General features: G+C 26.4%; 4 protein-coding genes across 4 annotated transcripts; 2 read left to right on the top strand and 2 right to left on the bottom strand.

Annotated features, from left to right (window-relative positions):
- Positions 1 to 34703: 34703 nt before the first annotated feature.
- On the bottom strand, positions 34704 to 37127 carry LOC112595227 (piggyBac transposable element-derived protein 3-like). Its single transcript, XM_025340363.1, has 3 exons — positions 36557 to 37127; positions 34952 to 36454; positions 34704 to 34878 (listed from the first exon to the last, which is right to left on the bottom strand). The coding sequence occupies exons 1-3, from the start codon at positions 36559 to 36561 to the stop codon at positions 34704 to 34706; spliced, it is 1683 nt and encodes a 560-aa protein (XP_025196148.1). The 5' UTR covers positions 36562 to 37127.
- Positions 37128 to 44292: 7165 nt separating this feature from the next.
- Positions 44293 to 247872, top strand: LOC112595203 (potassium voltage-gated channel protein eag). The gene is given in 18 exon segments (XM_025340329.1): positions 44293 to 44829; positions 59098 to 59143; positions 99718 to 99773; positions 137481 to 137593; positions 169333 to 170507; positions 198561 to 198661; positions 198837 to 198969; positions 211881 to 212012; positions 221058 to 221197; positions 228567 to 228962; positions 241691 to 241859; positions 242202 to 242456; positions 243288 to 243487; positions 245614 to 245866; positions 246289 to 246485; positions 246574 to 247512; positions 247514 to 247553; positions 247556 to 247872. Coding segments are annotated over 14 exon segments (3243 nt in total). The 5' UTR covers positions 44293 to 44829; positions 59098 to 59143; positions 99718 to 99773; positions 137481 to 137593; positions 169333 to 170428; the 3' UTR covers positions 247765 to 247872.
- Positions 133985 to 137783, bottom strand: LOC112595204 (vegetative cell wall protein gp1-like). The gene is made up of 2 exons (XM_025340330.1): positions 137656 to 137783; positions 133985 to 136103 (listed from the first exon to the last, which is right to left on the bottom strand). The coding sequence occupies exons 1-2, from the start codon at positions 137671 to 137673 to the stop codon at positions 134067 to 134069; spliced, it is 2055 nt and encodes a 684-aa protein (XP_025196115.1). The 5' UTR covers positions 137674 to 137783; the 3' UTR covers positions 133985 to 134066.
- Positions 247873 to 255426: 7554 nt separating the features above from the next.
- Positions 255427 to 256458, top strand: LOC112595249. Its single transcript, XM_025340385.1, has one exon. It carries the CDS (start codon positions 255561 to 255563, stop codon positions 256440 to 256442), a length of 882 nt encoding a protein of 293 aa, XP_025196170.1. The 5' UTR covers positions 255427 to 255560; the 3' UTR covers positions 256443 to 256458.
- The last annotated feature ends 1444 nt before the right edge of the window (positions 256459 to 257902 follow it).

The following is a 257902-nucleotide window of genomic DNA, read 5'->3' as shown; positions in this document are numbered from 1 at the left end:
AAAACAATATTTGTAAATCATTTTAATTACTAAAAATATTATTTATGATGTCTATCGATGTATTAATATTAACATTGACTATATCTGAATGTTAGTTTTGTTTTTATTCCAATTTCCTATTTATATGATGTTATACTATTACCTAGGATTTAAAATTATTACCTATAAACAATTTATTAATCTATTTTATTTTGTAATATCATTAGTGTCATGTAATAAAGACTTATTGGGTGGCCGAATATATAATTGGTCAAAGACGACTATTTCGAGAAAAAAAAAACAGGAAATATACTTTGGGACATATAAAATTATGTTGATAATAAAATTACACCTGTTAGGTTCCTGGAGACTGCAAATTCAATAGTCAGGCATTAAGAAGCAATTTCAAGTTTTTTGATGTGTAAAAATGATGTATATATAGTTGTTTTTTTTTCCAATAAATGGTAGTGCATATGAGTTAGTCTTGCAAAAATATTGCAACCTAATGTGGTGGATACGCAGTGATAAATTGGAAAAACGATATATTTCACCATATACTATTATAATAGTATATATTATTGTTTCATGTTTGTTATCTATATCTCACATTTGAACAATTTTTAAAAATATCAAAGAAATATTGTTTTCAAAATGTTTATCCGTTACTTATCTACACATTACGAATCTGAAAAACTTAAAACATATAAAATGTTTTGTTACACAGTGCAACAATAAGTATATGTATATGTATTATTTATATCTAATAACATTATTTGAATCTTATGGAATAATTATTGAAATAAACTTTATAATTAATTACCTATATTATGTGATATAATGGCCTTAAATTTGCATGTTAGTGGACAACTTAACTAAAATATGAAAAGAATATAAATAAAATGTATTTTTATTGCCTAATAAATTTCTAATCATATAATTTAATTTATGATAAGAACAATAATAATAAATAAATATATTTCTGAAAAACTGAGTAAATCATAGAACATGATAAAAAAATATAAATGTTATTCTATTATTTTCAGACAATAATTGCAACAAACATACATTTTTAAATAATTTATTTAATAGTTTTGTGCGTTAAACTTACAATACAATACGAAAATATTTGTTTCTAATTTTATTGTTTTTAAACACAAACTATGTTGATAACTATGCTATCAGCTAATTAATTAATTTATTTTTACTAGTTCTATTGAAGAAGATTCTTCAGTTAGTTGTTTTCATATCAAAAATACATACATATTTAAAAGTTAAAATATTTATTTAAATTAATTTCAAATTATTTAAATAGATAGATATTTAAACGTAAAATAATAATTTTTTATCAAGAGATTTAATTTACCTTGTTGCATATTGTTATAATTTAAAAAAGTCAGGCAAGTAGATACCGCTCTATATCTACTTGCTGTATACGTAGGTACATTAAATGTCGAGCCATTATTATGAGTGTGTAAATTTGAATTTAATGAAATATCGTTGTATACAAAAAACGATTCTGAGCGAAAACGGTCTATCAGAGTGTCAATCTATACTTATAAAATATATACCTACTTATATATATTTCATGATAAATTTTTGATATGGTTAACATTTATTTTATTTTTAGTATTACAGTTAATTAATATAATGATTTTTGAAAATATTATATAAAATGTATTATTTGTATTTAATTATTACACGTATTTATACCATATTATATTAATGTATTTAACTCTTATATAACTTTAATATCACTATTTTATAAGTACCTACCATAAAACAAAAAAAATAGATAATATCTTAAAAAAATCAATAATGTTATTGCTTATAGTAAAAATATTTTTTTTTATTATTATAAAGTTGACATGGTTATTTATAGCTTTAAGAAATAATTTCATATAATTTATAATTAAAATATCTTAAATATCTATTAAAAATAAATTTTTTCATATTTTATTTAAATTTTATGGTTTTAGATGAACTATTTCTGATACATTTTGTATACAATTTTCATGATTTAGGTGTAGTATGAAAAGTTATTACAAATTTCTAATTATAAATTAATTTTTTGTCAATGAATTTCGTCGAAATTCTAACTTCAAATACATATATATATATATATATATATATATATACATAAAAAAAAAATACTTCTATTATGTTTTAATCTTTTTATACAGTTATAAGTACAACTCATATTAGATATTGCATTATATTTTCAAGAATTTTGACCCAGTGAATAATTTTATATCAACAATTATAGAAAAAAATTATCATATCTATAAATAGCTCAAAAAGAGTTAAAATATTTTAAAATTTGTTTTATATAAATAAAATAATAATATAAATATTAGGTAATATTGCCAGTATCTACAGTTATTCATTCTAAAGCTACACAAAAAAAAAAAAAATTCGTTGTTGTCAAAAATTGGATTTGTTTAAAAATTTCTTTTTTTTCTTATATGAAAAAAGTAGTAAGAATTCATAGTTTTAGCCTCTCTAAGATTCAAAATGTTATCCAAAACCATATTCAAAGTTAAAAATTGAAGCATTATTTCGACTATTTATTGTTTACACACACAAAAAAATAAAAATAAACACATATTATTGTAAAATTAATACATACACAGTTCCTCTCAAATTTAAAAATATTGACCATAGAAAATCAATTGATTTTAATATTTCTATTAGTTTGAAAATATTAAAATTAGTTTTAATAACTACTAAGTATTTATGACACAAACATAATATTCAGGTCATTCTACAGCATCACATTAACATTAATAAATTATAAGTAAATAATAATACGATTCATAATATAATAACATAAATAGGTATATTATCCTAAACCATTCACTTAAATTTTTCGAATTTCGATTACAGTAACACTTTTTTTACCTATATAATGAAAATTATTATTTGATTCGAATTTCAAATATCTTTTGTGGTATATTCAAAATCTCATTTACAGCAAAACAATTTCTTTGTTTTTTTCTTTAATAAAATACAAGTGTTATGTTTTTTTATCTAATACGATTATTCATAATCATAATTATTATTCAACAAATAAATTTATATTAGATGGTTCTTATTACCACGTGTCCCAGTATAAGCCTTAATTTTAATCTACCTTTTTCCATTAAAAAAGGCTTTGAATTTATTGGGTATAAATTAACTGATTACAGAGATTTTAGAGAATTTAAATAATCAGTGACGTCAATAAACATATTATGTTTAAATACTGCGGATGCAACACCTAATAATTTATAGATGGTTGTTGCTTTGGCGGATAATGGTAGTCCGCATAATATAGCAGATATTGAAACACAAGTTGTACCTACATATTTGGATATAAGTATATGCAATTTTTACCATATTCACTATTTACTGGTACTTCCTATTTCAGATTATATTTCTATGGATTATCATATTTAAAACTAATATCGGCGCCATTATAAATCCACGGTTGTATATTATAACACTTTCTAACTGCCCGCCACTGCGATGACAGATATATCTGATGTACATCGTCATCCGCTAGCTACCGATGTATTCGACCTATAACGCATTGTACACATACATGATTATGATTTTTATAAAGAGTATTTAAATCTAATGACGTATTTATCGTGGATTGTAATAATAAATGCCTTAAATAGGATAGGTAGTACGATCCAGAATAGGCAGACAATCAGTTTTTTGATGCAAAATGGTACTTAAAACGTTTTAAATTATGTTACACTTTGTATCATATGTATGTATATTTTATGATTAATCTTTAAGTAATAAAATAATTATTAATTAAAATCAAAATATCATAACATGGTGAATCAAATATGGAAACTGCATACATGATTTAGGTAAACAATTAATTACGTATATTTTTATTTATTTATTAAACATCATTATTATGGATGGCTAGGTGTGTATTCTCAGAAATATTTTACCGAATTAAACAGACACTAAGTGAAGACTTAATATAATTAATAATATATATTAAATATAAAGATTGTTTAAAAATATATTTTTACTTATTAAAGGCATATTTTTCGTTCCAGATAGGTACAACTATTGTCTATTTGTCAGGATATGGCTGTCGTTTAAACTTATTTTAATGGTAGCTGATCTAGAAACTGTAGTGGAAATGTACTTTATTAATTTAATATGAGTATTTTTACCAAAACCATTTTTAATATTTTAAATATTAAAACATATAAAAACATAATAGCAAATTTATAAATTAATTAAAATTCTTTTAACTCATATCCCACAATTTTGTCAGCTGATATACGTTTGTGCTGTTATAAGTGGCTTGAAAAAAGTGATGATACATACTTTGATGTCAAGTACAGAAAAGCTATCAAAATACCATCATATCAATTTGCCTTTATTTTTCATGGCTTACTATTGCATTAAAATACGCTGTGGAAATTCAAGCCGAACGATGACAGCACATCGAATAACCTGACGTCATACCATGTAATATGACGAACCGGTTAATTTAACATTATAGTTAACTAAGTTAACTGTTCTTGAATAATTCATATCGGATTACGACGGATTTTGTTATTTTGGGTTTTATAATTAAATTTAGAGACTGCTAGAACGTACTATTATTATTTATAGCAGAAAGGAACATCAATTCGTTTTTAAAATGTTCACGGGTTTAGTTTTTTTTTTTTTAAAAAAATGTTATGTGACATTTTTATTCTTATTTTAAATGCATATATTATTCTTAGAACAGTACGTATTTTTTACAGATTTTTCAGAATTTTTTTTTTTTTACGACAAAAATGATTTACCTAGTTTTTCGTGTAAACACATATTTTCAATAAAATTATTATTTAAACACAACGCGTGTGTAAGAAGTAAGAACAAATTGCCTCATAAAAACATTCTCTTTAAGAATATCGTACTAATTTTTTATACATTTGAAAAATGTAATATATTAATTAAATCACAGAACGTTTTATATGTTCCAATGTATTCTATAATAAATTATTTTAAAATTAATAACGAACCACTTAATAATTAATAATAAATAATAATAATTATTAAAAATTTATGTTCCGTAAATCGACGTATATATTTGTTAGCTTCGATGTATTATTTGAACAACAGACATTATTTTTTAAAGAGGTTGATATAGTGCGTAATCTTAACATAAAATTATTTTATTGTTATTATTGTTAAATTATCGTATGATAATCTTAGATGAAATCACTATTGAATTTTTGATCTTTGAACAGAAAACTATATATTATATTTTCAAATTTATGATTAATAAGATTTTTTTCAGAAAAGATTGAATACCTTAGCTAGCCCATATCTATTCTCTTCACTTAAAAAATTGTACTTTGTAACTAAAAATATTTATATTAATTTATTTTTATTTAACCAGCATTTTTATAAGTAATTAAATAATAAATAATAAAGTTATATTATTTATATAATATGTGTTATTATAACATCAACATTAAAACGTCTTTATTGGATCCTTCTTCTTTTAAAAATATATCTAGTCAATATTTTATCCCACAAAAAAAAAAAAAAAAAAAAAATGCTGAATATTACACTGACTACCGCTTTTTATTATTATAAATAAATATTATATATACGTTTTAAACTTTTTCTGTTTTATTCGTTTTGCAATATACACCGTGTCATCGTATAATATTCTTGTAAAGTGTTCATTGCTTGCTATCAACTCAATGAAGACAACTCCCCCTCGAGTCTCTTTTTCGGCATCGTTTAAACCCGTAAAACTGTCAACGTTTTCGAGTTGTATGCAAAACTGCAAACTCCTCTTGCACACAAACGATTCAATTATTGTTTCCGCCTAAAGGAAGTGAATATTTGTGTATATACTTCCGGATACTATTTTAGGAACGAAAACTATCTACGCCGTTAATTTTAAAAGATACATCACCGTTACAATAATATAATACAAATCTGCTGAAAATAAATCAATGCTTTTTTTTTACTCAAATATGTTTTAATTTATTTAATGAAATGCGAAATAAGAAACGATTTTAATTTGCGTCAAGTTAATCAAGAAAATTGATTTGTTCACCTTCTGTTGCAGCTTTGCTCTAAAAATAAACGTAATGTATTTATATACAATGCACAGTTTACACATATACAATAGTGTATATTTTATTAAGACACATATTATTAATACACTCTGTTTTTGAGTAAAATTATTTAAAGCAATATTTTTAATATTTTGTATTAAAATTAATAATATCTATCAAATTAATCCGTCCTTATTAGCCATTACTATAACACTAATTTGTATGCACTAAAAGTAAAAAGTATCACTATATCTATGTCATAAAATATGTGACAAAAATCACTGAAATATGTACCACAAATTAAAAAAAAATAACTAATAAGTAATAGTAAAATTAGTAAAATGAAATAACACAGTTATATTGTTTATTTAATAATTATTAATTTATATCGGAAAAAAAAGTAATTTAAAATAAATTTAATGACATATTAGATACTTATAGTATTAGGTTACTTAACAAGGTTTTTAAGAATAAAGTTTACTTTTTAATAAATATAATAAAATTTACAAATACGAGTAATATTATGTTTGTAGTATAAACTCATAAACGACAAAATGTATTAATAGAAAATCTTCTACTTGATGAAATATTATTTAATACCTGTTTAAGTTTTTTTAAACAATTTATAATTAAAAATATTTTTAATTTTACTTTTCAATGCAACAAAATATTTTAACATGCAAATATGCAATAATTCTTAAATAAAAAATATGCACACAAAGTTATTAACAATTAGCTTTAAGCCATTACAATTCATAAAATATATTATTAATAAAAATTTAAAAATCTAAATAGAATAAAAATATACAATTTCATAAAAATGTTTGCATTTTATTCATGAAAAATGTTTAGCAGCTCTTTTGTTTGTCGTATATATATATATGCACTATTCATATTACAATAATATAACTATTGCTTACTATATTATTAGTATTAGTACATTGTTATTTTGAAGTACAAAACTGATGATTCGTTTAAGTAGTTGACCATAATTACACACACACACACAATGTAGATTTATTATCCATAAAAATTTAAACTGTGATTTTTTTTTTGGTTAATCGGTTAGTATAATTGTATTAATACAATCGGCAGTTATACATATCCAAAGCCGGATTAAGACCATTTGAAGCCCATAGAGTCAGTACCAAATTTAAAATAGGAGCCGTCCTAGGCCCTTTTAAATATGCCACCCCTACCTTAAGAAAAATAATGTATTATTTATTTCTCAAATTCATGGATTTACTTCTATGTTTTTTAAATATACATATTAAATATTATATAATATTAATTTACACAGTTACATAAACGCATAAAATATTTATATAATTTTTTTTCCATTTCTTACAAAATGTTCTGCCCTAGGTCCGGGCCTCACGAGCCAAGGCGTAAATTCGGCCTTATATAGAGTATATACTTTCTCTGTCTAATCTGTAATATTATGATAAATGTATGTTTATATTGTATATATATCAATACTTATCTTAAACGTAATTAATTTCAAATTTAATATTGTATTAGATATATAATGTATAGACACGTCATATATTCTGCGTGCAATGTAATTAAAACGTATAGTAACTCTGTCAAAATGCGTGTACAGTATTATGGTATATGGGTAGTATAATAAATTTAGTAACAGTTTTACAATAATTAATTAAAATCATATAAACTTGAACTTCTGAGTTTCCTAATATGCTTGCGGTAGACACCATTGCATATAATACTATACGGGCTTAAATATATGCAGCGTGTTTAAAATGATGTCATGCTACCACGTAACAAACTAAATTATTAGGTATTTAATGTGTCAAGACACAATAACAATATTGTAACAGCTATGCCATGTATTTTAATATAGTGTAAATCTAAAAAATAAATTATACATATGTAGTTTTAATTGACTAATGACTTGTCTACATAATTATAAATTATTTGCATAGTAATTTAAAACATCGTGAAATTGGTTTGATTTTGAATTATAAAACTGTGAATGAATCAGTATAATAGAAATATACCCGTTTTTGAATTATGTCAAAAAACGTAACACAACTTTCACATAAAAATATAATATTTTTTTTATGTACAATAAAAAAAAATAGATCTCCAAATAATTGGCTTTTACATAAAACTTAATGAAATAAAATTATTTTAGGCCGTTCATTTTATTGTGGCTTGGACAGATTTATTGTCAATTATTATTACAGCCAAGGAAGCGGGTATGGACTAATCCAATCGTTCTCCTTGTCCAATGTGGTTTCGCGACCAGAGACGTCTGGAATAGATTACTTCCATGAAATGTGGATAGGGGATCGCCCTATATGCAAGGTAGTCAAAAATAATGAATAAGCAATTTCAGATAGTCACGTAAAATTGACCTGCATCTAGTGATCGGAGGTCTTTTGTCCTGGAACGGTTGGCGCTAGTACCACCAATGCGGGTTTTGGAGGTATTGAGGTCAATATATTACGTATTTTCTCAGCGCCTAATATACTTACTTGCGGACACCTTCAAAAGTGCTTGACAATCTCAGAACCGTGTGCGATGCATTCAGCGTTCCAGCATCAGCTGTGTTCACGCACCTCTCGGAGACCTAACCATGAGTACGAGGGTAGTGCTTCTTTGTGACTAACGGGTCATTAATTTGGCAGCTAGAGAATGGCTGGTGAGTTATGTTGATCAATAACACTAGCATAATTGGTAGCTTGAATCGAGACCTAGGTACGCTGATCCCTCAATCATACAGCTCGAGGTACTACGCACTAACACAACCAACATATCTCGAGAATCAGGGCACTATGGTATTGGGGTCAAGATTTGATGCGTGGATGATATCTCTAGAATTTTTCCTTCTCAATGTAGGTATAATACAAACAAACTAACACAATTTAATATTTCTAATTATATAGTATTGCAATACCCAAAATGAAGTACTTTTAAATGACTCGAGATTTTATTGAACATTTTTAAATATCACTATACATTACGTCATATAAGCAAAAATTCAATAACAAAAAAAAATATATTTTTTTTTGTATTAAAATATAATATATAGTAATCCAATTATATCATTATACGTGTTCACTATTCATGATTGACTGTACCATTTGTACCCAGCTATAAAATATAACGATAAATTATATTTCTATGTTAATGTTGGTTTAAAATTTTGATTAAAAATCAATTATTGTAGTCCTATAAAATTAGTGTTTAATAAATAAATATCTATCTATTAAATATAAATGTGTGTACTGTAGTGAAATCATGTTGTAATGTGTGAAACAATATGTTTGAAATATACAAAAAGTTAAATAAAATTGTAAAATATATAATGGTATATTAAGATTCTGTTTTCCGCAAAAACGCGCAATTACTATAACAAAATAATTTTTTTTTAGCTTAAACTTCATTTTAATATTTTTTTTTTACTTTTATACATAATACATAGATGTTAATGTACCAAAAACATGCTGTTTAAACAAAATTTAAACGATACAAAATAAATAATTAAAAAATAATAATCCTTTCAATTAATAAAAACTCAGATAATTATTTTCTGTTTACTTGGTAAATATAATCAATATTACGAGTATAACTCTCAAATTAAAAGTTAAGTATATATTGTTTTTTTCAATAAAATTACTAATTAATTAGCTACATATAATACTATTGATTTTATTTTTATCCCATCAGAGTGCCTGTACATTTTTTTCTACCAGTAGTTCAATAAAACAAAAGGAGAAGGGTTTTGTGAATTTCAAAAAATTATTTCGAAGTATATTTACCAGTGTATTTATAAAATTTAAGTATATACCTGATTACTACAAACTCCACCTTACAATGTTTAGTTTCTGAAATTCAAATACAAATTGTGTAATGATTCATATTACATGTAATTCGTAAATAAACTGACATTTGGGAAGAAGCCTCTATAACTCAATACAAGTTACCACTTATACCACTGTATAAGTAAATAACATACATACATTATACAAATCTCATTATCTCATCAACGCCAGTTCAGCATGGGGCTCAAATTTATCATAATGCGACTAGAGCCGAAAAGAGACGGTCCAGAACGTGTCCTTATGGATAATTAATAAATGTAGTGATGGACAACGATATCAATAATTCGATACGATACCTATATCGATATTCATTAATAATTTACCGATATTTCATGATATCAAAAACATGTTATTATAATATTATTTTTCAAGAGTCACGTTTTGATTGCAAGTTCTAAGGCATCTAATATATAATAAATTAAATTGTAATACAAATATGTACGATATGATGGTGTACCAATAATATTTAGGCATTGGAATATGGTATTAATAAATTAAATGAGTTAAATTCTTCATTTCCTCAGTATAAGAAAATTTGATTAAATGAAAACGAAAAAGGGATTTTAATATCGTGATACAATATTGGTAAATTTTAAACAATATCAATATTTGAAATTATATTGTTGCCCATCATTAACAATTATAGTATGCTGTAGTTAAATTCATCAGTTTATCAGGTCACTGTGGAATGGAGAAGAAAAAACCAAGTAATTTAAAATCCATCTAATAATAATTCCATAAAAATATCTAGTAATAGTTCCAACTCCAAGGAATTAGCCACACTTGAAACTTAAAGAAATGGAAATCTCTCTCGCCATCAGGGCTAGCTCAAGGTATAGGCAAGCTAGGCCAAATAGAGCGATACATCAGCATCGGTATTATATGAGAAAAATATTTAAAAAAATTCATCCATAGGTAAACAAGCTTACCTATATAATAAAATAATTTTGTCTAACCAGGGACGAAGCCAGGATTTTGTTTCGGAGGGGGTAAAGTAAAAAAAATAATGAGTAGGTAGTTTTAAAAATTCTTATTATTGTAACATCAAAATTCAAAAGTAGTAATTATTGTTAGTAAATAATAATTAATAATAAATAAAAAATAAATAAATAAATGTAGGTACAAATTATTAAATTAATAATAATTTTATTTTGGTTTTGTCATTATATCTATAACACGTCTTTTGGTGAAACTTATATTTCCCAGTGAACGGATAAAAGAGTCAGCATGGTAATTTCCAATTTCATTTCGAAGTAGTGTTTTTACTCTTTTTAAAGTAAAAAAAAAAAGATAAAATTTAAATAAAAAAAAAAAAAATATATATATATATATGTATATATTTATGTATTTAATTTATATTTAATTTTTTTTTTTTTTTTACCAGTGTATCAATAAAAGATAAAATTTAGTATCTAGTTATTTGATAAAGGACAATCATGATTATTATATTTACAAATTCATCTTATATTAGGTATAGGTAGATATTAATATTGTGTAAATTCTTATCTACGCAGACAAGCTGTTATTATGTGGTTTGGTTTGTATGAGAGTATTTTTTTTTATATACCTATATAAAAGTATACAAGAAAATATTATCGATGATATTTCAGGGGGTGTTTGGACCCCATGGATCCCACCCCTGGCTACGCCCCCGTGTTTAAAGTTATTACCTTACGCTGTGTCCAATGTAAATCCGAATTGCAACAATTAATGTGAATGATTTCATAACGCGTTTATCGCATCGTATCACGTAAATCGAGTGTATGACATATGTCTAATGCGTACAACGCGTACGACAAATTATAGATATATGACAAATATTTTTAGTGCTCAATAAATGAAAAAAAATGAATTTACTTATTAATTATTACCCAATTTTGTTTTTTTAGCTACTGAATTTCATTCTTTATCATTATTAATCCTATCCCTATATTTAAAGTGCCATTTATTCCATTAAACGCTTCGTTTTTTGATCTTTTACATCAACAAATCCATAATGATATAGGTGATATAATAAAATATAATACTCAAAAAATTGTTACACAATAGTTATAAAATAAATATATAATGTATTTATATTGTCGTATTAATGTTTGTATGGCCAATGCAATGAAAAACAAAATTATTTGTTTTTAAATTTGTTCAACGAGCACGACTAATGCGATATCGGACACATTTAAGAGATTTAGATTTTTCTTTCGGGATAAACTTAACATTGGGATGTATTTAAAAAATATGTTAGTGGTCTTACCCTGAAAACATTAAGTGCAACTCGGCGGTAAAGCAGAGTTGATTCTGTTGAAGCCATTCGATTTCAAATAGATAAAGTATAATATGATTCATCAATAGATATTTTATAAAACTTATAATACTTATGAATGCAACTGGAGTAAATCATCGGGCAGAAGTATTACTGAAAAATTAGTTGATTTTAAATTTTTATCTTCTCTTATTATTTAGTATGATATATTGTTCGAAATAAACCATACAAGTAAATTGCTTCAATCAATGTCATTGCATATTTCAGAAATTATTACACAATTAAATAATACAATAATATTTGAATTAATTTTGAAAAAGCACCGTACAGATGAAGGATTTTAAAAGTCGTTAGAACAAGCTAAGATACTAGCAAATGAACTTTAAATTGAGAATAACTTTCCTGTTTCTACTCGAATTCGTCGTTGAACTACTTTGCATATGAATCACGAGACGAACCTATTCATGACCCAAAACAAAGTTTTAAAATTAACTTTTTTGACCAGATTTTAGACAATGTTATCCAATCAATCAATAACAGATTTTCACAACTTACAAATCACAGTGATTTATTTTTCATTCCTCTATAATATAACTGAGATTTCTTATTTTGACGAACTTATGAACAATTTTAAAGATTTACAAATAACACTAACTTCAAGTGATTGATTAAGTTTGGATATAATTTCCGTTTAAATATATGGAGAAATAATATATTTACAAAAACGTTTTACTTTCGAAACGTGTGATCCAAAATCAGTTCTTAAGCACATATTATATAGAAACGAATTTATAGAACTATACCCTAATATTTATGTGATACTATAAGAGTTCTATTGACTTTACCTGTAACTGATACAACAGTTGTGAAATTTTTCTCAAAACTTAAAATATTAAAAAAATATTTGCGATCAAATATATTTCAAAACCGATTAGTAGGATTAGCCATTTTTTCTAATAAAAGCGAAATTTCTGAAGAATTAGACATGGATGAATTTATACAGAGCTTTGTTTCACTAAAATTAAGAAAAATCAATTTAAATAATATTAAGTTTGTTTTATTTTATTTGATCAATATTATTATTATAATAATTTGTTTAATTTTTTTTAAGATTATAACAAATGTTTAATGATTTGTTAGGTTAAAAGTGAAAAATATTTTAAAAAGCAAGAAATATTTAATTATATTATGAATTCCTAAAATCTGAAAATGTGTATCTATTTAATAAATATTTATAATCAATTATATAATTATAGAAATATGACATTAAAATAAAAAATAAACACATACAAATATCCCGATAGTCTCAATATTACTTGTTATTTCTTTAAAATAAAAATATTTAAATATGTTTCATGTATATATGTCATATAAAAATAGGGGAATAATATAAGTTAAAATGAAATTTCAATTTTTTTTTTTTTTAAAGGCGTTAAAATTTAATTTTATCTAGTGTACTATTTTAACTTGAGGTGGCCCTGCGGCACGTTATACCAACCAATATTCAAAAAAACTACAGAAGTACATAACACCTAGTCAGAATTTAGTCTAAAAATGTGTTTTTGAAAAAATCACTGTTGTGTTTATTTAAGAATATTAAGAGTTTTCAGAAAAACATCATTATAATTTTTTCAGGGTTTATTTATTTTTTTACATTATTTCACATTTTTTAAAAAAGTTTGATATTTGTACCTGAAATAATATATAATTTAAGTTATTTATTGTCTTTTAAGTGTATTAAGATACATTTGAATACCCACATATTTGATATTCTGCCTTAAACACAATGTAAAACTTAAATTTAATTTAGTAACAAAATAGTAATTACATTTTTTATATTTTACGAGGTAAAAGAAGAACTTTGTAAATTATACATTGCTTTAACTGATATAGTATTTTTCGAAATGTAGTTATTTTTCATAAATAAATATAAAATACATTAATATATTCTAAGGCAGACGAAATGATAGCTTCTTTTTTTTTTCGTTCATTTTTTAAGCTTGTATTGTAATTTAATTTCACAATATATTCTATAAATACAGTTACTTTAAGTAAGCATTTTTATAGTATTATGATTTATGCTCTATGCACTAAAATATGTAGATACGTGTAGTACGTATTTTCCATAGGTTTTATGACGACAATTTATTATTCGTAGTCAAAATGATTCAACTATTATATTATTATGAGCTTTGAATTATATTTCTATATAATAACTTTTAAAAATTGTTTTTTTTTTTTTTTAGTTTCCATTAATAAACGTTTGATCTTAATCCTAGGAATTTTCTCATGTTTACAGTTTTTACTTGAACAACTTATATAAATTTATTTAAAGTAAGTTGATTTTCTAATTTTTATGTAAACAAAATATTCATATAAATTGTTCCATATGACGCATTTGTAATTCTTTTATTTAAGAATCCGTATATATTAAATAACGTTATCATAAATTTAACACAAAAGAAGTATTCATATTTTTTCACGTCATGATAAAACATCGAAACATGCAATGCTGCAATCGAAGAAAGTTATACTTCATTTTTTAAATTAAATTGAAAAATAAAAACAAATTTAAAAAAAAAAAGTTTTTATTCTTTTTTAAAGGTGAAACAAAAAAATAATTTTAATATTATCATTAAAAACGATGATTTGCATTTTAAAACAATGGACTAATAATTTATTCATTAATATTGTAACTATATTTTAAGTATGTAGGTTGTAGAAATAGAGCAAGATATAATCTAAAAATAAAAATGAAATTTAGACCTCTTACGCTCGTTAGGATTAACAAAATTTTAATTGTTATAGGTATAATAATTATTGCACAAGGTACATCAACAAACCAGCAATGCTATTTTAAGTATACCTAATTATAAGCATCATAATAATTCTTAGAAAAATTATATTTATAAATAATCATTATAGAAAACACATTACATTATAATATAATAAATAGATTGCTCGGTACGATTATTATTTTATATAATTCTTTTTTTAGAGATATTTGTTGGTGAATTATACATTTTTCTATTTCAAATATGTATCACAAATATCTTACTAGATACTTAGACAGCTAAAATTCATCTATTTCAAGTCATGAAAGCAAAGGTTTTTTGTTATTTTTGGTGATTGGTAGTGGTACAAAAACGTGGGAATCTTTCATCGTACAGAAAAATACGTAAAGATATAAAAACGACGCCATATAATATCAATACGCAAATATACGTACCTATTCAGCTATACTCTCTTTTATATTATTATTCCTTACGTCTCTTTGCGTTCGACGAAAAGATTTTCTATAGCACCTATTTTAACGAAATTTATTGTTATTCAGAAAAAGTTTCTTTTATGCTTATCTTAAAATTCGGATTTGAGTAAAGAATTTTTTAACGGTTTGATAAAATAACGATTACAATATTTAAGTATTCCCATTTACTATTGTACTCTTTTGTTAGCTTCTTATAATATTTCGTTGGTTGAATGTTAATATAATTCTTTGATAATATAATTGAAATAAAAAAAAATAAATACTATTAGGTATTAAAAAAAAAAAAAAAATGATATTTTAGATTATGAACAATAACATAATACAAAAATCTAACCCATAAATACATAAAGTTAGTCATATGTTTCAATTTTATAAAAATCAAATTGAGCTGAAAAAAATATTTAAAATATTAATCTTTGATTTCTGTTTTAGTTTTTAAAAAATATTTAGTAAATAGATTTCAGCGATTGGCTTGTCATGTCATTTTCAAGACCATTCCAGATAATATTTATTTGGTTTCAGTCCATACTCTGAGCTCAGTCTAAAGTAATTCAATAGAATTATGTATCATTCTTCATAATTATTCAAAACAATATTTATATTATTACTTTTCTTTTGAATAACTAGAAAAAAAAAAAAAGGTAGTCATAATTGGTGTCGTTATTGATGCGATACTATTAGATTGTCAAGTGGGTCATTATTATAGGTGTTTTAAATTTAAAGGAAATTACTTATAAATATGATTATGTACAAAAATGATTTTGAACGAAAATATTCTGTAGCAAGCATTATCACATTATCATTTTATACAGATATTAATATGAGTTATTTTACGTTTAGTATTACAGTAGGTTGATAAAATTGTTTCTCCTAAATTGTTATATTTATTATATTATTGTTGTCGTTAATTATTATAATAATATATGTTTATACCAAATAATATAAATTTATTTAACTCACGCTAAAATAACATATTTCCTAAGACAGTAAAAATCAAAGTAGGATCATAAATTGATAATAATATGTTAAAAGAAGTTAAAAATATCATTGTATATAAAAAATTCATAATAATATGATGTATTTAAAGGTTTTAAGTTCTCTCCAGTAATTTTTTTTAATTATTATTAAATAATGGATATCTTTATTCATAAGTAATTTCGTACAAATTTGAAAACATCTCTAATAAATAGTTATTTTAATTTATTTTTAGCTTTTATAGTATCAGTTTATTCTACTTATGATTATGGAGATTCTTACGAGAATACTCATGTGACAAAACACACGTATTTTTAATGACAAAACAAAAGCTTCACTGTTTAACGTAGGTAACTATAATATGTCATATTGTTGACGATACTGCACCGGCTGAGTTATGCACAGCAGTGGACCATAATTTTCCACACGTGTGATTATAATACAATATCATATACCGTTTATATATATGCATATAATAATATGTGATGTTATCATGTAGACAAACATGTATTAAATATAACGCGATTAATTAGCTATAGATATTTGAAGAATTGAAGCTCGCAATAAACCATTATTACAAAGGAATAACGCATCATTCATGTAATATGCATCATTATATTATTATAAATATTAATCTACGAATATTTGTCCAAGTAATTTTACATCGCACGTGCGCGCTAACATACATCCACAAAGACACATTTGCATAATATTTATTATATTGCTATAGTGAAAAAAAATAATTGTCTATCAAAGATAAAATATGGCAATATATTAAATATTCTTATAGTATAAATAGTATAATACAAAGAATTTGAACATCGTATTTTTGCTCTCTCTAATCTTTGAAAAATACAATTTTAATTTTAGAGTAATAACGTATAAATAAGTTCTAAATATTAGTTAATAATAAATAGGTTATAAGTACATCGATTTATAAGACAAAGTACTATGAAACATGAGAAAAATATTGGTTATAAAAATGTATATACACATCAATTTTCACCGTAGAAAACATTTTAAAATATATGTAATAGGCAACGCCATTACTTATAAGGTTAAACATTTTTTACAATCTTAGTTTATTATCTTGTATTATATATATACAAGGCGTATTTACAGTTTTTTTTCTGATAACAATAATACAATGAAATTGAATTTCATACTATTACTTAGTTAGTTGCAAGTATTATAAATATGGATAAGTGGAATAAGTGGCACAGTGATGCCTCTAAAAATGATGGTTCATTGTTTCACTCACTATTACTTATGACTAATTAACTACATATTTGAAGTTTGATTTTTATAATGTATTTTAATTCTCTGAAAAACATTCTCTTTAGAAATATGTATCCTATCATTTAAAAAAATAAAACTTAAAAATGTATAATGATTAAACATATTATCATATAACGTTATTTTATGATTTCCATTCTTTTGTACATATTTTTAATAATTTACACATTATATATATATATATATATATATATATATATATATATATATATATGTGTATTTATTGCCACTTATCATGAAACCGTGGATATAATTATATAAATTATATTTACACATTATGAAATTTGTAATGTCCATTTCCTTTATTTTGAGTGTATGAATACATGCTTACTTCATGTTTTTTATAATGTTTATTGAATTTCATAGTATCATGATTATAGTGTTTATACATATAATATATTATATTATATAATATTATTGTGCTTTGTGAACAAATGGTTAACCGCGGAAACTTCGAGTTATTCCTTCGAGTAAATAAGTTAAATGCTAGTTATTTAAACGAATCACTCTGTTTATATATAATAAGTATAAATATTTTATATATTATAGTACGATAAATATTTTTTTCATATACTTACTTGTATACGGTACCTATATACATTTACTTTATTAATTTAATAATATTATTATAATATGTAGAGCACAAACGTTTACGCGTGATTTACGATTATGGAGAGCACTTTTGTTGCCAAAAACTTGTTGGGGGTTTCGCTGATATTTCGACTTTGTACAAAAAATAAAATCTCTACCTAAATGAGTAGGTAGATATGTGTATATTCGCTGTAAGTAAAAAAAATCATCTCGAGACAGTACTTTTATGGAACGCCACCGAAGACGAATGCCGACGGTTGTGCTACACTATACCTACCACTATTTTTATTTATTATTATTGACGTCATTATCATTGTCATCATTATCATCGTAGTCGTCACCATCATCATCGTCGTTATTCTCGTGTCGCTCCGTTTGGCACTTTTCTTCTCGTTGCCTCACCTATAATACGGGGTAGCTACCCTATATACATATTATTATAACCATCTAATGGTCCAGATTGTTCTCTTATTGTTCTAGTCTACGCGTTAACACTATAATAGGCGTACGATACGTTGTATAGATATATAAACATATATTGTATCACATTGTTATATTCTCTACACATTCAAATTAAGCTTGTAACCATCAAGCCAATGTTCCGCCTCTATTCTACCATCCAGACGACTTGATAGTTAGTCCAGTCGCGTTTTTGCATACGTCGATGTACGCCGCCAACCTATTCGTCCGAAACGTTACGTATCACACATACCGGCTATACTAGGTCATTGGGAATCCAACATTTAAGTTTCCTTTCATCCATCTCTATTCTTTTTTTTTTCACCCCCACAACAACGACGTTTGTACCAAAACATTTTTTTTTTACCAAATCAGTAGGTGGACAACTTAACAATTTTCTAGTTCATTTCAACAAACCAGATCAGAAATATAATGAAGGGGATAATGTTTGTCCACGCAAGTTTAAAAATGGTTTAGTTTTGTTTAAATTTCTTACGTAATCGCGAAAGACATATCGTAGATATGATCTAAATAAACTTCTGTATTCCTTATTGTAAAACCATGTACCCATAAAGTTGGTAATTTTTTTTTGTTTGTGTACAATTAATAACCTAAAGACTTAAGCTTTTAAAGTTTTCGAAATATCAATACTTAAGAAACGTTATGATATTTAGTATTGATAAGTTCATCGTAGTAATATTATTATAAAACGATTTATTAAATCATTATCCTAACACCAAATTACAGTCAAAACCAGCCTTTATACATATTTATTATATGTTTAAAAATGCATACTATACAATTTGTTTTATACATTGAGTCTCAAAAGTTATAAGGTTTGAAATTTATTGATCAAAGAAATGCTTTTATGCCCTTAAAATTTAAAATAATGCACATATTATTATTTATTTTTAACAAGTTTTTAACTAAAAAATATTTTTTGTGAAATAAGATTAGTAATTACACAATTTTGAGTTATTTAGGTGGAATCTGAAAAAAAATATCCATCTTGATTTTTACGTCATGCCAATCCGTTTGAAAATTTTCATTTAAGTAAAAACTTTGTTAGCAGTTTTAAAGCTACTTTTTATTTAATCAAAAATCCTGAAATAAGATATAAAATTATATTTTAGCGTTAAATTTCCTTATAAACTCTAAAATAAAATAAAAAATAATTCAAATTGAAAATTGTTAAAAAATGCAAATAAAAACTTCTTATATGTCTACAAAAATACACACAATTTATATATTTTTATTTATTAAACAAACATCATATGATATACTAGTCTTGGAAAATAATGCAAAATACATAGAAATCTCAGCTCTAATTATAATTAAAAGTGTATTGATTATAAAATATTATTGTCTATTTTTTTTTTCTTAAGTACCTATTTAGGTAGTATTGTACCCAGAAACATATTTTCCATTAACGCAACAACTAAGAAAATTAATACTGCAGAGACATATTCCTAATCATTTCACAGTTGAAAGTGTCACTAATGATTAATAAGTGATTTATATTTTAATAATAGACAAAAAACATGTTCTTTAAATAACGAAGAATGTACAAAAAAAAAAAATAAATAAAACAGCGTATATTTAAGCATTAAAATAGAAAATAAAATATAATAAATCAAGTTACCTCCATCATTTTCTTTGTAGTTGGTGAACCAATTGTTTGTTGTTTTTGTTTTTAATGTTTTTATTTAACTCATAACTACTATAAAAATCTAATCGGTTGATTCAGTGTATTTGTTGGTTTTTATCAGTTATTTCTCATCGATATTTAAAAAAAATTATTAATATAATACTGATATACTGCTATAGTTAATAGTCATAACATTAAGTACTCATAGCGTTCTATAAATAAATCTAAAGAACGTCTTATAATATGGAAGTATTTTGGTGTTTATATTAATTATTAATAGCAAATAAATGATTATATTGTGAAATGCTAAAACCAAATACAATAGATATTTGCTTCTTTAGATAACTGTCTCTAATATGCAGTAGATACGTAATAATTTTTCTATCCCGTTGGGTAACATTTAAGAAAAGTATCCAATTATGTGGCTAGAAAGGGCGAGAATTAAAAAACCTTTTTGGAAAATTTAAACGTATTGTTTAATGGTTACAACATTTTAAAATGTGTTCTGCTCACATAGAAGTTCTGTTGTAATTTCAAATAGGTACTTGATTAAGAGTAAGTATCTATATAGCCGTTGAACGATTATGTGGAGGTAGTTAATTAGTTTTTTTTTGTCTTAAAACAAAATATGATAAATACAACTATTGATTTAAATCAAAATAAATAAATACAATAATTAAATACGTTCAGATGAATAATAGTAATTATTCAACCAATACAGTACATAAAAATAAAACTAAGTTTATATCTCTGCCTATATTATAACAGGCGTAGCTTAATCGAATGGCAACATGAATGAATTCAATGATATCTACAAAAGCGTAAATGTTGATACATAGATACATTTTATGTAATTTGATATTTTTTTTTTATAAATATAAACCAAAAAAATTTAAATTCATAATAATAATAGTGAATAAATTTTGATTTTATATAATAAGACATGAGCTCAATTTGATAATGATGAAAGTCATTTGTGGCTCGCGAGCTGCAAGTTGGCCACCACAGCTATATCGAAATAGGTAACAGAATAAACGCATAAAAAATTATTCGTAATATTTAATTTTAAATAATATTTTAAAATATTATGTACTGCGAAATAGTAAAATATATTATATTTTATTTAATGCCAATAAAATATTACCATTATTAAACATTTAGCAATATTAATTAACACACCTCTAGTCTAATAATATTATTAATATACTTTAGTGCAAGATTTCTAATGATATATCAAGGATATATAGATCTACTGATATTATAGTAATATTATTTAATCGGTTATCGACATATGAATATTAAAACACTTTTATTTACATTTTCACTCTCTAATACAAACTAACTCTTTCATTCTCGTTGCATATCGCTCGTTCTTTTCAAATTGATTTCATAATATTTCACAAGGTGATCTGGTGAAAAACTTATACGGACCATAACCTGTGTGTATTTTATCCTTTGAAGCGTAAACAATGGGCGTTTTCCATATAATATATAGTTTCACGATTAATGGCCACCATGATTCAACGAACTTTGTCCAAACTTGTCTGCTAATGCGCTCTTATAATAATAATAATAATCAATGGGCAACAACAACCACGTATGAAACCAGACGATGAGAAACCGTTTTTTTTAACGTTCCTTGTGCAATCACCAGGATAAAGGTTTGAATTTATGACAACCACTACACTATTGCAATTTATGGTTTAGGTATACTGAGTAAAGATAACTGCAAGATGTTACAGATTATATCACACGATGTATAAACACTATAAACATCATATTTATCATAAAAAGAAAAAAATATAGCACCTCTATTATATAATGATTTAATGATATAATAGTTATATGATCTGATTTCGTCCAGAAAATAATAAAATACCTACACAAAACACGATGCTAAGATGTGACTTTGCTTTAGTGTACCTATTTCAGTTCACAGGTAAATCGGTATCAATATACTTCGTTTTATATAAATCAAGTCTATAATACATACATACATATATATATATATATATAGATAGTTATAAAATTATGATAAAAGAAACGTATATATTGTAATAATATTATTCTAACGTAGCTCACTTGAGTTATCTAAAAAATAACTCTTGCTATGTTAATTAGTATATTGCCAAATCGAATTTATTACGGTTAAGACAAAAATATAATACTATAAACTTATTTTTGAGCTTATAAAACTGTGCAATGAATGAAAAAATGTTTATTATATTACATAGAAAATAAAAACTGTACTTTAAATATAGAATTTGTGAGTATTGTATAAAATATTATATATTATAAACTGTATTAATTACTAAGTAATCCAAATCAAACACACTTTTAACGTAACATCTTAATGCCAGTTATAATTCTTAACTATGGTATTTGATTGTTGGGCGATTCTTTAACGTAAAGCCTTATTAATAAACGAGTTCATTGTTTTATTAACTATGTATAAATTAATATAATTTTTTTTAAAGCATACTTTTGGTAAGACAATTAGATTAATGGTTAGCTTATAAAAATCATGAAGTTTTTTAATTATTTACATTATCTAAAGTTCAGAGGCGATTATTATAATACAAACATATATTTACCTACACAGACACGATACATATTTTATTTTTTGTTGATAAGTATGTGAGAAGTAATTTTATTGTATATGCAATACATTTCATACCTATAACTTAATATGAAATATTTTTTATTAAAAATAAATTATTTATTTTTTGATAACCACAATGACCATTAAAGTAATTATGCATTTAGATTTAGATGCATATTTATAAAAGCTAAGGTGAGAGGTATTACCGGATACTGCTCATCCCTTGCTTACCGCTCGTATTACTCTACTACGCTTATATACATTTTAACTAATAAAATTTGTTTAGAATTTAATTTTTGTATATTAGAATTTACCAAAAACAAATTCTATTTAGAATATTAAATAAAAATGTAATATACTATTATTATGAAAAAATAAAAAAATAAATTTAAATAGTAAAAATAATGTATTTATTTTATTTTTTTGAAGTAAATTAATTACTCAGATAAAAATATATAAGCTTAATATAATATTCAAAAACTCGTATCATGCAATATAATGTCATATTACTTATTTATAATAATATTACCTTTGTACTTAGCCGTTCATTAATTATTTCTGATCTTATATTTTGGCACTTAACCGTTATTTACATCGACCTTTCATTTAATTATATACAGCTGAGCTTAGTTTCTCGTTTGGTTTTAGTGAATAAACATATTAAGTCGAAGGGACTTAGCAAATCCCGTAGACTCGAGTGTGTACTGCGATATTCTCCACTGGAATGTCGCTACCTTGTAATAAACACATTCAATCGATGACCAACCCTATTTTCTAAACAATATAACAACGGTATATTGTGAAATAAGCTAACCTGTTAAATTGTAAATAAACCTTTCTGGGAGAAAATCTAACGTTTATCAGGCCTTATAGAAACTATAATATTTTAAATGCTATTAGACTCCCATATTCTACTATTCTACTTTAAATTTTATTATTGTTAAACTTCCAATCAGTACAAAATATATAATTTATAAAGATTAACACATCTTTACATTGATTTTATTTTATGATTAAAAGTGTTATAAATTATATAGAACCATGTTACTTTTTAACTTTGAGAGTTCTTCAGAAGTTAACATTTTTAAAAGTGTATTTTTATAATAATGTTTACGTAATAATTAATATGAAAAGTTCATAATATTATATTATTTAATATTTTTATAGTATTATATTTTTATATTTTTATAGTCATGGCATATAGATACTTCATGTTTATATTTATTATATTATAATATACCGATGAAAATTATAATAATATATAACATTTAAATTGAAAGTTTGCCCTTTTAACCTTATTTTAATTTAAGTATAATGCTTTTTTTGCACAACACCATGTACAGTGTTTTACAGGACTATTAAAAAAAAAAAAAAAAACCATAAGAAATATAGGTAGGTACGTAATTTTAAATTACTGTTTTTCTTAGCCATAATTTATGCGCAAACATGCAAGCATGCCACTAAGTAATTTATCAAATATGTATTAAAAAGCTAAGAAAAATAACTTCACGATTTTATGGTCAAAAATAATATAAAATATTGTAAATTCTCAATTCTAATTCCTTTGAATTTAAATAAATATTAATATATATATATAGGTAAATGAAAATAATTTTATTAATAATGATACGTACCTACTAAAACTATACATGGATTATGTTACACGTATTACAAGTATCTATGTATTATTAAACAAATAGATTCAATATACTTGTTATGTATATACATATAATTTAGTTTTTGAACAATAATAGATAATATAAAAGAAACCTACCAAGTAAAAATATGTTGCCAAATAAAATTTCAAAATATGTAAATCGATTTACATAAAATGTATGTATACGCATACAGGTATACTATATTACGACCGAGGTGACTGAAAAGTGGCTTATATTATATTTTGTTTTCATAATATAGCTGAAAGTATAAAGATGAATATACTTACGTTATTTATAAAAAATTCACCCTTCACCAATTATAGCCTAAGTAAGTAGGTACAAGGTGCAGTTTACGTAAGTTGTTTTCATTTCGATGAACATATACAATATAATATATGTAAATGTAATAAAAAAACAACATATATACATCAATAAACCTCGTATTCCAGAAGATTATTATAAACTTCATATCTGCTAAGCTAATGCAATTTTTGAAAGACTGAAAGAAAGCATTTACAATTTTTAAAACTGATTTGAAAATTAAATTATTTTGGTTTATTGGCGAAACATAATTATATTATATTAAAGCCGGTGTCGCTAAAAAAAAAAAATTCTTTCTATGAGTGTTAAGTTGGAGCATGCAAATGCAATTTATTAGTATGGAAAAATAATTTTTGTTCAAATAATATTTATACTGTTTGTATAATTAATCAGCATACAATAATTATATGAAATTCGCGCATAGACTGCCATTATGTCAAGAACACTAAATTCACATAGGTACATTCATTAAGCATATTAAGTTATAAAGTTACTCAATTTATATTTTCTGTTGGGCAAGTAAATTTGATATAAGAAGAAAAACACAAATATAATATACAAATTTAAAAATAAACTTATTGAAATTCATTTTCATTTTTTTTTTTTTTTTGTGAATTAATACCAAGTGAAAAATAAAACTATTTGGGAAAAATAAAGTAATGTTTCGTCATTTGTATATGTACAATATAATAATAATATTTTCAGCAGATGTATCCTATGACTTTTACGAAGTCAACGGTCGTCTTATTGTATACTACAACAACGGTACAACAAAAAATATGTATAAGTACTGTATATATACATATTATATATTTTGGAATTGGCCCTTAATAGAAATATTTTAAATTCAGTGTGTTTTTTTTTTTTGAATTTAAAATATGTAATACCCATATTAGATATTTAGGAATAAATTTATAAACAACAATTTCAAAAATATTAATAATTTGTATCTATGATATTATGTTTTTATTGAAATTCGACTGCATAAATATAATATTTTGTTTGGAAAAATCTTGGTTTTGATTGTTTTGATTTTTTTTTTTTAATATAAAAACTGCAATCAAATGATATTTTCTACAATGACGTAATTGAAAAAGAAAATCTGGAAAGAGAGAAATAAATATTTATACTTCACATGTTCATTAATCATTAACTCATTATTCCTCCCAAAAACAATTTATTTTAAAAAATAAATTAACATATTATAATACAAAATATATGAATAAAAATAAAACTATACTGGTAAATTTTAAGCATAATAAAATGTATAAAAATAAATTATTTGTATTGTTGACAATCTATTGTTAGAGTATCACAGAGAGTACATCACATCTGTCTATAAAATATTATATTCTAACTACAAAGTATTTACTGGTAAAATGATATTTAGTCAAATAAAAATATTTTTTATTATATTATTTTTTTTTAACTACTTAAAAACTTCTGTGAGACAAGTCGATAAATTGTCTACCCCGTTTATAATGTTAAATTTTTTTCTTTGCCAAACATCCATCTTTTTTTTCCATAATTTAATCATAACGCTACTGATTTTTTCACATTCATATTTTGTAACAGTTGTATTATTAAATTATTAATTTGACGTACAACATAATATCATATTAACACCATGTTATAACTGTTTAAAATATAGTAAAATATTTCAGTGTGCTTGACATATTGTATGATATTTACATAAAGTCAAACTGTTTATGGACTGTTTTTGACCTTTCAAGCCTATCCGATGTTAATTATTCCATGGACATTTGAAAACTATAAAATTGACACAATGTTCGTGGCAAAGTACGATTCGAATTTCATAAAGTATACACGAGAATATGACTTATAGTATATTATTACATATTCAATATGGAAATGTGTATAGGTACCTCCAGAGTTTGCTGATAGTTTTTTTTTAATTTTATTTTTCAGCCAATTTTGTTTTATCCTTTAATAGTTTCAAAACTCGTCTCACTTTGCCATTTTACAGGTAAATTCTTTATACGCAATAGTGTACATAATAATATGCTCTAGACAATGTTATTGTGAAGCCTAATTTATATTTATCTTAAAATAATAATTGTAGTTTATGTTTACAGTTTTTTATATATTTTCACTGATATATACACTTTAAAAACTGAAAACGATGATTTACTATACTATATTTGTTATGATACACTCATGTAATTAATATAATTTTATGCTCAATACTTAGAAAAATTATCTATTGAACTCTGAAATGATCAAAAAGTTATAATTTGCTAGTGAATCAAGGTTTACGTTTGATCGAGTTAAACCAAATTTGATCTAAGTCAGCTTGATGGTGATCTAAGTTTTTATTATTGTGACGAATTAAAACCTATTATTTAATCGATATCTGTTAAAAATGTCTTAGACTATTGTTAAGTACAATTTTTATTTTTTTAGGTCATATTTTAATTCAAATTTTTCTCCCAAGAATATACAGAAACATTTTTAAATTATAATTTAGTCATTCAAATTTTTGATCTAAAAATATAAATACATCTTTTGTATATTAAGTTTATTATGACATATATAGCACGATGTGTATAAGTAGAATACCTATATTTTCAAATTGCATTAGGTATAGGTATAAAATTTTAACCTATGTCCTATTTCATTATATACAAAATAAATGCTATTCAAAATGTATATATTTTTTTTTGCTTTCTATGTTCTGGCCCGCTATATTTTAAATTTCTAAAAATTGGCCCTATAGTAACTTTGAATTGCCCATCCCTGGTCTATAGCATTCCTGTCAAATATTCGAAAACATTTTTTGATCAATCATTCGTTGACTATTTAGGGCCTACGTATTTTAATTCTATGCAATATTAAGTTTAAAAAAATATTCATCTTCATCAAAGTAATGTTAAAAAATTTGTGTATAATTAGTTATTCTTAAAATTACATTAAGTCTTTTGATTATTAATATATTTTTATATACATAGATACTTTTAAATACTTAATAATGTGAGAATAATAAATTGTTTTTGTTTCATTTTCTTTTTTCTTTTATTAAAATTCTTGTTTTTAAATTGTTAAATATTGTTAAATGTTTAATGTAAAAATTATAATTTGTTATTTGTCTTGCAGTTCTAATTTTCCTTTTATTTATATTTATATAATTTTAACTAATAATATATTTTTAATATAATTCTAAACATTATGAATTATTATTATTATTATTATTATTATTATTTATTAAATAAATGTTAATTTTTCTATCTTTAAAACTTTTAGTATTAATATGTTATACTGTCTGTCTTTAACACAAGCTACGATTTAAAGAGATTGAAAATCATTCAATATTATAATTATCAAATTGTATATTATAATATATGTTGATTTATTAAATAAAAAAGCATATATTTATTTTTTTTCATTATTAAATTAATTATCTAACGAAAACATTTCGTTATATTATATAAATATGTAAGTAAATCATATTTAATAGGTTCATGATTTTTCCAAAACTAAAATTAAATGGTATAAATAATTTTATTTATAAAATATTTTATAACACGCGATATTTTTATTACGTTTTTCTTGTAAACTCAAATAAAGTTTAAAGTTTAAATTATATATGCTATAAAAAACTTCTTAAAATAGTTATGAAAATAAAAATGTGTTTAGTATCAAATGTCAATATTCATAAGCGATTTAGGCTTAATTCAATCATCGAAATCCAATAATTAGTGATAGATTCCGGAATAGGTTGGTCTATGGGTTAGTTTTAGGGAAGCCATAAACGTGTTACACAATAAATTAATAGTTGTAAACGTATGTTTAGTTACTTTTTAGTTTCTATTATGATATAATGTTACACATTTCAAACATGCAATTTTCAATGAACCCTAGTTGTACGTATAGGTAACTGAGATATAGGTACAATACATTATGTTTTAAATAATGTATTTAATGTCTGTTTTGTTTTAATTTTAATTTCAGATTTTAGCGAAACAAAAAGTGTATTTATTATAAAATCAATATATAAATTATCTATTTATCATTTATATACAATTTTCAATTTTTATAACTTAGGTTTAAAAATTAATTACAATATTCCTCATAGCTAGAACTAAAAAATTCTAAAAAATATACAAATACTACTGTTTTAGTATATATTTCTAGTTAAAATTTGTATGAAGTTACATATTTTAACGGTATCATTTATTTTGTTTTAATTTAAAAAAATATTCCCGTAAGTTGTAGGCATTTAAATCTGCTCTAAACACCCATGCCCGTGCGAACTCATTGTAGTGTTTTTTCAGTGTTTAAATATTATACTATTTTCTTCTTACCGAGTTTTGTCATTTAATTTTAAAATGTTTAATTGCGAGTATTTTTATCAACATTTACACGTCAAGATAATTTAGTCTTCCACCAGAAGTAAAATGCGGGTATGTCTTTTACGTATTCTTAAGTATCAAGACATTTAATAACAAGTCAAATCTTAATAGGCATGAGAAAAATGTTCGTGGTATGTATACGTTTTTTAATTATTTTTCTTCAATATTAATTTATATCTTACCTTTAATTAATTTTCCTAAGGTGTCGTTAACTTTCAGGCTCATCGTCAGCGTACTCAGCCTTTTGCATCAGTTAAACCCATTCGAGAGAGCATTCGAGAGAGTGTCATAAAGTTTGCCCCTCGTATTATCCGTCCTTTAAACCAAAGTGATATCGAAATTGCACCTCAAATTTTTGTTTCTGATATACCAGCCGTTGCTTCAAATACATCAGTCAATGATTCTCTATCGGATGATATTTGTATGTTAGCTATAGACGAAATCGAAAAAGTTTAAGACGCTATTTCAGGTTAGTTTACTTTTAATATTAAAGATGGAATATAATTTTCAATTTTATTTTAAGTACAATAGTTGGTGTATTCCAACATTGCACCTGTTGTTAACCCGTTTGGTAGATTTAATTTTAAAGATTTTATATGATAATTATTGTATTTTAAACGATACGTAATATTTTTATATTATCATTGGTATAATAAAATAGAAAATTAGTTTTTCTTTAGATTTATTTCTTGAGGGTTTTTTATTTTTTATATTATTTTAAAAAATTACACTACGACCGATAAGGGGAAGAGTGTCTTCATCGCGAACACCGCATCAGCAGTTAGGGTCAAAAAGTCACGTATGGCTTTAGTGCAGTCTCCAGGGTTTGTGGAAATCTCATTGTTCGTGGCTCAAAAAGTCACCTGGTATTTTACAAAAAATTTTGACTATGTTTAAAATTACATCAACTTTCTCCATTCATTCAAACCAGTTCTGTCAGCCATAATGAAAACTCGCGATCAGGAACATCCAATAAAATTTAGCTTGAAGCTCGAGGCACGTATAACTGACCTAACGTCGCAAACTCGTCCGTAAATAGAGCGTTTAGAATATCAGCGGTTAACATTTTTTCTGAAAGCAACATTGATGAAATTATTGAAAGGGATTATATTAAGTTGCTGACCGAGGAAGAAACTTATACTGGCAGAGGAAACGGGTTTATCCTAGAGCCAATATACGGGTTTTTACTAGGTATATATATATATATATATATATATATATACACACCGATAGCTGCCTCATCATATATAAAATTACTGGCATATATAGATAGGAAACGAGCTACAATAAACCCGAAAAACATAGAACGGAAGCGCTTCAAGTGGACTATATTAGCGAGATATGTATCAGTACAAAATAAATTCCACGTCGGTGAAAATAATAAACAGCACGAAGGAAAATTTAATTTCGAAGGTATATCGTTATCGATCCCGATTTCAGATATTGTGAAATTTGAAAAAAATAACATTAACGTATCCGTTAATATTTACGGGCTGGATAAAAAATTTCAATCACCTCAGAAATACCCGACGTATGAAGTGTACCCGCTACGTGTCGTTGATAACAAGAAGCTGACTACTTTGTCTTGTTGTTGGTAACGGATGGAAACAACACGCACTATATATATATTTCTGATTTTTCTAGACTTATAAGAAAAAAAAAACAGCTCACAATGGCTGTGTTATATTTTATAAGAGGTGCTTTACGTCGTTTGATGATAGGCGACATAAATATAAATTGAATGAACTTGAGGCATTAAATCAAAATAGTCTAATATGTGGTGTATATAAGCCTATGTTACAGGTGATGCTGAAAGAGAGCGAGTATCTACAATTTCAAGTGTGGAGAAACACACCGAGACACCCCCTAGTAATTTATGCAGATTTCGAGACGATACTGATGAAGGCGGATGAGAAGAAGGGGGAAAATACAAATATAATATATAGGCATAGAGCAATGAGCTATGGATTCATTGTGAAGACGAGCAATGACGTACCGACATAGCTATTAGCGAGACACGAGATACCAACAAAACCAGTATTATACCAAGGAAGCAAGAATCGAGAAGATGTGGTGAGGTATTTTTTAGAAATCGTATCTAAAATAGCAATAAAGATAGAGAAATTATTGAAGACGAATATTCCGATAAATATGACTGTAGACGACATGCATATTCATGAAGTAGCGATGCACTGCAATCTATGCAAAATCAAATTTACCTCACCCTCGTACGCAACCTTTGTATAAGGAGCGGGTGACCAAAATGATTATATAAAATTATTAACAGGTTTTGTTTTTAATGCACCGTCGTGCTACAAATATATATTAATAAAAAACAAACCTTTGTATACAATTCATTATATATAATAAATATGATAATATAGAAAAAGAAAAACGGGCGCTCAAATACAAATTATATATATATAACAATTATAAAATAAAGAAGATGCGAAATGCATATATATATATATAGAAAATACAATAGTACCCTATAATTTTGTTGTAACGGTTATCACCGATAAGAAGTATAATAAAATTAATAGCAACGATACCGTCCGGTCGTCCGCGTCACCAACGCCTGGATCTTCAACAACATGAATACTGGGCCGATTATAAAAATAATACTATATAATATATATCGCGGTCAGGTACTTGACCTTCGAGTCGCACGTTATAAATAATATGATCAAAAACAATAATAATGTTTGTAACGACCGGATTAAGTGAGCGATGTCGCGTAAATTTAAAATAATGATATTGTTCGCACTTTTAACGAATATGAAAAAATATAAGTATGAATATAATGTAATTAACTACCCACGCGATATAGGGCAACACAAAATATATATGGCTAAAAAACACCACACAAAATAGCCAATAACGACGGCACTAAATGTCGCAACGTGACGAAAGGCGGCAATAGCCAAAACACCGTACAAAAGGAAAGAACCTACACAGAAATTGCAAGGACAAAGTCTCGTCCGACCGTCGTGCGGAGAGAAAAAGGACTGGTTCAAAAGATACATCCACCGCTGGACAAAAAACGCCGATTGCACACCAACAAGTGGAGAGGAGGGTGACGATAAAGTTCGACGAGCTTTTACGTACAAAGGTCATTGGATCTCGACATCGAAATATCGCCGAGCAACGCGATAAGCTAAATATACCTTAAACATGAGGTGTTATATAGTGGGAGTAAGCGATTCATATAATAAGTATGCTTAGGACCATTAGTTAATTTAATGACATTTCGAAAAATTTGAACTATATTATTCCATTGGTAATACAGACCTTAATGATATTTCCAAGTTATTACAAATGTGTATCAATACATTTAATATTGTAAAACACTTTTGATAAAATTACATTTTATCGATTAGAACGATATTAAGGCATTTGGGTTTTCTATACATTTTGCAATAATAAAGATTCGATTATCATTAGTTAATTTAAACATTCCAAAAAATATTAACGACGACTTATATTTTAGAATAATATGAGAAATATACTTGAGTATATCAGTTTTGATTATAAAGTTTAATGGGTTAGAGTAATGTGCGCTAAAAAATATATGTCAGTTACGTAGTAGAACGGGCGGGGTTAGGTGTGGTAATAGAGGATACAGGGTGCGGCAGGATGTGGAATTTGATATCAGAATCGGCTATTACAGAGTGAATATAATAAAAATATTTGATAACATAGTGATAATAACAAAGTAATAAAAATATTTGTGATAAAAATCGTGTATGATAAGTATTTTTGTCATAATGCGAAAAAAAATTGATAACTGATAACAACATTTTTGATAACTGATAATGTTGCTCACGTATGTGTGGTGGGTGTGTTGTGGTGGAGTCTGGTGGTGGTGTGGGGATGGGGTGATATGTCACACACGTAGCGGATCGGGCGGCGGACTAGGGACTAGGAACTAGGTGACAGAATTCTCCTTTTCATACTACTATAAACATATAAAACCTGTTGATAATCTAAAAAAAAGCGTGGCATTCTAAGTAGAACTGAAACAACAACAGCTAGAAATGTATATATTAATATATAAGAGCGCATATTCACGCAGTGATGTACGTGGTAATACAAGCGAAGAATAGACACGGATATCGCAGGCAAATAACATGTGGAGTAGATGTGTATAACATATTCGAATAGGTAGTAACAAAAAGTTGATTTCTACGTCATCATAAAATAAAAAGCTATGCAGCTCGTAAATAAAATCAACGGCTGGCGACAGACTTGTCTTAAACTAGAAGTTAGACGCAGTGCTTTTACTCGTCTCACACGTGCTTGCTAAACCGTGATTGAGCGATGCTCGTTCGGTATGATGCACTCGACTGAAACGGGCTCGAACAATCATATTATGATAATTTATTAAATACTAATAATAGTATAATACAATAGTTGCCATGTTTTCTCAGAAAATTAAATCCACCTACCATAATACTAAAATTTAAATAGATTGCCTTAACTTACCTTAACTAATTTATTAATATTGTCAATATTTACTAATAAATCGTCTCCACTCAGAATCGTCTTTCGCGTACAAAGTTAGTTTATCATTGAATTTAAATTTAACACATCCATCACAGTAATCTACTCGTCAACTAATATACAGTAAAGCATTTTCAACTTGTCTACCTTTTTTTAAGATCTTATTGACTCATAAGATAGGTATATTACCTTATATATTTAGTATGTACCTAATTAACAATATACACGATTCAAATGATTATTTATTCAACTACTTATATCAAAGTTAATGAACTGTAAATTCAATATTTATGTATCATATGATATTTTAATATTTATGTTTATAATTGATGAAAACAAAGTATGCTGCAAGGACTTCTTTTGAATAATTATAAAATAAATTATAATATAATTAATACTGATTTATTTAACGTAAGTATTAATTTTACCATGAAATTGAATTACTTGTAATTTAACAGTTGAAAACCCATAAAGTATTAGAACATCAAATGTATACTTCTGAGTCAAGGGCTTATAGAAAAAGTTTTATACTATCCCTTTGAGTCCGGCTATGGGAAAAAATGAAAAAAGTAAAAATTTTTTTTGACAGAATTTTTTATTCTGGTCCAATTAAGGTATCCAATTTTTTTCAAAAATTTTTTTTTGACCCTCCTCCTCTATTTTGACCGGGACTCATATGTCCCGCTAGCGCTCTGTGCATACCGATTTTGAATTCATATTTATAATTGTAAAATATGAAAAACATTTTAATTTTAATATTATAAAATAAAAATGAAGCATCAATAAATAAACCAATAGTTTAGAAAGTGATATTTTATTAAAATAATGTGTACTATGTACTTCAAATATAATTATTTTTTACTTATATCTATTTGGTGGTAATCAACAAAACAATTTTTTTTTTCATTGCAACATAAAAACACACGACAATGACTACAAGTTGAAGTTGGTCTAGACTCCACTCCTCTTATACTACACAGTTCACACCTTCCCCTTTTTGATCCGAAAGCTGGCCAATGAATACCTCTGAAAAATATATAAATCAAAAAATGTATACTATATAATACATAGTATAATATATTATGTTGTAATGTCATACCTATTACCCAATCTCACGTCTTTAACAATGGACATGGCTTTTTTCCTTCGGTTGCTAGGAGTATTCGGGGGAGTTCTTTTTAAGCATATTGACCTTTTGGAAGTTGGGTCACACTCAGACATAAGTCCGAGGGCGATTGAACGTCGAACTTCTAATACATCCATTTGTCCAAAAATTTGACAATACACAACGTATGCATTTACAAAAACTATGTCCAGAAGGCCCCAGAAAATTCGTAACCACCACTTCTTTGATTTTCGATCAACGCAATATAAAGCTCGCAGTCGGTCCGCGTGGTCTACTCCTCCCATGAACGCATTGTAGTCTTTTACCAATGTCGGACACGTAACATTTGATTTTGAGCCATCTTTTGAAGTTCGTTGCACAGTCGTAGTTTCATTACCATGATAGTTTGATGCCAAGTACACAACTTTATTATCTTTCCATTTAAATATGACGATTCCAGAAGTAGAAAATCTATGGTCGAAATCTCCACGCTTAATATCCGAATCTTTTTTTAGATTTTGTGGCATTCCTTTACGATTATTTCGTATAGTACCACAAGCCAATGTTTGTTCATTTTTTAATCTTTCCAAAAGTGTAATTGATGTAAAATAATTATCAAATATTATGATTCTTTGTTGTTTCCAAAAAGGTTTAGTCAACATAAGTACTACTCTTTCACCCAAATTATACTTATCGAACTCTTGTTCCAAAGTTTCATTTTTGCCTTGGTATACTGAATATTTCAAAATGTAACCGTTTTGGTCAGCAATGCACCATAATTTATAACCGCGTTTAATGGGCTTCATGGGATTATATTGTTTAATCGTGCTTCGACCCTTAAATTTTATCATTGATTCGTCAACGCTTAATTCACGAGTTCCATAATATGCTTCGGGAAAAATTGTATTTAGAGTATCAATCATAGGACGTAATTTATATAATTTATCTTTATTATTATTTGGTAAATTCGCATTGTCATTAACGTGAATATTTGACAATATTTCTCGAAATCGATCCCTAGACATGGCTTTGGAAATCGAACGTACATGTAAATCTTCACTAGTATTCCAATATAACTTATATGATGGTAATTTATTGTACCCCATGCAAAAATTTATTCCCAAAAAAGCATACAATTCTTTTTCAGTTAGCTTCAAATTTTTATCATTTTGTGTTGCATAAAGATTACTTTGGAAAATTATATTGTCGACAATAGGGTGAATAAATTTTAGAAAAATATCAGTAGCAGTTTTGCAACCAGCAAACATATTTTCATTATATAATAATTGTTGTACGTCATATTGGGGCAGTTCAGCAGTAATTACATCTTTTTTTTTCCACTGTCGATTTATTTCGATATTAGGTTCTATAATTTCAGGAATAACATCTCTTTCAACCGGTACATTTACAACAATAGGCATTTGAGAAGTTTGGGACCTCAAAGTTCTAGTATCTACTATAGACGAACCTGATGAAGCACTTTGATTTTGATTATTGCTTTCAGGAAAATCAAAAATAATAAAGTCGTCATTGTTAACTATTTCAGTTACTTCAGAAAGCTGTTCATTACGCAAAAAATGTTTATCAAGTTTTTTTTACCTCATTTTGAGCTTCTTCGTTAGTCAAGATGTCATCCAAATCATATTCATCTTCAGAATCTTCACCGTCGGGTATATCCATTGCTAGCCATTCCTCAAGATCCGATACTTTTTTAGCACTCATTTTGATTAAAAAAAATTTAATTTACACACAAATTAATAAGACATAATAACATAAACTTGCGAAATAAAAAAAGAACACCGAACACGAGACGATTACACAACTTTGATAACATGAACTGCGACAACGAGAACGAGCGACAGCAAGAGCGCACGACACACGTACGGACTGACGGCACATTTGAGTCCCGGTTCATAAATCTTAATTATTTTCGTAAATACTGATAATATGACGATCAAACACATTTTATTTCGTTTCTAAGAAGTATTGAAAAATAAACCCACGATTAGCATCGTCCGTAAACAGATTGTATGCGTGAAATATATATACAAAAATACCATTACTAGCAGATAAGAGTACGGTTTGGTTTTCCCAGCTATAATGTAAAATAACAATTCTAAGAATAAGTATATTTCACTTTTTTTTTTTTCAACGTGTATTAGACGGGACTCTGATGTCCCGCCAGGCCAGAATATATCAATAAATAAAGGTATTTATTTTATATTACCGATTAAAGTGCCCGGGACTCAAACGTCCCGATAGTACCGAAAGGGCTATACTATACTTCACGTATATTATGTAATATTTATGCGGAAACAAAGTCACACAATAACATTATAGGGATATTCTACATTATTAGTTATACTTGCAAGGATTAGTCACTCATGATCAAGAAACAACGCAGTCTTTTCTAAATTAATAATTTACCACTCGCAAACCATTAAATATATATTATTAATTTTATACCATTAAAAACGTAATAGACATTTAAACCAATAATTAAAATTCATGACATATGTGAAGTTAGCCTCCCTTTATCAACAAAATCTAACAGAACAGATTGTAAGTTAAAGATCTTCATTTTTGAGTATTTTTAGTATTTTTAGTTGGTTTTCAGAATTTATAAGTTGGTCCTAACTGAGATATGTGCAGCTCTAGTCTCTAGATATTAATCATCAGTCTCTCTCTCATTATATCATCTGAATCAAAACGGACCGATTGTAAAATAAAGATCTTTAACTTACAATCGGTCTGGTTCGATTCGGACGATTTAAGGAGAGGGGAGGCTAATTTCACAAAATTTAATCAATGGATTTTAATTTTTTTTTGTATTTTAAACAGTTGTAAATAATATTGTACATTTTTATTTACTTGTAGTATGAATGACGTTTTGAGTGCATAGTTCACTTTTCCAGGATTTTAATTTACAGCTCAAGTCAATCGGTCTTATAAATAAGTACAAAAAGTTTTATGTTTATTTTGATCACATAATTGAAAACATGAGAAAAGTGTCATATTTTATGTCAAAGTTTGTTTAAAATAAAAATAAAATTCAAAATCAAAGTATGTCTTTTCATGATACGTATTATTTTTTTTTATTTTTTTATAATAATTTTACTATTTTTTTAATTTTTATTATTTTTATAATGATAGCAATAATTTAAAATTTCATATTCTGAAACAAAATATTTTTCTGAGAATTATGACATTTAAAAAATTGAATTTTGAACGACTATTTAATTGAATATAACTTACTTGGCAGAGATTTAAGTATTTATATAGTTAAAATGAATTACTTAAGTAAATCTACTCATCAAAACTTTAATTACTTTTAAGATATAACTAATTAATTTCTATTTTAAAATTTGTACGTATTGAAGTTCTTAATATTTTTCTTTAGAAGTTTAAATTATTCAAAAAAGTAAAAACTTAAAATATAACAATGATAAATTAATGCCAAAAATATAATTTAAAAAAATATAAGGTTGTGTAATGAGTAATGACTTAACATTAAGTAGGCAAAAATATTTTCATAAATGTTAGTTTTTATTGAGATTATAAATTATAAATGTGATTTGTAAAATTAATTTGATACCAGTATAATTATAAATAAAGTATTTATAATACAGTGGTATTATAAATTACAGTTATAAAAATATTAATAAATTGAATGATATATGGAAATATTTATAAATGATTGATGGATTACTATATGTCTATATGAAAAAAAAATTTAATATATTATTTATTATATTATATTGTTATCAAGAACATCAAAAATATAAATATCAACTTTTATTTTTATTTTTCAAATAAGATGCACTAATAATATTTTGTTTGAGAATATTACACGAAATTCATTAAACATTTTGAAAACGAATTACTCAAAATAACTTAATTTTGTTTATCTAGATAGGATAAGGATGCAGGTGTCTAGATACTAATCGTATTATATTGTATGTAGTTCATCAATTTCAGGAAAAAAAATAATAAATAGTTATATCACGTAATAAGTGTTCACAGATAAAGATAGAAAAATAAAAATATATTGAAAAAGAGACAATTGTTTTTAAGTTATGCAATACTAATAAAAATGATAAAGTAAATAAAAAAACATCCTCTTTATATCTGACACAGAGGACGTGTTTAATGATAAAAACGTACCTACACGCTTAATAACATAATATTTAACGTATCATACACTTATAAAATGTGTATAGGATTAAATTATAATGGACTAGAGAAGATTCGGTTTTCTTCTGCATTTCCATAGTCAGCATCACACGACAAGCTCTTCAGAGAATTCAGTAGCGTAAAAACGCACACAAACACTCCACTTGAAAAATCCTTTCACGTCACCGTCGTACTTGTTGTATATACAATACATTTTATTATAATATGATATAAAATACCATGTCTTCCAAAAACTGTAACGAAGATGACAATAATAATAATAATAACACTACTTACATTCTAAGGCAATATTATGGGTATAATATGATATTTTCTATAGATAAGAAAAATATATTTTTGTATGCACAATTTTTTAGTTGAAATAGCATTGCAATATAAACACTTTATTTTAGATGAATCAAACTTAATGATGAAGGAGCTTAGCAAATTGTAAGATGTAATGAACATTTACTGCTTTAAATAAAATGTTCATTTGTATTTTGTTTAGATTTTTTCCATGGTAATTTAACTGGTAAAAACGCAAAAATAAAAGAAAAATGATTTGTTGCGCCTCACACAGTCATATGACTTATAATTCACACATAAAGAAAAAAGAAAAATGTTTTTCTAAAACCACTGAACTTCCATAACAGACAAAACCAAATTATTAGTTTGAAGTTAAAATTGACACAAAAAATAGCACATGAAAAACGAACACTAGCTGGTATATCTTATTCGGTTTTAATGTGATACCGGTGCTACTGTTATCAAAATATAGTATTGGATCAACGGGTTCTACCCAAGGGACATATACACATATACATGTACATAATACAAAACTTTCATGGAGCGAACAGCACGTCACCATACCTAATACCTATATATATATAATATTATAGTGATTTTAACGAAGATGTGTAATATTATATTGTCGGTGTTTTAAAACGGCTTATACAGTAAACAGTTATACTCTATTTATAATAATATATAAATATAATATAATTTAACATAATTTTGAAAATAAAATATTTATAACTGCTAAAATCGTGTTTGAATGAAAATGATCGAACAATCATACACTTAGAAAATTCAGAATATAAGATAAAGTCAAACACGCTATACTGCGATACTATTTGCATAGTCTAATATAGAATCTGTTGTATTATTGTAGTATTTGTAGTTGTTACGGTGAGAATTTTCGTGCACTGATACAATATTTGCACATAGTTTATTTTAGCAGAAAGTAAAATAAGTAATATGAAGTCTCAAGTTTTGTTGTATTATAATATGAAGAAATAATAATTATAAAAATGTAAATAAATAAAACTATAGTTGTGCTGAAATAAATGAATGATTAACAATATTTAATTGAAGTCTGTTATCTCCAAGTATATTTTTATAAATTTTGATATCAGTATATTATATATATAATTGATATGATATCAATATATTTTGTAAAAATTATTGAATTAAACTCAGTGAAATACAAAGTGGGGGTACTTACAATTATTACAAACACGATTATCAAGTAAAAATTAAAGTGCACTTATCTATACAATTTAATGAATGATTATTTTTTAAACTTTTTTAAACTTTAGAATCTTTAGGCTTAAACAAAAAAATAACTATTGAATGGTTTACAATAACTATTTTTCATTTATATGTATAAGAAGGACTTCATGATACGACGTGTCTTAATTTATATTGAATTTAATGAATAATATTTTTTATTGTATAATAAAAAATGTAGAATCTTATCTATTATTTCGTTTATTTACGCCTACGTATAGTTAATAAGCTATTGTCTATGTTAAATTTATTTTGCTCACATTTGAATGTTATCAAATTTATTTTATTTGTTTAAAATGCTGCTATATACTAATATTCTATACCTAGAATATGATCAGAGATAACCAACAAATATTATTTTTTATTTATTGTAAAATTAAAATTGATTTTTTTGCGTGGATTGTAAATTTTAACATTTAAACCCTAAACTTTAAAAGCTTTAAAAATTTGACTTTTAATATAGACTTTTGGTTAAGGAAATGACTACCAACGTGGTGGGTCTGTAACCTTATTGTACCTGCATTTTACAGTACAATAGTGAATAATTTATTATTAAATTGGTATTAAGAACTACATTTTTGTAATATTATTGTCATATCTAAATGCATGTATATAAAATAACAAACAAGATAAAATACATGTATATAATTTTTAATAGTAGTAAATAATTTATAAATCTAAGAAAAAAGAAGTATATTTCAAAAAGATTTAAAATCTAAAATATACTTTAGAAATTACCAAAGTAAAATAAATCAATATTTTTAATTCAAGCAATATATGGGATATCAATTTAATAATTAAGTATAATAAATTAATAAATATTGAAAACCAAAATAAATATGATTAGTAGATGCTAGATATACAATTATATAAAACATAAATTGTTTTTATTCTATATAGGTAATATTAAAAAAAATATATTGTCCATTTTGAGATTACCAAATATTAATTTTTTTACTGTAAATTTACAGCAAAAAATGTACTCTTTTTTGATATTATTATAATATATATTATATTTAGAGGTCAAAAAAAAAAGCGTGTAACGAAAAAAGCAACGTTTTTTGGTTTCCCTAGCAATATATTATTTTATGAGGTGAAATATAATAGACTGACATGTTTCCAAATACACATTGACATTCGAACACTTCTATGTTGAACATTTATAATCACAAAAATACAAAATTATATTTCGTTCTTTTCCTATCAGGACATAAAATCAGTAATATATCTTATGGCAGACTATAAAACATTACATTCTTATGTTTTTCTTTAAATGGAGAAACTAAACATTTTTTGTTATGTTTTGGTTATTTTTAGGCGGAAATGAATAACCAATGCTATGAATAAATATTGGATTCTGGAGATTCAATTGTTAACAATATTTTAACCAATGTCCGATGATTAAAAAAAAAAAAAAATGTTTATCAGAATAATTTTATATATTATTACTTACTTTAAAATTAATTAATCAACTAAACAATTCCGAAATTACAAACTTTAAAAATTGTACATTTATTCTTTGATATTTGATTAACTTATACGTGCATAATATATTTTTTATAAGGGTGTATATTCTATTATTTGTATTATAAAGGTAGATTTACTGATAAAATTAGTATATGTGATAGTTAAATATTGTTATTAAATAGACAAATAGTATATTACAATATTTAGGATAATATAAGCTTAAAAATGAGAATTTTATCTGTATTTGTACGTTGATATTGCACATGATACTTTATTTTTTAAGGATATTTTAAATAATCAAAAATCACAAAAAAAAAAAAAAAAAATGAAAAATGAAACATTTTTAAAAATAAAAGTACTTACACGTGAAGATTATTCTCTTACCTTTAGGCTAATACTTATTACTCCAATACTAAATACTAGTTTGTTGTTATAATATTACAAAAACTATTTCCGATAGACGAAAATTAGTTATGTTGAACTTTATTAAATAGATACAATAATACAATAAATATGGACAAGGCGTCTTTTTTATTACAAAAAACTAGTAGAAATAATCATGAAATATTCACATTTTAACTTTTATGATTTTCATAAATAGATTATAACATATTGTATTACAGTAGTGGTTCCCAACCTCTCCTATTATACGCCTCCTTTGTAGATTTTCGAAAGTATCGCGCCCCCCTATAATAAATTATAAAAATTGATATTTTTTTCTCTAAGTTTTAAAATAAAAATAATTTAATTAATAAAAATTGTACTTCGTAATAACTGTTTGCGCCTCTCTATCAATGTGTACACGCCCCTCAGTTTGGGAACCAATGTATTACAGTATTGAACTAAGCTAAAGAGTTCTAGAGACGTTGAAATTTAGTGTGTACCTAGTAAATCCAATAATTTTTTAATTAATTTCAACTGGAATTTTTATTGAATAGTGTATTTGAATGATTTTTAAGCTATTTTTACGTTGTAATATTTTTCAGAAATCAAAGTTCTGATTAATTTTATTTTTAAATATGTGGACTCAATTTGGGTTGTGCACCACTTTGTTCAAATTAAACAGCCATCACAGGCATCGTTTATTTTGATATTCATATATCGCATAATACAATAGTCGTAGCATAGCTTATTTGTCAATAGATTAGGGATGATTAAGCTATTTTATTGATTATCTATGTACAATTAATTTATACTTTTATTGCGTTCTATAATTTATATTTATAAAATAATAATAATTATAATACATAAGGATAAGTAGGTACCTACTTATATTATATATATTTAAAAATTTGTATAATAATATTATATTATACAAATTATCACCTAATTAATATATATATATATAAAATACGATTAGTAATAAAATAAATCCTGAATGTAAGTTAAAGCAATATCCCCGAACACTATAGCTGACCTCTGGTTCCTCTTATACGGGGGATGAATTTCATCTCGTCAAACCCTCCCCACCAATTACACACACACACATATACACACATACACAACAGGCAATTATATCACTGGAAAAATTACCATATATTGTACTTTAAAAGGTCAAAAAAACAGAGCGGATTCGTCGAGGTTTGTTTTGCGGTATGCACGTGCACGTATATACCAAAAATCATAGAACACGAAGGACTCCGATGTCGGCGGTGATATCGGTCGCAGCAAGTGGAAAAAAATAGGAGCGAGTGGAGGAGGAGGAGGAGGAGAAGGAGGTGTTTTACGTTATTTTTCTTTTGGTTTTTGAATATGATTTTTCGCGTGAGTCTGTTGCGCTCACGCTCCTCCACCGCCGACCCTCTCACCAACCGCTCTGACCACGGAACACCGCAGACGTCGTCGACCCGTCGTGGAGTCAGTGGTGGTGAGAGGTTGATGTTCGGGTGGGCAGGAGAAATTGCCGTCGTTGCAGGCACTGGCCGCGAAGAATTGGTGGGTGGCCATAGGTGGTGCAGGGATCTCATACCGCGAGGTTACGCAGTACGTGGAGAGCGGTGAGGGACGGGTGATCAGGAGGCCCAGCGACGGTAGTGCGCACGCGCCCGAACCGCTCGCGCATGTCGCCGCCACTGTCGCCGTCAACACAACGCAAGGGCCCAGCGCCGCAGCGCACACACGACCGGCGTCCGTGCGCACACACGTACATCGCGGTGTTGTCGTTCTCCGCCGGTTTAGGAGGTACCAGAATCGTACTTACATAGGTTACCGCAGTCGCGTAGTTGCGCACCATTGTGGTCGTCGTTGTTGTCGTACCGCTCATACCGCGGTCGCAGTCTTAGTCGTCGCAATCGCCGTCGCGGTCGTTCGGAAGTTCACGCGATATCGTTAGTGACCGTGCTAAGTTTTTTCTTTTCTCACACATGCCGCGAAAATAATATTGTTATTATGTATAAATAAATAACGCGGCCAGTGACATATTATAATATCGTTAAAATAATAATTGAATTATCCTCGAGTGTTTCGTGGTTTGCCCAGATTTTTGTGTTATTTCCACGATTTTGTTAACGAAACGATCTATATTATATTACAGCAAAGAGAACTGATCAAAATCACACCTATAACGCATAAAAATACAATTGCATTAAAGTCGATTTTCTTCTGGTCTGTTTCGGTGGATAGCGGAAAAACCCGTAGACCCATAATAGAGTTACGCTAAACTGGTAAGTGCCAACTATAACTATACCTATCTATATCTGGTTAAGAAAATAATAAAATTACGTTTTCAGATAGTATTATTTAACTACTATCGTGTGTCATAAGTCGTATAATTTGTGTAAATGATTTTATTTTAATTCACCAAATTAAATTAAATTGATTCAATAAAATCTATTTTTCTAGGCCTCGATAACCACATTTATTAACCAATTAAGTGTTGACATTTTAAAGTTGGTTTCTACTGTAAATTCACGTGTTCGTACATAACATCCCTTTACTGTGATTGGTTGATATCAATCATAAGCTTTTGATATAATAGTGTATTTATACATTCTTACTAAAGTTAAACCATTTTACCCTGTTATTGGATGCAGTTCAAAAATTTCAAAAATACGAACGTATATATTTTGTAACAAAATATAAGGAATGAAATCGATTAACATAATATACTTTATAACTATTTGATCTCAAATCCGTATTACCAATGTTAACCAAAATAAAATACGAGTTTAAGATGAACGTACAAATTTATCACGCACGCAAATGCAAATTAGTAGTGAATAAACTGATAACTCATCTTAATATTTATAATTGCTTAGTATATTTGATTAACTGATTAATTACTGATCAGTAATTATTTCATGATTTAATTAAAACAGTTAAATAGTGGAACTCTGCCTTATAACTAAAATAATTAAATATTTCATAAGTTTAAATCCATGGACAACAAAATATTGATAAGACATTACCTACAAGTTAAATTTATTTAACTATGACTTAGTGATACGAAAATAATATTATTGTAGTAGTAACTGGGAACCTGGCTCTACAAATCGTCACATATTTTATAACAATAGTCGTTATTAACCTATCGTGAATATCGTGATTATTATAATTAGGTACTTCAATGTTTCTTTCGACGTTATAAATGAAAAATAATATTAGTGTTTTTCTTGTAGCATGTCAGTTAAGTATCTATCCTACAAAAAATAACAAAACAATTCAATTTTTGGTTGCGGAGAATATTAGCGTATGCTACTATTATAGCGATTATTTTAAAATAATTAACAATTAAAATTGTTTCGTGAGAATTTTAGTGGGTAGACCAAGTTAGGTAGACTAGTTTCCAATATATTATTGGTTGCATACGAATTGAGTCTCAATAAAATCTTTTAGAACGGATTGAGTCCCGTTAAATTTTAAAGGTAATATTAATTGATTTCATGTCTTAGTATTACTAAATATCACAAAATGTTGAACAAAAAGTTTTTTTAAATGATTATTTAAAATCATTTAATAAATTTTAAATGTATAAATACGGCACAATTATTAATTAATTTAAAATAATACATTTATAAATTTAATGCCCTTTTACTAATCAGTTATGAATAAAAACTTAGCGATTTGGGGTTTTTTTTAAGATACATATTTTATTCTTTAATTTCTTTTTTTTTAGTTATAATACAATATCTTTTGGTTAGGCACAAGCAATGTACTAATTCAGTGTTTAATATATTGGTATTCCTATTTCAATCAAAACTGTAGAAATACACAACATATCATATAATACAAAATATATAATCTTCGGAGTCAATTGATTTATTTTTATTTTTCCACAAGTAGACTCAATTACTATGTTTTTTGTTTTTTTTAATATTGGGACTCAATTGGTATATTTTTCATTTATACTGGGACTCAATTACTATATTTTTTTTCTCATTCAGGTACGGGTCTCAATTAGTATGCAATATTGCATACACGTTACATATTGCATACATTGATTATTTTAAGCAATTTCTTGGGAAATGTAACGTAATTGACCTGGGTTTGATAAAATAAATTAATAATGATAGAATAGTATGATTTGAAACGTATGAACTTAAACGTAGTAAAAAGTATATGTATTTAAAAATGACGAGTTTCCTATTTTTAAATATTTATTTATCAATTTATCTTTTATTGATTGGTTTATGGTAAAAGAATCACTCTGTATATATAACATTTAGTATTTGTTTCTTTGTATGTGTGTTTAATATATATAGGCGTGATCGACCGATGGTGAAAACTTTTCCCTCCGCTTCGCGAGAAGCCCTATGTGGTCCTTAGGGGGCGACACTCAACGTGAAAGTACATATATTATTATAATGTACGCTTCGAAGAAGACCCGTCGAAACGCCGCCACCGACTTTTTCATAATATTTTGTCTATGTCGACTTCAAGTCAGTCTGTTATTGCTATTGTTGTTGCGTTTGTATAAAATGTGATTAGGTCGTAATTTAGTATCGTTTAGGGAGACATTTTTTTATTTTTAACTGATTCATTTGAATCATACGATCACATTTAAATTATCACGAGCTACCTCAAACGATCTAATAATTTTTTCATACATATATGTACTATAGTACGTAATACCGTTGATATAAATACTAGTATTTATAATCAATGGTAATACATGCAATACCATATTGTAGAGGTACCTTTAACAATGTAATGGTTTTTTATATTATTCTTCAAACAGTGTCCCACATATATTTAATTTAAGTACACTAAAATATATTTATTCGAAATGTTTTTATAATGGTTTAAATATACCATAATAAATTATGTATGATAATATATTATACACGGATACGTATTTAATATATTTATAAGTTTTAGAATATTATATATAAAAATGTAATTGAGAAGAGATATATTTTTATAATAAAATTTATTCGTGTACTAGAAAACTTTCATAAAAACCATTTTTATCAAAAGCGTTGTGGAATAATTTGTTTAATTTTTAATTTTGATGTATCTAAGTACACAGTAAATGAAAGTCAAGGAATTCGGGTTACATTCAACACAATAGTAAAGTCAATAATTTACTATAGTTACACGTCTGTCAGGTTTAAAAAAAAAAATAAAATAAAATAAAAATAAAATAAACACTTTTCGGACCCGCAATACTTAGAAGTTTTTTGATTTAGAAAAAACTCGTACATTCATATAAATTAACACATGCGTGTCAAACTTATAATATTAATAATACTCAGTAAATCCATTCTGTTGATGAAAAAAAGTACTTTTATCATAATAAATGTTGGTACATATGTTTTGTTTTACTAGATACCCTTTTTTTATTTTATTTTTTTTTTCAGTAATTTAGTATTTTTTATGGTAACAACTGAAAACGAATACAATCAGAATTTGGTGCTCGGCTTTAGTTTAAGAATTATAATAAATTTAAATTTATCCTGTACTTCATAATACAGCTAGGTGCGCTAAATTATACTATAACACTACTTTTTATTCATGAATTTTCCAATAATGTATAATATATATGTATTAACAGTATTAGATATTTTGAATTTTATATATTATTACATATTCTTACGTAAATAATTCAAAAGAAGTGAATAATTAAAAAAATATTATCTTATTTAAACGTATAAAAGATATGTTGATATAAAATCCTTACAGAAATTTATTCTAAAAAAATGTTGATATAATATCGACAAGCTGAAAATGTATACTACATTCGTTACTGTTATTACGTATATTTTTATTAGTGATTAAAATAGTCATAGTTTTCAAACCTGTGATTGCATCTGCTACTCATAAATTTATTATTTTTGAGTTTTTAATTTTTTTTTTTTTTTGTAATGGTTTTTATAAAATTAATTTTAGTTTATATAGTAATTATTGCTTAATAATTTTTTTACGTGTCCTATCGTAAAAATTGTCTTTATTACCTTATTCAAAATTGGCCCAAATCAAACGTTCTGTATTTTTTCAAAACATTTGTTAATAAAAAGCAAATATAAATTTCTATTTTTTAACTTTACAAATTCTATTTTTACGTGTTTGAAAAGATATAGGTACATTAACTTCTTAAAATTATCTAAAATTAATTTGGTTGATGGTTTTATAAAATTTTAAAAGTATATTCTATCATACAATACTGTTAAATTTTTAAACTTGCTCTGTAGTTTACTGAATTGATATGCAGTTTTGATCGATTAATTTAGATACTCTCAACGAATGAGTAATGTATGTATTAACAATCATAATACTTCGGGTCAACAACGTCAACATTTTTTCTTTCACTTACTGATACATCGCAGAAGTAGTTTTGAATATAAATTTGGATTAAAAAAATATTAGTTTCATACAATTTGAACCAACATTGTTTTTCTCGTTTTATTTGAGTAGGCTAACGACTCTCTTTGGTTTAATTAAAAATGCTGCTCCTTATTTTTATTAAATTATATTTTTTCATAATAATTTTGTTAAATTATACTTGGTCTTAAAGATAAAAATATTAAAAAATATTTAGTTACAATTAATTTTTTAAATTATTAAATACTTAAATATGAGTATATAGATATACATGAGCAATATTTAACCATATTAAATTATAAATATAGTTTATAGATAAAAATATTAAAAAAAGAAGGTCAATATTTTAGTTTGTTAAATTATTATTTGAATGCGAACTACTTGAAACATTTATTTAATTATCTTCAAATATGTCAATAAATTGAGATATTTTACCAATTTCATATTGTATATTGTATTGTATGTGTATAGCATGTCGTAATTTTGAAAAATCTCATTTCTTTGTACATCAAATGTATTATATTTTAAGCATAGTTTGAAATCTTTATAACGTCAATTATTTAGATATATATATATAAAATTATATTGTATAAAAAATATATACAATATACATATCATGTAGCAACTAGTAAATATCGATCATTCGAATTATTTTTTTTTTCATTCGTTTCTCGTTATGCAACAATTTGAATTCATTAATCAATGTACCATGTACATGGCTTACCTGTAGATTACACCAATTGTATTTGACAACGATGAATAGAACGCATTTTGAAAGTCGATTGAACGTCAAGCCTCACGCGTTAACTGTTGTAGATATACGTATGACTTATTTGCCTAATAAAACGTTAAAACGTAGAATAACAATATTTGTAATAAAATAAATCACATGTATATTATGTATATTTAATAAAAAGTTATGTTAGTTGTTCACTTGGTCCACAAAACGTTTCTGAGTTTTGTTTGAATTTTGGAGAAGTGATGAATATATTGTGTATATTGCGACAAATTCCAACACACGAAAGTAACATTATTACCGTGACTATTCTTAAGTGAGTTTAACTAAAAGTCATAACAATTATAACTATTAAATTTGTTTTGATTTTCATATGATTTATTTTCTATGTACCTACTCATTGTACTCTTTTTTCTGCATTCAACGTTTCGTTAATATTTCTATCCTGTGTGATTACATGATTTGCGTGTCCTTCATAGGACGTTTAACGGCCGGCAAAGATTTACTAGTTTCTCTTATGTTTATTTTCGTTTCACTTACTATAGTTACCATACTCACTCGTATATTTTAGAACGTCATTATAATAAAAATCCGACAGTTTTCCAGTAATTAATATCCTTGTATAAGTCAATTAGAAAAGGTGTTGTTTAGATTGTGTATAGATACTTATGAACGTATTAAAATGCAACGAATATTCCATTTATTTTGTTGATTTCTATAACCCTGCTAGACTCGAAGACTATTGAATATATAAAATGTAATATTATTATAATTTTATAATTTCTTCATTTTTCAATGAAAAGTTTCATGCACTTTATATTCAATATTATTTTTATGTTTACTATTATTTATTATTGAAAAATTTTCACAATTTTCTACGTGAACCTCTAAGACTTAACACCTGCCGTAAACAACTCTATAAAGTGATAAGGGTTACGCGGGGAGCAGTCTGACATATTGGATATTGATGGATTCAAATGAAACTGTTCTGGTTCAATGGATATAATATTATGTCCTTGAAATGAGAGGATAAAAATATTTGACCTCCCTCACTAAAAAAAAAAAATAATAAATTATATACATTTTATAATCCATGTTTAAAATGCAAGTTTATTACTTTATAATTAAAAAAAAAAAACAATCCGGTATTTTTGTACATCTAAAGATGAATAACAATAAATAACAGATACGCTTTTCTATAAATAAATCACTTTTTCCAGATGATATACGTACACATACATTTTCCACCCTATTTCTTATATCTAACAATTTATATACGATCTCTGAAATATAAAAGATCGATGCAGTCACACGTTCCATAAAAGTATATAAATTAATCATACTACAGTAAACCATGCCTATAAGGGAATTCATGGGACCTTAAAAAAGTTTGTTATAGAAAGATTTCTGGAATGAAGTGTTTGTACAATGAAACAAATAACATATTTTACATTAATTATTATTATAATCTATTATAACTCGGCAAGTTTGCGAATTGACTAGCCACTAGAATCTTTACGTCGAATAACTTCCACTCTTTCTTTTAAGCTAATGATTTACGCAGTACGGGAGGTAGCACTGCAAAGAAAAAAAAAATTATTAAAAATTAAAACGAACCGAGAAATAATATTATACAACACACAATACCGAAGATATACTAAATAAGTATTGAATAGTGAATACGTTTTACGCGTGTTTCTGGTTATTTCGTCCACGCAATTAACTTTATCTTTATGATCGGCTATAGGCGATCATAATCGGTATTCAAAATAGACTAGCGATATGCTATTGCGTGGATGTTTGTATAAGTTAGCAATATGTGTATATTGTATAATATACTATATATTATTTTAATAAGTATGGTTAGGTAAAACGTACAATATATTATTATTCATGGACTATTTGATTTTGAACCTAAGTAGTTGTCCGTTATCAAAAATATAATTGTCCGTACCCGTAATAGAAAGAATCCGTTATATACAGCTATAGATGTCGAGATACATTCGTATGCCTATCTTTTTGCTGTAACTTAATTATGACAGATTTCACTGAACTTATACAAGAATGTTTTAATTATTTTTCTCATTCAATACCATGTTTGTATTTTTACTGATATAATGTGCATAGGCATGCGCACGGGAAGGAGGGCGTGTAAACCGCGCCCTCCTCCTCTGTGGTCTCTGACTTTTCTTTAGTAAATGCATAGATATCTATACTATACTAGACATCGAATATTTTACACGAAACAGTGAAGCAAGTTTTAATTTCATAGAATAGATATCTGTGAATAAAATATGTAATAACGTTATTAGTTAATCAGTTATCATCGACCAAATGATTTATTATCACAGAATACTTTACTAATAACTCTGATATCAGCTAGCGGTTTATTATTTTTTTATTTTTTATCACTATGTAGCTATCAACTAAATTTTAAAAAAATTACAATTTCTGTTTTATTTTTACATTGTTTAGTTTATTTTTGTACAACATACCAATTATAGTTGATTTTATTGCTATTAGACAATAAATATTCAAAAAGGGCATGTATGTATGGCAGGGAATATAACATTTCAACAAATTCCATAATAATAACACATAGATACTTTATATAGTATATATAAAAGTAATAAAACGAATGTGTGTGTGTAAGAAATGTGTGATTATTTACAATTGAAAGTCTTCCTAATATTGTTCAGGTTTACATGCAACTATATCATTCAGTGATTGATCTGTATATTTATTAAATTACTTTTAGTAATATATTTTTTTTTATTTTACTATTTTATGTATTCTACTGTCATAAGGTATGTAAGTTTATGGTTGTTGAATAATTTAATAGAAATCCTTGTTTATTTAAATTTGTATATATTATTATAAATAACAGATGTAGCTGGTGTGTTAATATAAAGTGTTTCCAAGTTCAGACGATTTGTTTATGTTTTTTATTAGTTTATTCACAAATACATTTAAAAAAATTAGTCTTAATGTTTTGTATTTTTTCTAATTTCTAATATCATATTTAACCCTTTGTTTAAACATTTTTTTTTATGTTGAAATGTTATGATATTTCTGGTAATATATCATACACACAGTCATATTTAAAGTTTATTCTTTCTCATTACTTGCAAATACTTGTTTTATATTTTTGTGTTTCGGTACCTCCACCCCTCCCACAAGAATTTATCAATGGTAGTATTGTTTTTGATTTGGTATTGGATAATTATTGAGTTATTTGAAACTTGGATAGTACTTCCAGTTTTTTAGTACCAATTTTTTGGCTTGAATTTTGAATATTGACTAGGTATCAGATAGTGCGAGTATTTGCTATTTTATCACAATGTATAAGTATTTTATTTTACTGAAATCATCCTCGCCGGGTTTTTCATATTGGAAAATACAATAAAATATATTTGAATATTTGTTTAAATTAATTTAACTAATTCGTTGATAAACTGAATTGATCTATTTATTCATAATAATATATATTATAAATAATATTATATTATTTTATATCGCAAGTAATGTTATTATTTTTTTCTCACAAATAGTCCATATTGGGTTACAGACTTATACGTATTTAATACTAATTTATTTAATATTAAAATATATTTATAAAATATAGTAAATTTGCTTCTACGACATTTAATTAAAATAATATTAATGGTTATAATAAACTTAATAAGATAAAATAATTTTTGTGATATATAAAGAAAATTATTTTCTAATATTATATATTTGATAGTAAATGTGTAGAATGTAAATGATAAAAATTCTCACGTTCATTGTTAAAATAATTTTTTTTTCTTTATTTTAAATAATATATAAATTAATTGTTGAACATATTATTTTATTCAAATCATACCTTATGGCTATTTTAATCTAAAATTTCTGAGCTCAGTAGATTGTTTTCGTTAGATAGATTACAAATCCTAAAGCTAAAAACGAATATTTTTAAAAATAAATATAATCTAAGGCCAGAATAACAAATGATTTTATATGTTGTTATTAGTGTATTTGTTATATTAAACAAGTTCATATACTCAAAATGCAAGAATTTTCGTTATTATTTTGAAGAACTATGTTTATCTTCGAACTAAATTAGTTGTATTTTATTAATTCATACTTCTTCTTTCATTTAAAATAGTTTTTATGAACTTATTTTACCACTATAATAACCAATAATAAAACGAACCAAATTAAATAATATGGCGTATTCTAAATTTATTTTTTAATTCGTGTTTCATACTTATGGTTTTAAATTATTTTAATTTATACATCTTTAATTAATAATAAAATAACTTATCAGTTTTTTTCAAAATTTATTTTTTTTATCCAATTAATCAAATAAAAAAAAAGAGCGAGAAATTGTGAAATGAAAATTTGCCATCATAATATTATGGATTAAGTAATCTTATGTAATAATGTATTTATATCCTTAATGATTATTGATTAATATATAATTAGTCATATTAAATTTAATTCAGATGTGATATAAAATATTTTACGGTATAATATGAAATGAATTAAATTATTGTTATATATTATGTATCATGTTTATTTTAATAAATACTGTAGTATACAACTAAGCACTGCAAGTAAATTAATTGTACAGTTTAAATTGTACATACAATGTCATAAAACTTTTTGATAGCTTTCTATAACTCTCATGATCCAGTAATGATAATATTTAAGACATCGAACATCTTAGTGTTCAATACTCTAATACTTAGTTGATTTAATTTTTAAATAATTAGCTAATCAAGGTAATATAAATTTATAAATATAAAAATATATAATATGAGTACTTATAAAAAAAAAAAAATAACAATTTAAATTTACTGTTAACATGTGTCTTTTCACTATTCTGGTTTATTGTATTAACGTATCAAGTATATCATTATAAATTATATTTTATACTAGAAACATTTGAGGAAAGGTTAGTTATTTTTAACATTAAAGTTCTTGTCGGTATCTATTTTAAAATCGACATGTTAAAAATTACTAATATTACTTATATAGTCAATAGTAAACAATATATGTAGGGTAGCCACGTCTATATATTTTATGTGCAGTAGATAAATTTAGTCGTTTGAACATTAATCGTAGGTATATAATATATATATATATATATATGTATTATTAATATCTATCACACTACATTTTAAAATAAAAGAATATATCGTTGAAATCATTAACTATCAATGTGATTTGTGGTTAACTTCTGATTATACAAAAATATGTTGACTTTTTTTGAGTTATTTATAGACATGATAATTTTTTTTTAGTTTTTTTTTCTAGCAATGCCGATTAAAAATCATTTGCAAGGTAAAAATGCTTAAAAATTTAATATAAAGCTCACCATAAGTTAATTATTTCTTTACAAATTTCAATATTCATAGGCGTTTAAATTAAAATTATGACAAAATTAAAAAAATATCGCAAAAATTAGTAATTTATTTTGTAGGTAGAAAATCATATATTTTTCGTATACTTAGTATGATTTTAAAATTTAATACAAGGTTCTTATAATTTTTTCAACATTATATATATTTAAAAAAAAAATCTATGGAAACTCAAATTAATTTTTTTGAGTATTTCAAGTTTGAATTTTTACGTTAAAATTCATCTAAATTAATTGTCTCTTCTTAAGCAATTTTAATTATTTTGTTGTATTTAAAAAACAAATGACCGTACATACTTGAATGTTACATACCAAATGTTTATATTATCATTTTCATTTTATGATATAATTTTTAAAATATTTAAACTGTTTTTGAGCTATTTATAAAAATGATACATTTTCAGTTTTTAAATTTTTTTTTTTATAACTGTTGATATATAATTATTATTCACTGGGTCATAATTTTTGAAAACACAACACAATATCTAACGTTAGTTGTTCTCATATCTATTTAAAAATATTAAAAACTCATAGGTATATTTTTATTTTTTAAGTCATTTGAAGTTAAAATTTTAACGAAATTTGTTATAAATCAGTAAAAAATGTTTATTTTATATCTAAGTCATAAATATTTAATACAAAGTTTATCAAAAATAATTCGTCTAAAATTTATCTGAAACTATAAAATCTAAAAAAAATATAAAAATAATTATTTGTAATAGACATCTTAAATTTAAATTTAGACGAAATTACTTTTTTTAACAATACATAATATTCTTAATTATTTTGTAATAATTTAAAAACATTATTTGTGAAAACTTATAACTCTTAAGTATATTACATTAAAATGAATTCTGCTATACTTACATAATTACATTTTTGATTTGTTTTTATATATTAATACTTATTATCTATTTTTATTTTTTACTGTTTTACGGTAATAAATTAAAGATGTTATTAAAGTGTAGAGTTATATAAGTTGATATTAAATGGTATAAATATTATATATTATTTCAATAATTAAAGATTCATTACATAACAAATGCAATATTTTTCGGTAACAATTATATAAACTTACTGTAATACTAAAAGTAAAAAAAAAATAACTATTAGACAATAGCTATATTAAAAAGATCATAACAATATACTTGGTTTTTGCTCAGTATTATTTGTCGTGTATAATGAATAATGATATATCATTGAATCATTTATAACATCCATAATATTAATTCATTCGACACCTAATTTATACAAGTGTGGTAACCATTTACTCTCATTTTAAAAGATGAATAATAAATTAATAACTATTTAAATATAGAAATATTATATTTATAAATTTATCTGTTATTAACGCACCAACAGTATTATTACTTACAAAACTTAAATTGTTTTACCTAAATTTTATGGTGTTATCACAATAGTTAATTATAATGTATTTCATTATGATTAAAAATATTAATACAATATGGCTCAGTTTAAATTTTTTTTGGTACAATAAATTAATTTACTTATATTTTAATTGTCATAATTATGTACTAGTTCCGTTTAAACAGAATGTTTAAGAATTAAAAATATTTTTCATCTAAGTCTTTTGAATATATTTTGTACCTAATAAATGAAATAACTTTTAATAGAATATTATAGGTTACGTTAGGTTAATTTAAAATTTTTAAAATTAAACTCAATCACGAAAAACACCTATTTTGTATAGATAATAATTCAAATAAATATCAGAACTCAATAAAATGAACATATAATCACGCATTATCAGCGTTAGCATTTTATTTATATAAAATTTAAACGTTTTTTAAAATTAAAAAAAATTATCAAGGAAAATTGCAATGTATATTATTTTCAAATTCTAATATTTAATAACATAAATATATTAATACATACATTTAATGGCCTCAGTTACATTTTTTTTTTAAATAGGTATTATTTTTATTGCTGAAAAGTATAATTAACATTATTTTTGAATGATATATTTATATTTATATATATTATGGTTTAAGTTAAATTCAATTTTTGACTTTAGATTATATTCTGACTTGTGACCGATAAAACTATTATTATATTATATCGTTTACTCGTGCGATGTACCGATATATTTGTTCGATTTAAATTAAATTTTTCTCATGTTAGTGTTAATCAATTTTACTTGATTTCATTGTTTTTAAAGCCTTTTTATAAATAAAATACATGTATGTATCAGAAAACACCTTTCTCACGACAGTACTTAGCAAAAATTACTTACCAGCTACAGACGGTAAAGGCAGTGATGGAACTGTCTTGTCAAAACGTTCACCGTTGGCGGTAATTCAACGGGATGAAATGAGGTTCATCATACATTTTTTATAAAACTATTGTATGGAATCACATAATACTTTTACTATGCATCTATATAAACATAATGCATGTTCTACGTATAGTCTTTTATACTAGCTTGTGGGGCACTGTCTACAGGACTCAGCTGGAAAATATAAAATAATTATAGTGATAATAATACAAATAATAATAAATAGTGATTGTAGTAAAGTAAAACAAATAAGCATAGAACAAAAAAATACATTTTTAAAAATAAACCACCAGTGGTGGTGTACAGTGGGGAAAACATGTCAATTATAAAAAAAAAATTAAAATTAAAAAATAGAGGTTATGGATGGTTTTTGGTGAAAATTAATATTAACTAAATTGTTGTTAGTTAATACTTTGTGCTTCGGAGAGAGACAGTGTGAGAGGGGAAACAAAACGCGATTGTGTTTATTTTTAGTTGATTTCGGAGACAATGCAGCACCCGCACTTAATCCCTAAAAACTTACACGAAATACTTCAGGTTTAATAGTTATATATATATATGTATGTTGTTGTTTAATACTGCTTAAATACTGTAGTTATAATCCACCAAGAATGCATAATCCATAATCACATTTATTATAATTTGTAATTTCGGAATTTTAAATTATACTTAAAGACCATATTTTAAATGCTCTGATTTTATAGTATTTAAAAAGATGATTCTTTAAAAAAATAATTATGTATCTAAATTGGAGTTTAAATTTTGAAGCTTAAATTTGTGGGGTTTCTATGTTATTAAAGATAATAGTTTATGAAAATAATATACGTTTAGAAGATAATATAGGCTAAGTTAAAATCATTGTATTTTTATCCACTGTTATTAATAGTAGTTATTATTGGAATATTATGATAATAGGCTTTAATAAAAACATTATATCTATTTTATATTTTTTATGTTACCATAGGCTTCGTGTTTAGGGATGAGCATCTGCTCTATGAATCACCAAGTTTCACAAATTTATTGCCGAATACATGCATACTATAAGTATATTATACTGACGGAAACCGAGATTTATTACGCGTCGTTGTGTCGCGTACGTAAAACGGTTAAGCGGACGCAATTTACTTATTGCCATATTGTGAATTCCCTCTCATTATTGGAACGAAGCCAATATTCATACTATAATTTTACTCAAGTTAATTATTTACACTATATTCTAAATTTTATTGTGGATGGGACGTTATTTTATTAAAGCGAATGCAATCACAATATCGTTTGTATTGATATGTGTATGAATAATAGCTTGTTCGCAACAGTGATTGATTGAATATGACTTGCTAAGAATCATGACGTCTGGATGTTGGCAGCTGCTACATTTGTTATTATATTTACTTAACTCTTTAAAACTAAGAATTTGACAATACAGTTAAAAAGGATTAAAATGGAGGTTAAAATTATTGTTACGTATTTGGCATCGCACCTTAAAAGTCACGACATCTTTTAAGGGATATTTACAATTTTCGGGACGTAACCAAAACGTTTTAATATGTTTACATTACAAATATGTCTATTGCTAGTTATTAATATTAAGTTAAAAATCCTAGATCTAGATATAAACCTATGAACCTAGATATAACCTATAGTTAGATTAATCGTGAAATAAAAAAATATTTTGATGTAATTAATTATTTTAATAATTCAAAAATATTCTAATAAATATTGTAATTTCATTTTAGATTGCATTAAGAACAACAGAATAAATCAAAAAATAAGTGAACCTTGGTAAGTTTGAAGTATAAAAATTAAAATAATACTTAAGTTATTTTTGTTTAGATAAAATATAATTTAACGTTAATCTCAATGATAGCTATTGATTTTAATAGATAAAAAATGTTTATTAATTATTAATTAATTAAAATGTTTTAAATTAATTCAATTTGTTAAATCACAAAAATTCAAAGGTAATAATAATAACGGCGAAAAAATGTTTATTTTTAAATACTCCGTATAAGTAATACGAACAAATAATTTAGACATTATATATTATTAAAAAAAAGAATAGTAACTATATAAAAATTAAATAGTTTTAGACTATATTATGAATCTTGTAAAATATTTAAAACTTATGACTTTTGTCGTGTATGTTTTATAAATAACATGAAAAAAATGTAGTTAAATTAAGCAATTCAAAAATATAATTTTATTAGTACCTTCTTTTAAATTGTGTTGATAAAAATATGAATAATTGTCATAGTTTTTATTATGGTTGAGGTATATTATTATAAACTTTTTGTGTCATTATGAGTATAAATACTTTTAGAATAGTTTCTAATACTAGTCACTTACATTTTTAGTAGTTTTACATGCATGTATTTTTTTTTAAATTTTAAGTAGTTAACTATTATTATAGGAGTATATTAAATCTTATAATTTTAGTATAATGGTTAAGCTCAAAAACAGTTTTATTACACTCCGTTGTAAACTAAAATCATGAAAATCGCTCTAATGTCTTAGGGCTTAACGTATTTTGTATAGATGGTTAAATGATTTTTTGTTATTTATTTTTAGAACTTTAAACAAAGCTTTCTACTTAAATGAACGTCTTAACAATGTACACTATTGTTGTTCGTAGTAACCTCTGGACGTCAGGCGTGTTTCTTTAATTATTATAAAAATAATTTAAGCTCCAAATTAGGAATTGCAGACAGCTGTCTTTTAGACGTATCATGTTGCGGTTTCATGGAAGAATACTGTTGTAAAGTGTAAACTTAAAGTTTTGAGGACAGCGTATTAATTGGCTGTCTTGTGGTCTCCTTAGGATTTACGAGCCTAAAAGAGCGAGGAATATATTTTTTTTTTATTCAACAAACATTTATAGTAAATTCACCATTGTCATTAATTTTCCCCGTACTACATAATTTGGCCGTTTGTTATATATGACTAAACAAAGCCTCTAGAGCCTGAAATTTGCAAACCGGGTTCGCTTATGATTTGTTGAATATAATCATATGAAATTATTTTATCTCGTTAGGTTTTTATTTCAAACACAATCTAATTTTCTTTAATTTCATAATGACTCTTTCATAATAATTATGTTTCGTCAATGTTCAATAATTAATAAAGATATTTCAGCCTTTATTCATTAAATTTTGTCGGTGTTTTAATGCCCATAATAGTATAATATAAAAATATATGAAACTTATTAATTGTGCGATATCTACATAATATTGCACATGATATTTACCTTTAAACGCTATTTTAAATAATTTCAAGTCATATATTTTATTAATTTTTCATTTCTAATTTATTTAAACTCGTTTCAATGTAAATAATACCTCATTTATTGTTATCAGTTTAACTTATTGTATACTTTACATATTATTATAATGAAATCCTATTACTGTCATAAACTATAAAGAATATGTAATATATACCGTAGAAATATAATATTATTAACATACAAGGATATTTGTTGGGTTTAAATAGCTAACAAATAAATATTTATATATTTAATATTTTCTGTTCTGGACTAAGTTTTCGATTCAATGCAAAACATTTATTTTCCATTATTATTTCTATAAGAACTAAATACCATGTAAGTGACTTTGTCAACCTTTTTTAACCTAACTGGCTACATTGTATCCATTAGTCTGAAGTTATTTTTTTTCACAACAAAATTTCCATTTTCATTTATTCAAAGTTGTTTATTTTTTATCAGTCATCATACCTTTCCTACGTCACCTAACATAGCCATTTCCTTTTTCACCATCTCATACCTTTAATATGACATATTTATCGAATTGCTTTTAGATAGTATATTTCGATATTTTTACAAAATGGAAAAGATGAACATTTTTCGTGCTTAAATTGGTTTTGTTTCCGTCAGATTGGTACCAGTAATTTGGTTCTTGTCATTGTGCACATGGCGTTTTCGCATTTACGCATTTTGTTGAATTCTTCATCGAAGCTTTGTTTTAATAACAATCGTTGTTATTTTGGTCACACATTTTGTGTGATATGCACAGTAGAGTGTTGTATCATTATAATATGTTCACATATGCGAAAATGTCATAAGTGACAAATGTACCACCAAAACCATATAGGTATACACATTATGTTGGCGTACCATTGAAACACATTATTCATTAACAAAACCACCGTGGGTAAGCATATACAACAGACTCGTGAAAAAAAATGTATTATAATATTATGTATCATGTTTAATAGGCGTTTGTATGGAATGTATGTAAAAAAAGAACCTCCGTTAAGAATATTTATCATTTTATACTTTATGTACAATATTCCTAAAAATAAAAATATCCAAAACCCTCATGTCAATTGTTTTTTATTCTTTTAATTTACATATTATACGTATATAATTTAGTATTTATAACATGTTAAACACTGCACATATATTATTATAATGTAATTCATTGGATTGTTATAATCAAGATTACGACTTATTATGCTATTTGTTCATTTATTTTTTTTTTATCTAAAATAATTAATTATTCCTTTTAAAAAATGTTCTAAAATATTATTGTATTATAATTTATATTATAAAAGTAAAAAAAAAAAAAAAAAATATTAATAGTTATTTAGTAACGTAATTTTTTGCCATTTTATACGGTTTGGTTGAAAACTGCAATGATAAATCTTTCGTCGTTAACGTTTTTGGTATTGACGAATTTTTGAAAGTATACCTGCAGCCCTTTTTCGGTGAACGATCATAATATTTCAGTATTTCACAATAAACATTTTATAAATTCTCGCTCGTTAATATCAACACTTGATTTTTCGATCTATTGAATGCCTTGTATGTGGAAAATTGTCATCGGTGGTTTCTGCGTCACTTAATAATATTCATCATTATGTCACTAAATAAACCATACGTATATTCAAATATTATTTATCTGCACAAGTTCGTAATACTAGAATATTTTTTCATATTTAATTTTCTATTATCTACTTTAATTTTGAGCCTTTTTTCTTGTTCATGTGCACATTTGATACCTACTACAATACTATAAAGACAATAAAATAAAGCACCTACAATCTTATATGTGGCATAATTTTAATAAAATAAATTGAAACCGCTTTGCTGTGCCTATTTTTATTAAAAAATGTAAAGTTTTTTACTAAATTAATCAAGTAGGTATTTTCTTAAAATGTATAGGTGCTATAGATATCGATCATTGGATATATATATTCTATTAAATAATAATTATTTAATTAGATACCTAGGTAGGTATCTTTTTTTGTTTATCGGCAGTTGGATTGAAAATAATACAAATAAGCACGAACGTCTGTTAAAGTTAAACGTTATATATTTTATAAAATTATTATTAATAAAACGCATAATTCACTATTTGATGTTTACACAGAAACATTAAATTGTATTAGAAATTGTATAAAGATTGCAAGTATATTTTATTAATTTTGATTTTGATTTAATATCTCCAATGCATATTCATCACGCGATTGTCCAAACATACACATGTCATTCTATTGTTGAATGTTTGTGGCATAGGGTTACTAAATCTACTCGGAGTGAAATTCCAGTTGGACGTAGATTGACAGAGTGTGTTTAATTCAAAATGTCAACATGAATTCCATTGCTACAAACACAGTTGATGTTAATCTATCTTCTCTTTTGTTACGATAGTGTTCCACTCGTGTCTTCTTCTTTTTAAGTACAGCAATAACCGTAAAGTGTTCTTTTTACTCTTCTTTCACCATAAAGTTTGTTTATTAAATCACTTATATCGTTTATAAAATGTTTTTTTCTTAAAAATTGAAACATTCTTCACCCCTATTTTTCAGTATTTTCTTTCAATTAACATCGCTAGTATAATTCCACGCTATAATCATCCGTACCTCTTTAAATCAAAAACTAAAATTAGCACTTATCGGTATAGCATTTTCAACATTGATTCTTATACTAAAAAATAAACACGAATAATACAACAACGTGAATATACAAAAGGAAGCAAAAATAAACTTAAGATATTCTTTAATAATTTATACCTTTGTTTTAAATCTTGACATGTTATGGTTATTAATTTTTGTAAATATGTACAATATTTTTTGTTTTGTCATATAAACTAAAATTGCTTATATGTTGAATTTAAAGTTTAGAGTTATTGCATAAATATTTTTTAACGATTCGAATAAAAATTATTTACACAAAACATTTTTGATATTTCATAAAAAACCTATACTTACATCTTTCCCTAATAACAAAGTACAAATGGGTTAATTCCAAATTAATGATGAAATTTGTCTCTAGAAAATTTTGGACCCTTGAATTATTTTATAATATTTGTCCAAAGGTCAACATTATCACAAATGTGTAATCGTTTCTTTAAATAGCACACAGTGGTTGTCCAAACATAATATTTAAAAGTTTAAACAATAAGTGACCTATATAAATTTAAAAAATCAGTACTCATACTAACAGAAGGTATTTGAGTACTAAAAAAAAATTCTGAGCTAAGTTTTTTATGACTATTATAATTTTAACCAATAAATTTAACTTGAGATTAATACTGTACCTAATTAAACAGTTTAATACGTTATTTAAAACTTAACTAAAGATATAGTATTATTTCAAAACAATTTTTATGATAATCGCTTACAGATTAATTACATTATAAGTTAATAATCTTCATACACCGTAAATAAAGTCTTTTCATCATTGATAATAATAATGTAATAATTAATTATCAAGGTATTTCATAATTTAATTTAGTTATAAAAAGATAGGCAAGAAAACTAATATTAGCTGCTACTGTAATAAGTCTTCTATATTAATCTTAAAAGTATATCTTCTATTTTGTGAAATGACAATAAATTTTTAAAGTTAAACATTCTTCTAATTTATTTATAAAATATAAAATATACTCTATAATATGCTTCCATTATTTAAAAATCAATTAAATTATGCTTATTATATAATTTTATTAATAATTTATTTCAGTGTAATTCAATGAAATGTTAATTACTAATTAAGTACAATAATACCATGATTTGGTGATTGTTTGGAATTTGGTAATAATTAAATTATATTATTATTAAACGAGAGTGAGTGGTTACTGTATGTAAAGGGTTAACTTAATATTTACGAATAGAAAAATCATGTTTTTTTATATTATTGTCAGTTAATAAAATCTAAACATTTTAAACCTTTATGAAATTAAAAACATGTCATTGAGTTCTTTTTATTACACGTTACCACTTTATGAGTAATTAAAGGTTTTCTGCCTTGTTAAGTGTATGATATTAGTAGCCAGATGCAAGTACTTTAAAATTGTATTTTATTTATGATCTTGAATTAATATTGTACATTGTATTTAAAAGCTTTTACATGATTTGATTAAATTTTTATTCTAAGCCTTTCAATAATAATTTACTGAATAATATAATTTACGTAGTTATATAATATTAGAATAATCTTCACCCATTTGTTTTTTTGAATATGGATACAATTATTCGTGCGATACTATATTTTACTATATTTATAAATAATAACTGATTTCAAAGTGGTCGATAAGCTTAATTATATTTTGTTGGGAAACTTATATAACTTCTAACTGTATACATCAAAAAGCTGCGTATATTTTTACATTCACAAAATTGTCAGTATCGTCGAAATAAGAAATATAATATTATGTAAGACATAGGAGCAGTGTGGTCAAAAGTGGAAAATACTATTATTTTTCAAAATGCCGCTTTGAGTCTTCGATTTTGAGTTCTTATGTGAATACCTTTTTAATATTACTTTATTTTCATTTGAAAAGTTAAAAATTTGTGGCTGCAGTGTCTTCAAAGAACTTTTTATTTAAATAAATATAAATCAGTTTAAGTTAATCAAACTAGAACTCGTTAAAATGATTATATTTTATACTTGTTAAATATTTTTGTAATGATAATAAAATCTATACATTTTTAATACATATAATACAGTTTGAATCAATTATTAGGTACATGGACTGTTGATACAATCGCGTTATTGAAACAAAATATCTAGTGTCGGACTGTACATATTAAAACATTGAAAATTAATTGGATTATTGAAACAATAAATAGGTTATTTGAAACAATTAGGACCAAGGCACTATTATTATATTACTGCGATACTACATTATCTTACTTTCACTGTTGTTATGGCGTATCGATATTCAATTCTACTCATCCAATCAACTTCGTTTATTTTTACTGTTATTGTTTTAGTTCAGTTTCAGCGTGCGTACATAAACGTGGTTAGTGTTTCATTTTTTTAAAAATATACAAATATCTAAGTGTTAAGATTTGAAACAGAAATGCAATTTGTTAAAATCATGCAGTGTCCTTCTAAATTCAGTTTACATGATGCTGCAGAATCGATTAAATTGTTTTCATTCCAAGTTGAATAGGATTTTTAAAGATCGTTTGAAGATTGAACGCCGTAACATTGGAAAATAAAATTTAAAGTTGGTAAAGAAAAAGAGCTAGAAAAGAAAAAAACTGTAGACAGAGTGGAATTAAAAAGACTTTGAGCATGGTAATTAAGTTACTTGTTAAAAAAATAGACATCCATTGATATAATATTTTATATAAAATTTAAAATAACCCATTTTTTTAAGTTATGAATTTTTTTTTCCACGATAAATAAAATCTATATTGGTTATTAAATGCAATCGGTTATCTTGACACATTTCATGTTTAAAATGTTTTTAATTAGCAGTTTTTGTGGTACGTAATAAGTAAAGTATATATGTTACAGTAAATGATGTTAAACATTAAAATAACGTTATCTTCTAGTAAATAACAATAATTACCTTATAAACTAGTGATTATCGTGGTTTATTATTTTTTGGGTTTGATTATCGATAATTTCTACATACGATGGAAAATGTTGTTATATAATGTTATCTTAATAGTATTAGATACCTACTAGATAGTATTACAGTCGCAGTAGATAGAAATTTGGACTAAGATATTCTGTAATATATAAATAAAGAATAAATAAGTTTAGTGGGGCTTACTAGTGTAAGACTTTATTGTAAATATAATAACTATTATAGATAATATTTTTGTCAGTTTTTCACGGTACGCATCGGATAGACATCGCTATTATATCGTCATATTATTTTTGTATGTTAAAATATTCGTAAAACATTGTGTTAATTTTCTTTATTAATAAAATTTATTATGGATGAACTTGAAATGAAAAACAAATTTAACAACATTATATCTGATATAATTTTAAAAAAAACGTAGTGATAATAACTCTTTTCTAACCATTGATGAGTACCTACAACATTTGCTTGAATCATCTAAAAATAAAGAGATAATACTTCGAGAAGCAGCAGGATGTAGTAGTCTTATGGGCACACAAGGCTATCAAAGATGTCACTGTAAAATGAAGTGCAAAACTAATAAATGCACCTGTCAAGTGGTTGGGAAATTATGTAATTCTAAATGTCATAGTTAATTATCATGTGAAAATAAATAATAATATAACAGTTTAAATACAAATAACATGATTCACTAATATTGTTTGAAATTAACGTAAATCCTTAGTAATTAACGTTATAAACCTTGTAAAATATTTAATAATATCTAATAACATTAATCACTAGTTAATAACGTTAATATAAATTTAACATCCTTTACTGTAACATATATTATATATATATATATATGAAAATAAATTAAAGAGACTTTCAAAACACTGTTTATTAAAATATTTGTCCAATTAAATATAATTTTGATTTTTCATTTTCATTTTATGAATGAGAAAAATAAAGTCTAACGACAGTATAAATACTAACAAAATACATTTGAAAAAGTTTTTTTTAGATAATTATATTTTTAGATTCTGAATTGGATGATTAATGTGTAATTTAGAAATTATATATATTTCAGTTTATGTATGGTTTATTGTATAAAATTGGATATAAAGTTGATACTTTGGGGATGTTTCCCCTTTTTTGGATATTGATAAATGTTTACTAAAATGGTTTATTTAGTGTCGAGATAAAAACATACCATTAAATGGAGCAATTTTACTTGTAAAATCAAACAAATATGCATAACTACTAAAACACACTAATTTTAAAGCTAGTAGTGGTTGGCTTACAAATCGGAAATAAAGACATGATGTAGTTTTTCGAAAATGCTTCGTAGACACATATTGTTGTTCAAATCGGATTAAAAATCTTCCTGACGTTTTATCTGATTTTTCCTCTAATGTTATTTTTAATGTCGATAAAACAGGATTAATTTTCATATGGTTTCCAGTTAAAAATTTTAATGTTAAAAGATAAATAATATTTGGATGGAAAATACGTTAAAGAGCGAATTACAATTATGATGAGAGAAAATATATGAAACGAAATGTTTAAAACTAAAAAACTAAAATTCTTTGTCATTGGTAAAACAAAGAAGTCTAGGTGTTTTAAAGGAATTAAATCTTTACCAGTCAAATTTAGGTCAAATAAAAAAGGTTTGGATAACTGTTCTTATTTAGTGAGTAGTTTTTCAATTTTGATAGAAAAATGAAATTAAAAAATCGAAAAATTTTACTATTCATTGATAACTGTAAAGCTCATGATCACGATATTGAATGAAGTTCCATTAAAGTACATTTTTTACTACCTAATAAAACATCTATATTTCAACTTATAGACCAAGGCGTTGTACATAATTTCAAAATGTTTTATAAAAAAAAAATCAAAAGATTATTGGATATTATCAAAAATAATTAATAATTTTCTATAAACATACTGGAAGCTATAAAAATGTCTGATAAGGCTTGGAGAAATGTAACATCAAAGACAATATTAAATTGCTTCATAGAAGCTGGTTTTAAAGATTGTGATATAATTTCAATAGATCACTCAACTATTTCTGATGATAAATGGAATTTTGTTTCCGATCATTTTAATTAAGATGATAGAATTTTTTCACATTATGTAGAAATAGACAACAATGTATATTTATGTGGAACATAAACAGATAATGAAATGTTATTAAAACTCTTCAAAAATCCCAACGAGAGTGAATACGAACTACACAATAAGGAGAAAGTGACTACAGTTACAATTAAACAAAATAAACATGTTTTAAAAAACACTAAGATATTTCGTCAAGACTACTAACTACAGATATGGATATTGGTGCTCTTTCTACATCATCTACTTTGGACAACACTGTATAAGACAAAAGTAATATTAAAAAAACTCTAATGGCAGATTTGTTAAAGAAAAAATTATTTATTTATTACTTTAATTCATTAATTTGCAAGTAATATTAATATTTTAAGTGTTCAATTTATTTACCAATTTTTTTCAATTTTTTAAAAACTATAATAAAACTCGATATCTCGAAATATTTTCTGTTCTCCTTGAGATTTGACATAACGAGAATCTACTCTATAATATTATGATGATAATTTATTATTATTAGTTATATAATATAATATCTGATATTATTTGTAAAAATTAGTCAAACCTACGGTATTCAATAGAAAAATTAATTATGTTTTTAAAATTTAGTAATATTAATAAATCATAAAATATATATGGGACTAGATGCCATTTAGAATCATTTTACGTATATGACAATAATTTGTGATTGAATTAAAATTTACCACTTATACTATAGGGTCCTATTCAATGATAATATACATTCAATATACTATACAGTAGAACGTATTTATGACTTTTTTTTTATCAATTTTAATTCAATGTTTTTTTCATGATAAAGTATCTATTTGAACGTAATTGATAAAAAATTAAAATAAGTCTGCGAAACTGTTATTTATATTAGATGTAAATTACAAATTTGAGTTTAGACTTTTAGAGTGTTTGAAGATCAAAAAATGTAATGAAAAAAAAAAATTATAATAATAATAACAGCAGCATGCCGTTGAATCATAACGATGAATCGGAAAGTTGTTACATTTGGTCAATAAGCAAGATGAGAAATTAGATTTAATATTATCTAAAAAAAGTCATGACATTTTTTGGATCAAATTATGTGTATAATATTATTAAACTATTATCACTATTTTTTAATTCCTTTAATATTTTTACTCCTAGAGGGCTAATATAATAATATAATATTTGCGCCTTCTGTATTTTACAACTAGACTTTATTATAATTTTTCTCATCCTTTTTTCACGCCGCCATTCAACCATTTTTCTGTATACTTGAAAGTACCGTTATTATTGCAGCAGATTCCAACAATTTTGAGATCGTTAAAATTCGTTAAGTCTTTTCAGCAGGAAGTTGTCCCTTATGGAATTTGTTGTGAATTACAAAACGAATAATATTCAACAATATTTTTCATTTTTATTCAAAAATGCCATATAATATTGAAGCTCCGTATTATTGTCATTTTGAAAAGAGAATATATTCAAAATGCATTCAAATATTTCGTTTAGCTATGTTCCTTATTAATCTTTAATAAAGTATAAAATGTTGAAATTCAATTCCTTATAATTTAATTTAAGAAAAAGTATAGATTTTTTATTTTTCTGGTATTGCAATAATTACATACAGAACATACTGAATGTAATAAATTAAAATAGTAACATTTGATATTAATTATGTTGTATACATATAATATGTATAAATTATATAATATTACATCGAATTTTTAATTATTTGTAAATATTTATTCTACAGAAAATAAATTTGTAAACAATAAATTTTAATATGTAGCGAATGTAAATTAATTTCTATACAATGGTAATGAGTATTTATATTATATAACATATTGCAAATTAAAGAACATGTATATATAATGTATCCCAGTAAAATCAATTATAGTTTTAATGAGTTTTTATGATAAGTGATTTGATTATTACTAATGTACTAATATTTTTTTTTTTTGATAAATATAATAACACGTTTGTAAGAATTATTTAAACATTAAAAAATATGTACCTATACTTGGTTAATACATTTTAAAATTGGTAAATTAACGGTATACTATAACTAACATGGAAAAAATTGTGAAAAAGATTTCTAATATTTTATATATTATGTGACAAAAAAAAAAAAAAAAAATAAATAAATAAAAAAATATTTATTGTTTTGTACTTATTATACTTCGTATAATATGATCGTGATTACTTCATTATAGCAAATACAACTACGTAAATATTGAAATCACTTCATTATTTAAACAAAATATTATTTATTTATGTTTTAACTTACTAACATAATTAATATTTACACCAATAATTAATGCGAACAATATTATATAATATTATTCAAACATTTCAAACCGAGAAAAACAAAAGGTTTTATTTTATGTATACGCATCCTTATTTTTTATCCTCAACTGAATAACTTGTTTAGAATAAGATAATATTGATTTAGCGATATTTCTATATGTTTAAATTATTTTAATTACATCAGAGTTATAAAAAACAGAATCTAAGACTTATACACATTAATGGAGTCCATTTTTACACAGAGTATTATATTATTAATCCGTATTTACACGAATATTCATATTAACAACAAAGTGAATTTGAAAAAAATATGTCGTCAAATTCTTGCAACAAACCCACTGATTTCAGAGTATTAATTATTCGTGTTTATACCTATACAAAATACTGTAATGACTAATGAATTTAGCTAAGTTGTATAGGTTGAGTATCGACTGAAAACAAGTCTATGTTTTTTCCTTTCTCATTCCATGGACACTTACTAAATAATAAATATTTCGAATTACAAGAATAATATTTAAGGGACGACGTAACTTTGTTTTGGATTCATCTCAAATAAAAAACAACCATTTTTTGTTATCTCACGTGGAATAACAATATAGTGAAGGAAAACCTTGTTGGCTCGAAAACATATCTAAATTTGCTAATATCTAAAAGTGTTTTTATTCAAACGAAAATCTATAACAAACATTTTATCATAGCTTGCAAGCTTCTACCCGAAATATTTTATACATGTATTGATGTATGTACGACTAATATATTACCTATATTGTGTTTTATATTAATATACAAATACATTTTTATTTAAAACTAAAACTTATAGATTATTCTGGATATATTGTTTATCTTTCAATTGTCAAAAAACGGTTTAGTTTTTAAAACGTTTTCACTCAAAAGTTATTTTAATATTTTTTTATTAACTTATGTTATATTATTTTATATAGCTGGAAAAGATTACTCCTTACCCGTCACCTTGTGCACATATTGCATCAATATTTTCTCAATCAAAGGTTAATTATTAGATATAATACATTTAGTATATAGTTTTTAAATTAATATATTATGAGAATATAGAGAGACTTATCTTAATAGTTATTATTAAATAATAAAGTAATTTTAGTAATTGCCTAATGCATTAAATATATTATATGAATTATGCAATGCTGTGCGTTACCAAAAGAAATTTGTTAATATAGCTTATAAATTTATGGTTAATATGCAATTGTATTGTAGAGATACTATCTATAATATATTAACACACTATTGTACTGTATGATTGATTTTAATATTTTCGAGGTATGTTTCGTATCGTGACTATTACGTTTACTATCATAAAGAAGATATATACAGTAGTAGATACAGCAACTATAATTTTTTTTTTTTTTATAATCATATTTATTCTCATTAAATATATCAGTACTTTTTTGTGTATAAAAAAATATAAAATTTACGTATAATATTTAATAATACTTACCAGAATATATAATACCTATTATATATATATATATATATATTTAATATATAATATTAAATACCTATTTGCATATATTTTTAATAGGTATGGCCTAAATATGCAATAGCTTTATAGCAATTATATCATGCATGGACGTGTTAACATAGTCAGTTATCCCGTTCACATTCATCGTGTAAAAATTTAAATTGATTCAACTGTGTATTGTAATACAGGTATATATCGAAATACTATAATAGAATTTATCGAGGATACGTCCGTGAACAAGTCTGTCAGACCACAGGGCTAGTGATTTTTTTTTTGCTCACTCCCTCTCTAACAGCACACGATATAATGTACTGGCCGTAAAATGCGTAATCATTAATATCGGAGGGGTTGGGTCACCTGGCCGTGCAGGGTTCATTTGTCATGAGCCCGTCGTTGACGAATATATAGCGTGCATGGGTTCGATCGTCTCGCGTGACCGTCACTCTCGTCGGCAGTACACTAGTTCGCCGACCGTTTATTTATCGTTCTTAAATCATGGCAGAAACTATTCTTTTTCACTGAGACAACCAATACTGTTCGACGTATAATATTAATATTATTATGTTATAGTATAATATAATTTGAGTATATTTTTTTTTACAATTATTTTTAATATCCGTAATTCGTAAACGTAAAAATCTACAAAATAGCTGTCAAGTTGTATAACGAGATATCATCATAGTTATTTTAGTTAGTGTATTACAACATTTAAGAGTAAAATGCTCAAATATTTTAGATACAAAAAAATATATTTTATATTTTTGCTTGAAATTTTAATTGTTCATGATTATAACATTTAAAAATCAAAATGATCTTGCGATTAAAGTAGCTACATAATATAATGTTTAAGAGAAATGATTATTTCTTAAATTATTATCTTAAATGATTAAGCAGGATTATAAGCCTAAGCTTATATTATAACCAAATTAAAATTTGTATATAAAGCAGATGAAACAAAGGCCAAAGTTAAAAGGTTAAAGGTTCCTAAAGTTGTATGTGTTTAATTGTTATCCGCTACGTTGTTTAAACTTCAAAATCATCCATTGCATGAATTTAAGTGAAATTCTTCGACATGGTATAATATTGTATAAATTGAAAGTATATAATAATTAATAAGCAGATTTGAAGTAGACTGTAGAAAAAAAAATATGAGTGAAAACAGGTATAATAGATCTTGGATAACCTAGAAAATATTATAAACAAAAATCTGTACTGTTAAACCGTCAGCCTTCATATTATAATATAATGATATTAGTATAAAATTTTGGCTATTTTCAAGTACATTAAAAAATTTTTTCAAAGAATTTGTTATACAAAAATATATATATATATTTAAAAATATGGTTTTATTTTGTGATAGTATCTTATGTGATGAATAATTTAATTATATTGTACTGAGTTCAAAAAGAAATAAACTAATTTTTTATTAGTTTAGCACTCATCACATACCAAAAAATTTAAATATAGATATAAGCAAATTATATTTTATCGGTAGTTGGTATTATACAGTTAATTCTCAGTAATTAGATTTTATTCATTTTTCTTTAATTTTGAAGTTATACGAAGAACAAAATATTATAAATTTATAATATAATATGGATTTATTTCACTAAGTTCATAAGTATAAGATGATATAATATGCAATAAAAACTACAAAATAACTGTATAAAATCAGTTAAGATAAAATTTAAAAAAATAAATTCACAATAATCTTTGAAAATAAAGTATTTAAAATGCATAGTATGCAAAATTAGGTTGTTATAGAATAATACAATGTATTAGTGTAAAATTAATTTTTCCCAAATAGGCAAATATTTCTTCCAATGGTAAATTATGTACAATTTTATGTATTTATTATTTAATTTTATATCTAAGAATAGTATTTACATAATTGTTGAATAAAATTTGAATCTCACTTCTTCTGAATTGAAAGTGAAATAAATTTTAAAATATGACAATATGTAATTCATGGGATATAAATTTAGTTATACTTCCTACTAAAAATATTAAAATAATAATTTAATAATAAAAAGTATCAAAAAAACACTTACATTTTGGCACAGAACACATAAATAAAATTTTCTGAAGTTACATTTAATAAAAAATAGCATAGATATAAGTTGCATACTTGATATTAATTTTGTCTACTATTTTGAGAAATTTAGTTATGAAAATATTTAAGTATTTTTATTAGTTACCCTAATTATACAATTATATTTTTAAAAGTGTAAATCTTTATAAGTATTGTTATGTTTTTATTTTGCCATGGTATATTTTGTTTATATTAAATAAAGGCGTTATGCGAGTTTGACATCATTATGACTGGAATCTTCAATAACTAATATATCTTGCGGTTAGATATCAATGGCTCTTCCTTAATAATTTTTATCCTTTTTTAAGATTTTTCTATTAAATAAAAGAAGGTTGAGGTTAAACTAAACAATGATAAAATTTTAGGATCTCAATATTTTTTTTATGTTTACGATATAAAAAGAATGACATATTTTTTTTCAAAAAAAATAAAGAAGAAAGAAAAAAGATATGAAATTTAATAAATATAAGAAATTTTAATATGCTGCAAAATATATTGTTAACAATGAATATTGTTTCATAGAAATTATTCATCTAGAATAATATAATAGTTAAATATATCGTTTAATATAATAATTATTAATTTGAAATAAAAATTAATGCGAAAGGACTGAAAAGTTTCATGTCTATATCTATATATATTATATAGCAACTTTTGTGTTTTTTTTTTTTTTTTAAATTGGTCATATGATATTTTAAAATTGTTTAACACTATGGATAATATAGTCACTATACTAGCGTGGAAATATTCAGTGCTTTAAACATATACGATTAAAGTCATAAATTCGATAAGTGAATAAAGATAATATTATATCTTATAATGAATAAAATGTACAATAGATATACCTAATGTCTTAATACGTATATCTATTTACTATTGTATATTTTATTGAAATGAACAAACAAAAAAAAAACCGTGAAGTATATAATATGGCCCGCAGTATAATCATAAATTTCGAATGTGACCAGCAAGTTGAAAAAGGTTTCACACTATACTATAGTGTCAAACTGAGTCTAAAGTCCTTAGTCAATTAAATTTTTAAATTTATTAATTACCATCGTGTTTTTTCTTAGAAAATCATAAAATGGAATATTATTTTCAACGATATTTTTTATTTAAACTTTTTGATGCACGGGATAAATGTAAGTTCATGCATACAAAGTTTAACCAACAATAATATTAATATTCACGCAACTTTATTTTAATATCACGCAATGAATAGTAGACAAGTTTGACTAATGGTACGTAGATACATTAATTGTAGGTATACAATATACACGCTGGTATTGATATTGTAGTTTCTTGGTAATTACAACTAGAGAAATTTTTAAACGATACACATTATTTCCTGAGTCTCGTAGTTGATGTAAAATGATGAAGTTATTGTCGTTAACGAGATGAAATAGTGGTTTATGAAGCACGATACAACTGATGGACTGTTAGTCAAAACAGCTGTTTTTGGTTAAATTGAAATTAAATGGATTAATGAAACGAATAAACGCATAAACATTTCAACTCAAGTTTAATTGGCTATTGGAAATATAATTAATATAGTCGACATTTATTAATATAATTATTAATATTCAAAAATAATAAATTATATACTCAATTTCCATAGGATTTAAATGGGAAGTATCTGCTTATCTTAAATTCAGTAACACGGTTAACTAGGTACATAGATTGGAGCTTGATAGCTCGCGGCTGTTTGTGTTATTGAAGTGACGACAGAGATGGACAATATGATAAAAAAATAGTGCTTCTGTAGGTCTCTCTCAAACCATCAAGTTTAAGTTTTTTACTGATATTTTCTTCAATAAAACAAACCTACAGAAAATTCATAAATACATTAATACATATAAAACTATATTTTTCTGATTGCTAAAGAAAACCACTATTTATTACCATACATTCATGGTCGCTATTTCAACTTTTTATGAAAGTTCCATCATAAACCATATTATAATTTTGTAATATTGGTGAAGAAAATTGGTATTTACACTAAATCTGTGACAAGATCGATAGGGGAGTGGGTTAAAAAAAAAAAATTATATAACTGAAATCACGAGTCACAAAGTGTTTTTTTCTTCATTTCGGTATAAAACCGTGATAAATGCAGTAATAATATTGATTATTGTACGAGGACTCACTTTAAAACAATAATAACCAACCAATATTTGACATCACAGCTTTTTTTAAATTTTGGAACGAGTGATTTTACACAAAACTTGCCATTTTGTATTATTATATTGTATAAACAACGTGCCCAAACTTATTTTGATAGGTCGCGAAAGCCAATAAAAAGCGCCATAGGAATACTCTGTCAGACGTTTATAATATCATAATGGTAGTTATATTATTTCTGAAATGTTCGATTGTTCTTTATTATGGTATTACGTATTACGTTATTATTTCTTAAGACACCAAACGGAGCTAGGAATGTACAGTAATTGAAATATTATTACAATGGATTTGATTTGAGTTTAATGTGTACTAATTTTAGAAGGATGATTACTATAAAAGTTATTTATTGATTGAATAATGAAAGCCATGATCTTGGTTTAAAATTTTGAATCGTCTTGACATTTTTTGATGTAGAAAAATACTATAGGTTGATTTCATATGTTGGTTTTAGAAATATCCAAATTTGCAAAGATATTTTTTTATATATATATATATACAGTTATTTGTTGTTGCATTATAAAAAAAAAAAAAAAAAAAAATAAAGGTATAAGGTTATTTGTAATTAAACGAGTAAATTGAAACTATGTAACATGCATGATTTTATAGATAAACATATATGAGTCTATGTGATAGGATAGTATTTTTTTCTCCAAATGAAAGTGTCTCTAATACATGGCTACTTTCCATAAACTATTCATGCTTACGTTCATTAAAATTTTTAGTTTTTTCTTTTTGAATGATTAATTGTTTTTATGAACTTGTATGTATATTTTATATACTCCTGTATTGCATTTACTCATTATGCCATTAGGTACAGGTAGTAAATTCAAAAAAAAAAATAAATAAATATATAAAAATATATGTAGTAGTATTTATAGTCATGATTTTGTTCTTAGATTATATTTTGATATTATTATATTTATAATGTTTTATAAAGGTTCAGGACTTATTTCATTTACATGAATTATTTCCCTGATGATCGTAGAATATTTTTAGTTATAGTTAAAATTTAATAACCGTGTTTCTAAGATCTCTTATTAGATTTTTATAGAAACAATTATAGTTCATTAAAAATATAATAAGTAGTTTTAAATGAATTATTACATTTATTGTTGGATTTTAAATAATTATAAAGTTGGAATAATTAGAACGAACTTTTATTAGAAAAAAAGTATATAAAAAATTTAAAAAAATATTATTTTCTAAATAACTATAAATGGTACAATGAATTAAAAATAAAATTCTAACAACTTATCGAAGTGTATAAACAATTTCATGGAAGGGGATTATATATTTTAAAAATAAACATATATTTATATTTTACAAAAAAGTATATATATATATTTTATAAAAAAACATTTTAAATTATGTTTTATTTAAAGACATAAGCTCTTTATAAGTAAAGATTATAAATATTGAATTGAAAATAATATAAAGATGTTTAAATTATTCACAAATTTCACACAAGGCTATATAATATTATATATTAGATATTAGTCTTAAAATTCAATTTTAATTATACATATTTATATGTGTTAATAAGTTATACGAAGCTGGTTAATTTAAATTTGGTTTTGTATTCTAAAATTATTTTAGACAAATATTAAATATAATATATGGTTGTACGCATTTATTTTCAATTTTAAGTAAATTGAATAATATATAAATTAATTTACGTGTTTATATTTTTAAAATCCATTTGTTTATGTTTTCCATAAAAATAAAAATATATTATACTTAAGATTTAATTGAATTTATTTAGATATAATATTTTATAAACTCTGTACAATAATATGATTTGTTTTAAATTTTCCAACTCTACTATAATATATCACTTATTTTTCAATTTAATACTTTTCCTATAGTCTAAAAAATACAAATGCTTGATTTTTTTTTTAAAATTATTATCATTCATTTTTAAATATCACTTATAATGAATAAACATTTCTTTACACTGCTCTAATGAATAATAAAATTAATTCAAATTTATGAATATTAACATGAAAATTTAAAAAATAACGTATAGCAATAATTGGATAGTATGAATGAAATGCACCACTCACAGATACTAAAGATATTATTAGAAGTTAAAAAATATTTTATGATATTGCTAAAATAAAATGAATAACACTTTTATTAGTTAATTATTATTATATGCAATGTTGAATATACATAGGTACAACATAGTATAAAAATACAATAAAGACGAGTAGATCGAGGATTAAGTGACCCAATGGTTTTTCTTTTAGGACCATTAATAATCTATATACTTAATAAAATGTATTTTTATACTTTTTTAAGTTTGTAATATTGGTTTATACCAATTTTATTTAAATTGTACCAAAATCAGTTCCGCAATAACTTCGGACATTTTATAACAGTTTTTCCTTCTATTAGGGTTTGCATTTGAAAAAAAAATATTTTGTTATACGTTACTTACAATTAAAATGTTATACAAATTTTGAGTTTATCGTTATTCAGAATTTAAACGTTATTTAATTTTTGCATTTATCATTATTTTGAATTTAAACGTTATTCAAATTTTACGTTTAATATTATTCAAAGTTAAAATATTTCAGTATATTTTATAATTTATAACTATAAAATAATTAGAAATTAATTATTTCTTTTTTATATAGTATATAAAATATAACTTTTTGCGTTAGGTTTTGTTTGATGATATATAATATATTTTGTTAATCCTCATGTTTTGTTTTGTGTTATTTAATTATTTATGTTTATTGTTTTCCGTCATAATTACGTTTAAAAATTTCAATCGTTTTTTTGTCAAATATAACGTTATTATAACGTTTGCAAGCCCTGCCTCCCATACAAATCTACTTATCAAGAACCTATACTCTATTTTAATTTCAGGTAGCCCTCTAAGTAAACTTAAACACTTAAACATAAATGGTAGAGAGATTTTTTATATTAAACCAAAAAAAAAAAAAATAAATAATGATAATAATAAAGAAAGAAGTAAAATAAAAATACACAAGATTTAAAACAAAATATTGAAAGTGTTATCACTGGGTGGCTTCTTTCTTCAAACTAAATAAAATATGTTATTTTTGTTTTCTTAATTCACATATACTTATTATATCTTTAATATAGATTGTATATTTTCTCCTTAAAATTAAAAAAATAAAAATTGTTCTATTAATTTATTGCTCTGGCTATACGCTTTGTATTAATCACTTTCCACGGAATGCTACACAGGTTTATTTTTTTTTGTATTGTATACATTCGCTTTGCGCATCTATACCACTACAAATGAATCGAAATGAGGAAGGCCGTACTTCCTATTAGAAATTCAATGAACAAAATTCTCGTCTATATGTCCGACAAAGCGGATACGTCGTCGTTTTCATCAGATGAAAAGGGATACGTCGTAGTTTTCATCGAATGAGACGGAAATACGCGTATTTATTGACCGGACTTCCACCCTGGAACGTGATCGACGTTCGTCCAAACAAACCGAATATTATAATATGAAATATATATTTCAATCCCAGCCTCACCATATATTTGCAGGTAATTTTCAAAACATAATAACATTATAAATACATATACTTGAATACGAGCGTAGAGTTATACAAAATTCCGTACTCGTGATGCAGAATACAGATTATTATATTATATTTGTCAGACGGTACGGCACCATACAATTGTATTATTATTTTTTGGGGTAACATAAGTATATTATTGTATAGTTAACAACTTTACTACGTAAAAGTCAGTTAAATTAACCGAAAAATTAACTTTTTATTCTTATTTTGATTAAGCAACTAAAAAAAAAAAAAATTATTCATCGCGTTTTGCTACGTATTAAAAGTATTAAAAACGATAGTCGATAAGTAAGTAAGCGTAATGATTATTATTTTTTTTTTAATTTAAGGAAGTGAAAAGAATATTATTTGTTATTCAACGCCTATATTTTTTTCGGTAATTATATAAATAATTATTACCGTTATGAGTTTTTCAAATATTTTTTTACTTAACTGTGTTTTAAAAACTAAAAATAGTTTCACATTAATATTTGTCTGCAGTTGTCCGATGAAAAGAAAATCAACAATCCACTTTTAAAATTGAAGTTTGAAACAAGTTTTTGATAAACTATTAGTTAACTTGAAAAATAAAATTACTGGTTTTATACAACTAAAATAAATAGTTATTAGTTACACAAAAATATCTGTAAATAAATAATTTGAAAAATCAAGTGCTTGTGTTTAAATATAATAGACATTAAATTCAAAAGTAAATGTTGTACTCTATTAAGATTTTCGATTTATTACATTTATTCACTTTATTCAATAAATTTAATTTATGTCATTTTATCTTAAATGTCCATACTTCTTTTCATAGATATCCAATTATCAACTGGAGATGTGAAGATTTTTTTGGTGTATTTTGTATTCTTTTAAGTTCCAATTGTGTCAAATTTTAATCGATTTAAGAAGCTAATATTGTATACTTGTATATTGGATACACTTTTGACTATTGGAGTTTTTTGCTTTTGGAGTATCAAAATATAATAAGATGTTTTAATCTTATATAAATTAATCTTTAAGCATCAGCGATAAAATCGTTTTTGTGGATAATTAAATATTAAGTGAAACAAGTAACAACTAATTGAGGATCTATAGGATATATATATATATATATATATACCATTTAAAAGTTCAAGGGTAGAAAAACAACAAAAAGGCTTTAAACTACACTTGATGGTTGGATTTTACTAAAAAAAACACTTGGCATTTTTAAAACAGATTACCGTGTACACATGACGATGGATGATGTAAATTGTGTCGAATTTTTGTGGCGGTGCTATGTATATTATATTGTTAAGTATAGCTGTTGTGTAGCTCTGTTCGAAATGATGAAAATCTCAAATCGGGCCGATCGATAGGATGATCGACGATTGCTTGATCCTTATAAAGTTGAATAACTGGTATTGTAATAATAATAACGTATAATTTTTTTAACATTTTCCTGAAAATATCATAATATAGATACCTAGATGAAATGATTTCCGAACAGACGTCATTATAATATAATACAATATAATATACCTCTCTTTGTTGTTGACATGTATCGTTATAATATTATATGCGTGTATCGAGAAATCTCGCTATCAATCATTCGTTCAGTCCTAAAAACTTTAATCACCCTCATCGATGACCATAGGTCAATCGATGGATACTCGTTGTCGAAGGTAGAACGACTCCGATCGAACACCTTTGGATTAACGGATGGGGAACCTCGTGTTTCCATACAATGCATATCTCTCACATATACGTCATGGCTTACTGAAATACTGTGATATTATTATTTGTTGGTATGGACACGCATTTGATGTGATAATCAATCCTTATAACTGCCATCCACGAATTCCGTAACTAGCTAATAATACAATAGCCACAGTTTAAATCGTGCAAAGTGCATACACTGAATGATTATACTGCAAGAGTTGTATTAATAATATCCAATTATTCCAGACTTGTTTCACTCTTAAACGGTACATATGATGATTATAGTGTTTATAGAAATGCAAGTTAGGGACTGGTACTTTAGTTTTTCTCAATTTAGGTTATTGTCTCTTCCCTGGTTAAAATCGGGTATTAGTTTTATTGTTAATACATACGTCGATATAAAATAATATAAATTTAATTAATTAAAGGTATATACGAGTATTTATATCATTATTTATAAATAAAAATACTAATTTAAAATTTGAAATTTCGGTAAAAATAAGTATTATTTTTCAATATACCAGAAATGTTTATAGTTATAATATCATAAGTAAATTAAAACAAAATTAAAAATTTTTTTGAACCTGATATTTTAATTTAAAATTTTTTAATTTATTTGAATTCTCTAGATGCAAGTAATGTATAGATATCCTATCACTCTATGGAAAGTTTTGAAAATTATGCAGTACATGTCAAGGGAATTTTCTTTTGACGAGCGTCTTTTTTTCAATTAACAATTTATTAATATGATGAATAGGTAAATATTGAACCTAGTCGTGTTACATTAATTTATGAAAATAGCAAAAAAGATTTTAATTTATTAAATACTTATAATGAATAATGTGATACAATAAATATCTGAGACAAATTTATGCGCAAACCGTGCGTACAATTTTATATTTTTCTAGATCGAAAATAAACGTTCAAAATATATAGACTCTGGCCAAGAACATGTTCAATAAAAATATATAAACATTATACAATTAGATAGTTGCCTATTAAAGTATAAGTATAATATTGTGGAGAATGAAATGAAATCCGATTATCTGAATTTTCCAGATACATACGGATTTGACAAAGTTACCGGATTATTTGGGTTAACGTGTTATTTATTCCATTACCCTCTAGGCTCTCACAAACGCTAAAACGAATAACAATACAAATATTTTTATATTCTTTTATAATATCAATTTATGGAATATAGTTCTATATACTTATTATTATTTCAAAGCATTTCCATTATTTAGGTACCCGGATCAAAACGAATTTTCTTATTTATTTAAAAACATTTGTAGAAAATTCGTATTTTTGCGACCATGCGTTATTTATTCGTACCAAAATCAAAATAGATAACCTTACTATCATACAAAATTGGTTAATGTTTAGAACAAAACTGTTTTCCTTTAAAAATAAGTTTCAACTTTCCTCTTCTATCAATTTCTCACCACAAAAAAGTTTCGTTTTTTTCTCAAAATAAGTTTTTTTCATTGACATCATATCTTATTTCCAAATATTTAAACAAAACTGGTAAAATAACTGATATTTTAGCCAAAACCTGTTTGGTTTTAACTTGTATAGTGTATTGTATTAGTGTATTACAATAAGCCAATCACTAATAGTTGATTTTATCGTAACCCAGATTAAGCCAATTATACGGACATACGTATTTTTTAATTACTTAACACTATTTTTTACAAAATTAAATATGGTAATATTTCATTAGCTAATACGAATATAATAATTATTATTAAATAAATATGTCATTTTCGTGTTAAAACTTTGGTTCACTCAACTATTTAGTAATTATAAATAATAAAAAACTATTTGATAATTAAATAACTATTATTTTAAATTCTAATATTTTTTTTTGTTTTAATAATGGGATAAAATTGTTGCTTTTGATTTTTAAACCTAATGTTATAAAAACAGTTGTATATTATTTTAAGATTTTAATTTTTATTGGTGGCATATATGAAATTTGACTGTCCCTTATTAACGCCTTATTTTTATTTTTTTATTCAAAACCAATCTTTATTTTTTTAATTTTCATTCAATACTAATTTAAAAGTTTGATTAATATATTACCTATAATATTATATACATTAAAGAAACCTAGGCTCAACTCTATTGTATTTTCCATAAATGTACCACCGGTTTAATTACAGCTAATATTACTTTAATCAAGGTAACATATTAAACCATAAACAATTTTATCAAGTATGTGCTCATGAATTTAAAAGTAAATAAAATATAAATTAAAATGTCCAAAATATTCAATATTATAAATAATTAAAATTTAATTTAATTAGTTTACATGAATGTCTTTAGCTTGGAATAAGTAGTGTGGAAAAGTAATACATAGCGTACATAAAATATCAAAATTATATTGGAATAATTAAAACTATTACCCCAAATATGCAATAAAAAATTATTTTATGTATTTAAATTCACTTGATTCTAAAATATGTAAAGTACAATTTTATACTTGTAATAATATTCCATCCAATAATATAGTGTTTTGAATGTAATTTGTATCACACTATTTCTGTTTGGTATGAGAATCAAATCCATCGATATGTAAAATCCGTAAATTCATAACTCTATATTCTACCATTTACAAATACTATATTAGTTATTTATACACTCGAACTTAGACTATCTTTTGTTAACCACCGTTAACCGTCATGGTAATAGCATTTCGGTGAGTTCGACAATTTTCGTTTAAAACTGTCCTCAGCCATGTGACGCGGTGTTCATAACATATCGACAGGCGAATTCGTACTATAGATATAATAATAGTCTCGTCCATGTTTTAGGCTCGGTTCCAAGCTTTTTATTGCAACAACGTCCGTCCACCTGTCGTTGGCATCTTACACGACGAGCCTAAAAAATAGTCGGCTAAAAAAACCGAAATATTTTTTAGGTGGATATTTTTCTCATCCGGTGAACAAAATGAACAACGAATATTTTCAAGAGTATACAGGTTGTAATAAAAATAACTAACATAATATTATGTAATTACGTAATAACTTATATTCTTAATAATGTTCTATTATTTCTTTCTTACAAAGAATTTACAACAATCGTTATAATTAAATTTAAATACACATATATAAATATATTTATATATATATAATATATATATTAAAAAGTTATTACATTTGTTCATTATTTTTTTTATACTCTATAAACTTGGAAATCTACTTTGCATATTGTTCTGTATATGATTCATAAAACATGTTTTACGAATGTCATTGACTAATTCCAATAATTAACTATATGTGATTTACTTAAAATAAGATCCAAAATATAGAAATATAGAATTACTTTGAAATCAAAATTATCGCGTCAACAATATGGTTCTTGTATATTTAATTTATAATGTGATGTATATTATATATATATATTATATCAAATATACAATTTTTTGGAAATTTCATTTAAAATTATTATTACAGCATAGTTTTAAACTTTACTATTTCTGTGAAGTGTGAATGCTTGAAAACCCACCATTCCTGTTCTTATCACCTCATCACTGTTTTTAATGGTAACAAATTAGTGCATTAACTTATTATTCTATTCACCAGATAAAGTGTACAATGTACATAATATATATCTAGATTCTAGGTATACGATATTATTAATTTTCCAGTATAATGTATAATATATTATCGTGTCTTTGCACAATTTTTTTTCGCGCGCTGCAATTTAAATTGTGCTATCAGAATTTCATTAAAAACATCTAACCCTTATGCACACGCGATGCCCATTTATTGCGGCGTCGCGTGTGAATTTACGGTTGAATTTTCGCGTTACCATAATACATTGTACTACTATCTTGCTGCACGCGACCAACGATTGACGGATTCTGGTGCGTGTGTACGGTGGATTCGTGTGCTTATACGCTTTCGATGTTGCTCGTGGTAAATCGCACCGGAAGTGTAGCGTTCGTTAATTTCCCGTCAAAGCCTCGGTCATTTGTTCCTCGTACAATAATATGCATGACATATTATTATGTTATCGCAAAATCTAAAGAAAATATTGCGGTTCGTGTTACTTATTTATTTATTTACTTTTTTTTTTTTTTTATCATGTTAGCGTTATGCACTTTAATCAAAATTTAAACGAAAATAGTTTCAGAATTTTATCATTTTAACATATTTCAGAATCATGGATAATACCTAATATATTTCAAAGTAATACAGTTAAATAACTTAAACATATTATAGTAGCTACGATGATTTAAAAACGTTATATATTTATGATTAATATGTATTTTATATTTGTAATATTTTTCGAATATAACAATTGATTATACATGATCTCACAACTATTTTATACTTGATGTGAAATTAATTTTTAGAATAACAATAAAATTAATATTTTATATCATTTTCATATAGTTTAATATATTAAATTACTTATTTAAGTTTCTAAATAAATACATTAACATATTTAAATAAAAACCATCAGTGTAAAAATTTACAAAACAAATATTTTTTTAAGTATTTTTTTCAAAAATTGCATTTATTATATTTATAATATAAGTGTTAAATTATTATTATAATATAAATTTAAATTATATTTTATCAACTTGAATAACAGAAATTTAATGACACGTTTCCGTGGATGCTGTACAACAGTAAAAATAGACCTATTGTTCCTATAAATAGATCATATTTTTAAAAAAAACATCAAAAATGTTACTATGTATAGTAAAATTCACAATAATATAAAATACATAACAGTTTAAGTTCCGACGAAAATCAAATTTTCAAGCATTTCTACGTTGCAAATAGTTTTTAATACATGAAATATTTTGAAAATTGTATGGAAAATATAAAACGATAATATAAACACTTGGTAAACATTTTAAGCATCTATGGTTAATGGTTATTTATTTTTTGAGTTACATCAAAAAACAAAGACGATATTGTCAAAAATTTAATTTGCGTAAAAATTCCTGTTTTTCTTTAATTTTTTGTTTATTTTTCTTAATAATTAAAAAAAATAATAACTTGCAATTTTTAAATTTAACCTTAAGGTACAAACAAGATCCTATTTTTGAATATCGACAATTTTTTGTATACTCATTCATTAAAAACAAAACATAGAAAACTAACACGTCATATTCATTGCTCCGCTCAAAATCTAAAATATAATGACTGCAAAATGAATAAATCACCATAATAATCATATTTATGTTTCGCAGTTATTACGGATTTTCCGCTAGAAATTCTTTTTTAATTGTTAATATTTTAGTCCTCTTCCTTTTTTTTTTTTTTAATGAATTAATAATGTATCATATTTTAAATCTACCGACAAATGTGCATTGACAATACAATCGTTGTGTTTTAACGAACATAATTGTTTTAACTTTAAAAACGTTATGCGTAATTCATAATATACATAGATTATATAGGTATATATAATATATGACCGATTTAAATATGGGTTCACCTAAATTAATATTAAAACTGAACAGTGGACAATGACACACATGCGTGGGTTCCAAATAATTGGTCTTAAGTTGTTTGTCCACAAAATATAATAAAATAAAATAACTCAAAGGATAAATACATGAATATTATTGAATATCATTGTAATAATATTGTAGAATTAAACGAGGATTCGGGCTTGGGGCCAACGACTAATAATTTCCGTTCTGTAGTAAATAATAATATTTAAATATAATATTGTGTGTACGCATGTATTATGTTTATAAAATTAAACGGACTTGGAGATATTACATTTAGTTTTTCATTAGATATTTTAACCAAATAAGAAATGTATACACCAAAATAATATTGTTATATATAACTCAATTTTGTCAGGATATTATAATGTTTTAAAAAAACAAATTTGATTTTTTTGTTAAAAAAAAAATGGATAAAAAAAACCGTAATACTTTTAAAATTAGAATATTTTAAGTTAAAAACTTTTAGCTTGAAGTGGTTGTAATAATTATTATAAAAAAACCGATTAGCCAGTTATAAAAATGTGTAAAAAATTGAATAATAAGTTTGTTTTTTTTTTTTTTTTGATTATATAGTGTTAATCGGTAATTTATATCGACCTTAACTATAAGTCTATATAATTAAGATTTATTTTACTTTAAATCCTTAAAATTAGGCATATTCATCCAAATAAATATGTACATGCTTAATTATATAGTTTCGGTAGAATTATAAATCAACTAAAGTAAAAATTCTGAAAAGAGATTCATAACTAAACAAAGTTTGAATAATAAAAAAAAAAAAAACTGTGTGGTTTATGTTGTACCGCACTAAATGCTGTAGATGATTTAATTTTTCTAAACAGTACAATTTTAGGGATTTTAGTACAATTGCACTTTGTGTTTGGAAATAAATTAAAAATATCATCTCTACTAATACCATTTTATAAATCTATATCAATATGAAATATTAGGACGCAAAATAAATGTGAATTCTTTATGTACCATTGTAAAATGTTTTAGTTTTTAATTTGTGAAAAAAACCTTTTCACTAATCATATCAAAATAGTTTTCATATTAATTAATTTAAAATTATGATAATTTTTTATTTTAGTCCATAAATATATTTATGTAAATCATATTATTATTAACTTAGTACCATAAGCATATTTATTATATTTGAGAAAAAATAATAAAAATGTCATACGAATTGTTAAGGGTAGAATTACTATTAAAAATAAAATATCAAAATTAGTTAAAATACTATTAAATTACTTAATTGTCAACTCTTTATACTGGACTAATAATCTTTACTAGATATTATAAAAAAAAAAATGTCTATGTAGTTATATTATTATCCGCACGTTATTTTAGCATTTATTTTATCATAAGTTTTTCACACTTGACATAATTATGATTTATAATTATTAATACGTACAATTAATGTGTGCAATTATAATATAAATAATCTCGTAAAATAATATACGTTTATCAAACTGATATAATATAATATTTCACCATATTTTATTCACCAATGATTTACTAATAATTGTTAATATCATGACGTTTACAAAATGCTTAAGGTGGAAATTTTTCCGATATAATCAATCACATAAAGCTTTAATAATGTATCCATTATTATTAATTTACGACTATTACATCTACAGCACGCAATGACTATATGTATAATATAATAAGTAAGGCTGTAAATTTAATGCATTAAAGCAATATACAAATTAAACTTAATAATGTAAGCTCACAATAATCACGTATTTGACTTGAAAGATATAGTGTAAAAAAGTATATAAAAAAAATAAGTAAAATATTTTAACTGTATATAATAAAGCTTTATGAAACAAAAGTATACTTGATATAATAATATAATGAATAGAATTAATGTGAAATTAACTATACACCAAAATATCAAGTGTTATACTTATGTATAACATTTACAATGTAACTCAATTTTAGATTTTAAATCTATAATTTTTCTTCAAATAAAATTTAAGTGTGAATGTTTCATTGATAATAATAATTATAATAACTTTAATAAAATACTTATTGTAAAATAAATTTTAAACAGTTTTAATTGTCTACCATGTTTGAACGATACAGACACATTGAATTATACAATTTAGGATCTAAAGTAACAATATTTTTACTAAAAATATGAACGATAAAATAAGAAAAACAATTTTGACTTAGCAATAACATAAAATACTATTTAAATTATTTTTATAAATTTTTAAATTTTAATTGTATTTTGGCGATAAAGACACACGTCCTTTAAACGAAGTGTGTTTTTGAATTGGCGAAAAGTGGTCGCACGGGTTCATAATATTACAATGTGCATTCATAGTGAAATACTTGTCGGTAAATATATTGTACGTAAGCACTCTTTATGTGAAAATTGTTTTGTATTCGTTATGAAGGTATTTCTTTTATGTACATCTTATTATATATATTAAATTGGGACTTCTACAGTAAATGGCTAGGTCATATTTTAAAAACAATTCAAATTGCACCCTATTCAAAATTTACTAAAACAACTAGAAAATATATGGATTACAAAAAAAGGAAAATCCTGACAAAACCTGGGACACATATGGTGACCCTAATGCATAGTACTTGCATCATGGATAGTTATATGATGTTGCACACGTAGCATACATATATTATGATATATTTTTTTAAATTATTATATCATTAACTTTTTTGACGATCGAACTGTATAAAATTTAATATTTTACACATATTATAATAAACCACGTTTAATATGTTAAAACTTTTGATCGCTATTAATAACTTCGTCAATTTTGACAATAAATAATATTATATAGCTCGGTATAATAGTTTTGTCTGGAAACGATTTTGCAACAACTTTTTGTATATTGACATGATAATCAGGAAACAACTAGATAACAGTTAGTATAACAATGATTTTCAACATTTAAATATATTAACATACATATATAAGTAAGGTTAAGTTTCAACAGTATATATTTTTTGCAATTTCTGATTATTAATTTTATAACTAATGTCCACAAATCACCTCATTATGAGATAACAATTTGTGATTTTGTTTTCAATATTTTTGCGTATTTTGGAAAAAATTCATATTATTGTATATTTTCAATAAATTAATATTATTATATATTTCGACTATAAAAACGCAAAAAATGTATATTTTATAGTATAACTACATTATACTTAACCGTTACTTTGTAATATTTCGTTAGGTATCTCAGGATGAAAAGGTTCGAAATCAAATTTTTTGAAAAATGGTTTTTTGTATATATTATTAAATATTTTATTCTTGTATAAATCAATTTTGAAATCGAGTCGATTTGATGATTATTTAATGAGATACTCAGAATGAAAAGGTTCTAACTCATACAAATATGAATGATAAGGGGCAAACTGAGAAATATCAATTATAACCTTTTCAATCTAAACAATAATTAAGAATGAGATAGTTCTAAACGGTCTTAGGTGGCTGCACACTAGTTGCGTCCCGAAGATATCTATGAAAAAAGCTTTCATCTGAATTGCGTCCCAAGTTTATTTTGTGTATAGACAAGTTGTGGCCCGGGTTTTTTAGTTCTAGATTATTTGATCTTGACTAATAAAATATAATCACAGTATAATATTGATACTAATAAGTACACCTTAGTCGTTGCTTTACAACCACTAAAAACGTTCTGTCATTTTTCTGTTTTAATTTATTTATAATATCGAATGAAATTTTGAGTGAAAAAAAATCGCACTTTATTTATAATTGACGGATATAAATTTCATCTGTATAAAAATTAAAAGAATTATGTTGATTGATTTGCTGTACTAAAAAGATTTATACAGCATATATTCATTTAAATAATAACGTAATTATCAAAAAAGTTTTAAATCATAAAAACCACGAAAAAAATAGTATTATTTTCTACTAAAACTAACTTACAATTGTTGATTAAAGTTGATACAATTTTTGTAGATGGGACCTTTAAAAGTTGTCCAAAATTATTTTCCCAAATGTTTACAGTTTATGGTTTACAAAATGATAATTATTTACCACTCATATTTTATATACTTCCCAATAAAAAAACTAAAATAAATAAAAAGTCGTTTATGCACATAATATTTGAATGTAACAAACTTAACATAACATTTTTACCAAAAACAGCTTTGATGATTTTAAAAAGACGATTCATTTAGCTCTAATAAAATTTTAGTCTTTTATTAGTTTAAAATGATGTTAATTTCACTTAGTCTAAAGCTGGTGGAGAAAAATACAGACAATTGGTTTAAGTAGTAAGTATAACAAAATAAAATATCGAAATCGATAAATATTTAAAATAATTTTTTGGCTTATTGGTTTTTAAATTCGAAATATATGAGTGACTGTTTTACAAATTACTTAATGACTATTCAACCAAAAAATAAAATAAGTAGAAATATTAATTGTTAATTTTAAATTGAAAACATACATTTCAAACGAGTCTAATTTCCTTCTTTTTTTTTATGGAAGAATACGAGTATACAGCGTCTACTATGCGCACTACTAATAGTTGTGAGGTTTTTCATTTGAAACTTAATGCTTTGTTCTACAGTGCCCATCCTGATTTTTTTGTATTGATTAATTTTCTAAAAAATGTACAAAAGGATACCAATATAAAATTAAACTTAAATACTCACAGAACAAATATAATTAAAAAAGAAACATGTATTAGAAATGTTATGAAATGGTTTGAAGAAAACCAAGTTTACAAACATGAATTTGTACAAATATTATAACACAAGTTTTTACTAGTGCCACAATACCTACGGATTTTACTAAATTGCACTAACATTTTTAACTTAAATAAATATCATTTTAGCATCAAATTGTAATGTAAAAAAACATTTTTAATCTAAAGAAATATTATATACGTTTTTACCAATGTCAACATTAAAAAAAAACAAAACAAAACATCATTTTTAACCTACCTTTAGTATCTACTGATGCTACTGACAGTCCTAAGTCTGTATAAAAGTGTGAAGGAAAATGAAGCTTTTTAAATTTTAATTTACATATTTCAACTAATTTAATTTTGAAATTTCGAACCGTTATTCATATGTAACCTCGAAATACTCGGACTGCAATTTGGAAGAAATTCTTACCGTGGGACGCAACTTGTAGCCACCTTTAGGTATAATATCTTAGAATGAAAAGAAACTGTTGTAATACGGTTATACCACTGATACAATATAATACAAATTATTATTGTGCCATAATAAAATATTATTCTGGCATGTAGATATTTTCCTGCCTATTTTCGTTTTCTTGGTGTGATAGGATAATATACTGTACGTCTTATACACGATTAAGTATAAACTATTGACATAATGTTGTTAATTATAGATATTATGCTATTTTCATTCAATATCAGATACTGACAAAGTTTATTATAAAAGTATATTTTAGAATGTATGATTTAAAAAAAAAAGTTTGTTGAGAATTTTATAACTTAAATAGTATAAGAACCTAATTATATATATTTTTTTATACATATTTTTAATATGTTTTTTAACTATTTACTTTTTTATCCTTGATGAAATTTTTTTTTTCTTTTATATATTTTTTAATTTTTAGAAAAAAATATTTATTGTATTCATATTAAATATATCTATATAATATTTATTATGAAATAACTAAAAATAATATGTTAAATTAATATAATAATTATGATTAGCACGTATATAGAACTATTATATACTAGTGTGCATTATGATTTATGACTAACAGTAAATAAATTAAGTGGATTTAATTTGAGCACCCATATGAGTTTTTTAACTTGTGTTCATGGTTTTTTCTGATAGTGTTCTAAATACTACGTGACTACAAGATATAGTCTAGCTGATTTTTTAATTATTATATTCGTGTGAGTTTCTCTGTTTAATTTTATTTAACGTCATTAATGAGAATTGATAGACTTAATGATGAAAGTTTTCACGAGAAATAATTTAACAAATTACTCTCAACTTATATCTATAGTTTATATTATAATGGTAACTGATATGATAGAATGTGATTCATACTTAATGGTTACTTAAGATAGTAAGTTACCTAAATTATAGGTTATTTACATTTTCATTTTGAATTCCTATCATCTTTGTCGCTTTAAAAAAAAAAAAACTTTACAATTAAACGTTTTGCTTTAAGTATCAATTACTGCTGTCGTGGTACGGCCAATGAAAAGTGTATATCTAATACAACCGTATGCTATATATACTTGTATAATACACGAGTTTCAGACTTGCAATATGTTCTATTATTGAATATTAGTATTCAGCGAGTTGATTAATTACAATTGTTGAACCAATACTTAATCTGAAGTATGAAAAAAAATTCTCGAAATGTCACAGTCATCCCAAATCATTATCCCACCAAAGTCATCGTCGAAGTGGAAAATATACTCTCACATTTTTTACAACCTAGTAATGTTGTACACAAGTACTTAGTTATATAAAATAACAAGTAATGACCCTAAAATGTAGCAACTATAATGGGGTGGGCAGTGAAGGGTTCGTTGATGTGCAGTGAAGTGGCGGGCGGCGAGAGAACTATAAAACTTGTGCCCTGTCCTTGATGAGGACGCTAGAAAAACGTATAAACCTACCTGTATAAGCGGCTTAACCACGTATATACCAGCTATATAGGTAACGACGTTACGCATACAAACGTAAGTCCGTTTCACCAGTGTGTCCACGACCTTTAACGTACTGCTGTAGCGCGCTTGAATTAATTTTGTTTTATTTCGTCTGGTCAGGTCACATATTATATACCTCTATTCGATATAAAAATAGAAGAGGTGAATCGAATATGGAATATTTTCTAGTTATGGACATGGTAAGCTATTTCATGAATAACGCAATACTTCATATCTTTTGGACAATAAATTTATTCGACTGTAACTATAGTATACTATTTCAGCAAATATTTTAACGAGGTAGATGCTATTTGTTATTGTAATTACTTTAGTAATGTTGTCTCAAGTGATAAACATTAGATTTTTTTTCAATTTTTGTAACAACAAAAACTAAAAGATATGTTAAAGCATAAAGCTATATTTTTTTACCTAGGTATTGAATTTCTTTTATAGCGTTATATTTAATACAAATATAATGTACTCGTTTATAATGAGTCTTAAGATAAACTTTTAAAATTTGCTGGAATGAAAAAGTACTAAGTTTAAAACTTTAAAACAATGGTGATTGTCATATGGAAAATTAATATTTTATCAATTTAATAGGAACTTAAAAGTCAATAAGGTTTGTTTTATGCTATACAAGTACCAATTATGGAATTATTTACATTTGTTTTATAAATATACCTTTTGGAATATATTTTATACTTGTAATCCATCACATTAAACACGTTTTATAAAATATAAAAATTAATTTTCGAGTAAGTTTAATAAATTGAATCGATACATCTCCTTAATTATAAGTAGGCATGTTGTATTATTTTCGGTCCTTTTTCATTTCCACTAAAGTTATGTCATTACGCAAAGGTTTGCGCGTAATTACGCTTAATTACCCCGGTTGTGATCACCTCGTTTTCAGTACTTACGATGATGTGGTATCTATACGCATACCACTTGCATGTAATACGCACACTGTGTGTTATGTAGTGCTATAAATCTTTGCAGCGGGAGTATACGCGTGTCCGGCCGTGCGCGTGCGCAGAATAGTGGTCGTGAAATGATATTAGGCGGCGTTCTAGGCACTTGGCAGGTGCATGCTATACACAGTATTTTAGCCACCGCTGACCTACTACTACCACTAGTACTATCACTAAGCGTAGCGTGTCGATATGTAAAAAAATATAAATTAAATGAAAAAAAAAAAGTATACAACACGTCGCCGCCGACAGTTCAACTGTGTCTATTTATAATAATAGTTTCGTCAAAATACGATTCAAGTCTGCAGTGCGCGCGGCGTCATATTAAATAGATACCTAACGCCAGCGGCGGTGGAGGCAGTCGCGAGACGTTCAGATAACAAAACTAATTGATATCCAAAAAAAGATAAAGATTATATACTGATAACTTATTTAAAAAATAAAGAAAATATAATGAATTCGTCTAAAAGTTCAGATAGAAAGTAAGAAAAATAAATTTAATTTAAATGAAAAAAATATATACAATTTCTGTACATATCTGTAAACTAATGTATTTAATCAATAAAAAAATAATTTTTAATAACTGTGTTGAATACTTATTCTTATTTATTAATCGAATTAACGGATTTTTTTCAAATGACGTTTTTAATTCAACGCCTTACTAACACCATCCACTTAATAAAATTGTTTTATTGATTTTAACTACGCTTTATTTTGACTACTTACTTTATAAATTTGGTTTTTCACGTGTTTTATTTTATCATTCTAAAAAAGGATTTTTTTGTTTTATCGTATTTAAACATTGTGTATTAAACCATATTTATTTAGATAATATGACACAATATAATTTAGATAAATTTAATTCAAATAATTTTAATGAGTTACTAGTATCACATGTTACATGTCAAAAAAAGTAATCGCGTTATAGATTATGAATATAATTTACTTAAAATTAAATCATTCATTTTTTCCCCATACGATATTATTATGAGTTATCTACAAAGTATGCGGCTGGACTTGAGGTACTGTAAACCGTGTAATTTGGATCGGCATGTATAATCGATTTCGCCGAAAAATATTGTTTTATATGTAAGAAACTTATCAATTACGCTAACAACTATGCTGGGATATAATATAAGTGTATTGATTCCATTGACTGATATATAACCCTATTACTAAATATTTAAACTAATATTTAAAATACTTGTATTTAAATAAAAACATTTACAAAAGATTCACTTATGTTAAACGGGTATAAAATCATAAAATCACTTTTCGTTTAAATGGTGATTCTACTTATCCTAGATTGCATTATGCGTTTACTCCCTTTTATCCTTTTATTTCCCACGACGTTACGTACTATTACACAGTTGAAGAATTATAAAAATCACAATAATAATAGGTATAGGTAGCAGAATACACGTGAACAAAAATATAATAATTAAATAACGCAGTAGCTCTTAAATCATATTGTACCACAACATGGGCACTGTCTGTGATTGGCGTGATTATAATATTATTACCTCTCGGTCGTTTACAACATAAACGACCTGTCTAACGATAATCAATATTACGTGAACCGATAGAAATGGATGGTGTGTATTGCGACATCAATATTGTACAGAAAAATATATTATAATAACCACAGTATTAGAATACTTGATGGATCATTTAAAAAAAAAACCTATTGGTTTAGATCATAATAATATGGTTAGCTAGTTTAAGTTATATTTAAAATTATAGACCAATTGTAATGGTAATAGCTTTTCTCATAAAAATAAACTACTTAAAATACTCTTTTAAAAAGGATCAATAATTCTATAACACATATTTATTATTTCTTATCATTCAATTATACGTATCTACATTAGGTTTTGTTATCGCATCTTATAATGATAGTTTTGATAATGTTTGCTGCATATAACATGTATATTATAATATAATTTAGTATGAGATATGACAAACGTACAACATAATTATAGTATGTATAATATATATAAACATAAACATTTTATAAAGAAAATAAATGTAGAATATTATTTTCGTGCGTGTCATCCCTCGTTAATTTAATTTATTATATTTTTATTGTATAATTTAATATTATATCTGCTCTATAAGTATACGTGTTTCCGAAAATAATTGCATATTAAACTGTTACTTAAACTATATTATTATCATTTCATCCAACGCGAAAGTGCTTTATCTTTGTTCACTTTATAAACTATTTTTATTCTTAAAATAAAAAGTTATAAAAAAAAATAATATGTACTGATGATTTAATTTCATAAATTTTGTGAAAAAAATATTATTTATAGGTATTATGTAGCTGCTGTGAAAGAAAGAATGAGAATAGAAACTGAAAAAGATACTTAATGTATAAAACTGAGCCAACAAAATAACGTATGAAATAATCTAAGATTAGTTTATTGAGAATAAGTAATAGATATTAGCAATCAACAAAAAATAAAATATACAACTATGGTTAAATATGATGTTGTCCAAACAGAGATAAAAATGTATAAACAATTAAACCAAAATAATAATAACATAGTTAAAAGATCCTTTAATGAAATTTACAGAGAACAATCAATGTGAGCAAAAAGGAAAAAAAAAGAGAATCAGTAGAATGAAATATAATACATGAAAGTTAAGTAATGAAAGAAGAAAAATTTAATACATTAAAATGTATACTAAAGTATACAAATTTTTAAAATGTTTATGTATGGAAAAGAGTATATTGATGAAGTTAATGATATTAAAGTGAGTTGAATACATTTCGAGATGGGAAAATATATAGCTTTTATAAAACCAGACAAGAAAAATAATAGATATAATATTAGCGAACTACAATTGCATTTAACCACTTAAAAAAAGCAAATAAGTTTTTTCGTTGTCAATCAACAATTTTTGCTTTAATTCAAAATGTCATAAATATAATTTGTTTTGTTTTTTTGGGTTAATTTTTTTGCCTGTAGGGAATCTATCTGAGGTTTGGGCTGGCTGAAAAACTAGCTAATATAAAATAATAATAAGACCAATGACCTTTGTATTCGAAACTTTATTTTTTTTATAATAAAACACAATAAAATTAAAAATTTCTACGACCTAATTTGAATTTTCCAGAGCACAATAATTTTGTCTTATTAGTATTGTTATTACAATATTTCCATTACAGTAACGTCGTCCTTAATCATATCCTACATGCGGGGTAAAGTCGTCACGCACCCGCCTACAGTCTGAGCGGTTCTCGATTGATTGAGTAATGTTTCATCGAAGAAGGAAACCTTTGTTGACTACTGTTTCACGCGATAGAAATTTGGTTATTATTATTGTTATATTCGTAATGGCCGTAATATTATTATTATTATTATTATTATTATTATTATTATTATTATTATTAAGCGTCCATCGCGTTATATGTATATATATATATATATATATATATATAAATAGATTTTATTGTGATATCTGGTTCACCGTTTAATTTAAAAGCGGCTGCTGTCGTATTATTAAATTGAAAACGAGTCGAGCGAAATGTCAGGGGACGTTTGGAAAGGTGGGAAAGAGGAATAGCAGGGCTGGAATGATCAAAAAAATCCCTTTCTCAGTCCCCCGTAACCATCGTCTATGGTTACTACCGGAGTGGACCAGAGTAATGGCGGTGTTGGAGGTTGTTAAGGGAGTAGAGGAGTGGTCGTCGAGGCGGCTTCGGTTATTTTTTTCGATTACAATTTTATTGCACCCATCGTTTAATATAATAATGTACATATATATATTGTATAAAAGCAGAGGTGCTACGGTGACGGCGATGGTGGTGGTAGTGGATGTATATAATGTACGATAAAAATTTGTTATTTTCCAAAAGCGAATAATATATTACATTATTATTATGGTTGTGTTGTGTGTTTTTCGATTCCAGTACTAGTGATAAATGAGAAACGCACATAAATTATTATTCCGATCTGACCGCGCATCGATCTCACACCCACCGCCGTCAATGTTTATGATACAGTTGCAGGTAGGTAATAGCTAATAGGTATTGGTTTTTACACCAACCGCGACACGGTCGACCGACTCACGACGTCCGTTTCGAAATAGAAATTGGTAGCATGACATAAATATGTGTAATTATATTATATTAAATTGTGTTATGTAAGGATAAACTCAACGTCCTGTTCTCTAACCAAATAACATGGCTATTAGGATGATTGAATTTACTTTTTCAACTAAAAAAAGAATTGAAGCTGATAGACCAATAAACTATCTTCAGAATTAAAGTTAATCTAAAGACCTACGTATGTGGTTTACACGTACCTACAGTAAGATCCATTGATTACAGACCACATAACATAGAAGTTTTTCTCTAAGTGATTGGTCATAGTTAAGTGTTAAGTCAATTACCGACATGATATTAAATTCACTCGGTATAAACAACAAATTAACAGTTTTTGTGATGTAGACCTAACACGTTAGTTATTCGTAAAATCCAGTCTTTTATGATCCATAATACTTTTGAATTATCGATTTTGGACTTGACATCTATTACAAAATATAATTATACGTCACCAACTACACTCCACAAACATCGACAGACTTTATAATACGTTATTGATAGAAAATTAAATCAAAAAACCGTTTATATTTTAGAAAATAACTTATAATCACGAATTTACAAACAAAGCAGTAAAAATTAACATTTTGTCGAAATAAAATGAATGATAAGTTTACACAAACTGCAATCCATTATATAGATATTATTGTGTAGTTCATATAACGCTACAAAAAAAACTTCTGGCACTCAGTTTCACCAGACAGAACATAATAATAATAAAAAAATAATATATTTCCAATACGCTTTTAGCATTTTGTTATTTTTTAATATTTACAAACATGACAATGCAGTCACTAAATTATTTATAAAAAATTATTTTTTCATCCTTCAGCGTGTTATGTATTATGCTATTTTTGTAATATTTATTTATTTTTTTGTTTCAGAAATCAAAGATGTTAAATGATCTACTATCAAAATTAAATAAAGCAAATACAAATAGGTACGTACGTTTTATAAAAATAACAAAGCCTTTTTTTTTTTTTAGTTTATTTGATAAATAGTAAATTTTTTTTACAATACATTTCACTTCATATGCAAATTACAATAAAATCGACTTTACAGTTTATTTTGATCCTGAAGAATAAAATAAGTGAATTACAATTTTTTTATATTAAGATCTATGCTGTATAACAGTGATTAAATATACCTACTAAGTACCAACTATATTAGGTATACTTATACATAATGTATAATTATAATATTATCTATATCATAAGTGTATCCGAATTAACTTTTTTTATAATAAATGAATGGTATGATTTTTCAAATCCAAAATTATTAACATTTTATTGCTTTAATTGTGATATACAATACGTTTTAATCTCCGTCGTTTATATTCGCTGTCACATTGGCAATTTAATACTTATAGGTTATTAACTTTATATTTAATACTCTTGGTGTAGTTTTATTCGTGATGATAAATAATTTAATGATTTGAACGTTCTTTTCCTATTTCTAATAACTATTTTATCTTATGTTCAATTTTATTGATGGATAGCTAAACTGACCAAATTCACTCAGTATTGTATATAATTATTTAATTATTTTTTATTTGAATATTAAAGCCTGTAATAACGATTTATATATTTGATATTAATAAATTATCTAACATCACGCACGTATATTAGTATTCAGTATTCATATAGTGTGATAAGTTTATATTTGGATAGAATATAATGTACCTACTTGGTATTTTGTTTTATTTAAAAATAAAAAACTTCAATAAGTCTGGATAAGTAGTATACACATGTGTACTATTTTGGGGCATGAAATTTAAATAAAAATTATCAACATTTTCATTAAATATTTTAGATTAAAATGGAAAAATTTAAAAAACGAAAAATGCTATAAAGACCATCAGTTACCAGATGTGCTGCAATGTTTTACTACCTCTTGAATAGATGTTCATTATTTTACATGATACATAATTTTGGATAATTTTATGTCTTGTTTTGATTTAATATTGAATAATTAACTTAGGTATCCTTACACTTGTGCACTGGATTATTAACCCAATAATAATATGGTTATGTGTTATTATAATTTATATTCTGTGTTGAAGGTGGGGGAGCTTTCTATAACATAAGGATAATAATATAACGTACCCATGTTTATGATGCTAGGTTGTATAAAAGGGGTTGAGTATAATTTCCTTAGTAAAAAGTTGTTGTTTGCGCAACGGGGGGTGGGAAGAGGGTTGGACAAACTCGATTTGAGTAACAATTGAATTAATTTTAAAACAAGAGTCTTGTTATAGTTTGAAAAAAATACCAAATACGTTAATAACTAATTCTCTATGTAAAAAAAAGTTAAAATTAACTTTACTTAAACTTTGTTTATTAATTCTTTGGAGTCTCAGGGAATAATTATAGTTGTATGTGTTTGTGGAAAGTTTTTTAACAGTAAAAAGTATATAAAAAAATTGTTATGCTATGATGTTGACGACTGGAAAACACTGAAAACGCGTAAGGTCGCAACAAAATCATATTATTATATACTATGGTATTATATTTTTATAATTCTAAAATATGAAATATATACTTCGTGATTTTATTTTTTGACGAATTTGGTATTCTTTAGAAATTATATTTTTTCACATTTATATTAGGTATTTAATTTAGTTTTTTTACTCTTATTTTACATATTTAATATTTATCTAATTTTTTTTTTTTTTTGTATAAAATAATTTATGTGTTTAATATTTAGACGGGTTAAAAATTTAGATATGATAAGATCGTGTAGCAAAAGCTCAACTTACGGAATTAAACTTCATAAACTTATGAATAAAACAAATGATTCTGGGAAAAGTAGTCAAAAATTATAACATATAACATTTGCCGTTAACAAGTATTGTGTACAAGAGGTAAAAAAAAATACTCAAACAAAAACAATAAAATAATAAAATGTATTTTTAGTTTTTAAATATTAAAATATATATGTTTTGAAATAGTGATATAATATTATAATTTAATATATTTTTTGTACACATACTTTGAAACCAAAACATGCAAAAAAAGTTTTTTGAGAAAACGCGCATCACGGAAAAACCACCTTGTGCACATTGTATAATGTATTTAACGTAGATAACTTAATATTACATATTGTATATAATTTTTTGTGGGGCCAAACAATAATACCTCCGCTGCTATATAGAATGCCAATGATTGGTGGGTTTCATTGCAGCCCAATTATTATAAAATGGTACGCATACTACTTGGTCCAAAATCATTGAAATAATAATTAATAAAAGTTTTACGAGTTGTATATGTTATAATTATATATATATAAAAAAAAAAGAAGGTAGTTTGAAAATAATATAATATATATGATAATACAATATTATAGTACAAGTATCATATATTATGTACCACTAGATACTTCACCTTTTTATCTTAGATTAAATAAGTATGGTGATTTTTGATAGCTTAGGGGATAATGAAATATTTGAGAATTTAAAAAATTGAATTTTTTCAGTGCATGAGTAACAATATTTAGGTTTTCCTGAATTCTATATATTAGTTTTATCATATGTTGGTAGGTTAGTTCTTTAAAAGTCATTTTTATCCATTTATTAACAAAGTAAAAGAGTAATGACCATCAGAAACCTATTTCTTAAGTATTAATTAATAATCAAGTATATGTATCTAATTACAAATTATATATTTTACGTATTTATAAACAAGTTTATTATTCTATAATTTAAATATATATATATTTATAAAATTTACAATTTAAAGTTATTATACTTTACCAATAAGATGATAATGCTATTAATTTTAAATAATTTGTTCATAGGAAAAAATAGTAAGGATAATTTATTATTGTCTATTATTTATTTTGTTTATTTATGTATTCATGAATTATAAAATATATTTTTAATTATTAATATATTATTATGTTAACAATTTAATAATAATTGAAATGTTATATTTATTGATATATTTTATAACTTTTAAGTTATACATAATATAATGAACTCTATGTATATTGTTTTTGAACTATTTTATCCGATCTATCCCATTTTGATTTAAATTTGAACGATTACATTTCTGAGATATTATTGATATATATTCAGTTATTCATTTTGACATTTAAAAAGATATATTTTAATTGAAGGTATTGTACTGGTTAATATTTAATCTAGGATGATGAAAATTTAGACGTAGACATCTAATGAAGTGCGTTTATAATGAATGGCCGAGTCTAAATTATATTTATTTATTTTAAATGGTATGTCCTATAAATAATTTTTACACAACGTTTATAAAATAACATATTACATTTTAATAAATAAGTGTAACAAATTAGCTTAAAACGTGAAACAAATTTAAATACAAATAGGAGAAAATCATAGAATCAAACTGAATATTAATATGTATTGTTTTGTTTTAGTTTGGTTAGCTAGGAATAATATTTAATAAATATAATAAATATATGACCTTGATGAGTCGTGTAGGTAAATTGCTATTGACTTCTAGCGTTAAAGGAAGGAACACAGAAGTTGATCAAGGCAAGGAGGTAAAATAAAGTTGGAACTAGCTTCTTGGCGTCAAGAGCAGATAGTATAAATTTTGAGTGAATTAAGGTTAAAGGAGTAGTCTTGAGAAGGATGCTGTATCTTGAGAACTATTATATATAAGCATACGGTTGGGTGGGCGTGAAATCGGAAATTTACTACTGGACTTTGTGCCTTTCCGGGTGGACGGAGGCATTTATACACGTACGCGCGAACAGCGATATAATAATATACAGCTACTGTTTTGGGTTCGACGGGTTTGCTTTCGTTGCGGCGATCAATCGATCTGTGCACATTGAACATGAAGATTTATTATTGTAACTACGCACCGCTAAGATATATTGTCCGTGCAAAATCTACGATCTCTGTACTATCCGTCTCCGTCTCTTCGGACCTGTTCTTCACGCGTACCTTACCTGCTAGTAATTGTATACATATATTATACACCCATGAAATGTTCGAACGTTAAAGCGTTTGAATAAGTTTTAATGGCAGTGACAGAAGTTATGGCGAAACAAACGCAAACGAAATGATGATAATGATAATCTAAGGAGGAAGCGCTAGTTAGTTGAAAAAATTGACTTAAGTCAATTGAACAATGTAAATGTTCAGAACGTTAATAAAAATAAAACATTGTTTTTTTTTTTTTTTTTTTATTGATCTTCTTAAAATACATTGGCTGTAAAGACCATAAGTTAAAGATTTTTTTTTACATTTTTTACTTTACATGTGAATATTTAGATAAATACGGATATACTTAAAAATCATATACTGCATATAGTTATTTCGTATGTGAGTTGAAATTATCATGTCTAAAATAATGTAAATATTGAATAAACTTCAATATTTATATAATTATTTAATTCTAAAAATATATAGTCTATCGAAAAAAATACTATCAAAACCTAGATATAAAGTTCATAATAAGTTTATTTATTTATACCTCTTTACGTTATAATCCAATTCATAAATAATATATATACAATAAAGTGATTGTGAATTTCAATATCTTATGAACTAATAACTAAACATTTGATTAGAATTAATCCTATACTATTACTTTCTATTAAACATTATTTTATTATGGTTATGTATGTAATTCTATAAACTAGAATCAAGATCAAATAATATCTTTTTCAGTCATTTCGAATGTTTTTACTATACTGCGTATACTAGAAAAATGTTTTATGAAATCTGGTCAATACCAAAGTTTTTTTGTTTTTTTAACACTGTAACCTCAACCACTTATGAAAGATTGTTATCGAATTCAAACCATTTACAAGTTATATAAGGATAATATGATAAAATACTTCATAAAGAGCTGGTTAAACCAAAAATGTATAATTAATAATTATTTTCTTTCTATCTATACACAAAAACACAAAAAAGAAATACACACCCTACAGGTACTTTCTGGGTGTCTGCATGTGTAATGTCGGTGTAGAACACGTTGACGAGTCGAGGCACTTAACTGTGACAGTATTTTATAATACGGTGGCTATATGCGGTTACATTTAATTTTGTTACTAAAGATTTTTATACATTACATAGTTATTTATAAGGACTATACCACTGTATGATGTTTGATAAGAGGGCCCTTAAGTACAATATAAAATACACAGAATTCGATCGAATGTACTCATACAAAAACAATACCTTCTAATGCAGCCATAATAATATGGTATTCATTAAAATTAAACGATAATCGATTTAACACAATATATACGTTACTACTTACCGGTTTGTTATTTTTGTTGTTGTTGTTGTACAATTCATCGATTTTGTTGTTACGCGTTCCTCGTTCATAATATATCATTGTGGCACAACACAACCAGAATTTATTTGTTAGGTGTTGGAGTACTCTAACTAAGATATTTGTTTCCATAAATTGTTTTATATATATATATATATTAATTTCAATTTAAATATTATAATATAAAAATTGTAAACGTTTTTATTTTTTAATTCTCAAATCAAATACACTACAAAATTAAAATTAAAATCAACATACCTACTAAAATATTTTGAACTCATTAGTTATTTTTTTTATATTTAAACAAATTTAAAAGAATTAAGTTTTATGAAAAATAAAAAATAATTTTTTTTTGTTTTAATTAAGTTAAAAAAAAGAAGAAAAACATTTAGTTTATTTAAGAAGATACTTAAAAAATTACAAAAGAAAAAAACATACAACTATATTTACAGTTTGTGAAAAATAAAAATAAATTTATGAAACGCATATTAATCATTGTTAATTGATGGACATTATTAAAATACCTTAATACGGTGTTAATCAGCAATAAATGGAAAAAACAAATTTCTCTAAAAAATCAAACAAACTAGCTACTAAAAAATTCAAGATTAATTTAATTAAAAAAATACAAATTAAAAAGTTTTAAAATTGAATCAAAGTTTGTGTTAAAAAAAATTATGTCTTACATAAACTAAAAACTACATTTTTGTACAAATTCACTAATATAATGACAATAAGTACATATTAATTACTATTTATTACCCAAGTTTGTGAAATTAAAAAAAAGTGGTTTAAAAAAACATTTTTTTATTAATAAAATAGAGATATAATAATATGCTGTACAAAAAACTTTGAAATCAGTGTGTCCTTAATACATTACTTACCTACTGATACAACAATCATGTACCTTACTTAAACTTAAAGTTCAGCTAAATATGTAGTCATTACTTGTTATTATATACTATAGTGAGATTATTAGCCGTTTAAAAAGTATAATTAATGTTTGTAAGTTTGTATAATCGTTTTTATTTTAGTATTTAACGTAAAAACTATGAATAGTTCATTAATTTAACTAAATTATCTTAAAAAGAGTTATTAAAATTACTCCATAAAGTTTAAATTGAATCAAACTTGTATGTATCCTTTCCACTTTTCTCTCTTTGCTGCAGCCCTACTGTCGTTATGCCCTCATCATTATTTTTCGGAAGCACACATTTTAACTTCAACCAGTTATAGAAAATCAAAAATTAAATCAATACTCCGTTACATATAATCATATTATCGTTTTTGTTTTTTTTTTTTTTATTTGTGTATAGTTAAATCAATAAAAATAAACAATTCCTTATTATTTGTATAATGTTTATCGCTGTTTGTATATATTATTTACTCGAAAATCACGTGACAATAATATCATAGAACGTATACATTATTACTCCAGTTACTTTGGATTACGACATAATTTATTGCCTTTTACGTTGAATAAACGTTAAATATAGCAGCATTTTTCATATACAACAATATAGTTGTAATAGATTATTTCCATATTTTTCTAATATTGTTCATACGAACATTGAATGCAGTTTTGTGATTTTAAAAACATTGCTCGTGTTATTACTAAGAGATTTAGAAAGATTTAGTTTATTGTCCGTGAACAGTATACAATATATTATGATATATTAAATTGTAATAGTTATGTTAAGAGATATTGTTTTAAAACCTAATTTCTGCCAGTTATGGTGTTCAAAAAACTATTGTATTATATTAAATAGTACCTTTAAAGAACATAGGTATTATTTGCTAATATATTAAGATTGCCTCTATTATTTTTTTAAGTTATATACTCATCATAATTCGTTGAGTGATTCAAGATTTTTATTTTTTTTTTTTATTTTTAGAAATTATTTTATTTCAGCAATAATTTTATAATGATAATCACTTTCAAAAAATTTAATGTAAAATCAAGACTATTATAATGTAAAAATATTAATATTTTATTACCTATATTTAAATAAAGTGATCTCAACTAGGTAGCAGAGTTATTTATTTATTTTTTTTTTTTTTTATAGTATAAAATAGTGGTTTACTTCACCTTTTCAACTATATTAAATAGTTTATAACGGAAATAAAATACTCGGCTCACTTCATCCCATACATTCAGGTAAAGTGGATAACTTAATAGAATAAAAAAATATAAAAACTTAAAAAAAAATCGTAAATGATTATATATATATATAGGTATAAATAAGATATTTATAATTTCATAAAAAAAAAAAATGTATGTATATTATTTGTTAGTAATTAATGAGTGTATTTAAATAGCATAGGGTAGTTTAAAAAATAGTTAGTTTGTTTTTTCGCTAAATAAACTTAAAATTTTGAGTCATTAATAAATAAAAACAATTATGAATAAATTGTTTTTAGAAAAATTAAATGTCACTACTATTATAAAAACGATATTTTTTATATACAATTGCCCGTGGAGGTAGCTAGTAAAATGGATCACTCCGTATAATATTACGAGCAACAGACAAGGTCTAATGGGAGACTAGGTGTAAGTCTATTTCGCAAATGATTTCCAAGCGTTCCGTCCAGAGCGGAAAAGCTCATCTAAAGCACGGTGACGTTCGATGCGGGTATTGCTATAGGTACTTATAAGTTTATATATTATTATTATTGCACATTATTACTGTATACGAATGACACAAACTTGATGTCGCACCCGGACACGATTGCCGTGTATAATGACTATCTGGATATCTTTATCGACTATAATATTACTCTCCGGATGGCATTGTCTCATTTCGCGTTGAATTGTCCGTAAAATCAGACCATACATTTTCCAGTACGATAATGATGTTATTATGTAACACTATTGTATCAGGTCGAGCACATGCACTTAACGTACGCATGCATAATATGAGCAATTTTGTCGATTTTCATCACGAACCTTTCACGACTTTTCATGTATCACAGTAACAACCATATCACCCGATCAAAAACGAGAAATTATTTGAAAAATGAAAAAAAAAAATGTTTAAATTATGCGTCTAAATATTTTTATCTATCTATCTAATCACAATTACGTGTATAGTACAGTGGTGAGTAGGGATGCAAGGATTTAGTACTTTCACATCATTCAGATACTGTTTTTATTTTTTTTTATTTATTAATTATTATTGATGGATGCTTTTTTCACACGAATATTACAATTTTGACAATTGTGTACGTTATAAATTTTAAACTTAATAATATTTTTAATTTTAATACTTTTCAGCTATAGATCTTAAATACATATGTTAATATTAACTATCTTAAATTGTCTTCATAATTTAGTTTCACTTTATAATTTTTAATTGAAAAAAATATTGATAATTGTTTTCCATCATGTATAAAAATATATATATATATACATTCTTTTATTTTATTTCATTTAAATTTTATTATTTATAATATGACGTTTTGTCATAACGTATAATAATAGTTTTATGAATCGAAGAGTATACCTACTATACTAGCAGTTCTGATTAAATAGTTAGCTATCAATGAATTTTTTATGAAATTACACCACCGGGGCTATCAAATAACCGTCCAAGTTTATGCGATATTTTCATTACCCATATGATGAAATTTCGAACTGGGATAGACCCTCTGAGAATCTCATCGTCTCTTGGGTCATATTTTTTTTTTTTAATCACTTAGATTTCAAGGATGTTAAACCTTTGGCTATATTTATGAATTTTCAATACACAGTCACATCAATAGCGGCTTAGCTCTCTTCAAAAACCTTACAAACCTTCTAAAATAATATACAATCCATAAACTAAATATTTAACTAAAATTTAATTTTAAACTAAAAATAATTTTTTTTTACTATTTCTTACAAAGTAATACTATATTTATATATATATAAAAAAAAAAAAAAAAAAAAACAAGAAAATTAAGCCTGAAAAATATTGTCTAAGTGTTTATAGAGTATTCTTCCTGAAAAAATTATCATAATTTTTCTTTTCATTTTTTTCAATATTCAATAAAAATGTCACTTTTAAGGATATACGTCTAACATATAATATATTACCTTTATAATTTATAATTGTTTTCATTATTATTATATTAATAAAATATAAAATACAAAGTATTAAAAGAAATAACAAAAATTAGTTGCTGAACTTGTTATGGCGTAAGGAGTTATAGTTAACATTTATAATTAAATTAAATTACCTACATGATATAATTAATAATAATAAACAATAAATATAATTAAATTATTAATAAAGACTTATCTCATTTAACAAACAATTTTTGATGATAATGTATTATCATTAAAAATATTTTTTTACACTAATCGGCAAAGAGTTACAATAATTAACAAAATCCAGATATTTGATTTACCTTTGATCAAAACTTATAATAGTGATTAACACTTTAAAAATAAATAATTTTTCTTTGCTTATAAGCTTATTATTTTGTTTAATAAAAAAAAAAACTATACTTTTTATATACAAATATATTTTTATTATTATTATTTTTTTTTTTTTTTGTAGGAATTAAAGCAAAAATACGAAAGTTTGATGCGCTTAAACATTTATGTAAAGTTATTTTTTTCAAACGGTGATAAAATATAATTTATTGAAAAAATCATAAACATTGATTAGTTGAAATTTAAATATGGTTTTTATGATTTAATCATAGTTTATAATATTTTATTAAATAATTAGGGATTCATTTTGTACATCAATTTTTTCATCGTTATGGTTTAAACATTTTATTTTATATCTATTAGTATTAGGTTAAGAAGTTATTTTTTTTTATTAATTTCCAAGTGTTTTTAGGATCTTGGTAACACATTGAAATTTTTGTTGTTTAGATGTCTTTTTGTTTTTAATGATAGTTATTATTTTTTGCAAACCGAGCATAGTAAACCTAATGCCCTCATATTATTTAGGTGATTAGATTTAGAATTATGTATTTTAAGACTCTTATAACTATTTATAGCATCAAGAGTACGTGTGTAGATAATATCTAGTGCCTCATTCGTGTTACAGATATTATAAAAATCAATTAATTTCTCATAATTTAATATATCATTCATCTTTTTAAATTCAATTCTCTCAAATGTAACTCATTTTTGTTTCTCTTTGATTAATATCGGAATAGATATAATGGTAGAATAATGATCAGAAACATCTGTTTACAATACATCAGCTTCAATATGATCTAGAATTTTTAAATTTGTGTTAAATTTTATGAATATGTGATCAATATACGAGTTTTTACTAATATCTGTAGTATATTTAAAGTTTATGCACATAAAAAAATGCCTAAGCATATGATATATTTTATTTAACACCCCAGTGATAATATAATAGCGATGATATAGTGATAAAAATAAAAACAATAATAATAATAATAATATAGGTGAAAACAGACAGTCACTAGGCCTCTATATTTATCTCACTGCAATACTAGATGATTCTTTAATCGCATTTGAATACGGAATATGAGAAGTTTCAAAATTAAATTCTTATCAAATATCGGGGACCCTATATTTTTTTAAGTTTTTCGGCAATTAACAGTGCAAGTTCTTAAAATATAAAAATAAAAAATAATTTAAAACTACTTATGCTCTGTTTAAAAAGAAAGGATTACTTTGTGTAAAGAGTATCAAAAGATATAAATTATGTATCTATATAAACCATTAAAAATTTAAAAACTCTAAAATTAAAAAAAAAAAAGTAAAGTAGTTGTTTACAGCAGTAGAATGTTGATGTTTCATAAGTTCCACGAAACTCTCTAAACTGTATATCATAATATCTACGGAAATAGTCGGATCTTTTCCGAAAGAGGATACTGAAGTCATCACAAGGTTATCCACTATTTCCGCAGAAATAATGTTTTTATTTTTAAATTTTTATTATGGAAATTATAAAAAAACATTTGTCATATCTTACCAAAAATGAATAGTGAATTGAAGACTGAAGACAAACAAAAATTTGTTGAAAAATTGTTTAATTACACTTTTTGTAATTTTAATATATAATATTATGTATAAGTATTTATTTATTTTTTTAGTTCTACTATGATAAAAATACTTCATTTTTTGGATGTTTAACTAATTTTTTTTAAGTCCCAATAACATCCATAGCTATTAACATCAAGTATTTTTTTCGTCTAAAATATATAATGGTTATTGTTATTAGTATATACTAATAATATTTAAACCTATAATATCTACATAATTTATTTGTTTTACGATAATATAATTCAAAAATAGTAATTATAATAACTATAACTATATTATCATTATTTCATAAGTTTAAGAACTACATATTCAACATTGACAATAGCATAATATAAATGTGCAAAAAAAAAAAATGTGATTTATACTACTTTTTGATTTTTAGATATAAAATTTCGTAAATTATATGTATAAATACATTTTTTACATACATACGATACATTGTGACTTTTTCATATTCGTTGAACAACGATTATAAAGTACGAAACACAAGATCTCAAAAGCCTTCCCAGATGATGTCAGGTCAATTTATAAATGTGTACATATGTACGTTTGTGTATATATGTGAAAATGAGAGTATGTGTGTGAACATGTGTGCGTGTGTGTGTATGTGTATTGTGTAATGGGTACACACTACACGTAACGTTTTGGTGTCAGACTCATATCGAATAATATAAATGCAATATACCATATGTAGTGTGGTCGAGAAAAAAAAATTTAAAACAAAACGCTAGACAGAAATCAATACAATAATAGGGGTGAAATCGAGTCGTTATTACCGCGAGAAGAAAAGAAAATCCATTACCGATTCGTTGTAGCAGCTGCAGGTACCAATATGATATCTACTAGGGATGTATTTATAGTGGATGAGAGGGGTACAGACATTTCTGAAACATTTTTAAAAAATGTATATGCATTGGTATTGATTTTTTCTTATTAATATAGTTAAAATAATATAAATTATGCAAAATGTAGATAAGAATAACTAAGTACTGCAAATAAAGACGGTTTTTTTTTTTTTTTTTTTTTTTTTTAATTAGGGATTAGTTCTAGATGACTGTCCAAAGTTTCAAAATAAAAACTGTATACTTAATATTTTCAATTGAATATTAGTTCACGAAATAGAGAAATTAAGAAAGATTACTTACCATTAACAGAAATTTTTTGCGAAAAATTCATAAATGCATTCGAAATCAAAGTGAGAAGTACGAGAAACGTAAAAACAATACGATAAACCAATTATCAGATTGTTCCTAAAAACCAAAGCATTGAATTAAGCTAGATCCGTGTTTGGGAGCTGAGGAATGATTTATATGACGTTTATGATGTCAAGAAAGATGCATTCTGTATTATCGATAGTGCAGAGAGTGATATTCGTGTTATGGACAAAACAAAACTTTTACTATAAACTAATGGATAAATCAATAAAAAAAGAAAGTAGTTTGACTATCTCACAGTAACTGTGCGTTCAATATCATATTATAGATATTATAATGTTGTTCTGATACCGTATTAAAAAACACAATAAGTTTTAAACTTACTTAAAACCATTGTATTTATTATTTAATTATGAATATCATCAACACAATATTGAGTAATTTTTCCTGCGTTTTAAAACGTATTTTTTTTTAATCATAATATATCGTCTTCCTACGTGTTGATTAGTCATTTTAATTTTATATCTCGCCATCGGTGTAGGTTGACAAGTTTTTTTGTTATCCAAGGACATTGTTGAGAAAAATCTTACTTATAACAAAAGAGTGAACTCGAATTATTAATGAGCTAATTGGAAAATGTAGTTTTTATCAACTTTTTTACTATTATAATTACCCCAATTTTACATTTTTTTCTCTCTTTTACTTTAACATCCGAGTTGGAATTATTCATTAATAATTGTCCCAAGGCGACCGCTCGTGGTATGCATGTATAATTATTATGACGGTATTCGGGAAAATAATAATTGTAATTGTAATAATATGAAAAACGTAAGATTTATAAGAACGTGCTGAATGCGGCGACAGACAAATTAAAAATCATCAAAAGCGGACTGAAAATGGTAGGGTGACTTGCGTACCTATTCATATTCTCCATAAATATAAAATACTATAAATATTTTCAACTAGGGTCACAGATAGATTAAGTGATCAGAGATGATGTAACAATACCGCGGTTGTTGATCGGTTAATGCGGAAAACGTTGTTGCACAAAATAACAAATTCTATACAATTTATAATAATAACCATATTATATGTGTTAAACAATTTTTCTATCATATACATTTTGCGGAGAATAAAGTTATGCACTGCTGAACACTTATCATCGGTTGAATTGGTTTTTATTTTAAGATAATATATTATATTTAATTAATCTGAAAATTATTAAACGCTTTTCTGTTTACAAACTTATGTGATAATTAGGACAAATGTCTGCGGGTGCTGAATAAAAAATTGTTTTGCACCTATGCCAAAGTTGTTCACTAGTCACTACGCTAGCCAATCGACAATTACATACTTGATTTCCAAAACTGAGCTTTGTGTTGCACTTAATATATTTTATATTATACACGCAATACAAAATTTGAATATTTATTTTATTTTTTTGATAATTTACAGCGTAGGAGGATCTGTGTGAACAATAATACCTTCTCAAATATTTGAATATAAGTTCTTATAGTTACGTAATGACTGAAATTTTCATGCTAAAACCATTTTATCATTAATTTTTTTTAATCTTTTATTAACTTATTTTTTTTATATACAATTTAATTTCACTAAAATTTACTGTAATTTAATTTTAAGACGCTATAAAAAATATTAACAATCCAATTAAAAAATTTAATTTAAGATTTTTGAAAGATGCCTAGAAATAAATTTTTATAACAGACTTTACTAGACATGTATTATGTTATTACTTGTTTAATCTACATAACTAAAAATATGAAGTTAAAAGAATTAAAAATAATAATTATATATTTATTGAAACTAAGCCTATTATTAGATTATAATTTCAACAATGGGTACTTATGTCATAATATAATACCTATTCAGATTTTTATTCTGAAAACGATATGAAAATTGTATGTAATGTTTATGATCAAAAGACCTATAAGTATTTTTTAAAACTATTTTAAGTTTATTAAATATTTTAGCTAGGCATTTGTGAAATTTTTTAACCAAATGTATTACAATTCAAAGGAAAAAATAAAAATACATGGTTTGGTAATTTTATTGTAAATGTTACTTAGAGCTTGGATATATTTTAATAATAAAAATTAAAAGCTTAAATTTACTTACTTTTGTAAATTATTAAAATCTATGCATATAAAATCCAAATACCTCACTCACTGATCTATGTATCTCGAAAACTACTCAACCTATGAATTTGAAATTTGGAATAGTGATTCATCTAATACTTTTAACATGCAATAAGAAAGGATTTAAAAGCAATGTTGCGTTTAAGTGGACTAATTAATAATTTCAATTATTCGTTAATTAATACGTATTGTGCGGTACGGCGACCGGCCACGAGGGTTCCAGCTACCTGCAACCTATACACATACTGGCCGTGCGGCATGTAGATATAAATTGTTCCGAGAAATTTATAGACAAAAATACACCGGTGATATTAAATTGAGTTCATACCACTTTTTTATGTTTGAATTGAGTCTTTATAGCTTATTATCTTAATATCTATGAATTGAGTCCGTATAAATAAAATGTAATAAAACCTATATAGCCAGTAATACACAATTAGTTAATACTTACTTAATTATTCAATTTTTACGAGTGAAAAATGGAATGTATTTAAACATTTTCAATAACATATAAAATATTTACCCGTAAAATAATTATTTCTCCTTCAACAATTTTAATATTTTTTTACTTTTTCCAAAAATAATAAGATAAGTATGTACTTGCAATTTCCAAATTATTATTTACAATATCTATATTATGATAGCATTTTCAACAAATTTTAACTTTTTTTGAAATATTTATAGTCATAAAAGATTTTCCATTTCTTTTAATATTTTTCTACAACTGTCGATAAAGAATAATTCTCTAGGTAAAAAGTGCCTTTATTTATTATTATTTTTTAATTAATTGACTCTTTATACTTATTATTACAATTAAAAAAGGGACTCGACTTGAATAACCTAGTAATATTGGTAGGACTCAACTCCAATAGGCGATAACCCAAAAGTATTTGGAGGACTCAATTCAATATTTGGGATTCGATTCAATGTTATCTAAATACACTCGGGTGAAGCCGGGTAATTCAACTATAACTAATAAAATTCAAGTGTAGTACCACAACGCACGGTTTGATATCGAGAGGAGGCGCTGTAATAGATGTGTTAAACTTGATTTCAAAATTCAAATTGCTTTTTTTTTAATCCTTATATATATATATATATATATATATAAAAGAACAGGAATTTTTTTATGTTCCCATTTTGTGACGACACTATTTAACATTTTTCAATTTTTTTTTTTACAAGGTTGTACCAAATACTCTTACGAGTGATCTATTATTCACAATTTAATTTTATTCGTCATTTCAGTTATTTTGAGAAAACACAAACTTCCCACGGACGAAGCTGGGTAATTCAGCTAGTTAGTAATAGTTTCTGATTAGTGATTAGACATTATTGAAAAAATATTTTTAACATTTTGGGAATGTCAACACGTCTAAATTGTTATGTTAAATAAAATGGAGTGCAAAATTTCAAGTTTAATATTTGTTGAACTACATTATAAAATATAAACGAAATTGTTTGAAAAAAGATGATATATTATTATCGTTGAAATGTTTATGATTAACTCATTTTTTAGGTTTTTAGCTGTTCGAAAATGTACTTCCAACTGCCAAAAATAAAAAAAAATAAAATATTTGTATAATGAGTAGTATTTTAGATATATATTTTGTATCTTTTATGTTCTTATATTATTTAATTTTTATAGTTTATATTATATTTTGATACGTTTTACTTTTGTGTATTTATACATCTTTTTATTTTTTTTCCGTTAAGCTCTTGGTGTAACATTTTAACGATAATAAATTATTTTCAAATTATCATTTAAAAAACAAATTATTTAAAACAATTTTTAATTTTTCTCTATAGCTGATTAACGGAATCACACAATTAATCGTCATTTTTTAACAACATTATTTGCTTGAATAAGTATTTATAAAATATGAGTATTGTAACTTGGATAAAGTACCTAGAGTATCGTATATCTAAATACTATATTTAAATACCTTTTTTTTCAAATATTCTGCACGCCACTGAACACTTTTGTAAGTAATGATATTATCCAAATGAAATATCCTATGGTTTGAAAATGTGAAAATGTTATTATATAAGGTATTAATAATTAATAACCATTTGGTTTGTTTTAGTTAGTACGGTTAATAAAATACTCCCATACCATCTCGTTTGATCGAATCCAAACAGAAACGTTAACAGATAATCCCCGTGCTCGGTGACATAATAATAATATGGTCTTCGGAGGTGTCACGTGATTTAATAATTACTCACTATATTATGCGTAGACCCGAGATGCAGTTGCTGTGATTAATATATTTTTTGTTCTGAGGAATCTAAATCCTTGTCGCGCGAGGGGATCACGCGCCGTGGCGATAACACGCGCAACGATTAACGTCGTCGACGTCGTAACATCGTTGTACAATACCGATAAGGCTAAACACGGCTGCAGCTGGCACACATTAAATTAATCGTCAATCCGATCAAGTTATACGCGTTTACAGTGTCATTATTGTATATAATCGTAAACTAATGATTTTGCGTATTGATAAAGCAGCGAAGTTTTCATTGCGCGTTGGCAGTTGCAAGTACAAAATTATATTATATCATAACCTTCAAACAACGTCTGTTACATGCCTGCAGCTTTACGGAAACTAATCGAATGTTATGGTATAGAAAATAAATTTCTTGTACTGCAGCTGAAAGTGTCATTTTTTTTTTTTTTTGATATTTTGACCCACTATTAGATCTTTATTTTGACAAACGATCTAAGAAAAAAAAAAAAAAAAAAAAATGCTAGTTGGCTATTTTTGTACTATATTCTACTCTATAGGTTCTCGAATAGTGTTTTATAATTTTATCTTATGATATCCAATTGTGACCTATCAAACAAAAAAAAAATTCATAACACATAGTTTGGTATATTGTTCTTATGTTATTCAAATTTTTTGAAAATGGTACCTAATACAATAATATTATAGGTATTTGTTATTGTTCTGTTTTTCCTCTAAACTATTAAAACGTGAATTTCCACGTATAATTATAAAAAGTATATAAATAAAATGTAAAATATTTATAATTATCTAAGTATTGTGTTAATATTTTTATAGTTTTATTTCGTTAGGAATCTCAGATGATTAATCGATAAGATAAATTGTATTGTTATTAGGATAATATAACTATATTTGTCTGCCAAGTTTAGAATTCATTAAATGTAGCCTTAACCCTCAGAATGTGAACAACAAATTATGTAATTTAAACATTTATACTAAAGTTACCTACCGTTTGTTGTGTTCAGTTTTTCAAGAATCATAGAATTATTCATAATCCTTGAATATTTTTTATTATTTATTAATTTTATTACTTATTACATATTCAGTTAATAGCTAGCGAAATAGGATTATTTTGTCTTTATTTGTTATGCTATTCTATAATTTAATATCTATATTATTATAATTATTTACAATACTGTGTATGTATTTATTTTATTGACAAACTATAATATTTTATTAATATTAAATACATCACTAAAAATAGTATAGCATAAATATTTCCAAAAGAATATCGAATCGCAGTCAATAAGTATTTATAATGTTATAAGCAATGTGTATGCCTACATAATATAATCATACACACATTTCAAAACCATGTAATTTTTAATCGATAAAAGTTGAAAAACAAACTTTTTCGTAGAGATAGAAAGCAAAATATACTAAATAATTTATAAAATATTTCAATTTTATAATTACCTTGAGAGAAATTTCAGAACGTTAAAGCTAAATACAGAACATTAAAATATAATGGGTTTTTTAAATTTAAACTGTCTGCAAAACACTTTCCCCACCATAAATCGCATCGCCTAACTGTTCATAATTTAATGTTTAAATATCAACTGTTAGGTATATCTCTTACGTACTTAAACTAAATACGTATAGTTTAAGTATTTAGATTTAATAGGAAGTAATTTTTTAACGTTACATAAATAAATAAAACATACATTCTTTTATTATTTAATGTAAATTAAATATATGATAATTGATATACCAATAATTTAGATATTTAGCATTTCTGTTAAATATATGAGGTATTACTGTTTTATAAAATAATTAATTTTTATCCATTAATTCTCATAATATTATTATTTAAAAAATATATTGAATGGTAAATAACTTAGATTTAAAAAGTTAATAAATTAATATTGTGTTTGTACTATTATCAACACAGTCCAATCAACGGAATTGAAATAAATTATATACATTAACTATTTACTCTGAAAGTTCAAAAGTTTCAAAAACGATTCAATGAAAATTAATTTAAATATATGTATTATATATAATAATTTCTTAAATTAAATTGTAAACACTAATAGGTTATGGGAACATATAATACTTAGCAGTTTGTTTTATGTCATAACAGCATTGTTCTATTTTTCTACACTTATAATGAGTACGTGATAAAAGTTGACCATAGTACTTGACTTCGCAAAGTTTCCACGAGCGAAAATTCAAACTTAGCTATGGAAAGTATTTTTATTTTTACAGACTTATTATATTATTATACTATATCGGACGGTTAAGTTACAACCACAGGCACTTTTCTAAACTAAGTTTTCGGTTAGAGCAATTAATATAGTCTAAGTAAAGTTTCCATGAGTTACGAATGTGACTTAAGTGAGTTGGCCATACTTTATAAATCAGATAATGTATAAGTTTCTTCTTTCATCATAACGGATACGTTTATTTTTGTAATAATAATAACCGTTTGGTGGCTGTTAAAATGGATGAAATTGTTTACAGTCGTCACACACATATTGTTATCAAGGCTGTGAATTTAATGCACCATAAAACCATGAAATGCGCACTCTTTCATGCACTCAAAATATGAAAGTATAAACTTAAAGTCTCGAAATATGTGACATTATAGAAAATCAATAAAATAAATAATTCATATTGGTGTATATTTTCGGTCTAATGAAATCGGTATAAAATAGTAAACATAAACTATAAATATCGTATTGAAAATAAAATGCTGATTTAACAAAAATAAATATATAAATGAGTTAAAAAATTTTTTTTTCATTTATTGTTTATAAATTAAACTTTTTAATATTAAAGTATTATATTAGTATAAAATGTAAACGTTTACATTATGCATTTACGTCAATAATATCCAAAATACAATTTTATTTTTAGAGCAGTAATAGTTTGAATACAATTTATACCTAATATAACTTAAATTATGTATGGAATTTATTGATATATACAATTATATTAAATTCATTAGTTCTAATTATTATTATACGTATACAATATTGTGCACGAGATGTCTGTGTGTGGTTACCTATAGTGTACTCGTACGTATACCAGTTAGCTATACCTACCGCATAAAATCCTAATTCAATTTATAATCAAATGATGCAGCCACACGAACATGTACCGATTGCACCAAAAACAAAATTTTTGTTTAGAGTCTGTGTACCAATTGCGCTTGTATTTAAATTTTCCTATTTCTAGATATGAAAATATTATTGTTCAATCTAATTCCATCAACATCAACATAAACAATCTATACACAAAAATGCTTAAAAATTAAAACTTATTAACGGATTAATTGATTACTGATTTAAGTGACTGGTTAAAATATATTTTATAACAATATCGGGAATTTTACAAAAAATTATTATTATTACGCACATTTGATCGTACAAGTATGAATTTGAGCAATAGATGAAAATCAGTTTTCATTATCGTTGGATGTTTATCAGCCCAACTGTTTCATTGCACAATATATACTATACTATAGGTATTATAGTAATATGGAATAACACATTGATGATATAACCGTTAACTATTACTTATATATTTTTGTTTAGTATTATTTTGAGTTGTTTTTCATTACAATATGGATTGTTTTAAGCAAGCTCTTAGTGAAAAAAGGTACACCATTGTTACTTCTCGATGATTTTAAGTTTTTAAAATATATTAAATCAAAAAAATAGAATTAAGTGGAGATTTACAGTTAAATCATATCCTTAAAATATATTGTCTGATAAAATTGAAACAGTAATTTTAAAATCTAACTATAATTGATGTGTGTATTAATTGATTATATAACTATAAATAACTAATAAGTTTTAATAAGTATTTTAAAATGCTTTGAGCGCAATCGGTATATAAAATAGTAATTTTAAGCGCAATTGGTAAACTACCAGCCCCACTTCTCACAATCTAAAGCGGGAGAGGGGTTATTGAGTTTTTTTTCACATAAAGTATACTTGCAGCTTTCTAACGTACAACACTCGTAAGAATGTATGTTTGACTGGCACCTACACAACTGGGCAATCAAAGGGATTATATTTGAACACAGATAATAAATTATTTTTCATAAATGACCATCGTCTGGAAAGTTCTTCAGTCGGACTGTGTATATTATTATTATTTGTTTTACAACTACAGCAAAAGTCTAGTTAATTATTCAACGTTTGTTTTGAATAATATCCTCAAGTTTCGGTAAATGAATAGAATTCCGTATAATAAATCTATATATATATTATATAGGTATATATGCATAATAAAAATCATATTAACTTAACAGGTGACTACGTATTTTCACCTTATATAATTATTTATCATATTATATACTTAAACACGACTGGTTCGTGTGTTAGATTTGATTGCACCAATCGGTTAATAAACATGAGTTTGTATGATATCATGTGAGTTCGATGATTAACATTTCTGTACTATACATATTATATACATATAACCAAGATATTTTAGATTTTGCATAATAACAATCTGCCTATACCAAAATGTTTATACCGTGTATCATTGTATATTTATAAATATAAAAATACAAAACTAATAGAATTATATATTTTTTTTATTTTTATCCTTATTATTAACCTAGCCTAGCGTATAGGAAATATAAGCAATTAAAAACAATGCAATTACGCATTTGTGGATATTATATTTATCCAAAAATCTATTAAATTCAAAATAATGTAGATACTAATGTATTGTAAATATATTTTAGATCGTTGTAAAGATTATTGTTTATTTTATTTTTATTTTTACATGAAAATAACAGAAGAAATATATGTTTTCAAGTATATCTTCAAAATAAAATACGGTATAAAAATATTGACATTAAAATTTCAGTAAAATTAATCATACGATTGTTTATTATTTATCAAACTAATTTTTTTAACGGTTTCTTACTTTTATTTTATTTTATCAAACAAATTTTGTTATGGGTTGAGCATTATGAATAATTGTGTATAAAATTGATATTTCACACAGTTTGATATTTATTTCATATTTATTGGAATACCTGCAAACATTTATCAGACGGTGTTTTGTATAAGCAATTATGGTACATGTCACAGATGTCTTGTATTAGCATTTGAATAGTTGTAGAAAACCATGTTTTTTCATTGCAAGCGACACCATTATAATTTGATATTCATTCAAGTGCAAATTGTTTTATCTTAATCTAATTATTTAAACGTAATTTCGTTATTTCTATATTCATTGTCTATTCAATTTCTATATCTTCTGATCTCGTCACCGTTCTTGTATTCGTCGTTGTCGTTTCTTGAACAAGTGGTAATAAAACCTGGGAATCTTACGTTTTTACGAATAATTATTTTCGATACTTAATATATTTTTAAAACTTAATACCTACGTTATTATTTACTACATGATTTATATTTTATCTTATCTAGATAATTCTCAATTTATTTATATTTATCTTTATCTGGATAAAATTCTAGTTATCTATGAGTACCTACCTATCTAAATAATTTATTTTTATGGGCTAAAAAGAAAAATTAAAATTAAAAATATTATTTTTTCAAATTTAAGCTTTTTGTATTGTTAAATCCGAGAATAACTTTTTATATGTTCTAGTGAATAAACTATTTTATGTTTTATCTTAAAATGTTTTAAATTATATATATATATAAATGTTTTCCTAATATCTATACCTATATTACTAAATATTTGCAAAATCAATGAAATTATTTGATATTTATATAGATAAAATGTAGTGTAGGTAATTATATTTTTATCTTTATCTAGATTACTCATTAATTATCTATTCCCAACACTATTCAAAGGCTATATTAATACAATTTTTTGTTATTATACTGTTATAATTATTATTTTTATGATGGTTTTTATATTGGCAAACATTTAATCTATAAAAAAAATATTATGAAGATTTGTATTAGTTTACAGTAGATTTTGACGCAGGTATTCCTATCTCATTTCCACGCGATTGCCTGCCGTTGCTTATTATAATCTATGTATATATTTAGGTTTCGCCGATAAATTATTAATGATGCAAAATTAAATCGGTAAGCAGTCAAGAAATGTAAGGCCGTTTGAACGCCAAACTTATGGTTTATGTATATTATTATTATTTAATAACGATCTACGAAATTACTAAAACACCGTAAATTGTACACATTATATATATATATATATATATATATATATAAACAGAAGTTGTATCAAAATTTATGAAATTAAAAAAATAAAATATGTTTTCAATTTTATAAATTTTATAAATCATCAGTTTATATTATCTTTTTTAGTATTATTATTTTTAGATTCTATATAGTGTTACATTTTCAAGTAATCAAGTAGTAGATTGAATTAAATTTGTTCACGAATCAAAGTTTTGGGTTCGTTGGAAACAAATATTAATCCACAAAACTTAGATTATTGTAAGGGAATTAGATTTGGTATACCAATTAATTCTAAAACGATATCGGTATATATAGGTAATATTATTGGCTACGAATATGATAGTTAGTATAGGTATGTCAATATTAATTACAATTAATGTAGGTATTGTGATATTATTTCAGTGATTTTTCGAAAAACTAAAATATGTTATAGTAAAATAAGTTTTTATAAAAATGAATAATGTTTTATGTAATTCTAAATCTTTACTATTGGAGCTTACAACACAAGAATGTAGGTTTTGTTGAATGAAAATATATAATGTTGTACGTGGATCAAAGAAAAAAACAGTACGTGATTTACTCATTCAAGGTATTTGAAAATATTATTTTTCATATTTTAAGTATTTTTGAAGATAAATTATAAATATTTTAGTTATTTGAATAACGATATTCATTTTTCATTTTATATTTTATTTTTAACTGATATTATTGACAAATTCCAATTTTAATCAAGTAAGTATACATTAAAAGTATGATTAATATTATAAACTTTTAACATTCAAATAATCAAAATAAAGATTAAAAATAAAAAATAATTAATAATTTTAATTATTTAAGCCATGATAATTTACTTCTTCTCCGTATTTAATAAGACTGAAAAATATGAAAAAATCATTAACGAATACTCTTTATAGTTATTACTTATTATGTTAGGATTTTTGGGCCAAAACTCTTAAGGTATTTTATAAATTAAGATTTATATTTTCTAGTTACAAAAAATATATTTACAGAAGTTCTAAGTAAAATATTAAAATATCTTAGTCAGATTAATACACACAGACTCACCAACACATTAGTAGCATATTTTTATACTGCTTACAGTAGGACTTTAAAATACTTAAAAATATAATGCTATCAGAATTTAAACACAACAGGAGTATTTATATTTTATAAGAGGTTGGATAGGTGTTGAAATATTATTTACGAATATGTCTTACTCATAAAACAGTGTAGTAGAAAATTGCAACCGTATTTTTTCGAATTACAAGATTACTAGAAGATAAGACTTTTAATATGTGTACAATACGCACAAATATTAACTGACTTAAAATATTTTAACTATGCATTTAAATTATTTAAATTATAATTTTTTGGAATTTTTAATTATATTTAAAAAAAACTTAGATTATCTGTTTTATCTTAAGATCTATAAAACTATTTATTATTTATTAGATTTAGATTAAGATTTATACATTAAAATTTTCAAAATAGTCAATGTACCTACAGTATAACAAGAATGATTCATTTTTTGAAAAAAAATTATAAATTAATTCTACAATAGAATACTCTTCAAATAGTATCGCAATGTTTTAAATCAATATTTTAAAATATGATAATATGGTCGAAAATTTGAAAAATCAAAATTCAAATAAATCAATAAACGTCCGATAAAATAGGAGTAAGCAAGTTTGGTAAATCGGCTCGAGTGTATGTATATACGGCTTAAATTGATGTGTACATTGTAATGTGGGACGCGTGGCATTTGACGGAAGAGTAAACAAAATATTAATAATATTTGTGCGCATATAAGACCGATGGTGGATAAAGGTCACGTCACTTCTCGAAATAATGGCGCTTGTAACGTCGTACACTCGTATGCTATTATTATTGTACATCAGTCGATCAGTCGCCGGAAGCGTTGTTATAATAATATATGATATGACAATATTTTTTCGGCTTGTTTTTCTCTGTCTGTATGTATACTTATACTTATTTGTATATATACTTTTTGTTTTCGAAATTATTTTTTTGGCAACCACAGTTTTTGTTGTTTCTTCTATAATTACATATACATTAGTTCTTATTTCTGCCGGAGAACACTGCCATTAATCGATCGAATGAGCTTCTAGCGATATCTCAAATAGGATATTGATGTTAATAGAAAACTTAAATTATCAATTTTCAAAATGGAAGAAGAAAAATATTTCTAAAATATTCGAATCTGTTCTATTACTGGTATATCAGTACAGTAAGTACACATTATATTTACTGACTATACAGTGTTATCTATTGTTTTAGACTTTTACTACATGAGATTTATTTTTATATGTTCTGTACTAAAAACCAACACATAATTATGTTTAAAGCTTTAAACAAAGAAATGAATATATTGATTTTACAATGATATATGTGTGGTTTTTTTTTAGTGTAGTAGTCGATAAAATGCTTCAGTTTTAACTTTGAAGGTTTTTTTGGATAGTAATTTAATATGGTTTGTACTTTAAACAGGTACAAATAAAAAATTCCTAATACTTATTTTTATAATCGAGAAAAATATTTAAAAAAATTAAGTAAAGTAAAACGAGAATTTTTTTATTATTAAAATAATATTGTTTTGTAACCATATTTACCATTATTTAGATAGTATTCGTTGTTCAGAATCGTTTTTCATTGTATACAATGAAAAATGGGTTATCATTTAATTTAAATTTTACAAAATCCATTATAATGATTTACTTAATAAAGAATTCCACTCGACCTCTAATATACAGCAAAGCGATACCTACCTTTTTTAAATTATTATTTTGAAGCTATTACCTAAAATTCTAAAATTTTATAAATAATACACCACTATAGAACTACAGCTGCATATATAGCTCATATCAGCTGCAGAAAGTCTCATGTATCTGTGACAAAAAATGGAAAATATTGATAACTTTGAGCTTCGATATCCTACTAGTTATTTAATTCATGCACAACAAAATAAATAACTAAAGCTTAAAAATGGTAGACACATTTTACGTATGGATGTAATATAATCATACGACTGTAGTTAAATCGAATTTTTACAGTCAATTTGTCAATGATTTATGTTGCTATTATATTGGAATGTATTTTATAGTATTTAATTGGTAAATAAAATCGTGATGTATATTGTCTTCATATTGTAGAGCTAGACTATAATAAACGCATTAAAAAATCGTTTGTCAATAGAATATATTTTTTTTTTTTATACAAAAGTAATTATTAGAGTCTATATTTATTAAAGAATCAATAAGCGGATCAAAGTAGCTGCATTTGCGTATAAATATCCTAAGAAATAAATTGCGTTGCACTATTTTGTGCTGTTCTAAAATATAATAATGTGTACAATATAAATAAAAATAAAAAATAAAAATACGAATAAGCGCTATAAATAGTGACGCTAAAACGACAGCCGACTTCTTTAAAATACCATTGCGAGAGTGAAAAATGAGTGCACCACTTGTTAATACAAATGTTCAACCAAAAAATGTCAATTTTAACAGTATATAATATTCTATTTTTCTTGTTCAATAAACTTTACTTACACAAAGTACCTGCTCGATTGATTAAGGTCAATGTGCATTATATATTATTACATTACAGTTATATAGGTACTATTATTATAATTTGAAGTCATTTCTTATCATATTTTTTTATTGTTATTGTTGTTTGGTATTTTATTTTTATGAATTTCAGAATACGTTTATAATTTCGTATTTTGAAACAGAATATTTTACTAAAAAATGAATAAGAAATATAATTTATTTTTTCAAAATGTAGTTTTACAGTGACTTCAAATTACCTAAAAAATATATTTATACAGCATTTTATACTTTCCGAGAAAATAAAATATTAATAATTGAATTATATAAGTAATACATTTATATGAAAACAATATAGTTCTTAACTAAAATAATCACCTAGTGTGTACATTTATTATAACAATCAAACATTGTTGGTTCGATTTTGATAGTAATATTTATTTTTGTTAATCTATTGTGATAATTGTATTTTATTAATTTTTGTAAGCAAACATTTCTTCTGCTATTAACGTGAGATGTTCATAATAATTATTATGCATTTATCGTATTAAAAAAATAGCATATAAAGCATATATCACTATGTGGTTGTTTTTAATATTAAAAAGTGTTAGACATTAATACAATTTGTATGTTTTTTAATAGAGTATATATACCTATATGACTCCTTTGAAGGTTCATTTATGACTTCCTAGGCACGTCGAACATACAAACGATATTGCCATGTTAGCTGAAGGAGATGGGTGTTCTCTTATTTTTTATATAATCGCAGCAGTCCATGAATAGAAGCGAACGATATTAATAACAATGTAGAGTATTGCGTATGATCAATACACGTCACAAAGTAAAAGAAAATTCTATATTTTATACGATTATTGTTCCTTATACAAAATACGTTTATACATCCTTTGTAATTTATTGTAAAATTATTATCATATAGTTCACTAGCAAAAATGGTGTTTCTAAAAACTGTTTTCTTCGATGCTGTAATGATGGACTATTATTGCTTATATGGAGATTGACTGAGTATAATGCTGAGTAGGTAATGAAGACGATACTTAGAATAATAACCCTAAAGTTAATTGCTAAAAAAGTATAAAATTCCAAATAAAATAATTGATAATAAAATATAAATAAATTCAAAGAAAACTATGTTCTCTTTTTAACTCCAGGCTTGCAGTTTATGTTTTTATAAAATATAATTTTTTTTTCAATTGCAACCCATATAGCATGTAGATTTAAAAAATATTAATTTATATATTGCTAAAATAATTTAAGATTATAATAAAATTATAAATTTCCTAATTTTTTTTTTTTATTGACCAATCATTATTATGGAATATAATATAATCAAACTAGAATCAAAATCTGGATGAAAACGGATAAGACACAAATTATCATCAATATAATAATTATTAACATTTTTGATTTTAAAAACTTATATAATATTACTGAATAATAAAAAACTGTATAATTTCTGACATTATTAGTGACTTAAATGGATCATCCATATATGTTAAAATATTTGTACGTTTAATTTTTTAACGTAGTACCTATACAGTTTATAAAAGTATAATAATATATTCCTGCTATAGTGTTATACTGTCACACGCGTATGCACCTTTTCAGTTTCGTGTTTCGGGTCAATGTTGTTCGAAGTTTTCACATGGATTTTGATTTAAAAAAATAAGTATACTTAAAATATGATATTGTGTCGTTGGTGTTTGGATTTTTTTGAATGTCATAATAATACTATACAAGCAAACACCACCATGGTGTACATTGAGCGAGTTTTGTTAGGTAAACGTGCACAGCAAAAAGTTTACCTCACTTAGTTAAAAAAACGTTAAAACGTTATCTGTAAAAAAATTTTCGTGGTTGAGACAGCAGTGATAAACATGAAAAATATATACACATGAATGGTTGCAGGTGGATCATATTACTCGTATTTGTTATAATACAAACTTTTGTGTGTTGGTTACCTACTTTATTGTTATTATTTTTATTGTCATCGCCGTGTACGTTATTATAAAAAACTAACCGTATAAATTGACATGCCCCATCGTCAAAAAATGTTATTTCTATTTGCAATTCATTAAACTTGTAAGAAATTATAAGAAGTTTTCCTGTTTGTTCTAGACGATAGTTGGTGTAAACTGCGATCGTATTATTATATATATATATATATATTACCTGTTTTGTTAACTTTAAACTATTTTGAATCACTTTTATTCAATATTACAATAATTCAACTTAAAAGCTGTTTCTTAAGTAAATACCATATCACACAAATGATTCATTTTAAATTAAAATATCAAAAACAAATTGAGATACGAACCTATATAAATCACAGACATAATTGTAAACAGAAAACATGATATTTTTTAAATATACTTTAATATCAAAATTAACAGAACTAGACGTCTGTAAAACTGAGCTCAAATTTGCTACGTGCACACGACCGCAAGATAGAGACAACATTTTTTCAACAAAACAATAAATTAAAGTATAATATTGTAAATGACCTAAAAATATCTAAAAACTGTACTAAAATGTCTTTGTGCGAATTGTTCAACGAAAACATAAAGCGACTTATTTAATAGGGTTAGCTTAACGTTATACCGTATCCTCGTTGCCATTGTTCGAACTAATATGTTATACGCTAATATTTTAAATGATTCAATCCTTTTTTATATGTCATATATGAAGTGATAAAATTTTTGAGATATTTTTAGCACTTTTCTAAATTTATTAACTAGGTATTTTTTTATCGATAATCAACGGCTTTGATTGATTATAATACTGTTATAATAATATTATATTATATTAAAATATTAAACATACAACTGCAGAACTGCATCGGAAATCAAATATAGATCGATCTTGTGTAAATTGCAAGAGAGTGTGTTTATGTTTTTATTACTACTATTATTATTTAAAATGCTTTTCTGCTATTAATCATCTAGTTTTTAACCATATTTTCTTTGACGATTTTTAAAAAAAAAATATTAATAAGAATTTAATTTAAAAATTAAATTTTTAAACTTAACTAACATTGTGCGGCTTCCACTCGATATAAGTTTTGAGCACATCAATGTTTAGTGATAATGTCTAAGAGAAAAATTAACAAGTAATTTTCTTAAATAAAAGCGATAGAAATATATGTGTACCTATATTTTGTTTTTGTCGTAAGAATTAAATGTGTAACTTTTCCGTAATTTATCACGATTATTATAATTGGTAATAAATATATACATATATACACTTAAAATATTTATATAATACAAAGTTATAGGCTAAAGATAATTAAAATATAACTTCAAAATTTAAAATACATAGGCCCTGGTTCTTACATTGATTCTTTCGTTTCGCTTGCGACTTTAGTACGACGATACTATCATACACCCGATTTGGTATTATTATTATTATTATTTATAACGTTAGACGAACATGAAAACATGGGTGAATACAACGTGGATGAATAATGCATACGACTTTAATGCAGTATCGCACCCGCGATCGCGAGAGCGGTTGCTCACGCAGATGTTGTGTTTGTGTATACGTATAAAATAATAATATGATGGAACGACGACGATGATGATGCAGCGGTGTGTAGATTAGGAAAAGGATGAGGTGGCGGTAGATAAACTTTGTGGGGTCCTGAGAGCCACGAAAGAAACTATGAGATAGGTTTTGAGAGATGAGAAGAAAAAAAATCAGCGATTCCTCTCAAGCTAGGTGCGACCCGTTGGCAATCTACTACAGAGTATTGCGTCTCATTATAATAAATATTATATAGGTTCTGATGAGATGGTGTATTACGGGATTTTGCGAAATGTTTCGTGCAAAAACAAGACGCCGAAACACCCGGTGAAAATCGCATTTATATGTGCAAGCTACAGTATAACAACATGGAAATCGATCATATCCATGAGGATAGAGAAGAAGAACCACCTCCGCGTTTGTAACTTAATAATGTTATAATTGAATGTATCGTCCAATATCCTCAGGAGAAAAATATAAAAAACCTTGCTGAAAGTTTATTTAAAGTATGAAATAGTTCAGCAAAAATTTAAACTAATAAGTTCACAAACTTGTTAGTCAATTTCCCCACCATGCATTTGTTCAGTTCAAGTTTATCAGGGGCAAATTGACTTAAAGTTATTTTGTATTTTAAAAATTCGATAAGCTTTTTATTGCCTTAACGGTTGTGTCAAAATTTAATAATTAATATTAATTAATAAATTAATAACAAATTAATTTTTTTTTCAAATTGGTAAAAATAAGCATTATTAATCTATTTAAAAAAATACAGTACTTTTGAATAAATACAAGATTATTATAGCTTAGCGTCTAATGACTTTTATGATGTAATTTAGATCACAAATAAAATATTTTGTGAAAATTACTTAAATAAGTTTTTTTTTTCGGTACTTAATAATTATTATCGATTATTTTAAGAAATTAATTTGTAACAATTATATTACCATCACATGACCAGATAATGAGGTCATAATATAATATTAAAAATAATTATCGTGTTTAAAACGTGTAATATTATTTTGTTTATTACATCTGGGCAAAGTGGCCGCCGGGGAAACAATATTTTCGACCATCCCACTACATAATTCATCACATTATAGAATGTATAAAGTCCGGAAAATGCCAAACATTGTCGGGGGCACTCAATCCTTGTTTTCTCTCAAAAATAATATATTATTATACGAGCCGAAACAGCAAGAATGGTACTTTTATTAATATATATATATATATATACGCATGTCTGGGTGGCGTAGAGAGAGGTGTATGGGTCAATGCATTATCGAAGAGGTTGTTTGAAATATAAATGATTGCGGAAAGCTTCGACCCTCGTCTAACGGATAAAAAGTCAAAATGACCGTAAAATTTAAATTCAGATATTGGTGTATTACGACGGTTTTCCTTGAGGGGCGAAAGTACGCCGTCGCAGCCGCCAAATTCCGAATTCCTTATACGTTTAAAATCCATCCCTGGGGAAGTATATACGTATATATGTTTCTAAAAATTGTATCCAAGAGACTAAAAGGTTTCTACATTCATTTGTTATAAAAGAAAAATGAAAATATTATCTCGCGGAACCCACGCGAATTGTATTATTTCACTCTGTTTTGGAAGTGATATCATACGAGAGGTATAATGTTACAATATTATAATATGTAAAGTCCACCGACACGAATCTGTGTAGAATATTCTACGACGTAGAATACCGCGTGCAACGAGTAGATGATGAAAGCATCTCATCGTGGCTGTCCATTTATAGACACGTGTTGTTTATCCGACAAAATCAAATAATTATATTAGTGCGTACGAGTTAGGTCACAGACACTACAGTACATAAAGCTATACAGTTCTACACGAGTTGGACCGCGAAACGTTTCTCAATAAATACTGTACGGCAAACACCATGATATTGTATCGACTGTCAACTGACGTCGTTGGTTTACCATAAGACTATTAGGTACTTACATGATTTTGACGCACTTTTTTTAATCAGATGTTTGCCAATAATATAAAAGTAAAATATTTGATATTTTAAATGCATTAAAGATCATCATTGGGGCCAGGATTTATATGCAATAAGAAATTGTAAAATATGCATTTGATTTATTAAAAATATGCAAAATATACAATTAATATTATATATACATATGCCAAAAATGTGAAATATACACTAAAAAAAAAATTCTGCGTTTTAAAATTAGTTAAATAATATTCTTAACTATTCACGCTATTCAAATGTATTACACAAAACTATTACACGGTGTTTTAAATTTTCAAAATTGAACGGTCTTTTGTTTGACCTTAATATAGGTATACCTTCAATAAGTATTTTTGAACAGCGTCAATACATATTGTGGTAAATATACCATAAAATATGCATTAATATGCATTTTGTCTAAAGTTTTTAAAAATATGTAAAATACAATCATCATCATGAGGTGATTCGTGAACAATACATACAAAAGCAATAATCAGAAGTTTCAAAAAAAAAAAAAAAAATATACTGTTGCATATAAATCCTAGCCCTATTCATCATTATTGTTATTCCTACCGTTAAAATATGTCTATCTCGGAACTTTATAAAGAGTATTTGACGCAGTCGTGTACGTTTAACATACGTACCACTCATAGCACCAGCAACTGTGGTGTGTAAGTGTTTATCGATCGGTTGAATTTAATATTAATATTTATTATTTTTTTTTTTTATATGCAAAAATGAAAATGCATTATTACAACGCTTTGTAAATATTATTACACATAGGGCACATCGTAAAGAATTTGATTTTATCATATAACCTATAACCCCTACCCGTCATTAAATAAATGTGTCACTGACAAATATTTTAGTACGGAACGTTTTCATGAAATTATAAACATTCAACATGTTTTAGCATATATTTGTCAAATATTCAGGTTAATCTGTCATAAAATATTATTAAAAAAAAAAAAAAAATATATATATATATTAATAAAAAAAAAAAAAAATAACTTAATTAAAATTAAATGTACTCTAATAGAAAAATAATATAGCTGATAAATGCTGCATTCCTTTTTAAAATAGTTTTCCAGTAATTTTAAAATAAAATATGACTTGTCAATAATAATATTTTTCTAAACATAAAACAATAATAACATTATGCAATTTTATAATCCAGGGGTCTCCAAACTTTTTTTATCTGAGGGCCACATAAAATAAAAAAAGCTCTTAGCGGGCTAAAATGTATGAATACATTTAATTTTCGTATATAATTTATACATTACATCTAATACAGCTGATAATTGCTCGTGCGCGCGATAACGACTATGAAAACTAGGTATATATATTTTTAGAATATTTTCCGTTATTTGGCGGCCCAGTGAAAACTTATTCGGGGGCTGAATTCGGCCCGCGGGCCGTAGTTTGGAGACCCCTGTTATAATCAATTATATATCTATAAAAGTTTTAAAATAATATATCTAAAATACCAATTGATAGACAAATAATAGTAATAAAAATAGTTGTAGGTATAAAATAGTAATTCTTTTGTTGAAAATTCCCCAAAGTTTAACTCCAAATTGGAGTGATGGTAGAAATTTTCTCTTTTATATGCTTCAATACACCGAGTGTACGATTGGTTGATTATTATTTTTAATATTGAACTCGAAATAGGAACAATATCGCTTTTTTTCTTAGGACGTGGTTAACGGATATTATTTTTTTTTTATTTTTATTTTTTTTTTTTTTTTTGTCACGGAACCACCTATTATATTTTCAAAACAAACATACGGTTTGGCTGTTTTGAAAGTAATTGGCACTGTAAATAAACTTCCGTTTGCATTTCTGTTCACACCAGTAAACACACACACAGAATACCTCGAAAAAGTAAACACCGTAGAAATTGGTTTTCATAAATAAACGTTAGGCGAGCGCGGTGGTATTAATTCGATAGTAAGGTGTTTTTTTTAAAGTAAGGATCACATAATCACCAAATAAAGCAACTACTATATAATAATTATATGTATTCTTATTATACAGGGAACGTGTTTATTAAAATATAATAATATGATATAGCATAGCTTTTATGAAAAGTAAATAATATAACATTGTAATATAAACATTTCGAAGATTTATTTCTTCCCAACTTCAAGATTATCGGTCTGCTGAGACTCAGCGGTGGCTGACGTTCCGACAGAAACTTGCTGGGCAACTTTTTCAAAGTCAGACGATTCGTATTGAGGTGAGGATGATGGTGCTGTGTATCCAGCTGTTGAAGACGGGACAGGAGTTGAGAAACTGTAGAATGATTTCTGTCCTAAACCATACGATCCATTCTCTTGAGCAAGATCTGATCCAGCATATTCAGATCTGATATAGTTAGATCCAGCATAATCAGATTCAGTTTTTCCAGAACTAGCTGCCGAATACGGGACGGGAGTTGAAGAACCATAGAACGATTGTTGCCCGAAACCATATGATCCATTTTCCTGAGTTAGACCTGATCCGGCATATTCAGATTTGATATAGTTAGATCCAGCATAATCAGATTCAATCTTTCCAGATCCAGACCCAAAAGAAGATTGGTAGAGAAAATTGTCGGTGGCTGGAGCAGCGGTTGATCCGGAAGCATATGACTTATATGATTCTTGCTGCACGACGATCGGTGACTGTTGATAATAATGGACAGTGGCAAAACGTTGAGCTGGCGTTTGGACGGGTACCGGGACCTTGACTTCGTACGGCACAGCTACAGGATACGGAACCTTCTTTTCAACTGGATACGGCACTGGCCTGTCGACGTTCACGGGTACCTTGACTTGAACAGGGACTGGGACATTGACTGGCACTTCGTACTTCACCGGATACGGAATCCGCTTTTCGACGGGATATGGAACTGGTTTTTCGACTGGATACGGTACTGGCTTCTCGACAGCATATGGAACTGGGCGTTCGACGGCAACAGGGTATGGCACAGGTTTTTCAACTGGATACGGACGGTCGACGTTAACGCGAACTGGATAAGGTACCGGTTTCTCGACCGCATATGGCACTGGTTTTTCATACGGCACACTTACTGGATATGGTCGGTCAATGGGCACGCGGACCTCGTACGGTATTGGTTTATCAACTGGATATGGGACACGTTTCTCTACTTCAACTGGATACGGACTCGGAACGGGCACAGCTCGATCAACTTGTACGCGAACTGCGTACGGGACGTGCTTCTCGACAGTTACTTGGTACGGATGAGGAACCCGCACAAATACTGGATACGGGATACGCTTCTCAATTTGGACGTAGTAGGGTACTGGTACTTCTCGGTTGATGGTTATCTCGTGATTCGGAGATGGTGCAGAATATCCTTTGTACTGAGCGAAAGAACTTCCCTGCGAGAACGTGAATTGAGATGGGGAGGGCTGGAATCCAATCGTGGCAATAGATTTAGCTGAAACTATTGGATCAGAAGGCAAACCACTATACGCCAATGGTACAGAAGTGGACTGAGAGTATGATGCGGCGATTGATTTGAACGAGTTTTCCGGTGTGGATGATGAAGCGCTGTATTCTAGTGGAGCAGGAGTGGTTTGGAATCCAAACGTGGCGAAGGGTTTGACTGAAGCTACTTGGGAAGAAGATGAATCACTAAGTGCGAATGATGCAGGGGTGGACTGGGATTCAACCGAGAATGTAGATGGAGTGGATTGGGAGTAGAACGTGGCAATGGATTTGAACGAGTCCTCCGGTGCTGATGATGGACTACTGTATGTTAAGGGGGTTGATGTAGATTGCACTGAACTGAATTCAAACGGTGCAGGAGTAGGGTGAATACTGTCCGAGAATAAAGATGATGCAGACGACGAACCGCTGTACGCAAATGGTACGGGGGTAGATTGCAGCGATTTGAACACAAACGGAGCAGGCGTTGGTTGAGTTCCGTATTTAAATGGAGCCAAAGTAGATGAAGTGCTAAAGGACTTGTCACCTAACGGAAATGCGGATGGGTAGGAGTAAGCCACATTTGCATAACCATCGGTCGCTGACGCAACATCGCCAAAGTCTTTCGTTTTTTGAGATTCTGTTTTATGGCATGGCTTGGCGTTTTTCAGATGAACAACGTCTGCGAATGCGCTGGATACAACAATAAATGTTAGGACGGCTACTTGAAACTGAAAAAAAAATGTAAGATTAGCTTAGACCTAGACATTTGCATTTGTTTGTAAAATATAGTCTCAATAAAATTACGTCAATTGATGAGTACACAGAGTATTTTATAAATATAATTACTTTATATTTTAAAGAAATCTCAATTTGTACTAAACACCTCATAATTATTATTAGGTTTTTTCTATATTTTTTTTTAAATTGCCCAATTATTATATATTATAATATTATGACCATTTTAGATAATTGAACTACTTATGCTACTATCAATTTTTAAACCATAATAACATTATGTTTATAAAACGATTTATAATTAGGTATTTTTATTATTTTTTATTTCTTCAATCAACTAATAAAAATAAAAATAATTGTATCTACTATAGTACTTTTTTTTTCTGTCTATTATTATTTTAATATAATGGAATATAATTTAATTATTTTAAGAATACATATTAAGATTTAAAATTACAAATTGATTGTACCAAATAACATAATTAACTATGTCATATATTTTTTTAATTAAATGAATGTATAGAAAAAACAAAAACATTTCCAACTTAAATAAGTTGAATTAAATAATAATATAGTGTAATACTTAAATAATTATAAGAATACTATCAACAGTTATATTTTTGAAATAAGTTTGTAAATAAATTTTAAGCAATTTATAAAATAAACTATCTTAAACGTTACATTATATTAATACTAAGACCTGAAATGTAATGTCCTAAACAATTTCAAAAAATACTTGTATGCTCTTAAGATTAAAAATATCGTATGTATATAACGTACATATTTTTTTAATTATAAGAATGTTTAAAAAAAATATGTTTTATTAAATTAAAAAAAAATCGCAAGAATGCATAATTTCAATAACTTTTAATCTGAAAAATGTTATTTTCTGTACTACACGCGCGTGATCTCGATTTTTACGTCGAATAGATGATTCATTAAAAAAATTAAAATGAATGAATAATAATAATTTATTAGCACTTTATAAATTTACTTTACAAAGAAAACATTTAAAAAAAAAACTTGATGTCAGTATTAGAATATACTAAAACCCTTAAAATGTTTCAAAATATTAATAAAACAACAATGTTTTGAAATTGAAAAATAAAAAAAAAGTCTAAGCTTAATTCAAGGATACATAAAACATACGTACGAGCATTATCTTATAAATTGAGTATTGTCTTACTTCGGGCGTTTCGGCAAACAATATAAAGTGTATCGAAATCTCAATCTTATATATTATGTATCATCACATTGTATTTAAAAGTAATCTATTTTCATAGTGATATAATCACAATACAAACGGCAAAGATAAAAAATATATTACACACGTATAATTTGATGTTAATTTTTTAAATTTTTCTTTTTAGATAAAAGGGAAACAAAATAGTTTTCTGTTGTTGTCGTCCATTTGATCGGCGTATCATCTCTTAAGAATATTCGGGAACAAAACACGGCATCGAGCGAAGCGTCCAATAGTTGAGTAAGTAATTATTTCAATTAAAATAACATTTATAGATAGTATAGTTATATTATAGTACTCACCACAATTGTGGTAGCCATCGTGAACTTAGTTTTCGATCAGTTTGTTCATCGATCGAGTCACTGCAGTTACCAGCTACAACTGCTGCAGGACGACGATAATAGTGCACTGTACTCTTACGATTATTGCGTTTTACTGTATATATAATAACTTCAGAGGTTTCAGCGCATCTTTTCATATATTGTCTCCCAAAAACCAGTAATTCAAGATAAATGAATGTTATTTTTTTTAAATTCTCTACTAATCTTGTTATAGGTTACAATAGTAATAATAATAATAATAATAATAATAATAATATGTAGACATATACATTATAAATTCTTATCACTTGTCGTTTTCTTATTTATTTTTAATTTTTTTTTTTTATTGTTTATACCAGGGTTTGCAAACGTTACATTTAATAAAAAAACGATCAAAATTTGTAAACTTTATTATGACGGAAAACAATAAACATAAATAATTAAATAACACAAAAAAAAAAACGTTATATACAGCATATACATTAAATAAAATATTTAATTTCCAATTATTTAATAGTTATAAATTATAATTTATAAGATATATTTAAAATTTTATTTCTAAATAACGATAAACGCTAAAGTTGAATAACGTTTAAATTCTGAATAATGATAACATTAAAATTTGCATAACGTTTTAATTGTAAATAACATAATATATTAATTTTTTTTCAAAGGTAAGTCCTGGTTTAAGCTCATTACTATACAAACGCTTGAAAAAAAGAAATACATTTTTCAATTTTTAATTTCTTAAAATTTCTGGTAAGGTTTTTGACATATAAAATCGAACATTGTATTTATAGTTAATAATTAGTTATATTAATATAATACACAGTACATTTTTATGTGGAGTTGAGCAGAGTAAGGTGTCTCAAAATATCTTAGACTTTGATTTATTATTTATAACAACCAAAGCTAACTATTAATTTGAGGCTAGAAATCTAATTTTAATGTAGCTGTGTATCAAAAATCTAAGAAAAATATTTGTATAGTATATTATGAGATTTAAAATTTTGTAAAGTATTGTAAAATATTAATAATTAAGTATATTTTTCAAAAAATGTCTATTCTAATAATTTTAAATTATGTAAAATAATAAATGTTTTTAACAAATACGATTGATCCATTTTTTTGTTAAATATATATCTGTGGTTTTTTCTTCTTATTTATGTAATATTTTATGTTTTTTACTATGAAAATTTCTCAGTTGGTGAGATGCGTTTCCAAAAACCGGTTATTTGCACTGTATTAATTCGGTTACGTCTCTTAAGTTGTTGCATAATCTCTCACGTCGCCGTACTGTAATGTTTCGGCTTTCAATCTCGTCGACTTTCCTTTGATATTCGAACGTTTTACGATTATATTATTATATCATATTACACCAATCCAATATTATTTTTATAAATTACAGTGAAAAATTTAATTTTTAAAATTCATACCTATAGTCTGGACTAGACTGTTAATTAGTGCCTCAATTGCTATATTTTTTTTTGTTAATTTAACACATGTTTTAAATATTTTTAGTTAATTATTTAACTAAATTATATGTGCTATTGTTGTTGTTCTTTGTTGATTGGGGTTGCTCTATGCATTGCCTGATGACTTATTTGTACTGTTAATAGTTATCGTCCTAATTATTATAGATTTCATATCGAATTTTCGTAAAATGAATAAACTACAAACCAATAATAAAAAGTTATATTTAATTTAATTAAATAAAGAAATTAAAAAAAAAAATAAAAAATACTTTTTCAATATGTTCCTTACTTAATATTAATGACTCATGTCAATATTTTGAATCATATTTTACGTAGATTATACATCGTTTTTTGAATTTCTGTGTGATAAATAATAATATAATATTTCATATTGCTTTAAAATGATACATGTCTCAAGCTGTATTTTACATCACACACATAATAATTACACCTACCATTGATCGTGCTTGTGAGTTGTGGTATTCACTTATTAATTTGTTGTTGCGCTACAATTCGATTATGAACGCAATTTTATGAAGGATTTTATCTTTGACTTTTAAAAGTCGGCTTTTGTGTACATACCCTATTTCACACATCATGTCATGATTGTGACATATAAATGTATTATGAACATCTCAAGATTTTTTTTAAATTCACAGTTCGCTGAGTTTTTATAATATTCATTATTTTGAAAACGCTGCAATCGTATTAAAAAATAAATAAAAATATGAATAATTTTCATCTTCTTTTTGACGTGAAAAGAGTAACAGTACCGAACACTGCACTTTTTGTATACGTACGTATACATCGAATACAATTAAAAGTTGTTAAAGGTCCCTTCTTGCAGTTTTGGTCAATAACTACTCATTCTAATTCCAACTGTATGAAGTAACACCCTACTGATTTTTATTCTAAAAAAAAAATAAAAATAAAATAAAAAAAATTAAACTCTTCAAAACGTGTACGAGTGAGTGGCCAAGTTTTTTTTTATTTTCTTCTTTGAACATGCGTCATGCGTATGTAAAATATAATAAAGTTTAAAAATTAAAGCGTTTAAAAAATGTTGAGGTAAAACATTTGTTTATTTAAAAGTAATTATGAAAAAAAAAAATCTTCAATCATTCCCTTATAAATATTACAAAGAACTTAAATAGTTCTTACAGAATCGTAATTGAAGTAAAGTACTATTAGTGTAATTAATTAGAATCATCCAATTAAGCGAAAATAAAACATTTTTTCACGATCACAAAATATATTATCTACATACATAATAGTCTCCTATAATTAATTTACCAGGGATACAACCAATATTGTATAGGTAGGTACTTATTATTATTATTATTTTTGTAAGAATGGTATAATCAAAAAAACTTATTAGTTATTTCTATCAGATTACAGTGAAACCTTTAAATACAGGACACTCTTGATTGCCGTAATTTTGTCCGTTATTTAGAGGTGTCCGATATTCAGAGGGAAAGAGGTAAATTCTTAAATATAACTCGGAGAAATTAATAATTACACATATACATAATTTATTATTTACATCATGTATTAATTTAATATTTATAATAATGATATTTGAATGCATTATACATTTGTATTATTTTAATGCAAATATTAATTGTATATATTAATATCTAAAATTATGATATGTAGGTACCTATTATGTATTGTATTTGAAAAAATAAGTAAAAATATAAACAAAAATAATTTTAAAATAAAAATATTATTATTTATAATTATTGAAATAATCAGTTACTTTTGCTTGGTTAAGATCTTGATGCATAGTAACCCAACCTAACACGTCTGAATATGATGGAATCACAAACACAATTAAATACGAGTGGCATAACTTCATAAAATATAATCTAGAAAAATGATTTCATCGACGCGATATAATTGACGGATAAGATAAACTATAACAGTATAATGATTTATAATACCTAGTTGAAAGTTTAGGTTAAATTGGCATTTCACAATTTATCTATTCTAACAATAATAATTGCCAAAGTCAAAATTAAATTGCAATAAAAGTGTCCGGTATTTAGGGGCTTTTCTGTATGAAAGTAGTGAACATTTCCCCATATCCACAAAAATATCTGTTATTTGAAGGTGTCTGTTTTTAGAAGTGTCCTTTAAAGGTTTCACTGAATTTATCATTTCTTTTCTTTTTTTATTGAAAATTTAAAAAAAAAAATAAATTTTACATTCTTTGATTAACATAGTTCTTTCTTGCGTGGTGATGAAGTCTGCCCTTCTCGGTGTGCCACTGACATTTACTATATCTACACTAATGATAATTTATCAGTAACATACAACGACATAAGTAGACCATAAAGCATAATTTGGAATCTGTATTAAATACGACTCACAAAGTTTTTTAAAATCAATCGTTTAGTATTATGTGTAAAAATAAAATAAAAACGTGGTAGATATTCAATTGGTGCGCGTAAACGCTACACTCACGATCCGTTTTTTATACCATTGTCATTGCCAGAACTCGATATTTAAATGTATTGCACTTCGTTTTTGATTTATTCAGACGCTTAATGTATTGTTATTATTATTATTATTATATAGCGGTATAGTCAAAGTCAGCAAACAATTCACGTGGATGAAATATTTTCTCTCGTTATTATGTGCTACATTGCTGGATTTTTTCAAGATTACCTTACACATTTTTAAAACATACATTGTTATCGTAAAAAAATGCAACTCATGTTTTTTTTTTTTTTTTAATACTATTACGACTAGTGAGTGTTGCCCTATCTTTAAAAATTAAATGTTTATATTTATTTCCTATATAATATTATGCATAGTCTTGCGTTATTATTATTATTATTATTATAGCAGTAAAGAACGACAAAATGTATTCAAAATAGATCACAAACATTTTCTAAGCAGCAGACATTCATTAGTAAAATAATTATTTTTTATTTACTGTTTGCGCTTTTTCGTTTTTTTTTTTTTTTACGAATATTATGCTTTACAAAAAACTAGAATTCTGTAAATAACAATAATATCCAATCATAAATTTCATAAGTAGTAATTTTTATGTCTCGTTGACATTTGATCATTTGGAATATTATTCAAAATATTATAATTTAATGATCTAAATATTGTTGTGCACCACATAATTATACCATTAAATTTTAATAGAAGTCAGACATGTAAAATAAAATATCGACTTTAGTCGTGTATTTTCTTTATTTCTTAGTTATTTTTGTATTACAACGCTTTGAATTTGTTCACTGCTTTACATTAATAAACGGGTTTTGAGTATTGATCAACTTTCGAAATATTCGTTTTCTAAATAACTAAAGTGATTTTATTAATATAACAATATAATGTATTAAAATATATAATTTTTCGTTTTATTCAATTGCCTAACTATGTTTTCCTTCTATGTATTTATGTATTTTCATCAGGATTTATTATGTGGATCAATAAGCTGAATTTCATTGCAAAAGATTCAATAATATAATCTCGATTATCATCATATTTTTATTAGAATTTAATGCATATTAGTGAATTATTTAAGTCATCAATTGATATCGGTCTTATTAAAAAAAAAAAAAAAATAAATATATTATTTATAACAAGAACGCATAACCATATATATCTCACCATGTAGGTACTTGAAAATAACCAAATATTATTGTTTTCACTTATAGTTTTTATAATTTTTAAAATTATTATTTCTAATAATATAGCTTATTTTCAATGATTTATTTATGTACATATTTAGTAGGCTTATCACTTTATTGTTTTTCTTTTAGCTAGTAGACTCGTAATGATTTTATGTTTTGGAATATAAAGGTATTTTTTTTTTTTTTTTTTTTTTTTAACTCGTTTATTGAATTTGATTTAACAAAAGCAAGAATACATCATCTTCAAATTTAATTTTTCTCTGTTGCATTTAAATTTTTTTTTTTAGTAGTTGATAAGAGAAAGTAAAATATTTTTAAAAGAAATTTTTTCCGAGTATTTGTATAACTATCTGAATTCTTAGCTAAACCACCTAATATTATATTGGCTATAACTTAATACTTATAATAAAAGAACAAATTTTTATTTTTAAACTTTTTGCTTACTCACTTTCCAGTTGTTTTGTGGCAATTATGACGCATGCGTGTTCTTTGTAAGAAATATTTTTGTAAGAATACATATGATTTAAAATAATATTATCATAACAATTTACAATATTATAAGTCATACCATTTGACTAGTTATACCATATATATATATATATATATATATATATATATATATATATAATTATGCGATGATATGATAGTTTCATAATTTTGTGAATATTTTAAGTAGGTAAATTAATATTTAGAGTTTGCACGTTGCTTTTCACTTTATATTCGAGTCGGCTATAATACAATTACAACATAATACCTATATAGAATCTTGTTTCTCGATATTTTTATACACGTCTTAAAACACTAATATGTATATATAAATAGTACCTTCTCCATTATACACTGCATCAATGATGATGATGTAATAACTGAATTTAAATAATATTATTATTTTTCGAAAATTCAGTATACGAGTATATAGATGATATGCACGTTATTATGACATCGGATCAATTATGATATCTTATGAATTGAAATTCACATAATATAATATTTAGTTTTACATTCAGTTCAATATAATATATGTTAAAAATATTATATGCGTAAAAATAACACGCCAATCATGATAATATATCATGGATTATTTAGTTATATAGTTCTATTACGGTCTACGGTGTCTTGACATTTTCACGTGTTCTTGTGACGTTGCCAAATAAGATTCTTGACTAATAAAATGCATATGATTCATTTATTCATTTAACCGATTAAACAATAAAGGGAATTTTAAAAATATAATTTAACTTAGATAAAAATAAAAATAGTCAAATTAATAAACAAAAAGTGATTAATAATTTACTGACATCCAATTGAATCTTAAAAATATAATCATCGTTAGTATTCTAATTTTTTGAATTGCTTATTGTGTCTATTTCACCCGTTTTGGAAATGACCTAATTTAATTTAATACCTGTATCCCAAAAATATCGATAAATGGCCCCCGTAAAAAATATGTGATTCAATTAGCAATTCTTTGTTGATTTTTCTCATTAAAAATGCTGTAAATCCATTAAATATCGTAGTCCTAAAAAATGCATTGGTAACAAATCGATTTCTGACGCAGTTCTTGTAAACGTAACCATAATAATTTATGTGGGTAGGCCGAAATGACAAAACACAATTAAGGCTCTTAAAAAAAAATGTTAATACGTGTTTTGTGCTGACTTTATGTAACGGTTGAAATGGATTATGTATATAGACGAAATTGAAACAGGATGAAAACAGGAAAGCTAGCCTAATGAGTGACGACAGAATTATTAGTGATGTTGAAATAGTAAAATAATATAATATAACCTGTCACGATCATTATTACTTGTCCATATCCCAAGGTCGTTAATAAGACATCATCGTATTTGTCGTGACCGCTTTTAATGGAATGTATTTGGGAAAATGATGAATACGCTCAGACGAGGTTTTCCGAGTGCATCCCATAATAACCTTTATAATGCCCTGAGTGCGTCTTGAATAAGGTAGATACCGGATAGATCCTGAGAAAAAATAAATTAAACATTGTTTTAATGCGTTCAAGTTCATATAGAACTACCAAATGTACACCATAAAAATATTTTAATTTACACATAGCAATTTTAATTTTAGGAGTGTGCAAAATTGGTGTAATGTTTTTTTTTTTTTTTTTTAAATCACTTATTTTTCAATAGGCTGTTATTATATTATGTTATTATTTAAAAGAATCCAATTTCAATAATTCATTAGTCTTAAATATGTTAATATTTTCTTGGATGAGTGCAATCAACTCTCTAAAATTATCTGCAGAGTTGTAATAGGTATAAATAGATATTGAAATGGAGCTGAGACGAAACCAAAAATTCTAAAAACTTCAATTTTATTCCGTTATCCTTAATATATTTATGTAAAAAGTGAAAATAATAATTATATACAATGTATCGTTGTATGTACACAAAAATACAAACGTTAATAAATTACGGAGTGTGAGTTGAGTATGTGGTTACTACTGCAGCTATGGTTACGGGTAAAAATATCGAGTAAAATAAAGCGTAAGTATCAAGAATTAGGAAAATGGCCGAGAAGAAAATTTAACATTATTTAAATACTATATAATATAGTATTATTGTATAATATTATGTGCGTGACCGAAAACGGTACTAAAAAATGTATTAATTTGATTTCGATTTTTACGAACGCATATTGAAATAAACATAATATGTATATAAAATGCCAGAGGTATCGAAAAAATGTTATTACTATTTGTTTTAGAAGGTTGCAACAATTAATTGGTTTTAAAATAGTTTATTACTTTATAAGGGTTTTTTTTTTATTTTATCACACAAACATTAACTCGTATTTGTTTATTTGTTTTTGATGAGTTGTTCTGGCACAGCTTGACTCGTATATTAATCGGAAATGATGAAGACAGATGCATTGTTGAAGTTAATATTATGGCAGTATAGTCATCATGTAATTTTTTTATGCATGTGTGTGAATCATAAATATTGTCGTTATTAAGTCACATTGTTATTATGCAGACTTGGCGCCCGGAAAGTCAATATCACAAAATAAAAATAGAATTTCCGGCTGGCTTAAGAAACGGAAGTATAGTCCGTAGTTCAAACGACATTGTCGTTTTTCAATATTACTGTTATTTTATTATTGTTTGAATGAAAAAAAAAATATTATAAATACTTCATTTTTACACGATAGTAAAAAATCAATGAAAATAACAATCGGTATAATAATAATGTCAGGACGGTGAGTCGTGAGATTTGTTTTGTATAATATCGTTTGTTGTGGAACAATTGAAAATTGTATTGTTCACTGCAGCCGTGATTATAGAGAATAATTTCAGAATTGAGATGAAATAAAACTTTTTATATGACAAATTGCTTAAATGACATATTATGTATATGAAAATAGACTAAACAATTGTTTTTCTATAATACTCTTCTTACACCCAACCACTATAACAATTCAAGTGGCACTATCTAATATATTATATATTACATTTTATTATTATTATTATCATAAGTATTTCATATTATTATATAATTTAACAATATAAATAGAATTTATTCACTTAACTCGTGCGTATAAAAAACATCAGCAACATGATACTGGAATGGTAATAAAAACGACAAAAAAAAAAAACAAAAAACTATTCCTTATCTGACCTGCAAAGGACGAGAATATGTATTTGTGTGCGTCGTTTCAGTTCTGTGCATTTCTGAAATCTTCCTGAAAAATAATTTCTGCACGTACTTACGAATACCAGAATACGTTCTCAAACTTGCATTATTTTAGAGCAGCGCCGCGGGGAAGGAGTTAACGCAAACTGAGAAAACCCGATTTCCTCTCTTTCTCTACGATTTTAGTAGGTATTAATAATAAGACAACTTACAGCAATATAATTTAATATAATACCATGACGCATGCCTTTTTTTTTATTTAGCTCTGTAGTTTTGAAAGAATTCAAGTGCTCTATAGCAATATGTAATATATACCTATATATATATATATATTTATTTTTATATTACAGAGCGATTCACCAAACATATAATATATCATATTACCTTTTTCCATAAATAGTACAGTAATTCACAATCTACTTGTCATGTTTTGAATTTTTAAAATGTTAATAACCGAAAAACTATTCATTTGAATTTTGAATGAGGCACATGAAAATTTTCAAATTAATTATCTCATTATAATTTATAAAAGGAAAAAAAGGTGGTTTTCATTTAAAAACGAAATTTTTTTCGCCAAAGTACACTTCTTAATTTTTAAGAACATTTTAAGAATTTAAAAATATCGAATTTAAGTATATTTAAAAATTTCAAAGATAATAATTTGAATAGATTTATTATTGGATAAAAACTTTGGGGCGAGTGTACTAGCTGAATCACTCTGTGTAGGAAAACCAATGAAAAACGGTCTTTCCATCCCGAAAACGGAGCCGTCTCGTCGTCGGCTTGCGGCGCCGGGTCAGCTAGCAGGGTACTCGCTTTCAATCGTGGACGGACCGACCGGCGCCATCAACCCTATACACCACCCCCATCCCTAACAGACTAATAATCGGCCTTTCGTCTGTGGTGGTGAAATGGACCCAAACCTGATGATATGATACATCGTATTAATAATACGTGTAACCAAGAATAACATAATATGTCGTACCAATTTTTAGGCATTACATTTCGAAAACAATATTTTTATTATACCTATATTATATGTATATTATATTATTTATTGAAAAAATTAGCTACGTATAAAACATATTCACACACAGGTATAAAAATAAATAAAATATTCATTATTAGAAATTATTTATTACTTCGATTATAAATACGTAATTGTACTTATAATTTTATAGAATGACGTACAGTATAAGTTAATATTTAAAAATGTATGAATAGATTATTTTTATTAGTTATATACCATTGTATAGAATGTATTAAAATGCTCTGAAGCATTTTAAACTTATAGTTATTATATCTTACAATAAACTTAGATGTTTAAATACAACGAATTTATATTTGAAAATGTATAATTATTTATTTAATAAATAGATACTGTAAATACTATTAATTCAGTAATTAATTGTCAATCTAAGACTTATAAATATCTGCAGGTCTTATGTTTTATTTTAAAAATACAGTCTCCTTGACATTGATTACTGAATTTCTTTAAATTTAAAAAATATGACTTTTTAAAAACACATTCAGTTTGTTATTTTTTTATAATATCTTCAAAATATTTTTCAATTAGTAAATTTATTCATAAAATAAATACATATTTGCAATATTCATTTCTTATTAAAGAAATCTTGAGTGTAACTGTGTTTCTTAGTATATGACTACATACAATATTCAATTCTAATCATATTTGCAGGATATATAATTATATTATATCCTTATTTGATTATTTTCCAGCCAAGGATGTAATATTGTTTCGATAAAAGTAGTATTTCGTAGACTTGATGTCATATCCACAAGTTGCAATGCGTTAAGGTTAACACGTTGTACAAACGGTATCGCCTCCATAGCGGTCGTTTTTTCTTCGAAAGCAATGGCTACTTAGACATTTCGTTACGTATTGTTATAAATTATAACGTTATTATAATATATATTTTGTTATTTTATCAAATAAGACATGTGAAAATGTTTCGAGAACGATCGGTCCGCCAGACCGAAACCCTGTTTTTTGCCCGTCCTACAGGATTTGGCGACACACGAGTGCGTGTACACAAGTCTAAATTAAAATGATATTGTCGATCACAGCTGTGCAACGATGTAACATCGTTAAGTGTATATATACGCCTATATTATATTATATTGCACATATATATATATTATTTAATATATGTCGTGCTTAATGACATTAAGAGGTATTGACGATATCGTATATTATACAATACAGTAATCCGTCACCCGTTGGCACATAATTAATATGTATATAGTCCCTAGTCTCTTCCAAATGTCGTTTCCTATTTTCAGAACATAATAATAACAATTTATATATGTGTGGCTATTATTACATTATTGTTTTATTGGGTTTTGAGGCGGAGAATTCGTAGTTTTCACCGTGTCTTTTTATATTTTGACGACATTTTCTTTCTCCGGCAAGACATGGCTTATATTGTTTAGGTATTGGATTTAATAACAATTTTATTTAAGATAAGGTGTACAATAATCTCTGTTCCTATTCACGTTGGTGTTTACTGGCATTAAAACATCACAGGCTGGTTTCGTTATCATCAATATATTATAAACTAAGTATTTTTAACAATATTAAGTATATTGCTTATAAGTTTTTAGTGCATTTTTTTTTTGAAATTATTTTTGGGTAATTTATTTTAGCGTTTCAGAAAACCAACATAAAGGTTCTATACTAATATAATAATATTATAATTTGAAATATTATGAGATATTATAATTAATATTACTGTTGACCGGCTTAAATTATATATTTAAATCATTATCATGTCTAATATGCTTACTACGGTTTTATGAGTATGTAATATGCATGTTAGTAAGTATAGTATTTTTACATAATTAATTATACACTAATCGTGTACTGGGTTGATAATTAATTTATTACTTATATTCTACAAAGCTATTTTGTCGAATAATGTTACTTGATACCCCGAATGTAATGTATACACATGCTATTTTGTTATAGTAACCATAGTTGGCAACTTATTTTCGCAGACTCTTTAACGTTACACCTAAGAGTATAATATATTATACACCATCTTATATAACCTTATGTCCAAATGATTCGACTCGCTTGGCCATTATTATTGTAAAAACTGATGTTTAATTATTTCGATGGTCTTAGATTACTTTTATAGCTTTATCACTGTATTTTCCTCTTTTTCTCTCTATATCACCTTGCTAAGTACTCGACTACAAACAATATGGTATTTCGGGCGCATGTAAACTCCGCCACAAGTATCTTTTTATACTGTAAACTTTGCCAGAAAAAAAAAAAAAAAACAAGTAAAATTAGGTTCATGTTAATTCCGCCAATGAAGATAATCAAGTAATAATATAAAATTAATATAATATATTATTAAAAAAAATTATAATATAATATCATATCATATCGCTCACATTTAATATTTAAATAATAGTAAAAAAATCATAATTAATAACAGTTATACCTAATAATGCAAACATATATAGTTATGTCATGTATGTAAACTAAAATAATGTGATACAATTTGTAAATATTCTAAGTCTTGTATTACTCCATAAGTATATATTATCGCAATAGATATCAACGTATTTAATGTGAGAAAACCGGTGCATCCGAATTGCATGCGGAAAAAATAAACACAAATTGTAGTGTCCGAATTGCATGCCACCTCTTAGAGGGGTTTGTCCGAATTACATGCCATCTCTCAGAGAAGTATGTCCAAATTGCATTCCGTGTACCTACAAGTTTAACTTTATTTTTCATGCACTTAGGTACAACTTGAACTTTATTTTTGATTTTTCTATTATTTAAAAAAAAAAAAAACGCATGAATAGAAACAGATTAGTTTCTAGATTGAAATATTTTTATATCTGACTAAAAATTTTACCAAATTGAAGAATATGACATACCCCTCTAAGAGGTGACATGCAATTCGGACATTTTTTTTTTTTTTGGCATGCAATTCGGATGCAGCCGGGAAGGCACAAGGCAATGTTAGCACTGAGCAGCTAAACAGAAAAAACTAACGGAGTTTACATATATCCATATAGGTAAGAAAAAAGTGGAGAAGTTTACATTAGACCTTTTATTACTTTTTTATCTTAACCTGTATTCTGGCGGAGTTTACAATCACCCGGTATTTCTTATTATTTCCCCAATGATAATGTGTTGTTTTGGTTGAAATTTGGACAATCGTTGAGTTAATTAATGATAAGTATTAGACTGTGTATATTTTCTGCGATTCCCCGAAATATGTCCAAGATTATAATACCAAAGGTCAATCATACTTGCTCGTCTCGACCTCGTGTGAGACACAAAAATAAATAATTCTACATATAATATAATCGTGGTATAAAACACGATATAGGCATAAATGGAAACGTATATTTACGATATTTTATTGTAGGAGAGGGGAGGGTAATGACTAAAAAAATATAAAATTATTTTTACTCTGTCTCTCGAACCGACTTGAAAATGCTTCCTTCTAGAATTTCATCTGCCAAATAAAGCCATTCTTAGTAAATCTCAAGTAAATATTTTAATAAAAATCTTTTGCTTCATAGATTCAAAAAATTTTTTTTAGGCATTAGTACAATAGTATAATTTAAGTTACAAAACAGCAAAAAACAAAATTCAGGTGGAATGATGTCCAATCTCCAATAAATACACCTAACAGGAACTAATGCACTACGTATGCTCACCTTCTAGCTTATACTGTCACTTAAGGAATCATAACATTAATATTAACATAAAAATAATTATTAAATATTATTATATTTTTATTTTCGTCAAAGTTAAATTATATGTTTTTACAGTTTGTTAGGTTTTGGCTACAACAATCCTTACAGCCTCATCATCATAATTAGACCTATATCGATGATTAGGTTTGCACCATAGGAATGAAATAATATGTTGCAGCTTTGTGAAGTAATAGAATATATATCTATGCGTTATTAACAAGATATTGATAATTTTTTTGAAAATAAATCGAGTCTAAAATTTTTCCACATTATTTGTAGACGTAAACAATCCGCAGATTAAATAATCTTATAATGTTTTAATACATAATGTAAATGATTTACGGAAGTTTTCAATGGACGAAACACCGTGAAAACGAGTTTTCGTATCTTGCTGTGATTTCGCAACAATTAAATGTGGTAAACTGACATAGTTTCTTTTATAATATGTTGTTGTGGATTGAATATTTTAATTTTGATCGTTTCAAATCATTATTTCACTTGCAACATTGACTATTATAAACAATATAATGTATATGGATAAATATTTACAATTTATGAACACTTAAAAAATCCTCATACTGTTGTATTTTGTTCTAAGCAGGCACTATGACCTGAATTACTGCAATATTATACTGATTTAAGTGTAATTTTAAGATATAAGTATGTTGAATGTATATGTTTATAATGTGAAATTATTTAAAATTCCGTTATTTCAAAACGCATATTAAGATACAAAATCGGGACTAGACAGGTTCGTTTTTATTTTTAAATTCTTACCTTAATTATTTTATTTATTTATTTTTTTTTTTTTTTTTGTAGAATTTAATTAAATTTTGTTGTGAAATTCGTGTTAGACAATAATTTATATGTGATTGAAACATTAAATAGTTAAAAATAAAATGCAGGCATGTGTGTTATACTACTAAAAGTTTTATGAACGAGTTAAATATGTAATATGTTTATATTCTATTTTTTACAAATCTGTAAATGGCACTTTTTTCAATCAGAAAAAATGTAGGTATTCAATTACTATAATGCGTTTAAAGTTTTATTAAATTTAAATAATATTTAAAATACTTTAAAACATTTTTTATCTAAGATTGACTATTTTACGTGGTAAATTTTATTTCTAATTCATCGTACAAGTTGTATATTATACTTCTACTACTACTTGGGCTTTTTTTGTATTTAATTTTTATTATATTTAAATATAGAATCATTACAAAAAACTATTTCAAATACTGTTTTCCAAACACGATAAGCTATAAAGTGACTGCAAGATACGTATTACAATCATAATGTTGTGTTCGGTAACGTATCATAGTCACGAGACTATGCATGAGACTGCCGAAGTCATGGTTATATTACAATGTAGTTATAGTCAGTATACAGTATAGCACGCGATTTTTAAGTCGTTATATTATATTAATTATAATATGCTCACCGTGCAAACAATACAGTTTTTTATGGTAAAGTTTTCAGAAATGGTTGTTTAGATAATATATATTATTATTATTGTAATATATTGTACATAATATGTGTATGTACGTGGTGCGACGATGATATTATTATAAATGGTCCGTTTGGCCGACGAGTGATAAATGGTCATGTCGCAACGCTAATTGAGGTTGTAACACGCGTGTGCAGTATTATAGTTATATATCATTTGCGAGGATGATCCTTCCGTCCGTTCTACGTATTTATATTATCAAGGTAGAAGTATATATAGGTACGGTACGATTATAATACGTGTATATGTTGGCGTGATACGCGCACGTCAACTTTGTGTGATGGATTTAAAAATGAAACGCGCGAACTTAATATATAATAAAACTATTATAATAATAATAAAATCGTCGTTGGAGCGTAAATTCGGTCACGGATTATGTCACATTATAACGCGTTACACGAATTTTAAAGCGTTTACAGACTTTTGTTTTACTCCATAATAGATATATTACGATTCTAATCAACTGAAAATGGTAACAGCAGTGTAATATCGTTTTCCAATCACTTGTGATATTTTGCGCATATTTTGTTCGGACTATTAACACCGATATAGATATAACATAAAAATATCTGATAAAATATTGTATTATGGTTACGAATATAATCTTAACAAATAATAGAATATCGTGTCGTTGGTTATGATTTTATGAATATAGAGATAGGTACACATACATGTGTGTGTGTGACTGACGGTTAGTAGTTATTTATTTTCTATAAATAAGAATTGACGGGATTTTCGTGATTCACTATCACTGATATAGTAATACCAATTGACGGGGAACGGATTTACTAGCATTTAATTATATTTAAATTTAAATTCTTTTAAAAAATATTATATTGAAAGAAAAATACTAATGAATACAATTTTTAACGTATGTAGTTAATAATTTTTTTAAGCGCCAATACATAACCTAACTTAACCAATTTTTTGACCATTATTTATTCATCTTTTTTTTTATTATAAGAATATCGTATTTATCTTTTACATATTACAGTTTTACAACCATGATTAAATCGGTAACTCTGTTGTCTTTAAGCGTATCGTTTATAAATGTCTTAACTGTTTTTAAAGTTGAGCTTATTTATTACGTTGTTTAGTCATTTTATTAAAATCACTTAACTATAAAATGAAATTGAAAAGTAGCTTACATCTAAAGTGTTGATTATTTTATATTCTTAACTTGAGATTCTAAAGTTTCGTCATTGTATATGCAGTTTTTCGACAAACAGGTTAAAATTAACACGTATTTTCACATTAAAATAATAATCTCATGGTAGGTTACTGAGCATTATATTTACGGCGTACAAATACGTGTGTTGCATTAACATCGTACATACTATACGTAATAATAAAATGTGTGCACTGATTTGCGTGTACGCGTTTCAACTGCATCAGCAGCGGAATTGGCCGAAGTTTTTTGACCGTAACACATACGTTTCGAATTTTATTTAAAACCATAGCAACGTATATTGTACACTCACTATTATATACTAACCAGGTAATGCTATGGTAATCAGGATTATATTTCATGAAATCTGTCTCTGAAAACCTATCATCGACCTACTTGCAGGCCACCCTAGGTACTGTTACAATGTTACCATGTTATTCGGTGGCGAGTGGTTAATGCTCGATCGATATTATTATATATATTACGACAGTTGTCGGAGAGTATGGTGTATATGGATTCACTGCGATCGTGGAACATCAATAATAGTGGGATAGATACGAATTTAGAGGGGGGGCATGAAACTAGAAAATATAAAAGAAATCCAGAGTGAGAAGTTTTTTTTTTTAATTTAGGTATATTAATCAAAAGTCATAGCCAAACATATTTTTGATCTATCAGACAAAAATAATACTTGATTAACCATAATAGACTGTTTTAATGTCGGTCTTAATAAGCAAACACATGATGTAAAATAGAAAAACAAATATTTTAGGATCTTCATTGTCGATTACACATACAGTTATAATCAGTGACTTATTAATAATATTATATATATTATTAAATGTATAACACGTGATAATATTAAAAATGAAAGTGAAGGTATAAATGGAAATTAAATTGGGAAAAAAAAACTTTTTTGAATATAAATTAAAATATTATTGGAATGATTTGGAGAAACTATTAATATAAAATAGGTGATTGTTGCTAATACTGTGATTAATAACTATAAGATTTATTAAACTATGTTTTAGTTTTTAGCGTATTTCGAAATCCTTCTAGATAGTTACACTGAATAATATTACTGTAACGAAAAGATTATGTAGCTTCATCTCAGCCAAAAGACGATTATTATTATCCGTCGCTGTATCATAAAACGACTGTTGTGTCATATTAAATTAAGGTAAACGAGTCTATATAAAATAACCACCGCAAGTATGTGCATATGATTATTTATAACCATCCAGAAGAGTTGTATGCATTTTGTATACAGTTTACAGTGTTATGATGTGGTTTATGTAGCGTGGTTCACACTGCGATGTGAAATCATATTGTTATTTTTAAATGCATAATTATAACAATAATGTATATATATTAATAACAAATACACTAACTTAAACGTTCAGCTACTAGTTCATGAAAAATGTTTACAATCAATCTTGACCTGAGTCTTCAAATATTATAGAGAAATGTCAAAATCTCTAATCTAAAATAAATACTATTTAGAAATCTCAAAATATTTAGCTAAAAAAAAAAAAAAATCCTTATAATTTGAAATAGGTTCTTTTAAATTTAAATTGTTTAATCAAATGGATATTTTAATCGATCATTGATTTTTAAAAGTATTAATTTAAAGTAATTAGAAAACCATAAATGATGAACGGTATTTTAACGCCCAAAATGTACTTGTGTTCAAACTCAAAAAAGAGCAATTTGTTTATCACCTATAGAAATATAATACAATATGAATGATACAAACAATTTAATAATCACTTAACGTAAGTATTTTATTTAATCGATTAGACACTATTCAGTTTAAATGTATAAAATTCGGGGATATTTCATTTTTTGAAACAATATAATTTTATTATAACAAAATAATATGAAGTAGTCACTATTTGCAAAATTTAAATTAATAGGAATACAAAGCATAATATAATCAATATTAAAAGATAAATACTTGTTTTTTCCCTAAAACTAATGATGTTTTTGGAAATAATTTATTACATTGTTAACATGTCTTTGAGTTGCCTCATTATAATTTTGAATACTTATAATAAACCAGGTTAAATTACCCTTAAATAAGGAAGAAAATCCTTAATTAAGAAACTTCAGCTTACTATGTATTTAAAATATTAACTGTATAGTTCTCTAAATTTCCATTATTTGGTAAAATGTATACTAAATCATTATTAAAACAGACAACAGCCTTCTGATTCATAGAGATTCGTAAATTATGACTATAAAGATATTTTTGAGCTATAAACAATATCTGAATTTGGTTTTTATTCATTACTCAAACATAGTAATCAGATTAAATTAATAATAATTTGTATCATTTTATTAAAAAACTACAGCAGCATGACGTCTCCTATCGACCTTTTAAATTTTGAGATGAAAGTAGTTTAAATACCGTAATACATATATGATATTTTAACGGTAATATAATAACGACTGTTTACAAACAATATTTTTTATTTTTTTTAAACTAAATTTTTTTCAAATATCACTCTGCAATGTTATACCAATATTTATTATTATATATATAATTATGGTATATATAGCCAATATATTATTTATGTACAATATGGTATATCATGTGCATAAATTATTATATTATTATTTCATCGTATATATTGATATATGTTTCTGTGTTTGTGCGTGTGTGTATATATTATGACAAGAATAAACAAAATATTATAATAGGATTAGAAACGTCTTAAATTTTAATTTTTACCACGGGGTCTTAACCGGACTGACCTCGACTCTTCGTAAAGGGCACGCGTTTATTTACATTTCGTTGTAGAGTAGCAAGAGAAACGCAATAATATTACGACTCCCGAGGCCATGGTGATGAAGCTATCAGACGAGTTAGTAAATGAAGAAGAAGGCGAGGGAGTAAATAACAATAAAATATTTAAAGTCATGCATTTGGAGGGAATCACGAGCCAGTTTCCGGCCCTAGGCAGTTTCGCACCGGAAATAACCGGAGGTTAGGCTCACTCGTCGCCACCGCCATCACCGTCTCTGCGCATTTTAATAATATTACTATTGATATATATTGTATATTATATACATATTATTATTATTCTGAAGGGCGGCCTATTCAACTTGGTTATCCAAGCGATATTTGTGATTTCGACAGAAACTTTTTTCCATGTATAAATTTGTTCATATTTTATTTTTTTTCAAAAATCAGAAACCAATAATTGTAATTACATGTTCTGAAGTGGGATACATATTAGGTATCTAATATTTAAGAATTTTTGTCATGGTAATGTAGTGCACGAGGCGATGCATATCTGCTATTTATTGAAACTTTAAATATTTTCGAATATAAAATCGACATAATTTGTTCATTGCAATTATTAAAATATATTTTTTATAATAGTCAAAATATACGTAGTGACTGTATACGAGTACATTCAGTAGTCTTGTAAAAAAATACAACTATTTGATGGTAATTTATATTTTTTTTTAAATTGAACAAAATGAAATAATTTTTTTTTTTAATATTGGTTGAGGCTTTGACTTGCTATTTCAAATTTTAGGGACGGTGGTATCTGATTATTATCATACTAAATATAATTTTATATACCAGTGATACCACATAGTTATGGTTTATTATAGGTACATTTATTATCTCTAAAAAGAAAAATATGTTTTTGTTTGACTTATAATTTTGGCAAAAGTTTTATAAATACAATATTATATACCTACAGTTTTATAATACACCATAATTATATTATAATCATTCTACTTTTGAAAAAAACAAATAGTTTTAAAACTTTTTATCATACAGCTTTTTTAATTGTTCTTTAATGACATTCATACATTTAATTAAAAACCGAATATTTTTCTAAAATATAAAAACAATTTTTTTTTTTGTGTTTATGTTTCTATAAAAAATGTAAGTATACTTTCAAAGTGAACTACTAAGACCCTTGTCACATACCCCTTTTTTATAAGCTTAAATAATTATAAAAACAAAATAATTGTTTCAACATTTTGATATGTGTACAAATGTACATAATAACAGTATTGTATATAAAAAAGATGACTGCATTTTTTTTACGCCATAATAATATAGTTAGAATAGTTAAATTTACGCAGAATCCTGTGGATCTTTGTGTACAGACCACTTAAACTGAAGAATTGTTAATTTTCCGTTATCCAATACTGTATCATAGTTAATTTTTCACCAAATTATATATTTTCTACTTTTGATTGTTTAACGTTATCAGTTCATATTGAATAACATAAACATCTATTTCATTTTAAATTTAGTTTTATGAGCTTAGATATTATCATCACATATCTAGATATAACAACATGTAAAACCAATTATCAATTTATAAATGTACAATTTAAAAATATTACTATCTATGTATATATTGACCCATATTTTTAATTTTATCTTCTATTTATATTTTATAAATTTAGCTGAGATTGTTATTTTATAAATTATTATTGACTGCATTAAACCAGTGTCAGTTTTTGTGGTAATAAATAAAATATATGTATAATACATATTTAATGGGCATGTGACATGTCATGTTATATTATGTAGGTATTAATAATCTTAAAAATGATATTAGTTATAAATTATGTATTATTATATTATCGTGCAGTGGTGGTTCTAGCAAAACTGTTATATGTGATTTTTCGTTATTTTTATTATAAGAACTTAAATACAACTTGAATGTTAATTTTTTTAAGTATCATAGTACATTTTACATGGTAATTTGTAGTATTCTCGTTTGCAAAAAATTATCGATGTTATAATGGTGATAACTGCTGACTAGTATAATATATATTATATAGTAATGGCCAACAAAAAAAATGTCAAATGCCTATTAATATAATTCAAATTTTTCAGATATCAAAGTAATATATTGATTTAATAAATCATAAATCTGATACAAATGTTCAAAATTATTAATGATTTATAATATTTAATATAACGGATATTTACCTTTGCTGTAATTCATTGTAAATCGATCATCAGTACCAACATATTTATATAGATAATAGATAAAATCCCTTAAGTTCACTCAAAGTAGCTCAAATAAAAATATATTATAATTCAATAAAAATAATTGTTAATGAAATCTAGTAACAAATGCCTTGCTTAATTTGATAAAACTCGATCAAGTATATCGAATCATACTAAATCAATATTGGTATTAAATAATATTAGCTATGATAATAGTTTTAATGGTTATCATTACTAGCAATTTTAGACACAAAAATTCTTTTAAAAATGTCTTTGTATTCAATTTCGCTTACAATCTGTAAAGTTCACATTTTTAAAATTTCTAAAGTACCATAAGATTGCTTGTTTTCAAACTAGAAATGAATGTGTACGCAAAATTTAATAAAACATGACACTGGCATGTTATTGGTACCTTAAAAATCCGTTTTACGAATACTTTCAACATCCACGAGTTGTGTTAAAATGTATTTGAACACGTTTATTAATCTATACTGATAACTGCGCTAACATTTTTTCAATATAATATTAAAATTTAAACTGTAAATGCAAACGGGAGATTTATCGTTTGAATTTAATATGTTTAAGTGCACTATTCATATGTTTAATGCAATGGAACTTGAATAAAATGCTAATCAAACTGAACAATATACAGGGTTATTTACTAGGGTGATCATCTTTGTTTTATCTTTTGCTTGTAAATGTATTCAAATTATGATTTTTTAAATTTTAAAGAACACTTAAGGAACTTTGTTTAGAAACTTGGATATTTTATACTGTTTAAAAAGTTTCACGGGGTGATGAATTTTGTTTCACTTCTGTATAGTGACTTTTTAAAGATCTAATATTATTTTGAAAATATATTACCAAAACTAGACTAAATATAAATTACAAATATTCTATTTAAAACCATCAATAAGTTTATTTTTTCAAATTTCTATTAAGATGCATAAACGTTATGAAAAAAATCCCATATATTTAACAATTTATAAAAAAAAAAATAGTATTATCTTAAGAAAAAATAAGATTTTATCTTCGTTCAACACATACTAATTATTTATAGAATAATAAACATTACTGTTTTATAATATAGTTAAGTGTTCTTACTTAAAATTTAAAAAGTTAAGATTTTGGTAAATACATCTGTAAAATAACATTAGGATGTAATCATAATATTAATGAATCAACCCGAATTATCCCATGTATGCACTGTCAACAGAACGTTATGTGATAGTAAAACATTCAAATGGTGTTTATTTATTTTTATTTTATTTTGCAACTGCTGCAGACATTGGTTATTAGAAATATAGTGAGTAACTAAAGAGTAAAAAGATAGACTGACTTTTAATAGACCTTTTTCATTCGCTCCCCACGAATGTTAAATAACTTAAAAATTCAGTTTTCAATTAGAACAAAAACGCTGTCATTTATTTCCTTGTCGTATATATTTTGTGCATTGTTGTAGCACACTACCATATAATATGTATATATAAAACAAAAGTTAAACAATAGTACTTATAATACAGACACTTTCCATATATGCATTACCATATCTGTATGTAAAAAAAAAACGTAGGTATGTGGTTTTAACGAATAAACGAATTTTCGTTATTATAAAATTGTTATATTGTATGGGAAAACGGCTGGTTTTGGTCAGTTAGCTGTTACCACTTAGTAACAGCATAAATTTACATGCTACAACATTTATAAGTACTGTAAATTTTACAATAAATGCATTTAGTAAATATTATGCATGCATTTGCTATTTGACTTTAAAGTTTTACTAAAAAATATTTCTACACTAGAGTAAAAAAAAAAAAAGAAAACGAAATTAACTGTGGTGACTTCTATTATTTGGATGATAGTATATACTTGTTAGTTGCTAAACTGTGATATATGTGAGATTTTAAAAGCGTGTTCTAAAGGTAAAATATGCATAAAATGTATTTTGTTATTAACATATGTTAGTTATAATAAAATAATTACAATAAATTATAATGTAAGCGGTGATCAATATAATTATTATATTTATATTGAGTAATAACATCATTCGTCGTTTAAGATTATAAAAAATAATAATAATAGTTGGTAATTATAAATAGCTGTGTTACAGACAATTTGGTTCGTAAAAGGATCTGAACATATTTAACTATTTAACACTAGTTATTATAAACATTTTTGTTTGGCTAGAATCAAAAAAAAAAAAAAAATTCTGAATTTGATAAAGACAGAAAAAATAAAATGAAATGATCGTTATTTCGAATATTTGTTCATGTTTTTTGTAATAATTTTATTCCCATAATATCTTTGAAATTTTTTTGATTTTTTTTTTAAGTTTGACTCGACTCTTGTTTGGTATATTATATTATAAACATTTCTGTTTGGTTTTGGAAACGTTCTTCTATTTTTAGTATTTTAAAATATTTGGTTTACGGATTTTTTTTTCTCAAAAATTTTTTATTTTGATCTTTTCCCCTTCAATACCTTATAGTATTATTTCGCTCAATTGCACACAATGGTTATCGATGAGTTAAATTTACTATTATCACTAACACGTATAACAGCGGCACTTGCCAATAAAATAATGGAATCGTTTTTCATTACTAACACTATCACCACCACCGCAACCTGCACGCGTCTGCCTGCCTTTTGTATAGCTCTTGGTGACTATTTGGCGTCGACCACGCAACAGATTCGTTGCCAACGTGGTTATGGCTGCGACCGCAGTTCCGAACTTCGGCAATGGTCTAGATATTTTTAATAGTACGATTTTTAGGTGTTGTGTTACACCAAACATGAAACGAAATGCACTCTTAAAAAACAGGTGGAACCAAAATATGCATATTATAAGAGGAACAACCTTATATGTATTTCCTTTTTGAGATATTTTTTTCGGGAAAACCAATGAAAACGATCAGGTTGATTAAATTTATTAAAAAGGTAACAAACCTATAGATTTTTCGATGTAACTTTATTTTCATGAATAAAAACTGGCAGTATATATATTATAATTTTTTGACATCGGTATTTCTTGAGAAATTATTTTTAATCAAGCAAGTCCTGTCTTGTTTATATTTATAAGCTATAATAATATACTCAAAATCGAAATCTGAAAATCTAAAAATATTTGGTTTTTAAATACAAATTGCTATTAAATTGTATAATATTACGAAACCAATAAGTATGTTATACATATAACTATCGTACCTACAGAAAATAATATTGGTGATTTTTAGTTTGAATATCATCGACTTACGTTTTGAGATGTGCGACAAAAATGTTCTTTGACAAATCAAAATAAATCAGCATAACCTGCAAATGTTTAAAAATATTGGAATAATTATCTATAGAATATCAGTTATTTATGGTTTGATCTTTTTAATGAGAAAATCTCTCCGTTTTCTCTGTCAGAATCCATCGTGGGCGGCAGAAAATAGTCGAATAAAATGTTTAAAATTGTTTTCACAAAGTTACAATTTATCATCAGTCATTAAAATGTTATTTAACATAAATTGATTCTTGTCAATATCTTTATTGACTACGACATAAATCAATCATTATAGTAATCGCGTGAAATATAATTTTCATACCTATCGCACGTTACTGCAACACGTAAATTTGTATTAGGTAGACGACTGTGTATTTAAATTGTCTTTACAATATTGTATGTATGCAATTTTTACGTTTTTAATGTTACATTTATCCTTAAATTTTTCATTTTTATCTACTATTCACGTTCCGTGCAAATCTACACAATAAAATTTTTTATTTTCAAATAACCACACTATCGATTTTTTAACAGAAACAGAATACGCATAATGCGAACCGACAGTTTTCATAATGCACAAGAGATTAAAATATTATTTTAGGAAAGAGGAGTGAATAGGAAAATATATAGCTATGTTGGAAAATCCGTGGTGCTTTAAACTATTTATTCTATGTTTTATATTTGCCTGTCAAAGTTTCCACGCATGCATCGGAGTTATTTCAAAATATAGAATTTCGGATTACTTTGGTTCGCTCATCGGGATTCAGCCAGGGGTAGATGTTTCCTATAATTTTCTGGGTGAACATCACGAAGACAACGAATTCCAGGTTAATTTTACCCCGTTTGCGTTCCCTCGGGTGATTTACCGGGTCGGCAGACGGCGAAGCCCTGAGATCGACGGGGGGTCTGCGTTGTGGGCCGGGTAAATATGATACCACGTTTGGAGGGTAAGTATAATGTACAGCTGACATCGCCTGTTACGCTGCGGGCGAAGCGTGTGCAATTCCCATGTCGGGTTCTATGTCCCCGCAGAGCAGAAAAATGACATCGACGACGTGACGCGACTCAACGACGACGACGACAGAAATAATAATAATATAATATATTATTATTATTATTATGATTGTATGCGCGCGTTTCGGTGATATCGAGAGTGCGCCGGTTATTCCGGACTAATCAATATATGAATATTACATGTTGTCGTGTCGTACGCATCGAAATTATTCGTAAGCGCACTCACTCGATGGAATTGATGTATTGTCCACGGTCGTATATGACGTTATATCTCCGGGGGACGCTAAATATTATTACACTTGCAAATAATAATATACGTATGCCATGTAATACAATATTATGTAATCGAATTGCGTCCAGAAAATTATATTTTTTTCCTTTTTTTTTTTTTTTTTTGGTTTTACGCGATAAATCGCCACTCGTGAGGTCGTTCTTGTGTGATATATTTTACATATTATTTTTAATTTTGAAAGTAGTTTTTAGAATTATTTTAGCGAATCATTGACCTTATTTCCACAAGAAAACGATATTCGACCTGTGCTCCACGAATTTAGGCTACAGATGCATAACAATTATTTTGATCGCTTACGACCTACTATATTATAGTATACATATCGTGTACTAATGTTTTTTCGTAATTTTAAAATTAAAATTCTAAAAACTATTGACATTGGTTTTTTTATGAGTTAATCATGTAAGAAACATGTATTCTTTTCATTTTTTATTATATTAATTGTTTTCATTTAAATATTTATTTGGTTTGCTATTAAAACAAAACAAAATATTGAAACAAAGGAACTGTACTTTCGAAAACGTAAGTAAATATTAGTTGAAAAATTTTAAAAAATTAGGAAAACAACCTACTTAAGTTAAACACCATAATATATACATGATTTTAAAATTTATACTATTACACCAAAAACTATTTTAACAATTGAATCTTAAACGATTCTTTGAACAATAAATGTGAATAATTAAGTATTTATAATGTTTAAATTTTAAAAGGGGTAAAAATAATCACTTTTTTTTTTTAAAGACACAATTATGGTTTAAAAAATTAAAATTATAATATTGCATCTAATATTTTATTAGGCATACTAACTTAAAATTAAAATAACTAATTTAATAAAAATAAATAATTAATTTAAGACAAGTTTTTATAACTTATTGTTATATTATTAAAGTCTGAGCTAGTTCTTTTGTAAATTGTTGTACCTTTTTGAAATTCCTCCGACTAAATAAATTCGTCTTACGTATTGTAGTGTACAAATCCATGCACTATAATACGAGTAGTACAATGATTTTGTCGGTACATAATATATTCTATTTTTAGTCTTGTACTGAACGTATAATAATATCTAGAAGTTCTCAAAGATATGATATTTCGAGTAGTAAAGCGAATGAATTTCGATTTGATTGTTGCTCTTTACGATATTTTGAAAATATTGCATTTCAATATACGAATTACGAAGTACTATGTATTGTATATTTTGAATATCATATTTTATAGTGCTGGACTCAAACGTGATTGTGTAGGTATACATTTTTTTCATTATTATTATTTTCATATATAGCTGCACTGAGTATAATAATATTTTTATATCGCTCTAGAAAAATAGCATTGTATGGATCTATCTGCTATGCTGCAGGCATATTTGAGGTGCAATACGCAATTTCATATTATGAGATTGATTTTAAGGCGATTTTCTCTGTGGCATACGTGTATGACATATACTATATCAAAACAAATTTATCTATACCCTATTTCAAAAAACAGTATCTATTCTGCTGACCATCTATTGTTTGGTAGCTTAACCTAATCTAACCGAGTGAAATTTAACGAGTTCATCGGTAATTCATTAGAAGTAACATAAGTAGGGGGAGTCGAATCTCAGTATTTCTATAGTTTTCAATTGGAATGCGTGAAAATTCAACTTTTTATTTTAATCACAACGAAATTAATTTAATATTTTGTAACGCACTCAGACAAGTGGCCTTATTTTATGATAGGCACTGCAATGTCGCTACTCCCACTTTTCAACTCTGTGTTTTCAGGTATCTCGCAGAACATCCTATGTATTCCACATATTTTGTTAAGTTGTAAAATATAATTACCTATATTAAATAACTTCAGTCTAATACTACATTATTCTTAATACTTATAATATATGCTAAAATAAAAATCTTTTATAGTCTGATTTTTACTACCTAGGCAATGACTGACTTTTTACAAAACGCAATTGCATCAAAATTGTTTTATTAGCCATTAATATATTTATTTTTTTTAATGATTAAAATACTACTTTTAGTGTATTATTTATTTTTTGTTTCGTTTTTAGCTAATCCAAATACATGAACAAGGTAGATACTTAATAGTATATCCTATTGTGGTACAGAAATTATTAGCCAATTTAATATATTATTATAATTTGAAATGTAAAAAAGTGGTTAGATCGAAAGTCAGATGATTCAATAAAGAAAATAATATTAGAAATAACAGAAAGAGAACAGTAATATAGAAAAAGTTAAATATCATATGTGATGGATAGGCAAAACTAAACGGTACTGAGAAGAATGTAGTTTTACAAGATAAATAATTTTTGTAGAAAAAATTAAGAAAATCCATAAAGATAAAAGTATAATTTTGACTATAAATTTGTAAACATAACATACATAACATTTGAAGAAGAAAACAATTTAATGGTTTATGAAACGTTTTTGAAAAAAATAAAATTTTTTGTTGTTTATTGTGACACACGCCCACATATGACGAGTAATGACGATACGTTATAAAATATAATAGCATGTGTTGCATATCAACTTTAAGTTTCCGGTGCTTCATTTTCGTAGTCAACTCATGAAAATTATATCCGTACTCTTGGGTCGGGCCAGATTTTTCTGATCACGAGGATTAACCACACGTATTATATTTCTAGATATTAAATATGTATGTGTGGTATGTGTTTCGGACCACGAAATTACCAAACGTCTCGGTCGTCTCTCGTCATTTCCTGGCTGTCAAAATACGACAAAACCGCTGCACGATCGTCACCGGTAATTATGTGTTGTGACACACGGCGACGCGTATGACGTTATTATTATTACAGTAAGTTGTCGTGTCCGTCGTTGCTACACACATCTCGCGAAGCTACACAACGTTTCAGAAAAGATGAAAAATTGAACGAAAATTAAATCATGTAATAAAAAACACGAGTTTTAGTTTATAACGAAGAGTTTTTTTTTGTTACGTACGCCTATCGTTTTCGAGAAATAGCGTGTCGATTTACGTATAACAAAAATATAATTTCCAATAAAGAATCAAAGCTTTTTTGATACGTTATATATATCTGCATATCAGTTTTATCGTTACGTGTTATTTTTAAAAGGTTTATTTAATTATCAACAGTATTTAAGTATACAGTTTTAAGTCGAACGAGTTTATTAATATAAGCTGTTTAATCGTCGATTGTAAGGATATAGGTAAAATCGTTTGATTGTAAAACTTGATTTAAACTTAAAACAATAAGTTTAATTTATAAGTAAAAGTTAACCAATATTTTACATATCTATATGTATCATGTGTGACATTTCTATTTTCGCCATAAACTGGTATTAATTATATATTTATACACTTAAAATTATTCTATAGGATGCGAACGAACTTACGATGTCAAATATAAGGTTACTAAAATCGATCACTTTGCTCGCAAAATGTTAGACTTTTTTTTATATGATATCCGTATCTGTTAAATATGTAAAATAATTAATCGAATATTATGTTTTAAGAGTAAAATTAAAAATGAAATATCTGAAAGGTTTCTGTACAAAATATTAAAACCAATGAATAATGAGGGAGGTACAGAAACCGATGGCTTAAATCCTGCAGCTGCAGGCTGGTTCACCGTCGTGTGATAAAAATTATATTACAAACAAAAACTTCAACAGTCATTGATACGCGTTAGATTCTATTACGTTTTCCACTATCAGCAAAATGCGGATAGACTCGGTACACGCATATTATTATACCTATACCTACATTGTTTTTCTCGCATCGAATAGAACTCACGCACCGCAACGATATTATGTGTGTACGCATTTATATATCTTTTATCAGCGTAAAACACACTCTTCTTATTCGCGCTTGTTGTGGACCCTACTCATAAACGCTACCTAGTGGGCTGGATAGTAAATACATATTTCGTATTATGGGTAAAGTCTGTTCCGTTCGATTTAGTTAAATGTAAAATAAATATTCGAACACTTGGTGATTTGGCGTTAAATCTTATAGAGGCTTGTTGTGTAGTATGATATAGCAATAATGATACAATACACCCAAAAAATTGTTTGATTCAACCTATTCTTGAGCGATTGGTAGGATTGGTAGGTATTTGATAGACAGTTGATTTACCAGTTTAAAATAAATGCATTTTAAAAAGGAATACAAAATTCTGTCAAAATATATCTACGTCATTGGTAGGTGAAAAATATTTTTTAGACACGTTTTTTATGATTTTTGTCAAAACCAGTTAAAAACGCCAAAATACATTTATTCTAACAATTTTATATTAACTCCAAAGGTATGAATAAACAAACATAACAACACTTTTAATATTTAAAATATATATTTTAAGTATATTAAATTAAATAATAATATATATATATATATGGTATGTTATTATTAATTTATTATGTATCTATATTCAAATTATTTTTATTTGTTTTTTTTAACGTTTTACTAAATACTTGTTATATATTAATAATAATTATTAATACTAAGTTATTAAATAATTAAAAAATATTTTCTTTTTTATTAATTTTAAATTCATAAATAACTTGTTGACCTTAGACGCTTTAAAAAAAAAAAATAAATAAATAACAGCACTAAAGTAAAATCGGAAATTAATATTATGAATTATTAGGTTTTGGCACTTTTTTACAGTATGTTTTTTTCATTTTCTTCTTATCTCGATTTTTAAATTAGATAATTCACCTGTAAGTATACAATATCTACATCGATCAGTATTTAAAATATACAAGCTTACATAAACTAATTTGATACTTGTAATAAATAGATAGCTATGCCAAATAAAATAAAACATGGTTGCAAATATAAGATTAGGAATTAACAAATTTAATAAATTTAGTACACTTATCATTTAAATACTTATCGTATTGTTTTTTTCCCCGAATATTTAGAAAACTAGTATAATTAATAGTTTTATTTATAGCTTGCTAACTGCAAATTATCTTATCTCTTCTCTCAATTCAAAATTCTAGCTTCACTACTGTATGCAGTGTAATACATAATATTATATGCTATACGAGTTTGTGCAATGTAGTAATAAATGAACCTTGTATATTGTATTCGCACGGCGTAACATGCACGTCGTAATTTAAAAGGGGGTGGGTATAACTCCCCTTGAATTTTTACAACTGACGAGCAACCGCGTATAACGCACAGAAATTAAAAAAAACAAATTAAAAGGGTGTTGTTTGAATTCAGAAAACCGTATAAAGGCTATACATGTAAACCATATATTATATATAGTAAAAAACAGCTTTTATTCATCGACGTCCAAATTGTAAAAAAAATATGCATTGCATGTATAATATTGCGACAAAAAAAGGTCATCTGAAAATTGTCAATGCTATTTTCATAATACCTACATGAAAAATAGTTTTACAATGCTTTCATACATTTATTATAACGTGACTGTTTTATGTTAATTTTGAGTCATTATTACTTTATAAACAAATTTTATAAAATACGCATTTTATATTTTTTGTTAGTTCAAACTTGAAATAGTTACACTTAATGTGAGATATATGAGAAAGTCGAAGAACTTGCTTCAAAACATGACATAATATGTTTGGACTATTTTTTCTACCTCTACATAATATGATACTTATCAAATGATAAAATAGTGTACAAATATTAAACAAATAACTAATAACTATAAAATACAGAAAACAATTTAAAAAAAAATAACTATATTAAACATACTGGTTTAGTTCAATACATGTCATTTTTATCTCCAAAAAATGTATACTAATTATTTGGTTCACTTAGCGTATCTCGTCCTATATCTAAATATACTTAATATATATTTTCGATCTATAAATACAATCTGTAAAATTTTTATCATTATCGAAGTCTAATCGGAAAGTTTTTTTTCCAGGAACTCGTGAATGTGCTCTTGCCCAAATAGGCTCCTGATCGCTTTCAAGTCCATGCTGTCCTCCGTATTTGCTGCGATTGTCAACGACATTTGTGGTTCTCGAGAGCAACTTGACGACACTAACCGTCATCAACATCGTTGTGGTTGCCATTCTTCCTTCACTGCCACAGCAGCCAACATCGTTCACCACTGCCGTCGTTTAACGACGATCCGACCGGACCAGGTAGCCGGGCACAGATGAAACCATCATCACCGTCTCAATCGTCGTCTCCACCGTCGCTATCGACAGCCGTTTTCGGCTTGATTGTCGACCGCGACCGGCTCGGGCAACACATTGTTCAAAAGCACAGGAAGTCATCGCCATTATAGTTCGAGTCGACCTCTCGACGGGGGGGTGGAGGGCTCTTCGATGTACGCGCGATCCACTACTACCACAGCAGCAGTCGCCACTACCACCGCCACTGACCGCACTGACGACCGGCGTCGATTATGAAGAAACACAAACGCGAACACTTGGATTGCGGCTGACGACGATAACTGAACTGCGGTCCCGGGGGACACACACACGATCACTTGCCAGACACACACACTACACAAGTCATACACACACATACCCATACCCGTACACACACATACACATACACACACTTACCAAACCCACCCATATACTCAAACACATACCCGCATGACATACGCCCACAAAGCATACCGCAAACGACATCACGACATAGCTGGCATCTGTACGATACATACATAATATTTTTGTATGATAACAATCACTCGTCATAGCGCCCTCTCACCCCTCGTCCAATCTAACTTGTTTTCCGAACTGCTCACGCCGTCGTGTTTTCGAAACACAATTTTGTAGATATTATATATTATAATATACGATCGATGTGATAATATGTTTTCACTCGAGACCGCGACGCGAAAATTGTAAAAATCTAATACAAAGCGATACCGTGGTCACCGTCATTGTCTTAATCGTCCGCGTCGTCGTGCGCGCGTTTAATTTTGTCTGCCAATATGGCCGAAACGATACACTCGAGCAAACATAGCTAACAGCCTACTCCTGGGTAACAAAGGTGCACCCATTATGCCAGGGGGCCGACGAGGTCTGGTCGCCCCTCAAAACACGTTCTTGGAAAACATCATCCGAAGATCGAGCTCCCAACGTAAGTACACAAACCATTTCATTACTAATATTAAAAATAATTATCATAATACGTTATACACGTATTATATAACATTGAATAAGGATACATTATGGTAATAATAAATGACATTGTAGTTGTCAAAGGTTGATAGGTTCATAAAAACAATTATTTAGAATTGTTAAATTAAATTGACGTAAAGTTAAAAGTTCTAACAAACAATATACCTATTTGTGTCTAAAACTGTAAAGTCCATATAATATATAACTCTAATCAGTTAAAAGTTAATTTTTTTTTTTTTATCCCCTTTGATCGTCATACTTACACATATTATAGTGATTAGGTGGCATTTAGGTATTTTATGTAAAAATTAAATATTTCATTAAAAATTTATTCTATTACCTACTTAATTTTATTTGGATAACAAATAATATGTAATAATATTGGGTTTAGTCAGTTATACGTTTGTGTCAACTAATAAACAAAGAAATATTAATATTAGTTTATTTGTATCATAAAATCATTTGAAATAGAATAAATTTAAAAAAACCTGATTATTTTTCATATAAATTTAAAAAAGAAACGAAGTTGTAACAATATACATTGTAACTAGAGAGTAAAGTTAAGAAAAAAAATATTTCTTTTACTGTTCAATGACTATATTTGATAATAAAATGTAGATAACCCTGGTATCAACCCGCATTAATTTGATGTTATCGTCGAAAACGATCGATTTGTCCATTCACAGTAGTTTTATTCCACGCTTTATACATCAGATTTAAGAATATCGTGCGTATTAAAATATTGAAAGATTGACATTGTGAAGCGTTTCGGGAAGGAAAATATTTTCTTACATCACCAGAGACGTCTTTGCTCTTTTAAACAAATTTTTGATTGACTGTGGTACAAGTGCAACAACATGTAGACGTTTTCGTTATGTTTTTTATCCGGAAAACGTTTCTATTACCCACCCGATATCATAATGGCTGAATACAAAAATCAAATGTCATCATTGTTAGTTTATTCCTCTATTTTTATAAGAATGGTTATCCTTATTTAAATGTATTTAATTTTGCATATAAGGTATGGACTTGGAAAAATACATTAAATATTTTTATATAAATACAGATATAGATAAACGAGTTAAATGTAAACCCAAATAGGAAACATGCTTTAAAAATATTTTTTATATAAATTTAATTATTTATGTTTTATTTAATCAAATATTTAAAATAAAATATTTTTCACATTAAACTTTGGTCGTATTATATAAGTCTTATTAAAAAATTGTATTTTATAATATTGGGCACTTTATGTTGTGGTACTATTTTTCATAATAATTAATCTAATAAAACTAATAACTTGGTTAATTTTACGTTACCTATCATTAAGCAAAATGTTTAATTTTATTAAGAAAGGGATATATTTTTATCTAAAATAACCATTATCATGAATAAGAAGTACAATAGTTATTTTAATAAAATATAAATAGTGCTACCTTAAAACAGTAATAGGCAATAGCAATTTATAATAATAATAATGAAAATTAACTAGTAAAATATAACAATAACAAAGAAATAAACAGTTATATGTAAAAATAATTTTTTTTATTAACGTTCATACCGTTTATTAAATTAATGAAATGATAATTATATAAGAATGTATAATTATTTCAATACCTACTGTTAAAATATATTTAGATGTAAAAGACCGTTTATGCAATTAAAAAAACATCATACAATACTTTTTAAATATTTAAAAAAAAAAAACGAGATACGATAGAATATTCTCTTTAATGTATAAATCATGATAAAGTGAATACCAAAAATCCGATATATTGTTTAACTAAGTAATAATCACCTTAAAAACTCAAGAAATATTTTTATTATTTATATAATTCATAACAATATATTTTAAAACTAAATTAAATTTAAATTATACAAACATATATTTGTTAGGTTTTTATTTCTTTTATTCAAATTAAAAATTCTTTATAAGATCATAATTTAATCATACCATTTTAATGTATTAATTTGAATTTGAAAAGTACGTAAATATAGTATGTGTTATAAAAAATGTATTGCTTTTAAGTCATTTTAAAGACCAAAAACAGTGTGAATTTTAATACAATTACAATATTATACGATAATATTATTTCGAGAATTAGATGGAAATCTGATTACATGCGTTATTGATTTTTTTTTAATTTTTCAGCAAATATAATTTGGGTATAAAACCTGTTAAAATGTTTTTGACATTAAATCAATTATTTTATTCTATTATCAATAACAGCAAAATAAGTCATCTTGAGTATCTGCAATGATCTTAAATTTGTCATCAAATTAAAAAAATGTCAAAAAAAAAATCATTTAAAAAGATTATGGAAATAAGTACTTAGATTACCAAACATAACTGTAAAGTATAAATGTAGTTTTTAATAAAGCTGTTGTTTTTAAAAATATTTTACTATCATACCTCATCCATGAGAAAAAATAATTTTCCACTGAAAATAACAAATTGGATGTTTTCGCTGTTTAAACATCAACTTGACAACACGTTAAGATTTCCAAGACAACGTCATAAATATTAATTGGACTTGACTTAAGATGAAATTTCACGATCAAACTCCAAACAAATTAAAGTAATTGAACATAATAATAAAATTACAACTAAGGTGACTTTATAAGCTGAAATTTCATAAATCCAAAAATTATATTAACTAAAAAGTTGAATACAATAATATTATATTTATTACTATGATAATAATTAAATATTAATAATATTATAAATGCAATGTTTTCAAAAAATTTAAATGAACCTACTGTAATATTAATAATAAAATAAATTACTTTATTAGCAGTATTAAAAAACAAATCATTAAAAAAAATTTGGTAATTAATCTACATTTTATTTAACTATTTTTTTTTTTAAATATTTGTTTATATCCCATTTCCCTTAGATCAGGTAATATAATAATATAACACAAGTTTAAACATAATATTTGTATATAATATTTATTAATTTTAGTACTTATATGGCTGTATTATTTATACCTTTTTTTAAATATATATATATATATATATATATATATATATATTTCATAGGGCTTTCCATAAAATGTATTTGATTATAGATGCTGAAAAATTATTTAAAGTAAGCAATGCAATAATATATAATATCATGAATTGTTATTTTATTAAAGTTTATAAAAAAATATTAACCTAGTTCATAATGTCCCACTAAAAATGCAAAATATTACAAATACGCTAACGAAAAGTGTTATTTTAACATATGAATGATTTATAAACAACATAAATTAAGAACAATATGATTTCAATACTTGAGATATTTTATTGAACCCAATTCCACTCCTTAAAAACGAAAAAAATTGCTCCTATATGCGCATATTCTACAGAGTTGACCACCATGTTTTCTTAATTTTATATAAGCTTAAAGGTCTGGGTAAAATAGACATGTATACAATAAATAAATATTATTTATATCTCTAATTTTATTCCTATTTACCTTCAAAATAATTTCATTATTAACAAGTTAAACATCAAAAATTACACAGTTATACTTCAAGATCATAATATGATATTTTTAAATTAGTAGATACCTACATAAAAGTATTACCTATTATTGTTATCACGTACATGGCGTACAACACTAGTTAGACGTATGCATAATGATATATTATTAAATATCACAATTAGACATGTAAACATAATAGATTTTAATTAGTTTAATTATAAGTATAAAATTTACAATAATAAACCTGATGGCATTTAAAGCTCTGAAAAAATATATACACATTTGTATAGGTATATTTTTAATTTACATACTGAATTTAAATGACAAGATTATTTATATTTATTTAATTTTTGTCATTTTAAAAACTGTTTTTGATTTAAAAAAAAAAACATAATAATAATAATACTTCATGAGAAAAAACAATAGAAATTTAAAAACCAGAAAGACAGAACTCATCTGCATTTATGTATATATTTTTCTGCATTACAATCCTGTCTACCGCAGCAATAATTTATATTATAGTATTTTGAGATAATATGACAAATAAATGGTATGATAATAATATTATTATAATATTATATTACTATTAAGTAATGCGATTACTTTTTATTACCGTAACTTTGTTTATCGTAAATTATAATTGCATTATGTATCACTCACATCATCTACTCGATTAATGCTAACCACATTGACGGACACGATATTATGTGATCAATATTATAATAGAATTATCGAAATTATAATATATATATTGGGTGAAAACAGTTTACTTATGAAATTTATTGTAATAATTATGTTTTGTTTATTCAGTAAATTATTTATATCTACTTTATGATTTTGAATAGGTTGATAAAAAAATATTGACATAATAGGTAATATCAGCTAGTAGTGAAAATTAAATTATTAATGTGTAAAACACTTAAGAAATATCATGTAAAATTTTCAGAAATGATGTATTTTTCAAAAAGAAAATTAAAATAGGTTTAAATTTGCTCACAAAATTTATCGTAAAAATAGTTTATGTTATTTTTTATCACAAATACCTACGATAGTTGTGATATGCAAAAGAAACTGATCTTGGTTAATTAACTGAAAAATGCATGGGACATAGATTTGGATACTATATATTAAGAGCTTCTAGAGTTTTGATAAAATTGAAACGGTTGTATTATGACGATCAAACCATGTCGATATACACTAGTTTAATTGTTGGTGAGGGTACGATATATTTTTCATTCAAAGTTGAAAAACTTAGAAAATTTATAATTTATCAAAACTTAAGAATTTTCCATGGGTGTAAAAACAGCATTGTTCGTTCCAATGTTAATCTAGTCTCCAATGTAGCATATTTATAGAAGATTGTAAGAAGTTTAGTAGTAGAAGTAGTAGTAGTATTAGTAGTAATTTATCTTATTATATAATATTTTGTTGTGTACGTTTGTTGAAGGGGATATAAATAAATTGAAGGATTTCAAAAGGGTTCAATATCTGACACAGTTGAGCCTCGAGCTATGCGTGCTGATATTCTACTGGAAATTTTCATCTCTGTCGAATGCTATTCATTTCCTCGTTTTTCCTATTCCAATTTTCTTATTTTAGCTCCGTATCTTTGTCACCTTGTGGGCACAAGACTAACTGTTTACTTTTCTTCCATGGATGGGATAAAAAAAAAAGCTCCGGGCTCTTATTTTATTTTTATCTTCAACGTCCAGTTGGACTGAAAAAATAGCGTCATATTAAAAAATCCATGAATATCAATATGTAAATATATTAATATAATCGATATGTTATGAACACTACCTACTTTCTACAGCCATTACATTTCAAAAATTAATATAATACATATTTTATTAAGATGTCTACTAATAATCATAATGCATTTACAACAATTTCATAGACTTTTTTCGTTTTCCAAGTTTTTATAGATTTTAGAATCTTACTATTATATAATCAGATTTAGCAATTTGTATGCTTTATATATAGATAAAAATAACATTATAAATTTTACTTAACACACAAGTATAGAGAGAAGCGTAAAATATATTTTATTATATTTTTGTAACGAATTTATTTACATTTATATGAGACAGATATTATATTATATAATCACAATTCATAAGCGTTATAACGAAAAAAAATGTAAAATTATTTAATTAGGAAATATTGTCCAACTGTTATGTCACCGAATTCGTGAACTACCTGCACATGCTGACATGCTGACAGTGGTGGTGGCGGTAGCGGTGATGGTGGAAAGATTTTGCGGTCTATTTGTGGGGAATTGCTTATTGTAGTATTATAATATAATATTATTTATCACTTTTTAATCATGGTATATTTTTTAAATCCAAAATGGACACGTGATTATAACGACATTTAAATAATTTTCTCGATAAACGCTTTCATACCGTATATGAGCTCGGATGTCAATTTATGTACTATTAAAGTTTACCAAAAACATGAATGTCACTACTATTAAAAGTACCATCATATAAATATTTTTAACTAGGGTAAGAATTTTTTTCCTTGAAAACAATTTTAATGAGCATATGTATAAACTCCCTAAAATAATTGAACAATGAATTCCCTTAAAAAAATTTAGTATTATCCATAGGACACCACTTGGGAAAGAAGCGGTACTACTTATCTTTAAAAAATGTCTGTATTTATATTTCATTATTCATATTTTTTATTCAAAAAAAATTCATATTCACTATCATTTTTACTTTGATTAAAATTATATTCATAATTGTAATGATGGGAAACTGTTTTTATGTAATGAAATGCTGTGTTTTTTTTTTTTTTTTTTGTGCTACTATATGGTTATTATTATTTATTGGTAACAATTGTATGAACCTTACAAAATATACAATATAAATGCAATTTAAATTACCTCTTTTAAAATTTTAGTAGAATTAACATACATTTAATACTTACTGTATGTTTTTAAGAAAGTTAACATATGAGTAAGTGTAATTTGGTAGCAAAATATCTTTAAAAAAATTAATAATATATTAGGGAAGTTTAAATTTGCCCAAAACAGTGTATACATAAATATGTCCTAACTATAGTAAAATAATAGAAATATAGAAATTCTAAAATAGTAAAATATATTCAACGGAGTTTTAATAAAAAGTGATATTATTATATTTACAAAAAAACAAAAGATAACTACAAGATATCTTTAAATTAAAAAAATATTCAACATATAAATATAAAAATAATATATTGTACAAAAAAAAAGATAAAAAAATATTTTTTGCACAGGAATACATTTTACATTTTTATTTTTAAGTGTAAAAATATTTATATTTTAAATTTTATTTGTACATTTTTCATTTAAAAAAAAAATCGATGAAATGTTAATAATTTTTTAAAAATATACAAAATAAAAATACATTTTCGATACACTGTATAGTTAATTTTTTGATAAACCAATACAAAATAGCAGCATACATATTATAGATTATTATAATTTAACATACTCACTCAAACTTAGTATAAAAATTCTGTCCATTGCAACACTAAATTTGTCATAAACGAGAGTGACTGGTTTAATCTTTGATTACAGTGGACGATTTTAATTAAACCACAAGCGTTTTAGTACACGTAGATATTATATCTACGTCGATGATGTTAATAGTTACGTTTTAAACAATCCAGAAGAGTGTATTGATAATTACCTCGCAACTTCAAGGCATTTATGATAGTAATAATAATAAAAACAAAATAAAACAATTACGACAGTTATGGCAGTAGATGGAATGACCTACACAAAATATTTTCACGAAATAATAGTGCATCGAATATGTTTAATTCGTACATAGAATGTAAGACTGGATTTGAAGCCTTTTTTGTTCTATTTAAATATTTTATTTTATAAACTAGTAAATTTAGTAAATTTGAAGATTTATTTATGGTCATTTTTAGATTTAAATTATATTTAAGTTTGTAGTTATTTTAATACACTACATTAAATTGCAAATATTTTAAAAGCACTTTTTGAAAATTTTTAATGTTTAAAAAAATATTTTTGGTTTACATCAATTAAGAATTAAAACACACAATTTTCAAAAATAGTATTTTATTTTTCTATTTTAAATCATTATATTTTTTTTGTAAGTCATTATATATTAGTTATTTTATATTCTGGGATAGTATTATTCATACAATTTCAATTAATAAAAATGGAATTTTAAATTAGTACGGTAGTTAATAAATATGTGTTAACATTTTAGACAAGTGGGCAAACATTTTATGGGTTAACTTATTACTCTCACTCCATATCAATCATATGCAATTTAAATACCTATTACTTGGGAGGTTAATTTTTCTTTTTGAAAAAATTGAAGCTTTTTATTAATAGCATGTTAACTTGAATTAATAAATTTTACCTTGGTTATACATGTTCACTTAATACTATAATATCGGCATGCACTTTTGCTGATCATACGGTACAGATGTACTTAATTTGCCTACCCAAAGCGCCGGACCACTAATTTAAAATAAATTATTATAAATATGTATTAAAATAGTAATTATTGTTATTTTTATGAGACATTGGTTTTGTTTGGTATTCTTAATGTAACACTATAATGTACACAGTGCATGTCAAGTGCGTCTTATCATAAAATAGACATTATGTAATATTATTTTGCAGTACGATTGACACGAAAAAAGAGATATAGCTTTTTTAGAACGCAAACGTTTGATATTAGCAGTACATTATCATATTGCTATGTATTATTAAAATACATATACATCCGTGACAAGAGTATACATGAAAAAAAAGCAAACCTAGTCGACATGATGTCATAATATAAAACAGTGCTCATATATAATACAGCATTTAAGTAAATTTTTAATACCATTTTATTAACCGACGTAATATTAGAAAAGTATAATATCGCATTATGATTGTAAGCACGTAGGTTATTGACGACAGCAACTAAAATAAGTCATTTAAAAAATTAAAATTAAATATTCTGACTTAAAAAAAGTAATTTATTTAGATTAAACAGTTGGCTGGCCGAACTAGTGATACAATCCAAGTTTTTTCTATTATGTAAATTTGTAATTTGCAACGTTACAACTGTTTTTAGAATAGTCTTTTAGTCGAAGTTGTGTTGGTTAATTATATAATCTTAGACATTCGACAAGTGCCTATTTAAAAAAAAATATTATTATATGAATTAGTTGGATAAATTAGGATTGATATTATTATTTTACCAATATTAAATTATAGTATTTAATCAACATTTACTATTTTATTGTCATGTCTTGTGTTTATAAATAATAAATACATTTAGACAACAACTCTATACGTATAAAATAAGAATGAATCCATCACAAATCTGAGTATGATATTTGTTTAACTAACTATTAATCAATGTAATTCATGCATTATTTTAAAACTGTATTCATATTTATTAAAGTACTATTACCATCATAAATGACGGCATGTTATCTTGCAATGTGAAATACTTATATCGGAAAATTGTACCTTGTTTTATAAGCCGTATTGTAATTTTGTGTTTATATATATATATAATACGTATATCGTAGGTCGTAGAATATACAATAGATTAAACTACTGTCTGAACTTTGTAAAATCGGATAAGTGGAGGCATATTTTTTCAACAAGATCTTTAGAATCGCAGCTGTGGTTTTAAACAATCAAATAATGCGATTTTTAAAATATAAACATTACCTAATTTATTTAATTAAATAAAAGTTTTAGAATTTCTTTTAGCTTTTCAAACGTTATAATATATTTTTTAATTTTATGTTCCTAAAAAGATTACTATTTTCCAGAAAATGTTATTACATAAAAAACTAACTACAAATATAATTTTATGAGTATTTTAAGTTTTAATAAGTGGAGTAAAACGATACAAAGAATCCAATGTTCGTTCATTTCATCGTTCATCAGTATTTTAAATACTTATGACTAATTCCTCCAAAGTCGTTTAAAATTCAATTTTCTCATATTTAATTTCTCAATAAAAATATTCTGCATCAGAATATTAAATTAAACTTTTTTTTTTTTTTTATTTTAAAAGGTAAAAACTTCATGAATCAAAATTATAAAAAAAAAAAAAATTAACAATATAATTTTGTTTTTGAAAATGTTTTTTTATAATGATTTCAAATAATTATGTAAAAAATGTCTTTCTAGATAAATTAATACTTAGAGATAAAATGTATATTTAATCTTTAAGACTTTAAAAAAATTACAATGTATTTGCAATATTATCGTGATCTTAGTGGTATATATTTACGTATATGCGTATACTATATTTTTGTAGGATGATGCATTTTAAAACGTATTTATGAGTATTAAAATACACTAGGGTAACTATTTGTCCGGTTTAAAACGGAATTTCACCTTTTTTGATCATCATGTCCCGTTGTCCCAATAAATTACAAACGGGAGGTTTTTATCCCAGTTTTAAAAAATGCTATCGATTTATCCCGTTATTTCCATATTATTAAATAATGTTTGTAAAAAAATAAAAACAACGTATTATAATTATTATTAAGGCTGAGTTTTTGATGAAAAAGCATCTTTTTTTCTGGTGTTTCAAAACGTTGGTTCGTAAATATAAAATGTGTTTTGGGTGATACTGATTATTTTTTAAAGTACATTTTTTAACATATTTTTGCATTTTTGACTAAATCAATCTTTAATGCATTATGCATTTTTAAAGCATTTTTTGACAATTTTTTTTAGTTTTTAGAGCATTTTACACAATTTGTTCATAAAATGAACGACAATTATTGCAATTAACGAGAGACTTTCGAAAAACTGCTGACGGTACGAATAATAAATTATATAGAATAAGTTATTTTCGATAGTAAATATTTTATCATAGCTAGCTGTTTCTTGCTAATGATTTAGAAAAAAAAAAAAAAAAAACAGAAGAAAATTTAACTAAACAAGTAACAATATACTATAAAAAAAAAAAATCACAACTCTAGTTTCTTTTTCAATTGGTTTTCTAATTTTTAATCTAGGTGCCTATAATGAATAAATTTAAATTAATTTTAATAGTGCATTTTTTTTAAGTTTTTTAAATCATTTTTGAATTTTTTATAGGGTATTTTCTGAAATGTTTAGGGTACTTAAATCCCAGCCCTATTATAATTTATTAATTATTATTTTATTTTTTTTAGTTCATTTTTATTTAAGTGTAAATGAAATAAATAAAAATTATTGTATAAATAAAAAAAATGTTTGTCCGTTTTTTATTTTTATAAAAATGGTCTCCCTAAAATACAACAACAAGTGAACTTGTTGAAATTTTTACTACGAAATTATCATATTTTTTTTTGCAAATTTTTCTGCACTACTTATACAAATACGAGTAAAATGTTTTAAACTCTTAAGCTGAAAATTTATATTTATTTTATATCTTATCCTGTTCACGTATCGATAGTTTTTTTTTTTTTTTTTTAAACATTTTTCGATATTTTCTTTTCTTTTCTTTTATTTTATTTGAACACTGTAACCTTCATCGATGCCTTTACAATACATTTTGACATAAAACAAATGGAAAACTTTCTTATATTTATCTACGCTCGTTCTTATGAGTGTCGATAGTAAAGATTCGTGATAAGTATAAATAACATTTACCTACCTATTTTACAATACATAATAATATATTATTTCGTTTAAAAATTACTTTTTTTATTTATATTCACACGCATACTATAATATATTGTACTATTCGACTAATAATAATAACTATATATATATTTATTGATTTTACAAGAAAAAAAACGTATAATTTACATCGGAGTCAGCCACAAGATAAATGTTTTTTCTAAATTAAATATTGGCCATCGTTTTCTTTAATCATTCAAAACAATAAATTATTACTAACATTTTTATATTCTTATTTATATTTTTCTTTAAAATAAAAGAATAATATTATAATATCTATTAACTTTGATTATTGTTTTAGTTGTTTGACATCCATTTTGTTCTTTCTTAAGTATTCATGATTTTCTGATATTGCTTATTGGCCAAGTGCTTTTATAAGCATCATAATTTAAAACCTCTACAAAGGATAAGTGTATACCATCAATTGAGATTCAAACGAGCTATTATTATATACCATTGAACACATTATTATACGTATATAATATGATAATTTAGTAGATTAATAAAACAGCATTGTTTATCATAGGTACAAGTTTATCATTTGTATAGAGTATATTAAATGTATTTAAACGTCTATTTGGATTGATTACATACATATTATTCTGTTTAGGCGGGTTACGCGTGTTTTTTAATTATAATATATTTCATAAAATAAAATGCTCTTTTCATAAAACTATATACGACCGTGTTTCTTTATTAAATCATATCTACATTTTATTTTTTTAATACAACCGTAATTATTTATAATTCAATTCACACACTTTTATATTAGATGAAAAAAGGTGACATTAGAAACGTGAAACTACATTTATACATTTTATATTATTATATTAGTTGATAAAAATAAATTTAAAAGCATTATTAATTATTTTACTATCATTTATTTATCAATGTTTTCATTATTGTTCAGCTTTGTAGTATATATACATATTATAATTCTTATCTTACGAATATTATTGGTAATAAGATATTTATTTTTATGTATAATTTACTAATAATAGGTACACGAATTGAAGTTGTCAAAATTAAAAATGTTCCCATATTGTGTTATTTGGTCTACTTACAACTATAAGAACCGACTGAAACCTAATTTAAGGTAATCTATTTGTTGAAATATTTGATGTTGTTAATATGAAAATAGACATATATTGTATAGTTTATAAACATACCTATTTATTATAACGATGTCGTATGACTTGGCATAACACTGCAATATTATTAATTATCATTATAACTACAGCGCGTGCGTGTATGATATGTATTATATTTGTGTTTCGTTAGCGCAATGGTATCAAAATATAATTATTTCAGTACAGTTAGCATACACGTGTACGCACACAAACACACACACACTTAAGTATATTATATATATGTGTGTGTGTGTGTGTGTGTGTGTGTGCTGGTGATATTTTGCGCGCGTTTCTTATCTATGTGGCGGAGAATTTAATTACGATTTGACGTGAAAGCATTTTCACCCGATTATAATTTAGCCATTTAATATGAAAATACGCTCATATACTGCTCTCAATCCCTGAGACTACATCAATATATTCAAACGCATACACGAATTATATACATAACACGACATTGCATATGATTAAGTTTCGAAGCAAAGGTATCAAACGACGTGTCTTACGAGTAAATTTTTCGAAACAGAGACTAAAAATGAATTTATTTTTTCACCTTTAAGAGTATAATCAGCGCTTAGTGACCAATGGCGGTCGAGATTAAGTTCAACTACCCCGTACACTCTACCCCAACGTTGTCAGCCACTGAGATCATGTATAGGTATGTAATAACATTATATGTAGGTCAAGACTAAATTATTACGGGTTTACCGCGCATACGCACTTATGCGCGCGCGCACATCATCGGTGAGCTCGTTTCCACGTAAAAGTCACCTACAGAGCCAGTCTTCCACCCAGCTTTGATCTAATCATATCATTATATGCATGCAGCCTACCTTATTTCAAAAACTGCGCTTTTCAAGCCTACTTGTCACTCAAAATATTTTAGATAAAAAAAGAGTGAGCCGCACGCTAAATGGAATCCTGTAAATCCAGTTATTGTATTATATAAAATGTTAAAATACACCGAGAGGGGTTACAGGTCATTTTATCGTAAGTCAGATTACACATCTAAAAACTTTGGAAGGGGATTTAAAATGCATCGTTTGTTGAGTGTTCTACTACAGCTGTAAAGTCAAAATACCATAAAGGCTAAATTGATCGATTTTTATTCCATCATATCACCAATCGTTCCAATAATGCTATTTATTTATATTTTAGATCTCAAGATCTATTTATTTATCCAAAAAAGTGTAATTTAATATTGAATATGTATTATAAACAGTATAACGTTTTGAAACATAATTTTTTACAAGCGTATGTCCATATCTGTTTAAAGGTTGTGAGGAGGACTTATGAGAAAGAAGATGATAAATCCAAACTTATTTTTAAAAACTTAATCAATCCGATCAGTGAGTTTCAGCAAATAAAAAAAGGTTTTTTAAGTGTAAAACAGACCGTTTCTATCATTGTATTTCTTAAGTCTTTGCCGGATTTATATAAAATCACCTTGTAAAACAAAACCACAACTAGTTTGAGCATGCATGACCACCTCGATCGATCAATAATGTATAACCTGTAAATAAATAAATCATAATTTTTAAGAAATTGTCTTTATTATTCAGACACGTTTCAATAATATACGTGATGAACACAACATACTACAATCGTATTATTAGTAGAGAAAATTTCACCAATCACAAGGTGGCATTAGCCATCAAAATAACGCCATGATTTTAGATTCGCGGCGAAACAAACGATTGTTATAATATTGTTGCGGTAAAACGATCACTTCGTCCGACACGGTCGGTTGGTTTTCGACGGGTGACGATAAATCGACATTCGTGGTCTGAGTTTAAATTAATGTGATTTATAGAATTTGCACTCAAATAAGTAGCAGATTTGACAATTTGTCATATAAATCGTTAAATGCTCTCCATGTACATCACGCATACTATTTGCATAGATCTAAAGATATGTTTCGATTGGTTGATTAAATGGCATAATATTCGTATTGAAATAATAGTTGTTTGTCTAAAAATTCTTAAATATGGAGTTTCTAATTTATTGCGACGTAAATTATTTTCTCGTGTTCCAAGTCATATACATCAAGAATCACTGTTTATTAACGTGATCCAAATCTAATAGTAATAGCATATTATTATATTTTATGCCATAAAATATTTACTGTTTAAATATTTATACTTGATTTATCGTGCAAATTGAATTTACACTTATAAAATTATATAATATTGCCATTGTATGATGCCTTTTTCAATCTATGGTCAATAAAAAATTATTTCTATGGTAAATTTTCGTATTGTATTGATTAATATTTATACAACATAATTGTAAATATTAGATACATACATCATACGGTTTATTAACGATTCAGGACTGAACACTTTCGAAAAATATTTGTGAATATCATAAGGCTATAGATATATCAATACATATACTATTATAATATTCGAGTTTGTGCAAACAAATGATATTATTTCTATCACTATAAACGTAATTATTATTTTCGTCACACATTACTTACGCAGTATATTATTATACGATCGTACAGTATTAATTAAATGAAAGTTAAAAACCTAATGATCGTATGATAACGTTTTCCCAAGTGTTCAGCTCTTTAACAACTCACTACCTCTCGTCCGTTTCACGTGCTATAATAATATATTACATTTTATTATTATGCTCTCAATTGAGGGGGTCGTTTTTCTTTTCTCGTGATAACAGCACCATTTAATTGTGCATAGTCACTGCAGAGTCGCGTGTTTTTAATCAAATGCCATTGACGATATTATAAAAGTTTAACGGATATTTTCCCCATAATCGCATTACTTTCTTTTAACTTTTGATTAATTTAATTTAATTAAAAACAATACGGGCGGCCGTGTCAAACAAATCCCGTTTAATAAACATTTTTCTTTTAATGATTAAAAGGAACAGAAAAAAAAAGAAACAACAACGAATGGAATCCGTAATTATTGCACGTTTTACAAGTCGAATCAATAGCAAATGAAAAGCAATTATAATAATTATGCGCCGTCGCGGTCTCGTCGGTCTTAATATATATATATAACTACGGTTATATATCTCGTCTTATTCGAGCAATACAAAAATGATAATCATTGCGTCTCGAGCTCTGTACTCACGAATTTTAATTTGACGTTGAGCCCACCACCATTGCGATAATTACATTTTGCTAGGCTTTTGAGATCAGTATTACAAAAGCAATGTTTACCAAGTTTTAAACTTCGGCATTATACAATGCATATATTATTGTGCTTCTATAATTTAAGCAATTTAGTATTTGGACATAATTTTTAGAAAGACCAAATATAATTATGTGCTTTTAATATTTGTTATGTTTTCCACCGTATATAAACCATTAATTCGTATGGTAAAATAAAACGATAATAACAAAAATATAACTAAAAATGATTTCATGAATTTCATGAATATTCATTATTTATTATATATTATTGATTATGTTAAATCAATTTTACAATATCAAACAATCGTGTTTTCAATCATTTTAAATTATTTTTGTGATATTTTCGCTGTTATTCTTAGAAATCCGTAGTTAACTATTAATAATATTACTTTTATTCAAATCAAGGTCCAACTTCCCAAGTAATCAGATTCAATCAGTCACTGATCCTACTCAAATATATTACTACTCACTAGAATAGATGAAATATTATTAAGACAAATAAAAATGTATATAATTTTGAGATTTTTAACGCTCGAAAAAATATAATAAAATCTCGTATGCTGCTTTCAATGTACTTTGAACTGCCCTTGAGATCTTTGGATACAGGTATACAAACTGATAAATTATTTAACGATGTATAACATAATATTATTAAAAACATTTTTTTTTTATTTACACGTTGATTGTAACGTGCGTTCTTCAAACGTATAAATATAAATTAATGGTTACAACGCGTACGGCTCACGTTTGAAGTTTCGATGTTTGAAAAACTAAATATATAATATGTTTAGTCGTAACGAAACTTGTTAAAATAACGGTTGTGATTAAAACCACACGAGAGTGAGAGTTTTCGACGGTTAACCGTTCCAAGTCAAATGAGTTAAATGGGTATGCCTTACCCCCATTCAAACTGTAATAATAAGCGCGCAACACAAGTTATTATTTGTATCTATAATAATTAATTGACAATAATAACAAAAACAATTATGTCAAAAACAACACCAAAGTGTAATGTAGTATCCCTTCTAACTCTCTTGGTAAACACATATTAAGATATATAATCATTGGTGTGAGAGTTTCAGATTAAATTTAAAAATAAAACCAAAGCGTTTTAAATGTAAATACGAATAATACGCTATTGAAAAATAAAATTGAATTAAACGGAAAACATTATACTTTTGGCGGATGTTCTCGGAAAAAAAAGTCGATTGCTTAATTCACTAGTGCTTTTGACCAATCTTGCGCGTGACGTGAATTTAAAAGCAAAACATTCACGACTCTAATAGATAATTAATGTAATTTTATATCGAATTGATATATTTTAAGTGCGTAAGATATTATGTTTTGTATAGTTGCTTATCGTAGATTTATGATTTTAATACATTTAAATTATGCGTTATTTGTTTCATTCTACGTTTTCATTCATAAAAATAATTCGACTTAAATTGTTGGTTTACGTTTATTTATAATAATCACTTAAGTAAATTCAAAAGTTTTCCGCACAATAATATGCTGCATTAGACTATTGGTGGTGTGGTAAAATTATGGCTGGTACCACATGAATTTAACCTGGTAAATTGCGTCAGTAGAAGTCCTGATAACTTTCTAATTATGTCTAACAAGAACCAAGTAGTGCTTTAGAACCGTTTTAAACGACTAAGTTTTTTTAAGAATTATATTGTTTAATTTATAACCTCAAAAGTTTAACTAGAAAATAGTATTTAACAAACTATAATAGGTTCAAAATAGTGCTTTAAAACTGTTTTCTGGAACGTCGAGCTTCAATGTGATGCTGCGGTAGAATTGGCACTACTTGGGTTAAACTAACAAATATCATTTGACAAATGATAAATGTAGGTTTTGTTTAATATATTTGAAATAAGTATGCTATACGTTTGACGCTAGCTCCATGTTCATTGGTCAAATAACTTTGAATATTACATGAAAAATTCAAAGACAAATCTTCTTTTTTCGACTAATCATTTCTTAAATCTTTTAAAGAGATGATTATATTATACTTCCGACAATAATATTAATTTAGAACACACGTATTGACTCAAAAATGACAAAATTTGAGTTGTAACAGTTATATTTTTGAAAAACGATACAATATACAAATATACCATCACGAGAAGTTTATTATCCGCGTATATTTCAATGCATCAGAGACTTTACACGATGCGGTCACAAATGTTTAGTGTACAGACACTTGTAATAGTAATACAAGACACCGCATTGTTAATAACGACAATGTCATGTGATAAATTCACAAAAACCGCCGACACGAAAGCGTAACTTGACTACGCGTGTATATGTACAAATGTTTAAAAAAGCATAATATGAATTATATTATTTAAGATATTTCCAAAAGAAAAAATTGTTGTACAATATTGTTATGCTATATCTACGCAAGACTAAAACTTTTTATATCATAATTGTTTGTTTTTTTTTTTAATTAAATTTAATAGACTATTTACAAAGTTTGATAAATATACATGTGTTCGTGACATTAAAAATTGAATAACATTGTATTTTTCACGCATTTATAATTAACACGATTTATATTAGATAGTTAATTATAGTAATATGATTTAAAACTATATGAAGTTATAATATAAAGCCGTATCTTAAATTAAATTACTGTGTGTCATAAACTCCCGATCATCAGTATGAAATATTCGTAATTCAAAACCATTGTTTCATAAATATGTGCTTTTTTTAATATTTGTTTTTTTTAGTGTTCGTTTTTGATTTTAATAATATTATTAATATTTATTTTTCTATCGATAGTTAAATCTACCAATCGCAATAATTTCAGATTATATATAATTTAACTAACAATTTAAGTTGAAGCCTGTTTTGTTTAAGAAAAATAAGATAACCTAAGTGGGCTAAGATTAGTATATTATGTTTACTTAAATGTCATGTTATACCTATTGTGTTGATAAAACTCAATTTTTACACATTATTACGTATCTAAAAAGGTATTAAAATCACTATAATGAAGTATATATCTCAAAATTAATTAAATCAAAAGAAAAATATATTTATAAAAACCGAAAAAACCTCTGTATGAAAATAAAAAAAACGATTATTGTTTTGTTTAGTTCCGTTACTAATTTATTAATTTATGTATTTATTTATTATTTTTTAAGTACTAAAAAATAACGAAGTGATAAATAATTGTAATAATATTATAATTAACAAAAATAACATCTAAGGATAAAAAAATTTAAAAAAGCACATTTTATTACGGTAATAATAATATTAAAATTAGCAATTAGATTTCTTCATTGACTATCCACAACATCTTTGTTGTAGGTTGTAGTGTCTAGAAGCTAATTAGTGTCATAGTTGGTAATGAATAATGGTACCTACTGAAAAGACGTATTCCGTGAATAAAAAAGGAATTTTTAATAGAAAAAGAAAAAAAGAGAAAAGGAAAATGTATTTAATCTGATAGCAGCTTTTTTGAAAAAATCCATGAAATTAGCTTGAACTTTCTAGAAAGTTTAAGAGATATAAGAACAGGATAATTATCATACAGTACCTAAGTAATTTCATTTTTAATATATTCTCGGCAAAAAAAAAAATGTTTTACAGTAAACATTTTTATTGAATATGCATTGTAAAAGTTAAACTATGATAAATACTTAATAATATATCGATCACACAATACAGGTGAAAATACTTTTAAACGAATTTCCTGAACGTTTGATATGAACTTCATTTATATCAAAATGAAAAAAAAAAATGAGATATAGATCTTAACATTATATTAATGTGTAAAAATAATAATATAAATCGTGTACTTTTCAATTTTTAATCGACTTACTTTTGACGTAATACATCGAAAAATGTTTAAAGGAAAATAAAACAAATAAATACAAAAATACATTTGGGTTTATGAATATTAATAACAACAACATCACAAAAAAAAACTATTTTGTTCCTGATTATAAGTTTAAAATGGCTTGAGAGTTTGTACCATATTATAGTTTTGCTCTCGATTTTCATATAACTATAAAGTAATACAAAATGCATAGTTTACGATGTTTATATAAATAAACTATTTAATGCGATAGTCATATAACATTAAAATAATATTCTTATCAGTAATTTAAGAATATCTACGTCATCTAGTCGAGCGAAACTGTTGTAATACAGCCGCAGTTTAATGTTATATTTTTTCGTATATATCGGCTGACGTTACTTATTCAAAAACACTGATTTTGAAGAATTATAATGAAGATAGAACGTTTAGCACGTGGACTTGTCTGCGTGAAGGCACTATGGAATCTATCGTTATTATAACAATATAATGAATTGTTATTTAATTATAAAATAGTGACATACTTTTCCATTGAGACCGAAAACTCTTGAAAACAAATAATAATAATTCATCGACACAGTGGTAGTATGCGATGTACCACACAATACGACGAGGATAATATAACGCTATATTGTATGATAATTTTCGCATAGAATCATAATATAAAAGCGGTACAGTTTGGTCAAAAACAGTTTTGCGGAGTCTACTACTAAAATTTTTATAGGAGCTATCAGCCAGTCTTGGCACAGTTACCCATTCTAGGACAAAATAATTGTGATGTTAGATTTAGCAGCATAATATTACTATGATAATAGCCAATAGGTAAAACGTTATAGTTGTTGTAACATTCAGACACGTAAGAGTACCCGAATTGCCTACACAATGCGCCGTGTTACGAGAATCAAATAGAGAATTTTATTTTACGGATAATAAAAAAAAAAATCATTTTGTGATAAATGTAGAATGATGTGAGCGGTTATTCAGCCACTTACAACATAAATAAAAAAATATGACGCTTAAAGATAATTTTTTATGCTCACGTCTCATATTAAAAAGCATGCCTCCTAACTGATGTCGTCTACGTCACAATCTTATAAAACCGTACAATTAAAACTTTTAATACTTCTAAAATCTAAGTTTCTTGTATCCAATTTTAAATAACACTATAAAGGTTTTGTATTTAACTAATTTTCATTTAAGTAATATATTAATCTTTTGAACTAACGTCATTGCTTTTCAAAGCGAAACTTTAAACATAACAAGGCATAGAATCTAAAGTGACGCCAATATCTTCGGAGAACCAGAAAATAATTTTAACGATTATGGTACATTTTTTCTAATAGATACTGCAAGATAATAGTATAGAAATAAAATTATTAGCCCAATTATAAAAATAACCATATTCAAATTAAATGTACAAATACTCGTATTATTTATAATATTCTTATTGTTTATTGTTCAGTGAAGTATTTTTATTATAAATTGACAATTATTTTGCTGTTTTTAATATAAAATTCGTATTCGTATTCGTTACTTATAAGCGGTGGTTTGTATTATAAACTGAAATTCCTGTACATAGTTTTTAACTATGATTTCTAAAAGGCTGAAAGGTACATTTAATGTATAGTTTGATTATCTAAAGACTTTTAAATTTTCTTTTTGAACATTCGGCGAAATGTTTTCAAAGTTATTCAATTATGATGTATAATAATACTAAAATAGTAATTTAAGTTATTTATTAAATTCATTCTTTACCTATTCTAAAACAAAACAAATTTTCACAATTTTTAAAACCAATATATTATATTTCTTTGAGCATACCGATGTATTAATATTTGACTTTGCTAATCCTCTATCAAACTAAGATATATCATTATTATGAATTTAATCATAATATTATGCATAATATTTATTAAACCACCAGTTTGTCAAAATACATTATTATCATAAATTTCAGTTATACTAACTGATACTGTCGCATTAACCGAGATTAGGTCCGGTAAACCGGCATTTGGTTACTATATTATTATAGTAAAATATACATACGTATGAACATAATAATAATATTGTAATTCCAAATCGCCGGATGTCAGTGCGCGTGCAGTAATCGTGTTCGCGGATTTTACACAATAACGAGACGATTCTGGGACAGCTCGGCGGCGGTTGCTGACTCCGAATTAATTATAAGAATGATTGATCGCAACGGATTTTGGACTATGGAAATGATATCCTCTTCATTTACCAGCCACACCAAGCACACAATGGAGTGGCATGATAATAATAATAATAATAATATATACGCAGAGCCCATTATGCTTTGGCCGTCATCGTCGACGAAATAAATAATGAAGGATCCATTTCGTATACGTAAGGAAATCGCCGCCGCACAGAATTGCATTAAACAATAAAATAATTTTATACAAAACCATTGTCTCATGCTAATTTTCGCCTTCGACATTAAAAATAATACAAACTATATTATAATTCATCTGGGCTATAGTATAACTTATTAAACAATCCCTGATAATTCAATATACTAGATGATAACATTACTATGTATACAAAATAAATAAATGGCTTAACTTTCCATATATCTTCGACACATTGTTAAAATTACCTTGTAAGTTATTTTATTTGACTGTTTCCCGTTGATTAACACTAAGAAAGCAGGCGTTTATTCAATGAAAACAATATGTCTTGATAGCAAGGTGCATACTTCGACGTGAATCTCTCCAATACAACATAAAAAAAAAAAAAAAGTTGTTGATAAACGTCACCTGTAACCCACCTGGAATTGATTAATCCACTTAAGTGGCAGATTGTGACTGCAGGCTAACGATCGATATACTTTCCGTTCATACGGTACTTAGAAAATAACAATTGTTGTTCGAGTTTTGTCACTTGAAAAACAGCGTATTGGAAAAAAAAAGTTTTAGCTTTAATAAGTGCCTTGAGAGACGCCGCTAAACGAAGAGTAATTCGGGAGACTACATCGGTGCTCGTAAATCATTCAGACGGATTTCAGTGCCAAACAACTAGCGCCGATAAAATGAACAGTTTTAAAAGTTAATTTTAATTTTTCATTGGTTTTTATTTTTGTTATTTTTATTATTTCTCTGTATCGTAAATACCTGATACAGCTTATTGTGAAATCTCCGACACAAATATACGATTTTTATTTGGTAATTCGTAAAACAATATATTGATCAAAATCAAAACTACTCCATTGAAATATTTATTATTAGAATGTTTCATGTACGTTATTTTTGTTCGCAATTATTTAGAATAGAAAACAACTTAAATAGGTTATAAAATTATTATATTTTTTGTAAACTATTAATGTGGTATTGTGTAAGATATACGGATGTCGAAAACGTTTTTGAAATATGTATATTCAAATTTCTGTATAACTACTTTTAATCAAACAACAATCTTCTATATATTACAGCAAGTGCAGTTCAATTTTTAGCTTTCGTCTCAATACTATAATAATATAATAATACAGACATAATAAAAACACTTTTACGAAATATAATTAACACGCTTATGTACATATTACGCCGTTGAATAAATATTTGATATATGTAAGTTTGAATAATTCATTGCCGTGGTTATAATAAATTCTATGTACTTACAAATGGCGTATTAATGAAAAGTCAAACAAACAGACTCGTTGACTAACTAAACCCATCACAATGGGTACACGACCGATTACATTAAAGTAAATAATAGGCGGTATTGTTGTCGTTCACGAAATGCCACTATTATTTTCCGATTAGCGAAAAGAAAAATGTTCGCCTGACCGTAACATATACATATTATTATATGTATGTTGTATAATCGTAGGTCCATCGTGTAACAATCGCATAGTATGTACTGTAACGTTTTGTTTAGTTTGCATAAGATCATATTTCAACTATTAAAATAATATTAACTACATAATGACAATCATAACATTATTCATTGATATATATAATATATATATAGTAAACTGTATTTTTTTTAGCATGCCATTTTTTTGTTTATTATAGAGAGCCTTATTACGAACATATCGCAAATAATTTCTTGACAACTATTGGTAACAAACAGTATAATAAAATGCAATGATAATAATATTAAAAATATTAATAATAATATTATATTCCATATTATGCTATGAAATAAAGGCTGTGCAAGAAACGATTCGATATTGACAATGACAATAACGACAAATTTTATATTCTATCATATTTTGAATGAACGTTTCAATGAAATAATATGTTTATTTAAGTTATTTTTAATCTATAATAACATTATGTTTTTTTAATCCTCGATTCGTAGATTCGGGAATTATTATTTTTAAAGTTTTCTAGTTAGGTATATTCTTATCAAGTGGTAATGTTTAATTTAAATAAATTAACCCGAACCATTCAACAATTAAAAGCATAACAATTGGTTATTGATAAAATAATCTTTCCTTAGTTTTTGAATTTTATTTTTACGCTTATGTATTACGGAATAAATCATTATATTATTATTATTATTATTATTATGCCATTTGATCGATTAAATTTGGAAAAAAAATAATCAAAAGTATTTTATTTTGCTTTTCAATAAAATATAAAATATTATGTATTTTTCAAACCGAGTTCGTCCCAAATGTTTTTCCACTCTATAGTTAAATCCGACACGATTATACCGCAGCTGCATATCATAATGATATACGCGTCACACAATATGGATCGGCCTCATCCGCCCATATTAATAATATATTATCACGCACCTACGCGGTCGCTTCGACGGCCACCTGTGTCACGCGTACTCGAAAACACTATATGCATAATATTAAATATATTCGACGATTTCTACGACATCATTACAATATGTATTGTTATAGATCGCGAACGAAAAATATCTTGTCAGGACGTTGTGGCGTTACACAAGCAATGGGAAGATTATCGAGATCAACTAAAAAATTAAAAAACTTATATTTAAAAAAAAAAAAAATTCTTTTTCGCGGCCAAAACCACATTATAATATGACGTCGACGAAGTGGTTTCCCCATTCACGGGTTTCGCGTGAAAATTGATCGGCAGCCGCTGTAAATATATGAACAGGCACGCACTGTCACTTACTGCCGCCATAGCAGTATCGTCTCTATGCCGTTCGTTCGAAACAACCTATTAAGTGGTGGCAGGACGTTAAGGGGTGATGGGTGCGGTGGTGATGTTTGAGGAGGCGGGAGAGAGTGTTCGGTCGGTGAAGGGATGAGTGTAGACGGTCGACGGTGGTAGTGATGGTGGTGGTGGTGGTGGAGCGAGCGAGTCTCATACAGATCAATAGCACCCGTTACACTTGGAGGGGTTGGTGCAATGGCGGGGAAGGCAACACTCGGCCGGGCGGTGAGAGAGTTTCCGTAAAGTCGTTTAATCCGTTCCGTAGAGTGCGCGCACACACAACGGAATTTTTCGCCCGCGTATATAATTTATATATATATATATATGTGTGTATGTATGTGTATGTGTGTTTATACATATGCGCGGGTCCTTTGCGGGCACCGTTCACGCGTGCTTTCCACGCGGAGACGGAATTTTTTTATTTATCTCGTTCCGTCCAAAACGTTTTCCTGCGATTATTTTTTTCTCTTCAATTTTCCCGTTCTTTCGTTTCGTTTCTCGGAAGTCGCGCCACTGCCGTGACCTTTGTATATAGGGGCGCCGCTCGCGCACCGGTGTATAGCGGCGTAGCGGTTGCGGCGGCAGTGGTGGTGGCGGCAACGGCGGTCCACGACGACGGTTATTGACCCGCGCGCGTGCCTCCCTGTGACGTCATTCGGATTCTATACGACGTCACGGACCGTACACACGTTCCATCCCCGTGTTCACCGTCATCCGTCGCACCCGGATCGCTCGCACAACCCTCCTCCCCAATAACCCTGACACCGCCTACACCGGTTATGTACGGGGTATACCCAAAGTAGGTTGCCTCAAATCCCGGACCCCGATATACTCGCGGCTCGCCTAATGTGGCGCAAACGTTTAACGTAAAGCTTCCCGACGGGGTGTACAGCACCCGACCGGAAATGCCGATTTCGATTTTTACCCGAAATTCAACCCCTCCCTTATCATATCGCTAATGATTATGACCAACGGTTTTTACGTGCGGTAAGGGTAGGGATGGGAAATAGGCCTAAGATCGAGAAACCGACCGTTTGTCGTCCTTTCGATCTTCGCTCACGGACGAGTACCGTGTTAGTATTATACTTACTGTTATCGGGTGGCGTTTGTTGAGATAATATTCCACTGTTGACCCCAATTACGAGTTTATTTGTATAACTGACACACACTCGCACACACCGCCTTGTTTTTCTTTCGGTCCATCGATCGGTGACAAGTGAAGCGCGATATATATATTATGTACTAATGAAAACAAATGCTCCTCGACGACGCGCTTATAAGCCACTCCGGAAAAGATTATCAAATTATTATATACCTTGCGCTCGACCCAACGTGAACACTACATCTGAGCACCGTAGTTGAATAAAACTTGGCTTATTTTTACACTTAAAAAATAATATATTTTAGTCGGTCGTGACCCCGTTAACGAATATTGTTATCATATCGTTTTTCTTTTTGCATTTACAGGTATCATTGACCATGATTATATTATATAATAATAATATTATGTATATCTACCTAACAATAATCTTACGTTTCGATCAAATAGCATCATTAATCGATTGTTACAACATTTTTTTTGTTTTTCGTACTGTTAACGTGAAGTTTTTAATTATTGTATAGTATTAAATTCTTTAAATTTTAAAAACATAAAAATGCAAGGCATTTTTTAATAACTAATATAATAAGCAGAAACAAAATAAAAAAAAAACAGAATAACCGATTGCTATCTTATAAAAACTATAAATTAAGTTTTTTTTTTCACGTTGAACCAAAGTATATGATTTTTAGTTACTATAAATTAGAAACTTTTACGAACCTCAATTCTGCGCACACGTTCTTGAAACATACGCAAGCAAACTTAGTAAATTACCAATATTTAATTCTTTAAAAACGAATCCCCTTAAAGTAATATCAATTTTATCTGTTGGCTTACACATCATATTAGCAATTTCTAAGCAATAAACTGCTTTGTGCAGCAAATTAACGAATGGCTTAATATTTCAACGTGTATATAACTCGTTGGTATAAGATATTTCCAAAGAAATTACTAGAATTGAAATAACGAAATCATGGGGTTTTTGAACCTCGACTAATAACATAGTGGTGGTTGGATATTATCCCTAACCTTATAATAATATCATTTTTATAAGATCAAAGTATAATATAACAACTATATAATTGTGTGATACATGGTTTGCGTGTTTCTTGACATTGAAACATTTCATAAAAACACATGAACTTGATACAAAACATATATCATACGAGATGTTTTCATGATTGGATTTATTGGACTTTTATGTTTACGCTGACTGTTCAAATTTCTACACAAACAATAATATGTTTAAATACATTAATATTTCTATACACTATAGAAATTTTATGTTCATAATATTTATATTTTACTCAACATAATATACGTATAATGCAACTAATGCGAGTGTTTAACTTCAGTTTCTTAATCAATATTGCGTATAAAAAGTTTAGTTCCTAATTATTTGTCCAGTACTACAAAATTAAAAAAAAAAAAAAAACTTAAAATGTACCCATATACTTTTTACAATATTGCTATAATAATAAACGACAAAGAATTATAACATCATATTTTGTTATTTTCGCGAATATTTAATAAAATGTATGAATAATGAGTTAACGAGCCTTAATCTGTTCAACTTGCAACCTGAGGAAGGAAATTAGACTTTTTTTATATATTCTTCTTTTATAATACGGAGAGAACAGATTTGTTGTTGCTAAATTAATAAATTTATAAGTATGAACAATAAATATAAATGCCATGTTATATATTTATTAATATAAAAAAATAAAACATTTGTTTTGGTTTTCTAAAAATAGACAGAAATTAAAATAATTCAGACTATATTAGAATTTTGTTATTTAGTAAGCACCATCTGCTACATAAAAATTAATATTTCTGTTTGTGTAGAAATTCCGTTCTAAAACCATGCCTTCTTTTGCACGCATTATAGATTTACATATAATTATGAACACCCAATAACAGTTTTTGGAACAAAAGAAGTTAATTTTACAATACATTTTGACGTAATTTTGTCTCATAACTATATATTACAGATTCATAACAGTTATACTTGCTGAAACTGTTTGTACTTTTCATGTTAATATGCCAATTATATTTTATAGTCAACCGTAGTTCTAGAAGAATTTATGCGATTTCAAGAAATTAAATTTTTTAATATCATTAAAATTAATATGCTTTTGAATTATTTTTTGATACACTCCTTGAGAAAAAAAAAACATTAAACATACCTAATCTATCTAGGTATGCACCCTGCGCAAAGCGTTTTATAGAATAAATTAATTAATATACATAAAAAAGTGTTAAATACGTTTAATTTAGATTTATTTATTCCGAAAAATTAAGCAAATGTTATATAATATTCTAAAACGTATTATGATAGTTTACTTCAAAAACATAAAAAAAATATGTATTTTTTAATAATGTTGCTTATATGTTTAATATTTAAAAAATAAAATAACATAAAATAGTCTATTATGTAATTATAAATTTTCTATTCAAATATTTGTAATTTTTAAAATACGTTTATTTTCGCTTACAGCAGATAGCAGCTTCCTTTTGGCCAATGCTCAGATTGTCGACTTTCCGATCGTCTATTGCAACGAGTCGTTCTGCAAAATTTCCGGATATAATCGGGCGGAGGTAAGTATACTCACTATTTACACTTGCCGACTGACAACAATTTAATAACTATAATGGTGATTTTTTTCATTATTTCAATTACGATATACATAAATCAATAAATTAATATTTCCTTTTTGAATATTAACATAACAACTCGTTGAATTATATTGTTTTTCCCCGTCACCACACATAGGTGATGCAAAAGTCATGCCGATGCTCGTTCATGTATGGTGATCTCACGGACAAAGAGACGATATGCAGAATAGACGAAGTGTTGGAGAGCCACTACAACGATCAGTTCGAAATTTTGCTCTACAAAAAGAACAGTGAGTGTCTAAGCCGATGTGTAATGTTTTAGATTCCATAAGATCGGCACGAACTGGTAACATGATATTATAATAATGTGCAAAATGCCGAATCTCTAAGATAACCATAAATTCAACCACGACCACTGTCTTTGCAACCGGATTTTAATTTCTGTCGATCGGTGATCGAATAGATTAAAAAATAAAAATAAATATATATCTACGTTATTCTAACGACAGAATGTTAATTAGCCAACTAGTTCCGAAATTAACGTTTTTGAACATCGACATTTTACGGTATAAAATGCGCGTAGTCGGTGGTCCGTGATTGTCATGGTGTTTATTTTGTGATGCCATATATTATATTTTTGGCTTGCGAAATTGAACCTGGGATGATTAATATAATGTATATAGGTACAACGTACACACGCATATTATTTTACATAACTACAAAAAATAAATTGCATTATTATTTAAATATGCATCATGACCAAAAAAACACAAGCGCAATTTATACGCATTTGTTGACCATCAAAACTATTTTTCCCCACCAATAACATTGGAAAATAATTCGAAATACCTCGTTTACTATAATAACGATGATAAATATAAATATTTATGACAGGGTAGTACAGTTTTTAATGAAACGCATGTCGTACAACTAACAAAAATGTATTTTAGTTAATAAATTAAAACTTTTAAGGTACCTAAAATATCGGTTATTTCTAATATATAAGTATAAACATTAGCCATCACATAGATTTTAAAATGTTTGTTTCCATTACATCTCGATTTCTTCATACAAGTTTCACGGTGCCATTCCTCAAATATTGATTATATTATACAAAATGATTTAACAATCATTATCAACCATTTCTACCAATTTAATCGTTTTATCATATTGATGAATTAAAATTTGTGTTTTTGAATTTTTTTTATTAGGTTTTAATGCCATTTCAGAAATATCTTGAAATGATACTTACATTATATTCTTCAAAAAGAACCATTTTTTTTTTTTTTTTTTTTTTTTGTTAATATCAGTTAATCGAAAGATTTTTTAAATATTTAGATGTATACTTATATATTTGATGCATGTTTACTTTAAATCGAATTTTAAATAAATATTTTATTTGATACTAAATTTTATATAAACACTAATGATTATATTTTTACATAAATTATAAAAGAAAACAGTTAATGTTTATTTGAGTATTAAGTTTATTCGGATAATCACGGATATATTATAAATTAATATAAGATTTAGTTTATGCATTTTACTATAATTACTATTACTAAAGTCATTATAATTATTATCATACTTAAATAACTCAAAAAAAATTCGTTAAGATTTCAATTTATTCGTAGGTATATAACCAGTTTTAAAAACCTCATCTCTTAAAAAAAAAAAAAAAAATAATGATGATGATAATAATTAAAAAAAAAGATACTCATTTGAAAAGGAGACCTGTTGCTGTGGTTTTTATCACAAAAAAAATAATTTCTTTGATGACACAAAAATGTAATATATCGTTTTATCTGAAATATAAGTATACTTATAAGATAATTATATTAAGTATACTTAAGGGTTCAATATTTTTAATTTAAATAAGTTTACTCTTCAGGAAAAATATTAGTGAGCATGCTTTGTGAAACACTTGCAGGTTAAAGCTCAAAAATTAATTATATTATCGAAATTGATTGATGAATTAATGGAATTTGTTGAATAATAATTATTATATTGTATACGTTTGCTGTGATAATATTTTAACGAAACAAAACGATTCAATGATACAATATTAAATCGGTATTTGTATATATATATATATATATATGTGTGTGTGTGTGTGTGTGTGTGTGTGTGTGTGTAGATATAAACTCTATTATCGCAGTACTTTCGGTTGTCCGACATCATATTGATCATATTGAACACAGGTATTTAACCGTACGCAACACCAATCGTTTTTATTGAGGCATAATACTATTCATAACGGTAAATAAACTGACGATTTATATGTAATAGAATAACATTTTGTTTTATATTCATGTGTATCTATGTATTAACAGTTGCGTTTGCTGGTTCTATATCGTTGATTTTACGCGAGTTCATTACGTTCGATCTATGCGTCAACCGCTGAGTTATTAATGCAAACAAAAAGTATCGCACATTCCTTCTAATCATCATAATATCATAATATACTCATATTCGTATGTATAATTATATCATGTAACCAAAAACTTTATAAATCCTGTGATTTCAATTTGACATTTTTCCACGGTCTTCCCCCTTTTTCAGACCTTTACTGCAGACGAGTTATTTATTTAAAGGATTTTCGATATGCGGTTGCGTCGCATTCGAATATAATAATAATTATTATTATTATTTAATATAAAACAAGTGACAGGCGTAGTTTTATCACTCAACTCGAATAATATTACTACAATTCCTTTTGGTTATTCTGTTTAATATAAACGCATAAATACATTTTAATACCATTAATGATTTTCGCATCCAGTGGGGTTTATTTTTTTTCTACCATTTTAAAAGCATATATGTATCCAAGTATATATATATATAAACTAACTACATTCGTGTTCCTTAAACTTTTGGAGAATTTTCTGAAAATGTTGTATAAATATAGTATACATGTATACATCTACTCCGTTAACAACTAATATTGTTACGTCTGCCTCACAAAAATATATTTTCATACCAAATCCCAATGGGGCCGACTTTCTGCACTGATGAACCGTAAATCAACGAAAATTTAATATCTTGCCAAAACCCTAAAACAAGGTCATCATCACATAATATAAAATATAAACATTTTTCATCTTATCGCTGTATATCGTTGGAATTCATGTTACCTTGAAATAATATATATTGTGTGTGTGTGTGTGTGTATGTATGTACGCGCGTGTCTTAACCACCTAATAGTCCAATAAAATAAAATAAATACAAAATATTACTATACTACGTGCATAATATGATGGTTTAAATAAAGTTGTTTTTATCGCTTTAATTCTTGAACATAGTTTAAGAAAAACAAAATACAAATAACATATATTTTTTTTTTATATTTGCGTGTTCATAGCATACACAACAAACATTAAATTATAATGATATAATTATATGCGAAATACAGGATGTAACCACTGCATACCTATTAACTTTTGTCTGTTTTATTATCGAGTAAGACAATGGTGTTTACAACATCCCGGTTAATAAAAATAAAAATAAAACATTTACCTTCGTTTTTTGAAAACCTCGTTGCATAATAATAAAAAAAAGATTTACAATGTTCAATAAAACAAAAATTAAATAATTTTTGGCCGAATATATCGGGTTGTCCGGAGAGGTCTAATATTTTTATACAGTCGAATTCGCTTATAACGATGTGGTACGATATTTCGGGTAAAACAATTCTAAGCAATGTATTTGGATGGTTTTATATTTTATGTGTTGTTACATTTTATAATCCGGATATAACGAAGTTCGGTTATAATGATCAGATTCTCTTGATCCCTTGAATATCGTAATAAGCGATTTTGACTGTATTGAATTTAATATAGGTGACGGATATCAATGTTCTTACTTATTAAAATTACATATAATATTCATCACTCGATATCGTGTAATTTAGAACCGAAACCGTTGCTTGGTTGCAAGATCAGTAGGCGTTTATAATTATTTTCGACATCGAAATATCCACGGGAACTCTAAGTTTTGTCAGTGGAATCGGTGAATAGTGAGCGGTTGGGAGATGTTGGGTGTTGCCGTCTCAAAGAGGTCGAAGTGGTGGCAAAGTTGAAACAGGTGATGGAATAACGTAGCGAAGTTTTCATCAAAGAGTTCGATACAAGTCACTTATCCAAATTGAAAAGTTTCCAAACTTAGTCGTCGACGGTGGCGACAACTATGGGACAGCGCGCGCACTCGTGCGTATGTGTGTGAGAAAGTCATACATACGTATATATTTTATTTCACGAATACCGTCGCTGTCGTTGTCAAGTGGACCTCTTTGTAACGATGCCAAAAAAAAAAAAAAAAAAAAATAAATAAATAAAAGAAAAAGGAGGCGATTTTGAAAAGATTCGATTCTTAAATCACACCCTGGTTGACCCTATTCGTTCGCACTCCGCGGACCTAATTTCCCGGATACAATGCGAGCGGCGTCCCATTGTCGAAACGAATATCCTCTTCCGGTCACGCTCGCGTATAGTGGTATTACCGTCTCTGTCCAAATCTAACGAAAAATAAATGTCATTGCCGTCGAAAAGGTTTTTTTTTTCTTTTCGTTCAGTCACCGTTATCTACCTCTCGTGTGTCAATATTAATTAATATCGTCGAGGTTTCAAAAGACCGCTATACGTTCGTAAATTCGCATGACCGAATTATTGCATTATTAGCAATATTATTGATTGGTAAACGGTTTTCATATACAGTATAAAAATAGTATATAGTATACATGATTTGCCACAGTGAGTATCAACGTTCAAGATTTTTTTTAAATTAAATTCATGCTAAATTTTCATCGTGTAATCATAATCGGCGATAAAACAAAAAAAATAAAAAAAACACCAAGGTTTTTGCATTGTAGCATTATTCATAAGTGATGGTGTATTGAATTCACAAAAAAATAAAATAACGATTTAAATTGAAGTTAATACACGTGTTATTATTATGACGCGCCATCGTAACGATACATATATTATTATATTCCCTAAAAATTTGGTGTGCAGTTTTGCGAATAAGTAGAAGACATGATATTGTAATGATTCATACATTGTACCTGATATATATTTTTTACACTTACAGTGATTACAGTGCTTCTTAAACTGGTGGTTGCGGCCCTTTACAAGGCAGTTAAATAGTTAAAAATTTATTTTAGCATATAATAAATAAAAAATAATTAATGACTTTGATTAAGGGGGCCTTGACAGTTTCACACTAAATTTAGAGGAGCCTATGACAAAAAAGTTTGAAAAGCATTGATCTAGTACACTTGGTAACCCCTGTTTTATATTCTTTAATATAATATTCATAACGATTTAAAATTTGGAATTCTTAAATACAAATACTCGAAAAGCGTATTTTCAAACACTTAGATATTTTCTTATCTTTAAACATTTTTTTGTTGTTTTTTGGACATGGAATTTTCTTAAATATTAATATGAAATTTTAATTATTATTATACTTGTTATCTATTTCTACTGTGAAATTATCCGCACTATAAAAAAACATAAAATGTATTATCTGTTATGCTAAACAAAATTATTCTTGAATAGGTACTCATTATTCAATCTCTTATCCAAAGAGTTATAGATGTATGATAATATTGTTTGTACAAACTAGTTTTTTCAATTACTAAGTACAAATAAGATGGTGTTTTTAAAAATTGTTAGATACCTAAATCCAAATTAAAACCAGTAGTTTCATTTTAATTGATGATTATTATGTGGATGATAATATTTAAAATATAATATGATGATATGAAGACTAAAGAAAATTATATTTATCTATTTGAGTTTTTTTTATTCATTCTAAAAATTGTATGAATAATTAGTACTTTATTTAATACTGAATTTATTTTAAACAATATCTGTTCGTTCAAAAATACTAATTTTTGATTTGAAAATATTCTATTTTTCAGTCAAAGCAATAATTATTTAATCAATCAATGGTTTAATTTATTAACTTATTAAAATTATATTATATTTGAACTATTTATTTAATATTGGATTACAAATTATTTTATTTAAAGTTGATTCCTTGATAATATATTCCTTTCTTTGAACTATAATAAATTGTAACTTAAATTTTAAAATTTTTAGAATAAGAACTTATTTTAATAATTGTTAACTATGTTTTTCCATTTCTATTGATGTAAATATTATGCATAATTTATGCGGTTTTTTAATAACTTCGAATTAAGCTATCAAAATGTATGTTAAAATTATAAATAATATGTAATATTTATAATTATATATTTCTCCAGAGTTCAAGACTCAACACAATTTATCCGTATTATAAATACATCTTTAATATTAAATTTAAATGTCAGTTTTATATATTTTTAAATGTTTTAAATTAAAAATTATTTTCTTTAAAATTTAAATTAATTATAACATAATTCAAATTAGTGATTACAAAATACTCAATAAATGTTAATCTTTTATTTAATTACTCAATTATTATTAACATATCGTATTAAAATATTATATATATATATATAATTTTTAAATGTTCCTAATAATACGATTTTTTAGGGAATAATAGTTGTGAAAAAACTATTTGTATGCACAGTACGTACAACACTATATTGACAGATATGAATATTTATATAATTTTATTATTATTAAATGTAAATTTAAGCTAACGTTCATACTTCCTACTGTCATTTAGTCTGTTTTAATGGTTTTAATCGTAAAAATATTAAAATATTCACCAGTACGGCAAGCGTTTCAGTTTTGGATGTAACGATTATTACAACCAAACGGTCCTCCAGAAAACAAATAGACTTAAATGACCCACTTCTCCCCTTTCTTCTTACCTATACAACCAATCTGTGTGCGTGCGTGCGTGTTCAAAAAAGATTCCAAACAAAATTCGTGCCTTTCTCGTACCAGGGCCTTGCCTCTCCACACCACCTTGCCCACCATCATTCCTTCGTCTCCGGCTTTATACATTGCATTTTATTTACGGTCAGACAATTAAAACTTATACTGTACTTTAATTTATACACGTTTTCCATAAGCATTGATGAAAGGCTTTTTTCATATGATTACATCGAAAATAGTATACAACAGTTCGCAGTGTGCAGAAGTGCACATCATGTTTATAACATTGGGGGTGAGTAGAACTTCCAACAACTTTGTAGTTCAAGAAATTGGATGAAAATTACCAATTTTAAAATGACTCAAGTAGTCCAAATGAAACCATATTTAAAATAAATCGTGATTACAACAGATTCATATTTTAACACATAAAAACGACGAAGATTGATTAAATGTAATAATTTTTTCTTGTTCTAATTAATTTTTAATCACGTATGAGTACGTAATGATAGGTTAAAAAGTGATACAAATTTGGAACAGGATAAAAAATAAATAATATCCAACTTTGTATTGATTGAAGTTCAACGCACCCTTAAAATTTTTTCGTAATTAATTTCATAGACATTTCACCCGTTCGAAATCGATCCGTTGACCTTCAAAAAGCCATGCGTGTGTTATGACTTCATATAATAAAATCATACACACCACTCAAAGGGTAAAAATAATAATTGGCAAACAATTTAGAATTGATGAAAAACAAGACCTTTATTTTTATTATGCAAGACAGTGTTCAAAAAAAGCTAATATAGTGCTGTTCGAAACTCATACTTCATTAATAGATCAATGCTTGGATGCAGATGGTATTCCCTATAACCACTAGAACCGTAGCGACTTTAAGTCAACTTTATTGTTCATCCTAATATTTTCTAACCAATTAATTTGATATAATATTCGTGCGTTGAGTGAAAAAATCACACGTGGCCCATTAATAAATCATTTTGTATAGTTGATATAACTCTCTAGGCTCACTTCTTCCTGCCCGGTGAAAAATTAATACACATTATCGTATACAAACACATATCATAATGTGTATTATATATAGGGTTGTTTCACAGAGTTTATATTTACGTAGTCTCGTATAATTTTTTCCCATTGCGCTTCAAATCAATATTCACCACATATCGCACATCTACCAATATATATTACTGTACTATAATACATTTTACATAATATTATTGTATGTATATACCGATCGTTCGTTATTGGTTTCACGACGACCTCGGGGCCTCTGCCATCATCGAATAATATACCGATAATATTCTAAGAATGATATTACTCGACTACTAATTAGTTATTTTAATTATCAATCATCGATAAATAAAACAATTTTTACTCAATTTATAATAACTATACACTTTATTTTACGCGTAAATAAAATATTTATTATAATGCACTTTCGTTATACATCATACCATTTTAAATATGTACTTAATATGTTGTAATTAATAAAAAACGAATAGACAAGTCACACTCAACATGTTTTAAAATGACATTTTTATAGTTAACACTTGGGTTCTGCATTCCAAAACATAATGATGTATGGTCATACCAATTTATAAAATATAATGTAACTTTTTAATTTTAAATACTCGGTTGATATTTGTGTGTCGTATAATGCGTCGTTCGTTTCATACATTTTATTTTCACTTTTTATTAAAAATGGAAGATTATATTATTATAATAAGAACAATTACATATTTCGTATAATTTACCCATTATAGTCAAATAATATTTCACTACACATCAGTCATTTCAAAAATCCCAAATACCTATACCACTGGCATGCAATGCATTTAATATTATATGTGGATAATTGCTAAATTTTTTCCGGATTCCTCGCAGTCTACCATTTATACAAAAATATATTACTATTTATTAATAATACTGCAACATACCTGCACATTGAAATGAAATAATAAATCCTTGTATATTCACGCATGCAATATTATATGTTACATTTCATGGAAAATAACTCCAAACTCCATACTTCATACGCTGTTAAATTTGTTATATAATATGTGTGTTACGTGTTGTATCTATATAAAAATATTATAATATTATGCATTATTTTTTATGTCATTGTCGTTGCATTATATCACAATATGATACTCAACGATTTTTGGTGTCTACAAAAAAATTAACAAAACTTATTATTTTTTTTAAATATGTACCAACCCAGATCTGCCAGAAGGTATGTTGGCTTTAAGACTAAGCAGGTACCGTAGAATGAACGGTTTAATCATTTCTTTAATTTAATATATATATATATATTTTTTTTCTTTTTGTTATTATTTTAATTTATTGTTATAATTATTATTTATTTTCATTTATTTATGTATATACAATATTCCTTTACATAATATTTTCTTGCTCAGTATTTGCGATAAGCCCCCGGCATAATTAATTAGGCATTTGTCATAATATAGAAACCCGCGAGAATAATATATTTATTCGCTTTTATTTTAAAAACCACCTCAGACGCCACAGGCGGATGCCATTTTGAACTACACCTTGTAGCCGATTGTTTTAACAACATTATATGCACGATGACAATATATATATTACATATTTTTTTTTAATTTATCATTATTTTGTTTTGTTATATTATATATTATAATAACATGCAGTGTGATAATTTTTTCAATTTTACTAAATTTATTGATTGAATCCATACTTTTTTGACAAAAAATGGGACAATTGCATAGGTACACAAATATTTATAAAAACATTTTTTTTTAAATAATTTGCTCTTTCAGAACACGCGTGCGCAGTTATACTTATAACGTTATACATTTCTATAGGTATCTACTTTCAAAAAAAAAAAAAAAAAAAATTATATATTTGAGAAAGCCTATTTTTTTTTTTTTTAATAATAATTTGTATTTAATGATTAGAAAAAGTTTAATCGTAAACACATTAATAAATTAAAATAGCTAAATAAACGTATTTGATGATTGAATTTGATATTTCTTTAATTCAGCCAGCTTGATTTTAAAGCTGTTTCTGTGAAATCAAAAGTGATTTTAAAATTGTAATCATTTTTCATGTACCTATAAAAAATATGTATTACGCCTTATTAGCTTCACAATACATTTACACCTGATTTAATACTTTAATAATAAATAATAATAATTACTAACCTAATCTAGTTTGGGAATCTGGTAAAATTATATTTAGTTCTATCTGTAAAAATAATTACACTGTGTCTATATAATTTATGTTATTGTTATGGGTTATATATTATATTGTCATTATATTATTATATTATTATTATTGTTTTTTTATTTATTATTATTATTATTTTTATTATTTTTAACGTTCATGCGTACCTGTAAAGCCAAGCACGCCGACAAATGTAATGACAACGTACAATGCGATCGAACAACGCAATTGTACAGATAATTATTGTATATTATATAACTATTAAACGTAGGTCCGTATATATATTCGAAAAGCTATAAGTAGCCTAAGGTCGAAAATCACGTATTATTATTTTGATTAGGTGGATATTTAACTATAAATATGTATACAGTGTGATTTACCAGGCATGTGTGCCCCAGTTTTTCCTATAATAATTAATTTATTCAAACGTTGATCTTTTTGAATCTTGAATTTCACTTAAAGATTATCTTTTAAAATACTTACATATTTAATGCAATTTATAGAGTGATCTATGGCGTTACAAACTTATTTTATTTTAAATGATAACTACCGTTTTTTATACTGAAAACTGTTGAGAAGATGCGTTTTTTTTTTAATGAAAATATAGAAGATTAGTTTTTTAGTTATTAAACTTTATGTATAAAGATAGGTTATAACTTATAACTATGATTATAGGCTAAGAAGATTTAAGGAATAAGGACCATTAGGATTTTAGAACTGTGGACTATGGTACTTAATTAATATTAATTTTATATTTACTAAAATTAGTTGAAATTATCCAAGTGTATTAAGTACAAGAATACATTCTACGTAATAAATCTTATATTTCATGTAAAACCATTATTAAGGACTGTTATATTTTAATAGGTACATAAAGTTTAATAACTCAGAAACTACTCATTCGAATTTCAATTAAAATGCGTCAAGATTTTCGAAAAGTTATGTGTTTAACGATTTATGAACGGATTATTTACATTTGAAAAAAAATAATTGAACGCCATTGAAAATTAAATAAGTAATATAAAAATTCGAATTATTTAAAAATATGATTTTCTAGTATAATTAAATTATATGTCAGAAATGTAAAAGAAATTATTATAAATAAAATATAATATGGGATAAGCATGCTTGTTTCATTGCTCTGTATATCTTAAAATGTACATTGCATATTATTATTATTATTTATATTACTATTATTCCAAATTTTTTTTTTCGTTATATTTTTAGAAAATTTAACTACTATCCGCTTTTATTTATTCCGTTTGTCGCTCCCAATGGTCAGACGTACGAATAACAACAATAATAATGTTATAATTTAATAATAGCTTGAGGATATATCTTATCTTATTATTTCGATATTATTATACTCGTTATTATTATTATTGATGTTATTATTGTTATAATTATAAAAATCATCACTGTTATAAATTATCGCTTGGTGAGTGAATTATTTCTCACGTGAAGACCGTAGTTATTCCATTATTGTTATTATTATATTATATTATACGAAACAGAATACTTACTATATATAAATATATAGAGCTTTTAAACCGCTTCTTACACCTCGACAGTTATATATAAGTACAAGTGTATGGCGTAACATAATATATTATATTAGAAACGCTTATACGTATGTATAATTATCATTACATGAGGCTAGGATCACACTATGCGTTTTGTCGGTTCCCGATCAACCGGAGCCAAACCGCAACACTCTAAAATAAAATAGGTTTAAATATAAAACGCGTTATCAGGGCCAGACTAGACCGATTTACGGAACCGATTAAAAACCGTCGGGAAGCGACCGCAACGTGTTGCGGCCCAACCGTCCGGTTGCGTTTCGGGATGTAAAGCACAACACATGCAATGCAATTTGTCCGATCACATTTGTGCGGATTATCGGTAACCGAAATTGAAAATTTTATGAATAATTAATAATCATTTTTAAATTTAAATAATTAAAAAACTTAAAATATATTTGTAATATACATATATATATATATATATTATATTTTATTTATATTATAGATGTATATTATTATTTATTAGCATAATTAGTTGATACACGTTTTAAATAAAAACAAATAATTCTAATTACACAACCTTTTTATTATTTTTTTACTTATAATACTAGATACATTTCGTTTAAATAAAAAATCAGTTTAAAATTTAAATTTAAATTAAAAACGATTTTCGGGCTTTTTAATCTCATTTGTATGTATTCGGTTACCGATAAAACGCACAGTATGATCGATCGTCCCGATTGCGGTTAATCGGGATAGTATTTTTCGGTTGCCGACAAAACGCATAGTGTGATCCTAGCCTGAAAGTCGTCTGAAAAATTTCCGTGAATTTGTCAGAGATTATGACCTAACCGGATAAACGGGTCTTCCTGTCGAGATTCGAAAACGATTTCGATCAGTTTCTACGTGTTCATGAGTCAAATCATCAGATACAACTGTGGTATGTGATCATAGCATGTTATTTATATTAATATATAATATGACGACTTGTTGAAAAGTGAAAATCATACTTACGAATTTACGATAATACTAATGTCATGATGAATACGATTTTGACAATATGACAAATTTGCGGAGATTTTTAGGACACGCGTGTAATGTTGTTATATTGTTATAAATATTATTGAACGCGTAACGATTGGCCGTTATATGAAACAGCCTTCAGACGGCCTAATTTAGGCTGGGTATAATTAGATATAAGTTGAAATAACCAATATAATAATTATCTTTGCCAAAAAGTAGACACTTAAATTTATGTCGGTCGGATGCACAGTATCCGACATTTTTTTTTTCGTTGGTAGTTTTTTCCAGTTGAAAATACTTGTTAAAATACGAGTATCTGCAAAAACATGTTGCATAAAGAACAAAAATGTTCGTCGACGTGGTCAAAAGTATTTGTCGTTTCCGATAGAGTTTTAATAATTTCAATTGATTTTAATCATATACCAAACTAGACAATAATATCTCAAGAATAGAGTGTCGACGATTCGATAATATCATAATAGATAGATTATGATATTACGATATTGTTGTCGTGGGAGACGGCGAACACGCTTTTGGCCACATCGAACGGCATGATAACCATGTCTTGCCTGCGATCACATATAACCGTTTTTAAATGATATTTGTTAGAGACACCGTTATGGCTGCTGATGCAAATAGCTCCGATCAAGAACGAGAGGGATCTCGTCGTGTTGTTCTTGCTCACGTTCAGGGACATCACGGCGCTGAAACAACCCATCGAGTCGGAGGACTCCAAAGGCGGTAAGTTTTGAAAAATAAATTTTGTTCGAACAACATAATTACTCGTGCACACAGACACACACACACGCACGCATACACAAGCCCACATACCACTTATATCACCATAATATTATAACATCATTTATACAATATTACACGTTAACACAACACGCGGTCGGGAAATATACAAACATTTGTCTCTATTTTTAAGCGCGCGTGTGTGTTAGTGTGTACGTATCGACGAATGTACATAACAATATAGTGAAATTTCGTTCGAAAGACAATCGACGCGCTACGCGTGGACCGTTAGTCCTTCATTCAACCGGTCGGAATTAAATTATCAATAAAATTGATTTTGCGTCGAGGCTCGGCGACGGCAAGTTTACTTAAGATCGAAAATAAATAATAATAAAAAATCAAAATGACGACAGTGGAACCGAATAATTCGGATAAAGCTCCGGGGGACGGTGTGAAGTTGTCAGTTCAGGAGTAGAAAACTATTTCACTATACGAATAATTGTTAAAAACAATCCCGCGCATACCATTTATCGTACAACCGGTCGCTTGCTTTTTAAAAAATAACACGTTACCCCCAATAGGTCTAACAATATTACATGAAAATAATAAAACGATTCGTACATCAATTGATACCAATGATACCACGCGTGGATATTATAGCTTGATTATTTCGAGCGAGACGTTCTTATGCAAAGATATACTCTAGGGTCGTACAGGTAGGCGCAAATAGTGAAAAAACTATGGGGATAAGCTTACCTAACCTATATATAATATATATATATATAATTTATAACCAATCGTCTTCTAAAAAAAAAAAAGAAGAAAAATTGAGGGTTTTTACACCATATTAGAACATAGTAAAATACATACTTTCATTTCTACATTAAAGACTAAATATATTCATTTTATATTGTTATCATATCATAGATAACACAAAAATTACATACATTCACGTTATTATTATAATTATTATAGTTGAATATTTATTATGTTTAATACTCATAAGAGCGTAACGAGAATAATTTTTAGAGGTTTTGTGATTCCAGAAAAGCCTCATCAAAATTCGGTTGATTCAGCTCCCCCCCCCCCCCTCCATTCAAGTCCTAAACACTATTTGCGCCTATGAAACTACACCGTAGACGTCATATTTCCATCTGACTGCAGCAACACATTTTGCTCATCATTCGCTCGCTTACTCCGTTTTCGCGTCCTAAATTAATTATACACTAGCGAACGCTGCCGTCGGGACCGTGTTCACGCCAAACGGTTTATCGAATAGCATATTTCAACAGCGCCTCTCTGACATCCGAACACCGATCAGTACAAACCACACCAAATAATAATATACAATTCTAACGTATAGTGTTCATCTCATCACATTCACCCTCACCCCATTATGACAGAGCCGTGTGGTTCGTTTTAGTCAAACAGAAGTTTGATTTCAACGAATCAAACGGATATCTACGGCAATTGTATTTATTTATTTTTTATTTTATTTTTTTATTTATTGTTTTTTATCATTACTGTCATTTTAATTATTGTTACTCTACATATGCATATAAAATACAACTACATTGTGTGTTGCGTAGGCCGTAGAGTAATTATAACTTATTATAATATTGACTGTTTTCGGTGAATTTATCTTCAATACGGCAATAATATTACAATATTATTGATTTGTGCAATTTTATGTTATAATGTTATGTTTTATGTGTGTTTGAGTTGCATGGACAATTGTTGTACATCACATATTAATATATTATGTTAAAATAGTGTCATATGTCGTAAATTATACACCTAACAGACTATGCGTTGGTTTATTTTAATACACACAAAGTGCGTTCAGCATATACAAAGTTCAACAGAAAGAACATGCATTTTTTTATTAGCTCGTCATGTGATAACTTTGATAACTTTTGTTCGTATCATATACGTATTTCGAATAATATGTTGTTTAACATAAAACTATAAATATACTAATATGAATTGGGCCTTTTATCCATCACATTTGTTAAAAAGAAAAAAAAAATAGGTAGATTAGATTAAAACTCAGTTACATGGTGAGCTAATTACATTTGAATTTCTTTCGGCTATAATCACATATTCTCTTTACGCATATCAGTACAATTATACCTACCTACCTACATACCTATTTATTTATCTATTTGCCTGCCTATATTTACTATAATATTATGCTTTATACATTCTATAAACTGAGTAATTGCATCTAGGCCACAAAAAACAGACTAATAATAATATTATTAGATTTTTTTTATTTGCTTTTTATCACCGTTTATATACATGGTGATAACTGTATAGGTCCCAGTGTTGATGTAAAAAATACTGTAGAATATACACATAATTAACAATTTACGTTTTCAAAAATATATATGGAAATACGATATAAAGTTTCTAATCAACTCGTAAGGTATTAACATTATATTTATATTGAATCATAAATTTAGGATTATATTGAAATTTTAGAAAACAATACATTTATTCAGCGAAATGTTAAATAATCTTAAATTCAAAATAATAGTCTGTTATAAGAACAAATATAATCAAATTTAGCAAAATTGAATTTATTGTTTTTAGAATGTTTATTTGATGTTTACCTAGTACCTACAAAATTATTTTTAAATATAATAAGTATATTAATGTTTACTAAAGTGTGCAATATATGAGAAAAAAATAATAATATAAGATTATATTTAATTAAAATTATTGTAGGTCTAGAATAATTTGCATTTGCATACAATAATTATAATTTGGTTCGTAAATATCCTTTATAATACAGCAGTCCTCCTTTTTTTTTTTTTAGAGTCCTGCAGGTTTTCTTGCAATAATTAAAAAAAAAAAAAAAAACAATAAAATGTCCGGCGTTTTAAAACGTCCCATATAATTTATTAATTTCTTGTAATTCCTTTTAATCCTTAGGTATACTATAAAACAGTAGAAATGATAAATTGTTCATTTTGTTATATACTTTTAAATTTTTTATATTTCTTTGAGAAATAAATCAACTTATATTAAAATCCCAATAGTTATTTATTAAATTGAAATAAATTATAGTTTAATTGGTAGGTATGATTGTATTATATATTATACTGCATAAAAGTAAATATATAACATAAGTAAATAATAATATAATAAATCAAAGTAATTGATACATTGGAACTTTAAAATAAGTTAATGACTAAAATATGAATAAGTACAGAAAATATGTTTTATTAATTTAGTTGGTATCCTTTATAAAATGCTGAAAACAATTTTTTGTTACTAGAGAAAGGGTGGATCCATAATATGGTTTTATAGATAACTGTTCAAATACTTATTATATTTTTATTAAAAAAAATTGAGTACCCTGAACGATATCTATTTATAATTAATCATACCGAACGCGACAGTGATTTTACTGCAATTTTTATCGATAAATCACTATACTTTAATCATTTTTATTTCCACAATTCCACCATCTCTAAAATCTGTCATCGTCGCTATAAATGGCAATCGTTTGACTAGTAATTTTATAAGTATAAATTTATAATATTATTGTTGTTGTTGCACCGAAGGATGTGATAATAATGTATGATCAAAATCACTTTTTTTCTAGCAACAAAAAATGATCACTGTACATTTGTCGTTACTCGTAGTTCATTTACCAAAGATAACTAAAGAAAAAAAAAATTATGAAATCGAGTGTTTTAATAATAAAAAACATTTTTATTTTATCTTTTCTTCTATAAGATAATACGATAATGTGTATCAAGTGTCAAAAAATATGTACTATTACATCTCTTTGCGCACCATCCATTTCGTATTCTTGTCGTCATTTCATCATCCTCCGTTCAAAATCTTGAGTTCGACATCTCTATGTCTAAATGACGTATTCCTAGAGTGGCGCTCGTATTTTTTCAGAGTGTAAACATAATAATAACTCAATTTTTATAATACGCGCAGTAAGCATGTAATATTTTTCGATTAAGGATTAAGACGCTCACGGCTTTAATTTCATGGCGTACGATCGTCCCCTTTTCGGTTATCCGCCGTCATGCTCTCGTATACGCATGTCACGATCACTTTGCACGTGCCGCTATTATCATAATATAATATTACAATGTCATTAATGTCATCATCTTCGTTGTTGTTACAGCTCGTTGTAAACAATGGTTGAATCCGCGACCCTTTTCGTGTTTTGTGTTTTTGACGCTCACCCGATTCGCTCCACTGGGTTGGGTCGTTTAGATCTCTATTCCCGTCGGCCGTCACTCGCAGTGTTGCAGTGTTTACCTGCATAATCGGTTAATTTTCATTTTTGCGTTTATTGTCGTTCGGCGTACACGGTCGATTTTAATTCGTGAGCATTATTATACATAAAAATTGTCGTCGTACTTTACTAAGTACGTTAGGACCGGACAAATGAGCGCATCTGCAGTGTGACGGGTCTCTGACATAACGCCGCAGAGAGGTCGACAAAAAATAACCTGCAGGAACTAAAAAAAACAATGCATGTTTTGTTTTATGGCGTTTTCGAGTTTATGTGCCAAGCATGCCGTTGTCGTATTGGGTTAAAATACTGAAATGGATTTACCACGAAAACAATGAAAAAATCGTAATGTTCAGTGCGCACTACGTTATCGAGCGGACTTATAGGTGTTCGTCCTGTCGAGTTATTGGGATGAACGCCTTTTGGACGTCTATGTTTATTATAATCATAAATGCCCGTAATATTATTTGCGCAAACGTCGAGTTGGACAACAATTTTATTACGATAATAATTAAAATAGTATCAGCATAACGACGGTATACACAATATTTAAAACCTATATAAATGTTATATTAGTATTAGAAAACAACCCATTGTGATCTTTTGTTTTCGGATTTTTTACGTTGAAAAAGCTTTATGATGCTTAATAAAATACCTTAATAAAATATTTTATTAAAAATAAATACAATAGTATATTATTATGGGATGATACGTTATTGACTTTTGCTTACTAGATTTTTCAGTCGACGATAACATATATATTATACTATTAAAATTGGGTTAAAGTGTTAGACCGACATTTAATTAGAAATCGTTATCCATGGAATGATCTTACAAGTTACATTTTTTTTTTTTTTGTTATTCGTTTATATATTACATAATTATATAGTTCACTAATAACAATATAACACGTTGACCTACTCTATTTTATTAATTTCCTACTCGGGTGAACGCATAATTAATCTTAATCACGATTTAATCGAAAAAATACGTTGTTTAATTTAAAAAAAACAAATCATAAAATATTTTATTATATTATTATTTTATTAACTAGATATTAATATATGAGAAATATACAATAAAAAATCGATATTGTTTAAAAATATGAAATAAATATTAACCTTAGAGTAATGTGAAACAACAATAATAACAATATTATACGTATAATTAAAAATTGTAATGTCGGAATCATTCTTTCTTTTTCACTTGAAAATATCACCGAAACCTAACCGACTGTTATTTTGTTGATTGATCGTTACATAAGGCGTTTTAAGGTTTTCTTGTAGACGTCATAACTGACCTTATGAAACTGTAATTGAAACTAGTATTAAATTTGCGTTTTTTGAATACTTGATTTTTAACTGAATGCACAGTACACGTACAATATACTCCTAATATTTTTTTTTTTAATGTTTATTAAAACCCCGTTGAAAAAATTCAATAAAAATGTTTTCAGAGAATTCGAAACATCTTGATTCATATCAAAAAAAACTTTTTTTTTCATTTAAACGCAACTTATCAAAAATATGATTACGAGGTATTGTGGTCGATAATATGGATCATAAAAATAGTTTTCCTGTCTTGTCTTTTTAGTTATTAAAGACAAACTTTGACGTAAACTTATCAAAATCTTATTTTTTAAATGTTTAAATATGGTATACATTTATTTTTTTAAATTCAAAAAAATTCTTCAAATAAATAAATTAAAAAAATAAATGTCTTTTTAAACCAAATTAAACATAATAAGATGAATTTGGTAATAAAATATATTAATAATATTGTAAGTGACATATCTAATCGATGACAATATGTGTATTTGTTAATAAGATCGAGTGTTACTCCCATAGTCCGTGTTGTTTCTGTGATACGGCATATTTTCATATGGGCTATAAATTAACTTCGCTCACATACTATGACAACTCATCCCAGAGAATATTATTATTGGGTGTGTAAGTGTGTGTGTGTGTGTGTATGTACATAAATTACTTATTAAAAACAACGCGTCTCCAAAAAAATTCAAAGATTTTGAAATTTATATTTTTAGACTTCAACATTAAAAAAAAAAAAAAAAAACTTATAGTCTATTATTTCCGAAGTTGATATAAACTTAAAAATAATTCCATGGCGGGAATATCAAGCATCGCTATACTATTGAGTAATACATAAATAAGTTATCCATGTTTTAATAGAAACTTCACGCAATTAATATCAGTAATTTCGACTTGGAATTTTGAAACGATATGTTTTACCTATTTATATTTATGTATCTCCCGAATAATTGGCTTTTTTGACTCGCTATAGTCACGATATATTAATTCTTCACTGACTAATTATACTGCTCGTTTTTTGTATGAGACGGCTACTTTTAACCACTATCATTAAAGCTTTAATAATATTAATAGGTAAGTACTCATATTTATTGCCATTTAAATGTTGCGATGGACGTAGTAGAACGTGAAAATCTCAAATGTAGCGTAAAATATGGGTATCAAGGAAAAACGATTTTCGTAATTTAGAAAGTCTTATGATTCCACTGAATTAAACGAGATGATTTTAAAATTTTATGTGGAAACTGGAATACACTCTGTAGGCGCAGCTGTGAATTTTGTTGTAACTCGTCACTGCGACCATATATGTTTGGCACGTAGTCGTTCGCGCCGCGTATATATTGCTATACGCGCCTATTGAACAGTTTCTACGTCGTTTTGCCCATATTATTGGCGGTTATTGTGTGCACGTATACTGCAACCATTTATATATAAACTCGATGATGTGTTGTCGTAACTTATATTGCGAAGCAAGCGAAAAACCGATGACATTGGTCTACGACGTCTACGTATACACTTTTCATCGAAAATTCGAAACCTTTATGGTAATACACATTCGCGTGTGCGTGCGCATACGTGTGTGTCTGAACTTATGATTCGATACGACCCGGAATATCGTAAGCTCACGTACGCTCGACATCGATCGCCAATAAACGTAATTTGTCTATGATTTGATGTTAAAACGGCTTTGCTACGATGCGGTTAAGTCCGTTTAAATGTTCAACAATTATAGAAAGTTTAAAAACAAAAAGTTGATTAGAAACTTTCTCGTATTTCTTTCTATATTGACGATTATAATCTGTCTAAATAGATTAGTATATTGTCCGTCAAAATTAAAAATATAAATATTCTCTTGTGTTATCATTTGACAGTTTTTTTTTTGTTTTGTTTTTTACATTTCTATAATTATCATTTTTTTTTTTTTTATTTCAACGCTTAATACTTTCATTGAAATCAGGAAAACAACTATTTAATATTAATAAATAGTTTTAAATTTAACCATTGCTATTAGATCCACTTCTGAAATCTACCGTAGTTGTGTAAAATCGATACACAAATATTATTTAAGTATAGTTATACAGTTGTTTCGGGACAGGTGTCAGAATATTTTGAAATGTTCGTTTCTTGTTAGATACAAAAAGATTAAAATTAAAAAAAAAAGTGACTTTCTATATATTAAATTGAAATATCGATTTCGAAACAGAGCGTAAAAATGTTAGACGCCGTGTCGAAGCTAACAATTGTGTGGAAGGTGTTTTCCGGCCGAAAATCCATTTCGGGTGATTCACCACGATTATCCATATAAACAAAAACGAAAACCAAATACAAAATTTACTCACATATCATAGATACTATTTTTTCCACATAAAGTTATTTTATATTTAGATATATATATATGTCCTATATTTAAATTCTACACACGTAATAAACATCGATGTTGTCTGATAATTATATAATACCCCTTGCAAGTTACAATGTTATTTTTTTGGCGTTCAAAATAGGTAGAATCGATTATTTGATTAAAAAATCAACCGATTATCAAAGTTAAAATAAAATAACGTGCATTTAAATAGTAAACTGTATGAACACATATTTTCTACCCGAGACAATATATTTGCAAACCATCACGTATTATGTTATTGTAAATAATATAGTGTAAATAGGATCATTGGAATTCCCAGGTAGCAACAATAACAATAATGATTTTAAAATCGAAAATCAAATATATTCCTAAATTATCTTCAAATTGTTCATACTATTTGTACCCGATATTGTAGCAAGTTGAATATATCAGGTTTAGAAAAGATTATAAATAGTTTGCGTCTCAGTGTTTAACATACCTAGTTGGGTCTCCATATCTATCGATATTCATACCTAGCTAGGTTAGGTATTTTTTGTATCTCAATATATTATGTATTTAAAAAGAAAATAATAGTTATAAAAATTTGTGCTCCCTATAGTAATATTTTCACAAAAAGCACACACAAAATATAATCATAATAACTTAAATACATTATTGTCGTAAAAAATGAATAGGTAGTATGTTAGTATGGTGTATACTGTATAGTTTATATTATGTGTTTTTAAATTTACAACCTAGATAGTTTATTAATTTTGATGACGCAAATGCTATGCAGCCCGTCAAACTTTAAGGTGATTGTAGAACTACTAAGCGAGATTCTGTGTTTTTAAATAAAAAATTATCGACTAATCATTGATAATGATTATTATTATTACGGTTATTAAAACCGGTTTAGTTATATGTTATATCATTATTATAGGTACTCATGTCATATCATTATTATTACTACTTGTATTATTTGTTATTAATGTCTTGCTTATGGTTTTTTTGTTTACGTTTGTCCTTTGTTTATATTTTTAAATTGTCGACGTGCATGTTGAGTGTGTTTTTTCCGTTTGTTTTCGTTTTTCCATTGCCTTGCCCAACACCAGGAGATCTGTTAGCAGGCCTGAGCAAGTTTGCCAAGCTGGCCCGATCCGTGACCAGGAGCAAGACACTGGTGTCGCAGTTCTCGTCGCACCCCGTTTCCATCAAGGACTCCACCAGACATGTCCAGTCCCATTTAGCGCACGTGAGTATTACGAAATTTAACCATTTATTTTATCTTTATCATTACCTATTCATGTACAATCATCAACGTTGTCGCACGTTGATATATTTTTAATTCAGGGACTGGATATAAAAACAATTGAGAACCAGTACCAAAATGAAAAAATTTTCAAATAACTAGAATCTTTAATTTATATAATTTAAAATCAGAATAAGAATCAGAACCATTTAATTAAATATTTAGGTACTGAAACCAAAAAAATCATAAGTTACCAGTCCCTGATTTACATGTTTAAATCAGTGGCATGGTTATGTAATAAGGTGTGTTTTTATTTTAACGTTTATACTTTATACGTATCTACTTCCGCTACTTCCCCCTCTTACTCAAGATCGTATCGGAGGGTGAGTTCGAGGAGTCCAAAAACCCTTTCTCGAAATTTCTTGAATAATTTAAAAATGTACAAAATTATTATTTATTTTTAATACCAACTTAAATAGTTAAAATTACAATTTATTAAATTAACTATTGACTGTTTTTTTTTTTTTTTTTATCATACTATTTGAAAATATTATTATAGCGTATAATAATAGAATATTTTTGATCATTAACGGCAATTATCTATGCTGTTTAATATCTTAACGGTCGATGACGATCTATAAAAACAATATTATATTTGTGTAAATAAAAATTTTTATTATTATTATATACCGTCGTCCGCCAGACAGTGACAAACTCGTTGAATCGTTTCATGAAATTCGTTATAATGAGTAGACAAAATAACAAAAATGTATTGTTTAATTTTGTCTTTAAATTCCCAAATGTACGATATATTATTTGATATATTATATGTACTACTATATTAATTTTTTAACATTGCTTTAATTGTATACTTTATTTTTAGCGAAATTTCAAAATCTAAATTCAGTAAATATACATTATTCAGATTTTGGACTCCCTTCGAAAAAAATTTCTGGATACAGCCTTGCTCTTACTATCTTCTTATATCTATGCCACTGATATTAAGACTTATTACATGTGTATTTATGTATATGCGCAATGTAGTCCATATTCAAACGACCTGTCGTTGAGTGTTGGATGGGGAAAGTTGGTAGGGTAAACACAACGCACGGTGGAGGAGACGACTGCTATATGATCCGCATAGGTACTTTTCATCAAGACTATCGCATGTGTAATATTATACGAATATATGCAACATGTTTTACTTAGAGTATAACAAAATCAAATTACAAATTCGATTGTCTAACTGTACAATAACTTGAGTTTTTAAACTTAATTATTTAAAAAAAATGTATATATATATTGAATACATACCTCTAGTTTAAATATAAATCTAAACAAAAATGATTACATTATAATAGTAACTTAAATTTATCAGATTTCTCTATCTATCCTATATCTAAACATCTCATTCTCCAAATGTATTTCAACTTACTGGGATTTTATTCGTAAAATATTGTAAAAGAGACACACATGTTTATAGTCATAAAATGTTAAATGTTTTAAAAAATCCCTGTTCGTTTGCACCACTGATATTTATATTAAGTATCACATAAATTAATCTACTGTAAAGTATACTGTATTATACAAGAAGAATGCTTATAATATGAAACAACGTGACGAAAACGATTTTTGTAACAAATATCGAATTATTGTGTTTTTATCTTCTAGTCACGTTAAATCAAAATATCTTATTTAATATTTCATTATTATTTCAATTAAATTAATATTTTATTTAAAAAAATAATAATAGGTAATAGTTATAACAAAAGCTAACACAAAAAACTTTATTAATAACGTGACAGGTTTTGATATTACATTTTGTTTAGCATTATATTATACATAAATATATAAAACAAAGAAAACCGTAAGAATTTCATCAAATATCAACAATGCAACTTTTTGTTATACCAATGTTAGTTGTAGTTTATTTATTTTTGAATAACAATACAATGTCAACTCCGACAGAGATAAGCTTTCTAAAACAATAACAATTTAGAGAAACGAGAAAAGTTAATAGCAATGTTATATTATTATTAAAATGTTGAAATTGTGTGTTTAGTGAGCTGGACGCGATTATAAATAATAACTGTTGTCAACTTAGCAAAAAACTCATAAATCATAAAATCTTATAATTTTGGCGTAATGCTTTGAAATTTGATCGTCCGTTTAGAAACAAAAAAACTATATTTAAGCTATAGAATTTAAAGATAATTATTGCCAAGGTAAAACAAAAGACTCTTTAAATAGGAAATTAAAAATCATGATGTTTTTCTTTTCATTCTCGTTTTGCAAAAGAAACATTTTTGTACCTTATAAAATACAGTTAATTATTGTTATCGGCGTTTTATATAATTCAAAATTAACTTGTCTAATTATAAATCTAAAGATAACTTTTTTTTTACTCTGTTGTATTAATAATGACACAAAAACTTATTAATTTATTTTAAATTACCCCCGAAAGTGACTGCTTTTATACAACAATATAATTTCAAAATCTATCACTAAAGATTCGACTTTGTATACATCAATAATTATATAGGTTTAAGACGCCAAATACCTAAAGTCTTAAAGTTTTTCTCGTTTTATGTATCGACTAATCAATTAAATCAATGATTTTTTTTTAAATTTTAATGGGACATTAAATATTTTCTTACACTCATCCTCAATCATCTCGTTTACATTTAATTAAAATAATATTTCGCTGAGACATTGATTGAAGATTATTATTGGATTATATTATATGATTCAAACTAAATAAATGTTCATGACAATATATTATGATATAATTATAATATGAAATTTACTACAGATTATATTTTGTTTCCGAAATAAAATGATGTCTAATAATTAAAAGTTAATTGTTGATTTGAATTATATAAATGTCAAATATTTTTTTTTCATTGATTTCCCTAGAGTTTGATAAGTTGTAGAACGTAATATTGTAATGACTATTAAAACTCTTCCACAAAATTCAGCGACATATCTTCCCTCAACTGAATGACAACATGATTTGAACACGCAACTTATTTTATAATTGAAGGATATAAAACACTACGGATATTTATATTTTCCATACTGATCTACTATATAGTTGTTTTTAAACACAATGTACTATGACGGTTGTCTATAATAATCCTTATAATATTATATTATGAGGTAATTATCGTTAAACTACATGGCCAATCAACGTACTATATATCAACGAAAGTCAACGTCACAACCACGATTTTCCAGACCTGTTCATTTGGAATTTCCCTGCTGTGGCGGTGGATTGTGCCACTTATTTTTTTCACGCAGGAACCCGATAAACGTCTTGTTGTGATCATTATTGCTATTTGGTGTGTATCGAATAAATGTATAGCAGAGAGGTGTTCACACTCGATGATCATTAATTATCACATCGTCTATTGTTGAATCCCCGCACCGTGACCAGCAGAAACGGCTTTTATATCCGGACACGGAGAAAGGCGATTGACCGTATATAGTACTGTAGAAAACGCTGCACAAAGAAAATGCGATAAGTCTCCCCGAATGGTGTCGTGCTATATCCAACAAAGTCGTATAGTTCCAGTTGTTTTTAAAAATCAGTAATTAATTTCGTTGTATTTGATTTTTGTTTATTTGAAAATTAGATCATCAAGTATTAGGTATAGCACAGTATGGATTTCTGAATTATAGTAATCGAAAGTCCCGATTGGTATACTATATTATTTTATGGGGGATGGACATTCATAAGCTGTTTTGAATTTTTTTTCTTCTAAATGTTACGTTGATTTTGCAATTAATTATATTAGTACATTTAATATTTATTATTGATTGAAAATAGTTATTTTCGTAACTAACTGACTATCAAAACAAAAGATACATAGTAATATATTGGTTGGTTTATAATTTAAAATATAACAATTATTCTACTTGGAATCTAGTAAGATTAAAATATTATTTGAATCTGTTTCTATTAAGTCAGTTTGAAGTTATACTTTCAATTATACCAATAGCATTACTACGGCGCATTTTTGGAAAACTCAGTCTAAAAGTAGAATACAAAAATAATGATAGAAATAAAAATAAAATTATTTTAAGAATATATAAATTAACAATTCTTACACGTGTACATTTAAACTTTATAGAAATACCTTTTTAGATTATTTTGTAAAACATTTGAAGTGGAAACTACAATTTTCATTTTCTACTTTGAAATTAATGTAAAATCTTAATCAACTGTATAGAACAAAAATATGAGTAAAATTAACAATTAAAATTATCGGATTTAGCATGTTTTTAAATGGTTAAATTAAAAAGTTATAAACTGCACATGTTGGAATTAGCATATCCCTTTTCATTACTCAAACTGTACGTTGCATCGATAGTTAAAGTATTGTGTCGTTTTATCAAGTTTTATAAAAATGTCATTGATACTACTCGTTATATAATACATTTTTCATAATTAATAAAACTCAGTTCAATCTCATTAAAATGTTTTGAGGGAATAGTGCTACGTTAAGAGAACCAAACCATGTTTTTTTTTTTTTTTTTTTAAGACATCTTTATAGTAATCAAACAATGAAGCCATGTTTAGACTTCAATGATTGACAAAACTGTAAATTAATTTTTGGTAACACACTTTAATTTTTAAAACAGATTTTCATTTATTGAAAGTTCATTGAAAATAGTTTACTTCGATAAAATATTTAGATATGCACTTGCCTAATTGGCCGACTACTGTCCACTCATAAAGAAAGGTGATCAATCAAACTTTATTTTACAAAATTTTAACAAGTGACAAAATCAACATTATTCTGCGTATGTGAGAAAGAGGAAGACCTGGAAGACCAATCTCCATCAGGTTGATTTAATGGTTTATCGGTGGCACATGACAATACACTTTCCCTCGTGATAGCACATGGTATTACGTATTAAATCATATAATATGTCGATCTCTGTTTTTGAGACGCTTGAAATAATTAAAACTGATGCTGGTTTGACAAGTTTGATAGAAACTGTTTACAACGAGGTTTCGATTTTTAAAACGGATTTTGATTAATTAAAAAATTTAGACATTTTAGTGTATTATTTTAACTAAACCAAATATTTCAATATATTTTTTTTTAACTTAAATTAAAATAAACCTAAAACAGGTATTCTTTTACTCAATTTATTTATTTGTTTTTAATTTAATCGCTAATCAAATAGTTTAAAATATTAAAAATTACATTTCTCGAAATAATGGACATTTTAACGAATCAAAATGTTTTTCAAAACGAAAATTTATAGAATAAATGTCCGGTTTTCTTTAGTTTTATCAGGTCCAATACCACAATTTGCCTATCGATTTTACGTTACCTTTAACATATAACACGCTACAGCTTATTAATTAAGAAATATTACGTGAGTTAGTTGCCTACCGAATAACGTAAATACGTTATAAATTATAATAATATTACCTTCCTATTATAATGATATCGATTTCGCGTATTTCTGTGCAATTACCTCATTCTAGTATAATAATAATAATATTATATTATAACTGGGTTTCGTATTTTAAGTCAAAAATTATGAAGCTTAGGTATGTGCTCTAAAAAAAAAGCCTTAAAAAAGTTTTACTTATTTTAGCTTTTAAAAAATAAAAAACATCAACATATGTTTAAGTTTACAAATTTATAAATATATCAGCGTATTGCTCTGATGTATAGAGAATGTCATGTAACTTAATAATGAATAGGTCACTGTAATAGATGTGCTAAATTTAAACTCACTTATAAATTATTGTATATGAATAACAATTCTCAAAGACAACCAGTCAGTAAAAAAATGCATATTAATTTTCAACAAAAATATGTATACATTTTTTTTTTCATTTTATCAAAGTTTATAAAAAAATATTTTATTCATTAACTACGTCCTCTTAATAGTTAATTGATTAATATGAATAATTATTGGGATACATTAAATTATAGAGAACAAAAAAATTCATGATTTGACCATCAAAATATTAAATAACTAAAATATTGTATAGAAAAAAAATGTTGTCGGTATTCAAAGTATCCAATTAATTTAATCGTAATCATTAAAAAACATTTGCACATTACTCAAAAATACAGTTTAATAATCAAGTGTCGTGTTTATGAATTAAACCAAAAAAAAAAAAAAAAAAATGAAGAACAATCACAATCGTATTTTATCACAACAAATGTAAATTCGTATATATTGTTATATATTGCAGACGTTTCATTTGCAGCTGAGTTTGACGCTTCGATATCAATTTGCTTTTTCTTCTTTTAAGGATATTATTATATACTCAATCTCATAAATCTCTATGTGCGCAAAAAAACAAAAAAAAAAACTACAATAATATATAACATTATTGCTGATCGAATTATATTGGTCGTTATTATCCATTCAGTGTTCGATTTTGTCTCTCTTTCTTTCAACAGAGCACATTCTATATTATTTAAACACACACGAGACTTTTTTTTTTTTATGACGTGAACGTGACGATCACGAAAAACCTTTGAAGAATGACCTTTTTGAAACTTCACGTAGCTGCGAATAATAAGTCGAAAACCAATATATTTGAAACGTTATGTGTAACTCGGAAAAATTACACCGCCGTTACGAATCAAAGCAAGCTGATTAACAAAAATATAAAAGCTTAACGAGCAAAGTAAAAGAAAAAAAATAAGAATTTTTCGTTTCATCTCTATTGATGACAGCAAATTAAGTCCAACTCATTATTATAGAATGGTGAATAAAATATACTGAAAACCAAAAAGACAAAAAACCAAATATGTTTTTTAAAGGTAAAATGGTTAACATTATAACATCATTATCCACAGACTACAACCTACACTAAACAAAGATGAACTCGAATTAAATTTTATCAATTTTGATATTAAATATGATATTTACAATCAAATGAAATAAATAAATAATAAAAAAAAAAAACTGAATTTATATTAGTGCGTATCCCCAGGTAGTACTTTAAGTCTGTTAACGAAACGTAATATATTTGTTTACGAACTTTTGGTATTTCACCTAAAAACTCAAAATTTGATTATTGGTAAATAAAACAATTTTAATGATATAATAACCGTGATCTCGCACTGTTAGTAAGTATAATAATAAAATTCAATGACATTTTGTTATACTTCATTGTTTTCTGCGTATCAATACAGTTATTGGAAACCGGAAGGGGATTGTTTTTTTGTAAATTGACTATTGTCGTGGTTGGTGTTGCGGGGTGCTTTTGTGGAGGGGGAGGGGGTAAAAACTCTGATACTGCGGTCATCTCCTCCCGGACACACGCGGCTCTTGACAAAGCCTGCGGGGTGTCTGTGCGTGCGTGTGTGTATACTTTGGTCTTGTGCAGATGATGAGCCTGAACGCGGACGTAATGCCCCAGTACAGGCAAGAGGCGCCGAAGACGCCGCCGCACATCCTGCTGCACTACTGCGCGTTCAAGGCGATCTGGGACTGGGTTATACTATGCCTGACGTTCTACACGGCCATCATGGTGCCGTACAACGTGGCGTTCAAGAACAAGACCAGCGAGGACGTGTCTCTGTTGGTGGTCGACTCCATTGTCGACGTGATATTCTTCATCGACATCGTGCTCAACTTCCATACCACGTTCGTCGGGCCCGGCGGCGAGGTCGTGTCCGATCCGAAAGTTATTCGAATGAACTACCTCCGGTCGTGGTTTGTTATCGACCTGCTATCTTGTCTACCATACGACGTGTTCAATGCATTCGACCATGACGAAGAGGTGAGTAACACATTGTTTTTACCAATATCGCTTATTAAATTGTGTATTATAATAGTATCTAGTTTTAATCAGTGAACGGGCAGTGTAAGGCAAATATATTATAAATAATCAATGATTTAAGTTTTCGCGTAAGGATTACATCCATATGATTTATAGTTTATGAGTTCCAATAAAATTGTATTTAGGCATGTATGGATACATTTTATACAGCTATGATTTCAAGTGAAATTTAAATCAATACTTATCAATATTCATCAATTTTATTTTGTGATTGTCACCAAATTTTTTATGAGCATGACTTCAATATTATGTTTTACATTGTTAATGGATACTTAATTTGATTAAATAAAACATTTTTAGTATCATAATATATGTATAAAACAGTTTAAAAAGTAATTTAAAACAATATATTCAAAACATTGAATATGCATAATTAATTTGCTAACTTTTTACTTTTAATTATGTACAAATTCCACTAGGAATTTATGCAACATATGTAATATAATTAGGGAGCTTCCTATTATTTATAAAATATTCCTATTTATCATGGAAGTTTTCTGTAGTTGTGAATTGGAATACTTTTTAAAGTGGTTTTTATTTAGTAAATTGGTACATTACTGTGTATTTAAAGGATAACTCTTAATAAATATATATTTTAGTTTGATAGTATGATGGTGAATGTTAAACTAACTGCTTCATATAATTTTAATAATAAATAATAATTTGAACAGAGCTGATAAATGAGAATGTATAATATATTTGTTTTGGTAATTGTGTCTCTTATACATAGACATAACTAATGTTACTCGAGGCATAAATTACATTTTTCGTTTAACATCAATGTAATTTAAAAATAATTGTTTTTAATTTTTATTTATAAAAAATATTATATTGGGTACCAAAAATAATATTAAATATCAGAGTAATCAAGTAAAAATCAAATAACCACATATTATATTTGAAAGCTATTTTTATATAACTGAATGTTTTATTGATTGACTGACATATCATGTTATAGTGTATATTATGATTTATTAATGTTATTTTATATTGACTGAATTCCCCGTTAAATTTGATTTCTGATGTCATCAAAATTCGGTTTATACATTATTATTTTTTCTATCACCTTAATGCCGAAAATTGTTATGATAATACGAAGTCTTAGACTAGAATATATGTACATTAAAATATTGTTATGTTTTAGTGCAAAAACATTGCTTAGACTGAATTAAAAAGAACACATTTGTACTTTGAATGATTTTGTTTATCTAAATCAAAATGCATAAAATATCATATTTAGAGTTTTTAAATAGGTATCTATCAGTTTTTTTTTTTTAAATATAATGTAAAATCTAATGAAGATCTGTAAATATTATTTTATTGACTGTAAATGTATAAACTAATACAGTCAGTAATATTGAATAAAAACAAGTTTTGTATTTTAATAAGATTGTAGATCATGGTTGTTTTTTAATTATAAAATTAATCATATTTCTTTACAAAAATTCAAAAACATATAAAATGATTAATAATATTATATAAAATCTAGCACTTTATTATAATAAAAAGTAATATAATTGATTTTAACCTATTAACTTTACAAAAAAATCTAAATACTTCAACTCATAATTCTCAACCGAAAATAAAAAGATAAATTACGTGAGGTATCTATATAGCACAGTCTCAGAGATGATTACAGCATCCCTTCTATCTTTGTTGTCAGTCAATTTAGCATTTATTAGTCGCCCCTCAGAAATCAAAAATGTACACTTTATCATCTCTGTTGAGTGATCTTAAAATACTTTAAATTAAAACCGTTGCCAATGGCCAAGATTGCACTCGAGATCGCGCGAAAATCTCCTTCAAACACGTCCAACGGGTATTAAATTGATATAAATATATTTTAATAATGTCAAAAGTACTATTATTATGACTGTATATAATACTCCAACTGAGATGTATTTTTCAACTCTTATTAAGCTCTCTCGAGATTGAATCAAACAGTCTACTGAACAAAATAAAAAGAAGTTTTCGAAATTTTAGGATAAACTTTTTAAAAGTGTCATTAAGGGTAAATACGTTTACCGTTTAATCCATATACATTATATCTTTTACCGAAAGTTTAAAACATGATATTGTCAAATTCCAACTATCGATCGTATTGATACGTACACGTTTAAGCTTGATAATCGGGATCGACTATATGACTATATTCAAAATACTGTTTACGACCCATAATCGGTGTTTCTCACAATATGACGCCCACCGCAAGTGCATAATAATACAATTCCGCGGTTATTACCAGTAGTTGCGATATTGTTTTGCAAAGTCCTGTCATTATTTCAACTCAAACTCGTCATAGTGTAATAAAGATAAAATTGAATCTATGTCGTATCTGCGTTAAATCTGAATAACACTGTGCTTCTTGGTAATTCGAAAGGACTGGATGGCCGTTAAAAGTATAATATGGTAAAAAATTATGTTTCTAGTCAGATCAATGCACAATAAATCTTCGTTACATAATATCTCATGCAGTGGTAGATTTAGAGAGGGGGAGGGGGTGCTTGAAAGATGAAGCACCCACCGTTCCGCGTATTTTTATTAAAAATTACTATTAATTCGCCGAGTGGCAAATTTTTGGTACAGGCTACCAGAACACGCGCCCCTCACCGCGGAGTAGCAAACACCGGTCGGCGACCACGCACAAATTGTACATAACAAGTAATTTAAGACTATTATTATTAACAAAATAGCAACCACCATAAAAAATCCTAGATCTGCCATTGATCTCATGTACAAATTAATATTATACTTAATCCAAATTATAATATTAATATTACTGGCTATAAAAAATACAATTTAAGTGTATTGATAATTGGCTAAATAATTGATATAATTTTTTGTTTTATTTTATCATCAACATTCGAAATATTTATATTGTAAATTTATAACATATTTTGTGATTTTACATGACACCGGATATTATTGTGTATGGAATTTAAATACTTTTAAAATATAATGATATAATATATCTTAAAATCATTGGATAAAGTTTAAGTTTTAACAATTTAACAATATAAATCGATAAATTCCTTTAAAATTTTTTAAAAAAGTATAATTGGAAATTTGTTTTTAGTAGGTATTTATTATTTAAAATAAAATCAAAATTATAAAAAACAAACGAATACTTTTCTTTCAAAATGTTTATCAAATAAACTTGAAATTAAAAGATATTTTTAAATATTTTCCAAGTACCTATGCGTTTTTAATATTAGAAATATGTTTTCCTTGAAATATTTTATTATCGTGCAAGATATAAAAATGTTGAATGAGAACTTTTGTTCAAGGTCACAAAAACACGTTTTAATCATAATATGCATTACGTAATGTGTATTTATATATAATATAAATGATGGACGGGTGAAGTGTTAAATAAAAATCGAATAAAAGTTAGTCATATTAAGGATCTGATGCGTGACATTTGTTGTACGTATATTATTCTACAACTTTGAATGACGAACCACAGTCATCAATCACTTGTGAATTTGAGTTCATATTAATAAAAGCATTATTTTCTGTGAGGGTTCCGTAGGGTTAACTCATATATAAGTATATAAAATCATTTTACTTTACACAAATATAAAATAATTTATGTTTTTAATCGTTATTATAAGGCGTTGAAATAACGATTAAATTAATTTGTTTTTGTTATTACTTATTAGCTGTTTAATAGTTGAATTTTACACATGAATTTAAATTCTAATTTTTATCAATGATATTCCTATATCGTAGAAATCGTAGAAAAAATAAATATGTGTCCAACAAATGTTTAAAAATATGTACATTTAAATAAAAACTCTGAATTAAAACAGACCAAAGAAAATGATTGAAAATACTTTAAAAATAGATGGTTATTGTATTTTAGGTAATCACTAGTTTGTAATTACACGTTTCGTATTGTAGCATTTTCGTAACGCTAGGAACATTTTATTAAAATCATATTTTGGTTTAAAATTTAAAAAAATAATGTATATATATACTATTAATATTATATTGATTTATATTTTAAAATTATTCTTTCACGACACAAACATAAAATTAATAACTACAAGTATTAAACTAATAACAGTACTTACTTTATATATGTAATTCTAAATAGTAATGGGTACTAAATTAGTTTTGTGAATTTACAGACAATGAAATATTTTAATTTTAACGCTGTGTAGAAATTCTAGGACTAAATGTTTATATATGTTTCTAACTGCTTTGTTTCGTATATAAACTTTCTATTCCCAATTATTTTACACCGCAATGCAGATATTATATACATTTTATTATACATTTCCATATTACTCATCAAAATAACAATATTATAAACGTTGTTAAATTTTAGATGTGTAAGTTTTGGTAAATTTATAAAGATTTCTAAAATGTAATGATTTTAAAAATTAAATCTATATGCACTATTTTCTGATGCAAAACTTTTTAGATTTATTTGAATTATGATGCAACATATTATTATAAATCTAATTTATTATAATTTATCATACACTGTATGCATATATGTATGATCCATTAAAATGTTTTTCGATATTTTAGAAAATTGTTAAATTTTAACCATGTTTCTAAAAATATTTTTTATTATTTTTTTTTTTTTAATGTTTAAAACAGAACTTTATTTTTGTTAATACCCCTACGTATTCCATATAACACAATATCAGTTGTCGTAGGCGGTGCGAATAGAGAAATATATTATTTATATTAACGCCACGTTGAGTGTGTATAATTATTAATATTGTGTACGCACTTGTTGTGTCATATCATATATTATTATTAAAATGAATTATGTATAGGCTTGTTCGTACGCGTGTGATTGTGGTGCGTTGTACTAACGGGAAAACGCGCAACGGTGGTGCGGACAATTCGAGGAGGAAACACGAGACATTTTCACGTTACTGCATGCATACATCACACAAGGGGGTATTGTTTTAACAAGAGTACTTGTTTTCACCCTTATTATTATTTACTATAGTTCCGTTATCTATAAAAACAAATTAATTTAATGACTACTTCAGGGACGATGAAAATATAACCCGCAAAGTGGTTGATGATTAACAATGTATATTGTATATACGTATATATATATACACAATGTACGCATACCTACTCAATGTTTTTTTTTTTTTTAATTTTTCGTCGTTGACGAAACCATTGAAGAGTCGAGAGTTGATAGTTCAAAAGCAAAAACTGCCGGATTACTACACGTGTGTCACATACTATAGAAAACATCACATTATGTCTTTAGTTCTGTATCAAGTCAAAAAGAAAAATTCTCAATAGTCGACTCCACTTACTTCGTCCAATTCTGAAATCAAAATTACCCTTCCACACAAAAATAATCATCTACAAATCCTTATTATGGCCTATCTGGGCTTATGCTATCCAAATCTGGGGATGCGCTAAACCATCTCAAATACGTACCCTCCAGCCTTCCAATGTATCACTCTCCGAATTATCTCTTCCGCACCTTGGTACGTATCAAATTCCACACTCCAAAATGACTTCCAAATAGAAACTGTAAATCAATTAGCCACAAAACATTATAAAAAATTTCACTCTAAATTACAATGTCACTCTATCCCTTTAATCGCTGAACTTGCTTCCAACTCACTTCCTAGTAATCCCCCACACCGTCTGAAGAGAAATTGGTGTCGTGATTTATTAAATTAAATGATTGATGGTTCATACCATTTGATTTTAATTTAATTTATATTAATAGTCAATAATTAATAAATAATTAAATTAACGTTGGGTTCTATCACTGGATGGCCTCCCTCCTCACGTGTATGTATGATCAAATTTGCTTATTATGCTTTATTGTAGCGTAGATTGTAAAATGTTCTAATAAAAAAAAAAAAAGTTCTGCATTCGTTTGCCACTATTCAAAAAACAAGGACTTGAATAAAATACCATTTATTCAATGTCCGTATCGTATAATTTGACCAAGATAATTTACAAACGGATTTACAACGACGCCGATATCGTTTCTCTAGTGAACGGGAGGGGGGAGGCACCAACTATATTGTCCAGTGGGAATCTCCTCCGACCTGTCAGTCGGAGTGGATGACGTCTTCGCAGCGAACCAACGCCAAACGTCACGTCGACGGAAATATCAACGATTTAATAACCACCGAGGGTCGAGGCGATTAATCCGCCAGCTGACTACTATACACACGAGTTAATCCGATATTATCAGAACGGGTATGAGTATTCAGCCGGTTAATCCTGCGTAATAGTGTAAGGCTGCTGGTCCCGGGGGAAATCATACTTTATGATATATATATTATCATACATAAAATTGCGCGTACCAGTGGCTTGTAGTATACCACACGACAGTGGTGGAGTGTAAACGTTTTCGACTAAAAATAAGCGTATTGCCTCCAGGCCATTCGACTAATTTCTTTAAGTGTTTCACGCGCTCTCGCCTTCGTTATCGTCTATCCATGATTGCCTACTCGTAGTTTTGCGAGGCAAACTAAACATCCCGTTTTCTAACTTTGAGCAATAACTAACGAAAAAGTTTATTGTTTCATCGGCGTACACAATAGTTATTATGCAGACGACTTTAACCGCCAGAAGTACATATGTGTATCATCGTTGTAAATTGAAAGAGGTTTTCATTTTATTGTGCTTTTACTTTATTTGATTAAATATTATTAAGTACAAAATATTTTTATAGGTCATAAAAACGATCTAATGTTGACTTAAAAACTATTAGTTAAAATCACCCCAGGTATTCCGTCGTAAATTTCTATTAAATTTAGTGAACAGCTGTTGTAGTTTATCGACATCGGAAACGATAAATATTATATTCAAAAGATAATTAAATATTATTCCTATATAAAAGATTGCACGACACGTCATATCAATAATATTATATTGTATAATATCAAAAATGCTCACAATAATATCACTAATTTTGTTTCCAAGTGTATTCAATAAATGCATATTTATGTTTGTAGACGTGACAAATTTGATCGTAGGGATTTCAATTGTGTTTCTTCAAACATTTTTGTCAAGACAAATTCATCGAATTTGTATTCACGTTGAATCTCCCATAAATTGATGCGATCTTTATCGCTACACATAATTTCAATGAAACCTTCTTAGGGCCTCAATATAAGTCAAGTTTCTGACATTCTGACATTACATCCACTAGAGATAATAACCAATAATAATAGTAATGATATATAATATTATTATTTGAATATCTTATATGTTTTTTTTTAATTTGGGAGGAGATAAAGTAAAATACTCGTGAAACATATCTGTGTAGATATAATTTTTTGTTGACACGATTATTTTAGGTGTTCTTTTTCTTACAATCCTACATTTAAATTACTTACCAAGTGGAATTTGTCAAAATACATTTAGACCTAAAATATGGTATTTACACAAACTCACGACATGCAGTATTAATAATAACATTACTACACTAACGTGTTTTGTTAATTTAATTTGTCCAAACTTTTTTATGAATACACACACATAGACACGCGGCACGCGCACAAATACATACATCTATATATCTTAACAACATGAGTTAATTAATTTTCCAACCGACGTGTAGTGCGTGCGACACAAAATTCTAAAACGACGGTATGCAACGTATAATAATATTACTAATATTATGTTAGTATGACATGCAGCAGCACGTAAAAAACCTTTCTTTTCAACAATAAAACAAGAAAAAAAATGTTTCATTTTTTATCAAAGAACGCGGATGGAGAGAAAAAAAATTCATTGTCGAGGGAATTCGAATTAGTTTGCTCGGTCTATGATCAATGAAAGAACAAACCGTATTTGCTCGACTGCAGCAATATTATTGTCGTCTCCAAAATCCCTTTTTTTTTTTTTTTTATTTTCTTTTTTTATTGTTGCCGTCGTACAATTTATTTTATTAACGTTTCGCGTTTGTACTGTTTGTCTGCAGATTCATTTGGAACCCGCAGATACGGGACAATCAAGGGGGACGCTATCGCGGGCGAGGTCGCGCAGCGAAAATAATTGGATCTGGTTTCCTTCATTATGCAATGTTCTTTTATGTATACAGTATAATGTCCTTATTATAAAAATAGAATAAAAATAAATAATGAAATCCTGTAATTTTTGGTGCCGGAGACAAAATGCCCGCCGTTCGACCTTTCGTTTCGAGAAAAATCGTGTGGTAGACACTAGACACATGAAACTCTTCTCTGAAGGTCCAAAGAAAACGCGAAGAAAATAACGTAATGATTAAAAAAAAAATTAAGAAGTGCGTGACACGCGAGTTATTATAAATGTATATTTTTGTCTTGTCTAGATAAATTACAAATCTTGAGAAATAGTTTATAGTATTAAAATCGATCGTTGATATTTTTTTTAGAGTATCAACAAATGGTTTTAAAAGTAACAATTTTATAATGTCATAAACTCATAAACAATATTAAAATTTAATAAATACTGATTTTTTTGAGTAAATTTTAAATATTTGTATTTAACTATTATAATTAATATTATACAATTGTAATACAGCGCTTATTAGTTATTATAATATACAACTTCCTATAATTGATATTTTATTTTAGACGAACGGTATATTAAAAACTTATTATATTATGGTTGAAGAAAAAATCCCGTTTTAGTTACGATATGTATTCATACGTTGTTCATTTTTATTTTCATGGTCCAAGTCTATATTTTTAATATATCTCTACTAAGGCTTACGATTGCATATGACATACGCGTATAATGCATGTATGTACTTCATATTATTATAATTCTCCACGTTTTTAGGGCTTGAAGTACAATGCGATACGTCTCTAGATTATGAGTTACGACTGACAATATTTGCAGCCAGGATGGAATAATACGAAGGATAAAGGATTTTACGCAGCGCGCACATAATGTTTTTTAGAGTTATGCTATTGTGACAATGCACAAAAATATTATAATAAATCGTAATATCACGTATATTTTCAGGAAATAATTTTTTCTTCATGTATTTTACGATTTGACGAGTGCTATTGCTGCAGTATTTACGAGAGGTTATGGCGCAAATCCCAATTCCACTCGTGGTATTATTTTTATCTACGCTCTTTTACTCACTGCATTGGTTTTAGATGACGTTGTGCGAATGATTTACAAAGCCATGATATTTTTGATTAAAAAAGTTGTGTTTTGAAACACAAATATTACAAAATCATAACGTTGCACAACTAATTCGACTTAATCGTTAAAAATATCGATGTTTGTAATGTGTTTTCGTTATTTTTACCAAACATATATTACTGATTTGCACAGAAGTTCGATTTTGATGCCTAGAAAACATAACATAACTGAAATTTTAAAATTATTGTAAATACGCCAGATAAAATAGTGCTTACTTAGAATTCAAATTTTGTTCATATAAAAAAGTGAAATAATGCATTTAATATTTACCCATCATAATATCACGTAAAGCACGTCATTTTGCATGATTATAATCAATATGACGAAGGTTTGTAATTAAATCGAATTTCTTGTTTATATCTACCGTTTTGTTGTTTATATTATAAATATAGTGGTTCACGAAGCTCTTAAATTATTATATTTAAATTAATAACAAAAACATTTCGTATACATGGTAAACTCCGAGAATATACACTTTTATTTTGGAAAAAATGTATAAAAAAGGTGTTTTATCAACTTCACAAGATTTATAGTTTTGTTAGGAAAACAAATATCTTAAAAAATTAAGAAAAATAAAAAATTGTTAACAATATTTTAGAAAGTATCCATCAATAAACATTTAACGCAACTTCTTGATTAATTTGAAACGTTTATATTATATTTTATGATATTTTAAAGTTGTACATTTTGAATTATAACACGACAATAATAATAAATCAAAAATATCGTAATATTATTTTATTTTTTATTTATAGACAGTTGAAAAAATGTATCAGTAAAGCCGAATAAAAACTTGTTTGTCTCAGTTACCGCATGTTGTTATATCGCGTACTCATAAGGATATTATCTCAAATTTGTGATAACTTACACATAGTTATAATAACAGACAATGAAGGTAACTACTCCCACCTCCCTGGGGAGACTATTTCTACCACAGATATATACTAATACTAGATAGCCGTCTTCTTGTTATCAGTGAAACACGCCGCCATATGCAAAGAATACTCTTGGTAAACAAACGTTATCACTTAGTAAACAACAAAATAATATTATGATATTCTGTTCAGTCGTTCAGTATTCTAGTTGAATAATAAATTACTTATTGTTGGTAAATAGTAGTGCCTACTTACTTATATTTGTATTACCTACTGTTTAATAATTGTTATTTTTGTTAATAATATAAGTAATTATAATAAGGTAGTACCTGTAATTTATATCCTAGTATTTTTGACAATGTTTCCTTATTTCATATTTCATAATTCATAAAACATTACAATTTAGTTATATCCCAAATTTACGTAGATTAGTATAAATACATACTGTATAGGTTAATTAACAGTTTTGTCTAATACTATAAAACAGAGAACTGAAAAAGTGAGAATTAATAAAATATAGGTAAGTACTAAGTAATACAATGATATAAATAAATGTCTATAATATAATAATATGTATTATACTGATAAAAGTCTAATATTGATAACGTTTGTTTACCGAGTTGTATTCTTTGCATATGGCGTCGGTTTCAATTATTTTGCGGCGGTGTATACAAAGACGGCTATCTAGTATTAGTATATATCTGTGATTTCTACTCTATAACTACTAGAGGTTTACATTCAGTTTATCGATTTTGATTTCATTCCAGCAAACGATTATCTGTACCGCTTATTTTACCTCACGTTTATATTATGAATACATATTTTTACCACCACGTAACATACGCATATTGTTTCCAAATATTTTTAGTTATAGTAATACATATTTACTGATATTATATAGCCGTTTACCAGTACCCTTGCCGTCGTAAACTACGCAAATAATTGAATTTATTACATAGGTATACGAATACCACCGTTTTCAAAATCAATATAGTTATAATTATTATTGTTAAATGATAATTTCGAGTACATTCCATGGTTATTTCGCTATTTTAAATACTGGGAATGCTACCCTACATTCACACTAGTGCGTACTAAACTCAAATAGTGAAAATCGAGCGAAACGGAGAAAAGTTATGATACGTTTAATACATCTATTAAATTATTTTAAATCAATACATATAGTATATTATGCGTATGGTATTATAAATATATATATATTATTTCATGTATTTCTCAATGGAATTCAAAAACATCATTAATAAATTATGTTTTATACGATACTGCTGTATTATGTGAAATAGTTCAATGATAATTACATAATTAAAATGTGACACTATAATATTATGTTAAATAAAATATAGATAATTTGTAATAATACCAGATTCTTGAGTAAAAAAAAAAAAACTAGGCATGTAGTAATATGACACTATAAAAAATTCATATATCGATGTGTATAAATACTAATTAAAGATACGATTTTCAATATCGACTTTTCAAAATAATAATTATGATAATGTAAAATAAATGCATTTTAATCAACATTAAAATAAAATTCATGTTGGTAAAAAATCGACATATTGTCTATACTTTTAAGTTTTAACATAATATTTCAATTGAAAAACAGAAAAAATTAAATAATTATGGATATTATTTCTAAATGAATTACGATCGTTAGATTCCAACGACAAATGTGTGTATCATAAAATATATTTTTATTATACCATTCTACAATAAATTATTAATTTATCAATAAAAAAAATTATATGATTATGTTTATTTAAATTATCAACGTACTCTGATTTATTTAGTAAAAGTGTACTCTTAAACAGTAAATCATTTCCTTCGGCAGATTGTATTGTATAATATCGATAGTTTAATTTTAAATAAAAACAAGTCTTAACTTAAAAACTATATTCGTAAAGCAAAACACAGACAATATTATGATACACAAAATCATAATGTTATGTCGTCGGTGGCGTTAATAGGGATTTTTTCAGGCATAAAACGATTTAACACTTATATAAAATATTCAAATAAATTTGAATAAATTAACCGTTACACTTATCATCATACCATACAGTGCTTATGTTAGGTTAGGTCACTATGGTATTAGATACTCATTTAAAAATTCATGATTTTTTTTTATACTGTTTTTCAAAATAATGTTTCAGTTAAGATAGAGTTTAATTTCAGTATATTTCGCTGTATTATCAATGAACGAATATTTTTGGCACAGTTTAATATTTATTTTTGTTTCAACTATAGTAATTCGTGAGATTTAGGTATTGGTTTTATATTTGAACAACGTCGAATAATCGTGACATAATATGTCAAATATTATTCAACAATTCGGAGTTATTGTCTTTTGCTGTGTATTACATTGTGTTTAGTAATATGGTTGTTGTAATGTATTAAAAAAACTATTAATCACGATTTTTAAACGTCGAGTGAATAATTTATCATAATAATAATACTAATGATAACTTGATTAGATTATATCATTTTCTTGAATGTCTACTGACAAAAATAAAATAATTTGATTGTTGTTATTTTATATTTTTGGTCATAATGCGAGTTAATTTAATAATAATTATAATGATTAAAGTGATTTGTTTAAATGAAACGGTTTTCATTCCGCAGGGTATTGGAAGCCTATTCAGTGCTTTGAAAGTTGTCCGGTTGTTGCGATTGGGAAGGGTCGTTCGAAAACTGGACAGGTACTTAGAATATGGCGCTGCAATGTTGATATTGCTGCTGTGCTTTTACATGCTGGTGGCGCATTGGCTGGCCTGTATTTGGTATTCTATAGGTAAGTAATCAAACACAACTTTTATAATATTTTATCGTGTATCGCGTTTGAAATAATTTTTTAACACGACATTTTTACAGTATGTATATACATTATGTTATTTGTACATACAATTCTATAAATGGCAGACAATTATTGAAAAGTATATACAAATATACGTTTTATAAATAGTATTTAAAAACATTATTTAAAAAAAAATCAAAGGTTTGTTATGCGCTCTCTCTAACTCTCTCTCTTTCTCTCTCTCTCTCTCTCTCTCTCTCTCTCTCTCTCTCTCTCTCTCTCTCTCTCTCACACACACACACACACACACAAAATAATTTAATAATAATATGTAAACAGGACGGTCCGACGCTGAGAATGGATATCAATACTCGTGGCTGTGGAAGCTAGCAAACATCACGCAGTATCCGTACTCGTACATTATGTCGGAACACGCCAATTCCACGGAGCTAGTGCACGGTCCGCCGCGAAAGACCATGTATGTGACCGCGCTGTACTTCACCATGTCGTGCATGACGAGTGTCGGTTTCGGGAACGTTGCCTCAGAGACCGATAACGAGAAGATTTTCACCATATGCATGATGGTCATTGCGTGTAAGTATTATATACCTCCCCCACACAATACTACCCGCAGAACTGTTCTCGAATGGTTAAAATATTATCATTAAATCTCTATCGTAAAAAAAAAGAAAATTTAAACGTCGCGCGATAATTGCGACTGATGACGCCCTAGTTGTGCAATTAACGACAGTCTATTTATGTGCATAAATACTATATCTTTTAGTAGTTACTTTTACATAAATGCGTTTTAAATACTTCAAAATAATTTAATATTAATTTGTATAATATATTATACACAATAACATTATATGAATAGCTTGTTGCTTGAATATACGCGATTAATATTTTACGATTTCAGTTTTAGTCGTTTTGATTCTTAATAATATAATATGTTTAATAAAATAACTATTGATTAAACGAATGAAAAAAAACTCGATTTTAAGGTAATTACTAATAAATTAAAAAGAGTTTGAGAAGAATTGTGCAAAATAATAATTGATGAACTGTTAAAAAAATAAGTATTTTAAAAGTAATTACTGTGCATTACAGTTATATTCTATCAATTTAGTTTGTGTAAAAATTGAAAACATTAAGTACCGTTTATTATTATATAGGTATAGTGTTGTTGATATTTATAGTTAATTAGAATTTAAGACATAAGTAAATTGTATATCAAATCAATGTCACTCATCAACATCAAAAGCATACACCAAATTCGACAATAAGTAAAAAATGTATTTTTGACATGATAAAGTTAAATTATTATAATTTATTATTAATGCCAACCAAATCATGAGACTATATTATTATTTTTTATAGAATATAATATAATATTAAAATGTACTTAATAAATTATACTTGCAGCACTGTTGTACGCTACGATTTTCGGTCACGTCACCACCATCATACAGCAAATGACTTCAGCTACGGCTAAGTACCACGACATGTTAAATAATGTCAGAGAATTCATGAAGCTGCACGAAGTGCCAAAAGCGCTGTCCGAGAGGGTCATGGACTACGTGGTGTCTACGTGGGCAATGACCCGGGGCTTGGACACGGATAAAGTACGGCTTACGTAAATTATTACTTATGCGCATTCCCTTTTGGGTAATGGACGGAGCCATACTTTGTTTTGGGTACTCAAAAGATTAAATGGAATTAATAACCGACCTTAATTAAATCACTCCAATGTATACGTGGCATTGATAATATATGATAATATTATTATGATCGTCAAACTATTATACCGGTCGTAATTGGAAAATTTAATTTTAAGACATTTAACTACATAATTATATTTTAAGACTACCCGCAAGCTATGTTATATTGTAAACTCATCGATTACCTATTTAAGGTATTTTAGATTAAGTCACTATTATAGGGTGTGTTATATTAGTGTTGCGGTACCATCTGAACTCTAAAGTGAAATAAATGACAAATAATCGTATTTTAAAAGCGACTTTCGTCGGATGCAGTCTAAAGCATGCTATTTTAAATTTCTTAAACTTTAATATACATTTTACCAAACAATTTTATTGACTATGACAATATTTAAATTTATTATGTTTAGAATTAATTTCGATGAAACTTATAAAGAGGAAATTGAAAATGTGGTGAAGTCGATTTAAGAAAACTTCAAGAATAATTCAAATAATAATAATAATAGTAATAATGAAATATATTTTGTACTATCTAAAATTAGAAACAGAATATAAAATCAATTTAAAAAAACAAAATTATAAAATCATAGAACAAAAATTCTGAGTTTATTACAAGGTTTAAGAGATAATTTCTCTATCTAGTTAAGTACTTTAATGTTAACTTAAAATAAAAATACATTAAATTTAATTAGTTTAGATTTCTAAAATTAAACAATATAGAACGAATAATATACAAATTAACAGATTTTAACATACAACATTAATAGCAAATTAATTTGGATTTATATGACATGTAATTTCAAACGTTTGAAAGTTGAAATACAAAATTTTAATCCAAAATTGATCTAGGTAAATTTAAATTAATATTATAGACTGAGTACAATAATTATAAGTTTGTGCAAATTACCTTTAAACATGCATTTATTTAAAAAAAATTAAATATATTAAGCCATCTAAATATATCACGTTTAAATTAGAGTATAAATTATTTATTGTAATTCTTATTCCATCGAAACGTTTAAAATAAACGACGTATAAATATTTACATTTGACGGACAATCATCGCTTTAAATTTCCTAATATGAATCTTTTTTTTCAAATGAATATCTCATTTAGCTGAAAATCAATTTTAAATTTATAAGACACAATTTGATCACATTTAATGATGTTATTGTTTACTACGGTATTAACATCCATAATCATGATATAAAACTGATCTATCTATAAAATAAAAAGTTTTAAATTTTTTTATTTTCTAAAACTGTATGTCTATGGTAACTAAAAAAAAAAAAAAAATGACTATCTAAGTTCTAAAGGATTAACTGATGTGACTTATAAGTGTTAAAATATAAAAACAATTTTTGATTAAACATCCTTAGGGAATTGATAATGTCTAATACCAGAGATAATAGAAATTTAGGAGCAAAGTCTATTAATTTATATTAAATTATCATAATTAAATATTTTTTGAGCTCAAAATACACTTATCACAAAAATCTTTCACATTCAAGGAATTTTTTTTTCTACATACAAAAATAAACATACTTTACAACTGTTAACATGATGGATCTTCATAGTTAACAATTATGTATAATATTTACAAATTTGCCTTATATACATTTCTTCATACTGAAGTTTCCTTATAACATGATTCTTGTTCTTGAATCGATTGTTGGTACTACTAATAAAATTTACGAAATGTCATAATCTAAAAATATGATTTACAAATCAACCTCTAAATGAACATAATATATGCTTAAATATGGTTAAGATGAATATTTTCATTGTGGTCGATTAAAGTGGATAAGATTATTTTAATACTTTATAACTGATGTGGAGTGGAGTCCAAGTAGCCCAACGCTCAAATAATTTGGTTCCCAAACGATATCGTGGTTATATCATCCCCAGATACAAAATTGAAGTGATTTCTATAAAAATGTAATCAATGCAATCGCATTATCACCGTCCTTATATTAATATTGTTTTTGTGAGTATAATATTTTTGTAATTATTGTGTTATTTTTTATTAGGTGTTAAATTATTGTCCGAAAGACATGAAGGCGGACATATGTGTTCATCTAAACCGAAAAGTGTTCAACGAGCACCCGGCGTTCCGGTTGGCCAGCGACGGGTGCTTACGCGCTCTGGCCATGCACTTCACAATGAGCCACTCGGCACCCGGTGACTTACTCTTCCACACCGGCGAGTCAATCGACTCACTGTGCTTCATCGTAACTGGTTCGCTAGAAGTCATACAAGACGACGAAGTGGTCGCCATCTTAGGTTAGTGTTATATGGATAAAATAACAAAACTATACTGATATAATTATACTTTGATATAACAAAATTGCACTATAAAATAAAAGTCAAATTTAAGAAACTAATAACTCGATAAAATGTATTGAGCTAGAAATAATATGATATAGTTATAATTATTGTTGGCTCTACGTTTTGTTTTCATTCAATTTTGTTGAAATTATATTTTAAATGTCATTGGTTTAGCAATATATTTATAAATCACTATAATTGTGATATAATGCTGTGTTTCATTTTGCGTTTAAATGTTTTTGTATTAATTCGCAATGAATTAATTCATAAACATTAACATTTTAAATCTATTCTTGTCAATAATGGGGTAAGAAAACGTATTGCTGTGATAAAAAAAAAAAGATTAGATCTGTATGTATAATTATCTTTGGATTTAGGTAAGGGTGATGTATTTGGTGATTCGTTTTGGAAAGACACAGCGCTAGGACAATCTGCAGCAAACGTCCGTGCTCTCACCTATTGCGACTTGCACACCATCAAGCGTGATCGGTTGCTAGAAGTGTTGGATTTCTACCAGGCGTTTGCAAATTCGTTTTCACGGAATCTCATACTGACTTATAACCTTCGACATAGGGTACGTATTTGGTTGTGATGAAGCCTATTACTGTTTTATTGATTATCAATTTTAAATATTATTTTTTTTTTTTTTTTTATCATTTCAGTTAATATTTCGGAAAGTTGCGGATGTTCGCCGAGAAAAAGAGCTGGCTGAAAAGCGAAAAAATGAACCACAACTGGACGAACAGCGAGATCAACTGGTTAGAAAAATATTCACCAAGTTTCGAAAGGATCGAGCTCCCAGTCAGGTCCTCGGGATGCAACAGGGTGCAGTAGCGGCGTCGGGAACGTCTGCGATAACGGCGGGTTCTGACGAGAGCAAGTCTGAGGTCGCCACCGGCGACGCTTCGGACGGCGTCGGCGGTGGTCGTCCCAAAGTCTTACCGCTTGTGCTCAGGCAACAGAGCGAAGATCAACAACAGGCATCTTGTTCGTCGACAGGCCTCAGAACAGTAGCAACTGTGGCGGCGCCCAAAAAGGTATCTAAATGGGGTAAAGTTTTGGGTGGTGGTGGAAGTTCTGACTCGGCAGACGCATCTTTGATGAGTGCCCAGAGCGCGCCTTCCAAGATACGTGACTCACCAGGCCGGTCGGTCGGAAACGGTCACAAGGTATTCCCAAAGCTACAAAAAGTACCTACTACCGCCGCCGAACCATTTATTGGCGTAGGCGGAAGCCAGCGACAGGAAACGATCGATGAAACGGACGAAAGGGTTGGTGGCAGTAGCAGCGGTGGTGGTAGTGTACCAGTACCGGAAGAAGAATCCACAACTCCAGCGCCGCCTCAACAGTACCAGGTCACAACAGTTGAATCGCCATCACCTCCACCGCCACCGTGCCCTGCGATGGTTCTGCCACCACCGCCGGATTTGGACGTTCTGGCCAAGATCGAAGACCTCCGGTCCGATCTCCGAGATGAGGTACGATCTATCAACCAGCGACTAACGGCCATCGAAGATATGATGGTCCGGATCGTTGGGAAGTTGGATGCTCTGACTGTCGCCTCACCTGCTCCATCACCGTCTCCAATCGCATCGCTTCGGCCACCGGACACGCCGGAAGCAGGACGCCGGCCTGGGTGCAGGACCAAAAGTACAGATGATCTAAGCTCGCCAGCCACACCCAAACTTCCACCAATGGTCCGGCGGCGGCGCAGCAAGTCCCGAACGCGATCTTCGTCATCTGCACTGCCACCTATGCGTCCGTTCAGCCCCAGAGATACGTCGCCGCCGCCGTTTCCCCGGACTGATTCGCTCAAAAAGCCGTGTCCGCCTCGGCCCAACGACTTCCTGTAAGCACGCTGTACAAGCGGCACACAAATAATCACTGCAAAAAAAAAAAAAACTATTATTGACATCACAATAATAATTATACAATTATGTGATAACGATATTATTACTATTATTACGAAAAATCGATTGCGTTTTTACAATTATAACAAAAATATAAATATATATATATAACATAATGTATTAAAATTGTGTACTACGTAAGATGTTTTTTATTTTATTTATTTTTAATTGTTATGCGTGTGTATTTTGGTATATTTTTACGTTTTGTTTTATGTCTTGTAATATTTTACGTACTCAAATAACTGATTAATAAATAAAATAAACAATAATATAAATAGGATAACGAACCTTCGAGAGGGAGAGAGCCGGATCACGAAAATATTAATTGAGAGTGCAATATTTTTAAAATTACTTAAATAGTAATCATTTAAAAAACAAACATATGTTGTATGATTGAACAATATTTAATTAATCTATGTTATATATTCGTTACACGTCTGTCAAATTTTCGTTTTTGATGAACGACGTTTACTGTAATATTATTATTATTATTATCACCGAGTGTAGTGCTTTCCTTACAAATATCTCAGATGTTTTTCCTCATATAAGAATATAGACTCCCGTGACCGTTACCTCTCCCCTCTAAAGTTTCCTATTCGGTCATAGCAACTCTAGTCCCGTAAAAATAAAATCGAGTAAATTAAAATAAATCATAAAACCATTTACGAAATCACGACGTTATTATTCCATACTCAATCAGTTAATTTTCTAAATTACTATTGAAGTATAACAAAAACAGATAAAAAAAAAATAAAATTTTAAGTTTTACTTAACAATACTCAAATTTCTTTTGTGGTTTGAATAATTGTTTTCAAAAGTTTGATCTACTTTGTAATAACACATATTATTTCGAACAATATTAAGAATATTGCGATCCCTAACAATGATAACTCGTTTAATTATTTTGATCTCGACTAATTTCGGACTAGAGTAGTTAGGAGCTTTCGTTTTTGAATGAGGTGCATTATAATTATTTTATTTTATCTAATTATTATTATAACAAAATATTATAACATTTTACCAAACGTTTACTACCTTCTAATTAAATTTAATGACTTTTATCTTGATTTAGTGCCTTCTTCAGTATAAGATCAGATAGTATTATTTAATATTTTATAAGTAATTTAATGAATTTCTGGACTTCAGGTATTGTGTAATGTCGGTAATATAATATATCGAAATAAATACGTTTTATTAAACTCTTTAAATTTTCAAATCCAATAGTAAATATCATAAGTATTTTCTATTTTCAATGACATGAGTAATCAAATAATGTGCGTTATTAAAAAAATTAAGTTTAAATGTAATAACTAACTATTAACATTTACAATAATATAGTCAATTACACCAAAACGTTCTACAGTACACAGTGTTTAAAAATCTGAGTGTTTAATTGTTACGAAAATGATAAAACCAGTTGTTCGCAATGTCTTTTCTAAACAAATCAATCAACGAGAACAATCATTTAACTTCAATTGCATTTTTAATAATCATATTCGCATGGGCTTGTACTGGGATCTTAAACGAAATGTTATGATTTTATTTTTTGGCACTCAGACTATCTAACGGGATGTCTTTTATGCGGTGTACAAACTAAAAAATAATACATATGACTATTTGCGATTGATATTCCCCACTAAAAGTCGATTGTTCGTAAATTAAAACAAATAAAAATGACGGTAATATTGAGTTTTAAACGACAGACAATAAATGTGCACTGAAATTGGCGATTAACTGCGTACTCGTACTCAACGCTAATTGATTTAAATGACTATTACTTTGTGGGCTCTGTAAATTTTGGTCTGTTATACGCACCGAATTTTTTAGATGTAAAATAACATAAACTCACAGAATCACACTGTCGTGTAGGGATAATTTGAAAAAGTGCCTTCCGCATATATCCTGTCGCGGATTAGTCGGGTAAAAAATGAAAAAAAATCGAAATATACAATGATTACCTAATAATTCTAATGTATACCTAGTAGGCGGTGTATAATAATAATGATAAATTAATGTTAGAAGTACAAAAAAAAAAAAATGTTTTCTTAAAGACTTTTGTGACTTGCATACCTTACAATTTCGTAAGGTTTTAATAATATTTTAATTGTTTATATTTTGAATCTAATTTTCTATCGATTTTTGGCACAACAAATTCTTTCGTCTGTAAAATGTGACTTTTTATTATTATACAACAATAAGTATTGTAAACAATTTTCTTATAGGTAAATTCAACGCACGTGTAACATTTTAATAATGCACTTTTATTTTAGTAAAAAATATTTTGAAAAAAATTAAAAAAAAAAAAATTAAAATACCATACATTTACAAATGTTTTTAAAATTTTATTTAAACATTGACTTTTGTTGTTGTTGTTATTGTTGTTTTTTCTTCTTTATTAATTTCTTTAATTTTTATATAAGCAATAAGTTAAGTTTGATAATTTCAACACGATATTTAACATTTTGTTCTTCTTGAATCATAATATTGTTTATTTATTTGATTATTTCACATATAGATTATTGTTATATTTGATTTGTTTACAATTGCCACTTGTACGAGTAATTCTGTGCAGTTCACATTTATGTATATAATATAATATTGTCATCAGATGTGTAGTTTTTTTATTATTATCATTTATTTATTAATTATTTAGTCGTCTTCAAAAACAAAAAAAAAAAAAAAACAAAAACTTTACAACTACATAATAATATAATAGCTCAAAATGTAATGTTTATTGTCCTTTGTTCGATTTAATTATTAATACGGTCACTATTATATTATATTTTATACACATAGTGTTTAATTTTCATTTTTTTTTTTACATTCCTGCACCATGTCGTGCTCAATATTAGATGATTAATTTCTATTCCAAATTAAATATCGCTGCCTTTTGTCGGAGTGTTTTGTTATATTATTATTGTGATATTGATAACGATTATAATGTTGTAGACTGTTTTTTTTTCTTCTTGATTATGTTTAAAAAGATATTTTGTGACTTCCACAATATAATGTATGATATTATATTATAGTAATATTATGTTTAAATAGTATGTAAGCCGTTGATTTTGTTCTGTTATATGTCGTTTTTTTTTATTTCGTTCTTCATTTATTGTAGCGTCGTAGCAATTGATTTATTCTATTTGATTAAATTTATTTTCTATACGATTTTATTTCACTTTGTAAATAATAGGCACGGATTAGAAATGAAAAAAAAAAACAATTGTATTGTAAATTTAGCGCTCGTGTATAAAATGTGATTCAAATTTTCGCTGTGCAAATCAAATTAATTAACATTGTTTCTGAAAAAAAAAAAATGTGTACTAATTTTGCATGTGTCCCATCCAGTTTAGTTTCTTAAAAATTCGTTATTTTTTTTTGTCAGTTACCAAGTAATAATATACATTTTCTCATCAAAAAAATATTACTAGATTAACCAAGTGATAAAATAATACGATATGAGAGAATTTATAAGAACTAACATCACGACCATCACGTAATCAATAATGTATTGTACCAAATATTTTATTTATTGCATAAGGATTCTTGAGGAATAATTGTGTGTATTATTGTCATCTCATTTGTTGGTTTATGCAAACCTAACCTAAAATTTAAAAAAAAAGGTTTGTAAAAATCATTGTAGGTATAATGTTTTTAATTTAAAAAATACAATTCATTGTTTTACCATCAGTTTTGAAATGTTACTAGAAAATTCTTCAAAAATTATTATAATTTAGCACTTTTTCTTTACATTTTAGATATTCATCAAAATGATCTCCATAAAATTTACACTTAACACTTTATGGTATACACATTACATGTGTCATACTAACAAGTGAATTAAATAATGAAAAATCATAGTCCACGAGCCTATTAAGAAAATATATAATTGTATCATTTATTTGATATAATATTAAATCATGCCAGTTCAGTTAATAAAGTTCATCAATAGTATAAATAAATAAAAAAATTATTACAATATCAATGTTCATTAACTAAATAGGATTTTACAATTAAACTTTTCAAACGTTTATCAAAAATCTCAAAATATTCAATGATAAAATGATAAAAGTGTATTTTGATTGAAATATTCGAAATATAATATACCTAATAATTATAATTATATTATATTATAATATAATATCTGAAACGTGGACACAAGATACAACTAACAACCAATATTTAAAGTAAAAAACAAATACTTTTATGTGTAAATATCCTAGCCTTAGTCTTTACCAATTATTTCTTTTTATAATATTTTTGTGTACAGCAAACATATTATAAAGCACACAAAATTTAATTTAATTTACAAAATTATATTAAAATATACTATTGCATACATCTTCAAACTATATTTTCCTTAAACTGTGACAAAAAGTTTGTACCATAATAGCCAATCATAAACATAATAGTTCATCGAATATCGGTTGTATAGTTGTCACATATTTGTTATTTTTATTACATAATATAACCGAAATTATTAGGTTCTATTTTCAACGAGAATTTAATAAAGTATTATTCATCACAATTATAAATTATTATATCTGTAAATATACGAAAATATATATTTTTATAATTTAAAATTTATCATGCATTTGCAAGAACCGTAAAAAACTAAATTGTTCGCATAATAAAACTGTATTCAAATTAATCTACTCATTGATTGGAATGTGTAACTCGTTTCTACGGGATTTTGAACTCTGAATAAAAAGTTATAACCACTCGAGAATCCAGCGTTTAGTTAAATCTACAAAAGTGAAAACCAATTTCTTATAAAATTCTTATGTCGGTGGAAAAAGGGTTCAACTCCCATAACCATATCACCATATGTTATTTATCGGACCCCTTTGAAATAATAAAGCCCTATTTTGATTTAATTACGTGTGACGGTTATTGTTAATTTCATTGTAGATCGTATCTATATAATATTTCATTTCGGCTACCGTTGTAACTATAATACTACCTGCAACAAATTAACCCACTCAATCAGTGGCGTATTTAGGTTTTTGTCACGGGGGGGAGGGGTATGACTTTATAATTGAAGATACCAATGAGAATATTGTACAGTATATTATAATATTTTAATTCTTGCAAATTTAATCAATTATTGATAAAAAAAAAAAGTAATAATAATAGTTTTTTAAATAATATAATGACTATAATTATTTGTGTGTATACAGCCTATGGGGGGGCATTCATCCCCTTGATCTCTCCCCCCCCCCCGTAAATACGCCACTGTACTCAATTATAAATGCTGTTCTTCAATGCGATCTGTGCATTGTGAACTATTATACGTCTAATGATCGTCACAAGCGAAATTCTTTATACTTTGTTTCGATGTCGATGATATTATATTATGACGCGCTTATCGAAAGTATGTGATTTCTTCGGTGCGAAATGACAATGATTAAATTCGATTGGTCATGACAGCAACGGTGAGCTTTGGATTTTATATTGATCCAGTCAGGACATTGTGCAGTAAGGTTTGTGAACAATACAATTCTATCTAATTTCAACGATATATATTTTCTCTTTTCCAAGAAGACCATGTCTTCTTGTATAATAGAATAAAACTGTGGTGGGTTTGTTTTTTATTTGACAGATAAGTTTGAGTTTAGCTGAATCGCAGTCACGGATACGCGTTTCACCTTATCCATACATAAAGTATATTACCTAATTATACCTATCTCTATTTTGACAATACGGCATATCTGTTTTTTTCTGAACGCGAATTGTGGTTTTTGATTTTTGGTTTTCTAGTAACACGGATTTAGATGTTTATCAATGAGAATAACAAACAAATCATTATCCGGTTTAAGTTGTCTTACCATGATAACCATATCGTATCTATATATACGAATTGATAGCTAATTAACGTGCTATCAAAGGGTAGGTACTCGAGCAAGTATTAAATGATATTCTACTGAGATCAAATACCTTTTGCGTGCAGTGACACTCAACGAAGAGCGTGTTGGCAATAATAATATGTACTTTACAAGCAATCACAAGAGTTGTAATGAAATCCGACCGGCAAAGAATGTACTGGTCCGTCAACGTAGTGAAAAAACAACATATGCATAACGCGGGTAATAATGAACGGATTGTTTTTACGGATTGTATCTGACAATTCCAACACGGTGAGCAATAAGAGTTCTCGATGTTGAGCAAGCGTTCGCATAATGGTGGAGGGTCTTCTTTATTCTCGCTCTACCCATTTAAAATGGTAACCGTTCGCGATATAAACAAACGCGTGTGAGTGTGGAGTGCGTTCAAGTACTAGTTTAATTCGCATAGCGTAAGGTACCACTATACCGTTGGTGTTGAGTGTAAACACTGTACTATTTAATTGTATAGTGTTTACCTGAATACCTAAATCGCGTATATGCGTTATAAGAATATTATTGCATTAGCATAACTTATGTGTCTTTTTTGTAAGTGTGAAAAATACATTTCTTTACAATATATTTGTACCATACCTCGTGACCATGCTACGAATTCGCTAAATTAATCTATTGAACGGAATTCCGTGTATTAAGTTGATCGTGACATATAAAGAATCCGAGTGATCATCTGTGAAACTGTTATCATAAATCGCTCGTATAATCTCAATATTGTTAAAATTTAAATTATTTTAATGGTTATACTGTTGTCTGAACAATATGATAATATGACCAAATATTGACTTTGTGTTATTTTATAAAATAATAAAATAATGTAATATTGATAATATGTATATTTAGGTTTTAGCTATGGTTCAGATCATAAAAATAAAATTTAAAGTTTCTGTCACCGTTATGGTTAATACCGGTATTAAAACCGATCTACATCGTATTTTATTATACGTTAGTAGTATTATTGGCATATACACAGAGTATTCTATAGTATAAAATACAATTTATATTAGTTGTTACGTAGTATTTAAATTAAATGATTTGTAATATTAGATTCACACTGGTAAATACGAGTCTGTGATGTACCATATATTTTATTTTAATTTAAATTACCAGGTGATCATAAAAAAATAAAGGTCTAATTTGACTAAACGTCAAAATTCACAACTGAATAAATATTTTTTGTATTTAACTCGTAAAATACAAATATTTACCAAAGTACATAATTTTTAACTAACTTAAAAATATCATCAATATGTTCTAAATTAAAAAATAAAAAAAAAATTCACTTTGAGTTTTTTTTTTTTTTTTGATTAATCATGTTATACAATTTACTTGATATATTATAATATATTATAATCAGACAGAGAAAAATATGAAAATGCCTGAAATAAAACTTTTTTTCTTGCTACAGTAGTATTTCAAGTGAAGTAAAATGTCACAAGTACTCTACAAAATGTATTCACTTAATAACCCATCAAAACTGTAAATACTTTTAATTAATAAATTTCTCATTTAAGATTTTATTTCTATACTTATTTTAACTTACTAATTTACATTAATCATTATATGATTTACTAATTATTGTTATCGATTTTTATACAATTATAATTTAAACTGTTTACATATAAACTACTTTAAATTTAATGATTTATAAATATATATATATATATTAGTTTATCATCAGCTACCACGACGATAGGAGGTTTCTCGCTCCGCGTCGCTCGCTTATCTACGTACTTTGTACTTAATACTGTCATACGTGCCTTCGTTTTATGCCTACTACTATTATTAATAACGCTTAATAGTAATTTACCTAGTGATTACGTTTTATATCGAATTCGCCGTAAAATGCTATGTAATATATGTAATGACGATGTTTTTGATGAAGATGAAATAAAATGCTCATCCTGTAATGGCTTTCACCATTTTGGTTGTGTTGCGCTAAGGGAAACGGCTTTTAGAAAAATGTCTAAAAGTGCAAAAAAAAATTGGTGCTGTATCAAATGTAAAAACGCCGTTAATAATTCTATTTCGGAAACGCCTATAATTACTCGTGCGGATATTAAAGTGGATCAATTGCTAACAAATGAATCTTTCAAAAATCTCGTTGACTCGGTAAATTTCATGAGCGACAAGTTTGATACATTTGGTAGTCAAATACAAGAACTTGTGATATCAATTAACACTATGAGGGAAGAAAATAGAATATTAAAGGAGCAAAATAATAATCTGCGTAATGATATTAATTTTTTGCAAAAAAGAATGAATAATTTAGAACAAAAAACTCTCGATAACTTTGTGGAAATTATTGGTGTTCCTGAAATAAGTAATGAAAATTGTAAGAAAACAGTGGAAAAAATTGCTACATCTCTAAAATTGAAAATCGAAGTTGTAAATGCGTTTCGTGTTCACTCAAAAATCAAGACACGGCCAAGTAAAATTGTTGCGGAGTTAACTATGAAACAAAACAAAAAAGAAATGATTGAACTATCCAGGAAAACGAAGTTAACAGGTAGTAATGTTGATGCTGACTGGAAAAATAATGCTATTTATGTAAATGATAACCTAACTCAATTTAACAGAAACTTATTCTTTAAAACTAAAACATTTGCTCGTGAATCGGGATATAGATATGTTTGGTTTAAAGATACAAAGCTATTTATAAAAAAAAATGATAACTCGAAAGCATTTCTAGTAGACAGTGAACTGTCTCTAACAAAATTAACTTAATTTGCTCTACCTAATATACACGCACTCTAAAAAAACTCTAAAAAAAAAAAAATAAAAAAAAAAAAAATATTTTGTAATGGAAAAATTATGTAAAGGATACTTGAATCATAAAACAAATTATTACGAATCATTTAATGAATATGTATGTATAAATAATATCAACAACAACTACTTTAATATAATATGTTGTAACATAAGAAGTGTTAATGCTCACTTTGATGAGCTCCTTTTGTTTTTGGGAAATGATAAAAATTTTAATGATATTGATATAATTATTCTTACTGAAACCTGGCATAATGTATTATCTTGTAACTATGAAATAGTTGGCTATAGCTTGTTCTTTTCATCCATAAAGAGAAATCAAAATGATGGTGTAATGGTTTTTGTCAAACATTACCTGAGCTTAGAATTTTTTGAATATAATTTCGTTGACTCAAATATAGTTAAATTACACTTTCCCAATACAGCTGTTCCAATTAACTTACTATGTGTATATAGGTCACCCAATACTGATAATGATGTCTTTATCGAAACATTAAGTTACCTCATTAAAGAAAATAATTATAGTAACACGTTAACCGTTATTGCAGGAGACATGAATATCAATATTGTTGGTGTTCAAGAGAAAAAAAATGATAAATATCTAAATTTACTGTCTGAATGTGGTTTCATATCTTTCATAAATGTTTTTACTAGATTACCTGCGGGTTTTAATCATTCGTGTCTAGACCACATATTAATTAATTGTAACGAAAACTTAATGAGTAAAATTAATTCGAGTGTGATACTATCAGATATCACAGATCACTGTACAATATGTGTTTCTATACCTAACAATGCCAAAGTAGATAATAAGGACAAAAGGTTTAACATTATTGATTATAATAGAATTGTATCTAATTTAATTAATGAAAAATGGCATAAAGTGTATAATGAATTCAACGATGCCAATAAATGCTATAATGCCTTTGAAAATATAATTCAAAATGAAATTACTAAATCAACAACTACTGTATTAATGAATGCTAAGAATAAGCAACTAAAAGATTGGATGACTAAAGGTTTATTAATTTCGGCCCGACACAAACAGTCTCTTTCAATGAAATGTAAAAAACACCCTAATAATGTACAGTTAAACTTACATTATAAGAAATTCAAAAACAATTACACAAAAACTATAAGACTAGCAAAAGAGAAATTTTACCAAACAAAATTTAAAAATGTTAACTCGAACGCTAAATTAACCTGGAAACTAATAAATGAGATTACCGGATCTAAATGTACAAGTGATAATGAAATTTTCAAAATAAAACTTAATGAACATGAAATACATACTAAAAATGATCCAATAACTGCGTCCAATATGTTCAATAATTTTTTCATTAATATCGCGAAAAATATAACAAATAAATCACCTACTTCAAAAAAATACCACGAACTTAAAAATATTTCTTTTAATG

This window comes from Melanaphis sacchari, unplaced genomic scaffold, assembly GCF_002803265.2.
Source record: "Melanaphis sacchari strain LSU unplaced genomic scaffold, SCAv2.0 Contig261_pilon_pilon, whole genome shotgun sequence".
In the NCBI taxonomy this organism is placed as follows: domain Eukaryota; kingdom Metazoa; phylum Arthropoda; class Insecta; order Hemiptera; family Aphididae; genus Melanaphis; species Melanaphis sacchari.
This window is presented reverse-complemented; position numbering and strand designations above follow the sequence as displayed.

What these genes read in the sequence shown, in the direction of transcription:
- LOC112595227 (XM_025340363.1), bottom strand. An exon ending in GACGTGAGATTGGGTAATAG is followed by an intron (nt 34,879 to 34,951) that starts GTATGACATTAC and finishes TATATTTTTCAG; the next exon opens with AGGTATTCATTGGCCAGCTT.
- LOC112595249 (XM_025340385.1), top strand. Translation starts at nt 255,561, where the DNA reads ATGCTATGTAATATATGTAATGACGATGTTTTTGATGAAGATGAAATA.